At 43.5% G+C, this 278,626-nt stretch overlaps 9 protein-coding genes, 1 long non-coding RNA gene, 1 other non-coding gene and 1 pseudogene across 11 annotated transcripts; 6 read left to right on the top strand and 6 right to left on the bottom strand.

Moving 5' to 3' along the window:
- Nucleotides 1–1,732: 1,732 nt before the first annotated feature.
- Nucleotides 1,733–9,672, bottom strand: LOC120060074 (annotated as a pseudogene).
- A 1,147-nt stretch (nt 9,673–10,819) lies between these two features.
- Nucleotides 10,820–17,877, top strand: zbtb24 (zinc finger and BTB domain containing 24). Its single transcript, XM_039009857.1, has 9 exons — nt 10,820–11,246; nt 11,390–11,735; nt 13,460–14,159; nt 14,359–14,526; nt 14,718–14,885; nt 14,963–15,044; nt 15,325–15,589; nt 15,780–16,037; nt 16,383–17,877. Exons 2-9 carry the CDS (start codon nt 11,439–11,441, stop codon nt 16,866–16,868), a joined length of 2,424 nt encoding a protein of 807 aa, XP_038865785.1. The 5' UTR covers nt 10,820–11,246; nt 11,390–11,438; the 3' UTR covers nt 16,869–17,877.
- A 5,849-nt stretch (nt 17,878–23,726) lies between these two features.
- Nucleotides 23,727–23,809, bottom strand: trnal-uaa. Its single transcript has one exon. It is a non-coding gene; the product is annotated as a tRNA-Leu (tRNA).
- Nucleotides 23,810–24,387: 578 nt separating this feature from the next.
- LOC120060499 lies at nt 24,388–27,360 on the top strand. The gene is made up of 3 exons (XR_005478230.1): nt 24,388–24,880; nt 25,212–25,415; nt 26,193–27,360. It is a non-coding gene; the product is annotated as an uncharacterized LOC120060499 (long non-coding RNA).
- Nucleotides 27,361–28,138: 778 nt separating this feature from the next.
- On the bottom strand, nt 28,139–32,429 carry stx11a (syntaxin 11a). Its single transcript, XM_039009022.1, has 2 exons — nt 32,313–32,429; nt 28,139–29,152 (listed from the first exon to the last, which is right to left on the bottom strand). The coding sequence occupies exon 2, from the start codon at nt 29,145–29,147 to the stop codon at nt 28,272–28,274; it is 876 nt and encodes a 291-aa protein (XP_038864950.1). The 5' UTR covers nt 29,148–29,152; nt 32,313–32,429; the 3' UTR covers nt 28,139–28,271.
- Nucleotides 32,430–42,627: 10,198 nt separating this feature from the next.
- Nucleotides 42,628–43,533, bottom strand: LOC120060073 (syntaxin-11-like). The gene has a single exon (XM_039009137.1). It carries the CDS (start codon nt 43,531–43,533, stop codon nt 42,628–42,630), a length of 906 nt encoding a protein of 301 aa, XP_038865065.1.
- Nucleotides 43,534–68,688: 25,155 nt separating this feature from the next.
- ccdc170 (coiled-coil domain containing 170) lies at nt 68,689–78,446 on the top strand. Its single transcript, XM_039009136.1, has 10 exons — nt 68,689–68,745; nt 73,551–73,733; nt 73,991–74,176; nt 74,254–74,388; nt 74,639–74,827; nt 76,544–76,717; nt 77,025–77,174; nt 77,472–77,564; nt 77,822–78,025; nt 78,189–78,446. Exons 1-10 carry the CDS (start codon nt 68,689–68,691, stop codon nt 78,444–78,446), a joined length of 1,629 nt encoding a protein of 542 aa, XP_038865064.1.
- Nucleotides 78,447–78,571: 125 nt separating this feature from the next.
- On the bottom strand, nt 78,572–210,168 carry syne1b (spectrin repeat containing, nuclear envelope 1b). The gene is made up of 151 exons (XM_039009135.1): nt 210,090–210,168; nt 206,509–206,570; nt 203,032–203,127; nt 202,736–202,819; nt 202,356–202,376; nt 201,624–201,716; nt 201,182–201,366; nt 200,676–200,872; nt 199,827–199,936; nt 198,276–198,326; nt 197,718–197,825; nt 197,157–197,294; nt 196,218–196,382; nt 195,888–196,000; nt 195,472–195,640; nt 195,155–195,251; nt 194,419–194,621; nt 190,725–190,889; nt 190,304–190,456; nt 184,028–184,171; nt 183,610–183,777; nt 183,141–183,299; nt 182,685–182,849; nt 182,291–182,425; nt 181,905–182,063; nt 181,395–181,603; nt 180,429–180,537; nt 180,030–180,194; nt 178,797–178,964; nt 178,289–178,465; nt 177,788–177,928; nt 177,397–177,557; nt 176,556–176,706; nt 176,159–176,289; nt 174,971–175,067; nt 174,458–174,556; nt 173,893–174,080; nt 169,571–169,694; nt 169,188–169,354; nt 168,791–168,944; nt 168,450–168,653; nt 167,961–168,132; nt 167,567–167,825; nt 166,955–167,134; nt 166,582–166,732; nt 166,234–166,392; nt 165,604–165,786; nt 165,249–165,350; nt 164,775–164,978; nt 164,326–164,533; nt 164,075–164,187; nt 163,613–163,818; nt 162,926–163,367; nt 162,401–162,573; nt 162,118–162,205; nt 161,481–161,702; nt 161,038–161,202; nt 160,438–160,794; nt 160,073–160,209; nt 159,709–159,886; nt 158,868–159,050; nt 158,522–158,665; nt 157,831–157,986; nt 157,252–157,416; nt 156,837–157,009; nt 156,512–156,665; nt 155,914–156,057; nt 155,590–155,754; nt 151,122–151,371; nt 150,702–150,859; nt 150,311–150,481; nt 149,698–150,024; nt 146,158–146,310; nt 145,414–145,593; nt 145,097–145,243; nt 144,757–144,882; nt 144,231–144,407; nt 143,170–143,435; nt 142,353–142,602; nt 141,982–142,257; nt 140,217–141,851; nt 139,786–139,959; nt 139,329–139,492; nt 138,664–138,808; nt 138,207–138,425; nt 137,534–137,808; nt 137,077–137,242; nt 136,655–136,810; nt 136,263–136,415; nt 135,900–136,082; nt 135,496–135,633; nt 134,988–135,173; nt 134,594–134,716; nt 134,334–134,516; nt 133,978–134,121; nt 133,582–133,761; nt 133,156–133,281; nt 132,060–132,179; nt 131,769–131,930; nt 131,377–131,571; nt 130,954–131,133; nt 129,794–129,997; nt 128,824–128,955; nt 128,523–128,639; nt 128,191–128,334; nt 126,894–127,028; nt 126,463–126,618; nt 125,894–126,103; nt 125,638–125,739; nt 122,736–122,855; nt 122,394–122,594; nt 121,951–122,124; nt 121,555–121,686; nt 120,485–120,681; nt 120,060–120,192; nt 119,691–119,873; nt 118,999–119,148; nt 116,798–116,974; nt 116,443–116,598; nt 116,089–116,244; nt 115,427–115,597; nt 115,005–115,138; nt 114,636–114,840; nt 113,587–113,769; nt 113,202–113,348; nt 112,597–112,751; nt 112,162–112,309; nt 111,823–111,917; nt 109,789–110,023; nt 109,159–109,353; nt 108,810–108,935; nt 103,622–103,777; nt 102,722–102,880; nt 102,345–102,511; nt 100,367–100,529; nt 99,786–99,973; nt 98,549–98,699; nt 96,549–96,731; nt 96,206–96,343; nt 95,580–95,771; nt 94,996–95,347; nt 94,737–94,805; nt 93,685–93,827; nt 90,311–90,437; nt 87,233–87,444; nt 86,707–86,907; nt 83,729–83,857; nt 83,217–83,429; nt 82,824–82,919; nt 81,692–81,762; nt 78,572–79,982 (listed from the first exon to the last, which is right to left on the bottom strand). The coding sequence occupies exons 1-151, from the start codon at nt 210,166–210,168 to the stop codon at nt 79,742–79,744; spliced, it is 26,259 nt and encodes an 8,752-aa protein (XP_038865063.1). The 3' UTR covers nt 78,572–79,741.
- A 20,295-nt stretch (nt 210,169–230,463) lies between these two features.
- On the top strand, nt 230,464–232,275 carry myct1b (myc target 1b). Its single transcript, XM_039009021.1, has 2 exons — nt 230,464–230,656; nt 231,358–232,275. Exons 1-2 carry the CDS (start codon nt 230,602–230,604, stop codon nt 231,933–231,935), a joined length of 633 nt encoding a protein of 210 aa, XP_038864949.1. The 5' UTR covers nt 230,464–230,601; the 3' UTR covers nt 231,936–232,275.
- A 3,273-nt stretch (nt 232,276–235,548) lies between these two features.
- On the top strand, nt 235,549–244,509 carry tulp4b (TUB like protein 4b). Its single transcript, XM_039009134.1, has 14 exons — nt 235,549–235,800; nt 236,084–236,212; nt 236,340–236,501; nt 236,915–237,095; nt 237,331–237,438; nt 237,508–237,671; nt 238,000–238,224; nt 238,499–238,733; nt 238,963–239,107; nt 239,347–239,491; nt 239,708–239,801; nt 239,950–240,093; nt 240,257–243,873; nt 244,393–244,509. The coding sequence occupies exons 1-14, from the start codon at nt 235,549–235,551 to the stop codon at nt 244,507–244,509; spliced, it is 5,718 nt and encodes a 1,905-aa protein (XP_038865062.1).
- A 4,749-nt stretch (nt 244,510–249,258) lies between these two features.
- Nucleotides 249,259–254,926, top strand: slc18b1 (solute carrier family 18 member B1). Its single transcript, XM_039009133.1, has 12 exons — nt 249,259–249,357; nt 250,238–250,333; nt 250,531–250,604; nt 250,729–250,876; nt 251,191–251,347; nt 252,212–252,348; nt 253,776–253,877; nt 253,994–254,085; nt 254,184–254,279; nt 254,442–254,516; nt 254,620–254,713; nt 254,912–254,926. Exons 1-12 carry the CDS (start codon nt 249,259–249,261, stop codon nt 254,924–254,926), a joined length of 1,185 nt encoding a protein of 394 aa, XP_038865061.1.
- Nucleotides 254,927–257,999: 3,073 nt separating this feature from the next.
- ahi1 (Abelson helper integration site 1) lies at nt 258,000–278,214 on the bottom strand. Its single transcript, XM_039009856.1, has 27 exons — nt 278,127–278,214; nt 277,652–277,719; nt 277,383–277,519; nt 276,616–277,241; nt 276,220–276,374; nt 275,795–275,984; nt 275,311–275,503; nt 275,085–275,180; nt 274,810–274,995; nt 274,369–274,518; nt 273,984–274,116; nt 272,964–273,087; nt 269,161–269,390; nt 268,866–268,972; nt 268,621–268,739; nt 266,910–267,040; nt 266,499–266,639; nt 265,181–265,371; nt 265,008–265,053; nt 264,879–264,931; nt 264,613–264,712; nt 264,009–264,067; nt 263,751–263,819; nt 261,682–261,844; nt 261,302–261,426; nt 260,802–260,881; nt 258,000–258,311 (listed from the first exon to the last, which is right to left on the bottom strand). The coding sequence occupies exons 2-27, from the start codon at nt 277,659–277,661 to the stop codon at nt 258,119–258,121; spliced, it is 3,807 nt and encodes a 1,268-aa protein (XP_038865784.1). The 5' UTR covers nt 277,662–277,719; nt 278,127–278,214; the 3' UTR covers nt 258,000–258,118.
- Nucleotides 278,215–278,626: the final 412 nt, after the last annotated feature.

Here is a 278,626-nt window from a genome sequence, read left to right as displayed (position 1 = left end):
CCCACTTCTCCCAGACCTCTCTTATGGCCGCCAGTTTGTCTCTCACACGTCTTGCAGGTCTTGACTCACGGTTATCAAATCGTATCATTCTTGAGAAAGTGTGAAAGACTTTCAGTGGCATCGTGGCACGGAAAATCGCCCTTCCACTCTCTGCATCCCAGAGACTACATGTAGCCTCGCCTCAGGACCTATACACACCCGCTAAGATTAGCAGCCCTATGTAGGCACGCAGGTCAATCTTATCCATCCTTTTCCAGTTGTCTCCATATTTACCGAAACACTCCAAATTTGTCATCTCCAGGATGATTTATTCGATGGCTGATGTGATGAACATGTAGAATGTTGAGGCGATGTCCTGGGCATGGGCAACTGCATGTCTTGTGTCCTATGACATTTTGTGCTGCCATCCTGCTCTGGTTGTCATATTGTGACAAGGGCCATGTTATTTTACTGTTATTTGACAAAAATGTCTCTTTCAGTTTGGGTGATTTCTTTTTCACCTGAAGATGATGCCTCGTGCTCTGGGTTGTATTCTTCCCCATCTTCTTCTTCATATACCTCCTCCTCTTCTAAATCATTGTTCTCTTGTTCCTCCTGGACATCTGAAAAAATCTGATCTACGACCTGTTGGGCACTGAAACGTGCACTCATGGCTTCAGCAAGGAGAGAACTGGGGGGACTGTCATCTGCAGCACCTTTATAGTCTCTGACTGCATTCCCCATTAGTAGACAATGCCTTCAAAAAATGTTTATTTTGTCTGAAATAGTTTTTGTTTTGTCTGTGAACTTGTGTGGGGTCGTGGAGGGGAGATGCTGCACATGCACAAGAAAGTTTTAGTTTTGTCTGAGTTCAATCAGTAGCACACATCTCCATTTCCTTTTGTGTGTCTTTGTGTCTTTGTGTCTTTGTGTCTTTGTGTCTTTGTGGTTTTTGTGGTGTGTAAATTTATTTTAGAACTGCCAGGTCAAAAATGACCCTAGGACAATCTTGGTTCCCCTGGTGGTGTACAGCTTTCATGGAAATATGAACAAAGGTGATGTTTCACTTTTTCTAATGTTGGGGTCACTCTAGGAAAGGTCCTCAAATTTCAAGTTGAAAAAATGTCATTCAGGGAGTTTTCTTTGCTGTTAAACATAGTGGCGGGCCATTTTTGACCCTTAAGAAACACAAGGGTTAAAACAATACTAACTGAAATGTCAAGCCCCTGTGCCATACTATTCTACTACAGCGATTTATTGATTGCTTGTCTAAAATATCCTTCTCCCTGAGGGGTTTTGGCTATGTTTAAATGGCATAAGTACTGTTCAGTAGAATCCAGAAATGCACTTTAAACAATGCCACTTAATATAATGTTTACATACCCTACATTACTCATCTCATATGTATATACTGTACTCTATATCATCTACTGCATCTTGCCATCTTTATGTAATACATGTATCACTAGCCACTTTAAACAATGCCACTTAATATAATGTTTACATACCCTACATTACTCATCTCATATGTATATACTGTACTCTATACCATCTACTGCATCTTGCCTATGCCGTTCTGTACCATCACTCATTCATATATCTTTATGTACATATTCTTTATCCCTTTACACTTGTGTGTATAAGGTAGTAGTTGTGGAATTGTTAGGTTAGATTACTTGTTGGTTATTACTGCATTGTCGGAACTAGAAGCACAAGCATTTCGCTACACTCGCATTAACATCTGCTAACCATGTGTATGTGACAAATAACATTTGATTTGATTTGAATTCAATGTCATTAGTCTTGGTAGCTTCCAAAACATTCAAATGACTTCTAACACTATTTCACAGTAGAGATTAAATTCATAAAATCAATTGCATTTTATATCAAGCCGGCAAAATCTCAATTCTTGCATTCATTTAATTCATGTGCAATGGCAGGTTTCACTAACTGTGCCCAAAAAAAGGGGCATACCGAGTGAATAGATCATATTGTTTCATGATTTATCTCTAGCAGAGCATCTGTTTACATCCTGGTCCTGAAGGGCCTCTGTTCAGAAATCATTCGCATTTTATTTCAAGACCGCTAAATCTCTGCTTTCTATTCAGGAATTCATTGCTTTCTTTTCATTTATAGCAGCAAATATATCACTCATTGTTTTAATAGAAAATGGTGCAGAGTGAGTGATTTATTATTATATCCTGGTACCTGTGGTGCATAACTATGTCCCTGGGGGGCATCTCATGGAGACACTTCCCGACCAGCACCAGTGGCCATAGTTATGCACCACAGGTACCTGTCGGCTCCCTGGAGGACAAGCGCTCTCTCCACCTGGACATTCTTCCTACCCTGTCTCAACCCCACAGACACCCCCGGGACCCTGGCCCTGCTCAGGGACGGCTCTAGCCTGCTTACAGCACTCCAGGATGCCCTGGCTGTCCCCTGGATCCACCTTCAAGTGCCAGTCGTCCGCCTGCCTACGGTACCAATCAGCCAAACAGTCGCACAAAGACATCAACTGTCTTTCCTCCAAAGAGCATACAGATTTAACTTGTAGTGAACATGTGGAAAGTTGTTATAGTTCTTAGTGGTAGAACCTGGGCATCCCCCTTTCTATTTTATCATCATGTCATTTTGTTTATTTCAGAGTATTCCTCATCTTCATGTAAAGAGCATCTCATTTTATGATGCAATGATGTTTTCTAATAAAGTTGAACTGGACATGCCTGGTGTGCCGCCCATCGTCACGCTGTGCATCCTTGGGTAGATGTAGAACTGCCCTTAACCATTCCGGATGAAGTGTTGGAGCCAGGGGGCTTGTGCCTTTTAAATCAAAGTTTGTCATCTACAGCATAGTGTACACAGCACAATGAAATGCTTATTTACAAGCTCTCGTCTCAGGTATGTGTGTATAAACACCATCAGGACCTGTCCCCTAACAGGGTAGACCTGAGAGTCCCCTACTAAAGACTTGGCCCCCAGACTGGGGCAGTTGACAATGACATCATATCCCTGGCTGCTTAGTTCCTGGAGATTTTGTTTACTTTCTGCTTCACAACCAGGCCTCCTGCTTTTCTAAACCTAAAAGTCACAAAAGACAAAGATTTGTGATTTAAATTCAAAGTCAAAAAAGATTTGGAAACAAAAAAAAGCGTGTCATCCATATTCAACTTCCTGAAGTACGTACAGTGCCTTCAGAAAGTATTCACACACCTTTACTTTTGCCACAATTTTATCTTACAGCCTGAATTAAAATGTCATTCAATTGAGATGTCACTGATCTACACACAATAATGTTATTTTGTTGGTACAACATTTGAGAAATGTATAGAAAATGAAAAGCGCAAATGTCTTGAGTCAATAACTATTCAACCCCTTTGTTATGGCAAGCCAAAAGAAGTCCATGAGTGAAAATGTGCTTAACAAATTGCATAATAAGTTGCATGGACTCATTCCGTGTAAAATAATACCCCGTCTCTCTACCACACACACACAATTATCTCTAAGGTCCCGCAATCAGGTAGTGAATTTCAAGAACAGATTCCACTACAAAGACCAGGAAGGTTGTTCAATGCCTCAGGGGGGAAAAAAGGAAGCCTGTACAGAATTAAACTAAATCCAAAACACGCATCCTGTTTGCAACAAAGCACTTAAGTAATACTGCAAAAAACTTTTGTCCTGAATACAAAGTGTTATGTTTGAGGCAAATCCAACACAGCTCGTCATATTTTCAAGTATGGTGATGGCTGCATAATGTTATGGCTATGCTTGTCATCGGCAAGTACTAGGGATAAAAATAAACTAAATACAGGTATAATCCTGAAGGGAAAATGGCTGTCAAGCAATGATCAACAATTAACTTGACAGAGATGGAAGAATTTCTTTAAGAATGGGCAAATATTTTCAGATGTGCAAATCTCTTACAGATGTACCCAAAAAATACTCTTTAATTGTCGCCAAAGGTGCTTTTTACAAAGTATTGACTCAGGGGTGTGAATACTTATGTACATTTGATTTCTGTATTTGATTTTCAATACATTTACATTTCTAAAAACATGTTTTCACTTTGTCATTATGAGGTGTTGTGTGTAGATGGGTGAGAAAATAACGTTTTTATCAATTTTGAATTCTGACTAACATAGCAAAATGTGGAATGAGTAGAGTATGAATACTTTCTGAAGGCGCTGTACAGTAGCCTTTACAATGTTTATGATAGCTGTTAATCGAACACATGACGACAGTACAGCATAGAAGTAAAACTATATAACCAATCCACTTTAGGTTTGTTATCATTTTTAACCAGAAGGACTTCCAAATGAATGAATGAATACATGTCGAGAACTAATTGAACTGGGTTTAACACATTATGTGCTTCGAAATGGCACCTTATTCACTATATATAGTGTACTCTTCTGGCTCTGGTCAAAAGTAGTGCACTATATAAATAATAGGGTGTCATTTTGGACGCATCCATTCCCTCATGGTTGAGTATCATTACCCTGAGCTGAGCAAAGCCCAAGCCTCTGATGCTTCTTCTGATTGGGCGATCTATCGTCTTCTTGAATCGAATCAAATCAAAGATTATTGGTTGCATACACAGATTTGGAGATGTTATCGCAGGTGCAGCAAAATGCTTGTTTCTAACTCCAACAGTGCAGTAATACCTAGCAATAAAAATAAAATAAAAAATCCCCAAACATACAGTACCGTTAAAGTTTGGGGTCACTTAGAAATGTCCTTGTTTTTTAAAGAAAAGCACATTTTTGTCCATTAAAAGACCAAATTGATCAGAAATACAGTGTAGACATTGTTAATGTTGTAAATTAATATTGTAGCAGGAAACTGCTGATTTTTTTTATGGAATACTACAGAGGCCCATTCTCAGAAACCGTCACTCCTGTGTTCCAATGGCACGTTGTGTTAGCTAATCCAGGTATATAATTTTAAAAGGCTAATTGATCATTAGAAAACCCATTTGAAATTATGTTAGCACTGCTGAAAACGGTTCTGATTAAAGAAGCAATAAAACTGGCCTTCTTTAGACTAGTTGAGTATCTGGAACGTCAGCATTTGTGGGTTCGATTACAGGCTCAAAATGACCAGAAACAAATAATTTTCTTCTGAAACTCGTCAGTCTAGTCTTGTTCTGAGAACTGAAGGCTGTTCCATGTGAGAAATTGCCAAGAAACTGAAGATCTCATACAACGCCGTGTACTACTCCCTTCACAGAACGGTGCAAACTGGCTCTAACCAGAATAGAAAGAGGAGTGGTGCAGCGGGGCCTCCAACTGAGCAAGAGGACAACTACAGTAGAATGTCAGCTTCATTAAATAATACCTGCAAAACACCAGTCTCAATGTCAACAGTGAAGAGAAAATTTCTGGCATGGAATAGCCTTGATTTCTGGTGCCAGGTTTCCTCAAGACATGACACTTGGCATTCAGGACAAAGAATTCAAACTTGTTTTCATCAGAACAGAGAATCTAGTTTCTCATGGTCTGAGTGTCCTTTGGGTGCCTTTAGGCAAATTCCAAGCGGGCTGTCGTGCCTTTTTTACTGAGGAGTGGCTTCCGTCTGACCACTCTACCATACAAGCCTGATTTGGTGGAGTGCTGCAGAGATGGTTGTTCTTCTGGAAGGTTCTCCCATCTCCACAGAGGAACTCTAGAGCTCTGTCAGAGTGTCCATTGGGTTCTCGGTACCTTCCTGACCAAGGCCCTTCTCCCCTGATTGCTCCATTTGGCCGGGCGGCCAGCTCTAGGAAGAGTCTTGGTGGTTCCAAACTTCTTCCATTTAAGAATGATGGAGGCCACATTGTTCTCGGGGACCTTCAATGCCGCAGAAATGTTTTGGTACCCTTCCCCTTTTCTAGAGCCCTGCAAAATGACCTCCAGCAGGCCACAAATGTGCATGTGTCAGCATATGGTCTCACAAGGGGTCTGAGGATCTCATCTCGGTACCTAATGGCAGTCAGGCTACCTCTGGCGAGCATATGGAGGGCTGTGCGGCCCCACAAAGAAATGCCACCCCACACCATGACTGACCCACCGCCAAACCGGTCATGCTGGTGGATGTTGCAGGCAGCAGAACGTTCTCTACGGCGTCTCCAGACTCTGTCACGTCTGTCACATGTGCTCATGAAAGCAGGTTCACACTGAGCACATCTGTGAAGAGCACAGGGCGCCAGTGGCGAATTTGCCAATCTTGGTGTTCTCTGGTAAATGCCAAACGTCCTGCACGGTGTTGGGCTGTAAGCACAACCCCCACCTGTGGACGTCGGGCCCTCATACCACCATCATGGAGTCTGTTTCTGACCGTTTGAGCAGACACATGCACATTTGTGGCCTGCTGGAGGTCATTTTGCAGGGCTCTGGCAGTGCTCCTCCTTGCACAAAGGCGGAGGTAGCGGTCCTGCTGCTGGGTTGTTGCCCTCCTACGGCCTCCTCCACGTCTCCTGATGTACTGGCCTGTCTCCTGGTAGCGCCTCCATGCTCTGGACACTACGCTGACAGACACAGCAAACCTTCTTGCCACAGCTCGCATTGATGTGCCATCCTGGATGAACTGCACTACCTGAGCCACTTGTGTGGGTTGTAGACTCCGTCTCATGCTACCACTAATGTGAAAGCACCGCCAGCATTCAAAAGTGACCAAAACATCAGCCAGGAAGCATAGGAACTGAAAAGTGGTCTGTGGTCACCACCTGCAGAACCATTCCTTTATTGGGGGTGTCTTGCTAATTGCCTATAATTTCCACCTTTTGTCTATTCCATTTGCACAACAGCATGTGAAATTTATTGTCAATCAGTGTTGCTTCCTAAGTGGACAGTTTGATTTCACAGAAGTGTGATTGACTTGGAGTTACATTGTGTTGTTTAAGTGTTCCCTTTAAGCAGTATTTGAGCAGTATATATATATATAGCATTTTATTTTGCTCTTCTAGTTTCTGCATTTCTGACACTACATGGGGGATTGGAAATGATGCAAAAAATTACACTGATGGAAGCTAGACTCTATCTGCAATATTAAAGCTGATCTACCCCTAAATAAAACATTTTTTAAAGTACTGAGTAAAGGGTCTGAATACTTATGTAAATGTAGTATCATTTTTTGTTCATATAAATGTGCAAAGATTTCTAAAAAAACTTTTTTACTTTGTCAATATGGGGTATTGTGTGTAGATTGAGGGGAAAACGATTTAATCCATTTTAGAATAAGGCTGTAATGTAACAAAATGTGGAAAAAGGCAAGGGGCTCTGCATACTTTCCGAATGCACTGTAGCTGGTCTGTTTGTACACTTCCATGTTCCCAGTCACCTTGCCATGGTTTAATGCAGTGGTGCGTGAAAGCTGCCATCTATCCACATTTTTGGGTTTTGATAAATTCTAATCATCACAGTGGGAACAGCATCCTCTATGCAGTTCCTGATGAACCCAGTCACTGCGTCAGTATATAAGTCTGAGGCGACCCGGGAATATTTTCTAGTCCGCGTGATCAAAACAATCTTGAAGCATAGATTTCGATTGTTCAGACCACCGTTGAACAGTCCTTACCACGGGAGCTTCCTGCTTAAGTTTCTGCGTATAGGTGGAGAGGAGCTGAATGGAGGCGTGATCTGATTTGCAGAAGGGAGGGCGGGGGAGGCCCTTGAAGCCGTCCAGGAAGGGAGAGTAGCAATGATTCAGGACCATGTTACGCGTGTAGCACAGGAGATGTGTTGATAGAATTTCTATCAGGGAGGGATGAGTAATGGTCCCATCAACTGGAGATGATTTTTTGTGATTTCATTTACTTTACAATAATTAATTCACTATGAATTAATTTACTTTAATCAACCTAGAGCAGTGACACATACAGTTGAAGTAGGAAGTTTACATACACTTAGGTTGGAGTCATTAAAACTCCTTTTTCAACCACTCCACAAATTTCTTGTTAACAAACTATAGTTTTGGCAAGTCGGTTAGGACATCTACTTTGTGCATGACACAAGTCATTTTTCCAACAATTGTTTACAGACAGATTATTTCACTTATAATTCACTGTATCACAATTCCAGTGGGTCAGAAGTTTACATACACTAAGTTGACTGTGCCTTTAAACAGCTTGGAAAATTCCAAAAAATGTCATGGCTTTAGAAGCTCTGATAGGCTAACTGACATCATTTGAGTCAATTGGAGGTGTACCTGTGGATGTATTTCAAGGCCTACCTTCAAACTCAGTGCCTCAGTGCTTGACATCATGGGAAAATCAAAAGAAATCAGCCAAGACCTCAGAAAAAATGGTAGACCTCCACAAGTCTGGTTCATCCTTGGGAGCAATTTCCAAACACCTGAAGGTACCACGTTCATCTGTAAAAACAATAGTACGCAAGTATAAATACCATGGGACCACGCAGCCGTCATGCCACTCAGGAAGGAGACACGTTCTGTCTCCTAGAGATGAACGTACTTTAGTGTGAAAAGTGCAAATCAATCCCAGAAAAACAGCAAAGGACCTTGTGAAGATGCTGGAGGAAACGGGTACAAAAGTATCTAAATCCACAGTAAAATGAGTCCTATATCGACATAACCTGAAAGGCCGCTCAGCAAGGAAGAAGCCACTGCTCCAAAACCGACATAAAAAAGCCAGACTACGGTTTGCAACTGCACATGGGGACAACGATCGTACTTTTTAAAAAAAGACTGATGAAACAAAAATAGAACTGTTTGGCCATAATGACCATCGTTACGTTTGGAGGAAAAAGGGGGAGGCTTGTAAGCCGAAGAACACCATCCCAACCGTGAAGCACGAGGGTGGCAGCATAATGTTGTGGGGGTCCTTTGCTGCAGGAGGGACTGGCGCACTTCACAAAATAGATGGTATCATGAGGAAGGAATATTATGTTGATATATTGAAGCAACACCTCAAGACATCAGTCAGGAAGTTAAACCTTGGTCGCAAATGGGTCTTCCAAATGGACAATGACTCCAAGCATACTTCCAAAGTTGTGGCAAAATGGCTTAAGGACAACAAAGTCAAGGTATTGGAGTGGCCATCACAAAGCCCTGACCTTAATCCTATAGAACATTTGTGGGCAGAACTGAAAAAGCGTGTGCGAGCAGAGGCCTACAAACCTGACTCAGTTACACTAGCTCTGTCAGGAGGAATGGGCCAAAATTCACCCAACTTATTGTGGGAAGCTTGTGGAAGGCAACCCAAAACGTTTGACCCAAGTTAAACAATTTAAAGGCAATGCTACCAAATACTAATTGAGTGTATGTAAACGTCTGACCCACCGGGAATGTTATGAAAGAAATAAAAGCTGAAATAATTCTCTCTACTATTATTCTGACATTTCACATTCTTAAAATAAAGTGGTGATCATAACTGACCTAAGACATGGCATTTTTACTAGGATTAAATGTCAGGAATTGTGAAAAACTGAGTTTAAATGTATTTGGCTAAGGTGCATGTAAACTTTTGACTTCAACTGTAGTTAGCCTAGTACACCTCTTATAGCATAGCAAAGTTCTATATCTTATTGTCTACCCATTCACATTAAGTTAATAAACAATCAATAAATTGGATGAAAACAAGACTGTGCCTCACCTGGTGTCAGGAGTAAACCTGTCTGCTATGAGGGTCACAGAGCAGTAGGTGAGGGCCTCAGCGATGCACACAGCTATGGCGAAACCCACCCCACCCACCACCATACCTTCAGACACTCAGGATAATTCTGCTGGGAGAAAAACTACAAAATAAGTTAAACTTGTACTACCTAGGTATTTAAATTGTGTTATACTGTGTATACCTGATATGTGCAAACACCTTTAGGTTATACATTAATGCGAGTATGATCAACTGTAAATCCATATCAAAACAGCAGGACAGTGTTCCAGACATCACTATGTTGGCTAAAGGTTAAGGATAAGTGGGTTGGTTAAGGTTGATTACACAGCAATTACAATATGCTATTTGTAAAACCACAGCCCATCCACTTGACTCAATTAAGTGCACAACATTCAAGTATTAATTTTAAAAGATGTTAATGTACAGATAAAACACTTATTTGCCCATAGTCTTATGATCCATAAGATAGGTCAACAATTTGTTGAAGTTATCTTCAGGCTGTGCGAGGTTATCAACTCATTTATTACTCTGTATAATGAACACCCGAATCATTGCATAGAATTCCTGCTTTATACGCCTCTGGTGGAACGCTCTGACAGTGCAGGGGGAAAGTCCTGAAAAGAAACCAGGGATCCTATTTTTAAACGATTTTATTTTAATTTTTAAACGATTTTATTTTATTTTTTAAACATTTATTTTGTTGATCCAAAAAATCGGTTAAATAACCATATGTGCTCCAAAGCGCCCCGTAGAATAACTACCATAGTTATGACAGAAAAGGCTAGGATACTGACCAATGATTTATATGTATATCATTGATACTGGAAGAATGTCCCACAAATTGTTCCAGTTGACCTTTGTCAGACAACAGGCATGACTAGAGTTTGGAGATCGATAAAGATTCGCCTCAACAACATTTATAGTAATCATGTGAAAGATTCGACCACACCGAGGTATAATACTGTTTTTTTCTACTCCCTCCTTTCAACTATTTCACTCCCATAAACAAACATTTCCTTGCTCCTTGGCATAGATATAACAACCCAGTGGATAGATTAATGCAGTGAAAAATTATACCAACCAAAGTTTATAAAGATCGTGGATTCAAACTGCGAGAACATGAAACACCCGTGAACAACCTCCACATCTCGCGATAATCTGAACAACTGCGAAGAAGAGACGGTAAGGTCCTGAAAGCTTGATATCTTTTTTTTTTAGGCATTGCGGTGTTTGCAGCAATCATAGAAACGCGGAGAAAGTTTCTTAATCTCTTTATTGAACATTGTTGTTTTGTTTACATTTTGGGTTTCACTTGAAGTGCATTCATTGTGTATAATGTAAAAGGCTTACATGGCGCCCGCTCGTGTTGTGTCGCTGTTTGAAACGATGCAAAAATGTATGCGCACACTTCCCTGTGACTTTGTGACCAGTGATCGCTAAATGTATCTGTCCTATGGCTCTTCAACAGTTCTTACTAAGGTCACAAACAGCTGTTGATCGACAAATGTATATATATGTGAAATATCGCAAAAGAAAATCGAGAGAAATGTTTTCTATAGTGAGAGCCTGGAGCACTCATTGTTCTGTAAGCTGCAGTAGCAAATTCTGTGTGAAGTCAAGAGCCCTGAAAAGTTCAGATGAGATGGATGGGCTATAGGTACATTTCAAGCAGTTTCACGATTATGAACTGTGAATTATAATGATCACGCCACAGCTTTGCGCCAATCTCAACATATTCCATACAATTTATTGCACTTTATTTGGCCTATTTCTTTCCAATTATGTTTCACTTTGTTGCAGGTGGTGAGGTTCATAGTAGAATCATACTTCACAATCCATCCTCAAGAATATGTCTGAGAAGACCCTAATCACACCCACCTCCCTCACAGCCATTCATTCAACAACACACAAGGACACCATCCTCTGCAAATTTGACAAGCTGAGAAAACGAGAGCTTCTGTGTGACATCACCCTTATCGTAGAAGATGTGCACTTCAAAGCACATAAGGCCCTGTTGGCCGCCAGCAGTGACTACTTCTCCCTCATGTTCACTGCTGAGGAGCAGATCAGCCAGTCTACCTACAGGCTGGACGGCATGGCGGCGGAGACCTTTGGAGCTGTACTAGAGTTCATCTACAGTGCCCAGGTATCTAGGGGTGGAAATGGGGGTAATGGAAACTGGGTTCCGTGGAGTGAAAACCAAAATAATTTTGACATTTACATCCAGTGGGAAGAAAAGTATGTGAACCCTTTAGAATTACCTGGATTTCTGCATAAATTGGTCATACAATTTGATTTGATCTTCATCTAAGTCACGACAATAGACAAACAGTCTGCTTAAACTAATAACACACAAACAATTATAATTTTTCATGTCTTTATTGAACACACTGTGTAAACATTCATAGTGCAGGTTGGGAAAAGTATGTGAACCCTTGGATTTAATAACAGGTTGATCCTCCTTTGGCAATAACCTCAACCCAACGTTTTCTGTAGTTGCGGATCAGACCTGCACAACGGTCAGGAGGAATTTTGGACCATTCATCTTTACAAAACTGTTTCAGTTCCACAATATTCTTGTGATGTCTGGTGTGAACCGCTCTTTTGAGGTCATGCCACAGCATCTCAATCGGGTTGAGGTCAGGAGGTCAGGGCCACTCCAGAAGGCACATTTTCTTCTGTTCAAGCCATTCTGTTGATTTACTTCTGTCTTTTGGGTTGTTGTCCTGTTGCATCCCCTAACTTCTGTTGAACTTCAATTGGCGAACAGATAGCCTTACATTTTCCTGCAAAATGCCTTGATAATCTTGGGAATTCATTTTTCCGTCGATGATAGCATGCTGTCCAGGCACTGAGGCAGCAATGCAGCCCCAAACCATGATGCTCCCTCCACCATAGTTTACAGTTGGGATGAGGTTTTGATGTTGGTGTACTGTGCCTTTTTTCTCCACACGTAGAATATTTTGCCAGTAGCGCTGCGGAACATCCAGGTGCTCTTTTGCGAACTTCAGACATGCAGCAATGTTTGTTTTGGACAGCAGTGGCTTCTTCCATGGTGTCCTCCCATGAACACTATTCTTGCTTAGAGTTTTACGTATTGTAGACTCGTCAACAGAGATGTTAGCATCTTCCAGAGATTTCTGTAAGTATTTATCTGACACTCTAGAATTCTTCTTAACCTCATTGAGCATTCTGCACTGTGCTCTTGCAGTCATCTTTGCAGGACAGCCACTCCTAGGGAGAGTAGCAACAGCTGAAATTTCTCAATTTATAGGCAATTTGTCTTACCGTGGACTGACTTTTACAGCTAATTTTGTAACCCTTTCCAGCTTTATACAAGGCAACAAATCTTAATCTTAGGTCTTCTGAGATCTCTTTTGTTCGAGGCATGGTTCACATCAGGCAATGCTTCTTGTGAATAGCAAACTCACATTTTGTGAGTGTTTTTTTATGGGGCAGTGCAGCTCTAACCAAAATCTCCAATTTTGTCTCATTGATTCGACTCCAGGTTAGTTGACTCCTGACTCCAATTAACTTTTGGAGAAGTAATTAGCCCAGGGGTTCACATACTTTTTCCAACTTACTGTTTAAATTATGTATTCAATATAGACAAGAAAAATACAATAATCTGTGTGTTAGTTTAAGCACACTGAGTTTGTCTATTGTTGTGACTTAGATGAAGATCAGATCAAATTTGATGTAAAATTTATGCGGAATTCCAGGTAATTCCAAAGGGTTCACATACTTTTTCTTGCCACTGTAAATGTGCATTTTACATTGAAATCAAGAAGTGTGATCAATTTGACGTGCACTGAAAATTAAAGGATCTTGCATCCAAGGGTGATTTTTCTTCAATTTCTATCCCTGCAGGTATCTGTGGAGGAGAGTGTTACTGAGCAGCTACTAGACCTGGCCAGACTCCTAGAGGTTAGTGACCTTGTGAAAGCCCACGCGGACCATAACCTGAACATTACCTATCCAGGTGTAGAGGGGAGGGGCCTTAGTAACATCACCTGTCCTGGTTTCGAGGTGAGACCGGAAGTGAACACAGACAGCGGAGAAGGTAAAGGACTGGGAGAAGGGACATCGGCAGCGATGCAGCCGAAACGGAAAAGGGGTCGTCCCAGGAAGAATGAAGTGGACATGTCTGTGAAGACGTTGGAAGAGTCCAACAAACAGGAAGTAAGAAGTGATATCATCAATATCCAGGATGCAGCCAATGAAAAGCAGCAGGTTACAGTTGATGATGTCACAGTAGACTGTGTAGACCCTGAAGAATGTCTGGTTGAGTCACATGATAAACTGGATTCTCCAATAAGAGACTCTGATGATGCAGACTATGATCCTAGATCAGCCCGTACTAGGCGGCAGAGTAAGAGGAAGATCAGACCGCCGGTGAAATTTAAGGGCTACCGGGTGGGGGACCGGGACGACACTACGTCTGAATGCAGAGAACCAGGGAAGAGGGGCAGGAAGAGAAAATACCCCAACACAGAGGCACGGTGTGACGACTGTGGGAAAGTGTTCAAAAACCACCTGTTCTTAAAGATACACCAAAGGACTCATACAGGTGAGGCCTGGGACCTCTACTACTTCCAGGATTGTTTTTATTGGCTAATTTCATTTCATTATAGACAGAATTACTAGAACACATTTATTTCTGACAAGTTCCTCACGGGTGAGGCCTGTGACTATATCCCTCCAATTAGATTAAAGCATATTATTTCATAGGCCTGAGTGATAATAATGTTTTAAAATGTTCCCACCAGGTGAAAAGCCGTTCAAGTGTTTTGCGTGTGGGAAGAGTTTCACACAGAAGCACACCCTCCTGGTTCACCAGCGGATGCACACTGGAGAGAAACCCTTCGTCTGTACCGTCTGCTCTAAAGCCCTGTCCACCAAACACTCACTAGTGGATCACATGAACTTACACACAGGTTGCCTACTTGACTGACTTCTAGCGAGTGATAATGCTTTAGTGTGTTTCTTGGGGTATACAACTTCAATCAAAACGTATATAAAGTGTATCCCTTTTTCAATTCGGCTTTCATATTCGGAATAACTCGAGGTATAAGGTTTGCCTTTAATGAATTGTACTTGGACTCTTATTCTCTCTTTTAAATCCTAGAGGAGAAAACATTCAGCTGTGACAAATGTGAAAAGACGTTCAGCCAGAAGAGACAACTGAAGAGCCATCACAGGGTCCATACGGGTAAATCTTTACCAGAATGTGCACACTGTCAACGTAGGTTCATGGATACAGCGCAACTGAAGAAGCACATGAGAACTCACACAGGTAGAGTGAGACGAGGTTTAACTTCCACAAATTCTAGTGTGTTACTATGTAATAAGTTGTTGCTGATCTTGTGACAGGTGAGAAGCCTTTCACTTGTGAGATCTGTGGAAAGTGTTTTACAGCCAAGAGCACACTACAGACGCACATCAGGATTCACAGGTGAGATATGACTCAACAAGGTTGAGCTATTCTACCATGTCTTGTCATAGAAAGGATTTACGCCAATCCTGAGAGATGGTGGGGGAAAAACTCCCCTACCGTATGTTATTTATTTATTTATTTTTTACACCAAAAATATGATGTAATTTATGTGAGGATCACAAACTCAAAAGGGGCTTATAACGAATGTGTTCGACACACGAAGGCTCCACAACAAACATGAATGAAAATGTGATCCAGTCCGTATCCATTTACCAGTGTGAACATGTTTGTATTCCAGAGGGGAGAAGCCATATGTCTGTAACGTCTGCAACAAGTCATTCTCTGATGCCAGTGCCAGGCGACGTCACGTAGCCTCCCATACCGGAAAGAAGCCATTCACCTGCTCCTTTTGCAACCTGTCCTTCGCTCGCCTGGACAACTTGAAGACCCACACCAAAACGCACAACAAGGAGAGCGTAGTCACCATCACCACCGAGGAGACCCAGTACGGAGCTGGGGTGGTGGAAGAGGAGGCTGGGGTCACCACAGGGGCAACGGAGGAGGTAGAGTTAGGATATTTTGTTTTGTGCCACGCCACAATATTACAGTCTAATTGACAATACAAATTACAGATTTCAAAACCACACTATCGTCCACTCAGAGCTTTGTGACACTGTAGGCAGTCATAGTAGACAACCATCGTGAAGTATGTCATTGATATCAGCTATAATACATGACATCATCTATACACAGGTACGCAGCATCCTACAGCTCCAGCAGTACCAGCTACCTGGTCACCCAGAGCAGGAGATACAGCTGGTTGTGACTGGAGATGTGGATCATCTCAACAACCTCAACTTTGTGCCCAGTCACTGTGGGCATGATCAGGGCATCAGCATTATTACTACAACAGAGGGCGGTGTCTCTGAGGCGGCAGACCAGGCCCACTCCAGACTGACCCTCCTCACCCAGCCGTCAGGACACATGCAAAACGTGGCCTTGGTCACACAGGTAAAGTGAGCCAATAATGGTCTTGTCCCAAATGGCACCCTATTCCCTATACTGCACTACTATTGACTAGGGCCCATTGGGAATGGGGTGCCGTTTGGGACACAGACAATATATTGTACAGTCCCTTGCTTTTATGCAGTGTTTATTATTTTGTTTATATGTATTGTATTTGGACACACCAGCCATCAGTACTCAGGTCTATGTGTGCTGATGTACAGTATGTCTATGTATCTGTATTGTCCTATGCTGGGTTTCCCCTCTAGGGCTCAATAAAGGGCTAGGGCCTTGTCCTTTTGTTTTTTTGACATGTTAAATCCAATTTATTATTATTATTATTCAATTCAGGGCAGCGTGGACCATCACAACCAGCAGATCCAGACTATCAGCGTGCTGCAGGACGGACACATGACCAACGGGGTTGGGGTCGCAGGGCAGCCTGAACAGATGCATGTCATCACTCTATCCAAGGAGGACATGGAGCACCTTCAGGCCCACCACGGGCCGCCCCAGCCCCTGCACATAGCACCCAGGCCTGGCTCCCTCCCTGGCCCTGGCTCTGTACAGCAGCTCCACGTCATGCACCAGCAGCACCAGCACCAGACCCTCTCTCAGCTGGCTGTGACCCAGGACCAGAGCACCATCCTGGGGCAGATGAGCAGAGAGCAGCAGGGTGAGGCCCAGGCTATCCACATCAACAGCCAGAGCAGCCAGCCCATCTCAATCAGTCAGACCAGTGAACAGATCCCAAGCCACCATATCCAGGGCCAGACCTTCCAGATACAGGCTGGTACTGTCTCCTACCTCTACACCACCAGCCTAGCCCCGCCATAGACTGTATAGGCCCAGCACAACTGACTGAAGGACTGGAGAACCAATCTGCCCTAACAGAACTGACTGAATGGGCGGGAACTGTCTTCTAGCTCTATACCACCAGTCTAGCCCAGCCATAGCCCTGATACATGGCCGTAGACGCCGCAAACGAGTCAACAGCCATGTATCAGGACCAGCCCAGCCATAGACTGTATGTGCACAGCAGAACTGACTGAGGAACCAGTCTGGCCCAACACAATTGACTTTGCCTTAGTTCACACTCAGGTTGGACAATGGATGTAAAATGCATTTGTCACGATGGTTGTAAATTGAATTTAGTTATGCAGTAATGCCAGGATATTGAAATGACACGGAGGTAGAGAAAATGTGATTCCAACTAGGTTATTCTGTGTGGCACTGACATCTTCTGGCTGAAGTGATGTAAAAGCTCTGAGCCAATAGCTGTTATTTCAGGCTGCAACAAAAGGGCTATTTAGAAGCAGATAAAAGGTATTATTTGCATGTCAAGTCACAATGTAAAAATGTTTTTTTTTTTAAATGCGTATTTATATTGTGAGGTGGAACAAATGCATTGTTTATATTATGAAGGTAAAAGACTGGCATTTGTGGTGCTGCAATAGCAAGGCGAGAGTGGAAAGTATTGATGCCAGGGATGTTGTTGGTGTCTGCGTGCTACTGAAGTGCTGTGGCCCTGTGTGCTCTTTCATTCGTTTTGTTTTTATTCATTTATTTCTGGTACCCTCCTACCTGAGAGGAATGAGGCCTGTGTGATGTTGCACTGTTAAAACTGCAAACCCACATGCTGTAAGTCCTCTGCTCTACCTAGGGGTTTTAAATGGCTGATGTGGGTAATACTAACACAGAAATAACCATTGTACATGTATTCTCTCCTCTGTACTGCTTTTAAGCCTTTTTATGCCATTGTTTCCCACTTCGGTGTCCTTAAATCTGTAGTTTGAAGCATATAAAACATTTTGTTTCACTATATTAAATATCACTCAATACTTTACACGGGTGTCTGTGATGATTCTTCTGTTTGCTTGTCCACTATCTCCCCTGGTAAATTCAGTTTTATATGTATAATTTCACACAACTTTTTTTTAAAGGGTAGTTGACATATACAGGTAATAGTCTATCCCAAAACGAATGACTGTTTCACATGTACAAAATAACAATACATTATCTTAGCAAAGATTTAAAAAGACAACCTAAAATACTCAAAGTGACTGACTATATATTTTAAAACATTACATTATACTATAAACCTGCTAAATTAATCCCATCCACCATAAAGAAAGAGAATGAAAAAAGTGTTTATGTATTTATTTTAGATGCAGCAATTGTTCACGAAGCAATCATTGGGTGACTTGGTGAAGTAAAGCTGTTTCCCCTCCTTCATCCATGATGCTCGTTCAACGTTGCATTTGGAGAGTCCTGTGAACATCAACTGTCATGAACTTGTCATTCTGAACAGCACCATCTTCCTAATTGACAACCTTTGACATATTGGCATAAGTTGAAATTTGATGGAAAACAGCAGCACCCCCATAACCTCAATAAAGTCTAAAGATATGTTCAAAGATTTGTTTCAGTCAAGCATGTTGCTATGTGTACAATCTGTTATTGACAAAAGGGAATATTAATCAAATACACTGCTCAAAAAAATAAAGGGAACACTTAAACAACACAATGTAACTCCAAGTCAATCACACTTCTGTGAAATCAAACTGTCCACTTAGGAAGCAACACTGATTGACAATAAATTTCACATGCTGTTGTGCAAATGGAATAGACAAAAGGTGGAAATTATAGGCAATTAGTAAGACACCCCCAAAAAAGGAATGGTTCTGCAGGTGGTGACCACAGACCACTTCTCAGTTCCTATGCTTCCTGGCTGATGTTTTGGTCACTTTTGAATGCTGGCGGTGCTTTCACTCTAGTGGTAGCATGAGACGGAGTCTACAACCCACACAAGTGGCTCAGGTAGTGCAGTTCATCCAGGATGGCACATCAATGCGAGCTGTGGCAAAAAGGTTTGCTGTGTCTGTCAGCGTAGTGTCCAGAGCATGGAGGCCCTAGCAGGAGACAGGCCAGTACATCAGGAGACGTGGAGGAGGCCGTAGGAGGGCAACAACCCAGCAGCAGGACCGCTACCTCCGCCTTTGTGCAAGGAGGTGCACTGCCAGAGCCCTGCAAAATGACCTCCAGCAGGCCACAAATGTGCATGTGTCTGCTCAAACGGTCAGAAACAGACTCCATGAGGGTGGTATGAGGGCCCGACGTCCACAGGTGGGGGTTGTGCTTACAGCCCAACACCGTGCAGGACGTTTGGCATTTGCCAGAGAACACCAAGATTGGCAAATTCGCCACTGGCGCCCTGTGCTCTTCACAGATGAAAGCAGGTTCACACTGAGCACATGAGCACATGTGACAGACGTGACAGTCTGGAGACGCCGTGGAGAACGTTCTGCTGCCTGCAACATCCTCCAGCATGACCGGTTTGGCGATGGGTCAGTCATGGTGTGGGGTGGCATTTCTTTGTGGGGCCGCACAGCCCTCCATGTGCTCGCCAGAGGTAGCCTGACTGCCATTAGGTACCGAGATGAGATCCTCAGACCCCTTGTGAGACCATATGCTGACACATGCACATTTGTGGCCTGCTGGAGGTCATTTTGCAGGGCTCTGGCAGTGCACCTCCTTGCACAAAGGCGGAGGTAGCGGTCCTGCTGCTGGGTTGTTGCCCTCCTACGGCCTCCTCCACGTCTCCTGATGTACTGGCCTGTCTCCTGGTAGCGCCTCCATGCTCTGGACACTACGCTGACAGACACAGCAAACCTTTTTGCCACAGCTCGCATTGATGTGCCATCCTGGATGAACTGCACTACCTGAGCCACTTGTGTGGGTTGTAGACTCCGTCTCATGCTACCACTAGAGTGAGAGCACCGCCAGCATTCAAAAGTGACCAAAACATCAGCCAGGAAGCATAGGAACTGAGAAGTGGTCTGTGGTCACCACCTGCAGAATCACTCCTTTTTTGGGGGTGTCTTGCTAATTGCCTATAATTTCCACCTTTTGTCTATTCCATTTGCACAACAGCATGTGAAATTTATTGTCAATCAGTGTTGCTTCCTAAGTGGACAGTTTGATTTCACAGAAGTGTGATTGACTTGGAGTTACATTGTGTTGTTTAAGTGTTCCCTTTATTTTTTTGAGCAGTGTATATAGAAAACTTTATTGTTCCATGTACAATAGATTGAGGTGTGTTTATTAGAAAAGTGGTGGTGGATTGCATGTGAATGGTAGTCATGGATAATGATGGATGTTTGTCATCCTGCAGTCGGAACGGCAGCATGACCAGGGGCTCAGGTCCTCTGGGAGATGAGACAAAGAAAAGAGGGGGGCTGTTAGTGGGAGCATGCCTAAGATCACACATTTCACCAGGGCCCATATTCACAAAGTATCCAATGCTGCTTTTTTTTTTACTAACATCAGTGTTACACTAGTGTATACACCCTTTTGTTATACTAGTGAAATTGTTTCCATAGCTAGGGCTGTGAGGACTTGTGAAGAGCAGAATCAACAGCCTCTGCATAATCAAAACAGTTGCTTCGTGAGAAGATCATATTCACAGTTAGCCAATGTTATGTAAATGCCAGCTGAAAAGTACCAGTGGCCTGGCTTTGGCCCCAAGTGAGAGCAGGTCCGCCGGAGCCATGGCCCAGTGAGACACGGGTGACAGACCGAGTAGACGGAAACAGAAAAGTCTCAGCCTTTTGGGTAAAACACTGAGGTAAATCCTGCAATCAAACAGGCTAAACATCAGTACAGAGACAAAGTGGAGTCGCAATTCAACGGCTCAGACACAAGATAAATGTGGCAGGGTCTACAGACAATCACGGATTACAAAGGGAAAACCAGCCACGTCGTGGACACCGACGTCGTGCTTCTGGACAAGCTAAACACCTTTGCCCCCTTTGAGGATAACACAGTGCCACCGAAGCGGTCCGCTCCCAAGGACTGTGGGCTCTCGTTCTGTGGCCGACTTGAGTAAGACGTTTACGCGTGTTAACCCTTGCAGGGCTGCCGCTCCAGACGGTATCCCTAGCCGCGTCCTTAGAGCATACACAGACCAGCTGGCTGGAGTGTTTACAGACATATTCAATCTCTCCCTATCCTAGTCTGCTGTCCCCACTTGCTTCAAGATGTCCACCTTAGTTCCTGTACCCAAGAAAGCAAAGGTAACTGAACTGAATGACTATCGCCCCGTAGCACTCACTTCTGTCATCATGAAGTGATTTGAGAGGCTAGTTAAGGATTATATCACCTCTCCATCTTACCTCACACTCTAGACCCACTTCAGTTTGCATACCGCTCTAATAGATCCACAGATCTATCTGCCATTTCACTGCACACTGCCCTATCCCATCTGGACAAGAGGAATACCTATGTAAGAATGCTGTTCATTGACTATAGCTCAGCCTTCATCCCCATAGTACCATCCAAGCTCATCATTAAGCTCGAGGCCCTGGGTCTGAACCCAGCACTGTGCAACTGGGTCCTGGACTTCCTGAGGGGCTGCCCCCAGGTGGTGAAGGTAGGAAACAACACCTGCACTACACTGATCCTCAACACAGGGGCTCCTCATGGGTGTATGCTCAGCCCCCTCCTGTACTCCCTGTTCACCCATGACTGCGTGGCCACGCACGCCTCTAACTCAATCATCAAGTTTGCAGACGACACGACAGTAGTAGGCCTGATTACCGACAATGACGAGATGGCCTACAGAGTGGAGGTGAGGGCCCTGGAGTGGTGCCAGGAAAATAACCTCTCTCTCAACGTCAACAAAACAAAGGAGCTGATCGTGGACTTCAGGAGACGACAGAGCGAGCACGCCCCTATTCACATCGACGGGACCGCAGTGGAGAAGGTGAAAAGCTTCAAGCTTCTCAGCATACACATCACTGACAATCTGAAATGGTCCACCCACACAGACAGTGTGGTGAAGAAGGCACAACAGGAGGCTAAAGAACTTTGTCTTGGCCCCTAAGACCCTCACAAACTTTTACAGATATGAGAGCATCCTGGTACGGCAACTACACTGCCCGCAACCGTAGGGCTCTCCAGAGGGTGGTGCGGTCTGCACAACGCATCACCGGGGGCACACTGCCTGCCCTCCAGGACACCTACAGTCACTGATATCACAGGAAGGCCAAAAAGATCATCAAGGACATCAACCACCCGAGCCACCTGCTCAAATTTGCTTTGCTAAAATCACCAGCTACAATAAATGGGGCCTCAGGATATGTGGTTTCCAGTTTGCACAAAGTCCAGTGTAGTTCCTTGAGGGCTGTCCTGGTATCAGCTTGAGGGGGAATATACATGGCTGTGACTATAACCGGAGAGAATTCTCTTGGGAGGTAATAAGGTCGATTGTGAGGTATTCTAGATCGGGTGACCAAAATGACTTTAGTTTCTGTACGTTATCACAATCACACCATGAATAGTTAATCATAAAACATACACTAACGCCTTTATTCTTCCCAGAGAGTTCAATATTCCTGTCTGCGCAATGTACTGAGAACCCAGCTGGCTGTATGGACGGGGACAGTATATCCGGAGAGCGCTATCATTCCGTGAAACAGAGTATGTTACAGTCCCTGATGTCTCTCTGGAAGGAGATCCTCGCCCTGAGCTCGTCTACTTTATTGTCCAGAGACTGAACATTCGCGAGTGAAATATACTCGGAAGCGGTGGATGGAGTGCACACCTCCTGAATCGGACTAGAAGTCCACTCCGAATAACTCTTCTCAGCTGGCGGCGTCTTGGAGCAGCCTCTGGGATAAGTTCAATTGCCTTGGGGGGCACGAACAAAGGATCCAATTCAGGAAAGTCGTATTCCTGGTCGTAATGCTGGGGAGTTATTGCCTCTCAGATATCCAAAAGTTCTTTCCAGCTGTATGTAATAACACAAAAAAACGTTCTGGGCTAATAATGTAAGAAATAATACACAAAAAATATATACTGCAAAGTTACAAAGGAGCTAACAGCAGGACTGCCATGTCTGTCGGCGCCAGGCTCTTTCCATTGAATACAGGCGGTTGACTTCAACAACCTTCATTAAATATTTAAAAACGATTACAATAATGATTACAATACTAATTTATCTACAAATATAAAGAAAGGGTAGGCGGGAGCTAGACAACGACTCCCTTTGTTAGGGTCAGTGTATCTTTGGTTTTACTATGTTTTACTCAGACCAAAATCTGTATGGAGATTAGTGAGAGAGGCTCGAATTTGGTCAACAAAAAATGTAATTGGTAATTTGATCTAATAGCAGTTTCATAATGTTTAGGTTGTTCTGAAGTCACTGATGCAAGTTGACGCACGTGGCATTTCGGCAACTTTGAAAAAACAACTTTATATCTGAGTTGTGCCTGTTGTCATAGAGATAGATAGAGGACTCGATTGATATAACCTTTTTTAGGGACATTGCCATGGAGGGCTTTCACCATTTTTGTTTTGGGAGACTCATTCAGCCTCAATGGCGCTGCCCATGCTGTCACAGATACGACAATAGCACCGATACAAAGAGGAGTTCTCTATCTAATCTCTATGTCCTGTTGTTCGCGTATCTGCCCTCTCATTGGCTAGAATGGTCCCACCTGATCTCCGCCTGCCTTCCATCTTTGAGGACATGTATTTCAATTGTTATTGCGGTCACTTGATAATATAATAGACAGTGGTAGCGCTGTAACTCTTTCAGGTTGTGAATACATTTTCCGCATATCTTTAGTAGTAGTATTAACATTACCAATGACATCAGGAACTCGGAACTATTAACAAAAGATGTGCGCTGATTACCAGGAGTGGGGTTCGAACCCACGCGGACATATGTCCATTGGATCTTAAGTCCAACGCCTTAACCACTCGGCCATCCTGGTTGGCGTCAAAAACAGTTCCAATAACAGATCATGGATATCAATATATACTGAAAGGTTACTAATTTTCTTGCACGCTACTCGCAAAAATGTAACATTCCAATGTAAAAACAATCTTAATCAAACGGCATTATATGTCGTTGCAGCGGGTGTTACTGTAATTATCAAAGCAGATAGCTACTCTGACATTCATTCTATTGTAACGATTTTGCAAGACAACTGTCGATTGACCATAATGACTTCAGCCTGATCAACAAATACAAATCAAACGCTTGACAATGTGTTCTATGAAATGAACACAATCCCTTGATGACGATACGGCATAAATTGGGCAGTCAATTGTACAGTTATTTGAATGATGTGCTTTGTATTGTTTTCCCTTGATGTCTATAGGCAATCATTTCATTGGGGAGAACTTTGTGACCAGTGGTAGAAGACGTACCCAATTGTGATACTTGAGTAAAAGTATAGATACCTTAATTAACACAAAGTTACTCATGTAAAAGTTAGTCACCCAGTAAAATAATACTTGAGTAAAAGTCTAAAAGTATTTGGTTCTAAATGTATTTAAGTATCAAAAGTAAACGTAATTGCTAAAATATACTTAAGTATCAAAAGTATAAATAATTTGGTATAGGCAAAGCTTGATTGCCCAATGACCGACCGACCATATGCCGCAAACTTCCTGTAGCCTAAGTGATTGACTCACATTCTAAAACATCGGACACACAGTACCTTCTATACTATAGGTTGAGGCCCAATTATGTAATACCAACTGACTTGTGGAAGTATGACTATATAGTTTGCACATCCAATCCTTTCAGATCTACACAGCAGGATCATTAGATATCTTCCGGGAAGGGGCAGTGGTCGATTTAGGATTGGGCGATTGTCAAACAGAGATAGGTACCTCACTTTGCTGGTGGGGTTACTGACGTTGAAAGTTAGCCTACATGTCACAGCAATCTGATGAGGATTCTATGAGTCTGTTTTTGACTCATGCTGGACACTAAAAATAGCAATGGTCTCTTGGATATCTGCATGAGATGTGCACGAAATAATGGAAAGATCAAGGTACATTCTTGTTTTCTTAACAATGTAAAATCCTGCTGAGTCATTTTGAGGTTGCCTTCAGTTGCAATATCAGTCAGTGTAGCAATAACGGTTGTCTCCAAGAAAAGAACTCAAATGTATCACAATTATAAGTTTAGAATGATTCATCATGATCAAGTAATTGTGTACATCAAAAAGGGATGCTCAAATGAAACACAGAAACAACTGCAAATTGATTACTTCTACTTCTTTACATACATTGTCATGGCCATGAAAACACTTTTGAGAGGATCTTGACTTGAGATAAAACAATAACACTGATATTGGTCTCTGTCTGTCTCACTTGTTGCAGCATGGGAAACAGCAACAGAACAACTTCCTACAGGGGTTGTTCTTGTACTTCACCGCCAGCTTGATCTGAGCCTGGGCCTTTCCCACAAAGTCTGTTGTTGCGACTACGTTGGCCACCATGGCCCTCTGTTCCTCCACCAGCAGAGCCATCTGGAAGAACAGCTCATGGATGTCCATATAGTGGAAGTATTTGAACTGCACTCAAGTAAACATTCTTGATTGACTAATCAAGTATTCCTTTAACTGCCAGCCTGGAGCACCGAACAAATGTTTTCTTTTTACATTAAAGAAATGGAACACCCCATATCACACTATTGCATGTTAGCTTCTGCGGTTTGATATCAAGATGCTTGGTCTTCTCTCCTAACACCAGCTAGGCAAGGGTGTTAATATAAAATGTATCTTCTACGGTAAGAGGCAGAAATAGCTGCATGACATACAAAATGGCACATTCTCATTCAAACGGCATAAATCATTTTAAACAAACATACCACGGAGTGTACAAAACATTAGGAACACCTTCTCTTTCCATGATATAGACTGACCAGGTGAATCAGTTGAAAGCTATGATCCCTTATTGATGTCACCTGTTAAATCCACTTCAATCAGTGTAGATGAAGGAGAGGAGACAGGTTAAAGAAGGATGTTTAAACCTGGAAACATGGATTGTGTCTGTGTGCCAATCAGATGGTGAATGGGCAAGACAAAATATTGAAGTGCCTTTCAAAGGGGAATGGTAGCAGGTTCAACTCAATATTAAGGTGTTCTTAATGTTTTGTACACTCAGTGTACATTGGAACACCCATACTGTACATCTGAAAATATTCAGGATCAAGTGCATACTTGTGTAAACAACTGCAAATTGATTACTTCTACTTCTTTACATACATTGTCATGGCCATGAAAACACTTTTGAGAGGATCTTGACTTGAGATAAAACAATAACACTGATATTGGTCTCTGTCTGTCTCACTTGTTGCAGCATGGGAAACAGCAACAGAACAACTTCCTACAGGGGTTGTTCTTGTACTTCACCGCCAGCTTGATCTGAGCCTGGGCCTTGCCCACAAAGTCTGTTGTTGCGACTACGTTGGCCACCATGGCCCTCTGTTCCTCCACCAGCAGAGCCATCTGGAAGAACAGCTCATGGATGTCCATACAGTGGAAGTATTACTATATAGTTTACGCATCCAATCCTTTCAGATCTACACAGCGGGATCATTAGATATCTGTGGGGAAGGAGCAGTGAGTGGTTGATTTAGGATTGGGCGATTGTCGAACAGAGAGATAGGTACCTCACTTGCTGGTGGGGTTATGGAACACAGACGTTGAAAGTTAGCCTACACGTCACAGCAATCTGATGAGGATTCTCTGAGTCTGTTTTTGACTCATGATGGACACTAGAAATAGCAATGGTCTCTTGGATATCTGCATGTGATGTGTACTATACAATGGAAAAATTGAGGCACAGTCTTGTTTTCTTAACAATGTCAAATCCAGTTGAGTCATTTTGAGGTTGCCTTCAGTTGCAATATCAGTCAGTGTAGCAATAACGGTTGTGTCTCCAAGAAAGGAACTCAAATGTATCACAATGATAACAGCTGAGAATGATGCATCATGATCAAGTAATTGTGTACATCAAAAATGAATGCTCAAATGAAACACAAAGGGCCATTCTACAGCATTTGTATTCATAAAATTCCCAATATCCTGTTATGAAACATAAATAATATAAAATATAAAAAAATTGTAAAATAATCAAACATTCAATACAGCTGAAAGTTAAAGGAATAGTGGGAGAAGGAAACATTTGAACTGCACTCAAGTAAACATTCTTGATTGACTAATCAAGTACTCTTTTAACTGCCAGCCTGGAGCACCGAACAAATGTTTTCTTTTTACAACATTAAAGAAATGGAACACCCCATATCACACTATATTGCATGTTAGCTTCAGCGGTTTGACATCAAGATACTGGGTCTTCTCTCCTAACACCAGCTAGGCAAGGGTGTTAATGTACAATAAGAGATAGAAATAGCTGCATGACATACAAAATGGCACCCTCATTCAAACTGCATAAATCATTTTAAACATACACTGAGTGCGCAAAACATTAGGAACACCTTCTCTTTCCATGATATAGACTGACCAGGTGAATCAGTTGAAAGCTATGATCCCTTATTGATGTCACCTGTTAAATCCACTTCAATCAGTGTAGATGAAGGAGAGGAGACAGGTTAAAGAAGGATGTTTAAACCTGGAAACATGGATTGTGTCTGTGTGCCATTCAGATGGTGAATGGGCAAGACAAAATATTGAAGTGCCTTTCAAAGGGGAATGGTAGCAGGTTCAACTCAATATTAAGGTGTTCTTAATGTTTTGTACACTCAGTGTACATTGGAACACCCATACTGTACATCTTAAAATATTCAGGATCAAGTGCATACTTGTGTAAACAACTGCAAATTGATTACTTCTACTTCTTTTTTTTCTTTTTCTTTTTCTTTTTATAAATAAATTTTATCCCCTTTTCGTGGTATCCAATCGCTAGTAATTACTATCTTGTCTCATCGCTACAACTCCCGTACGGGCTCAGGAGAGACGAAGGTCGAAAACCATGCGTCCTCCGAAGCACAACCCAACCAAGCCGCACTGCTTCTTTAACACAGCGCGCCTCCAACCCGGAAGCCAGCCGCACCAATGTGTCGGAGGAAACACCGTGCACCTGGCCCCCTTGGTTAGCGCGCACTGCGCCCAGCCCGCCACAGGAGTCGCTGGAGCGCGATGAGACAAGGATATCCCTACCGGCCAAACCCTCCCTAACCCAGACGACGCTAGCCCAATTGTGCGTCGCCCCACGGACCTCCCGGTCGCGGCCGGCTGCGACAGAGCCTGGGCGCGAACCCAGAGACTCTGGTGGCGCAGTTAGCACTGCGATGCAGTGCCCTAGACCACTGCGCCACCCGGGAGGCTACTTCTACTTCTTTACATACATTGTCATGGCCATGAAAACACTTTTGAGAGGATCTTGACTTGAGATAAAACAAAAACACAATCGGTCTCACTTGTTGCAGCATGGGAAACAGCAACAGAACAACTTCCTACAGGGGTTGTTCTTCTTGTACTTCACCGCCAGCTTGATCTGAGCCTGGGCCTTGCCCACAAAGTCTGTTGTTGCGACTACGTTGGCCTCTATGTTGTCCACCATGGCCCCCTGTTCCTCCACTAGCAGAGCCATCTGGAAGAACAGCTCATGGATGTCCTTGATCCGACTCTCCAGCTCAACCAGCTCCTTGTGCCGGTTCTCGATCTCCGTAAGCGCTGATCGCGCCGTCCGCCCGTCCGCCAGGAGGTTGTCGGAGAACACGTTCCACTTACCCGTCTCAACCATCTCCTCAATCTGATCTCCGGTCACCTCCTTGCCCATTATCTTTGCCTGGCGCTGGATCCGGGTTTTGCAGTTCTCCCTCTGGCCCATCTCCGCTTGGTTGTACTCAGACATGGCCTCATGGAAGGCCCCGGTGAGAGAAACATACTGTGAGCGTACCATGCGGACCAGAGCAGAATGGGCACCATGCTCTTCTTCCAGCCGTTTGTGCTGCATGCCGATCTTCTCCAGCCGTGTGTAGATGCCCTCCCCCCGGGTCTTGATGCCCTTGGCCAGGGCATTGGAGTCTCGTTTGATGGAGCTGATCCGACGGACAGAGGTGAGGAATCGGGTGTTCTGCTTGCCCAGGCGCTTCACATCCATCCGGAGCAGAGCGATCTCCTTCCTCATTGACTGGACCTCTCTGAAGATGCTGTCCATCATGTCTTCGCCTTCGAACACCACTGACTGGTGCTCCAGCTGTTCCTCGTCATCAGTGCCCCGACCCTGACCTCCCTCGTCTGAAGAAGCGGGGGTCACCCCCTTCAGGTCAACCAGTCTGTCTTTCATCCTACCTGGAATGGGAGGAAAGTATTGAGGGTTACTGTATGATCTCCTTATCATCTCCTTTCTTTCATCCTACTTCCTGTATATTGTAGAGCAGAACCCTGCTAGAGCAGTGCAATTTTCATTCTTTATGGTCATGCAAGAAATTTCAGCAAATGTTGACTTTTTCATGCCTTAAAGAAGTTAGCGAGCTGCATAAACCGTATTAAGTGCAGCATATCTGATTTAAACAGATAACAGCCACAAGCCGGGGCTGTGCTTTGGCAAAGTGGGTGGGGTTATATCCTTCCTGTTTGGCCCTGTCCGGGGGTATCATCGGATGGGGCCACAGTGTCTCCTGACCCCTCCTGTCTCAGCCTCCAGTATTTATGCTGCAGTAGTTTATGTGTCGGGGGGCTAGGGTCAGTTGGTTATATCTGAAGTACTTCTCCTGTCTTATCCAGTGTCCTGTGTGAATTTAAGTATGCTCTCTCTAATTCTCTCCTTCTCTCTTTCTTTCTCTCTCTCGGAGGACCTGAGCCCTAGGACCATGCGTCAGGACTACCGGGCATGATGACTCCTTGCTGTCCCCAGTCCACCTGGCCTTGCTGCTGTTCCAGTTTCAATTGTTCTGCCTGCGGTTATGGAACCCTGACCTGTCCACCGGACGTGCTACCTGTCCCAGACCTGCTGTTTTCAACTATTAACTATTAATGATCGGCTATGAAAAGCCAACTGACATTTATTCCTGATTATTATTTGACCATGCTGGTCATTTATGAACATTTTGAACATCTTAGCCATGTTCTGTTATAATCTCCACCCGGCACAGCCAGAAGAGGACTGGCCACCCCTCATAGCCTGGTTCCTCTCTAGGTTTCTTCCTAGGTTTTGGCCTTTCTAGGGAGTTTTTCCTAGCCGCCGTGCTTCTACACCTGCATTGCTTGCTGTTTGGGGTTTTAGGCTGGGTTTCTGTACAGCACTTCGAGATATTAGCTGATGTACGAAGGGCTATATAAAATAAACTTGATTGATTGATTGAAGCCCTCTTTCTATTAAGGCAATTTAACGCCATTCTATAAGAGGAAATTAAATTACACCTATTAGCGCTACAGACGATACAGGACTATTAAAGGCCCAGTGCACTACTTTTGTGAAGATTTTCCCCCCCCAATGTTTTAATTAATATGTTGGGTTTTTTCAGCACCCCTACATGTTGCGGTGGTGACTTTATTTTTTTAGAGACATCAGTTATTAGATTCCCGGCCATTGACTCATAGGACATCTATAACAAAAGTTACGATTTTAACAACAATTTGATCACTGAAAGACATAGATGTTCAAATCTGTGGTGTGTTTCTTTACCACCCTTTAACACACCTCAAACCTTTTCCAAACATTTAATTATAGGCTTAGGTTATGACTTATCGTCTCTCTATAATCTCTTTCATGAGGCTACATGTATTTTACTGTTACAGTAGGCTACACAAGAGAATGCAATATGACAAGTTTCTTTCTGTGCACCAACTGAACACCATGACAAAAGTATCAGGCCAAAACACAAACACGTACACACCTACTGTACAGTACCAGTCAAAAGTTTGGACACACGTGCTCATTCAAGGGTTTTTCTTTATTTGTACTATTTTCTACATTGTAGAATAGTAGTGAAGACATCAAAACTACGAAATAACACATAAGGAATCATGTAGAAACCATAAAAGTGTTAAAGAAATCAAAATATATTTTATATTTGAGATTCTTCAAAGTAGCCACCCTTTGCCATGATGCCAGCTTTGCACACTTGGCATTCTCTCAACCAGCTTCATGAGGTAGTCACCTGGAATGCATTTCAATTAACAGGTGTGCCCTGTTAAAAGTTATTTTGTGGAATTTCTTTCCTTCTTAATGCGTTTGAGCCTATCAGTTGTGTTGTGACAAGGTAGGGGTGGTATACAGAAGATAGCCCTATTTGGTAAAAGACCAAGTCCATATTATGGCAATAACAGCTCAAATAAGCAAAGAGAAATAACAGTCCATCATTACTTTAAGGCATGAAGGTCAGTCAAAAACGGAAAATGACAAGAACTTTGAAGGTTTCTTCAAGTGCAGTCCAAAAACCATCAAGCGCTATGATGAAACTGGCTCTCATGAGGTCCGCCACAGGAATGGAAGACCCAGAGTTACCTCTGCTGCAGAGGATAAGTTTATTAGAGTTAACTGCACCTCAGATTGCAACCCAAATAAAATGCTTCACAGAGTTCAAGTGGTCTAATGAGTCCAACCGCCATGTCTTTGTGAGACGCAGAGTATGTGAACGGATGATCTCAGCATGTGTAATTCCCACCGTGAAGCATCGAGGAGGAGGTGTGATGGTGTGGGGGTGCTTTGCTGGTGACACTGTCTGTATTTTATTTAGAATTCAAGGCATACACAATATTCTGCAGCGATACGCCATCCCACCTGGTTTGCGCATAGTGGGACTATCATTTGCTTTTCAACAGGACAATGACCCAAAACACACCTCCAGACTGTGTAAGGGCTATTTGACCAAGGAGAGTGATTGAGTGCTGCATCAGATGATCTGGCCTCCACAATCACCCGACCCCAACCCAATTGAGATGGTTTTTTGATGAGATGGACCGCAGAGTGAAGGAAAAGCAGCCAACAAGTGCTCAGCATATGTGGGAATTCCTTCAAAACTGTTGGAAAAGCATTCCTCATGAAGGTGGTTGAGAGAACGCCAAGAGTGTGCAAAGCTGTCATCAAGGCAAAGGGTGGCTACTTTCAAGAATCTAAAATATATTTTGATTTGTTTAACACTTTTTTGATTACTACATGATTCCATATTTGTTATTTCAAAGTTTTGATGACTTCACTATTATTCTACAATGTAGAAAATAGTAAAAAAATAAATAAAGAAAAACCCTTGAATAAGTAGTTGTGCCCAAACTTTTGACTGGTACTGTATATTGGCGACATTATTTATTGTAACAGAAAACAGGCGCAACACATTACATTTAAGGAATAATTAACATTCAAATGAAATAAAGCAACTCAAAATTTCACTCGCCCAACAACCCAAACTCAACTTGATGAGCAACACGCATCTCATCACAACCTAGCGTACAGTAGGCTAAATTAAATAACAGGACTGAAACAACTCCAAACTTAATTAGAAACATTTACCTGATATCGTGCTCCGTAGACTATCCTAGAACACCAAAATCATTAAAACAGAACAGACAAATGCTCGAAGAATCATTTCCCCTTTCTGCTCCGTTTAGTCATCTAGCTGTGTCTGCCAGGAACCAGCCCACCACCTACTTTATTGCGTATATTCATTAGTGCAAACTGTAGCAAATCGTAAGCAAAACGTTTCGTATTGGGTAAATTCAGATTGAGCCCTCCCGTGTCTGCACGTTTGGTTCCGTTTGGTTCCTATTGAATACACCCCTGGCAGGGAGTTTCCCCATGGCTGCTCTGACTTTTCTCATCCACAGCAACAGTGAAGGTGAAAAAGCGGAAGCAAGGACAACAACCATGTTCCCGTTTTCATATTTTAAACTCATAAAACATTGTTGACAGTAATAATTTATATTGTGGTTGTTTTATGTTACTGGAAACAGAGATTTAATCAATGTTGTTGTACATTATACTTCTGGTATATTTGAATGAGCATGATGGAACATATTGTGCCTATGGGGCGGATTCCGACCTGAGTTAAGCGTGCGTAAATGGAACACAATTCCCGTTTTATGCACTTTTCTCTCTATGCATATTCTGAATTTGAACATAGGCATGAGAACAGCATGGTATTCTGACCTTGATTTAATTCCATGGTACGAATTAATAGGGAGTCGGCGGGGTTTAGCTCCCCTAAATGCAACAAAAGTCTAAATTTGCCGTGTCTCCACATAATGCTAATTTAGCCATTCTCATATTTCTTTAAAATGCAGTGGTAAATATATTTTACAGTGGTCAATATGAAAATAAAATATTCCAATGAAACGAACACCTCTCTGTCACCTCTCACCTCTCTGTCTATTTTTCTACTGTATTATTGACTGTATGTTTGTTTTACTCCATGTGTAACTCTGTGTTGTTGTATTGTGTTGAACTGCTTTGCTTTATCTTGGCCAGGTCTCAATTGTAAATGAGAACTTGTTCTCAACTTGCCTACCTGGTTAAATAAAGGTGAAATTAAAAAAAATATATAATAAACATTTTTTTTTCTATGTGGGAAAGCTGCCCAGCTGGTAGGCCAAGTGCTGAATTTCAGCCTCAGCTGAGCTCCTTTATGCATATTTGTTTGCCAGGCGACCGTGATAAAAAACTAGCCATTATTCCAATGAATTATATTTATCCGTTCATTTCTCATCGTTTGCTTTAGTCATTCAGCTGTTTAGAGCGCTCATTGCTTTGTTATTCAGGTGCGCGGGTACTGGTGTTATCCGTGCCATCTGTGGCCAGAAGGAGTAGACCATTTATTTATCTTCATTATTTTCTATCTGTTTTCTTTACTGGATCACCTTTGGTATTTGGTATTTATTAGGATCCACATTAGCCGCTGCAAAAGCATCAGCTACTCTTCCTGGGGTCCTTATGAAACATAACATAATACATTGTAAAGAACATTATTAGTCAAGGACTGAAATACATACTGTAACGACCCTGGGGTTATAAGCGCGGAAATCGACTGCCGCACGAGCATGCTTTTGCGGCACAGTCGATAGCGCGCCGGACCTCGGGCTAGAAGGTCGAGGGTTCGAGACCTGCTCCCTGCCTGTTTCATTACAATACATTTAAAACGTCACACATAGCCTATATATCAATACATACACACAATATCTAGGTCTAATACATAATACATGGCAAATTACAATAATATATATATGAAATGACTGTCTCTTCACAGTCCCCTTTGTGCAGTAAGGTGTTCTTTTAACTGTTTAAAAAAAAAAAACTATTTTTATTCCTACCTTGAGTTATCTGGGGTGGCAGAGCGTCCCATGTAGTCATAGCTCTATTTAATACTGTGCGTTTCCCAGCCTCTGTTCTGGACCTGGGTACTGTGAAGAGACCTCTAGTTGCATGTCTTGTGTTGTACCGATCGATGAGTGTCCAAACTGTTGGCCAACTGCTTGAACAGACACTTCGGTACCTTCAACAAGACCTCGCACAAAGACCAATAGTGAGGCAGTTAATCTTTTCACAACTTTGAGCCAGCAGAGACTGACATGTGTGTTACTGGAACTTTCCCTCCGTGTACATCTAAGTGCAATATGTGCTGCTTTGTTCTTGACCAACTGCAATTTACCTATGTCCCTCTTTGCCGCACATGACCACACAACTGGGCAGTAATCCAGGTGCGAAAAAACGAGGGCATGTAGTCTGGTCGACTGAGTCTGGTCGACTGAGATGTCAAGAAGGCAGAGCAACGCCCTATCATGGACAGACCTCTTCCCATCATGGACAGACCTCTTCCCATTTTAGCAATCATTGAGTCTATATGTTTTGACCATGTGATGATGGTCGATAATTTCACTAGACTAGCCTACAGCCTAGAGCTAGATAACAATGCGCATCGAATCCATCCAACAAGTATACGTTAATGACAATAAGCCTATGGTTGACTCTTTCGGTTAGAAGCATTCGATTTTGCAACGGCATAGGCCTAAATTATTTTGGATTTGTGTGCCCATGAGAACTGTTTCACGACAAAACATAATAAAATGAAACGTATGCATAGTTACACTTACAGTGCATTTTCCCGAGATCTCCAAGATCTATTATTCGTACAGGGTTTAAAAATGAAAAATAACACTGTCATACATGTCATTCATGTAAGGAAAGAAAGGTAGTGTTTTATGTCACACGATCTGTGAAGACTCCAAACATTAACTCATGAATTAGGGACAACTCATGAACTAGGGTGTAGAACATGTTTTGATTTAACTAATGTATTATATTGAATGTAGGCTAACTAGTCTGCGTGTGTTCATGTGTTTAAAATTGCCTTGGTTGAGAGGGTAGGCTTCCGCAGTGGTGTAGGCCTGGAGGAGGGTAAATGCAAGTAAACGCTGTTCACCCACCTTTAAAAAAATGCATTGAAAGCATAGGGATCGGTACTTTTTTCACCGCGACCGGCAATCAATGTTTACACACCTATTTTTTTTAAACACTATAACACTGGCTACCGGTAGGCCTATTTGAAGCTCATGGTAATACACATTGTATCCTAGTCTAGTAAATTGAGTATGTGTGTTAGGTTGACCATCCTGTTTTTCCCGAGACAGTTTCAGCCCCATTTCAGGTGTCCTGACGTTTCAGGCTACAAAAAAGGTACATTTGGCACCAAGACACATCAAGTAATGTAGGCCTAGTCAATGGGAATGGCGAACTGTCATTAGGCACACTTCTTGTTGTTTTGTAACAGATGTTTATTTCCATTAATCAAATGGTGCGAGTATACAGTCGTGGCCAAAAGTTTTGAGAATGACACAAATATTAATTTTCACAAAGTCTGCTGCTTCAGTGTCTTTAGATATTTTTGTCAGATGTTACTATGGAATACTGAAGTGTAATTACAAGCATTTCAAGTGTCAAATGCTTTTATTGACAATTACATGAAGTTGATGTAAAGAGTCAATATTTCCAGTGTTGACACTTCTTTTTCAAGACCTCTGCAATCCGTACTGGCATGCTGTCAATTAACTTCTGGGCCACATCCTGACTGATGGCAGCCCATTCTTGTATAATCAATGCTCGGAGTTTATCAGAATTTGTGGGTTTTTGTTTGTCCACCCGCCTCTTGAGGATTGACCACAAATTCTCAATGGGATTAAGGTCTGGGGAGTTTCCTGGCCATGGACCCAAAATATCGATGTTTTGTTCCCCGAGCCACTTAGTTATCACTTTTGCCTTATGGCAAGGTGCTCCATCATGCTGGAAAAGGCATTGTTCGTCACCAAACTGTTCCTGAATGGTTGGGAGAAGTTGCTCTCGGAGGATGTGTTGGTACCATTCTTTATTCATGGCTGTGTTCTTAGGCAAAATTGTGAGTGAGCCCACTCCCTTGGCTGAGAAGCAACCCCACACAAGAATGGTCTCAGGATGCTTTACTGTTGGCATGACACAGGATTGATGGTAGCGCTCACCTTGTCTTCTCCGGACAAGCTTTTTTCCGGATGCCCCAAACAATCGGTAAGAGGATTCATCAGAGAAAATGACTTTACCCCAGTCCTCAGCAGTCCAATCCCTGTACCTTTTGCAGAATATCAGTCTGTCCCTGATGTTTTTCCTGGAGAGAAGTGGCTTATTTGCTGCCCTTCTTGACACCAGGCCATCCTCCAAAAGTCTTCACCTCACTGTGCGTGCAGATGCACTCACACCTGCCTGCTGCCATTCCTGAGCAAGCTCTGTACTGGTGGTGCCCCGATCCCGCAGCTGAATCAACTTTAGGAGACGGTCCTGGCGCTTGCTGGACTTTCTTGGGCGCCCTGAAGCCTTCTTCACAACAATTGAACCGCTCTCCTTGAAGTTCTTGATGATCCGATAAATGGTTAATTTAGGTGCAATCTTACTGGCAGCAATATCCTTGCCTGTGAAGCCCTTTTTGTGCAAAGCAATGATGACGGCACGTGTTTCCTTGCAGGTAACCATGGTTGCCAGAGGAAGAACAATGATTCCAAGCACCACCCTCCTTTTGAAGCTTCCAGTCTGTTATTCAAACTCAATCAGCATGACAGAGTGATCTCTAGCCTTGTCCTCGTCAACACTCACACCTGTGTTAACGAGAGAATCACTGACATGATGACAGCTGGTCCTTTTGTGGTAGGGCTGAAATGCAGTGGAAATGTTTTTGTGGGATTCAGTTCATTTGCATGGCAAAGAGGGACTTTGCAATTAATTGCAATGTCACGTTCGTTGTAATGAGGAGACCAAGGCGCAGCGTGATATGCATACATTCTTCTTTTAATGAAGCAAGAACACTAAACAAACTAACAAAGTAACAAAACGAACGTGAAGCTATATAACACGAGTGCTGACAGGCAATTACACATAGACAAGAACCCACAAAACCAAAAGGGAAAATGGCAACCTAAATAGGATCCCCAATCAGAGACAACGATAAACAGCTGCCTCTGATTGGGAACCAATTCAGGTCACCATAGACCTACAATTACCTAGACTTACAAAACCCCTAGATCTACAATAACCCTAGACAAGACTAAAGCAAGCATACCCACCCTCGTCACACCCTGACCTGACCAAAATAATACAGAAAACATAGATAACTAAGGTCAGGGCGTGACATGCAATTCATCTGATCATTCTTCATAACATTCTGGAGTATATGCAAATTGCCATCATACAAACTGAGGCAGCAGACTTTGTGAAAATTAATATTTGTGTCATTCTCAAAAGTTTTGGCCACGACTGTACATACAGTTTGGATGTTGGAATAATGTTGTGGAAGAACATGCCTACTTTTTAAAGTGATTTGTTTGACAATCAGATGACAATATCATGACTGGTTGTGTTCATGCCACATTAAAAGGTCATATTTTTTTACTGTTTAAATGAATGTCATAGTGTAATTCACACTGCTTAATACCCTCATAATTACACCACCTTTACGTGCAAGGAAACCATGAATAAGGTTGAGCGAACCTGCCTGTTCCAAGTGGAAAAATCATCTACTTCCTTTTTTCCTGATAGAAATAACAGCATTCGCCATGATCTGTAATTTATAAATTGATCAGATCTATGGATAAGAGCTAGGTAAATAAGTAATACGTTTGGAGGAGGGGATTATAAAAAGACATAGCAATTGTTTTAGATGATTTTTCCTTATGATCCCTGGAGACGAATGTGAAACCAGTCATCGAAGCAAACTGAAAATCACATCATTATGACGTGTGCTCCTTTTCCACAGTGAAGTAGGCTATACATAGCAGTACCGTGATTCAGAATTATAGTTGTGTGCCCTTATAATTAGCGTTGATGAAATTTGGAGACCCAAGTTATAGGCTTCTATAGGGCTGAACCTGCCGAGTTGATGTGTGCACTATAGAATGTTTTAATTATATGCCTGGGCTTTTCTTTTTCATTTTATTTAATCATTTTTAGCATGTTAAATATTAGCCACTATCGGGATCCACCACCAGTAATACCCACATATATTTACAACTGTCACTTTAGTGTTAGTTTTCTTAAATCTCTAGTTTACGTTTTGCATCATTCCATTCCGTTTACCTTTCTTTCTTCAGTCACGTGCATGTAGTTGTTCCTGCGGGTCACTAGCATTAGTGGAACATATTAGGTTAATGTTGTGCAATCATTTGGGACATGCAGCCTATTTGAACCGTTATGGAACTCAGACCACACGCAGCAGATTAAACCTGGAGCCTGGCGCACGGTTCACCACGACTGGACCGTTGTCATACAGTTCCATGATTAGTGAGGGTAGATTAGGTAGATCATGGACTATTGTTCAACCCTTATTGTTCACTTTTTTTCCACCTTCCAATATTTAATGGATTGACCTTGAATATGACAACTTAGAGGATAAATCTAACCTGTTTTGATTCATGCATACTTTCCTAACCCTAAAATTAGCCTAAAATCAGAGTATTTTTTTATTTACCAGTTGGTGCTGAAACGGAGACGAATATGCATTAGATGGATTTCTTTCATTGATCCCTATATTCTGAACCCGTTCTTTCGATGTATTCTAGTGAGTCAGCCAACAAAAGTCTAATTAAAGGTACACCATATTTAAAGGGATGGCTTAAGATAAATGTACTGAAAAACCAATTGAATGAAAAGTAGAGGGGAAAATCTGTTGGCCAGCAAGTGGGAGGGTTTTCAGAGGTTGAATTAAATGTATTGAGCGCACACGAGGGAACCATGCCTCCAAAGCCCGTTATGCACCTGCATAAGGTAAATCTGACTACGAACTACTGAGAAGTGCGTAGGGACGCTCGTACATTTCATAAATCGGAAACGGACCCTATTATACTAGTGCATGGCAATTGCCCATTTTCAATGAAGGTAGGCCTACTTTTCATACAAATCAGTGTGATTTCCAGAGCCACTTCCAGTCTCTGAATAAGTGCTGTTTGTTTCCAATAAATGCTTCTGCTATGGGTGATAGTGTCTTCAGAAAGTATTCATACCCCCTGACTTATTTCCCGTTTTCTTGTGTTACAGCCTGAATATACAGTGGGGAGAACAAGTATTTGATACACTGCCGATTTTGCAGGTTTTCCTACTTACAAAACATGTAGAGGTCTGTAATTTTTATCATAGGTACACTTCAACTGTGAAAGACGGAATCTAAAACAAAAATCCAGAAAATCACATTGTATGATTTTTAAGTAATTCATTTGCATTTTATTGCATGACATAAGTATTTGATCACCTACCAACCAGTAAGAATTCCAGCTCTCACAGACCTGTTAGTTTTTCTTTAAGAAGCCCTCCTGTTCTCCACTCATTACCTGTATTAACTGCACCTGTTTGAACTCATTACCTGTATAAAAGACACCTGTCCACACACTCAATCAAACAGACTCCAACCTCTCCACAATGGCCAAGACCAGAGAGCTGTGTAAGGACATCAGGGATACAATTGTAGACCTGCACAAGGCTGGGATGGGCTACAGGACAATAGGCAAGCAGCTTGGTGAGAAGGCGACAACTGTTGGCGCAATTATTAGAAAATGGAAGAAGTTCAAGATGACGGTCAATCACCCTTGGTCTGGGGCTCCATGCAAGATCTCACCTTGTGGGGCATCAATGATCATGAGGAAGGTGAGGGATCAGCCCAGAACTACACGGCAGGACCTGGTCAATGACCTGAAGAGAGCTGGGACCACAGTCTCAAAGAAAACCATTAGTAACACACTACGCCGTCATGGATTAAAATCCTGCAGGAGGAATGGGAGAAGGTCATGTGGTCTGATGAGACAAAAATAGAGCTTTTTGGTCTAAACTCCACTCGCCGTGTTTGGAGGAAGAAGAAGGATGAGTACAACCCCAAGAACACCATCCCAACCGTGAAGCATGGAGGTGGAAACATCATTCTTTGCGGATGCTTTTCTGCAAAGGGGACAGGACGACTGCACCGTATTGAGGGGAGGATGGATGGGGCCATGTATTGCGAGATCTTGGCCAACAACCTCCTTCCCTCAGTAAGAGCATTGAAGATGGGTCGTGGCTGGGTCTTCCAGCATGACAACGACCCGAAACACACAGCCAGGGCAACTAAGGAGTGGCTCCGTAAGAAGTATCTCAAGGTCCTGGAGTGGCCTAACCAGTCTCCAGACCTAAACCCAATAGAAAATCTTTGGAGGGAGCTGAAAGTCCGTATTGCCCAGCGACAGCCCCGAAACCTGAAGGATCTGGAGAAGGTCTGTATGGAGGAGTGGGCCAAAATCCCTGCTGCAGTGTGTGCAAACCTGATCAAGAACTACAGGAAACGTATGATCTCTGTAATTGCAAACAAAGGTTTCTGTACCAAATATTAAGTTCTGCTTTTCTGACGTATCAAATACTTATGTCTTGCAATAAAATGCAAATTAATTACTTAAAAATCATACAATGTGATTTTCTGGATTTTTGATTCCGTTAGATTCCGTCTCTCACAGTTGAAGTGTACCTATGATAAAAATTACAGACCTCTACATGCTTTGTAAGTAGGAAAACCTGCAAAATCGGCAGTGTCTCAAATACTTGTTCTCCCCACTGTATATATATTTTTTAAATTGGGTGTTTTTCTCACCCATCTACACACAATACCCCATAATGACAATATGAAAACAGATTTTTTTAAACATTAGCAAATGTATTAAAAATTTAATAGACATATCTTATTTACATAAGTATTCACACATTTGACAGTGATTACAGCTTTGAGTCTTTCTGGGTAAGTCTCTAAGCTTTGCACACCTGGACTGTACAATATTTGCACAAATTATTCAAGCTCTGTCAAGTTGGTTGTTGATCATTGCTAAACAGCCATTTTCATGTCTCGTCATAGATTTTCAAGACGATTTATGTCAAAACTGTAACTAGGCTACTCAGGAACATTCAATGTCGTTTTGGTAAGCAACGCCAGTGTATATTTGGCCTTTTGTTTTAGGTTACTGTCCTGCTGAAAGGTAAATTGCCTGTTGGAAAGCAGGATGAACCAGGTTTTCCTCTAGGATTTTTCCTGTGCTTAGCTCTATTCCTTTTCTTTTTATAAAAAAATTAAACTGCCTAGTCCTTGCCAATGACAAACCTATCCATAACATGATGCAGCCACCATCATGCTTGAAAATATGAAGCTTTGTACTCAGTGATGTGTTGTGTTGGATTTGATCTAAACATAACACTTTGTATTCAGGACATGAAGTTAAAATCTTTGCCACATTTTTTGCAGTTTTACTTTAGTTTTGGGATATTTCATTCTGTACAAGCTTCCTTCTTTTCACTTTGTCAATTAGGTTAGTATTGTGGAGTAACTACAATGTTGTTGATCCATCCTCAGTTTTGTCTTTTTTTCACAGGCATTGAACTCTAACTTTTTTAAAGTCACCATTAGCCTCATGGTGAAATGCCTGAGAGCTTTCTTTCCTCTCCGGCAACTGAGTTAGGAATGACACCTGTATCTTTGTAGTGACTGGGTGTATTGTTGCACCATCCAAAGTGTAATTAATAACATCACCATGCTCAAAGGGATATTCAATGTCTGTTTTTTTACCCATCTAACAATAGGTGCCCTTCTTTGCGAGGCGTTTGAAAACCTCATTGGTCTTTGTGGTTGAATCTGTGATTGAAATTCACTGCTCAACTGAGGGACCTTACAGATACTGTAATTGTGTGTGTGGGGTAGAGATGAGGTAGTCATTCAAAAAGCATGTTAAACACTATTATTGCATAGAGAGTAAGTCCATGCAACTTATTATTTGACTTGATAAGCACATTCTTACTCCTGAACTTATTTAGGCTTGACATAACAAAAGGGTTGCAAACTTATTGACTCAAGACATTTCAGCTTTTCATTTTTGAAAAAGCTATTACTATTATTAGGTGACTGTTTACTGCTATTCATTTTAAACCCCTATCAACATCTGCTTCCTCTATTACCAAATCAGCTTCCCATTGTGCTAATGATAAGAGTTCACACATCAGCTCATCCTTCTCAGTACTAAAGTCCAGATTATCAAACCTAGAATAGAAAGAGTTCAGACTCTCTGCAAACTCAATGCAATGTTCTTTTGATTGAAAGTGTCGTTGGTTGGTAGTCCAGAGAGAGTTTTTAGGCCCTTCTATGCATCCCTCATACAGTATGTTTTTCCTGGAAATGGTTATCAATCGTTACCTGGCCTTATTGTATCAATCGTTACCTGGCCTCCCAGTCCCACTGCTTTCTTTAAAAAATCATATTATTTACATTAATATCAAGATAATGAATGTATCACATACACAAAGTATCAGATGAGATATACAATCATTTGCAACATGGGGAGCAGCAACAGAACAGTTTCTTGATGGGGTTGTTCTTGTCATATCTTTTGGCTTCGTTCAGTTGAACCCTGGCACACGCGATAGGTGCCTCCGTCTTTTGTACGTTGGTCTCGATGTTGTTAAGCACCGCTCCCTGTTCCTCTGTCAGCACAGCCACATCCAGAAACAGCTCTTGAACCCCCTGGAGCCTCTTCTCCAGGTCCAGCAGCTCTTTGTGTCTACTAGCGATCTGCGTCAGTGCCGACTGGGCCGTCCCATCGGCCAGGGCGTTGAAGATATTCAACTGCTGCCCGCTCTCCATCATCTCCTCAACCTCCTCAGACGTGACGTCTCTGCTCACAATCGCCATCTGTCTCTGGATCAGTTTCTTACAGTTCTCCCTGTGTCCCAGCTCTGTCTCGTTGTAGTTGAACATCACTTCCCTGAAGGTGGTGCTCAGGTTGGTGTACTGCGTCCGGGCGATGCGTACCACGTGGTCAGTGCTACCTCGCTGAACCTCCAGCTTCCTGGTCTCCCTGTTCATCCTGTGTAGCCTCTGCAACACAGCCCCTCCTCTGGCCTTGATGTCTGTTGCAATGTTGTTGGCATCCCTGATCACATCACTGGTGTCGTCCATAAATGTATTGTTCAAGGCGTGGTAGTTCTGGTCCCGGAGCTGTGCATGGTCTTCCTGGATCTGTTGGATCTCCTGCCGAACATTTTGGGCCTCCTGGAGGATGCTGTTCAGCTCAGGGTCGTTGTCAGACGCCACTGTTGCACGGTTCCTGCCTGAATGGGCAGACAGGTCATCTAGGTCCAGGTCCACATTGGTGAAGGCCTCATTGGTATAACCTCCGCCGCCTCCAGGCTCGTCCAACGCATCCTGAAGTTGGCCAAATCTGTCTTTCATCTGGAGAGAGAGAGAGAGTCAGTGCTAACCAGTGACCCAGCCACCATACCATACCACCAGGCTACCCATCTCCTACCTGTGTTGTCCCTCCTGAATCCTGCCTGGATTCCAATGGCCCATTCAGGCTTAGGAAATCTATTTATTTTTCACACATTTAGATTGAAGCACTTCTTCAGTAGTTGGTATTTTGACTTACTGTATGCAGGTGCATAAGGGGCTTTCAGGTGTGGCTCCATTGCGCACACCGAATACATTTAAAACTTCTTCGGGATCAGTGTCCCTTCCACGGTACGGTTGAGCTAACGTAGGCTAATGCGATTAGCATGAGGTTGTAATTTCACCTCCTGCATATGAGGACATATTTACGGAACTCAGTCAGGGTCTCAACTTACTTTTGAGAGTTAGAATAGTAGAATACACAAGGGGCAATTTCAAAACTTAGTTAGTTGTGCATCAGCATTCTTCCTATTGTTACATGTCACTCACTGACTGTCACTCAATTATCCCATGTGAGTTATAACATTTTAGATTGGTAAATTAGTCTAGTTAGTCTATCCAGTTTTTAAACTTGTAGTAATCTCGCAGTAAAAATGATTCTGAACCCCATGGTAAAATGTGTAGAATTGCAGGAAATTAGCTGTACAACAGCTGTAAAGCAAACTCATTTGTTTACTTTTTGTTAATAAAATATTTTTTCTGCTAACAGATCCCTCTGTACGTATTACAATCTAGTTTTTAATCCCAGCTATTTTAGTAAATGAAGGCACAGCAACCAATGTGATAATGGCTGGGGTCAATCGCCCCCAGTTTTTTAAACGTTACTGTGGAAATGAGGCCGAAATACCTGTCATGTTGACATGCTTTTCAGTTGCTGAAATACGACTGGTTTCACATTTGTCTCCAGCGATCATAAAGTCAAATAGATCTAAAACAATTGTCATTTATATTTACAATACCCTTAACTAAATGGATTGCTTATTTACCTAGGTCTTATCAATAGATCTTATCGATGTATAAATTCCAGTGCTTTGAGAGCGGTGTTATTTCGAAAGGAAAAAACCAAGTAAATGTTTTTCCACTTGGAACCGACAGGTTGCTCGAACATATTCATGGTTTCCTCGCATGTAAATGTGGTGGAATAATGAGGGAATTAAGTCAAAGCAGAGATGAATAGGCGAAGTGATAGGCGAAGTGATAGGCGAAGTGATAGGCGAAGTGATAGGCGAAGTGATAGGCGAAGAGCGAGGCGAAGAGCGAGGCGAAGCGCGAGCAGCGAGAGGCGACACTCCCGTGACAATATGTCAACGCGAGAATGTCGCGTCACATCTAATAGAAGTTTTGTGATATTTAGGTTGTTCCGAATGTACTTATATAAGTGTACACACGTGGCAACTTTAGGAAAAACGATTTTATATCTATCTATCTATATGGTCTATTGTTCAAACGTATATCTGCCCTCGCATTGGCTAGAATGTTCCCACCTGATCTCGCCTCCTGCCACCTGCCTTACCACCTTTGTGACAATGACTCCCGTTGTTAGGGCGGAGACAAGACCATCTCGTCCTTATATAGAGTATCTCTGGTCATGGAAAGAATATGGCGTATCTGTAGACAACCTCTGCCACACCTCCATCTCTATGATCTCCACCCCAAACGAATAGCTGGCTGTCACATGTGTTTTCTTATGCTTAAAGGTAGATGCACACAGTAAACAGCATAGTGGGTCAAATTCCGCAACAACGAAGAGCGTTGAAGCGTGAGGCTCAACTTCTCCGTCGTTTTAGTCCCATGGGTAGCATGCTGTAACAGCATGAAGCTAACCTGTAGCTAAGTTAATTGTCAGAATACCCAATACGTGCAGAGAGAAAAGTGGAAGAAAAAGTGAATAAAGTTCAATTTATGCGCGCATAACTCGGGTCTGAATTCCCCCCATACTGCCTATTTTCCTACATGCTCTGCCTGTTGTCATGAATCCCATGATTGGCTGGTGTTTTATCCTGTTTTGCCCTTTCCTGTCCTTTACCTGCTTATTTACACACTGATATCTGAGATCTTCAACCAGTTCATCCAATTCATGTTTTAGTTCTTAAAATCAACATGTCATGCAACTAAACTCACCAAACAAGTTTGTTCTTAAAATGCAAAGATCTGGTAATAAAGATCATTTTTAAAAGCATGCTTGAGCTTGTCTTTTTTTACATGGAAAACTGTGTTTGTTTTTGATTGAATGAGAGTGACTTGGCAAATTAACCCAATAATTTACCAAAATCTTTGACAACATTTTTTGCTCTTACCCAATATGAGCATGAAAAGTACCTTAAACAAGACACAAGATAAGCTATTTGTCAAAGATTATTATCACATGCCTTTTCACACAGTAGTCTAATATGTAGAGAGTGGAAGGAAAAGAGATCACATGTAATCATTGAATAAAAGCAATGATTGCGCTCATTTAACTCTGACACAATATTCAAAATCTACATATTTCAATCAGAATGAGATTGGTTTGGTTACCCTTCCAATGTGATGAATGTTGGTCGTCCAAATATGTTACATTTCTTCTTCTCTTTTACTCTAAAGTGACCTCAAGAACACAGAAAATGCAGGTAGTGACTAAATATGTCCAATGATGAAAGTGGATGGAACAGGTGAGTTATTCTGAACTGTAAGCCACTGTCGCTTATTGGCCAGGTTAAGTTCTTACAACATTCCAGTCACGTCACAGTCTCATGTCACATGGGCCTATGGAATGTCTGGAAGCTATTGTTTTAAAAAACCACATGTCTATTACAGGACGCGTAGTGCCTTTTTGAAACCAGTCTGCCCGTATCACCCTGATTTCAACTGGATCTCAATAAACATATGACTTGTGTCCAAAACAGTGCTTTATAGACCTATTCCAGTAGGCCTCAAGTCAATAGCACTTTAACTGACCTTGAAAACAAATACGTCTTCCTGTAATACCACGATTGTACATGGCGTTTTAAAAAAAATACTATTTTCATTAAAACACTAGGCATACAAATGCTTTGTTATGGGGTTGTGGCGGGTAGACTGCATAGGGATGATTACCCAAACAACTAAAGGCAAATCATGTAGCCTACACTAGGCCAAATATGCACAAGTTAACACCTACAAAGTTCACGTCATTGTACACTGACAATGCACACCAAAATAATGTGAGAAATAAGAAGGAAGTATTCTAGATATTTAATCTACCAAGTGGGTGTAGTCGTCAGAGGAAGTGAAACGTTAATGTGAGACAAGATCACCAAAGTGTTACTGTCAGGGCTCCATCCCATCCTCCGCTTTACTAAAACCACGGTCATACTGTATACATGCTGAACTGCTGGATTATTTCTCATACCTACAAATATGTTACTCAATATAATGAATCGTGTTGAGGTTCAACCAATGATATATATATATAGTGCCGTGAAAAAGTATTCGCCCCCTTTCAAATTTTCCATACTTTTGCATATTTTTAATGTTGAATGTTATCCGATCTTCAACCAAAACCTAATGTTAGATAAAGGGAACCCGAGTGAAGAAATAACACATACTTATTTCATTTATTTCATAAACAAAGTTATGCAACACCCAATGCCCCTGTGTGAAACAGTAATTGCCCCCTTACACTCAATAACTGGTTGTGCCACCTTTAGCTGCAATGACTCCAACCAAACGCTTCCTGTAGTTGTTGATCAGTCTCTCACGTTGCTGTGGAGGAATTTTGGCCCACTCGTCCATGCAGAACTGCTGTAACTCAGAAACATTTGAGGGTTTTCAAGCATGAACTGCTCGTTTCATGTCCTGCCACATCTCAATTGGGATTAGGTCTGGACTTTGAATAGGCCATTCCAAAACTTCAAAATTGTTGCTTTTTGGCCATTTTCATGTAGACTTGTGTGTTTTGGATAATTGTGTTGCTGTATGACCCAGCTGCGCTTCAGCTTAAGCTCACAGATGGATGGCCTGACATTCTCCTGTAGAATTATCTGATACAGAGCAGAATTCATGGTTCCTTCTATTAAGGCAAGTCGTCCGGGTCCTGAGGCAGCAAAGCATCCCCAAACCATCACACTACCACCACCATAGACACACATAGACAAATACGGTTGAGACGGTAATCTATCTATCCTCCCTAAACAAATACTGTAATTTCTTCACTGCAGATCAGGGTCATTAGTGTGTGCTTTCTATCCCAGTTCGCTCCTTTTCCTGTGGGTTTTACAGACACTCCCCACCTCTTGGCTGCAACCCTTCTAATTTAGTGTACCCTGCAAGCACAGCCCATGTCGTGCTTGCAGGAAACATCAGATGGTGCTTCAGGAAACAGCAGAGGGTGCACCCCCCTATCTACATCGACGGGACAGCAGTGGAGAAGGTGGAAGCTTCAAGTTCCTTGGTGTACACATCACTGACAAACTGAAATGGACAACCCACACAGACAGTATGGTGAAGAATGCGCAACAGAGCCTCTTCAACCTCAGGAGGCTAAAGAAATTTGGCTTGTCACCTAAAATCCTCACAAATTTTTACAGATGCACAGTTGAAAGCATCCTGTCGGGCTGTATTACCGCCTGGTACGGCAACTGCGCTGCTCGCAACCGCAAGGCTCTCCAGAGGGTGGTGCGGTCTGCCCAACGCATTACCGGGGGTAAACTACCCACCCTCCAGGACACCTACAGCACCCGATGTCACAGGAAGGCCAAAAAGATCAACTACCCGAGCCATTGCCTGTTCACCCCGCTATCATCCAGAAGGCGAGGTCAGTACAGGTGCATCAAAGCTGGGACTGAGAGACTGAAAAACAGCTTCTATCTCAAGGCCATCAGACTGTTAAACAGCAATCACTAGCACATTAGAGGCTGCTGCCTATAGGAATAGACTAGGAATCACTCACCATTTTAAGGAACGGAACACTAGTCACTTTAATAATGTTTACATATCTGGCATTACTCATCTCATATGTATATACTGTATTCTATACTATTCTACGGTATCTTAGTCACTTAATGTTTACATCTGGCATTACTCGTCTCATGTGTATATTCTGTTTTCTATACAATTATACGGTATCTCATTCACTTAATAATGCTTACATATCTTGCATTACTTATCTCATATGTATATACTGTTTTTCTATACTATTCTACTGTATCTTAGTCTGTTCCGCTCTGACATCGCTCGTCCATATGTATATAGTCTTAATCCATTCCTACTTAGATTAGTGTGTGTTGGTTATATGCTGTGTAATTTGCTAGATATTACTGCACTGTCGGAGATAGAAGCACAAGCATTTCACTACACCCGCAATAACATCTGCTAATCACGTGTGTGACCAATAACATTTTATTTGAACTTTATGTGCAATTCCTGGTCTACGGCAGCATTTGGAACTGTCGATCAATGTTAAGCTTGGAACTTAAGCTTAACATTGTTGTCATGTATCGCCCGCCTGGTGCCCTCAGAGAGTTACTCAATGAGATTGACACCTTGATACGCTCATTTCCTGACGATGGCTCACTGCTCTTCGTGTTGGGCGACTTCAACCTCCCGATGTCTGCCTTTGATTCATTTCTTTCCAACTCTTTCTTTCCCCTCCTTGCCTCTTTGGACCTCACCCTTTCCCAGTCCCCTCCCACTCACAAGGCATACACTTGACTTCATCTTTACTAGAGGCTGTTCGCCTACTAATCTGACAGCAACCCCCCTCCAGGTCTCTGATCACTACTTTGTTTCCTTTTCTGTCTCCCTTTTCTCCAACCCTAGCCACTCAGCCTCTACCCAGATGGTCATGCGCTGTCACAATCTTCACTCTCTCCTCTTCTATCCTATCCTCTCTCCATTCTGCTAAATCCTTCTCCCGCTTGTCTCCTGGTTCTGCCTCTTTGACCCTACTATCTTCCATTTCCCGCATCCTATGAGTCGCACTGTCCCCTTTCCTCCCGGCCAACTCGGCTCTCCCCTTCTGCTCCGTGGCTAAGGGACTCATTGCAAGCTTACAGAACAGGGCTGCGAAAATGGAGGAAAACTGAACTTCCGGAGGACCTATCATAATTTCACTCCCTACTCTCCACCTTCTCTTCCTTTTCATCCGCAGCTAAAGCCACATTCTATCACAATACATTTCAAGCTTTTTCCTCTGCCCCTAGGAAACTCTTTTCCACCTTCTCCGCCCTCCTTAATCTTCCACCCCCCCCCCCCCCCCCCCCACTTCATCCCCCCTCTCTGTGAACGACTTTGTCAACCACTTTGAAAAGAAAGTTGCCGACATTCGCTCCTCAATCACTCAGCCTATTTAGTCCACTGGTCCCACTCACACAGAACTACCCTACGCCTTAACCTCTTTCTCCCTTCTCTCTCCAGTTGAAATTCTGCAACTAGTGAGGTCCGGACGACTGACAACCTGCCTGCTCTACCCAATCCCCTCCTCCAGACCATCTTTGGAGACCTTCTCCAAATTCCTCAACTCATCCCTGACCACTGGCTATGTCCCCTCTGACTACAAAATGGACCAAGTTGCTCCCCTCCTCAAGAAACCAACACTCAACCCCTCTGACATCAAAAACTACAGACCATTATCCCTTCTTTATTTTCTTTCTAAAACACTTGAGGGTGCTGTCTCTGATCAGCTCTCTCACTATCTTTCTCAGAATTACCTTCTTGACCCTAACCAGTCAGGCTTCAATATGGGTCACTCAACCGAGAATGACTCTCCTCTGTTCTCATCCTCCTAGATCACAAAAACTGTTCTTGGCTGATTTCTTTAGATTTTCCCATGATGTCAAGCAAAGAGGCACTGAGTTTGAAGGTAGGCCTTGAAATACATCCACAGGTACACCTCCAATTGACACAAATGATGTCAATTAGCCTATCAGAAGCTTCTAAAGCCATGACATCATTTTCTGGAATTTTCCAAGCTGTTTAAAGGCACAGTCAACTTAGTGTATGTAAACTTCTGACCCACTGGAATTGTGATACAGTGAATTATACTGAAATAATCTGTCTGTAAACAATTGTTGCAAAAATTACTTGTGTCATGCACAAAGTAGATGTCCTAACCAACTTGCCAAAACTATAGTTTGTTAACAAGAAATTTGTGGAGTGGTTGAAAAACGAGTTTTAATGACTCCAACATAAGTGTATGTAAACTTCCGTCTTTATTTCATAGTTTTGATGTCTTCACTATTATTCTACAATATAGAAAATAGTAAAATACAGAAAAACCCTTGAATGAGAAGGTGTTCTAAAACTTTTAACTGGTAGTGTAGGTGTTCCTTTTGTCCACTTGGGAAAGGGCAGCCTGGAGTGCAATAGAGATTGCATCATCCGTGGATCTGTTGGGGCGGTATGCAAATTGGAGTGGGTCTAGGGTTCCTGGGATAATGGTGTTGATGTGAGCCATGACCTGCCTTTCAAAGCACTTCATGGCTACAGATGTTTGTGCTATGGGTCAGTAGACATTTAGGCAGGTTACCTTGGTGTTCTTGGACACAGGGACTATGGTGGTCTGCTTGAAACATGTTGGTATTACAGACTTGGTCAGGGACAGGTTGAAAATGTCAGTGAAGACACTTGCCAGTTGATCAGCGCATGCTCGAAGTACACGTCCTGGTAATCCGTCTGGCCCTGCGGCCTTATGAATGTTGACCTGTTTAAAGGTCTTACTCACATCGGCTACAGAGAGCGTGATCACACAGTCGTCCAGAACAGCTGATGCTCTCATGCATGCTTCAGTGTTGCTTGCCTCGAAGCGAGCATAGAAGTTATTTAGCTCGTCTGGTAGGCTCGTGTCACTGGGCAGCTCGCCGCTGTGTATCCCTTTGTAGTCCGTAATAGTTTGCAAGCCCTGCCACATCCGACGAGTGTTGGAGTCAGTGTAGTACAATTCAATCTTAGTCCTGTATTGACAGTTTGCCTGTTTGATGGTTCGTCGGAGGGCATATCGGGATTTCTTATAAGCGTTCGGGTTAGAGTCCCGCTCCTTGAATGCGGCAGCTCTACCCTTTAGCTCAGTGTGGATGTTGCCTGTAATCAATGGCTTCTGTTTGGGATATTTACGTACGGTTACTGTGGGGACGACGTCATCGATGCACTTATTGATGAAGCCAGTGACTGATGTGGTTTACTCCTCAATGCCATCGGAAGAATCCCGGAACATATTCCAGTCTGTGTTAGCAAAACAGTCCTGTAGCTTAGCATCTGCGTCATCTGACCACTTCCTTATTGAGCGAGTCACTGGTACTTCCTGCTTTAGTTTTTGCAGGAATCAGGAGGATAGAGATATGGTCAGATTTGCCAAATGGAGGGCGAGGGAGAGTATTGTACGCGTCTCTGTGTGTGGAGTAAAGGTGATCTAGAGTTGCACATTTAACATGCTGGTAGAAATTAGGTAAAACCGATTTAAGTTTGCCTGCATTAAAGAAGTCCCTGGCCACTAGGAGCGCCACCTCTGGATGAGCATTTTCTTGTTTTCTTATGGTCTTATACAGCTTGTTGAGTGCCGTCTTAGTGCCAGCATCGGTTTGTGGTGGTAAATAAATAATAAATAAATAAAACATCTTTGTCCGGTACGTGGTGAGTAATCGCTGTCCTGATATCCAGAAGCTCTTTTCGGTCATAAGAGACGGTGGCAGAAACATTGTGTACAAAACAAGTTACAAATAACGCAAAAAAACACACAATAGCACAATTGGTTAGGAGCCCGTAAAACGGCAGCCATCTCCACCGGCGCCATCTACAATATACATGTGTAGATTGAGGAGGAAAAAATACAATTTCATCCATTTTGAAATCAGGCTGTAATCTAAAACAATGTGTAAAAAGTCAAGGGGTCTGGATACTTTCTGAATACACTCTATGTAAACAGATAAATACAGTGCCTTCAGAGAGTATTCATACCACTTCACTTTTTCCACATTTTGTTGTGTTACAGCCTGATTTCAAAATGGATGAAAAAAATAATAATCTATCTCAGCCAGCTATACACAATACCCCACAATGACAAAGTGAAGAAAAAAACTCTAAATGTTTGCACATTTATTGAAAATGAAATAAAGAAATATCTAATTTACATAAGTATTCACACCCCTGAGTCAATACATGTTAGAAACACCTTTGGCAGTGATTACAGCTGAGACACTTTCTGGTTAAGTCTCTAAGAGCTTTGCACACCTGGATTGTACAATATTTGCACATTATTCTTTTTCAAATTCTTCAAGCTCTGTCAAGTTGGTTGTTGATCATTGCAAGACAGCCATTTTGAAGTCTTTCCATAGATTTTCAACCAGATTTAAGTCAAAACTGTAACTAAGCCTCTCAGGAACATTAAACATCGTCTTGGTAACCAACTCCAGTTTATATTTGGCCTTGTGTTTTAGGTTATTGCCCTGCTGAAAGGTGAATTTGTCTCAGTGTCTGTTGAAAAGAAGACTGAACCAGGTTTTACTATAGAATTTCACTTGTGCTTAGCTCTATTCCATTTCTTTTAATCCTAAAAAACTCCCTAGTCCTTGCCGATGACAATCATACCCATAACATGATGCAGCCACCACCATGCTTGAAAATATGAAGAGTGGTACTCAGTGATGTGTTGTGTTGAATTTGCCCCAAACAACACTTTGTATTCGGGACAAAAAGTTCATTGCTTTGCCACATTTTTTTGCAGACAAGATGCATATTTTGGAATGTTTATATTCAGTACAGCCTTCCTTCTATTCAGTCTGTCATTTAGGTTAGTATTGTGGAGTAACTACACAGTTTTTTTTACCCCCTTTTTCTCCCCAATTTCGTGATCTTGTTTCATCACTGTAACTCCCCATTGGGCTCTGGAGAGGCGAAGGTCAGGTCATGCGTCCTCCGAAACATGATCCACCAAGACGCGCTTCTTAACACCCGCTCGCTTATCCCGGAAGCCAGCTGCACCAATGTGTCGGAGGAAATACTGTTCAACTGACGACCGAAGTCAGCCTGCAGGTGCCCGGTCCGCCACAAGGAGTAGCTAGAGTGCGATGAGCCAAGTAAAGTTTGTTCTGGAGTGTCTGCCATACTGTATATCTGAGAGATAAAAGATCAGGTATTTATTGTGTATATTATGTATTTAACCCCTTATTTTTGGCACTGAACAGTCTCCATATATACTTCCATTAATTTTTTCAACTGGTACCAGGGGACCTTCAGACAAGTCTTGTGAGGCCTGTGTACGTGTTCATCACCTTTCCACAGAGTGTGTAGCTCAAACCGTTCGGACGCTACAGGCAGAAGTTGGCAGATCAGCTGCACCAACTCCAGACGAGTCACAAGACGCTTGCGGGGGGACCTTTAGACAAGTCTGGTGAGGCCTGTGTACGTGTTCGTGAGAGTTTCATCTTTCCATATGGGTCGTAATAGTTTGTAGGCCAAACATTTCGGACGCGACAGACAATTTTGTGAGAAGACCAATTTTCGGGATGTCTCATGGTCCGACAAATACCACTCTAGCTCTGTCACCTTTCACCGCATATGTGGAAGTGCGGCATCGTGGGATGTGGTGGATTGAGACGCATCCAATGCAAAAAAAACAGATATACTGACAGATTGTTATGGGGATTTTCTTTATTATGCTCATTTGATTTCTGCGGGGGCGCGGACATCGACTACAGGGGTTTTAACTTGTCGACAAGTTAACAAATGATATGTTGGATTCACGTCTACGAAAAGTTAAAGAATGAACGGGATTAAGCCAGTTGCTCAGATGGAAGCGGTAAATACATTTCCTTTTTAAAATGTTGATATTGGGTCGCGTTGTAAACCAAACACAATTCAATAATACTTTTGTAATGCAGTAAATAGCCTAAAGTTAAGGCTATCTTACAAACTATTGTAGCATTCAACATTAAAATGTGTGACACATCCATGGTCACATTTTGAGGTTACTGTAACTATACATGTCTTCTTATGTAATCATATAAAGCGTGCATGTTCAAGATAGTTGTTGCAGGTCTGTGGAGATCTTCACAATTGCTGAAATCATCTATGCAGAATCTCGAATGGTTTTGATCACTCGCACCATGTACTTTTAATGTAATCTCAACTGCAATCCAGGCCATTTCGAAGAAGCACAGTGATAACATATTAATCTGTTTTATCTATTAACAGAATATCTGACTTGTATTCCCATTTGAACTTTGCTGTGCTTTTAAATGGTTGAAAGCCCAGTGATAGACATTTGGATGACAAAAATCAGATATTGTTTTTCCATTGAAATTTGGTTGGGCTTTTAGATGGTTGAAAGCATAGTGATATTGGACATTCAACAAACTTTAGTTTTTTTGACTGGGTGAATATAGGTGGTAATCTCATTGATCAACGTCTCAACCAAATATGACCAAATAATCCACAGTGAAATGATGTGGTGTTCTCAATGAGCAATAGTTGGTTGCAGGCGATGACTTGTTCCTTTAGGACTCGGACATTCCACTGAAGTAGCCACTCAGACAAGACCACAACATAATAAGATTTGGTCAATCAAGTGTTGGGTCGGGAGTCAATTGCATAGCTTCCTCTGGATAAAGGTCATGGGGAGGTTATGTTCAATCTAGGATCACACATTCAAATGAATCAGGGGTTACTGAACCATATAGACTACCCCTGCACATACTGTGTGGCCTCACAATTTCTGTAAAACATTTTTACCCCCTTTTCTCCCCAATTTTCGTGGTATCCAATTGTTAGTAGTTACTATCATCGCTACAACTCCTGTACGGGCTCAGGAGAGACGAAGGTCGAAAGCCATGCGTCCTCCGAAAAACAACCCAACCAAGCTGCACTGCTTCTTAACACAGCGCGCATCCAACCCGGAAGCCAGCCGCACCAATGTGTCGGAGGAAACACCGTGCACCTGGCGACCTGGTTAGCGCGCACTGCGCCCGGCCCGCCACAGGAGTCGCTAGTGCGCGATGAGACAAGGATATCCCTACCGGCCAAACCCACCCTAACCCGGACGACGCTAGGCCAATTGTGCGTCGCCCCAGCGGCCGGCTGCGACAGAGCCTGGGCGCGAACCCAGAATCTCTGGTGGCACAGCTAGCACTGCGATGCAGTGCCCTAGACCACTGCGCCACCCGGGAGGCCCTACCTCACAATTTCTGGGTGATTAGTTTCATGGTATGTTAAAAATGGCTCTGTCAACATGTTTAATGAAATGTGGAAAATCAAATTGAGGCAGACTGCAAACTTAAGTTATGTCCTTCCTTTTAAAATATACTGTCTGTGGTCCATTCTGGCATCATTGGGATGGTTTTTAACACATTCATTCTATTCATTCAGGGTAGAATGTTAGAGGTTGACAGTAAAATTCCTGTGTATTAAAGTTATTAAATATAGAAAAGAATAATCAAGTAGACAAATGCTTCAAACAGTTCTTGAGCGCAAAAAGATGCATCACAAGTCACCATCAGGTCCAGCTCCATAGGTGAAAAGGTCAACTACTTCTTCTAATAATGTTGAACATTCCACCATAATAACTTCATAGAGATTTGGAAGTTAAGATCACATAGCTCACTTTCCAAACAGCAAATTAATACAATTATTTAAATAATATCTACATGACTACGACGGTCATTATCATGTCATTTACAAAAAGACTGCTTGCGACTGGCCACCTCTGCCATATGTGCCTGAGATAGTGAGATGCTTGTTGCAATAGTCATCCCAGGACAGGTTCTCAGTCTCCCTGCACTCAGAAGTCTTGATGCAGCAAGGCAAGGTGTGCCATAGGCAATACTGTAACGGGGAGGCGTTTTTCTAAAAGAGTTTGCAGGAGGACCATACTGCACCAATTTAAAGCCTTTCAGTTCCGGAGCTATCCTACCCATAGCCATGGAAAGTAGGGGTGCTTCTTTTTGTTAAAATTATATGAAGTAAAAATATATATCCCCAAAGTTATTTTTTTAAAATTATATGAAGAAAAAATAAATATCCCAAAAGTTGTGCACTGGGCCTTTACTAGCCCTGTATTAGCTGACCGATATAGCTGTCTAGCGCGGGCAAATTATTTACTTTTCTGCTCCCATACCCAATGGCTTTTGCTGCTGTTTTCATTTTGGGGGGAAATTCTGTGCCATTGAAGTCGGTATCTGTTCACACAGTACCGGACAGGACCGGCAGCCGCTACAGTTATGTTCACCGGGTCGACTGAATCTGCGCAGCAGCGGGAGGATAGCCGCAAGTGCGACGACGAGGAAGCAAAAGCAGATGAGGAGAGTGCGAACAACCTACAGGATGGCGGGACTCCTGATGTCAAGGTAAAACTAAATAGCAGATTGATGTATTGACAATTAACCCAACAGGAAACACATTTCTATATCTACAGCATCATCAAGGGGATGCTGTCTTTAAATCGCTGAAGTGAAATTTAGGGGACGTTTTAAATATGGACAGAGGAGTGCATAAACAATCACCACACTGTTACAGTAATTATACATGTATCCTATTATGTATTATTATCAAATGGTAGGTTTTTATTCGCCTGTGTTAATAAGAAAACCGATGTATGTCTCCTGACATTCAAGTGAAAGGCTTATATGGCCAATTAAAGCCCCACAATAAGAGACGATGCTTCTCAACTGTCTGTGAAGTGTTGTTTTTGTCGGGATGCAGAGATAAGGTTGGTCATTCAGTTGATTGACGTGAGCACCAGTGCCAGATACCGACCCCATTTAACAACAATACATTTGATACAGTATCTATTTTTCACTGCTTCACAAAGTATTCCACTTCATTCCAAAGTATTTAAATGAATTCAATGGCACTGGAAATAGGCTAGGTATAAAATCAAAGGGTTACATTTTCACTATTGGAAATTGTCCAACTATTATCTTTCCAGGATATATATTAGCCATATCTATGACTAAAATGAGAAGACGTTTTACAATCGGAAATGATACAATATCTCTGATGTAAAACATGGAATATTACATTGACCCCCCCCCCCCCCCCCCTCCATTTGTTTGTACACTGCTGCTACTCGCTGTTTATTGTCTATGCATAGTCACTTCATCCCTACCTACATGTACAAATTAATTAACTAACCTGTAACCCCGCACACTGACTCGGTACCGGTACCCCCTGTATATAGCCTCGTCATTGTTATGTTATTGTGTTACTTGTATTTTTTTAACTTTAGTTTATTTGGTAAATATTTTCTTAACTCTTCTTGAACTGCACTGTTGGTTAAGGGCTTGTAAGTAAGCATTTCCCGGAAAGGTCTACACTTCTAGTATTCGGCGCATGTGACAAATAAAGCATGATTTGATGTTCTCTTTTTAGTCATAGTTATGGCCTGATACATATAGGCTATTCTTCTGTTTATTCCTATTGACTTGCTTTACCAAGCATCACCTTCGGTGCTCGGTTGTCTCCACCAAGTCTGTCCCCAAATAATTTGATTTGCTGGTTTTAAGCATTAAACTTTCAAACAGATCTTTGTTGATTGTTGCTGGGTGCTATCGTCCTCCATCAGCACCGGCCTGTACCCTACCTGCCCTAAACGCTCTCCTGGCCCCTTACACTAAGTCTGAATTTGTCCTGCTAGGTGACCTAAACTGGGACATGTTTGAACCACCTGACCAAGTCCTAATTCTGTCTAGCCTTTTAATCATTATATGTGTTATTGTTTTTACCATCGAGGACCACTTTGGAAACAAGTGTTTTAATTAATACTTTCAAGTGATATCCTCTGGGTCCACATTGTACATTTTGTTGTATATGTCTGTTACCCAAAATAAATTCAATTCAAAGCAATGGGACTCCCTACATTTTTCTCAGAGTATTACCAATCCCACAAGGTATGACTCCAAACACCCAGAAAAGGCTACTCTCTTCGATGTTATCCTCACAAATAATCCTGATAGGTATCAGTCCGGTCTTTTCTGTATTGACCTTAGTGATCACTGTTTTACAGCCCGTGCTCATAATGGCTGCTCAGTGAAACGACCTGTCCTGATTTGTCATAGACGCTTGCTAAAAAAACTTTAATGAGCAAGCCTTCCTTCATGAACTGGCCTCTGCCAAATTGTATAGAATCAGCTTGATCCCCTCTGTCGAAGACGCTTGGACTTTATTTAAAAAAATATTTTCAGTGGTATTGTTAACAAACACATCCCCATAGGGAAAATAAGAAATTAAAACAGGTTCAGCCCCTGGTTCGACCGTGATCTTGCAGAGTTACTCCACCTCAAGAATCGCATTAGGCAAAATGCTCGGCACACGCATACTCAGGCTGGCTCTCGTTCAGGCAAATGAGAAATAAGTGCACTCAGGCTATCCAGAAGGCCAAAGTTAGTTACTTTAAGGAGCAGTTCTCTCTCTGTGGGTCTAACACCAAGAAGTTCTGGAAAATGGTTAAAGATCTGGAGAATAAACCCTCCTCCTCACAGCTGCTCATATCCCTTAATGTTGATGATGTGGTTGTTACTGACAAGAAGCACAAGGCTGAGCTCTTTAATCACCACTTCATTAAGTCAGGATTCCTATTTGACTCAGCCATGCCTCCTAGCCCGTCCAACATTTCCTCATGGGAAATAGCAATAAGGCACCTTGGGGGTTTGTGGTATATGGCCAATATACCACGGCTAAGGGCTGTATCCAGACACTCCGCTTTGAGTCGTGCAAAAGAACAGCCCTTAGCCGTGGTATATTGGCCATATATCACACCTTGTGCCTTATTGCTTAAGTATACTACAGTTTACTACACAATTCTATAGTAAGTACTGTAGTATTCTATAGTAAACTGTAATATTCTTTCATGTGAGATTAGGCTACATATTTTACAGGCATGGTCAAAGGGCAATAGATCTACAGCTCTGTAAGGGACCTGACTGTTCATATTCAATTACACATTGTGTCACTGTCCTTTTTGACACTTCTCTGCGAGTCAATGTTTGGCTTTTGATTGTGTGTTGCTATTATTATGCTGCCTCTTAGCCAGGTCTTCCCTGAGAATAATATGTAGTCCTCAATGGGACTAACCTTAAAGAGATACCATCTTCTTGTGTCCATTCATTATGTGCACTATCATGGTCCATGTTTGACTTTTCAGTTGTTGGAGACCGTAGAATACCAGTGGAAACTGGTACTAGTGGAATGGTGACCTTCCACTCTTAGATGTATCTAAGGGCTTGATTCAATCCGTATAGCCCAAGTTCAGCGCTATAGTGCGATTGAAGTTTAAAGACAATGTTGCCACGTTTGCGGAGACTGCATTCACGGTAAACGCTGACTGCATTCACGGTAAACGCTGCATAAGTCGGCCCAATTGGTAATTACCTTTACATTTTAACTGAGCTATAGTGCTAAACTTTGGCGATACGGATTGAATCTAGCCCTAAATTAAGTGTGTGGAGAGAGAGAGAGAGAGAGAGAGAGAGAGAGATGGAATTTCACCTTGTCTGCACTCTTTATAAAGCATTGATTATCTTTGCACTGTAAGACATCATGAGCTCAGCTGTGGGTGAGCAGGAAGTCTGTTAGCTGTGTCTGACTCAAATTCTTCATTAAATACTTAGGTTACACATTATAATAACTTTCCAGATTAAGCCATTATGCATGCTTTTAACATGTGTAGATGCTTACAAAGGCTTTACAAATGTTGACAAATAATACCATTTTTTGGCGTTGTTTATAAATAGATAATAGATAGAGAATTAAATGAAATAGATTAATTAAAAGCTTATTCATGATAATTTATTACCAAATGTTACCACTTGATTACCAATTTAGATATTCAAGGGATTAAAAGGAAACAACTACAATGGCTTTGTTGCTGAGGGTTTGTGTGTGTGCTCTGTTTTAGAGGACCACTCCACAGCAGGGATGGATAGAATCATGAGTCAGCAGCCGCTATGGTCCAGCCAACTGAGCCAAGTCTTTCTACATGGATGCTACCCAATTGGCACCCTATTTAGTTGTTGCCATTTAGGACAGACAGCAAAACAGGGAAAGTACATGTGGGTTGTTGAGTCCGTCACTAAAAGTCACGAGAATGTGTCACAACGTAAACGCGATGTAATGACATGAGGAACCATTGAGCAATGTTTATTTTGCACCTTGTCTCATGCATATTGGTCCAAAAACTGTGTAGAAAACATTATCACATTATAGAAATAAATGAAGACGTGTACTTTGCTGTGGGTTTTGGTCAGCATTTTTCTTGCAATGTTATTAGAGATGAACTATCTTCAGAGTAATGACTCGAGACGTCGGTTATAAGGCGAAAGCTTTTTTGTTGTTGTTGGATAAAACGTGTTCACGTTACATTTGACCACTTTAGATTCTACAAAACAATAAAAGCAAGTTGCTAGCGCAAGCCACGCTAATCCCTTGTTGGATTCTTAAGTGGACCACGAGTGAAACATTGACATGTTTAAGATGAGACAGAGGCCCATTTGCTATTGTTCTTTGTTGTCTAGTAGTCATAGAATGACGAGCATCATCTTTGTCTCCTTGTAATATATTTCAACACAGCACAAACACTACTGTTAATCATTTGTGCCTAAGATTCCTTTTAGTAACCCAAGTTCTACAAATCTTCCAAGCTTATTTGTCTGAGGTGGCAAATTCTCAGATTATTTTGCATGCAAAATGATCATAACTTCATAGAGGACATCCTGGTTCCTGATAAATTGAAAGCAATAAATAACATTACAGGATAACATGACTCATGCACTAGTACTACTATTGCAGTCTTAAAAGCTGTCCCCCCTTTTCTCCTAAAGGGAAAATATGATTCTGGGGGGAAAAAAGTGCATTTACATGTATTTAATCCTTAAAGAGTTTATTGGCACATCCATGGGTCAATCTAATTAACATAATACAAACATTCCCATAAAAAAATTAAGCTGGAGATATCATCTGCCTATGTTGGCCTTCCGCATCTGCAGTGGAAGGTGGCCGAGCTACAGCTGTGTTTGTCAGACCATGAGACCGAAAATTGGCCTACAAACTATTATGCTATTACTCTCACGAACTTGATGGTGTTCTCCATTTTGCTTTATGACCCCCACTAGTGTCATGTCTGAAGGTAACCCATACACACGAATGAAAGTAGGTAGTTTTGTGCCAACAAAAATAAGGGCTTAAATATATATACAAATATATATATATATATCTCCTAGATATAGGACAGACACTTCAAAACAGTTATTGCACATTTGTGGCCTGCTGGAGGTCATTTTGCAGTGCTCTGGCAGTGCACCTCCTTGCACAAAGGCGGAGGTAACGGTCCTGCTGCTGGGTTGTTGCCCTCCTACGGCCTCCTCCACGTCTCCTGATGTACTGGCCTGTCTCCTGGTAGCGCCTCCATGCTCTGGACACTACGCTGACAGACACAGCAAACCTTTTTGCCACAGCTCGCATTGATGTGCCATCCTGGATGAACTGCACTACCTGAGCCACTTGTGTGGGTTGTAGACTCCGTCTCATGCTACCACTAGAGTGAAAGCACTGCCAGCATTGAAAAGTGACCAAAACATCAGCCAGGAAGCATAGGAACTGAGAAGTGGTCTGTGGTCACCACCTGCTGCACCATTCCTTTATTGGGGGTGTCTTGCTAATTGCCTATAATTTCCACCTTTTGTCTATTCCATTTGCACAACAGCATGTGAAATTTATTGTCAATCAGTGTTGCTTCCTAAGTGGACAGTTTGATTTCACAGAAGTGTGATTGACTTGGAGTTACATTGTGTTGTTTAAGTGTTCCCTTTATTTTTTTGAGCAGTGTATATATATCTCAAAATGTTTCCTTCTCCGTTTTAGTTACTCCAAAAGAATGGACAGATCTCCGGGCTGAGTGAAAAAGCAGCGGGCAAGACTGAGGAGGTCAACGGACTGTGTGAAGACAGGGTCGTTGCAGACGGTGAGTCATCACAGTGTGGACGAGAGTTAATTTGTGTGTGTATGAGAAAGGATTTACTTTTGGTTTCTTTGAAAAAGAGTTCAGTTGTTTCCTCAAGTTCTTACAATGTTACGATCATGGTGAACACTTCACATTAAGCTACAGTATATATGTGGTTGTAAAGAGTTTATTTGTAATTTCTAATTATAGGTTATTTGTATGAATCAGGTAATTTAACAGTTTTGGGTAATACATATTTGTTTTTTCATTGCAGTTGGTGAGACAAATTCAGTTATCATTTCTCAGAATAAGGACATTCCGGAGACGATAGAGACTCTCACAGAGAAGATACCACCTCTGGAAAACGTGATGGGAAGGAATCACCAGATGCAGACGATGAGGCATCATCGAATGAGACTGAAACAGAAGTGAAATTAAATGAAGTCAATGAACGTTTAAAAAAAAATCTTCAGTTCAATTGGTTTAAAATTCACATTGAAAAAAGACTGACACAACACAAGAAGAAGTGAGCCCTAAGAAAGTAGAGGGCGAAGCAAGAACTCCCGAGGATATCAAGGACACAGAAGAGACCACTATAGATAATGCTGAGGAGAATACCGAGCAGAGCAGATCTGACTGATGATACAATTAAATAAATTGTTGGTGATACACCAAAAGAGTCTGTTGGCGATACACTAAAAGAGCTTGTAGATGATACACTAGAAAAACTGGTTGACGAAATACTAAAAGAGCCTGCTAATGATATACCAGATGAGCCTCCTGATGATACACAAAAAGAGCTTGTAGATGGTACACTAGAAGAAGGGCATATCGACGATGCACCGAATGAGGTTGTTGATGACACAACAGAGGAGCCTGCTGATGATTGTACCTCTTGCCATATGATGACAGACCTCACATTTGTGAAATTTTCTCAATAAAACTACCAAGGAACATACCACAGAAATGATAGAACCTAAGGAGGAAGTCACACCTGAAGAAGTGGCAAAAGTAGAGAGAGAGGCAGAGGCACCAGCCCCACTGGTTCCGGTAGTTGACGAAATGTCTCCATTGAAACGTTTTTTCCTGACAGGTAAAATACACAAGCAGGTCAAGCAAGAACCCACAAAAGAATACAAGGTGGAACCTAAGGATGAAGTCAAGGAAGAACCTACGGAAGAACCCAAGACAGAACCCAAGGATGAACCCAAAGAGGAACCAAAGGAAGAAGTCAATGAGAAACCTAAGGACAAAGTCAAGGAGAAAGTAGAGGAGGAAGTCTTCCCAACCGAAGAGACAGAGGCACCAGCACCAACCATTCTGGATGTTGAAGAAGAAATTATATCCCCGATTAAGAAGTTTTTCACTACTGGAATCTTTGCCGGTTTAAAGAAAAATAAAAAGCTTATAGAAGAGGAAACGCCCGAATATGAGACCGTTGAGAAGGAACAGGAACTGCAAAGCATTGAAAAACAGGAGGACGTAAACACACCAGAGGAAGCTGGACTTGAGCAAGAACAAACAAAAGAGGAGATCAGTCCAGGTGTTGAGGGGGAACAAAATGAGAAAGAACTTCAATTTGAAATTGCAGCCACAATGTTAGCGGGAGTAACAGATTCCCTAATGGCTGAGACATCCAATGTCCCTGAACTCACCGAACTCATTAAGAGTAATGTTCCTAAAACTAGTGGAAACAGAGAGGATGTTCTTGAAGAGCAGACAGCTACTAATATATTACAGACAATTATCTCAAATGAAGCTGAACTTCTTAGTTCAGGAAGTTCAGTCCAGGATATTCTTGAAGACCAGTGTCCTTCTTGGAGTTTCGTAACCGTTATAACAAATAAAGCTGAAACAAATGAAGCCAAACTTCTTAGCTCTCAAAACAAAGTTAAAACCCAGGAAAGTCTTGAAGAGCAGTCTCATTCTTGGGGATTTGTCACCGTCACAGAGGATGTTCCTGAAGAGGAGCCAGCTCCTGTGGTATTACTGACAGTTACCTCAAATGAGGCTAAACTTCTTAACTCTCAAGAGAAAGCTAAAAGCCAAGGAAGTCTAGTCCAGGATATTATTGACAAGCAGTCTTCTTCTTGGGGATTCCACACAGTTATCTCAAATGAAGCTGAACTTCTTATCTCACAAGAGAAAGCTAAAAATCAAGGAAGTCCACTCAGAAAGCTCTTGTCTGGGGCTGGTTTGAAGAAGCTTACTAGGAAGCGGAGAGGTAGTAAACCAGACAAGTTTACCGGATCTGGTGAGCATGTAGCTGAGGATCTACTGTCATCCACAGATTCAGTGGAGTACCAGAAAGGAGAAAGTACTGCCTCTCTTGCAGAAGAATTAGCAGCAGAGCAGGTAAACGTGTCTGCTCAGGCTGGGTTGAGCCACGAATCAGATGATGTAACCTCTGACAGTGAAAGGAAGAAGGATGGTACCTGGACTTCCTTCAAAAAACGAATGACGCCCAAAAGACATCCCAAAAGATCCTCTGAGAGTGAGGATGAGTCAGCATTTGTAGGCTTACATGAGGAGCCAAAGCAAAGTGAAGGGGAGCAGGTACTAGAACATATCACAGAAGAGTCCAAAAAGAAGGTTGATATATCTGTTTCTTGGGAGGCTCTCCTATGTGGATCTGCAAAGAGGAGGGGAAGAAAAACATCGGACTCAGAGGAGGAAGCACCCATGAATGAAGGTAAAATACTAAGTGAACCAGGAAACACTGCAGAGTCGCCATTGGACAGTTCTCAGGAGAGAGGTTATGAACATTTTACCTCTTCCCCTGAGCAAGTTGGAAGTCCCTCGGGGAGTGAAGGGGGGTCTACATGGAAATACCTTAAAAAGCTGATCACCTCAAAAACAAAGGCAAAAACCAAGGAGGCCGTCAAAGTTAGCTCACCAGAGCAGATGCAATCTGGCATCGAAATCACCAAAGAAAAGTCTTATTTTTCTCTAAAGAAACTCATCCCTGGACGCAAAAAGGGAAAGCATGGAGAAAAGCAGGAACCAATATCTTCTGACGAGGCAGATAAGGGTGTTGGATCGGATGATGAGGAGGACTCTGAAACGCCAGCAGTGGTCCCCATGTCAGAGTTTGATGCAGAAGAGCTAGGAGAGAAACACACCATATCAACTGAGGCTGTTATAGAAACTCTATTACACATAACAGAAGAAGAAACCCAGCCAGACGTCTCTAATACGTTCACCGAATCGACCATACCCAAAGACACCCTGCCCACTGAAGCAGAGAAGGCTCAAGCCAAATATACTGTGGAACAGTTGGACCCATCAACATCCCCCACTGCTATGGAAAACTTTGAGGACCTTACAGAATTCAGTAAACATCAGCAACTCAGTGATATACCTGAAGAAGGTTTAATAGAGGAGACCAATGCCACACAAGTGTCTACTCCTGAAGAAGCCACTCAAGACGACACCATAGCCGAGGACCTAATAGAGTTGACATCTGAAGCAGTCACTGCCCCAGAACCTCTAGATGAAGAAACAACAGAAATGGTTTCAGCAGTGTCACAGCTGACAGATGAGACCCCCAAAACATCAGGCAGCACAACACCTGTCCCACTAGAATACGAGTTAAAGGATACAGAGTTACTTCTGCATGAGACTGTTGATACCATTAGCAGAACCCAAACTCTCTCATTGGTAAATACAAAAGACCCACATCTGGAAGCCATTTCCGTTTCCCCACAAATATTACACACAGCAAAAGAGAAGGAAGCAACAGTTTTGATAGCTCATGAAAAATCAGATGCAGTTGAAATCCGCACAGGTGAAGAGTCTCAACAAATTGATCTTGTTGATAAAAGGCCAGTGACTCCTCTGGTAGAGTGTCCATCTGAGGTCACCGAGGTAGTACCCACAGAGTTGGCACCTGAGGACACTGAAGAGTCTGATGCTGCAAGAATCACTACAGATGATTTACACAAAGCTGAAGATGAATCAATTCCAATCATGCACATAGAAACTGAAAAGGACCCACAAACAGAATTGGTAAATGAGTTAGAAGAGGCAAGACCAGAACTTGTAGCCTACATTAATTCAGAAGAAGGTGTAGCTCAATTTGACGAAAAGGTGGTAGCAGAAGAAACCCCACAGCCTGATACAGAGAGTCTGGATGTGTCAGTCACAGACAAACTTATCTCCCTACAACCTCTCACGGAGTTCACTCTTGAAGAAGAGAAAGCGGAATTCCTGGATGTTGCGGAGGATGCTGCAGACAATGAGAATGCACCAGTTATAGAAACAATCACATGTGAGGTTCAAGATGTCACAGCTGCAATGCATGACGTTTCAATGTCGGAACCATCTGACGTTCTGGAATGTTTGAAGGATGTGCCTTCAGCACAGTTTGTTGATGGCCATGTGATCCAAGTACAAGTGACGGATGCAGAGCTAAAGTCAGCTGAAGAAATTGACGAGATAGTGCTTGAAGTGGGCTCATCTGATGCAAATGATCACAAGATTCTATTACCACAGGTGAACACTGAGATTGAATCAGATGAAGCAAATGTTAAGACAACCCTTGAGGTGGGCTCAACTGATGATCACGAGATTATAGTACAAGTGGCGGATGCAGCGTTAAAGTCTGCTCAAGTAATTATTGATAAAGTGCTTGAAATGGACTCAACCAATGTCACTGATCACGAGATCCAATTAAAAGGGTTGGATGTAGAGATTGAATCAGATGAAACAATTGTTGATACAGTTCTTGAGGTTGTCTTAACTGATGTCAAGGGTCATGAGATCCAAGTACAAGTAACAGAGGCAAATGCTGAGAAGGGTTCAGCTGAAGCTATTGTGGAGACAGCACTTGAGGTGGTTTCCTCAACCGATACTAAAGAGGTCATAGACGTTTGTGACAAAATGGAGGACGAAGGAGAGGGTGAGAATGCCACTGAGAAGATTGAGGACAACATGTTTGAAGAGGCCAGCAGTATTCTAACTCAGGGAGTTGTCCAACATGTACATCAGAACTCATCAGAAGACCCCAATGTTGTACCACAATCAAGTGAAAAGGCTGAAGTTGAATTATCGAGTGAAGCAGACGTTTCGAAATCACCAGATAGTACACCAGCGGTCGCAGTTATAGATAGTCAAGGACATCCACATGTAACTGCACAGGTGCAAAAGACAATTCATTTATTTGAAAACGACTTAGATCTTAATACTCAGGGAAATGCACAAGAACCTTCAGAAAAAGAAACTGAGCCCTCGATTGCTCTCGAAGTTGATACAGTATATGAGGATAAAAAAATTCCTGAGGCATTTGTAGAGCCCACTTTTGAATTCACCAGCATACCTGACGACACAGTTCGCACTACATTTGCAGAGTCTTGTTCACAGGCAGATGTGCAAGATGTTTTTGGAACCGAGGCTGAATTCATTATTGATGTTTCAGACTCTACTAGCGGGCATGAGAAGGAACTAGTGGGAATGGTAGTAGAATCAGCAAAGGAATCAGTGGAGTCGTTTGAAAAGAGACTATCTATTGAATCCCATGTCCATATCCATCTCCACATTAAACCCAGAGATGCTGGAGTTGTGTCCGCGGGATTAGAGTCACCACCACTTGCTATTTGGCCACCTCCAAGTACTACTGCAGAAGTTGCAGTGAATACTGACAGCCTTCTAACAGAATCAATAGAAAGTGCAAGTACTATTGCAAAAAGTTCCGTGAATACTGACTGCGTTCTAACAGAATCAATGGAAAGTGCTCAACTTTGTGAAGTCAGTCAAATTGAGCAAACCAGTGACACTACACCTCATGTGCCACTGCATACCCCACCTGCAACAGTGCTGTACACCCTAAACCCTGAAACAGAACAGGTAATGACCAATGCAGTAGGGTCTAACCCACACATAGAGGAAGAGAATGACCTAGAACTGTGGCTGGATGCTGAGGAAGATATTGGCACAGTAAAATCCCATATCTTGGAAGTTCTAAGCAAAAAAACAGATAGAGGAGTAGAGAAGACGCTGCAGGACAGTGAAGATATATTTGATATTGCACTTGAGCCTCAAAGCTTTCTGTCTAGAGGTGATACCTAATAAGACTGAAGCCATTCCACCAAACTGACGTATCATGAACTGGTAAGTCAGTCCTTTACATTTCTTGGTATTCTACTTTGTATTTAAGTAAGAAGAAGTACACAAATATAATGTCTCCTGAACTTGTCTCCTGGACTTTCTTCTCTTAGGTTTAACGAGCTAAAGGAGTGCTGGACTACCTGAAAGAGAAGATAGAAGTCCACACATGAAGGATGACCCACCACAACGGAGCTAATGGAGACATTCTTCAGATCGTTGAATACATTAATGTTAGTTTCAATGTTATTATATCAAAGTTTAACTGTATGTGTAATTACGTCTACTTATTTAAATACAATTCGTGTTCCTTTTCAAGGAACCATGTCATTTTATCAGAACTTGGAGGTACAATAATGTATATTATATAATATTTATGTTAACATTTTTGAAAATGTTTGTCCTGTTTGTCCTTCTATTACACAGAGTATATTTATCTGAGTTTAGTGTTCTTTAGCGTTAATGTAATTTGTGGATTGAACAGAAGCCTTCCATTTATCAACATATAATACACTTACATTCAACACAGGACATATGTACCCCACTGCTCACCAAAACAATGCAAAGACAAACTGTGATTAGATATACAGGTATGTAGATTTGTTCGCGATGTTACTGTGTTATCACTGTCTTCTGTCAGACACTAAATGTTTGCTCGACTCAGCACATACCGGTAATAGAACATTTGCTCTAGTCATGTGTAGTGACTGGAATTTGTATCATATTTATCATCATTCCTATGAATATTGCCATCCATCTTCATTATCTCACAATTATAGTTGAATTGCCAAGTTTTCAAACTATGCACTGCAATGGTTAGTTGACACAGACCAAAATACTACTACAAAATGTGTATTTTATCACGAGTTACGTGATGTATCGGTCACAGACAAACTTATCAACAGAACTATATTTGTGTATTCATTTTTTTGCCTGTGAATATACACGGAGTATACAAAACATTAAGAACATGACATAGACTGAGGTGAATCCAGGTGAAAGCTATGACCCCTTATTGATGTAATTTGTTAGATCCACTTCAAATTCAGTGTAGATGGGCAGGGCGGGGGGTGTGGGTAGGTTAAAGAAGGATTTTTAAGCCTTGAGAAAATTGAGACATGGACAAAATATTTAAAGATGCTATGCAGAAATCGCTCTGCCATTTCCTGGTTGCTAAATTTCTAATAGTTCGCTTAATTTAAGTTTATGTGACAAAACAAGCAAGTATAGTGTAGAGAAGCATTGTACCATCTAAAATATATTTTCCATAATCAAACATATTGTATTTTCAGCTGTTTGAAGCTGGTGTACAAAATTGAAAGTAAAAGACGCAAAAACGAAACTTAAGAATGGGAAGCAGAGAAATAGTGCACATGTAACAGATCTACCACTTCTTCAACTTTCTTTCAATGACAATGACAGATCTATAACACACATTTCTATATGAATTTGGTCAGGTAGTGAAAAAAGTGACATAATGCAGCTTTAAGTGCCTTTGAACGGGGTATAATAGTAGGTGCCAGGTGCACCAGTTTAAATGCGTGTCAAGAACTGCAACGCTGCTGGGTTTTTCACACTCAACAGTTTCCCATGTGTATCAAGAATGCTCCACCACCCAAAGGACATCTAGCCAACTTGAAACAACTGTGGGAAGCTTTGGAGTCAACATGGTCCAGCATCCCTGTGGGATGCCTTGCCTTGACACCTTGTAGAGTCCTTGCCCTGACGAATTGAGGCTGTTCTGAGGGCAAAAGGGGGTGCAACTCAATATTAAGGTGTTCCTAATGTTTTGTACACTCAGTATATATATATATATATATATATTCCTCTTTATCTTAAAATGTAATATTAACTAATAACTAAATGCAAAACATAAAAGAGTTGCATGAACATTTTCACATATTTCAAAGCTGTGAATGAAATAAATGAAAACTATTTACATCCGACTTGAAGGACCACTCTGAGCCTCTCGGGGTCTTTCTTACAGATGAGTTAAGGTTCTATCACTATGCTTCTACCTATACTAAATACAGCAAGACGTGATGACAATACGCAAGTTAGTTCAGTCTACTTTATTTTATCAAATCAAACACACAACAAACTTCATAAAAGGAGATGACAGCTGTCACCAAATGTATGTGCTGTAGATCTTCATGGCTCATATGAATGTGAATAACATTTGACATGGCAAGACCACAGACAATTGGCATCTTCTAAATGACCTGCGGCTCCAGGCAATAGGCTCAGCTTCTTCCAGACAAGTCACTGGGTTGAGATATCGGATTGGTTGTTTGAATTATTACAGTTTGCCAGAATGAAGAAATACACCGAAATGTATGTCTGCAAATATATAAATACGTACAGTGAATCAATACAGGCAATTTAAAGTTTAAACTCAAATATAAACACAAGCATATAAAGCCCCAAAAAACATGCATATATTAATGATGGGGATGTAATGACTCACCGATACGCATCAGTCCCTTATTCAAATGTTTAAAATAGGACTGCGTCGGTCCACGGACCCCAAACCCATCCAAATGTAGCATGCATCGGTTAGAAAATCGATTCAAACGTGACGAATCGCACATTCGAAATTCTTTCTACCTTCCCGAAAATGCCTCATATTTGTGACAACTGATGCGTCATCTCCTTCAGTGTCGAACCAAGCATGTAACTGTGTTGACAGTCATTGAGCTACAAATCATTTTGATTGTTGAATAACCCTAGGGAATATTATTATTATAATAATTTTGTTATTACAAAAAATACAAAAGGTTAAATAAATAAAATAGATACATCCATTAGGCATCTCCCAGTCCTCTAATCTGATTGGTGGACGGCATCACCTTGTCCTCCTTTGGGGTCGGCTGATTGGTTCTGGATGGTTGTTTGGTCCTAGGGCCTTTAGGAAGTTTCTTCCCACTTCCAGGCATGGTCACTGGTTTAATCACTGATTTAATAGGGGCCGTTGAATAGAGCCTCCTCTGTATACTGACACCCCACTGTCTGGTGGAGGTGGAATGACCAATGATAGCTGACAGCGATACAACACCGGCGCTGAAACATGGTGACACATTACGAAACATCTCGCTTCCTGTCTCCTCTGATAGTCCTCTGACGCTGTTGGGAGTGTGTGTTTGAATGACAGGTCCCACGATGAACATATAGACAGAATAGAGTTCTAGGTGGAGTCACATGCAGCTGGACAGGGTCCGACAGATTGACAGGGGTGAAGCCATAGGAACATGTTCTACTCCTCAAAAGGCTGCTGTATCCTCAGACGGCACAACAGAGTCCGGAGCATGTTATCTGCATGGATCGACTGTACACAGGAATGCAAAGAGAAGAGAAAACATAAGCATACTGACTAGCTAAATCAATACATGTGAAATATTGAATAATGATGGGAACAACATATCTATGGGTTTTATTATATTCAAAAGGACCCCATTATAAAACCTTCACATATAGAAATGCATTTTGGCAATGTACTGTACATGAATATGGCTAGCTATACTGCAGGGCAGGAAGATTGACCTTGGTTGAATGGCAATGCATGCAATAGCTAGCTAGGTAGATTACAATAAACGTTCTGGGCAACATTAGCTATGGTCATAGGTCACTATATTGTGGCTGTTTATGAACCTCACAATAAAGCACGAGAGTATCACTATCCCAAAATCAAACCTTCCATGACGTAGCTAAGGTTCGTGCACTAGCACTTGCAAGGTACTATAGCTAAATAGCGAGCTTCAAATGAATGAGGATGTAACCAGACAGAAGGGGTTAGTTATAAATATCTTTGATGTAACGTTAACGTTAGCTAACCCAAAGAAAATAACTCACCAAATCAGGCTTTGCAAACAAGAAGATGTTTCAATGGCTGTCATGTTAACATAACTACAGTATCTACGTTTAGTCACACTAGATCCGCTTGTTGTGCATAAAGTTTCATTTGAACAGCTATACTGTATTTTCTGGTTGTAGTGACGCGTCGTAGCGTCATCCTGAAACAAGGGATCCTGAACGACAGTACCCCCTGTGGTGAAACGAGAGACAATGTTTTCTGTTGCCTGGAGACTCCTGGAAACAGCACTGTATAGCACTTGGTTGAAATCCCAACCCAAAACTCTCACCTATATCTATTCTATTATATTTAAGGCGACCTACAGTAACACAGAGAAATAAAATGGAAAGTATTGATACAGCAACCGAAGGCAGACAACTGGATAAGGTAAAATAGAAATATCATGAATAGAGCTGACCTTATTCTACATGTCAGGGAAGCATGTTTGTTCTACACTTAAAGGACAATTTTCTTGCTCCCCACGTCACCGCAAATCGCATAGTGTTTGAAAATCACTGTTGTTAAACTGTTTTTGATGATGTCATCTGGTATAACTTTTTTACTTTATATTTTTTTCCATAAAAAACGTAATTTGTCGTTTACACAGGTAATGAAAATGAGGTTGAAAAGTGGTGGAGTTGTCCTTTAACATAACCTAACATATAGTTTTGTTTTTTTAATTTACCCCCTTTTCCTCCCTAATTTCGTGATATCCAATTGCGATCTTGTCTCATCGCTGCAACTCCCCAACAGGCTTTGGGAGAGGCGAAGGTCGAGTCATGCGTCCCCCGAAACACGACCTGCCAAACTGTGTCCCTTAACACCCACCCGCTTAACCCGGAAGCCAGCTGCACCAATATGTCGGCGGAAACCGAGTTTAACTGACAACCAAAGTCAGCCTGCAGGCGCCCGGCCCGCCACAAGGAGTCGCTAGAGCGCGCTGAGCCAAGTAAAGCCCCCCCCGGCCAAACCCTTCCCTAACCCGGACGAAGCTGGGCCAATTGTGCACCGCCCTATGGGTCTCACGGTCATGGCCAGTTGTGACACAGCCTGGGATCGAACCAGGGTCTGTAGTGATGCCTCAAGCACTGTGATGCAGTGCCTTAGACCGCTGCGCCACTTGGAGGCCACTAACATAACATATTTAACTTGTTCCACAACATTGTGCCCTGCTTAATGTGTCCCCAGGTGGAGCCCTGCCTTGAGAGGGACAGACTGAGGATGAGGGTCTCTGTGTTGGAGGAGAGTGTGAGGTCCTACGAGGTAGAGTGTAAAGCCAGCAGAGAGACGGTGATGAGACTGGTGGCAGAGGTGGCCCGGGAGAGGAGGAACACAGCAGGCAGTGCAGAGGCTCTCGATCTTCTAAGACTGGTATGTATCCATATGTGCATCCTTTTAAAACACATACACTTTTCACTTTGTGCTGATACGAGCTGTACTTTGCTGGCTCTGATATATATTTTTCTAGGGCAGTACAGCCTGGAATTGGCTCGTCTCAGTAGTGTACTACTGTCATCTTTGTTGTGTATAAGCATCAATTAATGTGTTAAATCTTTATACATGCATTATGTACAGTAAATGGTTATCTGTTGCAACTTTGCATTTCCTTGTCAAAATATGTCTTCCAGGATTTAGATAGTGCCTTGCTGACCAAGAGGAGCACAGATATGGAGAACCAGAGTCTAGCAGAGAGGCTGGAGGCCAGTCAGCGTGTGGTTGAGGCAGCCAAGCAGGAGGCAGGGTGCCTGGAGAGGCAGATCCAGGAGCTGGAAGGGAAACTCCAGACCAGCCAGGGGAAAAACCAGGCTACACAGGTAGGATTGCAATATTCCCAGGTTTTCCCAGAAATCCAGTTTGAAGGATTCAAAACCATTTGAGACCCCGTTCACAGGGGAGACTGCAGGCCCTCCTGGGGAAGGTAGGAGCTCTTCTGCAGCTGGGTCTCTCCATGCCAACTGAGGAGGAAATACTACAGAGACTCGGGGACCTCTGCACCAGGCAGGAACGTATGAAAGCGGTAAGTAGGGTTTTTTCTGTTCTTATACTACTACGTTGTTATTACATTGTGTGACAGTTTCAATAGGCAAGAACATAATATATTGATAGATAATGAATCAGGATTTTCAATCATTTTATAGCTGGAGATACAATGTTTGAACGATAGCCTAAAGTGGATGCGCATTGCAATAACCTTGAGTAGTTATTCTTTATCAGTAGTTATGTAGTTATGTTTTTAAGTTGTATCTGCCAATATTTCCTGTCAGATCATGGAGGAGATGGAGAGGAGGCTGTCCCAGGTCACTGAGGATGTGTCCAGGCAGACAGAGCTCCACCACAGTGCCCTGCAGAGAGCCCAGCTGGCTGAGCAACAGGTCACAGACCTCAGCGACAGGCTGCAGGGTTTGGAAGCTGAGCTGATGACTTCAGACGTGCACCGGGATGGGCTGAGTCATAACAGTCAGCTTGTGAGTGAGCACACTGGCAACCATGTAGAGTGTGCAGTAGGTGAACATCACACATTTCTCCACTGGTGCTGGGCCCCCCAAAAAATGATAATAACAGTCTTTATAACTAACGTTAGACACAGTATATAGAACATATAACTACAGTAGTATATAACACTGTTGATAACTCCATGCTATAGTACGCTATGGTAAATAATCCCACATTACCCAATCCCCTCCGAAAAAAATAATCTAAACAACTATAGCCTTGCCTTTCGTGAACCAACTCCCACTTGACTTTTTCCTACTAGCACTGGCTTTGCTACTTTATTGAGGAAAAATGTACTTACTATAACTGAGATGTGGTTGTCCCACCTAGCTATCTTAAGATGAATGCACTAACTGTAAGATGCTCTGGATAAAAGCGTCTGCTAAATGACGTAAATGTAAAACGTACACTGGGTGTACGAAACAATACGAACACCTGCTCTTACCATGACACAGACTGACCAGGTGAATCCAGGCGAAAGCTATGATCCCTTATTGATGTCATTAGTTAAATCCACTTCAAATCAGTCCTCAGGTCCAGAACAAATTCAAGGAAACACACAGTATTATACAGAGCCATGAGTGGATGGAACTCAGTAAGCCTGGTTTAAAAAAAAACGAATAAAATTACACTTCACAACGCCTCTCCCCCATGTGACCTACTTGTTGTGTGTATGTACTGACGGGTGTTAACTGATAGATGCACACACACACTACATGTTAATGTTTTTAAACGTATGTAAATTGTAAAGTCTTTTTTGTTGTTGTCTGTAATGTCTTTCTCGTTATGTGTCTGACCCCAGTAAGACTAGCTGGCGCTAATGGGGAGCCTAATAATTCAAAGCAAATCAGTGTAGATGAAGGGGAGGAGACAGGTTAAAGAAGGACTTTGAAGCCTTGAGACAACTGAGACATGGATTGTGTATGTGTGCCATTCAAAGGGTGAATGGGAAAGGCAAAAGATTTCAGTGCCTTTGAACGGGCTATGGTAGTAGGTACCAGGCACATCGGTTTGAGTGTGTCAAGAAATGCAACACTGCTATGTTTTTCACGCTCAGTTTCCTGTGTGTGTGTAAAGAATGGTCCACCACCCACAGGACATCCAGTCAACTTGACACAACTGTGGGAAGCATTGGAGTCAACATCGGCCAGCATCCCTGTGGAAGGTTTCAACACTTTGTAGAGTCCATTCCCCGCCAAATTGAGGCTGTTCTGAGGGCAAAAGGGGGTGCAACTCAATATTAGGAAGGTGTTCTTAATGTTTTGTACACTCAGTTTATAGGGTGCAGTAATGGAGCACGGGAGCAGTATACTATGTGTGGAAGCTTTTCTTTTTTTATGACCAAATCTGGAAAGGGACCTTAATAGGTCCAGGACTACTACGATCCTCATACTAAAATCATAATGGTACATTTACTGTAAATGGATTTGGATGTTTCTGGATTAGCAGAGATATTACTGCCCTGGCCTGTATTCACAAAGTGTCCCCAGAGTAGGAGTACTCATCTAAGAACAGGCTACCCTCCTCTTATTCGTTATGACCACCCGTACGTAAAATGTATGCATGTATGACTAAGTCTCTTTGGATAAAAGCGTCTACTAAATGGCATATATTATTTAAAAGGCTAAATTGCAGCACTCCAACTCCGAGACACTATGTAAATATGGGCCTTGTGTTTTCCCATGCAGTATGAGCAGTTCCTGGAACAGTTGTCAGAGAGGATGAAAGTAGACAGTATCGCCACTGACCTGGGCTACGACATGAGGCTACAGCTCATTCTGTCTCGGGCAGAGCAACTTGTCAAACTAGAAGGGACGGCTTTGGTGGAGAGCAAGACCCTGGCCCACAACCAACAGCGAAAGGTACACAACATGAAACTAGTAGCCACTGAACCTACAACTTAAGAGTGTACATATCATTTGTTTATAGTCAGAGGGTTGTTTGCACACCTTACATCGTTGTAGGTGCATATATAAAACAAAACTCAAGCACACTGGTATTTTTGTATGATCCACATTCCACATTCCACAATGTACAGTATTTAATGGATCGCACGCCAACATTTATGTCAATCTAGTTACTATCATTACTGTTCCATCTACTAGTATCATTGTATGTTGTGCTTAAACACCTGTTTACCATGTTTACCGTATACCATGTTACCTGCAGTTGAAGATCCAGAAGGAGCGGTTGGAGAGTAAGGAGCTCCACATGGAGCTGTTGAGGAGGAAGGTGTCTGAGCTAGAGGAGGAGAAGAAGAGTCGCTCAGCCCTGGCCATGCAGCGAGACGATGCCAATGTGACCGCCCGGAAGATGCAGGTAGCCTAGAGGTTAGAAGGGTGGGCTAGTAGCCAGAAGGTTGCTGGTTCAAGCCCCAGGGCGGGCGTAAAAAGTGGAAACTGAACCGGCAACTGAAGGGCTGCTGGTCTGTGATCCCAGGTACCATCTCCTGCCATTGTGCTCTTTAGCATGGCACTTACCCCCTAAAACTGAACCCCTAAAGCTCCACATCCAGGGGCGAGGTTAAGATAGGCAGAAGCCAAATTTCTGTTTATAACTAAACGGAAGATAAAGTATGTATTCTACTGTATCTAAAGTATCTATTCTATTCTAAAGAAGAAGGTGGAGCGACTACAGGAGGAACTGGGATCCAGTAAGGTCTCCATCACAGAGCTCAAGGCCCAGCTGTCACACACCAATGAGCTGAAGGTAGAGGGCAGGACAGCTCAGGCCCACACATCCTCTAGAGGCAGAGTCATATAACTTCATTTCCTGGCGACTTCCTGTAGCTACAAGATTACATATTGAGTTTGAATAAAAGTTGGTTATTAATACCCTAACCCTAAGCACTGTCTTATATGTAAATTAGGAATAATTGTTTAAAGACTATACTTTCTAATGTTATGTTGTTGTTAAGTAACATGATCAAAATACATTCATGTCCAATTTGGAATGATGTGTCTAAGCTCAAAGTCCTGGAGCAGAGTCAGACCAATGCTGAGCAGAGTAAGAGTCTGGTGGACCTGGAGAAGGGCAAGGCCAAGGTGGAGAAGAAGTTCAGCACAGCCAGGACAGACCTACAGAGCCAGGAGCATCTGGCCAGGGAGGCCCAGCAGCAGTTGACCAGCCTTAGACAGACCCTGGCTCAGCTCACGGACAGAGAGAGAGAGGTGGGGAGGATGGATGGATGGATACATAGTCGTATTAACATGCACATGTACGCACACACACACACACACACACACACACACACACACAATATAATTTGATTGAGGAGTACAGAAAAAGAACATCCGAAACCTGACTGGAAGTATGTTTACTCTGTTGTTTCAGTTGGTAGACTTCCGTATGGTGGTCTCTCAGATGTTAGGTCTGGATATCTCAGCCCTGGCCCTTCCAAACTATGAGATCATCAAATCTCTGGAGAGCCTGCTTCACCCCCACCATCACCCCCAGCATGACCTCCACCACCACTCCCTGGCCCTGTCCTGGCCCTGCCCTACCCACCACCAGAACCACCATCTCCTACAGCTCCAGGACCAAGATACCTCTGGGTCTGTCACATCCCTCTCAGAGGTCCACGGGCCCTGAGGCTCTCCTGTGAATGAAGCGTATATCTGCTCATCCCGAGGACTCTGCTCAGGACAGGCACCTGTATGATATGAATGATTTATTTAAATGATCAAAATCAAAATGTATTCATTTGAGATGCATCATATATCTTTTTGCCCATTGAAATTGGATTTGACATGAGTTTATGACGTATCCAAAGGTCAGATCCACATACTGTCAAGTCAATAGCACTGAATCAGCCATTTTGAATAAAAGACAGAATCAAAATGAGAATTTGGCATTCAATATTTGTGATTTAGGCTCAGATATACATTATATATATACATTTATATTATGTACAGAACATGTTAAGTAATCCTGGACTGGTATACATGTAATACTGAATGCACAGAGCCATAGAAAATACACAGTTGTTTTATAATTCGTTATAGTTTTGATTAATAGTATGTAGATAGTTTCCATATTTTCAATTAGAAAAATAACAACAAAGTATGTTCAGTACATTATTTCCATACGGTGAATGTTTTTAAAGGTTTCTTATACAGTCAAACAGTTTAGCGCAAACAACTCTCATTATTTCATTTGTTTTACATACACAATTCAGATTAAATAGATTCTTACACACAGTTACAGTATAGTTCATATTAAAAATTAAACTATTCAACACGTATCAAGTAAAAGCAAAGATTATAACTGCATGCCAAAATACACGTAAAAAATAAACGCAATTGTAAGTCATCTTAAAATGTTATTTTACAAATTTTCTATTGTTACAACAGGCAAATTCACAGGTTACATGTTCTGTATTGAACTAGGTGTCAAATGGCAGCTGTGTTTCAACTCAACAGTTCCAGCATCCAGTTGATATCCACTGACCGCAGTCAGAAACATTTTTTGGTTCTTACATGTGCTGCTCCAAAAATGCTTTCTCCGTCTATACATGACAGACAACTAAAAGATGACATGAGTGATTCTATCAGCCACAAAAGATAAGTTAAGACAGCTGCTGTACTCCGTCCACACAAAGAAGACACGTCCGAGATCAGCTTGAGATTTGGGTTCCTATGTTTCTTGCTCATGGCGGCACAAGGAGCCGAATGACGGCATTGCTTATCTCGCTATTCTTCATGGAAGCTGCAAAGTAGTGGAGCATTGAAACAGTTCCAATACAATTAAAAAACCCAGACTGTGATGATGTTCAAAAACCCCAACTGTCCTCCTCAGGTTCGTCTCCATGCCAGGGCCAGGCTGGAATATACCGGAAGTAATCTCGCTCGGCACCCAGAACCAAATGTTTGGTCTGTCATGATAGACTATACAGGAGGGGGCCCGTTGGTGTATTTGAGCATGGGGTAGAAGGAACGGGCAAAGTTATTGGACTGGCTGCAGCTGAAATCCCACTCATACATTGGCACCAGGCAGGTCATGCCCACCAGCAGCAGGAGGAGGAGCAACTGGAGGGGCACCGCCACCCACAGGACGCGGTACAAGAATGACGATGGTATCACCTCGGCCTCAGAAGGGGAGGAAGCGGACCCAGCGACGTTGGGAGACCTGATTAAACACGATACGGGGAGCACACAACAACACCAAGCCAAGTAGATTTAGGTTATGACACCTGTAAAGCTACAGATCTGCATCCAGACCACACATCCATCCATGTATACCTTATGTACTGTAATTAGATTCATTAGAATCAAAAAATAAAATAAACTATTTAGTTATAAGATATAAACTATCCCAAATGATCTTGAGGAACTACAGTATGGTAGTTCTTGAACTACAATTACGATGACAAACTGTGCATCTCCACAAACATGATCGAATAACCAAACGATATCTGTGATCAATACACTGACTGAGTCATTTGAATATCACTTGACACACATTTTCAAGAAACACAATCCTTTCAAACCCATAAAGTAAATATGTGGAGCTGACATTCCTTTCTCAAGGATGCGAGGTGTTAGGATGCGAGACAAAAAGTAGCAGTTGAACATTTAGATAGTCCTACAAGGTCTCTCTGATGAGTTCATATCCTGTTAAAAAGCATGCCAAGACAGGAGCATAGCAGCATAGAGCAGTCTGTTTTAAAGGGGGTAGCTGTAGCTCTGCTCTTCTTTTAGCATTAGTCAGCAGCAGAAGCATCGTAATACACCCTCATCTGACTGTGAAAAACATTGGCTGCTGTCAAACTGAGAGGACCCGAATCAGTCAATTCAGGAAGTAAACTCAAAACTGAAAAGCAATGAGGACTTCTTGAATTTGCTGAATTGATCCCAGCTCTGACAGTAACACTAAATTGCTACTAAATACGTTAAATTACCTGTTTGGACAACGCACAAGGGATGTCAAGTAACAAAACAACAGCTGAGAAGAGTTACAGTACAGTGACTTTGCGGCATGTAAATATGTGATACCTGATGTTGATCTGTTTTACGTAGCTCTGAGGTCTATTTTATAACTGTGAAATTAGCTTACTCTAAAATTATTAATAATAATATGTGTTTAGATAACAGTGATGTCTGTTTTACCCTCAGGTTTGACTGTCTAGACTGTGACCAAAATGCCCCCTAACACTTCACAAATGGAGACCTGAGAGGCGAGACCCACAGATGGCAGATTGAGGGGAGCGAGGGGGAGATGGTGGATTAGTTATGTGAAATAGAAGAAGAGATGTCACACACAAGAGAAAGAAAGAGAAAGGAAGAGAGAGATAGACTTGCTGCCATCATATTGTTCATTGCAGACACTTGCTGGCTTGGCAATTCAAAAGAAAAACTGTGTGTGCCCATCAGCAGTAGAAAAGGAGCGTTAAGGGCCCTGTATTAGAGAAACTGTTTACAGTATGTTAAGCACTCGCAGTGCATTCTGGGTAGCGTAGTTAATCAAGCAGCCGAGGACATTGGCGGCGAAGAGGCTTGCAAGTCTCATTATATTTTGCGGAACTGTAGTGTAAAGGATTTGTGGGTTATAACCACCACCTACTGTAAACCCCTAGCCTCTACATAGTATCTAGAATTGTAGAAGATGATGGAATTCATTTTTCATTAACCTTTTATGAACCTTTGGTAGTAAGTAAAAAACAGCACTCAGGGTTTTCTATCCCTGTATCGTACATTTTTTGTTGTTGTTGCACTGTAGCGTTGCCCTGTACTGTATGTGTGCAGTGCAGCACAACGGACTGCGGTTTCAGAACAGGTGTAACATGTTCCATGAGTTCCATTATCTTCTGGGTGTTCTAGAAACCAGGAGAAAGGTACCTGTGTGGTCTGTGTGGACTGCTCACAGAGGGTCCAGAGGTCTGCTGTGACAGACTACATTTGCCCCGTTGCTGTTTGCAATGAACAGGGGGGGGTAAAAGAAAGAAAGTATGTTTCAGTCCCAGGCAAATAAAGAACAAAGCTACCGATGAAAAGGAATTACCCAAAATGAAAGAATAGAAAGGCAGCAACAAAATCAGATGTGTGAAGGAAGGTGACAATAAGAGAGATAATTCAATGGAAAACAAGGAAACTGGCTTTTTTCAAAGTGTACAGCTACTTTGAACCGCTACAGCTGAATGGCCATGCTGTTATTTTGAACAGAGTGAATTCATACGCTGCTGAAGCACAACTTGTACTATGTCCTATATTATAGGATGAATGACTTGCTATGTGGGAGACAGACGTAAGACATTTAAGATATACATGTGCTGTATCTTAAAATCATTGAGATCAATCATCGGGATTGACTTAAAAAAACAAGTCATTACTTCAGAGAAAAACAAAAAGAAATTGGAGAATTGGATTGATAAAAACCAAGCAGGATTAAATGTTCTACTTTGTGTTTTCAGCAGTATCAAAGAGCCAGTATTCCTTGAGCACTACACTACAGGGACCTACAACTACAGAACACGAAAGAACGGAAGAACAAAACAAGAAAGAGTCGGTCAGGTAGAAGTAGAAGTTTAGGGGGCAGAATTTGGGATGTAAAGACATGTTGACTTCAAATGTTCAAATTTGGGTAGAAATTGAAGTCAAGTCAATCAAGAAGAGAAAGGGGGAAAGAAAAAAGGGGGAAAGAAAAAAGAATGAAAAAAGAGCGGGAATAACCATGTCTCCAAAACTCTGGTAGGTTTGGCTCGGGGAAAAGAAGACATGCAAGGTGTAAAGGTGTGGAAACAGGATCAGAGTGTGGCGGGAAAAGTATATCAGTCGGTGTACAGATCAGAGGTGAGAAGGAGAGGTCCTGGGATGGTGGGAGGGAGTGACTCTGCATGGGCTTAAACTGGAGAAAACTGGGCGTTGCATTCGGGGGCACAAGTGATGCACTGTCTGGGCCTTTCGGGGAGTACCAAAACACCTTCCTTCTGGTAGGGCACCATGTTACGCCAGGGGGACTACTATACGTTACCGATCGACGGCGACTTGGTGTGCTCCTGCCCGACACCGGGCTGATGGAACCAGAGGTGGTGTCCAGCTCATCAGCCGACGACCATGAAGACAGGTCCTGAGAGGAGAGAGAGAGAGAGACAGGACCGAAGGAAGAGAGCGAGAGTAGGGGGAGGGAGAGACAGAAAGGCAGAGACACACACACACAGAGGGAGGGAGGGAGGGAGGGAGGGAGGGAGGGAGGGAGGGAGAAAGGGAGGGAGGGAGGGAGGGACCGAGCATGAGAAATTGTGTTAGATACAGTAAAGGCTCCAAACTTTTCTCCTGTACTATTTATTATTGTGTAATTTGTACTGCATAGAGGTGCATTCAATTGCTCTATTTAATTGTACAGTACAAGCGCTGCTGTTCTGACCTGTTGGCTGCTGGTGATGTTCAGAATCTTCTCCAGCTCTCTGAGGTCTCTGGTCACCTCCTTGAAGAGGAGTTTGAGGCGGTTCCCGATGACGTGCACCTTCTCTTTGGCCTCCAGACAGTCGCTGCCATCGCTGTTGACCAGCAGCTGCAGGGACATGTCCTGCAGGGACGACACTTTCCTCTGGGAGTCCAGCAACTCACCACGGATTTGCTGTAGAAGGAGAGGAGTGGAGATAAAATGGTGGCTCAGGATCACTATCATAGTGCAAGGAGTCAGTGATTCCCAGAATATGGTTTTTGCATGTTTAAGATTGACTACATTGCAGTCAGATCTCTGATCTATAAATGACCTTGCATTCCAAACAACTAATCATAAAGGAATCAATATTAGAGATTCTGCGTCAAAAGGATCCCTAAAAAAAAAAAAACTGTTTAACTAGCCTCTCGTGACAAACAAGATTTGGTTCTGAGTTTCAGGATTACACATCAACATAATGCTTCTCTACCGACCATGAGTGTTTTGTGGTGATCGTGGAGGGTGTCGCTGTCCTGGATGGGGTCAATGGGAACAATCTCGTTCCTCCTGCGGTCAATGTTCTCCAGCCACAGTAGCAGCCCGTGACTCATCTCATGGAAGTCCTACAGGAGACGAGATGTGAATACAAATGCGAAGACGATGGAGTACTCAGCACTCTACGCCACCTTCTATCAAAAGTCATGGCTTCTACCAAAAGTAACATATTTAATATGTCTAACTATTGATAAACCTTGTTTTTGATGTCCAGGACATTGAGACTGTCTCAGTTGTCAAACATGCAAACAATATCTGTCCAGTTTTGGATCTTTGATTAAGTCAACAGTAGCCTGGTCTACTTCTTAATCTTCATCATGGAAATGCTATCAACAATAATTTACTGAAATTTGTTACAAATGACGTGAGTCACCCATGATTCACCAAACAACATTTTTAAAGAGGGAGCAAAGTACTTTGAGCATATGTTTTCATTTCAGTCTCCTCCATCTCCACTAACCAAAGTTAATTGCTAGGATTTTTTTATATTCATAATTTTAAATTAACAGCTGTACAGGTTGCCAAATTACAGAGGAGGAATTTCTTGATGCAGTTAAAGCCTTTAAAATCAGGGAAAACTCAAGCACTGGATGGCATACCAGTTGAGGTATATTATACTTGTTTTTATGTACTCAGAGGACTGCATTTAGCATGTTTTAACCACTCCAGATACTCAACAACAAGGTCTGATTTCACAATTACTGAAACAAAACCCAGGTGTTAAATATAAAGATCCAGTCCATAAAAAAGATTGGAGGCCCCTTAAACTTCAGTGTTGTGTCACGCCCTGACCTTAGAGAGCCTTTTTATTTCTCTATTTGGTTAGGTCAGGGTGTGATTTGGGTGGGCATTCTAGTTTTTCTATTTCTTTGTTGGCCGGGTATGGTTCCCAATCAGAGGCAGCTGTCTATCGTTGTCTCTGATTGGGGATCATACTTAGGCAGCCTTTTCCCACCTTTAGTTTGTGGGATCTTGTTTTTGTGTCGCTGCCTGTATGCAGCACAGAACGTCACGTTTGTGCTTGTTTGGTGAGTTTCGATTTATTAAAATATGTGGGACTCTACGCACGCTGCGCCTTGGTCCATTCATTTCGACAAGCGTGACATGTTGCGATGCAAAAATTCTATCAAAATGCATAGCACATAGAATTAAAGGTATTGTTGGATATTATTCATCCTAATCAGATATGTTTTTTTCATGATACATTGGAGATAATAACAAACACGATTTGAGAAAATTAACTGCAATTTTTAAAGGAGCAGTTGACTTTGTCTTTTCGATAACTAGGTATTTTTAATTTGTCTAAATTTGCACTAAGAATCAATGCCAGATTCAACAACAGAACACTATGAAAAATTTGGGAAACCAGGCCTAGTATTCATAGCTGATTTTAAAAAGGCTTTTGATAAAGTATGACTGGAATTTATATATAAATGCCAGGAATATTACAATTATGGAGAATCTCTTACGCAATGGGTTAAAGTTATATATAGTAACCCTAGGTGTAAAATAGTAAATAATGGCTACTTCTCAGAAAGTATTAAACTGTCAAGAGGAGTAAAACAATGTTGTCCACTATGGGCATATCTATTTACTATGGCCATCGAAATGTAAAAATCAGATCCAACAATAATATCAAGGGACTAGAAATCCAGGGCTTAAAAACAAAGGTGTCATTGTACGCTGATGATTCATGTTTACTTTTAAATCCACAATTTGGATAACATATAAAATAACATTTTATAAAACAGCATCATCTTTGTAAATTATATCATAAATAGGACTGGTGGAGTTGTCACACATGTAGCTTACAAAAATATATAGACATTTCTGCTCTGTTTCAAAATGATAACCAACTAATTGCAGCATTGCCACAAGTGGAAGGGGGAGAAGGTAAGGAACTTGTCTGTTGGCCCTGCATTTAAGACCAAAATTGGTTAAAGAAAATTGTGATTAATAAAAAGTATACCAGTTTAATTTAAGGACACCAAAATTGGCAGCTGTGCCATACAGGTTGCAAAATAGTTGAAGAGATTTTCGATGTACTGATTCCATGGCACATGGTTTATGAACTGACGAAAAAAACGACACCGGATTCAAAATGTAAGAGTTTTTAAATTTAAATTATTATATCAAATTCTTGCAACCAATAGAATGTTATATATATGGTGGAAACAACCATCCCAGCTCTGCAGATTTTGCTGCGAAGAGACAGAATCATTAGATCACTTGTTTTGGTACTGCCCATATGTAGTTTGTTTTTGGTTGCAGGTTCAGGGAAAGTCATAGTCAATCGATCAATAATATAATACTCTCAGCAAAACATTTTCTTTAATTTACAATCTGTAGAAACTATGAGAATAGAAAGGTTGGGGACTTTTGTGAAACATCCCAGCACAGTTGAAAAATATATGGCTAATAGAAATCAAAATGTATGGTATTCAGAGATAGATGGGAGGGGTTAAGGGGAGCTGTGAAGGGTGGGACATAAAAAAAACACAAATACATTTTAAAAAACGAACGTAAAATATACTGTGTCCGTAAAATGTATATAGTGTATATATAAGCTGGAAGTAGAAGCCTAAGTATTGTTGTCCATTAGTTTACTCCAAATAAGGGAGGGATGATAGAGTTAAGGGAAAATAATAAGGAAGGAAAATATATAGAAATTATATATTTCCCCATAAATACTGTATATGGGGGATAAAAAATTATGCAGACAATTACATTGATAGAAGCCACTATCTATATGCAATATTAAAGCTGATCTGCCCCCTAAAAGCAAAACAAACAAAAAAACTGTAGCCTGGTCCCAAATCTGTTTGTGCTATCTTGCCAACTCCACAACGGCCATTTGAGTTGGCAAGACAGCACAGATCTGGGACCAAGCTAGGTATATAGACAGCTGGACACCTACGTGACACTGCATGAGGGCATTCTGTAGTGCTGCCCTCCACTCCCCTAGAGAGGTGCCAAGTCTGTCCCAGCGGTTGTTCATCTCTTTCAGCCTGGCCTGCAGGTCCTGGCATTCCTCTGTGGCAGACTGGACAAACTCTGCACTGCACAGGTTAATGGATAGCACAATGGCCTTACGCTTGTCAACAGCCTTCTGCAGCTCCTGTAGAAAGACATTATGGAAAGAGATGATTGGAGATTGTGTATAATATCAGCAGAGTCTTTAAAAAAAAGTGACATGAGAATTAGGGTTGCAAAATTTCAGAAACTTTCCCTAAGATCCCAGGTTAAGAAATCCCAGTTAAAGGATTCCCGATAACTAAGAGGGAATAAGCAAGGAGGGAATCCTCCAACTAGGAACCATCCAACCAGGATTTCTGAAAAACCTGGGAACTTTGGGAAAACCTTGCAAGCTTTGTAATCTTAGTGAGGATGCTAAACACCCATTTCAGGACTCCGAGGGCAAAAAGCCAATAGTCAAAGATCACCTTGAATTTCTTGATGCGCATCTCGATGGTCTGGATGTCGGTGCTGAGGTCCAGGCTCCGCTGCTGCTCTAGCTCCGCCGCCGCCTGGTCCAGCCACAACCACACGGCATTGAGGTCAGAGTTGAACTGCTGCCACTGCTGAAGGTTCTGCTTCAGACGCATCTCTTTACTGAGGGCCTGGGCCTGCAGCAACTCCCAACGTTCTATCACACCTACACCCCAGGGGTGGAAGAAAGGGGTATTACAATGTATAAACGGCATTATATAATATAGCTATACTAGATTTATCCATCTCTTTACTGAGGGCCTGGGATGGGGCAGCAACTCCCAGTGTTCTATCACACCTACACCGCAGCGGGAATGAAGGAGTATTTTATTATTTATTTGGTAATGGGATATATACGTAGTTATTTATTATATCTATGTCTAACTATCTCTTTACTCAGGGCCTGAGACTGCAGTAACTATCCTACAGTATAGAAGGAAGGAAAGAAAGGGTATGAAATTATTAATTTGGTAACGGGATATGTGTAGTTTATCTATGTCTATGGCTAGTTATATATTTGATTATCGGCTTTGAGTAAAGCCAGTGTGTCTATGTATGCGTATGACTCAACAGTACACAACGTCAGCTACTACAGCAAGTGAAATCACTTCAACACTTAACAAAGAGATGCCGTTAGTTTCAGAATGGGTGGCAAGGAATAAGTTAGTCCTAAATATTTCAAAAACTTAAAAGCATTGTATTTGGGACAAATAATTCACTAAACCTCAACTAAATCTTGTCATAAATCATGTGGAAATTGAGCAAGTTGAGGTGACTAAACTACTTGGAGTAACCATGATTTGTAAACTGTGATGGTCAAAACATGTTGATACAACAGTAGCTAAGATGGGAAGAAGTCCGTCCATAATAAAGCACTGCTCAGCCTTCTTAAAAACACTATCAACAAGGCAGGTCCTACATGCCCTAGTTTTGTAGCACCTGGACTACTGTTCAGTCGTGTGGTCAGGTGCCACAAATAGGGACCTTGGAAAATTACAATTGCTCAGAACAGGGCAGCACGATTGGTGCTTAAAATGTGTACACGGAGAGCTAACATTAACAATATGCATGTAAATGGAGGAGAGATTGACTTCATCACTACTTGTTTTTATAAGAAGTGTTGACATGATGAATGCACCGAGGTGTCTGTCTGAACTACCAGCACACAGCTTGCATACCCCACAAGACTGGCAAAGCACAAACAATACAATTATAGAGACAAACATGTGAAAAATACTGTACTTTATTAATGTTTCAATGAAACCCACCAAAATCAAATGTCCTCCAAATCAAGGTTTCACAATTAATGGTACCCTTAAATATTATTGTAAATAACATCTACCAAAATTAAGCCAGGAATTATATTCCACTTATTTAAGTTTATCTAAGTGTTAAGGAACTATATTGAGCCATTACATCACTTCCTTTTTCACTAGGGTATAAAAATGAGGTAACACGCATGCATTATCCCTTTGTCATCCAACACCATGAAGAAAAGAAAAGAACTGGCAGTTCAAAAGGGACAGATGGTCGTAGACCTTCATTAATCTGGTAATGGCTACAAGAAGATCCACAAACGATTGAATATATGACTGAGCACTGTCAGGGAAATTATTAAAAAATTCTAAAGATATGGAACAGTTGAAAACCTCACGGGTAGAGGACGCAAATGCATTTTGCCCCCCAGGATAGGGAGGAGGATTGTGAGAGAAGCAACAAAATCCCCAAGAATCACTGTGCAAGAATTGCAGGCCTTGGTGGCGTCTTGGGGTCACCAGGTTAAAAAAAAGCACCATCAGAAGCCACCTCTACAACCACAGGCTCTTTGAAAGGGTTGCCAGAAGAAAGCCCTTAATGACCCCAAGACAGAGACGCAAGCGCGTGGAGTTTGCCAAACGTCATTTAAATTATGATTGGAAGAAGGTGCTCTGGTCAGGTGAGACCAAAATTGAACATTTTGGTCAGATACAGCATCGGCATGTTTGGCGACAAAACAGAGAAGCATACAAGGAGAGGCACCTCATACCCACGGTGAAATATGGTGGTCGGTCAGTGATGTTTTGGGGCTGTTTTAATTCCAGAGGTCCAGGGGCACTGGTTAAGATTGATGGCATAATAAATTCCACCAAGTATCAGGCAATTTTGACTGACAATCTGGTTGCCTCTGCCGGAAGGCTGGGACTTGGCCGTATGTGGACTTTCCAACAAGACAATGACCCAAAACAGACCTCAAGATCCACACAGAAATGGTTCTGTGACAACAAAATCAATGTTCTGCCATGGCCATCTCAGTCGCCGGACCTCAATCCAATCAAAAATCTGTCGGCTGAGTTGAGGGCAGTTGATAATCGCAAACCCAAGAATGTGAAGGATCTGGAAAGGATCTGCATAGAGAAATGGTCCAAAATCCCTCCAAATGTGTTCCTTAACCTTGCCAAACATTACAGGAAAAGACCATGCTGTTATCCTTGCCAGAGGTGGTGGCACTAAGTACTAAATGAGGAGTGCCAATAATGATGAAACCTTGATTTTGGTGAAATGTATTTTGTATTAAATAATTGTATGATTGTGGTGGGTTCCATTGAAGCATTAATAAAGTGCAGTATTTCTCACATGTTGGTATTTTGAGTTTATCTCTATAATTATATTGTTTATAATTTTTTTAAGTATTGTTTGTGCATTGCCAGTCAGGGGTGGCAGTAATTTTGGAGCCACTGTATGTGGTAGTAGAGTAGAGGCCTGAGGGAACACACTTAATGTGTTGTGAAAAGTGTTATGAAATGTAATGTCATGTAATATTTAACATTGTATATAACTGCCTTAATGTTGCTGGGATCCTTAATAAATACAAATACAAACATTTATTTGTAAAAATATTGAAAAACATAATTCCACGTCGACATTATAGGGTATATTTAATCAATTTTAAATGCAGGCTGTAACACAACAAAATTAGGAAAAAGTCAAGGGGTGTGAAAACTTTGAAGGCACCGTACACAGTACAGTATCAACATCTGAAAGCCAAACGTTACCTGTTGTTTGTGAATCACCACCAATGGGGTCAGCGAGTCCTGAGGCCTTGTCCTCCTCCCCCTTCAGCTCGTAGCCCACCCTCTTCACCGTGTCTATACTGCCACGACACTCGCCCAACAGACGCATCTACACAACACGACAGGACAGGCAGCGGATAGAAAGCATGTCACTGAGATGTTCACATCATGTAATCCCGCTGAGTAGATACTTATATTACAAACCACATGATTTATGTAGATAAAGACACAATGTTTCCTAAAGACCTTCCATTGAGACATACAGTACCAGTCAAAAGTTTGGACACACATACTCATTCAAGGGTTTTTCTGTATTTTTACTATGTTCTACATTGTAGAATAATAGTGAAGACTTCAAAACTATGAAATAACACATATGGAATCATGTAGTAACCAAACAAGTGTTAAACAAATAAAAATATAATTGATATTTTAGATTATTCAAAGTAGCCACCCTTTGCCTTGATGACAGCTTTGCACACTCTTGCCATTCTCTCAACCAGCTTCATCTGGAATGCTTTTCCAACAGTCTTGAAGGAGTTCCTACATATGATGAGCACTTGTTGGCTGCTTTTCCTTCACTCTGCGGTCCAACTCATCCCAAACCATCTCAATTGGGTTGGGGTCGGGTGATTGTGGAGGCCAGCTCATCTGATGCAGCACTCCATCACTCTCCATCTTGGTCAAATAGCCCTTACACAGCTTGGGTGTGTGTTGTGTCATTGTCCTGTTAAAAAAATGATAGTCTCACTAACCAGATGGGATGGCGTATCGTTGCAGAATGCTGTGGTAGCCATGCTGGTTAAGTGTGCCTTGAATTCTAAATAAATCACGACAGTGTCACCAGCAAAGCAACCCCCACACCATCACACCTCCTCCATTTTTCACGGTGGGAACCAAACATCTCACATTTGGACTCATCAGACCAAAGGACAGATTTCCACCGGTCTAATGTCCATTCCTCGTGTTTCTTGGCCCAAGCAAGTCTTTTCTTCTTATTAGTGTCCTTTAGTAAACTCATCAAAAAAAGAAATGTCCTCTCATTGTCAACTGCGTTTATTTTCAGCAAACTTAACATGTAAATATTTGTATAAACATAACAAGATTCAACAACTGAGACAAACTGAACAAGTTCCACAGACATGTGACTAACAGAAATGGAATAATGTGTCCCTGAACAAAGGGGGGTCAAAATCAAAAGTAACAATCAGTGCATTAAGTACTGCAGTGCATCTCCTCCTCATGGACTGCACCAGATTTGCCCGTTCTTGCTGTGGGATGTTACCCCACTCTTCCACCAAGGCACCTGCAAGTTCCTGGACATTTCTGGGGGGAATGACCCTAGCCCTCACCCTCCGATCCAACAGGTCCCAGATGTGCTCAATGGGATTGAGATCCGGGCTCTTCGCTGGCCAAGACATTCCTGTCTTGCAGGAAATCACGCACATTGGTGGCATTGTCATGTTGGAGGGTCATGTCAGGATGAGCCTGCAGGAAGGGTACCACGAGGGAGGAGGATGTTTTCCCTGTAACGCACAGCGTTGAGATTGCCTGCAATGACAACAAGCTCAGTCCGATGATGCTGTGACACACCGCCCCAGACCATGACGAACCCTCCACCTCCAAATCGATCCCGCTCCAGAGTACAGGCCTCGGTGAAACGCGAATCCGACCATCACCCCTGGTGAGACAAAACCGCGACTCGTCAGTGAAGAGCACTTTTTGCCAGTCCTGTCTGGTCCAGCGACGGTGGGTTTGTGCCCATAGGCGACGTTGTTGCCGGTGATGTCTGGTGAGGACCTGCCTTACAACAGGACTACAAGCCCTCAGTCCAGCCTCTCTCAGCCTATTGCAGACAGTCTGAGCACTGATGGAGGGATTGTGCATTCCTGGTGTAACTCGGGCAGTTGTTGTTGCCATCCTGTACATGTCCCGCAGGTGTGATGTTCGGATGTACCGATCCTGTGCAGGTGTTGTTACACGTGGTCTGCCACTGCGAGGACGATCAGCTGTCCGTCCTGTCTCCCTGTAGCTCTGTCTTAGGCGTCTCACTGAACGGACATTGCAATTTATTGCCCTTGCCACATCTGCAGTCCTTATGCCTCCTTGCAGCATGCCTAAGGCACATTCACGCAGATGAGCAGGGACCCTGGGCATCTTTCTTTTGGTGTTTTTCAGAATCAGTAGAAAGGCCTCTTTAGTGTCCTAAGTTTTCATAACTGTGACCTTAATTGACTACCATTTGTAAACTGTTAGTGTCTTAACGACCGTTCCACAGGTGCATGTTCATGAATTGTTTATGGTTCATTGAACATGCATGGGAAACAGTGTTTAAACCCTTCACAATGAAGATCTGTGAAGTTATTTGGATTTTTACGAATTATCTTTGAAAGACAGGGTCCTGAAAAAGAGACGTTTCTTTTTTTGCTGAGTGTAGTAGTTTCTTTGCGTGAATTTGACCATGACGGCCAAATTCACGCAATCTCCTCTGAATAGTTGATGTTGAGATGTGTCTGTTACTTGAACTCTGTGAAGCATTTATTTGGGCTGCAATTTCTGAGGATGGTAACTCTAATGAACGTATCCTCTGCTGCATTGGTAACTCTGTGTCTTCCTTCCTGTGGCGGTCCTCATCATAGCCAGTTTCATCATAGCACTTGATGGTTTTTGCGACTGCACTTGAAGAAACTTTCACAGTTCTTGACATTTTCCGGATTGACTGACCTTCATGTCTTAAAGTAATGATGGACTGTCGTTTCTCTTTGCTTATTTGAGCTGTTCTTGCCATAATATTGACTTGGTCTTTACCAAGTAGGGCCATCTTCTGTATATGCCCCCCCCCCCCCCCCCACCTTGTCACAACACAACTGACTGTCTCAAATGCAATAAGAAGGAAAGAAATTCCACAAACTTTTAACAATTAATTAAAATGCATTCCTGGTGACTACCCCATGAAGCTTGTTGAGAGAATGCCAAGAGTGTGCAAAGCTGTCATCAAGGCAATGGGTGGCTACTTTGAAGAATCTCAAAATATAAAATATATTTAGATTTGTTTAACACTTTTTTGGTTACTACATGATTCCATATGTGATATTTCATAGTTTTGATGTCTTCACCATTATTCTACAATTAAGAAAATAGTAAAAATAATGAAAAACCCTGGAATGAGTAGGTGTGTCCAAACTTTTGGCTGGTACTGTAACTCACAGAACGGTGATAAGGGGCTCTTATCAGACATACCAATAACATTCATGGAATAGTTTAAATCGTAACTTCATGTTTACAAACCATGAGAGCCAAATGGGCTGCAGAAGACTTGGGTGTCTAGTCTAGTGAATGAGACCAGCAGTACTCACATATCCCATGTATGAAGCGTCTAACTCGGGGCCAGTTGGGGTGCGGCTGCGGATTATGTTCTCTGTCTGTTGCAGGTGGAACCGGCTTGTGTCCAGAACCTTGTCCAACTGTAGGATGTGAGTCTCCAGGGTACCTCCCTCTCCTGAGGATGGGAAGATGAGATGGAATACAATTAGATAAAGGCTTTGATTTTATGTTCAAGGGCCGGTTTCTTAGACCTAGATTAAGCCTACTCCTGTTGGATTTAAAAGCACGTTCAATGTAGATTATTCAGGAGTTTTTTAATTGTTTAATTTTATTTAAGCTTTATTTAACTAGGCAGGTCAGTTAAGAACAAATTCTTATTTACAATGATGGCCTACCCCGGCCAAACCCGGACGACGCGGGGCCAATTGTGTGCCGACCTATGGGACTCCCAATCACGACCGGATGCGATACAGCCTGGATTCGCTTAAAGGAACATTCCACCCAAAAATCTAGTTATCAAGATATGTAACTTTCAAAATACATGAAAAGAATATGAAAGTTACATATCTTGAAAACTTGATTGCTGACAAGCAAAACATTTTGGGACTATGTCAACAATGGACTAATGAAACAAACACCAAAATGTCATTTTTGGGTGGAGTTTTCCTTTAACCTGTCTTAATCTGTGTCCGAAAAACCGTCCCTAAATGTTTTCTTCAAACAGACATAGAAATCCATCCACTGCAAAACATTGTAAGATATCATTAATAGTGAGTGTTATCCATTCAGTGGTAAATTAGAAGACAAGGGACAAAGGACATTTGTAACACAAAAAACAGACAACAACATCTCCCCAACAGTGCACAACAACATGCACCTTTTGAAACACACAGGATGCCAACCACAAATTAGCTTGAGGTTAGCTACAGTAGCCTATGTGCTGCAAAATGTAATATAAAAAAATACAAATCGTTAGGAAGTGGTGTTATGCTTCAGTGTGCGAGGAAGAAAACCAAACCAAACTCCTAGCAGGCAGTAAGTGGGCTGTTAGTGTTATTTTTCCACACTACGGCATCTTGCCTACCATCCAAGGACCTCAGGGTTTGTTCAGTTAGTTTAACAAAGGCCTCAGGGCTCTCTGGGATCACTACATCTGGAAGAAACATATACATACACACATTTCTTACAATTAACAAGGCTGAATATGAGCGTGCTTTAACAGCCACTGTGCAATACTGTATGTCTCCACACTCTCTCTGAGATCGAGGCGATCTTAAGTTGTGAGGGGTGTGTTATCCTTAGTATCTGACGGTACGGGTGTGAGGGGTATAGACTAGACTGACCTGACAGAGCAGAGGCAGAAGCTGATCCCTGGTAGTTCCCCTCATCTCCGTGCTCCACCTGCTCAGAGGCCAGGCCCAGGGCCCTGCTGGCGCTCTCCAGACCCCGGCTCAGGTCGTAATCGTGGTCCCACTCCAGGGGGATGGAGTCCACACTGGCTGGTGTGTCCCTGCCCGAGCGCTCAGCCCCAGTCCGCAGAGGGGCAGCCAGGGAAGCAGAGTGGCTTAGGGAGGGTAGAGGGGACATCAGGCAGTCTCCCAGACGCTCACTCCAGGGAATGCTGGACAGGTACCCAGGTTCGTCTAGTTCAAACTCCCGGTCCGAGAATGACACGTCGTACTCGTCACCTGTTAGCTGGAGGAAGAGGAGTGGGAGGTACACTTATGAGACAGTCAACAAAGACAACGGCAGCTTCCAGGAATCAAGACATGGCATTAGTTGGAAAAATGAGAGAAGGAGAGAATGTACAGGAGAGAATGTGCTCAACCCTCTTTTAAAAAAACAACAATGAAAGGGTGCTAGAAGCCAAGTCACCCAACATTAAAATCGAACCAAGGGGGCCAGTAGATGTCATCCCTAGGCTTACCGGTAGGCGTATGAGCTTCTTGTAGTAGCGCTCCACACGTCCGAACACCTCCTGGCAGTATCTCTGCAGCTCCTCCAGCTCCTCCTCTATAACAGCGGCATCCAGAGGCTCACTCTTCTCTAGCAGCACCTCACCCTGGTGGAAGATGTGCTCAATCTTCCCAGTGGTCAGAGAGATCTCCTGCTGGAACGCCTGGTAGACAATCAATCAATCAATCAGTCAAATGTACTTCATTTTACATCAGCGGTTGTCAAAAAGTGGAAGAGAAGCAGAGACCAACCAAGTAAGGTTGAGTTCACAACCACAAGGTGTGAAACTTATTAGCAAAAATGATGACTTAGTCTCCCGAGTGGCGCAGCGGTCTAAGGCACTGCATCTCAGTGCTAGAGGCATCACTACAGACCCTGATTTGATTCCAGTCTGTATCACAACCGGCCGTGATTGGAAGTCCCATAGGGAGGCGCACAATTGGCCCAGCGTCGTCCGGGTTTGGCCGGTGTAGGCCGTCATTGTAAATAAGAATTTGTTCTTAACAGACTTGCCTAGTTAAATAAAGTTGTATAAAAAATGACCAGTACCATGTACCTGGGCAGCACCAAGGGGTGAGGTATTGTGGGCATTCTTACCCTGAGCTGTTTGATCTTGGCCTGGATGTCACACTCTGAGAAGTGCTCTATGTTGGTGAGCTGCAGGTCCATCTCCGTGAGCCACACCAGGATACTGTCTCTGGCCGTCTCAAACTCCTCACGCTGACTGATAAAGTGCTGGAGAAATCATGAAGGGATGCTTTAGGATACACATTTCTCAGCAGCAAAAAATATATTTACCAATGAATTGCAATTTCAGGCAGACACTCCTCATGATTTCTTTCTGTGAGCACTACGGATGTTTAGGAGTGTAGAATTGGACTATATACAAGACTTCCTGTTGTGTTACAGTTGCTCAACAAGGATGGACGCGACTCTGTACCTTGAGCCTGCGGAGGATGGAGGCCACCCTCTTCTGCAGGTTGTCCCAGCGCTGGTTACCGTCGTGGGCCATCTCCCGGAGGCGACAGGAGGAGTCGGTGCGGCTCTCTCTGGCCAGACGGCGGTACTGCTTATTGATCAGCTCCAGCTGGGTCAGACTCTCATGGACCTGACGTTGGAATGCCTACAGGACAACATATAATTAAAATATATATATTTATCAACCCACACATTTAGTATTGATCGAGGAAATGTTGATTAATCATTCAGTTGATCAATTGATCATTTAGTATCAATCAGAGACAAGTTAGTGCATCCATGAGTTTTGTCTAGATATGTAAAGTCGTGGCCAAAAGTTTTGAGAATGACACAAATATTATTTTCCACAAAGTTTGCTGCTTCAGTGTCTTTAGATATTTTTGTCAGATGTTCCTATGGAATAGTGAAGTATAATTACAAGCATTTCATAAATGTCAAAGGCTTTTATTGGCAATTACATGAAGTTGATGCAAAGAGTCAATATTTGCAGTGTTGACCCTTCTTTTTCAAGACCTCTGCAATCCGCCCTGGCATGCTGTCAATTAACTTCTGGGTCACATCCTGACTGATGGCAGCCCATTCTTGCATAATCAATGCTTGGAGTTTGTCAGAATTTGTTGGTTTTTGTTTGTCCACCCGCCTCTTGAGGATTGACCACAAATTCTCAATGGGATTAAGGTCTGGGGAGTTTCCTGGCCATGGACCCAAAATATGATGTTTTGTTCCCCGAGCCACTTAGTTATCACTTTTGCCTTATGGCAAGGTGCTCCATCATGCTGGAAAAGGCATTGTTCGTCACCAAATTGGAGAAGTTGCTCTCGGAGGATGTGTTGGTACCATTCTTTATTCATGGCTGTGTTCTTAGGCAAAATTGTGAGTGAGCCCACTCCCTTGGCTGAGAAGCAACCCCACACATGAATGGTCTCTGGATGCTTTACTGTTGGCATGACACAGGACTGATGGTAGCGCTCACCTTGTCTTCTCCGGAGGAGCTTTTTTCCGGATGCCCCAAACAATTGGAAAGGGGATTCATCAGAGAAAATGACTTTAACCCAGTCCTTAGCAGTCCAATCCCTGTACCTTTTGCAGAATATCAGTCTGTCCCTGATGTTTGAAGTGGCTTCTTTGCTGAAGTGGCTTCTTTGCTGCCCTTCTTGACACCAGGCCATCCTCCAAAAGTCTTCACCTCACTGCATGCGTGCAGATGTACTCACACCTGCCTGCTGCCATTCCTGAGCAAGCTCTGTACTGGTGTTGCCCTGATCCCGCAGCTGAATCAACTTTAGGAGACGATCCTGGCGCTTGCTGGACTTTCTTGAGCACCCTGAAGCCTTCTTCACAACAATTGAACCGCTCTCCTTGAAGTTCCTTATGATCCGATAAATGGTTGAATTAGGTGCAATCATACTGGCAGCAATATCCTTGCCTGTGAAGCCCTTTTTGTGCAAAGCAATGATGACGGCACGTGTTTCCTTGCAGGTAACCACGGCTGACAGAGGAAGAACAATGACTCCAAGCACCACCCTCCTTTTGAAGCTTCCAGTCCGTTATTCGAACTCAATCAGCATGACAGAGTGATCTCCAGCCTTGTCCTCGTCAACACTCACACCTGTGTTAACGAGAGAATCACTGACATGATGTCAGCTGGTCCTTTTGTGGCAGGGCTGAAATGCAGTGGAAATGTTTTTGGGGGATTCAGTTAATTTGCATGGCAAAGAGGGACTTTGCAATTAATTGCAATTCATCTGATCACTCTTCATAACATTCTGGAGTATATGCAAATTGGCATCATACAAACTTAGGCAGCAGACTTTGTGAAAATTAATATTTGTGTCATTCTCAAAACTTTTCGCCACGACTGTACTGTCGAGGTACTGTCTTCTGAATGTGAGATACATGGGGGAGAGAATATAGTGGTTTACAGCATATCAAATAATGTGGTCTGTAATAGTTGTACTGTACCTCAAACTTCTTTAGTTCTTCCTTGGCCACAGTGTAGAGCACGCCTGAAGAGTTGGGCAGAGCAGCAGTCTTCTCTGAGGTCACTAGCCACTCCTCAAAATGTGCAAAGTCCTCTAAGAACTTCTGCCATAAACGCCATGTCTCTTCAATCCTTAGAAATGAAAACGATATGGACTATTTTAAGTTATGGTGACAGCCTACATCATAAGCTTTCAAATAGACTAACCGACCCTAGAGTTACATCACCGCACTTTGCTTGATGATACTCTTGAAAAAATAAGTCTTCTGTGATGTACAGTACCAGTCAAAAGTTTGAACACACCTACTCAATAAAGGATTTTTCTTTATTTGTACTATTTTCTACATTGTAGAATAATAGTGAAGACATCAGAACAATGAAATAACACATATGGAATCATGTAGTACCCAAAAAAGTATTAAACAAATCAAAATATATTTTAGAAATATATTTTATATCTTCAAAGTAGCCACCCTTCTAAAATATATTTTTATTTGTTTAACACTTTTTTGGTTACTACATGATTCCATATGTGTTATTTCATAGTTTTGAAGTCTTCACTATTATTCTACAATGTAGAACTTGGTTAAAATAAAGAAAAAACCTTGAATGAGTAGGTTTGACTGGTACTGTATATAAAGTGTAATATTGGGATGCAAACTCAAAACTCTATATCTGACATGATATATGTCTTTTTTGTGTGTGTGTGTTTTATTTTTTACTTTCACTTGTACCCCTTTTTCTGTTCAATTGGTAGTTACAGTCTTGTTCCATCACTGCAACTCCCCTACGGACTCGGGAGAGGCGAAGGTCGAGAGCCATGCATCTTCCGAAACACGACCCTGCCAAGCCGCACTGCTTCTTAACCTGGAAGCCAGCTGCACTAATGTGTCAGAGGAAACACTGTCCAACTTGCAACCGAAGTCAGCTTGCAGGCACCCGGCCGCCTCATGGGTCTCCCGGTCACGGCCGGCTGTGACAGAGCCTGGGATCGAACCTGGGCCTGTAGTGACGCCTCAAGCACTGCGATGCAGTGCCTTAGACCACTGTGCCACTTGGAAGGCCCTGTGTATTCTTTTTTTAAGCCCATAACCATGTGTGTGAGGTGTATACTTTTGTTTCAAAGTAGATTTGTTTAAGACTACCAAGAAAACACTCTGAGTGACCCTGATTTAGCCCACTGCAGCAAAAGGTTAAGTTAAACTGTGTAGGTCTTACTTGAGCCTTCTCTCCATGGACAAGGCACAGATGCTCCTCCATCGGCGGTCCAGGCTGCGAGTGGCCTGCTGGATAGATTCACACTCTGTGTCCGTGGCACAAGCGTCGCAGTCATGCAACAGCACCTCGCACAGGTTCAACACAGACGCCACACCTGTACTGTGCTTCTCTATGTCACGCTGAAGCTCCTGGATAGATGGAGAGAAAAATGGAAGTACGTTATGGTACGCTATGTTAGAGAAAGAGGGTGGGATCTTTTCAGAACCAAGAAACCTGCTAAGATTTTTCAATAAGCCCTTCTCTATTGTATTGTCTGTAAGCCTGTCTGCTAGGAACTAAAAAGGATCTATAAAATATCAACATAAGCATCCATCATTGATTATGTACAGTAGCTGTATTAATAGCTATGCCAAGGGGTGTAAACTACAGTGTGTTTTCAAAGTACTCACAGCCCACTGATGCGGTAGCCTGGTGGTGCCAGATCTGTTTGTGCCATCTTGCCAACCGCTATGACAACGACTACAGGAGTCTACAAGACAGCACAAACAGATCTGGGACCACCAAGCTGACGGGGTATTTACCTGCTGCAGGTCCAGCTTCCTCTGTATCTCCTGGGAATCACAGGTGTCATAGACGATGGGTCTGCATAGCTCAGTCTCTATGTGGGCCAGCCAGGACCGCAGACTACTCATGTTCTTATCCAGCTGCTGCACTGCCACCAGAGTCTCCCTCAGCTTCTTCACTCTATAGCAACCGAATACATGATGCTTGTTTTAGAAAAACATACATAACACAGCAGATTCCTAGTAAAGAAGCACCTAAAAACAATTAACAAAGTCATTAAACCACTTCTTTCCACTCATTGTTTTTATTTTATTGAAGCTATATTTTACCAGGAAGTCCCATTGTGGTCAAATTGTGCTAAGTACAGTACTGTACACTGGGCCAGCCAGGGAGTTTCTGAAAGTCAAGAAGGCTGCATCAAAGAAAATATTAACGCCAATGGCGTGTGTAAACAAACCCGGCCATAGTATATACAGTGCATTCGGAAAGTATTCAGACCACTTCCCTTTTCACACATTTTGTTACGTTACAGTCTTATTCTAAAATGGATTAAATAGAACATTTTCCTCATCAATCTACACACAATACCACATAACGACAAAGCGAAAACAGAAATACCTTATTTACATAAGTATTCAGACCCTTTGCTATGAGACTCGAAACTGAGCTCAGGTGCATCCTGTTTCCTTTGATCATCCTTGAGATGTTTCTACAACTTGATTGGAGTCCACCTGTGGTAAATTCAATTGATTAAACATGATTTGGAAAGACTGTCTATATAAGGTCCCACAGTTGACAGTGCATGTCAGAGCATAAACCAATCCATGAGGTCAAAGGAATTGTCCGTAGAGCTCAGGATTGTGTCGAGGCACAGATCTGGGGAAGAGTATCAAAAAATGTCTGCAGCATTGACGGTCCACAAGAACACAGTGGCCTCCATCATTCTTAAATGGAAGAAGTTTGGAACCACCAAGACTCTTTCTAGAGCTGGCCGCCTGGCAAAACTGAGCAATCAGGGGAGAAGGGCCTTGGTCAGGGAGGTGACCATGAACCCAATGGTCACTCTGACAGCGCTCCAGAGTTTCTCTGTGGAGATGGGAGAACCTTCCAGAAGGACAACCATCTCTGTAACACTCCACCAATCAGGCCTTTATGGTAGAGTGGCCAGACAGAAGCCACTCCTCAGTAAAAGGGACATGACAGCCCGCATGGAGTTTGCAAAAAGGCACCTAAATGACTCTTAGACCTTGAGAAACAAGATTCTCTGGCTTGATGAAACCAATATTGAACTCTTTGGCCTAAATGCCAAGCGTCACGTCTGGAGGAAACCTGGCACCATCCCTAGAGTGAAGCATAGTGGTGGCAGCATCATGCTGTGGGGATGTTTTTCAGCAGCAGGGCCTGGGAGACTAGTCAGGATCGAGGGAAAGATGAATGGAGAAAAGTACAGAGAGATCCTTGATGAAAACCTGCTCCAGAGCGCTCAGGACCTCAGACTGGGGCGAAGGTTCAACTTCCAACAGGACAACAACCCTAAGCACACAGCCAAGACAACACAGGAGTGGGTTTAGGACAAGTCCCTGAATGTCCTTGAGTGGCCCAGCCAGAGCCTGGACTTAAACCCGATCGAACATCTCTGGAGAGACTTGAAAATAGCTGTGCAGCGACGCTCCCCATCCAACCTGACAGAGCTTGAGGATCTGCAGAGAAGAATGGGAGAACCTACCCAAATACAGGTGCGCCAAGCTTATAGCGTCATACCCAAGAAGACTCGGGGCTGTAATCACTGCCAAAGGTGCTTCAACAATGTTCTGAGTAAAGGGTCTGAATACTTATGTAAATGTTATAGCAGTTTTTTTTTTTTTTTATACATTTGCTAACATTTGTAATAACCTGTTTTTGCTTTGTCATTAATCCATTTTAGAATAAGGCTGTAACGTAACAAAATGTGGAAAAATTCAAGTGGTCTGAATACTTTCCGAATGCACTCCTTACCTGGCTCCGATGAGGTCCAGCAGGTGTTGCCAGCGCTCGCCCACCTTGCTGAGTTTGTGTTCTATCTCAGAGGCCTTGGTCTCGTGGCTGGCCCTGGCCAGGCGCTCACCCATCTTGTGCAGCTGCAGCTTGTTCTCCTTAGCCACCTCTATCTCCTCCTGGTAGTCCTGGGAGAGGGAGTAAAAACTGTCATCAGATCATGTAAAAGGGAGAATAGTGTAACAGTTTGGACTGAAACACTATTCAAAGAGGAATCAACTTCTACAAGCATTTCTCATAGAAGCAATTCAGAGTAGAGAAGACCAATTCAATGGGACATTTGTCTAATTAATCAAACACAAACAAAAAGACAAGGTCTGGTATCGGTTGGTGTTTACCTTGCGTAGCTTCTCGATCATCTCCTCGATGCTGATGTCTCCATTCTGGGACACCTTGCTCTCCATGTTGGTAAGCCAGTCACACAGCTCCTTGTTCCTCTCGTTAAACACGGCCCACTCATTCAGCTTCTCACTCACCTGATTCTGTCGAAGGGATAGCTATGGAGAGAGAGAGAGAGAGAGAGACAGCAAGACACAGATACACAGGTGTTGTAAATACATATACTCATTTGAAATGAATTCCCCATGGTAAGGATAATAGTTGCACAGAGAAAGAAATGAACATTTTCATATAAAAAAAGAAACATACACAACTAGCAGTACTAGGCAACATGCATAGATTTAGCAGAACATGAACGAAGAGGTAGCAGTGATGTAGCGGTGTTACCTAATGTAATGCATCTAAAGCTAGCACTGTGTGACTTCCTGTCACTATCTGGTATGTGGCCTATATTCACATACACCACCGGATGTAGTTTGAAGGGGAAACATCCTGTACTGTTTTGCATGAAAGTTCTCTCTATCTCAAGTCTAGTTATACCAAACATTACGCTTCCAGCTTTATGAAATCACCAGAGATATGTTTCACAAAGGCGATAAAGAAGACTGCAGAACCACTATTCAATCATATTGACCATAGTCTGCTGCAGATCTTCCTGCACGAGTCAGCAATCAGTGCAAGCCTGCAACCCTGTTCCCATAACTATGCGTACATAGTGCAGCCATGGCCTATTGTGGAGCTTCAGCACCACCAGTTGGCACCACATGTCATTACAACTTAAAATGACAGCTCTAGTCTCTCTCGCTAGACTGATGACACACCCATTGCGTCAGAAACACAGAGGCCGTGGGAAGAGACTGCTTCTCCTCACAGCAGTATATTCAACAGCCATACAGTACCTGGTGACAGATCTCCTCCCACTGGCGGTGCAGCAGCTCTATACGTTCCTGTAGAACAGACAGGTCCTCAGCACTGATGTAGCTAGACAGGGACTCCCTCAGCACCGTCAGGTGGGCTAGGTCTTCTGTCCAGCCGTCAAACGTGTTCTCCAAGTCCTGGTCATAGGAGAGAGAACGTTATCATCTGCTTTAAGCAACCAAGGCTATGTTTAGCTGAATATTTTTAAAGACATCACGGGTCAATTTGAAATGGCACCGTATGCCATACATGGTGCACTCCATTTGTGTACCATTTAGGACACAGTTCATGATAGGCCTAAGCCCACCTACAGATAATTTCTCTGGACATTATGTGAGCCTGCCTGTATTCAGTATTAAACATAGTATAATAATTGTAAGTTCCATGCAATAAGGGCTCTTTATAATACTGTAAAGTGGCTTGTGAAAGTATTCACCCCCGTGGCATTTTTCCTATTTTGTTGCCTTACAACCTGGAATTAAAATAGATTTTGGGGGGGTTTGTATCACTTGATTTACACAACATGCCTACCACTTTGAAGATGCAAAATATTTTTTATTGTGAAACAAACAAGAAATAAGACATAAAAAACAGAAAACTTGAGCGTGCATAACTATTCACCCCCTCAAAGTCAATATTTTGTACATCCACCTTTCGCAGCAAATACAGCTGCAAGTCTCTTGGGGTATGTCTCTATAAGCTCGGCACATCTAGCCACTGGGATTTTTGCCCATTCTTCAAGGCAAAACAGCTCCAGCTCCTTCAAGTTGGATAGGTTCCGCTGGTGTACAGCAATCTTTAATTCATACCACAGATTCTCAATTGGATTGAGGTCTGGGCTTTGACTAAGCTATTCCAAGACATTTAAACGTTTCCCCTTAAACCACTAGAGTGTTGCATTAGCAGTATTAGGGTTATTGTTCTGCTGGAAGGTGAACCTCTGTCCCTGTCTCAAATTTCTGGAAGACTGAAACAGGTTTCCCTCAAGAATTTCCCTGTATTGAGCGCCATCCATCATTCCTTCAATTCTGACCAGTTTCCCAATCCCTGCCGATGAAAAACATCCCCACAGCATGATGCTGCTACCACCATGCTTCACTGTGGGGATGCTGTTCTCGGGGTGATGAGAGGTGTTGGGTTTGTGCTAGACATAGCGTTTTCCTTGATGGCCAAAAAGCAACATTTTAGTCTCATCTGACCAGAGAACCTTCTTCCATATGTTTAGGGAGTCTCCCACATGCCTTTTGGCGAACACCAAACGCGTTTGCTTATTTTTTCTTTAAGCAATGGCTTTTTTCTGGCCACTCTTCCGTAAAGCCCAGCTCTGTGGAGTGTATGGCTTAAAGTGGTGCTATGGACAGATACTCCAATCTCCGCTGTGGAGCTTTGCAACTCCTTCGGGGTTATCTTTGGTCTCTTTGTTGCCTCTCTGATTAATGCCCTCCTTGCCTGGTCCGTGAGTTTTGGTGAGCGGCCCTCTCTTGGCAGGTTTGTTATGATGCCATATTCTTTCAATTTTTTTAATAATGGATTTAATGGTGCTCCGTGGGATGTTCAAAGTTTCAGATATTTTTTTTAACCCAACCCTGATCTGTACTTCTCCACAACTTTGTCCCTGACATGTTTGGAGAGCTCCTTGGTCGTCATGGTGCCTCTTGCTTGGTGGTGCCCCTTGCTTAGTGGTGTTGCAGACTCTGGGGCCTTTCAGAACAGGTGTATATATACTGAGATCATGTGACACTTAGATTGCACACAGGTGGACTTAATTTAACTAATAATGTGACTTCTGAAGGTAATTGGTTGCACCAGATCTTATTTAGGGGCTTCATAGCAAAGGGTAGCAAAGGGAATACATAGGAATACATATGGGAATACATATGCACGCACCACTTTCCAGGTTTTTATTTTTTAAAACAAGTTATTTTTTTCATTTCACTTCACCAATTTGGACTATTTTGTGTATGTCCATTACATGAAATCGAAATGCAACAAAATAGGAAAAACAGCAAGGGGATGAATACTTTTGCAAGGCACTGTACGTTTTCTTGAATTTGTTCTGGATTTGGGGACTATGAAAAGACCCCTGGTGGCATGCCTGGTGGGATAAGTGTGTGTGTCAGAGCTGTGTGTAAGTTGACTATGCAAACAATTTGGGATTTTCAACACATTAATGTTTCTTATAAAAATAAGAAGTCAGTCTCTCCTCAACTCTTAGCCAAGAGAGACTGGCATGCATAGTATTTATATCTGCCCTCTGATTACAATTAAGAACAAACCGTGCCACTCTGTTCTGCGCCAGCTGCAGCTTAACATGTCCCTCCATGCACCCTCTGTGACATTTAGGAAGATTTTAACCCACTTAATCCCAAAATGTCTCCATCATTGTAAAGCCCTAGTTATTTTGTTGCTTTGACAAAGTCATTTATGAAGATTATTATTTCGTTTGTGTGATAAGTGATTCATTTACGTCAGTCCCTCATTTTAAGGTCAACCCTGTAACGTAAACTGAACTCTCATTTTAATATGGTGAAACTATTCCTTTATAAATATTTATCAAAAAGAAGCAATGAACATCTTATAGTCAAATCATAGTGTAAAAGCAGGTGAGCTGGTTCTACTCTTTTTGGCAATTTTGGGGTGTTTTGTGGTGGAAATCTGAGCCAGTTCGAGCATTACACGTCAACCCTGTTACCAGTGGCGACCCGTCATTCAGGGCATGAGCCCCACATTTTTTGTGGGTTACCTATTTTGCATATTATTTTGGCATTAATAAGTGTCACATATCAGTTTGCAAACAAAGTAAAAAAAAAAAAAAAAAAAGACAAAATCATTGAGTTAATAAAGCCTCCATACAAACATGGTCTCCTTTTACCTTTCTTGAACAAGGCAGCTCCAAATGCAGGTGTTTCAGCCTAGCTCAGTGCTTTCTGTGGTGGTGGGGCAGCCAGCGGAAAATACGGAGCGTAGGGGTTGGTAATGTTCTCTAGTTGCGCCGTGATTGTCTTCGTGTCCTGTCACTCATGGGGACACTACGTCACTGCCAAATCTAAAAGTAGAGCTCGAAAATTCAAGCACTTCCAAACCACTCATTGGTTGTCGACTTGATTCATGATGATGACTGCTAGCTAAGATTTTGAAAGTGTGATGTTGACATGATCAGTCCAATCAAAGCAACTGTAGATATAACGTGACTTGACGTAATTTTATCTGTGGCCAATGACCTTGAGCCTTTTTGGATGGGCACTTCTAATGTAACTATGCTGCCATCATCAAATATTGTAAGAGTTTTCATTGTCTGCTTATATGCCCCCTTTATTTATCCTACGGTTCTGACTTGGTGTACTGGGAGAACACTGTAAGAACGGCCCATGTTCTGAATTCTGTCTCTGTACACTTCAAAAGTGCTGAACAAATAGTTATATTGACTACGTCCATCCTAGCTTGCTCATTAATGTCTTGATCGAAATAACGGATTGCCTCTTATCTACTTGTTGTCCCCTTATGCCATAGTTTGTACATCTCAATTGTCAGTAGAAACCATATCAGCCATATCAGTTTTTTTAAAAGGCAGTAAATGAGGCTGAATGAACTGTTTCGCTGCCAGACAAGGCTCCGCTGATAGCCAGGTGTAGCAGTGGTAAGGTGTTGGGACTGCTGTTGGGACTCTGCTATTGGGACAGCTTCATGTAGGCCCTAACATTTTGTGGGCACCGTTTGACACCGTTATAATGCAATTAATATATTATATAGTGTTGTGGCTTTGCCGCCATGCATCCCCCCAATTTTGGGGGGTTTGCCCCATCAAGATTTACATGCTAAAATCGCCACTGCCTGTTACCCATAGATAGACAGGATAGAAATATTTTTAACAATAAAAATGTTTTTGTGAAGATTGCATTCCATTGCCATTTCCTGTTGCACAACAACAAGCTTCCATTCCTCCTGTCAAAAGGGGATTTTATGGTTGTCAATCGTCAACCCCGTTACTTTATTTGGCACTTACTAGAGTCATTTTTTTATGAAGTTGAACATATGCTCTTCATGACAGAATGTAAAAATATTTAAACAAATTAGGACGAAGTTATACTTCTCAAAAGACACCGAGTTGGTGGAACAACCCAGTAATACAATCCATTTCCTGATTACTTGGATCATGAACCGCAATGCCATGTAATGACCTGGCTATTATGTTCATCACATCCTTAGTGAGTCAGTACTGCAGACCAGCTCCTGGCATTGGTGTGGGGAATGTTGGAGAAATGTTGTAATTAGATCAGACCCATAAAGGTGCCAAGTAAGTTTGTCTATGTTCCTTCTGCTACCGCACGGCAAGCGGTACCGGAGCGCCAAGTCTAGGTCCAAGAGGCTTCTAAACTGCTTCTACCCCCTAGCCATAAGACCCCTGAACATCTAATCTAGTCTAGCTACCCAGACTATTTGCATTGCCCCCCCCCCCCCCCCCCCCCTCCACCTCTTTACACCACTGCTATTGTCTGTTGTCATCTATGCATAGTCACTTTAATAACTCTACCTACATGTACATACTACCTCAACTAACCGGTGCCCCCGCACATCGACTCTGTATCGGTACCCCCCTGTATATAGTCTCGCTATTGTTATTTTACTGCTGCTCTTTAATGACTTGTTACTTTTATCTCTTATTCTTTCCGTGTTTTTTTGAAACTGCATTGTTGGTTAGGGGCTCGTAAGTAAGCATTTCACTGTAAGGTCTACACCTGTTGTGTTTGGCGCATGTGACCAATAAAATGTTATTTGATTATAATTACATCAGTTAAATATACCTCCAAAACAAGGTGTTCTAAAGCCTCTAAAGTCATTATTGTCAAGAATAAAACCCACTGTTCAATGAGAGTTTATCTGAACATAACTGTCCAGAGAAATGTGAGGACCAGACATGGTCCAAAGGTCCAATACCCAAGATGAACATTCAAAATATGCGTGAAGGAAACATCTGTGAAATCATATCACCTACACGGGATTGAAAAAGTTGTCTGTTTATTGTACTGTGCTGGTTCACATACCCCTTACTTTTAAAGATACTGTACTTCTCTAACTATCACACAAGATTCTCAAACCTATAAAATCAAAAGCACACTGGTGATATGTGGTTTTAGTACACCTCTCCAAGAGCACCGGACTCAGGCTTACCTTGCAGCGCATCTGTTCAGCCTGCAGGTCCTCGTGGTGATCAAGGAGGGGCTGAGAGAGCTGCCGTTTAAACGCCCTCAGCTTCTCCAGAGAACCCTCTATGCCTCTCTCACATCTCTCCCAGTCCTGTGGACAACAAGCATATCCACACACAGTGTGTCAGTACTTAAACATCTTCTGTTAACATCGTAGTATTAAATATGTCCTCAATCAATTAATCATTCAGGACAATAAGAATGCCTATAATTGCAGTTGAAGTGAATAATCTACATGCAGTTAAAAGGTAAACCTCCAAAAAGGTCAAGTTAAAGTTACTGTGTGTTTAATGTTACAGTTTGGTGCAGTGTACCTTTATCAGGTTGGCCAGCTCTCTCCTCTGTTCCTCCAGGCAGATGTTGGCGTGTCTCCAGCGGCCCTGGATGCCTGTGAGCTCTCCCTGCAGAGACACCTCCACCCTGCTGTCTGCAGACAGGAGAAGCTGCTTCCCAGCCTCCACCGTCAGGATGTAGCTGCCCTGCTGCCGCTGTAGGACCTTCTCTTTCAGCTGGAGGAACACAGAGACACAGGACAGTTAGAACGTAACCCTGACCCTAACCCTCCACTTGTAGGATGTAGCCACCACAGAACCTTGATGCCACTACAGAACCTTGATGCCTGACCCTTACCTTAACTCTAACCCTTACCAATGGCTCTATGATGACAGCAAACAATAAAGGTGATAGATGTTAGCCCTGCCTTGTTCTTTGGCAAAGTTGAAAGGGTGAGGACAGGCTTTTGGGAATAAGTACAATACTGTTATCCATGAAATACGTCTCCATCTCCAGAGCCATATTTTTGCAGGGTGAAAAAAGCTAGTCCCATTCAGCACAGTCATATTGGTGAGAGTGAGTTGTGGTATGAATAGTCACACGTTTTAATATTACCAAGAAGTAGGTAGCTAGGGTCATGAGGTCATCAGAGTGAGTTGAACCTACAGTACCTGAACTGCGTCCAGCATGGATCTGGCCTGCTGCAGGGGTACGGGCATCCCAACCTGTAGGGCCTCGGCCGGGTGAGAAACCTCCACCAGCCATTTCCTCAGCTTCTCTGCCATCTCCCTGTAGCGCTGCCACTGGCGGACTAGGCTGTCGATGATACCCCGCCTCTGTTGGGTGCGACGCACCACACCCTGCCACTGGTTACTCAGCAGTGCCAACTTCAGGTTGAATTCATCTCTGCATGAGACAGGATATTTACAGTAAGGTAAGGAAAGATTATATGGATATACCGTAGAGAAGTCATACAAATCTGACAAAAATGACTATGTTTCTACCAAGGCACTCATCTATAGCTTTGTGAATGATAAGAGACAGGTGTACATCAAGATAAGTCAAGTTTATTTCAAGTGCATCTTATGGGTATCATGATACAGTTGAAGTCAGAAGTTTACATACACTTAGGTTGGAGTCATTGTTTTTCAACCACTCCACAAATTTCTTGTTAACAAACTATAGTTTTGGCAAGACGGTTAGGACATCTACTTTGTGCATGACACAAGTCATTTTTCCAACTATTTCACTTGAAATTCACTGTATCACAATTCCACTGGTTCAGAAGTTTACATACACTAAGTTGACTGTGCCTTTAAACAGCTTGGAAAATTCCAGAAAATTATGTCATGGCTTTAGAAGTTTCTGATAGGCTAATTTACATCATTTGGGTCAATTGGAGGTGTACCTGTGGATGTATTTCAAGGCCTACCTTCAAACTCAGTGCCTCTGCTTGACATCATGAAAAAATCAAAAGAAATCAGCCAAGACCTCAGAAAAAAATTGTAGACCTCCACAAGTCTGTTTCATCCTTGGGAGCAATTTCCAAATGCCTGAAGGTACCACGTTCATCTGTACAAACAATAGTACGCAAGTATAAACACCATGAGACCACGCAGCCGTCATACCGCTCAGGAAGGACAGGCGTTCTGTCTCCTAGAGATGAATGTACTTTGGTGTGAAAAGTTTAAATCAATCCCAGAACAACAGCAAAGGCCCTTGTGAAGATCTATATCCACAGTAAAACGAGTCCTATATTGACATAACCTGAAAGGCCGCTCAGCAAGGAAGAAGCCACTCCTCCAAAACCGCCATAAAAAAGCCAGACTACGGTTTGCAACTGCACATGGGGACAAAGATCATACTTTTTGGAGAAATGTCCTCTGGTCTGATGAAACAAAAATAGAACTGTTTGGCCATAATGACCATCCTTATATTTGGAGGAAAAAGGGGGAGGCTTGCAAGCCGAAGAACACCATCCCAACCGTGAAGCATGGGGGTCGCAGCATCATGTTGTAGGGGTGTCTTTTCTGCAGGAGGGACTGGTGCACTTCACAAAATAGATGGCATCATGAGGGTGGAAAATGATGTGGATATATTGAAGCAACATCAGTCAGGAAGTTAAAGCTTGGTCGCAAATGGGTCTTCCAAATGTACAATGACCCCAAGCATACTTCCAAAGTTGTGGCAAAATGGCTTAAGGACAACAAAGTCAAGGTATTGGAGTGGCCATCACAAAGCTCTGACCTCAATCCCATAAAAAATGTGTGGGCAGAACTGAAAAAGCGTGTGCGAGCAAGGAGGCCTACAAACCTGCCTCAGTTACACCAGCTCTGTCAGGAGGAATGGGCCAAAATTCACCCAACGCATTGTGGGAAGCTTGTGGAATGCTACCCCAAAAGTTTGACCCAAAATAAACCATTTAAAGGCAATGCTACCAAATAATAATTAAGTGTATGTAAACTTCTGACCCACTGGGAATGTGATGAAAGAAATAAAAGCTGGAATAAATCATTCTCTCTACTATTATTCTACTACTTAAAATAAAGTGGTGATCCTAACTGACCTAAGACAGGGAATTTTTACTAGGATTAAATGACAGGAATTCTGAATAAATAAATGTATTTGGCTAAGGTGTATGTAAACTTCCGACTTCAACTGTATGTGTATCAACACACTTTACATACTGAGGCAGTGTACTGTACCTTTCATCCACCTGTCCCTGCTCCAGCATCCTCTGGCCATCACTGATTATGGAGTGAAGGATCTGCTGACGACTGAACATCTCAGCTTGGAATAGCTGCAGAGAAAACACATTCAGATCTGGTTAACTGCATCTTAGATAGCGACATTGCAGTAATTATTGCACCATAGCAGTCCTGATGACTCTATGGAATCCAGACGTCCCAAATCCCAGCATACAAAGCTGGATGAAATTATGTCATCACAACCAGAACTGTTTCAGAACAAGTTGTAATCTGGATTGAAGTCACTATAACACGTTTTTCCGGCTGGGTTCTATTCCAGCAGGACTCCTCCAGTACCTCGTGTGCTCTCTGTTGCTCCATCAGACTCTGGTAGTTCCCAGAGATCCCCACGGCTAGCTTCTCCTCCGTCTGTACCAGGAACTCCATCCAAGTCTCACACTTTTCCAGGAACGTCTGGTGCTGCAACAGGAACGACTGCAGTTTACTGAGGAGAGACCAAGAACCAATAATATCAGACCCAAAAACCTTCAGTCAATTAAATAATTATGGGCACGATATAGAGTTAAGATAAGTGGCCCCAACTCAAGACTTTCTCTTAATTCATTTATTGACGTAGATGGGAGACTTGTGCGGAAATTCTAGTTAAGCACACAGATCTCAAGTCAGAATAAGTGCCCAATGTCATTTAATATTTCACGAATTGACCTTAAATCTCTTTGAAAAAACGTCAGTCTTTGAAGTTATTTCATGAACTTCAGTTTTCAACCTTACCTGAATCTCTCGGTGGTTTGGGCATTGGCTGAGGACCAGCTCCGGTTAAGGTTCTGCATGCGTTTGATCTCGGTGTCGTTAAGAGGAAGCCGATAGCCCAGCTCATTCAGACGTTCCAGGTCAGGGGCCATGCTACTGAATCTCAGAATCTTTCTCTGCAGGGAGAACAAGAGCATAACTAGTAGTGAGTCTCAGTGACATTAACTCACCCCAGGACAATGGCTTTTTCTAATTGTCTAATATACTGTTTGTAGTCTTCTGTAGCTCAGTTGGAGCATGGCGCGTGTAACGCCACAGTAGTGGGTTCGAATCCCGGGACCACCCATACCTAAAATGAATGCATGCATGACTAAGTCGCTTTCGATAGAAGTGTCTGCTAAAAGGCATATATTGTCTAAGAATTGTTTCATTTCCTTTATTGATATAATCTAAAATAATGGACCATGTAAAAGACTAGCCTAATGAGCTTCCACCATATTGTTTTCACCTGTCAAGTCTTCTCCAATGAGTGTACACGAGGAGAAGAAAGGAGCAAAGGATTGAGTTTTTGACCTTTTTTTATAGTTGAATCACAGTCATATAGCTAGATCACGGTGCTGACTTACCTTGAGTTCCTCCATGCGGTCCTGGATGATGGACAGGTCAGAAGAACCGTTGGGATCTTGGACCTTCAGAGCCTCCTCGGCCTCCACCATCCAGCGCCCCAACGAATCCAGCTGCTCACTGAAGGTCTCATAGTCCTGGACTCCCATCTGGAGGAGGGATTGGAGGACAAGATATGTATTTATTTATACATGCAAAATGTATCCAGGTGAGTCCCATTGAAATGTAAATACTTTTTTTCAAGGCCAAGAGGAATGAACCAATGGCTAATGAAGCAACTGAAAATGACATTCTTCGGAAGATCTCAGAAGCATGAGGTTGCACTAACTTCTCAACGTGGTAAAAGCTTGTCTTGTTGGGTAAATCTGGTCCCATATTCCCCTGTACCTGTAGTGTAATGAGCTGCCTGCTGAGGGCCTGCTCCACGGTGGCCAGGCGCTGGGTTAGAGAGAGGTGGTCTGACTGGACGGCGGACGCTGCAGAGGTGTCCACCTGTTGCTTCAGCTGATCTCCCAGCTCCTGGAGAACCTGTAGAGATGCCTGCACTGGAACCTGAGCCCGCAGCAACTCCTGGAGAGACACCACCATACACCAACACACATGAGTGTAACAGAACACAAATCATCTATTATCACAAAGCAATATGACCAAAGGATCAAGGATCATTGTTGACTGAAAGCTTAGGACATTAAACCGGGAAACTTGCATCTGATTAAAGTGTGCCACTTCTTTCCATAATAGACCATATAGGTGTTATGATTTTTATGAATAATGACTAAATGATGTATACATTTAACGTAGAACTATAACTAACAGAATTCTACCCTGTCACTGTATGACTGAATGAAATTTATTAGAATTCATACATCTAAATCTGATGTGTGTAGTTTTAGTCAGAATTAGAACAAGGACTTTTTGTTCCTTTTTAGTATGTAAGCAGGGTGCAAGTGTGAAACAAATGATAAGAGGAGCTATCGACAGACAAGATGTACTACTGTGTTCCTTTCAGGACATTCTGTTCCCACCCAGGGAGGGGAGAGACCTTGGGCTTGTAGTAGATTGTATAACAGGTGGCAGACAATGTATGAGAAGGAGAAGACTTGTGAACTATATTGTCATTGTCTTAGAGGAGGAGGGACAGTTATGACGAAATGAGAGGTATATAAACCAATGTACATGTAAGGATGGGCTGCGCTCTCGTAAATAAACCTGCTGACTATTGTAGACTGGCCTCTGTCTGTTTCATTTCAATAAGAACCTTACAAATTCTTAGTAACAGACAGAGTAGTTTAATTGAAGTTCAGTTTATGAACATTGAGAACCAAATTCTCTTGACAATAGGCAAAAAGGCCTTGATGGGAGATGACAGTTTATGAATACTGAGTCCTATGTGTATGTAAAAGGATCAATCCAACACTGTCCCTGTTCCAACTCACACTGCAGTCTTGAATCCAGGTGGACACCTCCTCGTCTGCGATGTCCTTGCTGCAGGCGGTCTCCAATAGCTGGCCAGCCTGCTCCTCTTGCAGCTGGACGCTGGAGCAGCTCTGTTCATACAGCTCTTTGTAGTGCTGCCACAGCTGTAACAGGGCTTTACTGCTCCTCAGACGCTCAGAGATCTCCTCCAGCAGACTGCTCCACCTGGACACAACATACATAGATGATGAACATCTTGGATCAATGGATCCTGGATCAATAACATAATATTGTTGTTGGATCAACTGATCAACACCCGTGGTTCTCACCCATTCATGGAAGATAAGCCCCCGTTGTGGTCTTAAAGTGATCCAAATAAACAAACAAACCTAGCGTTGACGTCCTTCAGGGTATTGTTGAGGCTGTCGGACACTGACGGGTGGCACTCCTTCAGCAGCTGGTGTGTCACAGAGCCAAACTTCCTCAGACTGCTCTCCTGCTTCTCCAGGTCCATCTGTAGGTTCTACACAAAACAAGTCACAAACACATTAGGCCAAATTCTTCCCGAAGTGTGCACTTCTCCACTACCCCTCAAATACGTAGAAGTATTGGATATCATGTCTACCATATTTCTTAAACCAATCCAATGTGTTTAAATCCTTGAGGGGGATGGAACTAGTGCACACTTTAGGAATAAGGGAGAGAATTGCAATTGGGCTACTGTGTAGGTTTAACCAGTCATTAAAGAAAACAGGTTGGGGGAAAAAACACATTTCTAAAAGCCTGAGATGCATGTTCGTCCTAGAATTACCTGTAGACTCTCCACCTGTAGCTGTACAGCCTCCAGGGAGCCGGTGAGGAGGCGGAAGCGAGACACAGAGTACCTCCCCTCCATCAGGTACCCGTTCATCTCCTCTGAAGACAGCTTGTACAGACTCCACTGGTCCAGCACTGACACAAGGCTGATCTTCAACTGCCCAATCTGGGGCGGAGCAGAGATGGAGAAGAACAATGAGGTCTGCACTTAAAAAGTAATTCAAGGAGCTTACTTGATTTTGCAGTTGTGTTTAGTACTTTTCTGCAACGGGGGATCGTCATAGTGGCTTAGCGAGTGTGAGGTAGTTAAAATGGGGCAGTTGTGTTTAGTACTTTTCTGCAACGGGGGATCGCCATAGTGGCTTAGTGAGTGTGAGGTAGTTAAAATGGGGCAGTTCTGTTTAGTACTTTTCTGCAACGGGGGATCGTCATAGTGGCTTAGTGAGTGTGAGGTAGTTAAAATGGGGCAGTTGCAGAGTATGCAGTAATAGGTGACTATGGGGTACTTATAGTGGGCTAGATCTATTATCACTCTCATATACTCTTATCTAACGCAGAGACAAAGCACACATTATTTACACTCTATAGAGAATTAATAGAGGATGAGGGAGAGATATATAGAGTGAAATTGACAGAAGATAAGATAGCTCTGCCTACAAGGTGATCTAGGTTAGCCCAGGTGTGATTGACAGCTTGGAGTGTCTCCATGACGACAGCACAGGCCTCGTCTGTTTTGTTCTGGATGAGGGCACAGGCCTGCTCCTCCACGCGCTCCACCTCACCCTCCTTCTCCTTCACCACCTCCTCCATCTCCTGCAGGAGCAGTGGAAAGCGAGAGCGGTCAGAGGTTTAAGATCAACATCAAGATCAATAACCTGATTAAGATTCTTCATTGAATAAAAACCAAACAATTGAAACCCAAAGGCCTACAGAGTATAATATACACAGTGTAAAAAAATATGTGATTTATATAATAAATCAATACAAAGTGTAGACAGCGAGTATTCCTACCTGGCAGTCTTTGAGGGCGTTCTGTATGGAGGTTAGGTCCTCTATCCTGTGTTTCCTCTTCAGCCTCTCCTCCTGAGCGAGCAGCCAGGTCTTCAGGCCCTGTATGTTGTTCTCATAGTCCAACCAGTCCTCCAGCAGAGTCTCCAGGAACTGGACCTAACCACACAACACAGCAGGGCACATACTGTTAGAATTCGTTGTACTGAGACAATGAAATAATCCCTCTGATCAAAACTAGTCTCTACACTCAGGGTTCCAAAAGGATTCTTCGGCTGTCCCCATAGGAGAACCCTTTTTGGTTCCAGGTAGAACCCTGAAAGTTGAGGTTGAAAGTGGTTTGTTTTCTCTCTTTCACCCTCTCCGTGATGAGTCCCTGTAGTAGCTGCCAGCGTCGGTTCATGACTCCAAGCCTCTCCGCAAAGTCTGTCTTGTCGCTGCGCTTGCTTTCCACATCCTGACCACTGATCTGGGGCACAGACTGGTTCACAAAGTCCACCGTCAGCTGCTTACAGATCACATCTATTCTGAAGCCCTGGGGAAGTAGAAAGAAGGAGAGAGAGAGAAAGAGAGAGATAAGGCAAAAAAGGACAAAAAGAAGATGACTTTATTGTCTAACAGACATTTGTATTCTGCGTTATCTTTTAGAGTGAGAGAGTCATTCGTTATTTACGATGGGTTGTGAGAATGTACAGAAGGTCCTCCATTAAGACAAAAAATACTTGAAATATATATGGAATATTTTAGTCTTAGTAACCAGGTTTCCATCCAACCTTTGTATGTGAGTAAAGTGCATGTCAGAAAAAAAATGTAATGATGGAAACAGAAAATGTTTCTGTAAACTTCCCAAATGTCGACAAAACACCCTAGACAAGGTGGGATCTTTTTGTGTCGGTAAAGTGAATTATGCGAGAAATGTCGGTGGAAACGCTTTTATGAGCAAATATTGATATAATAATCATATCGAAATAAACTTGGAGTCACGCGATGACGTGTGGTCCTCCCACTACGACTCGGGCAAGCGTGCCGTTTATTAGGCTACAGATTAAATAAGTTACGAAGAACTTCACAGGGTGGTGAAAGTGCAAGGTTGATGCTTGATGCTCCTTTCCAATACATATTGAGTGTCTTAATCTGGTGACATGATGATCGACGCTTGGCTGCCATTTGACAAATAAAAAATCTTTCTCTTTTGGCCATAATAATCTCCTCATGTTGGCCAATGGTTCCCAAACTGTGGATCGTTTCTTTTATTATTTTTTTTGGCTTTCAACTAACTTTTGAAAGTTGTAATAGTAGCACAAAGTGAAATTTCGAAAATTGGGTAGTGCATCATCAGTATTCCTCTTGTCATGTCTGTCATTGCATACCTTAGAACTTGTTAGAAATGTCCAGATCAACTAACCCACGTCAGCTAACCTTTGAAGCTACATGTAGGATTTTTAGCCCATAGATTTTGTAGTAATGTTCGAGTCACTCAAACGTCACATGACTAAGACATTAGACATGTCAAAATGTTGTGGCAGACGGCAGGGAGAGGTGAGGGGAGTGGTTATTGAGGGGAGATATCTGGCAGACCGCGGGCTCCACCCCCGAGCCTTATATGGACTTCCTGCCCCAACGAGGCAAGGCTGTCATTTGTTAAGCCAGGGAGTGCTTGGGGATAAAGGAGGAAGCAGCCTGCACAAAGGGGCAGAGTAGGAGAGAGCCAAGTGCGTTATGAAGAGTGGGAAAAGAGAGAGCAATATCAGTGAGATTACCCGTTGTGATCTGGACTGACAGACTACCTCCCTTGTGTACTGGACCGGATTGGCTAAGGACCCGAGTGTGAGGATTACCCCTGTAAAACGGAACGGACAACGAGAACGGCTTGTGGACTGTGAGGTGATTAGTGAATTCCCCCTTCTTCCCAAGTGTACCAAAATCCCGAATAAACTCCTCATTTGCATTTATTTGTGCTACTGGTGCATGTTTTGTTATTGAACTTGGTGACGTGGAAACCCCACATGCTTGAGCCTGCTACAATGTATAGAATTGCAAGAACATTTGCTTTAAAACTGCAAAATGTTCTATCCGCCAACAAGAGGGATGTGAACAATTTCTGTCATGAACAGTGATTGTGCCCATAGTACATAGACGTGGCACTCACGCAGTGGGGGCACGGGATGTTCCCCAATGCTGGGAGGGGGGCCTGAGTGAAAACGTTTGGGAACCCCTGATGTAGATTATACTGGCGATGTAGCCAACAATTGGCTACACTGTTGGCTAGAGCACACGTGCCAATACCAGAGCGGGCATACTCGCTATCTAAAACAGTTTTGTGAGAACCATCAGAGTTGAAAATGCAATGGAAACCCATTTAACTTGTATTGTTATTTTGGTACATGGGAATTTAACCGCAAAAGGTATTTTTGTGTGCACTGTCATCACGCACAGACTTATCTTCAAGTCAATTTGATGGAAACATCTCTGGTGGGAAAATTAGCATATTGTTTTTTTATATTCGCAGGAAAATCTCTCGCCAATTGGACGGAAACCTATTTAGTGTTTTTTCCCTACCTTATACTTCTGTAAATAGTCCTGGATGACAGTCGACCCCACTGCTCCCTTCAGGTTCTCCTCGTCCTCCTTGATCACAATCTCCATCAGAGACATCCAGTTGACCAGCTCAGAGATTGCGTGGCGAGAGGCCAGCTTCTCCATTTGAAGCTGAGGAAAAGAAACGGGCCAATATATGAAAGGTATGCAAAAGGGAGAAAAATAGCCTACTAGCCTGGATCCAAACTGAATTGCTCTGTTTTTACTTTTTGATTCCAGCCTGGCATTCCTAAATAAGGGAAAAGGAGAGCTTCTTTGCATACAAAAATAGTAAAAAATAGACATTCCTCTAATAGATAGAACTTCTATACACAACATGGTCGAGAAAGGAAGGTGTTGCTTGATCTAACTACTGTATGAGAGTGAAGCAGAAGAGTAGGAGTCAAACACTAATCCTATTTGCCCTGACCAGATAAGCCTGTTTCCGGCAGTACCTAAACTGCAGCCCAAATGGAAGCCTATTCCCTTCATAGGGTACAAAGTTTGACCAAGACCCATTGGGCTCTAGTCAAAAGTAGTGCACTATGTAGTGGAATAGGGTGCTGTGCCTTGTCTCTCGTGAGACACAGTTACTGTAAACCACTGTTACTAAATCGAGTAGCTGGACAGTGTTCACGCCAGATTTGGTTTTGGGTTCAGAGGTCAGACAGTACCTGGTGTAGCTTCTCTTGCACCATTGGGATGCGTGTGAGTAGTTGGGTCCACTGTGAGTCCACGCGGGCCAAGTCAGAACGCAGGGCTGCGGTGTCAACCCTCTTCAGCCTCATGAGCTGGTTGCCCTCTGTCATCACAGAGCACTTCAGAGACGAATGAGTCTCCACCTCCTTACAGAACTCCTGTGAACAGAGAACGGTATAACAGTCAGTTTCACATGGAATATAACTAGTATGTGTATACAGCTGGCAGATTTTAAGTTCCGGATAATGGTTCTCTAACCCCTTATGCCTAAACTTAACCCTTACCCCAACCCTAACCTTAACCCCCTATAAGGTATCACCCAGTCTTTTGACATGTTGACTCACCAGGAAGGCAGAGAGATGATTCCTGACGGTCTCCATCTCCTGTGGAACTAAGTCTGCCTGTGTGTTCCAGATTTCCAGACGTTCTAGAGCAGACTGCTGCCAGCCATTTAGCTCTGCATACTCCTTCTGGTACCTGGACATCAAATGGAGAGGAACCGGTTGAGTGGGTGCTATTCAAACTCTCCAAAATATCCACTTACATACAGTACAGACCTGGGTTCAAGTAGTGTTTATTTTTTTTTCAAATAATTTGAGTTCTTGTTTGAGACCTGCCTTAAGTGACAGAAGGATGGGGTTGCACTTTTTGGGACTATTTAATTGATCCCACTGCGTCAGGCAAGCTCAATGAAGCGCAGCTAAAGTATTCAAAAAAAAAATTGCATACAGTGCACTTTAAATAACATCCCTTGGGGTTCAGCCCTGACCTGGTCCAGTGTTTGAGAATGGCCTCTAGTCTCTGCAGCTCCTTGTTGACCTTGGTAGCGTTGCTTAGCCAGTGTTCCCCCAGCATTGTGAGCTGGTTCTCCAGGCCAGGAGAGCACACGGACAGCAGCAACCTCTTCCCCTCCTCCAGGACCTGGTACAGCTTGTGCTGGTGCTCCGTCAGTCTATCCATCAGACTCTATGGTGAGGAGATTAGGTAGACCAAGATGATGAGAGGGGGGTATACAGGTATGTACAGTGGTGTAGATACCTGTACTTAAATTACTTCAGTAAAATACTTTAAAGTACTACTTAAGTCGTTTTTTGGGGTATCTGTACTATACTTTACTGTTTATATTTTGACAACTTTTACTTTTACTTCACTACCTCCCTAAAGAAAATAATGTACTTTTTACTCCATACATTTCCCTGACACCCAAAAGTACTCGTTACATTTTGAATGCTTAGCAGGACAGGAAAATTGTCTAATTTACACACTTATCAAGAGAACATCCCTGGTCATCCCTACTGCCTCTGATCTGGCAGACTCACTAAACACAAATGTTTCATTTGTAAATGATGCCTGAGTATTGGAGTGTGCCCCTGGCTATCTGTCAATAAAAATAGAAAATTGTGCCGTCTGGTTTGCTTATTATAAGGAATTTGAAATGGTTTATACTTTTGATACTTAAGTACATTTAAAACCAAATACTTTTAGACAAGTTGTATTTTACTGGGTGACTTTTACTTGAGTCATTTTCTATCAAGGTATCTTTACCTTTACCTATTAAGGAATCTTCAAGTAGGACAATTAAGTACTTTTTCCACCGCTGCATAAATACATATCAAATGTATGCTTGGTAGCATTTTATTTTACTGTACTATTTACCAGGTAGTTACCTGGTATTCATTAGGAACATCATGATAAAGATTATGGCGGTGCTGTGTATGATGCTATTAGAAGGTAGTATAAGATATGGCAAAAGTAACACACAGTATACATGCGAGTGCCATTGGTTTTCTGTTATGATTGCATACCATTGTACAGAGGGATGATAGTGGCATACTGTACCTGACACAGTGAGCTCCTCTCAGTGAGCTTCTCCTCGGTCTCCTCCATTAGGCCCACTGTGAGGATGCTACCCTCCACTGCCTCCAGCTGTCTACACAGAGCCTGGTAGTCCTGCACCAGACGGCTCCAAGTCTAAAAACACACATAACTCGTGAAAAAATAACAATTCAGCTACACTCGGGTTACAGATATAACCTTTTCAGACTATCGTGCCGACCCCAACTGTACTGTGCTCGGACATTGCCTTTTTACATTGTCCTTTCCAGCATGGTTCCAGCAAGTCTGGTGGATACGTAACCAGGCCAGCCCAGTACAGTACAGCTTGGCGCTAGTGTGAAAAGGGTATTTGACTGATTTATAAGTATGATAGCAGTTTGTTTTGTGGTTGTCTCTGACCTCCAGTATGTACTCCAGTTCCACTCCTCTCCTGTGGGCCTGTTTGAGGACTCCCTGGGCCTGGGCCAGAGTCTCCTTCAGACTCTGGTTCTCCCTGGGAACCACCAGGCCACTGATCTTCCTGAAGAATGTCTCTGTCAGGATCATATGGGACTCCAGACCCTGGAAGAACTCCTTGAGAAAGAAACCAGAGATGGTATAATGTTGAGATATGCCACTTGAGTGAAACCTCCCCCCAGCTATGGTCTTCTGGAAAGCACCCTGTGGGAATATCCAATATGGTGAACCAGAGACATGTCTTCCCTTGTAACGGACTTTAAATCATCATCGAGCTATATACTCTTGAATTGCCTTTTGACAATATATTTACTATGCATAGAATTCTTTGTACTATCCAAAATTGCTGTAAATCTGTGAGACTTATATGTAAGGTTAAAGTCTACCTTGTGTTTGTCCAGGAGGATCTGTACTTCCTCCACAGAGCTGGCGATGATCCTCTGGTCGGCAGCCATCTTGTCTTGAGCGGTGTCCACCAGGTCAGCCAGATCCTGTAGCGCCCTCTCATACTGACCTTTCAGAGCCATGTTCTGGTTCAGACCGCTACGCCGTGACCCCACCGTCATCACCAGCTCCTCGTAGGTATCCTGGAGGAAGAGGAGAGAGGACAGAGAAGCAGAAGAAGAATACCTCCAGATATGATACGAGTCACCAATGTTTAAGCAGTGTTAAAACAGTGTCTGTGGGTGTCTGTGTGTAAGAACTGTCTGTAGGAAGAGGTCAGATACCTGTAGCGTTAGCAGTTCGTTGGTGGAGATCTGGTCTGCCTGTAGCTCTGTTCCTCTGGTTTTGAGCTGGGTAATCCTCCGCTCAAACTCTCTCAAACTCTCCTCAGCCTCAGCAATGACCTGCAGGAGAGAACCCAATGCCGGTTAGCTTCTTAGACATTCAAATCAAATCAATTTGTATTTGTCAAATGCGCCGAATACAACAGGTGTAGACCTTACCGTGAAATGTTTACTTACAAGCCCTTAACCAACACTGCAGTTCAAGAAATAGTTCTGAAAATATTTCCTAAAAAATCTAAAGTAATTTTTTAAATAAAAAGTAACACATTAAAATTACATAACAATAAAGATGTACTGGTACCGAGTCAATGTGTGGGGTACAAGTTAGTCGAGGTAATTTGTACATGTAGGTAGGGGTAAAGATAATAAACAGCGAGTAGCAGCAGTGTAAAAACAAAGGGGAGAGGGGGTCAATGTAAATAGTCCGGATGGCCATTTGATTAATTGTTCAGCAGTCTTAAGGAGCCTTTTGGACCTAGTACCGGTATTTGGGTGACTGAAGTCTTTAACTATTTTGGGGGCCTTCCTCTGACACCGCCTAGTATATAGGTCCTGGATGGCAGGAAGCTTGGCCCCAGTGATGAATTGGGCCATACGCACTACCCTCTGTAGCGCCTTACGGTCAGATGGCGAGCAGTTGCCATACCAGGCGGTGAAGCAACCGGTCAGAATGCTCTCGATGGTGCAGCTGTATAACCTTGAGGATCTGGGGACCCATGCCAAATCTTTTCAATCTCCTGAGGGGGAAAAGGTGTTGTTGTGCCCTCTTCACGACTGTCTTGGTGTGTTTGGACCATGATAGTTTGTTGGTGATGTGGACACCAAGGAACTAGAAACTCTTGACTCGCTCCACTACTGCCCCATCGATGTTAATGGAGGCCAGTTCGGCCCTCCTTTTCCTGTAGTCCACGATCATCTCCTTTGTCTTGCTCACATTGAGGGAGAGGTTGTTGTCCTGGCACCACACTGCCAGGTCTCTGACCTTCTCCCTATAGGCTGTCTCATCGTTGTAGGTGATCATGCCTACCACTGTGTCGTCAGCAAATGTAATGATGGTGTTGAAGTCGTGCTTGGCCACGCAATCCTGGGTGAACAGGGAGTAAAGGAGGGGATTAAGCACACACCCCTGAGGGGCCCCGGTGTTGAGGATCAGCGTGGCAGATGTGTTGTTGCCTACCCTTACCACCTGGGGGCGGCCCGTCAGGAAGTCCAAGATCCAGTTGCAGAGGGAGGTGTTAAATCCCAGGGTCCTTAGCTTAGTGATGAGCTTTGTGTTGAACAATAGTGTTGAATGCTGAGCTGGAGTCAATGAACAGCATTCTCACATATGTGTTCCTTTTGTCCAGGTGGGAATGGGCAGTGTGGAGTGCGATTGAGATTGCGTCATCTGTGGATCTGTTGGGGCGGTATGCGAATTGGAGTGGGTCTAGGGTATCCGGGATGATGGTGCTGATGTGAGCCATGACCAGCCCTTCAAAGCATTTCATGTCTACCGACGTGAATGCTACGGGGCGGTAGTCATTTAGGCAAGTTACGTTCGCATTCTTGGGCACAGGGCCTATGGTGGTCTGTTTGAAACATGTAGGTATTACAGACTCGGTCAGGGAGAGGTTGAAAATGTCAGTGAAGACACTTGTCAGTTGGTCCGCGCATGCTCTGAGTACACGCCCTAGTAATCCGTCTGGCCCCGCTGACTTGTGAATGCTGACCTGTTTAAAGGTCTTGCTCATATCGGCTACGGAGAGCGTGATCTCACAGTCGTCCGGAACAGCTGGTGCTCTCATGCATGCTTCAGTGTTGCTTGCCTTGAAGCGAGCATAAAAGGCATTTAGCTCGTCTGGTAGGCTTGCGTCACTGGGCAGCTCGAGGCTGGGTTTCCCTTTGTAGTCCGTAATAGTTTGCAAGCCCTGCCACATCCGACGAGTGTCAGAGCTGGTGTAGTAGGATTCAATCTTAGTCCTGTATTGACGCTTTGCCTGTTTGTTCGTCTGAGTGCATAGCAGGATTTCTTATAAGCGTCCGGATTAGTGTCCCGCTCCTTGAAAGCGGCAGCTCTTGCCTTTAGCTCAGTGCGGATGTTGCCTGTAATCCATGGCTTCTGGTTGGGATATGTACGTACGGTCACTGTGGGGACGCCGTCGTCGATGCACTTATTGATGAAGCCGATGACTGAGGTGGTATACTCCTCAATGCCATTGGATGAATCCCGGAACATATTCCAGTCTGTGCTAGCAAAACAGTCCTGTAGCGTAGCATCCGCGTCATCTGACCATTTCCGTATTGAGCGAGTCACTGGTACTTCCTGCTTTAGTTTTTCACTGGTACTTCCTGATTTTGAATCAGGAGGATAGAATTATGGTCAGATTTGCCAAATGGAGGGTGAGGGAGAGCTTTGTATGCGTCTCTGTGTGTGGAGTAAAGGTGGTCTGGAGTTTTTTTTCCTCTGGTTGCACATGTGACATGCTGGTAGAAATTAGGTAAAACAGATTTAAATTTGCCCGGATTAAAGTCCCCAGCCACTAGGAGCGCTGCTTCTGGATGAACATTTTCTTGTTTGCTTATGGCCTTATACATCTAGTTGAGTGCGGTCTTAGTGCCAGCATCGGTTTGTGGTGGTAAATAGATGGCTATGAATAATATAGATGAGAACTCTCTTTGTAGATAGTGTGGTCTACAGCTTATCATGAGGTACTCTACACCTCAGGAGAGCAATACCTTGAGATTTCTTTCATATTAGACATCGTTCACCAGAAATTATTGACAAATTCCTTTTGGTTATCTTTTATACGGTCGGTTAAGAAGGAAGTGTCATGTACTCGTGGACTGCCATTACAGATCTTACCTCAAGTTGTTTGGAGGCTGGTCTGTCCATGGCTCCCGCCAACGTCTGAAGAATCTGGCACTTGGTGTCGGTTAGATCAGTGAGTAGAAGCTGTGACTCCGTCTGCATAAACCAATACAAGATAAACTCAATGCATAACTGCAAGCTTTTTAGTCCAAGAATAGTGGATTCCGAAATGGCTCATGAGGGGACAAGTACACCACATGCTCAGTAGCCTAGACAACTAAAGCATAGAGATTACACCACATAGCCTGACCTGATAGGCAGTGAGTTCCTCCATCCTGGTCCTCATGTGTTCACAGCGTCGCCCCAGGACAGAGTCCATAGTCCCTAGCCTCTCTGTCAGACAGTCCAGTGTGTCCTCTAGCAGGGCCTGGTCCTCCCCACACAGCCCTGTAGGTTGGCCCAGGAGACCCCGACTGTGGCTCACCTCCCCATTCACCTCACTGACATCCTTCCCTAAGGCCTGGAGGAAACAGAGATGACAAAGTCACCAAACATGCATGGTACCAGATGATACACAGGAATGGAGGAAGGCTTGGAATGAGTCTTTTTTTGCTCCCTACCCCTTCCCCTTGGCCATAACTCTTCCATGTTTGCAGATCTCTAAGGTGGAAGCGATACGGTGGAAGCTCCACCACTGCAGTACTTATCTATACAGATCCTTCAGATCTGCAAACATCGAAGGGCAAAAGGAGTGATTGGGGACCAGATGACTGTTTCTAAATACCATGATCACATTTTGAGATTACATAATACTATGAGAGCAGACGTTGTGTGCTTTACAAAAATGGATGTTACTATTCAGGTGTTGCAGTGGCCTACCTCCTGGTTTTGTAGCTGTGTCTCAGCGTTCTCGGCCAGCAGCACAGCACCAGAGAAGAGGGTGTTCTCTACATCATCCAGCCAGGAGGAGGTAGCTGACACGGCTTGGTAGAGCTGCTGCTCCATTGGCATCACCTGGCCCTCAGAGGCCCCAGTCTGAACAGAGATACCAGGGTTGGGGTCAATTCCAATATAGTCAATCAAGGACGTAAACTCAAATTCCGTTTGGATTCCATCAATTTAAGAAGTAAACTGAAATTCCCATTACAAGTCAGTCAATTTAGTTGAAATGGAATTGGCCCCATCCCTGATCGATACAGTGCATAGTTGTCTTATATATTTCCATACATAAACATAATTTAACAACCGAAAACAAGGACAACCTACAGTACAATAACAGTGTGGGATGTTATAGTGTTGTTATAACCTACCTGAGAAGACATCTCCTCCATTGTCTGGCTGAAACCATCATATAACGTCTTCAGTGAAGACTTGTCCTCTGTTTTATCTGTCTCTCCTTTAAACAGGGTCCCAGCGGTGGTCACTCTGGCCGTTCTGGAGTAAACCTGGAACAGAGTATGACCACTGTCACTTTCAGACGACGTCACTATACTGTACCTCAGAGCAGGGCCGGCCCTAGCCTTTTGGGGCCCTAAGCGATTTGGTTTGGGAGCCCCCCACGTCGTAGAAAAACATTTCAGTGGCCTCCTCTTGACGGCGGAGAGAAAAATGTAAACGTTTAAGTTAATTTACTGCAATTCTACACATTTTGGCATGGGGCAGAGAGAACATTTTTGCAATTTTATAACAAATAAATTGCTCCCGAGTGGTGCAGCGGTCTAAGGCACTGTATCTCAGGGCAAGAGGCATCACTACAGTCCCAGGTTCGAATCCAGGCTGTATCACATCCGGCCGTGATTGGGAGTCCCATAGGGCGGTGCACAACTGGCCCATCGTCATCCGGGGTTGGCCCGGGTAGGCCATAATTGTAAATAAGAATTTGTTCTTAACTGACTTGCCTAGTTAAATAAAGGTTAAATAAACATGTTTAAATAAAAATGCCATGCAACTCTACTCATTCTACCATGGGACAGAGATTTTTTTTCTCAGTTTTTAAGCTAATTTCCTGCAATTCTACTTATTTTTCCATGACTTATGCCATGTTAATATGATATCTGAGTGAGTGACTAACAAAATCAATGTGGGCCCATCACGCCTAGTCCCGCTTCCCCTCCCCAGTGCTCGACGTCACCGGTCTACTAACCACCCATCCTGGCAACCATCGTTACGCACACCTGCTCCCCATCATTACGCACACCTGGACTTCATTATCACTTTGATTACCTTCCCTTTATTTAGCCCTCAGTAGCCTCAGTCATCAGGCAGTATTGGTTTGTTTTCATTCACGTTCTGCAGTCTTCTCATGTTTGGTTTATCTGCATTTATCATTATTAAACTCACCTTCTGCACCTGCTTCCTGACTCCCGACGTATACGTAACAGCCCCCTGGAGGTCAGGGCCCCTGAGCACGTGCTCTGCGTCAGTATTTGGCCATGATTACTACAAGTTTAGATAGCTGGCTAAACTAACTTGCTAACTCTCTGCCATGGCTAATTGAGTGACTATCAGTGACTGGCATAATAGAAAAACTGCTGATGCACAACCAAAAATAACTGGTTGTAATCTGGTTTTGGCCGCTGGGATAGGTGTTGACGGTGGGGTCAGTACCGGTTGCTTGTTGTATTGCTCCAGGGTTTTCTGTAGGAGCTGGAGTTTGGTACTGAGCTCTTTCCTCAGGCTCTCCCACCTCTGTCTCATCTGCTGCTGGGCAGCCCGGGTCTCTCTCTCCTGCAGGAGCTCCGGAGAGAAGGGCTCTGTCATACTGCAGACAAAAAGAAAAGACGGAATATGATATAACATAAAAACATTACACAGAGGATAAGGCCTATTGGCCTCTGGTAATTCAAAATAAACTGTCAGAACCCTGTGTTGTTGTGTTAAAGTGGATTCACGTTACTACTTTGTAGTAAAGCATCACAAAAGCAGAACCGTGGATTCACTGTTTCACGGCCATACCTGACACTGCTGGGTGAGGCCTGCTGGATCAGGATCTCCTCTCCTCTACTGGCTACTGACTGGAGCAGCTTCTTCTGCTCTGCTAGCTGCTCCTCCAGCTCCTAAACAACAACGCACAAACATGACCACTCTTAACAGAAATGACTTCTCTTTGAATTGAAAGAAGGAATGAAGGAAGGAAGAAACAAATGAGCGAACGAACACGCAAACAACCAAACAAAACAAAGATCCTACACTGGCATGGCAGCAGTAGTGCGATGGTGTGTTTGAGAGCGACTACCCTACCCTCTGTCTCTGGAGGCTGTCCTGGTGATGTTGTGAGCGTGTGGTACGTGCCTGGGCCAGCCAGTCCTGTACACTGGGCCCCGGAGACAGGCTAGAGTCAGACTGATTGTCCTCCTGATCCTGCAGGAAGCCCTGGAGAAGGACACAAGCAGAGAGAGGGTTATTTATGGAAACAGGAAGGAAGGAAGGAAGAAACAAATTAACGAACGAACATGCATTGTTACTTTTTTCTAAACTCCTCTAATTGTCAGAAAAGTGGTTTTATGTAACTTCAACAGATTTTCAAGAATTTTCCTGAAATGTCTACTAAAAATGACAAGAGAAATGGTTATTCATGTAAGGATTCGTTTGATTCACATGTTGACAACAAGACCGAACAACCATCAAGGCGGGTGAGGATTACAAGTCACTTGATTATAAGTCAACTCCTTATTTTGATTTTTTAAACCTCAAACAATAGAGCGGTTGAAATAATTCAAGCAAATTTGTATGCAATCCAGTTCACCCAATCATATCCCTGCACACATCAGCCACAATAAAGAATAGTAGGGGACGAACAGGCACCATGTCAAAGACAGAAGACATTACATTAAAGGCTCAGAACAGACATTACATGCTTCCTCAATGGGCCTTTCAGCTCCTGAAAAGCCTCCCATGCTAGAGTGGCCTGCAGGACAAACAAGGTGAAGGCATAGACTTTAGCGAAGTGGTCTAACATGATCCAGGAAACCTGGACTTGAACACAGTCGGTCACATAAGCAACCAGGCACCTCTGTAAACACTGTCTGCAGTCAAATTGAAATAATTATTCTAAAGAGGTTCCAGTTTCAGACGCGGAGATGACTGTAGCAGTAGCCAGGTCCCAGATCTACCAGGCTACTGGTACATTCCTCTCAGCAGATAAATCCAGCAGCACCTTTTACTGTAGTAGTAAGCTACAGGGCAGGTATCCAGAAGCAGCCGGACTCACCTGGATGTTGATGTGTTTGTCCTGCAGCATCTTCTGCAGCTCCAGCAGACTTCCCTTCAGCGTCCGCAGCTTCCTGGCCAGCTGCTCAGCGTCCTCCCTCATGTCCATCCGCGTCTCCTGCCTCCCCTCCAGCAACAGACTCTCGCTCCGCATGGTCAGCTCCGACAGGGCCACCACCTTCTGCTCAATCTCCTGCAGCATGTTCTGGAGCAGCAGGAGGAGAGAGGCCATCTCAAACATGGTGCTGGATACCAGGCAGACCCTGCCCCCAAGGCAGCTTCAGTCAACGGGGCCTCCAGTCCCAGGGTCAGTATAGACCCCTTCAGCAGACCCAGCAGCAGGTCTCTCTAGGTACTGTCCTGCTCTCATTGTTGGTCCACCTCCCTACCAACACCCTCGCCTCCAGCACAGCCCAACACACCAGCACTAATCCTTCACGTCGCATGCTCAAGATCAAAAATATATACATTCCCCAAGTGGCCTGGACTGTTGTAGACCCTTGTAAAGAATAGATCCAAAGCTACCACAGATGTCCCATCGTAAATGCTTCCTCAAAGATCCGTGCACAAAGGAGAATCCTCCATATATATAGACCCATATCCTGTGTGTGTGTATCGGTAAATTTAACAGGTTTCAACTCCCCGCCTCCCCCCCCCCCTCGTCAGTTGGTATTCCTACTTGGATATTCTAGCAGGCTGATCCAGCGCCACCACCAACACCAACACCAATCCCTGCAGTCGGAATCTATTAATCTAGCAAATAAGGCCTCCCACCTGAAGACACGGCCCCATGCAGTCACACAGAAGACATCTGCATAATCTGCTTAACTAGACTAGTGTTACAGACGCTTAGGAACCTAACCAAGCCTCTGAAGGCAGCCCTGCCCTCTAACACTGCTGCTAATACTCTTGTTTACTGCTGCCAGGTTCCTACCCCTCCCGGGTGGATCTATATGTGGCAGGCAGAATCAAAAAGGTAGTTATAGTGGGATTTAATAATTGGATGTTAAATGAGCAGTTGTGTAAAAGGGGAAAACGCACGTGACTCACGGAGGAGCTTTTAAATAAAGGGTCTCTGACTGCGTTCGTGCATATGGGCGTCTGTGCATATGTCTGTGCGTGGGCGTGAGTACCCACCAGTAGGGGGCGCTCTGTTCTAACCTGGCAGTCTATGAGCTGCTCCTCCATGTCCTCCTCATCCTCCTTAACGCTGGGATGGAGGAAGGTTGTGAGTGCAGAGCGGGTGCTGAGCAGCCATTGGTCCATCTGGTCAGCCTGGTCGAGGTAGTGTTGTAAGGCCTGCTCTTGACGCTGCTCCTCTAGATGGTCAGTTGCACGCTCCTGGACAGGGAATCACAAGACACCACATGAAGTAAGGCCAGACACAGCTTGTTGTCATGTTCGTGAACCTCTTGACCCCTCAACAAACATGCTTTTAATGGCCCTCTCATGTGATGAGCCTGACCAAAGACACTCAAATGGTTTCCTAATACAGCTAAATGAGCATCTGAAGAAGTGGAACTGCACCTATCTGAACAAAAATATAGAAGAGAGAGAGAAAAGGTATTGGGAGCATCACTGTACCTCCAGAAGCTGTCGTTTCCCTGTGGCCTTCATATGTATGGTGGCCATCCTCTCAGCCAGGACAGTGAGGGTGGACTGCATGGCTAGCTGGTCGGCCGTGTCCGAGTCCACAGCATCAGTACCCAGCTCCTCTGAGAAGCTGGTCTGCAGCTTGTCTATATCCTCCTGCAGACTCTGGATCTCCTCACCCATGGCCTGGTAGAGGGAATAACAGTATTTAGTTATGATGGGAAGACATTGAGTCATGAGTATACTGAGATGTTACACGGGATTTCTGCCTCAAGCAGGAATTTGTATTTTGAGCATTTCGAGATGTCACATAGGATTTCTGCCTTGTGGAAATTGGTATCTTGAGCATAGCGGAATGTTACATAATACTGATTCTCCCTTACCTTATGGGCTTCCATATGACTGTCTGTGCTCCTGTCAGCCTCCAGTGGCTCATTGAGTTTGGCCTCTAAGGACTCCATCTTAGAGGAGATAGACTGGAGAGAACCCTGGTAGCGCTGCTGCTTCTCCAGCGCTTCGTACAGAGTCCTCTGCTTCTCACTGATCTGTAATGGGAAGGATAGGAACTAGTAGTAGGCAGACCTCGGCCCACTTCGGCCAATAAACTTCAGTTTATTTGTAAATACACTTTTCTAAATAGCTGATGAAATGTTTAATCGATATGCATTGAGTACCACATTCTTCAAGGTCTCCCAGGAGCGTTGCAGGTCATCGAAGTTGGCCACAGATTCAAATGTCGGGTCATATAGCTCCTGTATGGGGGCTCTGGTGAGGGTGGCTCGTCCCAGTCCCATCTGAAAGAAAACACGAGCAACAAATACAGAGAAGCATCACAATGTTACTTGGTGTATAGGTAGGTACACAATAAGGTAAGTGGGCAGGACCTGGTTGCATAAAACACCTTAAGTTTAGCTAGCTAAAGTAAGTAGCTAGCTGGTTGATGTTTTTCTTTTGTAACCAGAGCAGATGAAAGCAACATTCAACTCCACCAATGCTGTTTACATTGATATCACACTGAATGAAGCAGTTAAGGGACCTCATGGGCACCCTTACATTTTTCACTTAATTTAAGGGGGAAATTCTCCTTACAATATTTTGTGCAACTGACTTAAAGTTACGGAAACTCTAAGGGAAAAGATAAGGCGGGAAATTAACAATGGAAGGTGCACAATCCATGGCTACTGAGCTAGCTGGCTAGTTAGCTACGTACTCCGTAAACTAGCTTGACGTACTAGTAAGTAATATAAAGTTCAGGAAAAAAATGTGCTGTCAGAAACGTGATTTTATTATCTTCTGGAGCAATTTGGTTATCCTGTCTTGGTTGTAGAATTTCTATTTTGCAATCTCAAATAAATGCGATCTCTTTGGGGAGAAGTTGTCAGTGAATCAGGCCGTCTCCATGGTAACCATATACTCTTTCAGCCATACCGGCCTTCAAACTACTGTAAAACCCCTTAACATATGCCCTTACCTAAGGAAATATTTGAGGGGCTCTATGCAACGCCCTTAAGCAAACCCTTAAGGGAAACACCTACGATGTTTTATGCAACTGGGCCCAGGCCCTGAATGGAGAAGTACAGTAGCCTTGCTATGCGTTAATCTGTGCTAATGCAATGTATTTAATTTGAGGCATACACGATGACAGGATATGGAGATGTATTTTCATATCTCATGGTCTGTAGCTAGAGTAGAGAGAGAGCGAGAGAGAGAGAGAAAGAGCTCAGTAGGTGATGCCCGAGTGTGAGTGATGGGAGAGGGAGTGCAACAGACCTGGGAGTGAGTGATGGGAGAGGGGGAGCGACAGACAGGAGGAGAGGAGATCTCACTGTTGGTGCCCTCCTCCCCAGACTCCTCCGTGACAGGGGACAGGAGGGTGTGACAGCGGCCAGCTGTCATCTGATCACACCGTAGGACAGAGTTAGACAGAACAGACAGACATGGCATCCAGGTTTTAATCAGAAAACACATGCAGAGAAGATTGTGTGAATTTATTAAAAGTCCACCACAGAGAGTGGAGTCTTTCAGACAGACATCATGCGAGCTCGAGATTTGATAAAGGGTCACAGGATTAACAGCGGAGTGAACACACAAAGTTAAAAAAACATAGTTTTTTAGTAAACTCATATCGTTAATTAGTAAACTCATATCGTTTACCACATCAATAAGCTCGATTGAGGAGGGGAGTTGGCCTCTCACCATGACTACAGAGGGTTTGTGTGTGTCTCCATCCAGGTCCTCCTCAGTAAGCCCCGTCGCCTCAGTGTCACTCACAGTGAGCAGCATGGTGGCGTGCTTGGCCTTCACAGCAAGCATCTTACACTTAGAGTTCAGACTGGCTATCTGCTCCTGGTAACCCTTGATCTTCTGGGCCAGGTCCTGTTAGAAACATCCCGATCACGGTCAGTGGTTATGGTGACAACAGGGGAACAAAGCATCCATATAGTCATAACATTTTACAGCTTAACTAGTGTCCTTTTTGTTGTTGTTGATTTTTTGCTTTGGGTACCTAGTTGTTCCTACCAGCACCTGGATCTAGATGTTTTCACAATGCTGCATTCCTTTCCATTGGTAATGCTACAGTATGTAGAGTACCTCATGGTGTAGAATCTGAGCCTGCAGCTCCTGGATGTTGCTGGTGGGAATGGGTCGGTCCTGGATGACTCTGTGGGCGTCCTCTATCAGCCCCTGGAGGTGCCTCACCTCCTGCTCATACTGCTCATACTGCACAACAGCCTCCTACAGAAGGGAAACAGGAAATCAAGGAATGTTGATACTGGTGCACAATGTAGGAGGTCAACTGTTCTTGGCTTGCAGGTGTGGCCAACCGGATTCAAACCGTGACTTTCTGTGTCCCTCAAAACCTAGCCATTAGCTCGGGGGAACTAACTCAAGTCTTCAGTTACAGGCAATCGAATGAATTATTCATGCTTGTGCTGTGGCCTCCCTACCTGTAGAATGTTGCACTGCTGTATTGCGACATGCTGCAGCTGGCTGGCCTCCTGCTGTAGGCCCAGTGCCGTGCGACAGATAGCCAGGCCAGGCATCACCTCCTCTGGGACGCGCAGGGCGCTCTGACACAGCTGCACCGCCTGCACCTGCTGCTTGAAGCCCTCCATCTCCGACAGAAGACGCTAGGAAAACAGACAGGAGGGAACGTCACAATCTCCGCAGCAGCAGCGGCAGCGGCAGCAGAGGAAGAGGTAGTTACCTGTCTCTGGGCCAGTTGTTCCTTGAGACTCTGTCGGGCCAGCTCAGGAGAGGTCAGTGTAGCTTGGACCTGTTCCAGAGCAACATGTAGGGTCTTCACCTCGTACTCCAGACGCTCCATACTCTGAGAGGACGACACAGGACACACACACAGGTTCATCTCAGAACCAAATATTCTGAGGGCTAGCTGGCTAGCTAATCAAGTCATGTTAACCGTCTGTCACTACACACAGGTCAATCAATCAAATATATTTGTATGTACAGGTGAGAATAACACGGAGATGCTAAAAGCTATTCGACCGTCTCTGAGACAAAGACGAACAACAATGCTGGAGTAAAAGCAGATGCTAGGCTAAAATGCAAGGTCAGCGCATACAGTATGTCTGAGTCAGTACCTTGGCTGCGTCCTGTAGGCTCTGCAGGCGTGTCCTGACGGTCTGCTGGAGCTCCTCGGTGTGGCGGCTGAGCTCACACACCTGCTGGGACATGTTCTCCGTCTGCAGCACCTCAGACAGCAGATCCACCTTCTCTCCCATGGCCTGCAGGTCCCCATGGAGCTCCCGGGACTCGCGCAGCACAGACTGATGGGACGGGGAGGGGAGGGGGAAAACACAACACAGGAAATTAATGGAATAAGAGGACACTGTTTATGAAAAAAAAAAGGGGCCAACCAGTGATGGATGGACCCTAAGAGGTGCCGGTTAATAAGAAAATAAGTAATATCCTGGAGAGATAATGATAGGAGACAGGGGAACAGAACACATGTTTATTTCCTTACACACACAAACACCACCAGTATTGTTGAAGATGGTACAGTGGAAGTGAACAGGGAGAGTTTCATACAGTCTGTATCAGCATTTCAATCCGGTAACTCCACATGTGTTTATTCATATCTCCACCCACCTGGTACATCCTTATTTGTTCCTGCAGATGAGGGGAGGAGTTCCAGATGATGTTGGCCCTCACCAGGCCCTTGGCTTTCTCCGACCACCTCACTATGAAGTCCAGCATCTCACTGTACTCCTCTAGGTGGGCATCGGCCTGGACAGGTGAGATAACAGAGAGGAATTGAGGAACCAGGGAACAACAGCAGGGAAATGCATATCTTAATGACACTGACAATGTATGGGTAATGTACGTTATGGTATAAATAGCACCTTTTACAATTAAAAGTAAATGGCCCCATATAAACATTTTGGGCTGGGCAACACAGTACGTTAATGCCACCTTTTCAGTGTAACAACAACATTGTTACAACAACAAGACTTCTCATGTATATTGTGTTTTTTCCCCAATTGGTTCCTAACCTTTTTGAGCCAGATGGTTCTACACTCGGCCAGTCGGGCAGTGTGGTGGTGGATGTCTCCTAACTTGACTATGGCATCGCTCAGCTGTTTGGCCAAGATGGGGTTCCGTCTGCTGAACTCCTGGACTGCAGCATCCAGCTCTGAGAGAGTCCGACGACAGCTCTCCAGGTCATCACAAAGGCACTGAGGAGAGGAGAGAAACTCTGGGTTAAACGGACTGACCGAGATAGCAGCTCTGGGTGCTCATTCACGTTTGTGAATGTATTTCAGTTTACTTCCTGAATTGATTGAATTGACAATAAATTGACCCCCCAAAACCCTTATTCAGAGTCATATGCATGAGCATCTTCAGCTCCCGCTCACCTTGGTCTCGTCTTTAGTGTGTTCGACATCGCTGGCTTTGTCTTTGAGTCTGGCGGAGATGGCTTTCATCTTCTCCGACACGTCATGGATCCTGGAGCTGAAGTCCTCCTTGATGTCTCTCGTCTTCTGAATCTCTCTCTCTTTGGATAGAACCTTAGGAAATTCAGAAGGGAAACGTACAAACTTAACCCTGTAATAACTTCTCTAATCATTTACATTTACAATAGTAAAAGATACAGTTAGTTGACGCAGTGGACTGGTTTCCTGGACACAGATTAAGCCTAATCTATTTGAATCGAGATTGAACCTGCTTTTTAGTTCATGGCTAGGCTTAATCTGTGTCCAGGAACCTGGCCCAGTGAGAGATAGCAAGCGCTAGATAGTCCGGGTACCTGGTCCTCGATGGCCCCCAGTGCGAGGGACACCTCAGCCAGCTGCATGGAGATCTCCGAGGGCAGGATGGTGTACAGGTCCAGATACTTGCTCTGCTGCTGCTCTGCTATCTTATCCAAATGCTGACGGTACCCGATCACATCACTGTGCACCACCTGTACAATACATAAGAGAAACATGGTCATGCACATGTACCAAGACTCAAAAACAAGCCACTCACATAACAATTCTTGAATTTTTGCCATAGCTAGCCTTGATCCCAGCCTGAGACTACGCCTTAGCATACAGTAGTACTTGATACAACAGTTGAGTAAATGCATAATGGAATTTTGTATTTGCAAAAATTGAAAAAAATGACGTGATCATGTGTTAGATTGTGTTTACTCAATCTCTAGTTCCATAGGGTTAGTCTGCGGCTTACCTCCAGCTCCTGCAGCAGAGCATCTATATCTGGGGTAGGGTTGAGAAGCAGCTCCCTGGTCTCCTGGATCCAGGCTTTGACCACACTCAGGTTCTTCTCCACCTCCTCTCTATCCCTCAGCTCCATCCCAGCCTGGCTACGCTTGGTACGCGCCTGCTGCAGCAGACTGGTGGAGAGACATAAAACCACTCAGCTCCATTATTCTGTTCCTCCTAAGATATTTGAACTGTTTTTGAACTGGAGGGTTGGGAAATACAGAAGACAAAATTTCCACTTGTAACTAAATGGACAATTATCTCTCTTATTCTGTTCAATGCAAACAACAACAGATCTAATTCCTGAGTTGCCAATCCATCTGTTATGCAAATGCAAAACATAGGCTCGATTGCCAGACTCATGGAGCTCCACAGCGGCTGTGGGACGAGACTGCGCAAAACCTAACAATCTTGATCTGCACCTTTCCATGCGGTCTTGTACAGCTCTGATCTCCTTGAGACTGGGCAGTTCGTCCTGTTCGGAGGTGGGGGAAGGTGAGGGGACCTCCACGTCATGGAGCAGGCTGAGGGCGTACTGACGCAGCAGGGTGAGGGAGGACAGCTCCCTCTCCATGTCCTGGATCAGCAGCTCATGCTGGTCCAACACAGACTGTAAGGAAGCCTTGGAGGCCTTCTCCACAGCACAGTCTATCACACGGCTCTGGAGCTCGTCCACCATGTTCCTCAGCTTCACCATCTGAAAGGAACACAGGTGGGGGAAAATCTAGAAAGTGTGCTGAACCTGTAATGACTTGTTTACAAAGCATCATTGTTAGCTTCTACTATGGAGTAGTGTACACTCTTTAGAGAACCTTTACGGCAGACAGCAACAAAGGGCATAAGGGGAACAAATAAATAATCCAGCAAGTGCTGATAGTATACTGTTTAGTTCCCTTTCAGTCAGTATACTGTACAATGGAGAGCTATGAGGATTGCACTCTTGTCCCCCTAACTGTGTTGTACCTCGTTGCCCTCCTTAGGGAACAGTAGTTATATTCATGGACTTAGGTTGATATTATGGCCTTCTCCACTGTTTATTCATGAACACACTGTACTCACACTCATAGTCACATGTTTCTGTGTAGCCTACCATACCTTCTCTCTGAAGGTCCTCCACTCCTGGGCGGTGTCCTCTAGGACCCTCTCCTGCCCTCGTGCTACGCTGCGTAACCGGGTCCAGCGCTGCCACACCGTGGTCATGGAGCGGCTGATGGTGGCCTTGCTGGCGTCACTACCCACCAGCTCCAGCTGGGATGCCTGCTCCTCCAGCCCGGTCAGCTTCTCCTGGAACCCATTCACCATCGACACCAGGGACTGGCAGGGAGGGAGGAGAGGAGGAAATATACACACAAGAGAAGAGTCGTGGTCAGTTCGCATATTATGAGTGTTCATAAATAAAGTCTCATCTTTACTTCTTTGTGCTTTGATTACTAAAGATGAATGTACAATGACGCCATCATTTGGCTAATTATGCCGCCATTAGCAAAATGTATCAAGCAATGTAAAAGTCAAAACAGAAGAAAGTCTTTATTTTCCCATGGTCCTCTTTTACCCTATGACTCCTGAGCTTCTCCTCTGCCTCCAGAAAGGTGGCAGCCTTGGCGGTGGAGAACTCAGTCAGCTTCTTCTCTGCCTCGTTCATCAGTTCAATCACTGTCTGCCTCGTCTCCTGGTAGGACTTCCACTGGGCAACACAGCTAGGGACAATACAGGACAGTCAATTTAATTCAATTCCATTCCAACTTTATTGTACCAGTAAGGAAATGCATGGTGCAGCCAAGTAATTACAGAAGATATTTAAGCAATAAGGCTGAGGAGGTGTGGTATATGGCCAATATACCACGGCTAGGGGCTATTCTTATGCATGACGCAATAACGCCATTGGCTGTGGTATATTGTCCATATACCACAAACCCCTGAGGTACCTTATTGCTATTATAAACTGGTTATAATATAATAGCAATAACGGTAAAAAGTAACTTTTTGTCATACCCGTAATACATGGTCTGATATACCACGGCTTTCAGCCAATAAGCAATAACACTAAATTGCCCATCTCTGCACCAAGGTCGCTCTCTCTGTATTCAACACTTTTAAAACCATATTGTCCATGCACAAATGATTTTAAGTCGCTTTGCATGAAAGCGTCCACTAAATGGCATATATTATATGTCCATATTTTGGTTACAATTGAACCGTTTCCTTTACTTCCTGTACCTGATCAGGACGTCCTGATGACACTGCAGCTGATCTCGGACCTCCACTCCTCTCTGCTGAGCAGACTCCACACTCAGCCTAAGCTGCTCCTTGGCTGTAGGGTTCACCAGGTTCTCCAGCTGGTGGGGCAGAGCCTCCAACTCCTGCAGGTGGCACAAGAACTCCTGGCACGAGGCACAGGAAGAGAACGTGGTTAAGGGAGAGGTAAAGGGAGAGACAATCAATCACATCAAAAAAAAATCACTCTTGAATATAAGTTGCAATTGAAGCTTCGCTTCAGTTTGCTTGACCTTGTAGCAACATATCCTAATAGACCACACTTTATTTAGTCCTGACAAAGGCCCAGTTCGTCGAAAACGTCCTATTAAACTAAACACTTTGGGAGCGTTATACATTTTTGCGCGGATTCATTTTTTGCTCTACATTATTCACCCAGACAAGTTATTGGAGCACCTACCTGCTCCGAGGCCATGATGTCCTCCTGCTGGCGTAGACATTCTTCATAGTTCTCTACGTCCACCCCCAGGCTGGCTAGCTGTAGGAAGGCCACTGCGTCCTCCAGCCACTCACACGCTGACTGCATCCGGAAGTGGTACTTCTGACACAACGCTAAGGCCTGCTCCAGGGTGATCTGGAGAACAGACAGGGAAGGGAAATGGTGAGTATGTGAAGCTAACAATACTAATAGATGTCAACAAACAGGCTATGTTATTGTCACTATTACTCCCTCATAGCGTACAAAAATTCCAGAAACGTTCGCAAAGTTCCCAGATGAAATCTTTCAACTGAGATTTTATAAACACCTAGGAGATTTGGGATATTTTCCAGACGTTTGCAACCCCACTCCCTTATATTATAATACATTGAGACAATATGATATCACTTCACCTGTTTGGAGCTCAGAGCCTGTTGGACATCAGCCTGTAGTTTGGCCATCTCCTCCAAGCTCAAGTCAACGTGGGCTGGGACCAGCTCATTGGCGCTGGTGTACTTCTGTTTCTCCCTGCTGCTCAGGGCAGCCACAATCCTCAGCCTGGACTGGACCTCTTCCTGCATAATCTGCTGCTTCCTGATCTCCTCCTGGACCTTCTCTACCCTCACGTCCACCACCACAGCACAGTCCAGCTCATCCCTGATTTGCTGCAGCCAGTCCAGGGTCCGCTTCACCTCCGTCTCAAAGTCTTTACTCTGGACAAACCTATTCTCACACTCCACTATCAGCTCCCCTACGGCAGACTGCAGGGACTGCAGCTCCTCCTGCCACAAGACCACCTGTTCTCTGGAGGCCTCGTGGGCAGCCTGGTCCAGCTGAGGAGCCAGGTTGTCCATCTGCTCCATGAGTCTGGAAAGATGAGAGCTGGCGCTCTGGAGACTCCCGGCCAGGGAATGGTAGTTCTTCAGCCTCTCCTCCGCCGACTGAGTCTCTGCGTTGACCTTGACCAGCTGTTCTTTGGTAGCCTTCAGCTCTGAGTCTACCTGCATGGCCATGGCATTGTGGTCCTCGAAGGACTCCAGCGTGTCGTCGAGGTGCTCCACCCGCTGTTCGATGAGCCTCTTGAGCCCATTGTAGAGGCTCACCAGCTGGGTCATCTCTTCAGGCCGCCAGGGTTGACCGGTGCTTCGGAATCCTTCTTTCTTCTGGTTTAGTTCACTGACAGCCAGACCAAGGTTGCTCAGATCTACCTGAAGAGCTTTGTAATTGTTCTGTAAACTGACAACCTCCTCTGTCTGTAGACCGACAGGCTGAGTCCCCAAGTTATGGAACTGCTCCTCAAGCTCCTTCAATGCATGATGTGTTACATCTATGAAGGAGGCATACTCCTTTCTGGATAGAATGGCCTGTTCAATCTTCTCCTGTTTCTCTTTGGCCAGAGCTAGTATGCTATTGTATTGCTGTGGGAGAGCATTGAGTTTCTCGTCCAAGTAACAGTGGTCCACTTCATTCAGAGTGGGCAGGATCTCCTGACCAGCTCTCTGGACGATCAGTAGGAGGTTTTCATATTCCATCGCCTGCTCTACTATCTGCTGGTACTTCAACAGCTGCACGTTCAGCTCCAAGTCACCATTCATGAGGTTAATCTCAGGGAAGGTCACTATGTCTGCCTGTTTCAACCACTGACATGTCTTCTCCAGGTCTGCCTTGAAGTACTTTCTGGAGACAAGCACCTTTTCCAGCTCCTGGAGCCTCTGGCCACACTTCTGCAGGGCCTTCTCAAAGATGTTCTGCAGCTCCTGCAGCTTGGTGAGCATCTCAGCCTTCTCGTCCTCGGTGGCGTCCCTCATCAGGTCTCTGCCTTGGGACCACAGGGAGGTCAGCTCGCTCTGGTAGGCCTTTAGGCTGCTCTGGATGTTCCTGCAGGTTCGCACCTGCTTGGCCAGGTCGTCAGGTAGCAGGGCGATGTACTCCTCTGCCTGGGCCTTCTTCTCATTCTGCTGGACCCAGGTGATGGACTGGTTGACAGCCTGCAGGAACTGTGTTCTCTCTGTGAAGGCCTTGCTGAGGTGCTTCCTCCTCTGGGCCACCTTTATTTTATTTACACAATAAAGACATGTAAAAAAGATAATAGCATGAATACAGTATAAGCATAAGTCAAACAGGCATGTGCAAGTGTCAGAAACCCAAATAGTCTTATATATTTTTTTAAACACCCACCTTCACACTGAGTGACTCCACCTCAGCCTGGGTGTCTGAGATGAGCTGCTGCAGGCGCTGGCGCTCGTTGAGCCCCAGGTGAGCCAGGACGCGGTCAGCGTCGGTCATGGCCTGAGCCAGAAGCAGCTGCTTAGCCTCCAGTTCACTGCAGATGCTGAGGTGGTCAAACAGGAAGCTTTGGGACAACTCTGGAGGAGGACTCATCTTCATGGCTTCAGACAGGGCAGGCTGCTGCTCCTCGGCCCACTCCCTGGCCTCCCTCAGACGGGCCTCCACCTGAATAGAATAGAATAGATACTTAATTGCCCATAGGTTAGACCAGAAATGTGTCTTCTACCTTTCCCAACACTCCCCTCCCGCCACACACACACCTGGGCCATGTCCTCCAGGGTCAGCACCGAGTCCTGGATCTTCCTGTCGATGAGGCTCTGTAGCTGAGCCCAGCGCTGCTCGAAGTGGCCGATTTGCTCTTTGACCAGCTCTTTATCGTCAAGATTCAGATGGTAGATGACTTTCTGCCTCTGGTCCTTCAGGTCCTCCAGAGTTCCCTTCTGGTCTCTGAGAGCCACGGAAAGTTTTTTCAACGCCTCCAAGTGCTCAGATGAACTTTCAGCATCAGTCCTTGGAGAGAAAAGGAAGATATTCAATGACTGGATTCCACAATAACAATTTTTCAAAGCTAACACACATTCTAGTGATGATGGTGACAGAAGAAGTTCAGTTATACTGTTCAAGAAGAATGTTTGAGACCCATTGTCATGGTTTTTAGAATGTTGGTACAGCTCCCGAACTCTTAAGTCATGTTGCCACTGTCATGGCAACTATGATTATTCAGCTATTCCACATAGAGTCAGTCTTCTATGTGCTCTGGAGACTGATCCCACATCAATATACTTTTGCTATGAAAGGGACTGCTCATTCACTAGCAACCCACATAGCAACAAGACTGGCTGGGATTTGGCCATACAGAATATATATTATTTTATATTAAATATATTAAATATATTTTAAGTTGTTGCTTTTTTGTGATGTTATCAATACATAAAGTAATCACTTTAATAGTGTATTGTAATACTATTACGGGTGGAATCAGAGCAAAGTTATTGCAATACACCTATATTGCATACACTTCTAGTTCCCATCCTGTAGTAACTCAGTTGTGTGTTTCAAATAGATAGATGACCCCACCTGGCCAGGTTGTCCCACTCCTTGGACACCTGCTCAAACAGTGCCTCCATGGCTGTGATGCAGTCGTGGTACTCCTGGGTCCTCTGCAGGTCCTCCTGCCTCTGATCCTGCAGCCTGTTAGCCTGGTGACACAGCTCCAGCCAGGAGTGGCTCAGACGCCCTACTTCCCCATGCTCCGGGCTGGCCTGGCCCTCAGTCAGACGATTCACACTCTCTGTCATCCTGGTTAGGGTGGCTTGTTTACTCTGCAGCTGATTGCTGAACTCCTGTTGAAGAGAGTAGAGAAACATTACTTGGATTTGATCAATGTGCATGTTTTGTCTCATGCTGTGTTAGTTGTATGTGAGCAATTTCCTAAATCTGTGAAACTGATATTGACAACTACACATTTTTCATCTAATTTAAGATTTTTAAAGAAGGTAGGGAAGATGGGAGTGCAACCTGGACTCGGGGTAGACGTAACATAGTAAACAAAAATCCGGGACACTCAAATTAGAATGATATGTTACGTTTGGTATGTAAGTATTAATTTGTGGATGTCCATCATCCATTTTGTATGAAATGTTACGAATTGCAATTCGAATGATATGTTACGAATTACAATTTGTTGAGGCTAACATTAACTAGGTGGCTAACGTTATCTAGGCTAGGGGTTAGGGTTAGGAGTTAGGTTAAAAGGTTAGGGTTAGGGGAAAGGTTAACTAACATGCTAAGCAGTTGCAAAGTATCTCAAAAGTAGTAAGTAGTTGCAAAGTTACTAATTAGTTCAACTGCTAAAGTTTTCCGTGATGAGATTCGAACACGCAACCTTTGTGTTGCTAGACGTTTGCGTTATACGCCGACCAACCACCCTCCTTTTGTTTTTGCCTTAAGTAACCTTCTGTCTTATGTAAACATACCAAATGTAACATATCATACTAATTTGAGTGTCCTGGATTTTCGTTTACTATGTTACGTCTAGTCTATGAGACCAAGCTGGGGAGTGGGACTGCAGTCTATGCTCCTATGTGGTTTATTGGTGACAACGTTTTGACCACCTTGGTCTGTCATCAGATCTCTACCTTGGCCTGGGTGAGCATGTTGTGGGCGATCTTGGTCTCGAGCTCGGCTGGTCTTCTGGAGAGACTGAGGAGCTGCTGCTCCATGTCCTGGAACAGACCAGACAGCTCCTGCTTCTGCTCCTTTATCTCCTTCCAGCCCTCCGACAGCTCCTGGGAGCTAGACATCCTCTCCTCGATCTGTACAGTAAACAGTACAGTGTACAACAACATGAAGCATACAGCAGAGCGCACAACAACATGAAGTCAACGTATGAATATGGGAATGTTTTATTGTGATACTTTATGTACTTCAGCTTTATGATATCTTTACTGGTTGTTGTATGCCTATTTTACAGGGCTACATATTTTCCCTGAACTCTCATGCCCTGAACTAATGTTGTTTTTATTATGAGAGATAGTGAGAGTAAGATGTATGCATTACATATGGCAAATGCCTGAAACTCATGGTGAAAACCCTGTTGTCAATATGGTAAGGATGATGTGATGATGACCAGAAGTGAATGTACGGTAAGACCAGCCTACACACCGTGTGTTTGACCCGCTGGACCTCAGCAACAGTGACTCTCACAGCATCATCAGATAGGTCACACACAGAACACACCAGGTCCAGGTATGTACTGGCTTGCTCCTGTAGAGCCCTGTAGTGCTTCACCTGTACAGGTAATATACAAACAAATGTAATCAGCTTGATAAAACATTTTAATTTGTTCATTTCCCTTATTTACCCAGGTTTTCCCATTCTATTTTCACCTGACCACGAACATTCCAGAATTCTAAGGCATTACATTGCCATGAAAACACCATTATTGTGTCATTTGATTCTCATTCTCTGCCTATAAAAGAGCAGGGAGCAGTCAGTCAGTAACCTGTTTGAGGGCCTCCTGCAGGCCAGAGGGAGGTTGACAACGCAGCCGGAGCTCCTCATGGACAGTGGAGAGCCAGGTCTGGCACTGCTGCAGAGTGTCCTGGTGACTGACATGTTTCTGCAGCTCCCTGTCAAGACTTTGGTACACCTGATGAAGCAGACACAGACACACAAGTGAAGAGATGTAGCCGGTAAGTGAGTAGAGTAGTGTAGCGGAGAGCAGATCAGAGTAGAGTATAGTAGATTAGAGTAGAGCAGAACAGAGCAGACCAGCGTAGCGTAGCTTAGCTTAGAGTAGAGTGTTACTATAGTACTCACACGCTGTGCGGTGCTGCAGATGGCTGAGTAACTGTCTCTGGTGCCCTGCTGGTGAGCCTGGACCTGCTGGCTGATCTTAGCCTGCACCTGGTCTGTAGTACAGTTGGACATCAGGTCATCTCCCTTCTCCTTCAGACTGGTCAGGCGCTCCTCGAAGCTAGCTATCTCCTCCATGATTGCCTGAGAAGAAATGTGACAGACAAGGGTTATGATTATAAACCCCAAAACTTCTAAATTGCCATTTTAGAATGCTGGTTTAGAACTTCAGAAGCATAATTCCATTGTCACGCTAACAGGTGTTATTGCGTCATTTCATTCTCATGGATTGTCATACGGTTCCAATCCACAACTTAATGAATCTACTCACCTTGTGCCGAGCCAGTTGCTGTGTGGCCGTCTCCATGCTGCAGGTCTGCATGGAGTCTGAGGTGACCAGCCTACTGGACATCTGAAGGAGCCACTTCTCCACCTCCTGGAGCTCACTGCTGTAGCCTTCATGCTCCTTCACCCACTCCATCAGACTCTGGACCTGGCCCTGTAAATAGTACAGGATGACTATTTTTACCTTATAGACAAAGCTACAGTAGTCTCAGCCACCACATCAATCAGGTAGGACAATGACACATTTTGGTTGCATGCTCTAGGTAGCTAGCTAGTCTGTCACAAAAGACTAAACAACTATAAACCAAGGAATCTTTCTAATAATTTAAAAGGTAATCATGTGTACTGTAGTAGAACACCTACCCTGGCTGCAGTGCAGAGGTCCTGGTAGTCTGTCTGTAGTCTGCTCATGTTGTCCCTGATGGTAGGGTCGCGGACCGAATCCAGCAGAGCCTCTCCTTTCTCAACCACAGACCTCACCGCTGACTCGTGAGACTGCACTGTCTGCTGGATCGTCTATGTAAGAGGAAAAACATCCTTTGAATGTCAATAATGAATCAGTTGTTGATGATATGTCTATTTTTACAAGGCACACATAGATACAGTTGAAGTCGGAAGTTTACATACACCTTAGACAAATACATTTAAACTCAGTTTTTCACAATTCCAGACGTTTAATCCTGATACAAATTCCCTGTTTTAGGTCAGTTAGGATCACCACTTTATTTTAAGAATGTGAAATGTGAGAATAATAGTAGAGAGAATTATTTATTTGTCACGCCCTGACCTTAGAGATCCTTTTTATTCTCTATTTTGGTTAGGTCAGGGTGTGACTAGGGTGGGTAATCCAGTTTTTGTATTTCTATGTTGGCCTGATATGGTTCCCAATCAGAGGAAGCTGTCAATCGTTGTCTCTGATTGGGGATCATATTTAGGCAGCCTTTTCCCCACTGTGGTTGTGGGATCTTGTTTTTGTATTGTTGCTTTTTAGCCCTACAAAGCGGTACGTTTCGTTTGTTACTCTTTCTTGTTTTGTGCCGGTTATCATAAATAAAAATTATTAACTTACCCCACGCTGCATCTTGGTCCTTCCAACAAAGATCGTTACAGAAGATCCCACCACCCCAGGACAAAGCAGCGTGCCCAGGAGGAGCAGGGATCCTGGGCCTGGGAGGAAAGCCAAGAGTGGAGGACATCCTGAACGTGGGACAAAATCATGGCAGGAGACAGAAGCCTGCCATGGAAGCAGGCGGAGGCAGCGAGGGAGCAACAACGACAACACCGTCGACACACGTCTCCCCAGCCCGGTACGTCCTGTGCCAGCTCCACGCACCAGGTCTTCTGTGAGTCTCCCCAGCCCGGTACGTCCTGTGCCGGCTCCATGCTCCAGGCCTCCTGTGCGTCTCCCCAGCCCGGTACGTCCTGTGCCAGCTCCACGCACCAGGCCTCCAGCGACCAGCGACGGTCGGCAGTCCAGAGCCTGCTGCGACGGTCTGCAGTCCAGAGCCTCCAGGGACGGTCGGCAGTCCGGAGCCTCCAGCAACGGTCAGCAGTCCGGAGCCTCCAGCGACGGTCTGCCGTCCTGAACCTCCAGCGACGGTCGGCAGTCCTGAACCTCCAGCGACGGTCGGCAGTCCGGAGCCTCCAGCGACGGTCGGAAGTCCAGAGCCTCCAGTGACTGTCGGCAGTCCAGAGCCTCCAGCGACGGTCTGCAGTCCAGAGCCTCCAGCCACAGTCTGCAGTCCAGAGCCTCCAGCGACAGTCAGCAGTCCAGAGCCTCCAGCGACAGTCAGCAGTCCAGAGCCTCCAGCGACAGTCGGCAGTCCAGAGCCTCCAGCCACAGTCTGCAGTCCAGAGCCTCCAGCGACGGTCTGCAGTCCAGAGCCTCCAGCGACGATCTGCAGTCCAGAGCCTCCAGCGATGGTCTGCAGTCAGGAGCCTCCAGCGACGGTTCCCAGTCCGGAGCCTCCAGCAACGGTTCCCAGTCCGGAGCCTCCAGCGATGATCCATTGCCCAGAGCCTCCAGTGATGATCGATGGCCCGGAGCCTCCAGTGATGATCCATGGCCCGGAGCCTCCAGTGATGATCCATGGCCCGGAGCCTCCAGTGAGGATCCATGGTCCAGAGCCTCCTGCGAGGGTTCCCGGTCCTGAGCCTCCTGCGAGGGTTCCAAGTCCGGAGCCTCCAGCGAGGGTTCCTAGTCCAGAGCCTCCAGCGACAGTCGGCAGTCCAGAGCCGCCCAGTGATGGTTGGCAGTCCATAGCCTCCAGCGACGGTCGGCAGTCCAGAACCTCCAGCGACGGTCGGCAGTCCAGAACCTCCAGCGACGGTCTGCAGTCCAGAGCCTCTAGTGACGGTCCGCAGTCCAGAGCCTCTAGTGACGGTCGGCAGTCCGGAGCCTCCAGCGACGGTCTGCAGTCCAGAGCCTCCAGCCTCCAGCCACAGTCTGTAGTCCAGAGCCTCCGGCGACGGTCGGGAGTCCAGAGCCTCCGGCGACAGTCGGCAGTCAAGAGCCGCCCAGCGACGGTCTGCAGTCCAGAGCCTCCAGCGACGGTCTGCAGTCCAGAGCCTCCAGCGACGGTCTGCAGTCCAGAGCCTCCAGCGATGGTCTGCAGTCCAGAGCCTCCAGCGACGGTCTGCAGTCCAGAGCCTCCAGCGACGGTTCCCAGTCCGGTGCCTCCAGCGACGGTTCCCAGTCCGGAGCCTCCAGCGACGGTTCCCAGTCCGGAGCCTCCAGCGATGATCCATTGCCTCCAGTGATGATCGATGGCCCGGAGCCTCCAGTGATGATCCATGGCCCGGAGCCTCCAGTGATGATCCATGGCCCGGAGCGTCCAGTGATGATCCATGGCCCCGGAGCCTCCAGTGAGGATCCATGGTCCAGAGCCTCCTGCCAGGGTTCCCAGTCCAGAGCCTCCTGCGAGGGTTCCCAGTCCGGAGCCTCCAGCGAGGGTTCCTAGTCCAGAGCCTCCTGCGAGGGTTCCCAGTCCAGAGCCTCCTGCGGGGGTTCCTAGTCCAGAGCCTCCTGCGAGGGTTCCCAGTCCGGAGCCTCCAGCGAGGGTTCCTAGTCCAGAGCCTTCTGTGAGGTTTCCCAGTCCAGAGCCTCCTGCGAGGGTTCCCAGTCCAGAGCCTTCAGCGAGGGTTCCCGGTCCGGTTCCTCCGGCGATGGTCCACGGCCCGGTTCCTCCGGCGACGATCCATGGTCCGGAACTTCAGGCGACGGTCCCCGCACCAGTCGCCACCGAAGCGGGGCCGATCCGCGAGCGGAGCGGGGTCTACGTCCCGCACCGGAGCCGCCACCGAGGCTAGATGCCCGACTCTATAGGGGAGGGTCCGACCGGAGTCCGCACCTTTGGGGGGGGGGGGGGGGGTACTGTCACGCCCTGACCTTAGAGATCCTTTGTTCTCTAAATTGGGTTAGGTCGGGGTGTGACTACGGTGGGTACTCTAGTTTTGTTATTTCTATGTTGGCCTGGTATGGTTCCCAATCAGAGGCAGCTGTCTATCGTTGTCTCTGATTGGGGATCATATTTAGGCAGCCTTTTCCCACCTGTTTGTTGTGGGATCTTGTTTGTGTATAGTTGCCTTGAGCACTGCATAGCTTCACGTTCGTTTCTTTCTTCTTTCTTGTTTTTTGCCGGTTCACATTAAATAAAGATGATGAACCCAAACCACGCTGCATTTTGGTCCCTTACCACAACGTTCGTGACAGAAATAATCTGTCTGTGAACAATTGTTGGAAAAATTACTTGTGTCATGCACAAAGTAGATGTCCTAACCGGCTTGCCAAAACTATAGTTTGTTAACAATAGATTTGTGAGGTGGTTGAAAAACTAGTTTTAATGACTCTAACCTAAGTGTATGTAAACTTCCGACTTCAACTGTAGATAGATCTGTTCATACCTTGTATTTGGCTAACTGGGCCTTCTTCTGATAGAGCTCAGCTTTGGGTTCAACAGGCATCCCTAGCAGAGCCTTGGTCTCTGTGAGCCACTGAGCCTGGGCCTTGTACTTGTCCAGGAAGTCTTTGGAAAGGGAGATGCATTTCTCCAGGGAGCTGTGTTCAGTGCGTAGCCCAACCATCAGGCCCTCTAGTTGGGAGAGATGGGCGTCCACCTCCTCCCTCAGCTGGTCTGCCTCTGGTTCCTCCAGGAAGGCCATGGCTCGCTCCGTCTTCTCACGCATCGTCCTCAGGAAGCTGTGGCCTTGCTCCATGTCACCCTGCAGAGCCTAGAGGACAGACATACATATACATAGAAAGAAAGCAGAAACCATTATGCCTGGGACCATAATGTTCTCAGAGGATGAAGCAAAGCAAAGGGAGTGTCACTGCAATGCTAAAACACACTAGGCCCGCACTCACAAGTGGTTCAAAAGAGCTTACTTTTGCTACGCTAACAGTTGTTGTCTACCAACTAAGTCACTTGAGGCATGGCTTCCATTTAGCTGAAGCTCAGACTGTAGTCTCTCTTATGCCAGACAAGGGAGCAGCTGTAAGAAGAGACTATAACTGTACCTCCAGTTTCTTCTTCTTCCTCTCCATGGCAACACGGTCCACTACGTCGATGCTGATGGCCACGGTGCTGAAGTTGTTCTTGGCAGAGCTCAGCCAATCAGAGAAGGTACTGAACACACTCTGGGCCTCCTCTATGCAATACACCTCCTCCTGCAGCTGCTTGATGCTCTCCTACGTCATAAACACAGACAGTTTAGGAAAAAGCGAGAGACAAAATTGTCAGATCTTGCACTGTGGTTTCAGAGCTTTGTGAGTGCAAAGTGTTGTTGAGCAGAAGGTCCCTGGTCCGTGCCCAGGTCAGGACAGGACAGGGATGAAATCTACTGTGTTACATGTGGTTGTATGCGTCAGTGTGTGTGTGTGTGTGTGTGCGTCTTTAAGTGTTCCATACCAGTAGGTGCAGTAGCATGGCGTGGTAGCGGGCGGTGAGCTGGGTAGCTCTGGTGCTGACCCGGCTGCTGATGTGGGTCTCGTCCAACACTTGCTGGGCTAGAACACTCAGACCCTCCACCTCCTCCTGGTACACCAGCACCTCCTCCTGCCAACCCTGTATACAGAGAGACACATATAAATAGGGCATATCATTTATTAAAACACAAGAGCACTGAAGGAGGAAGGCTACATGCTACCCCTTACTGCATAACGCACACAAACAAGACTGTAACTACTAATATAACAATAAACAACATCATCATTGACGTCACTTAGTGTTTCACAGCAATCTACTCTGAACCACTGCTGACCTTAATTAGTTGCAGCTGAGCGTCCTTGGTGGCGCGGTCTGACCTCCGATGGCTTCGTAGTTGACCTTTGCTCTCCATGCTCTTCAGCCAGCTGTCCAGACGCTGAAACTTCTGCTCCATCTGGCGGAGCTTGGCCAGGGCACTGTTGAGCTGGCCCCTGGTGTCTCCCAGCCTCCCCTGGTACAACCGCCAGTCTTGCTGCACAGTCTCCAGGACCCGGTCCTCGATCTGAGGGACCCCCCATGGCACAACCTGGTCTCTACTGTCTAGCAGGGTGTTGAGCAGGGCCTGGCCCTCCGTGCACTGGAGTTGCAGCTCCTGGGAATGAACGCAGAGAGACAGCTCTCATTATTTACACTGGCCATTACGAAATATTACTGGACATTCCAACGCCATTATACTGTACATCTCGCGCCAACAGGCAAAGATAGGCATTTTTCCCAATGCTGAACAACATCTATTTAGAAAACTATTTTGAATATGATCCATTATATTCAATACATCAGGGGCCTGTTGGACCAGTTGGGCATAAAAAACAGTTGGTCTTGAATGCTATGTTGGTCGTAGCTACGTCTGACTTTGTGATCAGAGTTTACACCTTTTGCACCAACCAAAAATAAGACTAGTTGCAGCTAAGTCCGGCGTAAGATTTGATGATTTATAATGATAGTTGCTAGGCAGCGCCAGTTACTAAGCTGTTACCATCCCCGTGGCAGTTCTAAACTTTGCAAGGCATGTCATTTCGCCCATCACTTCGCATTGCCCACCAAAACATGCACATTTCCTAAACCACAACTGGATGGATGCATAATGAATTACTGCGGGAATAAATATCACTGAACGACGAAAATATAATATTGCAATAAAAGGCTAACGCAATTGAAGGCATGTATCAAATTGTTGCTCACTGAAACGTCCAACGTCCTCCAACTGTTATAATAAATGTACAGCAACAACAGCCGTGTGCGGTCTAGATGATCATTTCCACGCCGTTTTGATTGGGACAATGCCATCGCGCTGGTTTGAGAAAAGCATGGGGACTCATCTTGATAAATCAATCAGTGTCAGATTTTTGTTTTCACTGAATCTGTTTTGGATATTTGGTTACAATAAGGCTGGGGAAATGTTAGCTAAGTTGAGGTGAGTGTTCATCATCATTAGTCTAGTTTGCTCATCCATTAGCTGGTCTGATACCATTTTGCTAGCATGTAAGGCTACAGTGGCTTGCGAAAGTATTCACCCCCTTGGCATTTTTCCCATTTTGTTGCCTTACAACCTGGAATTAAAATGGATTTTGGGGGGATTTGTATAATTTCATTTACACAACATGCCTACCACTTTGAAGATGCAAAATATGTTTCATTGTGAAACAAACAAGAAATAAGACAAAAAAACAGAACTTGAGTGTGCATAACTTTGTAGAGCCAACTTTCGCAGCATTTACAGCTGCAAGTCTCTTGGGGTATGTCTCTATAAGCTTGGCACATCTAGCCATCTAGATTTTTTCCCAGTGGGAACCCATCCTTCAAGTTGGATGGGTTCTGCTGGTGTACAGCAATCTTTAAGTCATACCACATATTCTCAATTGGAATGAGGTCTGGGCTTTGACTAGGCCATTTTGACTAGGCCATTTTGACTAGGCCAGTGTTAAAGCTTATTCAAGCTAAAATATACTGTAGGTGTGTTGACTGTGATAAAGGTATTGGATTATGAGGTGTCTTTTTTGCTAAATGAACAAATTAAATAAGCAGTGGTATGGTGCATATAGCCTTAGAAGAACAATGACATATACCTCAATGCAGTCATATTCATGGCTTATTGGGAGTGTGGCATTCAGTTAGTTCTTTTTGGCAACCGATCCCGTGAGAGTGAATGTCATTCCAGTTCATCTGTTTTGTGTTATTTAATCAAATCTGACTAACCCAGTGAACTGCTTGCTATCAATACTATATGATGGTGTTTGCATGTTTAGGTAAAAAGACAAATAATGTCCCGTTTGGAACACTGACAAGTAAAGAGCATAATATTTAAGTTTGGACACACCTACTCAAGGGTTTTTCTTTATTTTTACTATTTTCTACATTGTAGAACAATAGTGAAGACATCAAAACTATGAAATAACACATACAGAATCATGTAGTAACCAAAAAAAGTTAATCAAATAAAAGTATATTTTATATTTGAGATTCTTCAAAGTAACCACCCTTTGCCTTGATGACAGCTTTGCACACTCTTGGCATTCTCTCAACCAGCTTCATGAGATAGTCACCTGGAATGCATTTCATTATATCTACAGCCTTACTTCACTCATGACACGGTCTCGGCATACAACATAGCTGATTACACGCATGCACCATTCAATCTGATCACACGCACAAACTACCTCACTTTGTTGCTTACATGATCTTGTCCACCACCCTGTTCTCATTGTCCTCCGCCACGACCAGGCTAAAACCTAGCCAAGCCATAATACTCACCGCATTTGTTGAGAAATCTTCCTTGCTTGGTTACAAGGCAGGCATCTGTAGGCTACATGTCCAGTGGTGATAAATTAAATAAAAACATTTAAATGAAGAAAAAGGATGTCAGCCTTTCCCGGCCTTAGTCATGGTCGGCATATCCAATATATGTTCATACCCCACTCTCACTTTTTGTATGCCACTATTGTATCAAATACACCGGATTTAGCGCCTCAGGTTTCCCGCCCTATCTCACACGCGCAGGCCCTCAGACAGGCTAATACCAAAGCCTCTTTCAGATAATAATACGTGTAATATAGATGATAATAATAATTATAAAATGATCAGTAATACTATACAAACTCACTGCTACTACTATAGGAAGAAAGTTTTATAAAGCCTCAAATGAAGCAGACATTGCGGTATTGATACAATGAGGGGTGTAGAGAATAGCGGCAAAATGCAACAATCAAATTCTAGAACAGCAGCATAGAATTCTGGCAGAGTGTGCAAAAGTACTCACACTATAAGGGCTGTTATTAATATTTAGAATTTACGCGTCAAAAGGTTAATGCGTTTGAGCCAATCAGTTGTGTCGTGACAAGGTAGGGGTGGTATACAGAAGTTAGCCCTATTTGGTAATAGACCAAGCCCATTATCAAGCCCTGACCTTAGAGATAATTTTTATGTCTCTATTTTGGTTTGGTCAGGGCACGAGTTGGGGTAGGCATTCTATGTTTTGTGTTCTATGTTTTCTATTTCTGTGTGTTTGGCCGGGTGTGGTTCTCAATCAGAGGCAGCTGTCCTTCGTTGTCTCTGATTGAGAACCATACTTAGGTAGCCTTTTCCCACCTGTGTTTTGTGGGTAGCTGTTTTCTGTTTTGTGTCTGCACCAGACAGAACTGTTTCGGTTTTGTTCGTTCTCTTTGTTGTTTTTGTTATTCAGTGTTCAGTTTGATTAATAAATCATGAACACTTACCACGCTGCGCTTTGGTCCACTTCTTCATGCAACGATGACCGTTACAGAACTACCCACCACCAAAGGACCAAGCAGCGTGGTGAAAGGGACTCCTGGACAGGTGAGCAGTGCTATCTGGAGTATGAGACAACCTGGGAGGAGGTAGAGAGGTGGTCGGTCGACCCAGGGAGAGTGCCGGAGCCCGTCTGGGATTCTCTAGAACAGTGCGAGGAGGGATACCGGAGAATGAAGTTGGCGACACGAAAACGGCTGGCAAGGAAGCCCGAGAGGCATCCCCAAAAAACATTTTGGGCTATTTGACCAAGAAGGAGAGTGATGGAGTGCTGCATCAGATGACCTGGCCTCCACAATCACCCGACCTCAACCCAATTGAGATGGTTTGAGATGAGTTGGACCGCAGAGTGAAGGAAAAGCAACCAACAAGTGCTCAGCATATGTGGAAACTCCTTCAAGACTGTTGGAAAAGCCTTCCTCATTAATCTGGTTGAGAGAATCCCAAAAGTGTGCAAAGCTGTTATCAAGGCAAAGGGTGGAAACTTTGAAGAATCTAAAATAAATGTTGATTTGTTTAACACTTTCTTGGTTACTACATGATACGTGTAATATAGATGATAATAATAATTATACAACTATCAATAATCCGTGCACATGACATGTCTTTTATCACCATTATTATTTGCACTGGCACCGGACATGATTCCCTATTTTCCTTCATAATGTTCTTAAATAAATCTTCAAAAAGTTCTTAAATGTGATGTTTTGGTGCCTTTAGGGCAATTCAGAAAGCTGATTGATGACCTTATTTCTTATGAATGTATTTTGTATTTATATTGATGTGTGTATTTTCTGTAATTCATGTCATTCAGGTCTCAGTATGACTCGCTGATAAAATATAGGTTAAATAAAAAAAACGGTTATTATTTGAAATCCCATTTCCCATCAACTGTCAATAATAATGAGTAGTATAGCTGAACGTGGGTCACTTGGCTTTACCCAGGTTGGCAGTTTTGTCTCTCATCTCGGAGAATGAGAGAAATGGGAAAAGCCACTTTTCTTTGGCTCCGTTTCTGGAGGTAGCAGTATGTTCTTGTTCTGACCTGTAGTTTCTGAAGCGTCTCCTCCAGGGTTTCCACATCTCCCTCTAGCTGTGTGTAGCAGCCCAGCTTCTCCTGCTCCTGCTCCAGCCACGCCTCAAACACATGCAGGCCTCTCTGGTACTCCTGGTGGGCCTGCACAAGCTCCTCTGCTTTCCCCATCGTACTCTGACAACACAATAACAATGACGTGCATTACAGACATGCAACTACTACTATTTTTGTTGATGCTAATGCATAGGAGGAACAACATAAGTCTGGCAAGTAATACTAACACAAGAGTAGGAGATGGAGCATGCTTCAATGCTTCACTGCTACTCTATATACCTTGGCGTTGTCCTTGACGGTGTTGTATCGTTCCTGCAGGTCCTGGAGCTCTAGCTGTGTGACGTAATGTTCGGCCATGTTGGCTCCCTTCATAGTGATGGTGTCCAGCAGACTGCTGTGGCTCAGCACCTCCTCATAGAGAAGCTATAACAAACACAACATAGCTCAGGGTTAATGTGTATGTTTCTACTGTACTTAAACCACAGCATGATACAGGGTTAGGTTACTTCTTGATAAAACCAAACATATAGGAGACTGGCATTTGGAGACTTTTTAAGGAAGAGGCACCCGACAAGGATGTCTTCTTTCACCGTTATAATTTGCACTGTCTGAAGCTGAAACAAACCATGGCATTTCACCGGGTTAAGATAATACGTCTTGATAAAACTAAAGATGTTTGAGAAGCACTTTGTGACCAATCATTACCAAGGTCACTTTATCCAAATGTTTTTATAAGACAGAGGCACATGACATGTCTTTTTCACCATTATTATTTGCACTGGCACCGGACATGAGTCCCTCTTTTACTGTTATTATTTGCAATCACATTTCCCATCAACTGTCAATAATAATGAGTAGTATAGACGACGGTGGGTACCTTGGCTTTACCCAGGTTGGCAGTTTTGTCTCTCATCTCGGAGAACTGTTTGTCTGTTGGGTCCAGGCTCTCCTCAACATGCTCCACCCAGCCCACAAACTGAAGCACGTCCTCCTGGTAGCTGGTCCACTGGGAAAGGGCTCCCTCCAACTGACTGTGAGGGGAATACAGTGTAGTAAACATAAATATATCAGCTAATCGTCACTAAAGTTACTTGTACACTACCCAAATGTTAAAAATAAAACAAAACATACAATTTGATCAGACGTTATCATAACCCAGTAAGTATTCTACTGAGGCAGTACACAAGAAAGAAAAGCTATACCTTTTGCAATGGATGGAGGCGGAAAGCAGGGCATCCCAGGAGTCTTTGAGGTCCTGGATGTGCTTGCGGACTACTGGTACTCCCTCTACTGAGGTGTTCCTCTGGACAGACTCTCCCCTGGTGACCAGCATCTTCAGCTGGATCTCCTTCTCCTGACGTGCTGTCAGCAAAGCCTGGGAGAATGACATTAAGGGTCATTGCATGGATAACATAGTGAGGTCTCACGAAGGCAGTAGCAATGCTAACTTAGATACCTGTTACATACTGGAGATTTAAAACAGCTTCTACTCTGTAATCCATGTCTGAGTTTAGTTTGTTTCGTTTAGGTTACTTAGTTTAGCTAGTTTAGTTTACTTAGTTTAGCTTAGTTTATCTTAGTGTAGCTTGGTGTAGGTCAGAGGTGGTCGTACTGTACCTCCAGCTTGATCACCCTGCTGTCCAGGACGTTCTTGTCTGCTGTGGGGGTGCAGTAGGTCTGCAGCATGTGGCTGGTGTCGGCCACCCAGTTCTGCAGCTCCTTCAGCCCCTGGGAGAACACCTGGTGCTCGGTGACAATCCGGTCGATACGAGAAGCCTTCTCCTGTGGGATCACACAGCACAGCACACAGGTCAGCCTCTGTGTGTTCATTCATGTGCACACTCATGACAAATTCAACTTAAAGCGAACCTGGGGTTTGTGGATGCAAATGACAACGGGCCACAATCCAGTATGGAAGAAAAGAACAGCGGTAGTAATTTTGCCAGCAAAAATTGAAATTCAGTATTAGCAGTATTAAAGTGTTAGCAATTCAGCATTACCTCAAAACGAAATACCATCAAACATAATTACGTTTACAATGATACAATATTTCATTCTACAGCTATAAGATTGTAAATTCATTGATTATCTACGCAAATTTAACCGGAGTGGTAAGCTCCAGACAAACACAGTCTAGAGCCTCCTCCCTGCCCTCTTGCAGGTGGACAGGCTGGCAGGCAGGCAGACATTAGTTACCTTGGTCATGTTGGTTAGAGCTAGGTACTGTGCAGAGAGTTGTGAGACACGGTGGACAAAGCCCTTTCCGGCCGCGTGTCCGTCCCACAGTAGCTGGGCCTTCTCTTTGAGCCTGATCAGCTGAACCTCTTGAGAGGCTAACTCCTCGAGCACAGACTGCAAGGGCACAAGCAGGTTATCACCGAGACAGAGGCATGCAAGCCAACACACAAGACAGTTAGCTAAGTTAACAGAGACACTTAGAAACCAGACATGGAAGAAGGAGATTTGGTCAATGTTATGACCATGAAATACTGTCATGAAATGGAATTCCAAAGAAGGTTAGAAAACACAGCAAAGATGTTTGATGCAAGCATTTGAGCAGGGTTGTCAAGTGTCAACTCTGTAAACAGTTATTCTTTACTCTGCAGCAGAAGCATTTGCAGCAGAAGCATTTGAAAATAGATAGAATAGATGGCAGGGCAGAGATGAGCAGTTAGCAGTTGTGATAAGCTTTAACAATGCAATGCGGAACTCCATCAGTGACTATGATTGACTGTGACAGAGCTGAAATGGTGAGCTTCTGTAATAGCCTGGTGCCTGGCAAGGCTGGTGCCTGGCAGGGCTGGGTGGAGGGTGGGATGATGGGAACAGTTATGGTGATAGCGGCTTACGAAGTGACATAATGACACAGGCTGAGAGCCACGTATACCTGCAGCTTGTGCAACTCCTGCTTTTTAGCTGTGAGGTCGTGGAGTCGTGTGCTGCTCTCCTGTACAGCAACCTCTGTCCCGTGCAGCCACTCCTGAAGGGGCTCCGCACTCGCCTCAAAGTCCTTCATCTGAGACTGGAGGTTCTGAAACATAGAAGTGAAACAAACACACCTTCTGACACACAATTCCAAACCAGAGGTCTCAGCACCACACAAATTGATAAAATGCTTCCTCTCAAGATAGAGTAAAGTACACTGAGTGAGATAATGTTTTTAAACAAAGTGAATAGATGACACATTATCATCAGAAAGGATTCACACGCTGTACTGTACATAGATTGAGTACCTGTAATGCAGTCTCCCTCTGGTGCAGGTTGGACATCAGAGTCTTCCAGTCCTCTCTGGCACTGCTAATCTTGGCCCGGACAGCGTCCACTCGGTCTTTGGCAGCAATACTGACCACCAGCTCACCACTTAGCACCACAGCATTCAGCTTGGAGTGGCCCTGTTCCCTGTCACTCAGGAACTCCTTTGGGGTGGAGACAGAAGTCAAGAGATGAGACGCATACTTCAAAACAGAATGTCCACCGAAATCAAATGTGCTTACACGGAAAAATATGTTCAAGGACAAAAGGTTTCCTGAACAAAGATAAGAAGTGCTTTTACTGGAGAATATTCATTGAAGAACACATCAATCAAATGTAAAATGTATTTATAAAGCCCTTTATACATCAGCAGAAGTCACAAAGTGCTTATACAGAAACCCACCCTAAAACCCCAAAGAGTAAGCAATGCAGATGTAGAAGCACAGTGGCTAGAAAAAACACCCCAGAAAGGCAGGAACCTAGGAAGAAACCTAGAGAGGAACCAGGCCCTGAAGGGTGGCCAGTCCTCTTTCTGGCTGTGCCCGGTGGAGATTATAAGAGTTCATGGCAAATAAGGCCAGATCGTTCTTCAAGATGTTCAAACGTTCATAGATGACCAGCAGGTTCAAATAATAATCATAGTGGTTGTAGAGGGTGCAACAGGTCAGCACATTTAGGAGTAAATGTCAGTTCGCTTTCATAGCTGAGCATTCAGAGGTCGAGACAGCAGGTGTGGTAGAGAGAGAGAGAAAGAGAGAGGGAGAGGGAGAACTGATGGACTAGGCTTGATTTTGAGTCCAGGGAAACTGGCCCTTAATGTACCTGTATCTTCTGCAGGCTGGAGGAGGCCTCGCTGAGGTTCTGAGGCATGTCAAAGCACTTGGCTGTGATGATCTTGGCGTTAACCAGCCACTGCTGGAACTCTCGGAAAGTGGCACGGAACCTCTGCTCCAGAAGCTTCTCTTTGCTCTGGCATTCTCTGGAGGCCTGCAGGCTCAGACTAGGAGGGAGAAGAGAGAACCAGATACAATTACTTTTACACAGCACCTACAGGGCGGTATTCAGACTTGAGATCTGATTCTGCACACGTAACTTTCTGTGCAAGTCTCCCATTGACATCAGTGAACGCTTTGCATGAAAGTTTGAGTATAGTAAGAATCCTCCATCCTGCTGCTGACTGACTCACCTGTTGTACTCCTTGATGAGGCAGGACACTCTCTCTGACTGAGTGCCCAGGTCCCTGGAGAACCGCCATAGGTCGTTGAGCTGGGACTTCAGACTGTCTGACATGGGCTCCACTTTAACCAGGCCATCCAGAGTGTCCTGGGTGGCACACACACACGCAATGAGAAGATGCTTTAGAGGAGAGGGAATGGAGGATTGTGGATGCCTGAGTATATGGCGATTTTGGGCATTTCGCTTTCACTTTGAAAAGTCAACACTCATCATAACTATTACGGATCCTTCCTTTATTGTTGCATTCCGCTTTGGCAGTGCATCAATACTTGAACAGTATATATATATATAAGAATACCTGCAAAGGAGTCTTACTTTTGCAATCTGCCAGCCCTGCACAGCCTCCTCCCCACTGTTTTTCCCCTCGGTCTGAGAGAGTCTGTCTCTCCACTCCTGCAGCTGACTGCTAAACTCCTGCAGGTCCTGCTCCAGCTGAGCAGCCAAGCAGTTAAACTCCTGTTCTGAGCTGGCGATCTGAGAGAGCGCAGTCTCCAGGCCTGCCCTGGTCTGCAGTGCCCCACGCTCCCAGTGCTCCCAGGCAGACAGCAGGGCTGCCTCCTCCCTCTCCACTGCCTCGAAGCCCCCGGAGCCCGTGTGGTCCCTCGCTGCAGCCCCACAACGCTGCACCCGGCTGAGACGCTCTCGGCCACACTGCCTGGAGTCTATCAGCTCCTGGATTGGAACATGGAACATTTGAACAGGACACATTCAACTGTTACTGTTCCTGCCAACTACTCTCCATCCGTCACTATGATGTCCTATAGCGGCTTAGCGCAGACAGAGAGACATTTCCTTACGGGAGGGTAACATTTATTGAATTTTTTTGCATGTGCCTAATCTCTAATGATTACTTTGATGTGTCAATGATGTGTCAACAAGGTGTTTATATCGTATGTGATGATTGAACATCCTCACCCGAACTTTGGCGAGCTTCCTCTTTACAGAGGTGGAGTCTCCTGACAGATCCGACCAGCGCTGGAGCTCCTCCCTGGCAGAGGTCAGCCAATCATTGAAGTCCCTCACAGCTTCCAGGTAGTGCTCATGCTCTGTCACTATGTTCTCCATGGCGTGAACCTTACCCTGAGGGGTGGACGGAGAGACCGAGTTAGGCTGTGTCAGATTTACACATCGAGTGTAAAGACTGGATATAAGACTGAACAAAGACTGGATATTGTCTTGATGCATTAACATCAATGCAAGTCGATAACAACAACCAAACTAGATGAATTGAGGCTAATAACACGAACAGATCGTCAGACTTGAACTGAAGGTACTTATGTAGTTATTAGATGTAGTTATTATACAAAGGAGGAAAGCATGTATCTAACTGCCATCCTTTAGGAGCAAGGCCTGATTACCTTGACGACAGCGGTGATATCAGCAAAGTGCGCATTGAGCTCCATTCTCTGCTCTGGTCCGAAGGCCTGGTCGCCTGTCTTCTCATGCAGCTCTGCAGCCTTCTCTGTCAGCCTGCCCAGTGGTGCTGTATGAGCCTCCACGTCAGCCTGCAGGGCTCTGAGACGCTCCAGGAGAGAAGCCTTTTCCTTCAGGCCTGGCTGCTGGGCCAGCGCCAGACCCACCTACATTTACATTGACATTTGAGTCACCTAATAGACGCTCTTATCTTGAGAAACGTACATGCAGCACATTCAAGTAAGGAAGGTAAAACAATCACATCTCAATCAATAAAGTATTTAAAATAGCTGATATATGCTAAATCAGTGGTAGTAAGAAAAGATAAGTCGAGAGGTTCTAGCTGCTAAAAGAGGATTCTGAGATAATTGGCTTTAATGTTCCGAACCCTCATTGGTTTGAATGGTGTCAGCAATTTTTATATTGTATTCTTTTGAACTTAACATGAATTGGGGTATTTTTAGTATTATATGGTATACAACATTGAAGAGAACAAGGCAATGTCAAGAACTCAATTTTGACAAAAATGCTGATAAAACCTTATAGTCCCAATCTCTAAAAGTGTGCAGAGCTAAATCTCACCTCCTGCTCTACAGACTCCATCCACTGCTGCAGCTGACCCTTACTCTCCTGGTAGCTACTCCACAGGGCCACCGTCCACTCCAGACGACTGGGTTGGTCAACACAAGAAAACAAACACAAGCACACACGCACAGATTAACACACACAGAGACGTGGAAGATTGGAGCATACTTACGGGTAGTGAGAAGCTTGCTATACACATAACATCATGTATTGTGCTACTCCAAACTGCAGCAAGAGATTCACTGTAGTTTTATCGGGGTAAACGGACAGCGTACTGTACCTGTGACAACTCATGGAGGTCATGAGCATGTTGGCCCAGGCGTCCTTCAGGTTCTGTAACTGGGAGCGGATGGCCTCCTGTCCCTCCACACTGTTGTGCTTCAGGACCTGCTCGCCCTTCCCTACCGCCATGTTCAGCTTCACCTCGCCCTCGCCCTTCATCAGCAGAATGTCCTGGAACACACATGGAGGAAGAGCAAAGCAAACTTTATTTAGACTGGTTGAAGACTTGTTCAACATCCATGTAGACCATTTCCTCATTGAAACATTGACCTTCCATGGCTCGTGTTATCCCAAAGTAGTGGTTCTCAACCTGGGGTACTAGCACCCCTGGCGGTACCTGGCCTGTCCACAAGGGGGTACTTGGGAGGACTCATAAGAACATAGGCTAATGATTAGTTGCACATGAGGTACTTGAGGTAAATGTAATAGGGGGTAAAGTAAACAACAAATATTAAGAATGATAACTCCTGAATTAAGGTCTCTATCATGGATACATCAGCTTCAGTTTGTCATGTTGTCTGACCTGTACAAGTCCCAGCCTCTTCTCCAGCTTCTCCTTGTTCCCCAGTGTACTGTTGAGGCTCCCCAGTCGTTCCTGTACACCGTTCAGCCAGGACCAGGTGCTCTGCAGGGTCTCCTCAAATGCCTGCTGTTCCTGTAGGGTCATCTGGCAGCTCCGCAGCCTCTCCTTCACCCTCCGCAGCAGACCTTGGTGCTGAGACTGCAGCCCCGCAGCCGCCCGCGTCTCGCCACCGTCGCCCCGTCCACCTTCGTTCAGGGCCTGCGACTCCTGACACAGTCGCTCGAACGAGTCCCTTTCTTTGAGCACGTCCTGGTGGTATCCCTCCACCCTCTCCAGTGTTGCCTTCTCAGGGTCCCTGTGTTTCTCCTCAGGCAGTTCTGTGTTCAGCCTCTGCTCCATGTGCTCCAGCCAACGCTTCAGCCTCTTCAGACGGCTCTCAAACCTGACAGACAGAGATGTAATCACCATGTAACAGTCACAGACTCATAGACATCTATGACTGTATCCCTGAGGCCTACTCCTGGGCTCCAAGGCAGCATCTCAATATTCTATAGTTCTACCTCTAGAAGTTGATTTTTCCCTATCTGTACTGAACGGATAGGCCTGGATAGGCCTGGATAAGTGAAGATGAGGGAAAGGAGAGGAAGTCTCTTTATATTATTGAGATCCATCCCAAGTATCTCTTACCCATTTAGTTGTGCAGTGCTGTCCTCCAGGGCCTGTTGGTTGAGTCTACACTGCTCTACGAAGCGGTCCCAGTCCTGCTGGATGGAGGAGAGGTGATGCTGCACCTGGCCAGCGCTGGCCTTAGGGAGATGGAGAAGGAGCTTCTCCCCTTCCTCACACACCTGAGTCAGACGCACCTCCCCTTCCTCCACACGCTCCAGAGCCCCCTAAACGATAGGAGGACACATCTTTAAACTGTACGTGACAGGGCAACACTTGCACAAGTAATTACCTGTTTAACTGCTAGTTTCCAGGGCACAGATTTAGTCTAGTCCTGGAATAAAAAAAGCAGACTCAATGGAAAATGTTCATTTTACTCCAGGACTAGTCTTAATCTGCGTCCGGGGAAACCTACTTTAAGAGATTGAGGATTAATGGTATAGTTAAGGGTTGTATGGGTTATATGTTGTGTTCGGACTGTACCTTTAGCTTCTGGAGTTTGCGCTCCACGATGCTAGTGTCTCCTGATCGGTCAGAGCACTCCTTCACTACCTCCCTCTGCCCAGACAGCCAGCTGTGGAACTCCCGAACCAGGTCTACAGAACAAGAGAGACAGAGATTATCATCATCCTCGTCATGGTTGTAGAATATTGCAGAATAGAATACAGTAGTGTAGTGCAGAATAGATATATCGATAGATCAATCAATCGATCCATGAATTCAGTCCTTCTCACCATTGAAGTGTTTTTGCAGGCCGTGCTGCAGGGAGGCCAGGGTCCTGGAGGACAGCTGGTTGACAAACTCGTAGCTCTTGATGAGGTCAGTGAGGGCACTGCCCAGCCCAGCCAGCTCCTCAGAAGGGTACTTCCGACACAGAGTGTTCAGGCTCTCCCTGGTGGAATCTATGCTGCCTTGCTGGTTCTGGAGGTCCTTCTGGAGGTCCTGTCATGCAATTCACACACATATGAGTTCTACACCTACAGCAATAATAATATACAGAATAACACGTGTGATCGCTCAGAAAAATTACTTAGTCAGGATCTCCTGGAAAGAGGTAAAGGCCTTGCACAGAAAATAGTGAAGTGGAGAGCCATGGTGGATTCCCTATGCTCACAAGAGGGCCAAGTGGACTGAGTCAAGTAAGTTCTCAGGTAAAAGCTGTTTCAATTCAACATCTACCTACCTTGACTCTGCAGATGTCCTCTGGGTCAGAGCCAATCGGTGAGCTCGTCAGGGATTGCTCCATGCTCTTAAGCCAATCAGACATCTGAGTAATGTAGTCCTCTAGCTGCTTCCTCTGGGAGCTGAAGTCCCGGAGGTTTCCCCTGGCCTGCTCACACAGCTTCTGCACCTGGCTCATCTTCTTCCTCAAGTCGGCTTCCAGCACCTGATAGAAACATACAGAAGATCTTTAGCTCCCTTCTGAAGTTGTATGGGACAAACCGACTGAGCATGACTTTCCCAAAATGTTTGGAGCACTATTGTTCATTCATTGCCTACCAATGGACTTCAAATAATCTTTTTAGGATTAGGTTTTAGGAAACTCACAATGTGTCAGTTAGTTCAAAAGTTTGCTTCAACATACATAACTTCAAACAAGATCTTCAAAAGCTATAGATGTCTGAAGTCTGGGCTTCAAAATAATAATGTGCAACACCTGTAGTTTGGATGGCGTTTCCTGGCTCCGGCTGAGATGCTTCAGTTCTGACACTTTCCCTTGCAGGTTTACAAGCTTGTGCTCGTTTTTCCCCATCTCCACCTATACATAGGGAAAAAAATTGGAAAATGTGATTTCATTTATATGTTTGAGCATTTGGGATTTGCAGGAATTAAAGGATCGGATGATTAGTGGATTTGGGATGCAGTATCTGAAAAATGTATTGAGTCAAACTGATTGGACAGAATCATTTAACAGACAACTTTAGCTCCATCATTCTCCCGTTTTACTTAAAGGGTAGTAGAAGGAACATCTTACTGTATATCTGTGTCTGGTGTGTCTCAATGCATCATACCTGTAATGCAGAGAGTTTGGTCTCCATCCTCTGGCTGTCGTTGAGGTTGTTCAGGCTCTCACTGAGTTCCATCACAGAGTTGGTTGTCCATCCCTCGATCTCCTCGCTGATTTGGCGTACATCTTCCCATAACGCCAAGCTCTGGATCAGATGTTCAATGTTGTCTTCAACCCTCTCCAACACCTGTAATGTAAAGGGACAAAATCAACCTCTGTAAATTCACAAAATTGTGGAGGCAAAATAAATCACGGAAGACCAAGGAACACCTGAAGAGGACCTGTACAAGCAGAGATGGACAAACTGAACTACTCATGGAAGGAACTTGAAGGAACTTGAGAAACTGTCCCAAAACAGAGTGCTGTGGAGAACATTTGGGGATCACCTATGCTCCTCACGGTCAGATTAAAAAGGTCAAATCAAGACTCCAACAGAGCTACTGTATCACTATTGTACCTCTTGTTTTTTATTCAATTCAATTCAAAATACTGAATATCCCACAAGGGGCAATGATGTAGGCTGGCATGCAGGTACATAAATACAACATATAACAATCAACACACAGCACAGCAACAACACACCAATAGTGGATGACCTAAACTCCTCATGGCAAGACTGGAAATGTAGACTTACATCGAGCCACTGGTCCACCAGTGTCTCCATGTCCTTCCTCATTAGCTGGGTCTCACAGTCTGAGATCTTCTTCAGCTCACTCAACAGCTGCTTCCCTTTACTGGAAAATTGGTCGAGCTCACTCTGCCTGGCTGATGTCTCCGCCTTCGCTGCTTCATGCTGCACAGATGAAGAATGGGAAAACAGTGAGAACGTAGAGCAACAAAAACTTTTATTTTGAAGTGATTACTTTTATTTTGAAGTTCACTGTAGCAAGATAGTAGCAATAACAAGATACTAGCTGGTAACAGTGTACTAATGTTTTACACAAGTTTATATGAGAACTGAGATGAATGTCATTATCCTAACCTTAGACAGCGCTCTCTTGGTCTCCTCATGGTCCTCAAGAGCAGAACCAATGTCAGCCACAGCCTCAGTGTTCTCTGTGATGGTTGTTATGGACGTCTTCAAGCTCTGATACTCTCTCATCAGCTCCACCAGAACACTGCACTGCTCCTGTCTGCCAACAAACGTACAACTCTTACTATAGGATTCATTTGTGGGGGGGGGGGGAGGGGTTAGTGGTCTTAGATTTGAGTAAGTGTTCATATGGTCTCTTGGATGAGCTACAGTTGCCATTCTTAAAGAGTATGCTAATTATTACCCTGATTAATTTAGAGACTTTGTGATAGTTTGGTCTTTATTCTGTGTTATGTTATGCAGATGACAGAGACTTACGCACCTGTCAGTGATGAGTCTCTTGGTGTCCTCCCAGGTGGTTTCCAGGAGGCTGATTTCTCGGAGAACCTCCCCAGCCAGCTCTGCATCTCTCTGGGCTAGCTGCTGGCCCTTGTCCCTAAGCCACTGCTCCTCGTGTTGGTGAGACTGGAGCTCATCCTCCAGCTGGTTGAAGAACCGCAGCCTGGATACCACAGAAAACGAGAGAAGAGGGAGGGACTCATTTACAGTCAGCTATTCACAACTCACACATTAGAGCAGGGTTCCCCAACTGGGTTCCTGAATTTGGCCCGTGGGTGATTTGATTTGGCCCCCCAAGTTTCCTGAGCAATGAAAAAATAAGCAAATCAGCTCCAAGTGATTTTAATTTGGGGAATCTGTTCCAAAGTATTCCCACTCATAATAGAGGGGATATACTACTGTATGTGATCTTATACAATGTAAGCAAGGTTTGAAAAGATTATGGTTTAGTCAACTAATATGTCTGTTTGGGATTCTTGTCCAGTTGCATAACCATTGACATCAATGCATGATTTACACAGTCTTCCAAGTTAAATGTGTTCAATTTCATGTTTGAATTCTGCTCTTTGTGACACTAGCATTAAACTGTAGCTACCTCTGCTGCAGGGCAAGTGGGCTGGGTTCTCTGAGGCTCTGGTGGTCCGCCTTCTCCTCGATGTCCTCCACACTCTTCAGCAGCTGCTCCTTCCTCTGCCTGAAGGAGCTCCACAGCGCTCCCAGAGCCTCTGCCTCGCTTTGCTTGGTTCCCACCAGGTTCCTCACCATGTCTAGCTCTCCGCTGAGACCATCAGCCAGCGCCCGGCACGACGTCCGGGTACCTCCCTCTGCAGTGCTGCTCACCACGTGTAGGTGGCCTTCAAATCAAATCAAAACTTTATTTGTATAACACGGCATACAATGTAGCGATACAAAGTGCAGGGCAGCAATACAATTCAGAGGAACAAATACATCAAATAAATAGTAAGAAATGAAATCAATCATAAAAATACCTTTACAGAGGCTGCTGTCCAAGCTGGCTGCCAGGTTCTCCAGTCTGCTGATGTCTGGAACGATGGCCTCCAGTTCTCGCTGCAGCTCTTCCACCCGACCCCGGTCCCAGCTCCCTGCGCTCTCCACTGTTTGCCTCAGACCTTGTAGTAGCCCTGCAGCTGCACCGTGGGTCTGTAGGAAGGGAGGCATAAGACAGGCTGTGTTTTTTAACTCCAACATGTTAACCCCTTACAATCTATTTAACAACTTTTGAATGACCTTAACTCTTACCTTAACCCTGACCCTAACCTTACCCCTAAACCTAACCCTAACCATATTCCTACTTATTGAATGTTTACTCAAACAGGTTTCAGCAACATCTGGGTACTCGGAAATGATGACCAAGAAAGGACGCAGGACTAAGGCAAGCTAGCCAGCCAAAGCTTACCTTAACATGCTGTCTGGTCATGTTGTCGGACCTATGCCCCCCTATTCAGCCTATATCTTACCTCCAGCAAGGCCTCTAGATTCTCCAAGCAGTCCAGCCGGACTTCAGCCAGCTGCTGGGCCTCCAGGTAGGGCTGTAGGCAGCTCCCCTGTCTCCCCTGGAGGAACTGAGCATCTTGGGGATCACACGAGGCACACAGACCCTCTGTCTGAAGCTCCAGGCTCTCCCTCACACCGCTCTGCTTCTGAAGTGCAGCCAGAGTCTCCTACAGAAGACCATATAGGATGCAGAGGAGTAGGAAGAGGAGATATATGTCATATATAACACTGTTATTACAGATATCTTACAGTAGAACAGACAAACAAAAAAAAACATTATTGACCAGTTGACCGTAGTTCGTACCTTGACTTGGGCCACAGCAGGCTGCAGGTCAGTGATGTTGACCTGGGAAGCTGAGTGTAGGTTGGAGAGGAGCGTCTCACTCCACTGAGAAAACGTATGTAGGGCCTGGTCAAACTGCTCCACCTGGGACAGGTGGCTCTGGAGCTCCTGGATTCTGTACAGTATGCAAATAACAGAAAAATCTATCAACTGTGTGCTGTGCAGTACTAGTAAGACCTAATTGTGTTGGAAATGTGATGTGACAAAACAGACTTGATTTGGAAGACGTACAGGATCCATCTGCCAACAATGACAGTCTGTAGTAGTATAGTGAATAGGGTGCCATTTTGGAGGCAGCCTGATTGAATCAATGTGTTACTGCTGAACCGAGCGACAAACACACCATGTTCTGACTGACCTGTGAGGGATGAGTTCATTCTGGGAGCTCCATCTCTTCTTCAGCTGCTCCAGGTCCTCTCTAAGCTCCCTTGCCCGCTCCACTGGAGCAGTGGGGTACAGAGATGTTCCTAAGGTCACCAGGCCAGTATGGAGGGGCTCCAGCGACACCACCTCATACTGCAAATCCTACAGAAGACAAGCTTTTGTTGAGCATCTACTCCAGCAAGCCTTTCAACAAAATGATTTCCCAGACAGAGATGAAATCTAGTTCTGGACCAATAAAAACCTTTAATGGAGAATCTTCAGGCTTAATCTGTCTCGGAAACGGGCCCTAATTACATATGGAAGCGTGTGCAGGATCAGTCCAGGAACATAAATTCAAAATGGATGAATTTACAGTACCTGCAAGTCTCGCAGCTCACTCTGTAGCTTTGTTTTATCTGCAGGCAGGCAATGGCTCTCAGGTTTGGATGTAGACTCACATCTCTCCAAGCAGGATACGAAGCTAGAACGATCCTTCTCATACCTGAAACAAAGTATCCAAGTTTAAAGATCCAATGCAGACATTTTTATCTCAATATCAAATCATTTCTGGGTAACAATTAAGCACCCTGCCGTGATTGTTTTCAATTAAAATGGTAAAAAAGAAACAAAAATAGCTTCTTAGCAAAGATCAATTTCTCAAGCAAGATTTTGCTAGGGCTGTCTGGGAGTGGTCTGAGGTGGGAGGGGAAAACTGAAAACTAGCTGTTATTGGCAGAGAGGTTTGGAACTCTCGTTCTTATTGGTCTAACAAATGTACCAAAATTCAATCCCACCAAAACAGGATGACATTTCAGGCAGTCTTTTCAAACAGCGCTTACACTAAAAGTGCATTATCATAATTTTCACAATTTCCTAGTATTATTCCAACCTAGGGCTGTGGCGGTCATGAAGTTTTGTCAGCCGGTGATTGTCACGCAAATAACTGTCGGTCTCACGGTAATGGACCATTAATTAACACATTTAGCGTCTCCTGGCTTCCACAAGCCACTGATGCAGACCTTTGGAACATCTACATTTTAAAAGTCTAATAAATCCATGTAATATAGCCTACACCTTCAGAATAAATCCAGTATTTATTTTAGACAGGTCTAAAGAAGCATGATATGAAGAAAATGTACTCTATTTCAGAAGAACAGAATAGCATACTCTGATACTCTGAGTTGTCCTTATGTTAGGTCCTGATCTGGCTATGCCAAATGGCTGAGGGCTACACTAGTTCATTTAACAGACAAGATTTGCTTAGAATTCATTATTTTATAGTATGAAGAATACAACTGAACAAAGCTGAATAAAATATAAATATTTTCTCCAAACGATTTGAGGGAGTGCGCACATACGGCTATTCTGTGTTGAGCGGTTAACCAAGAAATATCTATTCCTATATGCTTAATTTAGAGTTTTTATTGTAACATTAGTTGTTCTACAAACATTGGGCTATATGTTTTGATTTTTAATACATTATAAGGCTGCATGATGCGACTCTAACGATGATTTGAAAAAAGTTGCTTGAAAGGCATGAGCTCTGCTTTGTTTTTTGCGCAGGCTGTACACACTACATCAGTCACTCATTCACAATTTGACAAGCACTTGATAATGCCTAGAATTTCACGGCGGCATCCCCTTTGTGTGGCCATAATGCACCCTAAAAAAATGCATTATTTTTGCGGCCGGTGGCCGCTGTGCACTTCTCCCTGAGTGCTGCATGCTCCATCATGTGATTGGGTCTTTCTCACAGGCTACAAGTGAAGACAGACACATTGGGGATGCAACTGCGCAAGCCCTTATCCAATTCCGAGGTGCATATTGAATATATTGGAAGAACTGTCCACATTTACTTTTCTTCAGCCAACAATATGAGTAGGCCTAACGAACAGCAAAAACTCTAGCCTATGTCAATCTACTATCCCCCACAGAACAAAAGTCAACCTATTCTATTCTGTCCAATAAATAAATATTCCAAACATAGTCTGGGACAGTTGTGGGATGCGATAGATCCCAAATTAATACCAGCACTAGCATCAAAAAACCTTTTTTACGCAATGAGCCTGACACAACAGATCAAATGTTGATCAACTATTAGGCTATTTCTTCACATTATAAGCACAGCAATGCGCACATGGTATTCGGCTATAAGCGCAAATGTTCCATTTGTGGAAAACACCATTATCAAAAGTGACAGCAAATGCAATTATGCATGTAATGCTTTTATTAAAAAGGTGCATTTTTATGGTGAAAATTATCCTCCCCAAACTTGAAACTCACGCGCTGCTTTTGTATGCCACCCCTTGTAAAGCGGATTAATGTGCTTCATTTTAAGAAGTTTTAAGAACCTTATTAAAACATATAGGCCTATGGGCTAGGCTACATGACTATGATTAGAAAAAGATGGGAAAAAACTTATTGTTTCTTATGCTGGGCATCATTCACAAGTGATAATATATAAGTGATAGGCTAATATTGTCACCCATCAGACTATTCTTAATTATTGTCTTTACGTATACTAAATAATATATGTGTGAAATTTGTTTTGATTTAGAATGGACCATTATCATGCACCTGTATCAAAACAGGCTCAGCGGGGGAAAAAAACATGTCATCTATGTAATTAAATAGCGAATGGCGGACGCTTTTCCCCGTGTGTCACGCCCTGACCGTAGAGAGCCCTTGGTTTTCTATGGTGTAGTAGGTCAGGGCGTGACTAGGGGGCGATCTAGTATATCTGTTTCTATGTTGGTGCTAATGTGGTTCCCAATTAGAGGCAGCTGTTTATCGTTGCCTCTGATTGGGGATCATATTAGGGTAGCTATTTCCCCACCTGTGTTTTGTGGGATATTGTTTGTGTTTTGTGTTTGTGTACCACGTAGTCACGTTTAGTTGCTCGTTTATTTGATGTATTGTATTTTCTTTAAGTTTCACTTTGCAATAAATATGTGGAACTCAACATCCGCTGCGCCTTGGTCCCGTTCTTACGACAACCGTGACACCGTGGTTTATTTTCATGCTAGCCAGGTAGGCTATACTCCTGTTGTAAATATAAGCAATGTGCTTAATATCAGGAAAGTTGAGAAATAAATACAGTAGGCCTAGTCTATAGAAAGCTGATCCTCCTATTTTTAGTAGAGGCCATCACTCTTGTTTTCTCACGCAATTGCATAGCCTATATATTGCGCAATATGAGATCATGGGCTCTCATGAAGTGTTTGATTAGATTTTCGAATACATTTGCATCGATGTCAGAGTGATTAGAGGGACAATAGAGTGCTGAGTACCAGGCAGTTAGCAAGTTTGGTAGGCTACTAATAACCACCAGCAGCATCCGAGCTTGGAGAAGCCTAATTACCGTGAATAAATGGTCACGTGGAATTTTACCTCCTTCATGACTCGTGACTGCCGGTGTTGCGGTAATACGGTCACTGCAACAGCCCTATTCCAACCTCAGGGTGGAAATATATACAGTTGAAGTCAGAAGTTTACATACACTTAGGTTGGAGTCATTAAAACTCGTTATTCAACCACTCCACAAATTTCTTGTTAACAAACTATAGTTTTGACAAGTCGGTTAGGACAGCTACTTTGTGCAAGATACAAGTAATTTTTCAAACAATTGTTTACACACAGATTATTTCACAATTCCAGTGGGTCAGAAGTGTACATACACTAAGTTGACTGTGCCTTTAAACACCTTAATAAATGCCATGGTTTTAGAAGCTTCTGATATGCTAATTGACATCATTTCAAATCAAATCAAATCAAATTTCTTATTTGAGTCAATTGGAGGTGTATCTGTGGATGTATTTCAACCCCTTCCTTCAAACGCAGTGCCATGATGTCAACGCATGGTTGACATCATGGAAAAATCTAAAGAAATCAGCCAAGACCTCAGAAAAAAAATTGTAGACCTCCACAAGTCTGCTTCATCTTTGGGAGCAATTTCCAAACGTCTGAAGGTACCACGTTCATCTGTACAAACAATAGTACGCAAGTATAAACACCATGGAACCACGCAGCCATCATACCGCTCAGAAAGGAGACGTGTTCTGTCTCCTAGAGATGAAAATACTTTGGTGCGAAAAGTGCAAATCAATCCCAGAACAACAGCAAAGGACTTTGTGAAGATGCTGAAGGAAACGGGTACAAAAGTATCTATATCCAGAGTAAACAAGTCCTATATCGACATAACCTGAAAGGCCGCTCAGCAAGGAAGAAGTCACTGCTCTAAAACCGCCATAAAAAAGCCAGACTATGGTTTGCAACTGCACATGGGGACAAAGATCGTCCTTTTCTCTCTACTATTATTCTGACATTTCACATTCTTAAAATAAAGTGGTGATCCTATCTGACCTAAAACAGGGAATTTTTACTGGGATTAAATGTCAGGAATTGTGAAAAACTGAGTTTAAATGTATCTGTCTAAGGTGTATGTAAACTTCCGACTTCAACTGTATAAAACATGTGTTTGACTGCACTGGGCCTTTAAGAACAAGAGGGATACTTAAAAAATGTACAAAAACTAGCGTTTCAGAGCTAAAAGCCCAGTTTCCCGGATTCATACTAAGCCTAGTTTTAGACTAAAAAGCACTTTCAATGGAGGTTCTTTAGATGCTTTTAATCGAGGACTATGCATCATCTGTGTCCGGAAAACCTGCCCAAAATGTCTCCCTCCAGCCCAGCCTTCCTACTTTTGCCATAGAGACAGCAGTTTCTCCAGTGTGTTCTGTTTGTCCTTGGCCTGCCGTAGACTCTGGTCGTAGCTGGTCTGTAGAGCAGCCACGGCCCTCTCAGCCTGCTCCCTGTCACTGAGTCTACGTGCCCCAGCAGACAGGGACAAGAAGGCTGCCTTCAGCCTCTCCAAGCTCTGGCACACATCCTGGGGGATAGAAAGCAAGAACCACATAATGAAATGGAACATTTTACTAATACAACACCATATATTATATATAGCGCTGCAAATACAACACTAGGGAAAAGACAGCGAGACAATATTGCCAGTCAAATGGCAGAACCTCATAGGTGGCAGTGTGCCAGGGAGATGATCTGAATGTACAACCTTAAAGCTAAAAATGTGTATCTCCGAGGAGAAGAAACAGTAGAGGGAGTCAATTGTGGTCTTATGTCTGAAATGAAATTAAGATAATGAACTAGCCTAAGTAAGTAATTAAATAAGTAGTTAGTAAGATACTAACTACTTAATAAGTAGTTAGTAAGATATCGTAATGATGAAACCAGTGTGAATGAAAGACATACCATGTGGTTCTGGAGTCCTTTGTAGGTCTCTGACGAGGAGGTACAGGAAGTGACAGGATGGTCCAGTTTCTCGTGGAGATCACCAAGAGTTGTTTGGGCCTTTAATTAAAATAATTCAGAAAATCATTGACTTTGACATTCATCATCTGCTCCAACACCTTTAAAGGGATACTTCGGGATTTTGGCAATGAGGCCCTTTATCTACTTCCCCAGAATCAGCAGATACTCATAAACGTCTAGTCATTGCGCTAACGCTAGTTAGCATTGGCTCACGAAACTACCTCTAACGTCCTTCATGCTGGACACAGAGACATAAAAATGGTATCCACGAGTTCATCTGACTCTGTGGAAGCAGATTAAAGGCCTCCATGGCAAAATCCCGAAGTATCCTTATAAGGGATATTTTAATTGATTCTAGAGGTGACATATAGGTAGCTAGTGGTAATTCCAGCAGTGGTGTCTCGTTCTCCCGAGGTGACTCGAAGTAACCAAGACTCTTTCTGTCAGTCGTACCTCTTCAAGGCTGGTGTGGAAGCGGTGCTGTGTGGAGGAGCTCTCCTGTAGCTGTCCATTTAACTGGTCTACACTCTCTCTCAGCTCCTCCCAGTACCTGAAGATGAAAAGATAATACTCAGCAACTTTTTGTAGCACAACGTAAAAGGTAAACACATAGGTTCAAATCAAATCAAATCACATTTTATTGGTCACATACACGTGTTTAGCAGATGTTATCGCGGGTGTAGCGAAATGCTTGTAAAAGGTTCCAGAACAAGATGGCAATATATACTCAGTGGCCAGTATATTAGGTATACCCATCTACACTGAGTGTATAAAACATTAGGAACATCTGCTCTTTCCATGACATAGACTGACCAGGTGAATCCAGGTGAAAGCTATGATCCCTTATTGATGTCACTTGTTAAATCCACTTTAATCAGTGTAGATGAAGGGGAGGAGACAGGTTAGAGAAGGATTTTGAAGCCTTGAGACAATTGAGACATGGATTGTGTCTGTGTGCCATTCAGAGGGTGAATGGGCAAGACAAAAGATGTAAGTGCCTTTGAACGGGGTATGGTAGTAGGTGTCAGGCTCACTGGTATGAGTGTGCCAAGAACTGCAACGCTGCTGGGTTTCTTCATGCTCACAGTTTCCAGTGTGTATCAAGAATAGTCCACCACCCAAAGGGTATCCAACTTGACACAACTGTGGGAAGCATTGGAGTCAACATGGGCCAGCATCCCTGTGGAACGCTTTCGACACCTTGTAGAGTCCATGCCCCAACGAATTGACGATGTTCTGAGAGCAAAACGGGTGCAACTCAATTTTATGAATGTACTAATGTTTTGTACACTCAGTGTAGTACCAGGTCGGACCACCTTTTGCGTCCAGAACCGCCCTACTGTATATTCTTTGGGGAATGGATTGTACAAGGTGTGGCGTTCAAACGTTGCTCAATTGGTATCAAGGGACCTAACGTGTGCCAGGAAGACATTCCCCACACCATTACACCACCGCCACCAGCCTGTACCGCCATCGACTCATGCTGCTTACAAAACAATTATTTTTGTTAAAAACATTACATTAACATTTCTGTAACTTAGCAGATGCTCTTATCCAGATAAATGCACATTTACATCGCATTTAGATTTTTACAGTCAGTGCATTCAACCAAGGTAGGTAAAAACATCCACAAATCAGTACCTGCCAATCTGGGTGAGCCGGGCCTTGATGCGGGCTGCCTCCCCAGAGGAGATAAACTGGGCCAGAGCCTGGGAGTCTGCCTCTAGCTGGGAGAACACCTCCGCCCTGTCCCCCAGCTCCACACCCACCGCCTGGGAGGAGAGGGTAGGATAGAGATTGTTAGGCGACTAAATGCTAACGTTGATTCATTATCACTTTTCTCAAATGTCAGATCAATAACAAAGGTTTTACTGTTGGAATGGGGTCATTCAAGTTAAGTTATGAGTGCTCTGTTGAAATGATCTGTCCCGGATTTGGATCAAAGATGGAAAATCTTCTAAGCAATCAACATGTTGTGCATACCGTCTCGGGAAAACGGGCTGAAACATACATGAAATGCAGAGGTTGCTGACAGTACCTTGACTGTGTTGATCTGTTGTCCAAGTGGAGCAGCAGAACTCTTTAGAGCATCCAGCTCTTTCTCCTTCTCAGAGATCCACGAGGAGAAGGCCTCAAACTCTGTCCCGAACCGGTCCCACTGAGTCTTCATCCCATCAAGAGCCTTGACACTTGAAAAGGAGAACGATTAATTTAGCTCAGTGATTCTCAGCTGGTAGACCGGGAGGTTTTGAATAGGTCGCAGGTGTCAGACTTTTTATTTATGTATTTTTTTGCTGGGATGAAAAAATACTCGGTCTGAACTTTCATGACTAATAACACGTATAATGTGTGTAGGAATTATAATGAAACTACATTTTATCATTTAATCTCTGAAAACTATTTTTCTTCAATCACCGTATTTTCAATATAAGCATATTTTGTTGATTTTGTGGTCTCAAACCAGTGAGTTTACCAATGTTCTTCATTAAGAATATGATTACTATGGAATTATTTACATTTACTGTCAAAATAGTACACTATCTTTCCCAGTGCATAAAAATTGAATGAAAATGTGATGCGAATATTGGGTCGCGACTGAGACAACCCGGTTCAATTTGGGTCTTGAGGGAAAACCAGTTGTGAACCACTAATATAATAAAACTGTGTAGGTAGACAACACAACAAATAGAACTCAGGGCCCGTATTCATAAAGTCTCTCAGAGTAGAAGTGCTGATCTAGGGTCATGTTCTCCTTGTCCATGTAATGCTAATCATTATTATCTAAAAGACAAAACTGATTCTAGATTAGCACTCCTACTATGAGAGCGTTTATGAATACAGGCCCAGATCAGAACCTCGACTAGGAGGTGTTGTATTACTCTTTCTTGAGGCCAGCCTCCACTTTGTCCAGTTGTTCACTGAGGGAGCGGGCTTGCTTCTGTAGCAGGGTGCTGTTCTTTGGGCCGAGCTGGATCTCTGCTGCCTTCCTTAACAAGGTGTTCACCGTGGAGGCTTCTGCGTCACTCTGCTTTAAAAGGACCTGTTATGACAATGGAGAATGTGAGAGTCGTAATGTGACTGACCCGTTGTGATATGACTAAGTTGAATTATTCTTGAAAGGTTTTAAAATCTTAATTTCACATCTCAACATGTAGCCCGAATAGCAAACCTTTGATGTAAAGACATGATACAGCCCTGACAACTGTCAACTATCCTTCAAAAGTGTCAAATGCCACACTAAAATGTTCACAAAATGTACTTCTCACTCACCCTGGCCTGGTCCAGATCAGTAGCCAGGCTCTCTGGGCTGCTGTAGTTGAGGTCTCTGTCCACGACAGAGCGGGCCCTTGTAACAAACTCCTGCACTGCCCTCTGCTGGCTGTCAAACTCCTGCCACGAAGACAGGGTCACCTGGGGGACAAACAGAGACATTCAATACACAGACACCCTGACACCTGGGGACAAACAGGGACACACAGGTAATAGACAGATGAACAAATGGGGACGGTCAGTACACTTATTAACACCCTGATATGGCCTGCATTGTTACATCTTGAGTAGACAGGTTGTTTCTAATCCACAGCAAAAATACCACAGGTAAAGATAGTCCTGGACTAAGAAGCACTTTTAATGGACAATCTCAATTAAATACACTTTTAAGTCCAGAACTAAGGTTAATCTGTGTCTAGGAAACTGACCCTAAGGCTCTGGAACACTGTGCAAGAGGATTTCCAATAACCCCAGACAGTACATTCTGGTGAGAGAGGTCACCTCTAACTCCTGCTCCTGTGAGTCCATGGTGTGGTCCATCTTGCTGAGTGTTGTCTCCAGACTCTGTAGGTCCTGCTGTAAGGTCTCCCCCAGCCCCTCCTCAGCCTGTAGCTGATGGCCCCTGGTGATCTGCTGCTGCACATCCTTTCTCTTCATCCGCAGACGCTTCAGCTGTTGCTGCACACAGACAAGAGACAATCAAGGTGTAAGTGTTGGAATGTCATGCAGATGCTTTACATGTCACATACTGTATTACTGTTTGAAAAAAGAATGCATCGACTGTTCAGTATGACAAGAAAAATGACATTTCCAACAACCACAAAAAAACAATTTTCTTTAACGAATACAATGTAAAGTTCCAACAGCCAGGGCAACGTTTGTTGCTCCAACTCAATCTTTTTACATCGCATAAACCTTTGAGAGTAGCTCAATCTAATCAGAAGCAATGTGCGGCCAGTTATCCATCTAACATAGACAGCCAGTGGTGCTCCACTCCAGTCCGACTTACCTGGTGAACCTGGAGCAGTTGCTGGGCCTCCCTGACAGTCTCAGAGTCCAGTATCCTGGTCACTTCCTGGTGTACCTCCTGCTGACCCTGCACCAGCTCATCCAGCGTACCACGCACCTCCTCCCTGAACTGCACACAGTCCCCCACCGCCAGCACCAACTTCTCAGACTGGGAGACAAAAACACAAGAGAATATATATATTTTTTTTTATTGAATTCCCATTTCCAAACAAAACAAATGCAGGACTTTAACATGGACAAACATGACTTAGACACCAAAAAATACTGAGATACCTCACATTCAAACCAAGGTGCAAGAACAGTGGAGCAAACTAAAGAAGAAAATATATTCAACAACTCTTGGTATAAGGACAATGTAAGTTGGTAAAACAGACTTGGAGACAACACAGAGGAAAGCGAAACAGCCTCACTCAGTGATAAGGAACCCTAGCCGACCCAAACAATCGATAACATATCACCTTAAGGTAGTGATAGTAGTGGATCGATGATGAAACCACAGAGAGAGAGTATCAGGAATGTGGGTGCAATATAATGCTGTGGTTCTGACTGTGTGGCCCGGACAAGGGTTATGCTACAGCGCTGGCTACCTGGCTTACAGCATGTTGATTTATATTAGACTATTCTTCAATAAGACAGACTATATTTAATACAATAATTAAGCTCCAGGATTGATCCAGATAGACACTGCTAGGACCTGTAATAAGGACCACTAATGTCAATCTGGAGGAGATAGGCTTCTCATGGGACAAACTGTTGCAAAAGACAGACTTCAGCGACAGAAGAGTGTTGCAGCCATAAAGTTCTACATGCAATTCTGACTATGGTTGCAGCCCTCATGCCAATCCCACCATAAAAGCCAGTATACAGTATCAGTTATCTATGTCTGACAAGTAGTATGGAGCTGCGGCTTGGAGTATTGCTTCTTCAACCTATGTAATCTATTCTCAGTGAATTTGGTGATGTTTTTTCCCATCTTCAGAGAAATTCATCATTGAAGTTGTTAGGTTTATGTCCCATCCTAAATCCTGATTTCACCAGGTTCTGACCACTAGATGGTGCTGTTCCTGCTATTAGCTTTAAAAAAAAATCTGTTTCTAACTACATACTACAAACAATCTGAGATACTGGGTGTCAAAACTCCTATTCTTTGTGCTTTTCGAGGTGGAACAAACCTTATGTAATGTAATGCCCTTCCCAAGCTTAATTTCCTTACCTCAGTTAGATAGAAGAGGAGGCCCTTGAAGTTGGTGGAAAGTTTATTCAGGGCCCCAGCCTGCCTCTGTGCATCTGTCTCAGAGGAGATCTCTATCAGCACAGCCAGACGGGATTTTAGCCAGCCCAGGTTCCCCTCCTGCAGCTCTGCATCGTTCCTCAGCTCCTGGAGAAGGGAGAGTAAGGTGTCAATGGTTACTGTTCTGTACAGTGTATTTAGCTCAACAGGGTCATAATGAGTAGGGTGCACCATTGAAAAACATTTTGAAAAGGAAAGTCCAGGTATTCCCTCCCTGTTTTAGTCCATTTATGTTAGTTTGGTTCCTAATGAACACGACCCTGATGTCTTTAAAACATAAAGTATATGCATTGTCGTACACACAGGGGGACTCCAACTTACTGTAATGGTGGACTTGACCTGTCCGTACTTGCTGGGGTCATTGGCTCGCTTCCTCAGCAGTCTGAGTTGGCTCTCTTTAGACGACAGCCAGGCTGACAGCTCAGAGAACCTGGGATGAAGATGTGCAAAGTATGATCATACTGTATATCTACCCAATATTTCAGTTTTCATTAGGTTTAAATAGTAAATAGATTAGTGGTTTGTTACAGTGGCGTCATTTCAGCTAAACCTAGGGTATGGCAAAGTGACAGGGTGGGGGTGGTTGAGGAAGGGGGGATCCCCCCACCCAATACATTTTTTAAGCTCATTTAATGTATTTCTACACAATTTAAACATTCTAAAACAGCGAAAACAAGCAACATTTACTACAGCCACTATCACCTAGCCTCATTCCCTTCAGTCGATATTAGGGGATTTATCATTCTACAAACATACAGCAATTAGCTGCTGCTGCTCACTAGTTTAGTGCCGGGATTAAAAACTCTAGTTTAGTTTCATGTGAAGTCAAACAGCAGTTACCTAGCCATCTACAGCCATCTTCCACCTCTGCACTGTTTTAAGAGAAAAGTTGCGCTGTTCACAGCAGATGCCTCGACTCAATGCGCTCTAAAGACTTCCCACCGCTCAGCCAGCCAGAAAAAAGCCTGCCCTTCTATCCGCTAAACTGCATTTCCCTTTTTAATCAGGATTGGAATGATTTCAGTAGCCTATTTTAAATTGTTGTTGTTGAGCTACGCTACGGTATGGCAACTGCCATACTCTGCCAAACCCAATTGACGCCCCTGGTTTGTTATTAGTCAGTGCATAAATATGGATAGTGAGTAATGAGTGACTACGAAAAGGCAGAAAAGGTCCTTGGACTTGAAACAAAAACAAAACAAAATGATACGTTATGATGATTAATAAGATCATACAAATCATCATCATGACAGTCTTGGATCAGCATCATTTGTGAGGCCTTATTACCTAGTGTTAAAGTCCTTCCACTTGTCAGGGTGATGCATCAGTTTGTGATGGGTGCTGTCTATCTCCTCCCGGAGTTCAGAGTAGGCCTTCTTAGAGCTGTCCAGAGTCTGGTGGGCTGGGTCTCTGTCCGGGAGCTTCTGACACAGTTCCTCCATCAGCTGTAGTCTCTTCTCACACAGAGACTGAGGACCCTTCTCTCTGAAGAAGCCCTGCAGAAAGGTACATTGTTAACGTGACAAACTCTATCATAGGGAGACATCAAGTGCCAAATACATTGACAATCATCAAACAATAACTTATGTCATGAAATGCAATTTCTGAAATATGCACTGTGGACCAGCACTGTGATTGTGATAGGTTTTATTCTACAGGGTAGAGTGACAGTCCCCACACATTCACTGCCTGATATGGGCCAGATCATGTGATCTCGGCAAAGCAAACTGAGTTGCACCATGCAATAGAGATCACTATTAGATCAGGATGGAGACCACAGCCATCAACCCGTCTCACCCTGTGTTCCTTGACCAGCCTCTCGCTCCCCATGCCAGCCAGGTGTCTGTTCTCCCTGGTCAGCTCTGACTGACACTCCTGAAGGGAGACCATCAGCTTGCTTCCCTCCACCTCTACCTTCAGTTGCAGCAGATGGTAGGGCGCCTCTGTCTGGACATCCTGAGAGAGGGAGGGAAGGAAAGAGGGAGGGAGTGAGGGAGGGAGGGAGGGAAAGAAGGAAAGAGTGAGGGACTCTTTCAGTCTCACTGTTAACCTGAACATACTATACAATGCAATGAAGGTCTATCCAGGACTGACGAAGTGCACAAGACATTGAAGAGGAATTTGATAGGCTTTGAATGATTATGATAGCTAGTACGTGTCCTTTTTGTCAACATGGCACCAACCTTCCAGTGTTTGTGCAGTTTCCTGACTGTCTCTTGCAGAGTCTGCTGCTCCTGTTCTGGCAGGATGTCTGTCAACTCATCACACGCTTTCAGGAACGCATTGAGGACCCGCTGGTCCAACTGCCCAAAGAACTCCTGCAAATATTGACAAATATTTGTCACTGAGATTTTCCTTATGATCCTACCCCTCCTCCCCTTATCTACTGATTCCCTAGACAAGATTAGCCTGGTCCAGGTCTGTTTGTGCTGTGCAGCCAAGTGTGCAGCCATTGTCATGCCAAACATTAAACATAAGAGTTGGCAAGGTCGCACAAACAGATCTGGGACCAGGCTAAGTCCAGATCAAACAACATCTAAAACCCTGGTCCTATCCATGAGCAAGCTCTTGTCTTACTGTGTGTTTTCTGAGCAGGTCTTCTGGGTGGCCTCTCTCCATCAGAGAGGCCTGAGCCACCTTGAGCACCTTCTCCAGCTCGACACGGGACTCATCAAACCTCTTCATTAAGCTGCTGTTGGCCTCCATGTGTTTCCTCCAGTCAGTGGACTCCTTGATCATGGCCTGTGACACACAAATACAGACATACTCACAAGCAGTCTCATCATCACCATCATGTCCTTCAGGGACAGTAAAGTTATTTTGAATTGATTTGAACATGCTGTATAGCGCGGCTACATCATTCAGGCGCTCTCTCCCTCACATTATACAGTGCGCTACATACGTTTCCTCTGTCAAAACCCCCATGATTTGATTGATCAAGATCGATTATGTTTATTCAGTCATTTCCAAAATTACACACAGCCCTAACCTAACCGTGAAGCCTGCAGTGCCATGTATAGTCATGTCTAGTACCCGTGAGGACGCCTGCAGGTCAACAACTCTCTTCTGCAGCAGGGCCATGTCCATGTGCTGTAGGGTCTTACTGCTGTCCAGGGTTCTCTGGATGCCCTGATGGTTCTTCTCAATCACTGTCAGACACTTCTTACAGCTCTGGGTGAAGGTCACCAGCTCCTGGAAAGGCAGAACCAGGGTAGTAGAGTTTAGAGACTTTGGGTTACTAGTAATAACATAAATGGGTAAATTAAGCAATTTGTTCATGTTAACTAATTAGGCAATTAAGTAGTGTTAACTAACGGGTAAAATAATGTTTTAATAAAACGTAACAGCACAGTGTCTTAGGTTCTTCATATATGAGACTTATGTAGAATTATGTTTTGCTTATGTAGAAGTCGGTCTAACACTTTGAACGGCAACCAAAACCTAATCCCTCAAGCACGTTTCATCACTCATTCTATTCAACCCCTGACCCTCCTGATCTCACTTGGCATTTCTGTTTGAAGTCCCCGGGGGCCTCTGAGTCCCTGGAGCAGGTGATGTGGCTAGCCTTCTCCAGAGCCTGGTAGAACCCTGTGATGTTCTTCTCCATCTCCTCCAGAGGGGGAAGCAGTGACTGGGCCTCCCGCAGCAGCGGCAGACACCTCTCCCTTATCTGGTGGAAGGAGGGCACAGGGAGAGAGGGAGTGTTAAGGTCATCTGGAGAGGCATGGCTGATCGGAAAGACTAGGCGATAGACAGAGGTAATCACTGATCTAACAAAGTTGGCTAGGTGAAAGCAGGGCTTCCAGTAAATAACTTTCAGCAATCTAGTAATATCTGATCAATGATTATTCCAAGGAAAGGAGGAGGGAAAGATGCAATTTTGAACAATTCGAACAGGAACAGGTGAGATGGATGGTCACCTTGCTCATCTCCTCCTTGATAGAAGCCATGACAGCCAGCATCGTTGAGACCTCATCCGGGGGTGTGTCCTTGGTCAGCAGTTGGGCGGTGCGGGTGGCTGTCTTACAGGCTGCCTCCATGGCAGGCACTTTGTGCTTGATGTCCTGGAAAGGGATGCGGAAGGACAGAGATCAAACATCGGTCCATTTCTTCTTACTTTTATTATTTATGTATTCATTAATTGATTTAACATTTACGTAACCAGGAATGTCTATAACGGAAACATTTTTTGATTTACAATAACAGCCTGATGACATTGCAACAAAGTGAGCCAAGCTGAAAACTTTATAGATAGTTCAATCAATTTTGAAAGAAAAGCAAATGTGCATGTTCTGTATATTCTGTGTGCCTTCAGAAAGTATTCATACCGATTAACTTATTCCACATTTTGTTATGTTAACAGCCTGAATTCAAAATGGGTTATAATGAGTTTTATCTCAACCATCTACACACAATACCCCATAATGACAAAGTGAAAACATGATTTTAGAATTTATGCACATTTATTGAAAATAAAATACAGAAATATCTAATTTACATAAGTATTCATACCCCTGAGTCAATACTTTGCAGAAGCACCTTTGGCTGCGATTACAGCTTTGAGTCGTCTTGGGTATGTCTGTATCAACTTTGCACATCTGGACTTGGGGATTTTATCTCATTCTTCCTTGAAGATTTTCTCAAGTTTTGTTTAATTACACTGAACAAAAATATAAACGCAAAAGTGTTTTAAAGTGTTGGGCTCATGTTTCATGAGCTGAAATAAAAGATCCCAGCAATGTTTCATACACACAAAAAGCTTATTTCTCTAAAATGTTTGTTTACATACCTGTTACTGAGCAATTCTTCTTTGCCAACATAATCCATCCACCTGATTAAACAGCATGATCATTACACAGGTGCACCTTGTGGCCACTCTAAAATGTGCAGTTTTGTCACACAACACAATGCCACAGTTGTCTCAAGTTGAGGGAGCGTGCAAATGGCACTAATGTTTAATTGTGACCCGTTTCAGGAAGCTAGGCGTATGTTGCATGTCACTACTTCACAGGAGAGGCATGTGAACCTTAATAACAAACTTGTATTCCATATGTAAATATGAATCAATTTGTTAAATTACGAGCCTAGTTGGTTTTAGCGACGGAAAAAGCCAGGAACCTTCCCGCTAGCCATGATTGGCTGAGATAATGGATGGGCTGGACATCCCGGGAGATGAGTTTGGAATGGTCCGCCATGTAGCATGCTTCTGTCTATAACATGAGCTGCTAAGTATGTGTCGGCGTTACTCTGGACCCTGATCTCTCATTTGACGAACATATCAAGAATAGTTCAAGGACAGCTTTTTCCATCTTTGTGACATTGCAAAAATTCATTTTCTGTCCAAAATTGATGCAGAAAATGTATCCATGCTTTTGTCACTTCTAGATTAGACTACTGCAATGCTCTACTTTTCTGGCTACCCAGATAAAGCACTAAATAAACTTCAGTTAGTGCTAAACACGGCTGCTAGAATCTTGACTAGAACCAACAAATTTGATCATATTACTCCAGTGATAGCCTCTCTACACTGGCTTCCTGTTAAGGCAAGGGCTGATTTCAAGGTTTTACTGCTAACCTACTAAGTATTACATGGGCTTGCTCCTGAACCTATCTTTACGATTTGGTCCTGCCGTACATACCTACACATACGCTACAGTCACAAGACGCAGGGCTCCTTACTGTCCCTAGAGTTTCTAACCAAACAGCTGGAGGCAGGGCTTTCTCCTATAGAGCTTAATTTTTATGGAATGGTCTGCCTATCCATGTGAGAGATGCAGACTCAACCTTTATTGAAGACTCATCTCTTCAGTAGGTCCTATGATTGAGTGTAGTCTGAGCCAGGGGTGTGAAGGTGAACGGAAAGGCACTTGAGCAATGAACCGCCCTTGCTATCTCTGCCTGGCCGGTTCCCCTCTCTCCACTGGGATTCTCAGTGGAGAGGTAAGGTCAGTCTGTTATATCTGAAGTATTTGTCCTTTCTTATCCGGTGTCCTCTGTGAATTTAAGAATGCTCCCTCTAAATCTCTCTTTTTCTCTCCTTCTCTCTCTCTTTCTCTCGGAGGACCTAAGCCCAAGGACCATGCCTCAGGACTAGCTGGCCTGATGACTCCTTGCTGTCCCCAGTCCACCTGGTCGTGCTGCTTCTCCATTTTTAACTGTTCTGCCTGCGGTTATGGAACCCTGACCTGTTCACCGGACGTGCTACCTTGTCCCGGACCTGCTGTTTTGGACTCTCTCTCTACCGCACCTGCTGTCTCTAACTCTGAATGATCGGCTATGAAAAGCCAACTGACATTTACTCCTGAGGTGCTGACCTGTTGCACCCTCTACAACCACTGTGATTATTATTATCTGACCCTGCTGGTCATCTATGAACGTTTGAACATCCTGGCCATGCACTGTTAAAATCTCCACCCGGCACAGCCAGAAGAGGACTAGCCACCCCTCAGAGCCTGCTTCCTAGATTCTGGCCTTTCTAGGGAGTTTTTCCTAGCCACCGTACTTCTACATCTGCATTGCTTGCTGTTTGGGGTTTTAGGCTAGGTTTCTGTACAACACTTCGTGACATTGGGTGATATAAAAATAACTTTATAAATACATTTGATTGATTGATTGATAATCCTTTCTTTCGCTGCTTTTTTTAAAGATATAACGTTAGCCATCAGGAACTACAAAAGTTTTGCTACTTTACTCAACAACATCGATGCCCTGAATTTAGCAGGCGCCATCGACAGATCAGTTGGAAAAAGTTGTGATGGGCTACTTTCTGCACACGCCACGGTCAGTGTGAACCGAAATGACTTGACACAACGCTGGCCAAACAAGATGTAGCTACCATCATAACGGAGTTAAATGGTTCCAGTCTGCCGTAAAGCATTCATTCATGTATATGGGTAAGAGTCTAGCTACATTTTCAGATATTATACATTCCTAATTTTGTCAGAAAGTAATTTTCATTGCAAGTTAAAGCATACTGTTAGCTAGCTAGCGAACGTTAGCTTCCTGGCTCGCTAGCTAACATTACGTGTATAGTGTAGTAATATTATTCTAATCAGAAATACATTTGCATTGCTAGTTATAGCCTAATGTTAGCTAGCTAGCTAACACTGAACCTAGTTGGTTAGCTTTAGCTACCTGCAGATTCATACTACAGCTATGACAATCAGTTTGTATTGGTGGTAGTAGTATGAGTTGGGATTATGCCGGTTCATTGTTTATCTAGCTAGCTACATGTCTACATAAAAGACTTCACTTCTCCAGACGATTACATGACAAATCATGTTAGCCAGGTGTGTCTGGGGGGTTATTATGGCCATCTATTGTATTTCATGAACATGTGTATATGTCTAGACAATAGTGACTGGAGGTTGGTTACAGCATTTCTTTCACATGACCCATCAATTTAGACAAGTGTGTCTGGGTAAGCATCATCTAATCATTTAAAAATATTTGTATCTGGACACTTACTATTTTTGATATTGCTACTATGCAAATTTGTAAGTAACCATTTCACTGTACCGTTTACACCTTCTGTATCCTGTGCATGTGACAAATAAACATAGATTTTATTTGATATAGTGTGTGTTTACCAGAGACGGTAATGTGAAGAACATGGCCTGCACCAAAGTCAGATTAGGATATAGGCCAAGATAAAGTGTATTTCTACCTAGAGTTTTTTCCTTATTGTAGGCTACTACTTTTACCACTTGAAGTCTTGAAATCTTTGGTTATTTACTACACTACTCACTCTGTTTAGCACATGACCTCAAATGTGAATCCTTAAAGAGATGGGTGGACATGGGGCTAATGCTTATGAGGATGTGAACAATGCTGAATGGGTGTAGACAAAGAAAGACTCTTCAGTAGGTGTATCAAAACATTCAAGGGCCATTTTTTCAAAAGTGTATCAACTTTCAAAGCAGAATTACTTTCCCATTGTTCCTCAACTGCAGTGTATGATATAGCATTTCCTAACTCTGAGTTTCTACTTTTATCCAATGTAATTTCAAATTTTGCTACATAGGACCGAATCCAGGTGGTGAGTCACATTTCTCTACCATAAGCCGCCTCCAACATTGTTTAGATAATTTGGCACTACGTCCTACCGGCCTCACAACCTAAGACCACGTGTAACAACGCCAGCCCAGCACCTCCACATCCGGCTTCTTCACCTGCGGGATCGTCTGAGACCATCCACCCGGACAGCTGATGAAACTGGGTTTGCACAACCAAAGAATTTCTGCACAAACTGTCAGAAACCGTCTCAGGGAAGCTCGTCTGGATACTCGTCATCCTCACTAGGGTCTTGAACTGACTGCAGTTTGGCGTCGTAACCAACTTCAGTGGGTAATTGCTCACCTTCGATGGCCACTGGTGCATGTTGGAGAAGTGTGCTCTTCACGGATGAATCCCAGTTTCAACTGTACCGGGCAGATGGCAGACAGCGTGTATGGCGTTGTGTGGGCGAGCGGTTTGCTAATGTCAACTTTGTGAACATAGTGTCCCATGATGCCGGTAGGGTTATGGTATGGGCAGGCATTAGTTACGGACAACGAACACAATTGCATTTTATCAATGGCAATTTGAACGCAAAGCGATACCGTGACGAGATCCTGAGGCCCATTGTCGTGCCATTAATCCGCCGCTATCACCTCATGTTTCAGCATGATAATGCACGGCCCCATATCACAAGGATCTGTACACAATTTTTTTTTTATCCCTGTTTTCCCATGGCCTGCATTCCCACCAGACAATTACCAATTAAACATGTTTGGGATGCTCTAGAGGGACGTGTACGCCAGCGTGTTCCAGTTCCCACCAATATCCAGAAACTTTGCACAGCCATTGAAGAGCAGGACAACATTCCACCGGCCACTCTTTGTCACAATCTGGTCAGACCAGATACTGACTGGTTTTCGGATCCATGCCCGTAACTTTTTTTTAAGGTATCAGTGACCAACATATGCATATCTGTGTTCCCAGTCATATAAAATCCATAGTTTATGAATTTCTTTTATATTTTTGTTCAGCATAGATGTAGAGCGGCGGTGAACAACAATTTTTAAGTCTTTTCACAGATTTTCAATGGGATTCAAGTCTGGGCTTTGGATGGACCACTCAAGGACTTTCACATTCTTGTTCTGAAGCCATTCCAGCATTGCTTTGGCTGTATGCTTGTGGTCATTGTCCTGTTAGAACATAATTCTTCGCCCCAGTTTAAGGTCGTTTGCACTCTGAAGCAAGTTCTCATCAAGGATTTGCTTGTATTTGACTCCATTCTTTTCCCCCCTCTATCCTTACCAGTCTTCCAGTCCCTGCCACTGAAAAGTGTCCCCATAGCATGATACTGCCACCACCATGCTTCATGGTAGGGATGGTGTTAGACGGGTAATGAGCTGTTACATTTTGTGTCTCATCAGACCACATAATCTTTTCCCTTATGCTCTCAGTATTTCACATGCCTTTTTGCAAACTCCAGGCATGCCTTTTTATCAGGAGTGGCTTCCATTTTACCACTCTCCCATAAAGCCCAGATTGGTGAAGTGCTATAGAGACTGTTGTCCTTCTGGCAGGTTCTCCCATATCCGCCAAGCAACTCTGTAGTTCTGTCAGAGTGGTCTTCGGGTTCTTGGTCACCTCCCTGACCAAAGTCCTTCTTGCCCAGTTGCTCAGTTTGATTGGACGACCAGCTCTAGGCAGTCTGGGTAGTTCCATATTTTTTCAATTTCCCAATGATGGAAACCACTGTGCCCTTGGAAACTTTCAACACTCTAGAAATTGTTTAATAACCTTCCCCAGATATATACCTAATCATCTCAGAGATCTACGGACAGTTCTTTGGACATGGTATAGTTTCTGCTCTGACATGCACTGTCAACTGTGGGACCTTGTATAGACAGGTGTGTTTCTTTTCTAAATCATGTCCAAACAATTGAATTGGCCACAGGTGCTCCAATCAACTTGAAGTGACATCTCAAGGATGATCAAATTAAATTGGATGCGCCTGAGCTCAATTTGGAGTTTACATAGCAAAGGGATGTGAATTCTTATGTAAATTACATATTTCTGTATTCTGTATTTGATTTTCAATACATTTGCCAAAATGTCTAAAAACATCTATTCACTTTGTCATTATTTTGAATAAGTCAAGGGGTTATAAATATTTTCTTAAGGCACTGTATGTGCGTGATGGGTACCTCAACATCTTGAACGAATGTCCTGACATTCAGGAAGGACACTTGGACAGGGGCAGTCATCTTGTCATTGGTTGCATTCATGAAAGTTTTGAGAGTAGCGATAGAGTCCTGATAGTCCTGTTTCAACTTGTCCACCTCATCCGCTCTAGCATACTGCCATGGAAACAGTGAATACAATGAATGTCTTTATAATTTGAGCATTCAATGTGAACTTTTCTTATAAAAGCAATGCCAAGATATTTCATGACACCTGAGTCTCACAGCCTAAATAATTGTGGTTAGCCCTGACACATGGCTGTGGACTAATATGGTGTCTATGAGTCTACAGCCATGTTTCAGGGCCTATCCAGAAGTATGCTTCTTAATAATCATAATCTACTGTAGGTGCAGGAAAAATAGGAGATTTTTTAAAATAATTTACATGTTTGACTTTAACGAACAGCTCTCTCCACCTCCCATTGAGAAGAAGCAGCTGCTGCTTAAGGTCTCTGGAGACGGTCTCGTCGCATGTCTCGATCAGGAAGTTCCCTGCATCATTCATGTCCATGTGCTGCTGGATCCAGTGAGGAAGGTTCCGGAAGAAGTCCTAGGGGTGAAGAAGAAAGACAGAAACTCTACACAATTGATAGCAATAGCTGTGAGCATAGAATATACTACATTGAATATTCTTTAAAGAGGCCAACAGACATAGTGGGTGTCTACACAGCCAGAAAGAGTATTTTGGCACAGCGCTTCAAATGTAATGTTGACCCAAAAAGCATATACAATACATTCGGAAAGTATTCAGACTGCTTGACCTTTTCCACATTTTCTTACGTTACAGCCTTATTCTAAAATGGATTAAATAAATAAATACATTTTAAAAATCTACACACAATACCCCATAATGAGAAAGTGAAAACAGGTTTTTAGAAATGTTTGCTAATTTATCAAATATAAAAAACAGAAATACTGTATTTACATAAGTATTCAGACCCTTTGCTATGAGACTCTAAATTGAGCTCAGGTGCATCCTGTTTCCATTGATCATCCTTGAGATGTTTCTACAATTTGATTGGAGTCCACCCGTGGTAAATTAAATTGATAGGACATGATTTGGAAAGGCACACACCTGTTTATATAAGGTCCTACAGTTCATGTCAGAGCAAAAACCAAGTCATGAGGTCAAAGGAGATAGGATTGTGTCGAGGCACAGATCTGGGGAAGGGTACCTGAAGCATTGAAGGTCCGCAAAAACACAGTGTCCTCCATCATTCTTAAATGGAAGAAGTTTGGATCCACCAAGACTCTTCCTAGAGCTGGCCGCCCGGCCAAACTGAGCAATCGGGGGAGAAGAGCCTTGGTCAGGGAGGTGACCAAGAACCCGATGGTCACTCTGACTGAGCGACAGAGTTCCTCTGTGGAGACGGGAGAACCTTCCATAAAGGCAACCATCTCTGCAGCACTCCACCAATAAGGCCTTTATGGTAGCCAGACGGAAGCCTCTCCTCAGTAAAAGGCACATGACAGCCCACTTGGAGTTTGCCAAAGGACACCTAAAGGACTCAGACCATGAAAAACAAGATTCTCTGGTCTGATGAAACCAAGATTGAACTCTTTGGCCTGAATGCCAAGCGTCACATCTGGAAGAAACCTAGCACCATCCCTACGGTGAAGCATGGTGGTGGTAGCGTCATGCTGTGGGGGATGTTTTTCAGCAGAAGGGAGACTAGTCAGGATTGAAGGAAAGATGAACGAAATAAAGTACAGAGAGATCCTTGATGAAAACCTGCTCCAGAGCGCTCAGCAAATGTTCACCTTCCAACAGAACAACGACCCTAAGCACACAGCCAAGACAACGCAGGATTGGCTTCGGGACAAGTCTCTGAATATCCTTGAGTGGGCCAGCCAGAGCTCGAACTTGAACCCGATCAAACAGCTCTGGAGAGACCTGAAAATAGTTGTGCATCGAAGCCCCCCATCCAACCTGACAGAGCTTGAGGATGTGCAGAGAAGAATGGGAGAAATTCCCCAAATACAGGTGTGCCAAACTTGTAGCATCATACACAAGAAGACTCGAGGCTGTAACCGCTGCGAAAGGTGCTTCAACAAAATACTGAGTAAAGGGTCTGAATACTTATGTAAATGTGACCCATTTCAGGGAACTAGGCGTATGTATCGGGTCACTACTTCACAGGGGAGCCATTTGAACGTAAACCTTTTGTTAATCAAAATGTGTTTTTTTGGGGCAGAAATGCCTTCTCGAACATGTGTACTTTCATGTGCCTTAATAACAAACTTGTATGACATCTGTAAATACAAATAAAATTGTTAAATTACGAACCTAGTTGGTTTAGCCACAGAAAAAGAGGGCAACCTTCCCGCTAAGATATTGAGTGGGCTGGACATGCCGAGAGATTAATTTGGATTGGTCTGCCATATAGCAGTAATCCTGTCTAACACCGACTTTTATAAATTTTTATCTGTAGTAAATCTGCATAAACCTAATGTCAAGTTAAAGTGTACTGTTAGCTAGCTAACGTTAGCTGGCTGGCTTGCTGGCTAACGTTACGTGTATGCTCTCCACTTTCTGGAGGACTGAGTTTTGAAATCAGTGGAATTCGAGTATGATAGCTAAGGAGATGGAGAAAACACCTGCCTCTGGATAACATCTTCAAACTAAGGGCAACCATGGCATCCGACAGAAGACGCGTCCAACCATGATGTATACGGGTAAGATAGTCTAGCTAGCTACATTTTCAGATATTACACGTTTCTAATTTTAACATAAAGTATTTTCATTTCAAGTGTACTGTTAGCTAACTAGCAAACGTTAGCTGGCTCGCTAACTAATGTTACGTGTATGATCTTATAATTCGTATCTCAAAGCCACTAGTTATAGCCTAATGTTAGCTAGCTAACATTGAATCTGGTTGGTTAGCTACCTGCAGATTCATGCAGGGTAGTAACGTCATGAGTTGGGATTATGGTTCATTGTTTACCTAGCTAGCTAGCAACATGTCTTAACAAAAGGCTCTCGTTTTAGTGTGGCAGAGCGCAGAATAACTGATGAATTTATGAACACTCAACACCCATTGAATATGGCCGTGTCAGTAAACGTAGGCAAAAAAGCGTAATTAAATTGTTGCCAACTGCACAGTTAAAGTCAGCAACGCTCTGGATAACATGAAAACAGCCTAACCAGCTCTGCTAGGGCGAGAAAAATGGTCAGAGTTGGGTTTTCTCTCATTATGTGTCTGGAAGTAGCTAGCAAGCTAGCCAATGTTAGCCAGTTAGCTTGGGTGCTTGACTGCTGTTGTGAGGTCAGAATGTTCGGATCAACCCTACTCCTCGGCCAGAGTGTCCAGTGTGCGCTCTGAACGTGAAACGCTCTGATTTTACGTACGGAGCTGTTCTCTCTCACTTTGATGTCTGGAAGTAGCTAGCAAGTTAGCTTGCATGCTTGACTGCTGTTGTTAGTATATTCGGATCAACCCTTAAAGAGATGGGTGAGGCTAAAGCTTAAGAGAGTGTGAACGATGCTGAATGGGTGTAGACAAAGAAGGGCTCTCCAATAGCACTACCAAAACATTCAAAGGGCATTTTCTCAAATGTAAGTTTACAAGTTCATCAACTTTCAAAGCAAAATTACTTTCACATTGTTCCTCAACTGTAGTGTTTGATATTCCATTGTGTAGCTCTGAGACTCTACTTTTATACAATGTACAAAACACAATTTCAAATTTTGCTACATAAGACCGATTTGAGCCCGACGTCACAAATGTGATATTTCATTTTATTTTTTTTGTTATGCATTTGCAAAAAATAATTAAAACCTGTTTTCGCTTTGTCATTATGGGGTATTGTGTGTAGATTGATGAGGGAAAAAAACGATTTAATACATTTTAGATTAAGGCTGTTACGTAACAAAATGTTGAAAAAGTCAAGGGGTCTGAATACTTTCCAAATGCACTGTAAATCCAATAAGAAGAAGGGAATGGGAGGTAAAAATGTAAGCTGAGAGTATCTTTATTCCATTCCAAAATGGCCAAAACATCAATTGTTGTCATGGAATAAAGATACCCTTAGCTTAAATGTTTACCTTTTTACTGCCACCCACCCAGCCTCATGCTCACCCGTTTTTCATTCTCTGACTGGTGGAACATCTGCTCTGCGTCCTCCAGCCAGGCCTGCAGTCCAGCCACCGTGCTGCTGTACTTCTCCCAGTTAGAGATGACCTCCTCCAGCATGCTCCTCACGCTACGCACCTCCACCGACAGGTTCCTCCACTGGGCCGACGCGTCCGACAGGAACTTACCCACCCCCTCCGCTTCCTCAACTGAAAGAAAACATCATGGAGTCAGTTCTCTCTTCATCATGACATACGATATTTCAGTGGTTAATTGGGTCACATCCTAACCAATTAGTCAAGATCTTATTAATAGAGCCCAGTAATAAGCCAAGCAAGACAAGACAGTAAGGAATTTGCATTTGCAGTGTTTCACATTCCAAGACCTACTGTGACTATTGTTACTGTATCATGCAAAGAGTAATTGTGTTACAGGAAATTATCTTTGTGGAAGAATATAGAGTAGTCAGTTAGTAAACAGCCAGGCACAGTGAGATTCTGTCAGATTTCTTGGATTTTTTGTTAGACCAGTGAACCACTAGTGCACAGCAAATCAAAGGCTAGTGTGGTCACCACGTTACCTATTGTATATCAATACCAAATGAATCTAGACGTACCTTTCTTACCGATCTTAATGCCTAGAATATGAAATCAACAGTTAGCCCGTTTAGCCCTCTCTGACAGACAACATTCAATCAAAGCACATCTGAGGTAAAACACACGCAAAAGAAAAAACACCCTACCTGAACCATCAGACTTGATGTAGACATCTGCAGCTTGCCTGAGTGCCTTAAACGTTGTCTCATACTGTTCAAAGAACTTGTGTCCCTCAATGAAGGACTGTTGGGAATGATGGTGAGATAAGCATGGAATTATCATGAGGATAGAATTGGAACAATATCCATTGAAAATTAGCTTGGTGGTTCCGGATCTGTTTGTGCTGTCTTACCAACGCCTATAGTCATTTTCATGGCAAACATGAGGTTGGCTAAACAACACAAATAGATCTAGACCCCCAGGCTACCACAAACCAGTAACAACTAATGAAAGGCCAACTCACAATGTAGCTCTGCAGCAGTAGTTCCACGGAGTCACGGCGGCCATATTTGATGATCCAGGACTTGAGCTTGGACTCAGCCAGGATGAGAAACGCCATCAGACGGTACTTCATCTCCCAGAATTCCAGTTTGATCAGGTGGGCATGAGACGATGTGGACACATAGTTGAACCTGTTTGACAAAATACAAAATCAATATTAACATTCTTATCAAACTGATCAATATCAGTCTTATTTAAGTAATGTCATATTGTCCCTGATCTGTTTGTGTTTTCTTGTCAACTCATGGGTTGACAACGACCGTAGCAGTTGGCAAGACAGCACAAACAGATCAGGGATCAGGCTAATATTGTCCAGAGACATCCATAGATGTGTTACAGTATTAACACGGATGTAGAGATGACCGAAGGATGACTAACCGCTCGGCCATGTCTTGGAGCTGTTCAGAGGGGACAGGGACCCCGTTCACAGATCTGTCTCTGTGGATCTGCTGGAAAGTCTGCTGGTGGGATTCCAAGTTCTTCAGTACCTCCTAAAACACATATCCACATACATGCACGCTGAAATAAAACAACTTGTTGAATCATTTAGACTAGACACTGGTGCAACATCAGGACTTTGTCATCTTTTCTTATATGACCAACAAAACCAAGAATTTTGAGACTTGCTGTACCTTCTAACAACGCCTATCCAATGATTGTTTTGCAACAGTACCTGTATATATTATGAGATTTTCTCTTGCTGAATACCTTGTGCTGTTCCAGCTTCCTGTGGATCACATTGGCTGTCTCTTCATGGGCTTGTTGGATAGGAATCTCCTCTCTCAGGGCGATCTCAGCTCGATGCAGCCAGGCTCCGATCACCCCCAGTGGGCCAGGCAACGACTTATCCAGATGGATGTGCCAGTCCAGGAGCTAGCATAGGCAAATAGTACATGTCCAAAGACTTTGAGCAGGTGCTGGATTTAAAAAAAAAAAGCAAAGTCTGCAAAATGTGCTATGCTCCCATGTGGTTTGTTAGTGATGCTGCTTCGACCACTCGGGTCTTCATCACGTTTCAGTCCAGGAGCTGCAACAGCCACCCATTACAGCCAGAACAATCAGTACAATCAAGGCATTAGCATTAACCACGCTGTTTAAAAAGCAGGTGGTGATTAAAAAGGTTTCCACATGTTCTCAAGCATCTACTCCAGTGGATGACCACAGTGCTGTGCTACTCCAGTCCACAGTCCATATAGGCTGGGGACACTCTATCAAGTGAACAAAACCCTTTCTGTTCCCCTCTCTCCAAAACTCTCATGCCCTCTTAATGAGCGCTCCTTCAAAAGCTTGCGCCTCACTGAACACTCATTCAGTTTATTACGATAGCTATCTGGGCTCACATTCTGCAATGCAAGTCTCAGTCTAACTACTAAACAGAAAGCAAATGAAAATGAGTTGGCAGACAAAAATAACAATCTCTCAATGACAAAGGTTACAGTCTATTTATAATGGTCTCTGTGGGCCGGTACGCTCTCTGATCTGTGTCCGTGAAATCGGCCCTTTTGAGTCTGGCCCATAGATTGTGTGTACTCTTGGGCTGGTTGTGCAGTAGCCTGGTGGACAATCTTTGTAAATAAGAGTTGACTGAAGCAGTATGGGATCAGGCTAGTTGTCCAGGGGTCCATAGACAGCAATACACTGACTCACCCTGATAGAGACACGTTCCCACGCTTGTTTGACCAGGGCCTGGTCTACAGACAGCTTCCCATCCCTGTGCACCGGCTGCAGCAGAGGCTCTGTCTGTTTCTTCTTTATTTCATACTGCACACGGAAACTCTTGAAGCCCTGGAGCAAAGTAGAAATATGAGTATTAGAGGTGTGACATTCACATTGAGTATATGACACATAGGAATGTAGAGCTCAGTCAAATATGGGCCTGTTCTTAATAATCTTTCCTTGATTTTTAGTGCCCTCTACCCACATCCTTTTTAAAACGTCAGCGAGGACATGAAGATACAAGAAATTGATGAAGGATTATTGAGAAAGAGTCATGGTGTTTACGAAGCTCTGTCTCTTCTCTCTACACGTAGTATGATGTATGTTACCTCGTGACCTGGAACTTAATATACCGTAACATTAGCCAGCTACATGTAGCATGAGATTTGGTTCCAATCACCTGGTACTTGTTGGTCAGGTTGCTCTCTGCCCCCTGGTCACCAGGTATTGTCTGTCAGATTGCCGTCTGCCCCCTGGTCACCTGGTACTAACCTGGTACTTGTCGGTCAGGTTGCCCTCTGACCCCTGGACTCGCAGCACGTCCCTCTCCAGTTGATCCAGCCACACCTTCAGCTCTCTCAGAACCTTACGCTCTTCTCTCTGGGAGTCAGTTAACACACAGCATTCAGATGACACATAATATTCAGGTAATGCAATGCACCATTATTCATCCTCTCTCAACCCCAACAGAATTCTCAACAAACTACATAGAGTGAAACCACTCCTACCAAAACCTTCCAAATAGATTTCCAGATTTCCACAGCAAGCACAATACGATTCAAAGCAAAATAAGAATCCCTGATGAATCTATGTATTCAGTGACAACATACCTCAAGCATTTGCTCTATATCTTGAGGACCATACTATCCAGGGAAGAAAGCCACACAAAGAGATGCAACCAAACAAACAGACAGCACAGAAAGGCATTAGTGGCAGTGAGAGAGAGAGAGAGAGAGAGCAAAATCAAAGCAAAGCCATGACAAACATAAAGAAGAGGAAATATAGTACACTGCAGGCAGACACTACACTACATGGCATGGATGGACTTACCCGTAGGTTTGGGATAGAGAGTGCAAAACTTGGAAAGTAGCGAAGAAGCAGCTTCAAATGCAACAGGAAAGATAACATAAGATGGAGTGAGAGCGTGACGGGGAGATGGAGTGAGTGAATGACGTAATGCGCAACGTGGAAAGTAAGATGATTGTCGAGTTCATGCAATGACAAATTGTTTTTATGTGTCTTTTTTCATGAAAGTTGTCGTTGGTGTAATGGGAAATATGGTTAGCAACAAGCATTAGCATACTGAAAACACAAATACAGTAGCAGATACAAGAATACAATAACAGAGTACATAAAGCATTACAACACTGAGGGTGGCCGTATTAGTTAGCCACTTGATATTAAATATACTGTAGCTAGGTAAACTAGAACAACCATACTGAAAACACAAATACAATAGAAGACAAAAGAAAACAAAAGCAGAGAAAGTCCTTATGGAACAGGTGGGTCTAATCCTGGATGCTGATTGGTTCAAACGGAATTCCAACCGGTGTCTATTCCTCAAGTTAGCACCGGCTAAATCTATGATGCTAAAATGCCTATTTACTCTGTTCCATCTGACTGCGCAATCCACTGTCTCGTCAGCTCAGTCAGGCAATTTATATACTAGATCTACCCTGTAAAAAGCATCTGGACTTAATCTCCCATTTCTTTTAGACTAGCATTTGGTTTTGAACAGCGGAGATTTGTAATAACCTTGCTGTCTGTCTCTCTGACATTTGAAACATTGTTTCAATATTGAAATTCGATCTCCAGCTGTCCTATGCTAATGAACATGTCGGCAGTCAGGACGAGACAGACAGGCTGGCATCTTTTTTGAGCCAGTCGAAATCATGAATCACCATAATTTTTATAGATATATACAAAGAAATGTCAATAGAAAAACAAGAAATGCAGCTAGTTTTCTGTCATTCCAGCTTCAGTTTGAAGTGATTGTGTTAGCTGTGTAGTTGGCTATCGCTTCTGAACAATGGTCTGGCGAGAGAGACAATGTTCTATGGCTGGCGAAATCGCACATCATTAGCTCATTGTTATGGATGTATCCAAAGAAAAATCCAAAGTTGGCTAGCTAGCAAGCAAGGGATAAGGATGTTGCCAGTCATCATGGCAACGAAACATGTAGAACGAACAACTGGGTCGTGTCCATAGATTTAGAACAAAAAGACTTAACGACTGGGTCTCGTCTCTGGCAACCAAACCTTGGGTAGCAACCCTAGATTTGTGTTGGGACTATATCTTATGGAAGGATTAAATATTATTAATAAATTCATCCAAATAACAATTTTAATGAAAATATGTCAATCATTATTTGAATATGTTGGTAACCCGTTGTATAAAAGTGATAATGCCCTCGAAGCCGGTGTTTGGAGGATGTATTTGCACAGTTTGCCGGGCCGAGACGAACAAAACCCGCGCCAATATATCCTCCAAACACCGGCTTCTCAGGCATTATCACTTAAATAAAGCATTACAACACAACACTGAGTTTGCCAATGCCAATACAGTACTTGACTCAGGACTACAGTGAATATAGCTTGGTACCTCATCTTCCTGTCCATCTGTCTCAGAGTGGTGGGGGTTGGGGTAGTGCTTGAGGAACTGAGCAACATATGTCATGATGGACTTCTCATCCGGTTTATCTACATCCACATCTGCAGAAGAAGAAACAGAGAGAGAGAGTCTGGCGTGAAAGTAGTAAATAAGAAAACAGTGACATTAGTGGTATCCATCAAGAAAACTACAGTATGTCAATTAAGTATGATGTGTGTATAGGTCTATATGCCCCTTTCGATTAGCAGTATGTAAACTGTTGTCATTTAAAATGGATATATAGAGTAAAATAGAGACATGGCAGGGCAGGAACATAATTTCTGACATATAACAAATATGACACAGTAAAAACAGGGAACACATTTGTGCCCTGAAGGAGACTACATTCTGTGTTTCCTCTGACACGCTGACATCTAATTATAAATGTCTTCTGTCATCTCTATCGCTGACCTGATCGCTGAGAAAACGAGGGCCATGATGAAAACAGACGTTTATTGAGGTTCGTAATGGAGCCTCAGGACTCAGGAGTCTGATCTCTCCTGAAGTGACTGCTGCTGAGCTGCTGTCTGCATTATTATCTCCAGACAAGCGTATCAACAACACTTTGATGGAACGAAATACCCATAAATAAACCTTGCACAATCTTCAATGAAAACTTTAAAAGAGTATTCCATAAAGTTCTGTTGGAACTGCATAATTCTTGCATCATGGAAGAAAGAGGTGGAGATTCTTTGTTGCTGCCCTATGTACCAGCCGGAGCTGGGGATGAGTGAGGGAGTGTGTGCTTATTTTGACAAAGCAATCTTTTTTCCCATTAAATAGAAGAGGAGAGGTAGTAACCTTCTGGATCCAGCAGGCGTGGGATGCCCAGCTCGTTCTCGGCCAATGAGAAGGCTTCCTCCAGATTCTCTTTGTTGCTCCTCCTCCTCACCATCTCCATGTCCACCAGGTCTGGGCGGATGGCATGGACCACAGAGTGGAATGCCACCCCGCTCCGCCAACTAGTACCGAAGTCCTTCACTTCCATGCCCTGACGCCTTGGGACAAACAGAAGTATATGTTTACAGCGGGCCGGTGGCAGAGCACTCTTGAAATTATAATTCAAATTAAGATACAGACAGTTCGGGTGATACAGACGTGGTCAGTCAAGAGTATGCATACACACACATGCACACACACATACACAGGCAAATAAATCCACCACCCCAGCAGGCAAAGCTGGTAGAGAAAATGTTGTGATGATGTTGAACTGGTCTGAATGTAGTTGTAATGACATCATTTCAACCAGTTTTGCCCGCTGGAGCACTGGTTAGAAAAGCTGCCCAAATATATAATGGTATATGTACTTGGCGGCGGTGCACTGCACCCATCTGAGCAGGGCCCTCTTGGCGTTGCCCTGGAACTTCTTGGGTACTACCTTCCTCTTCATAGGGGGACTGCCTGTCTCTGAGTTACTGGCCATGCTGTCCATTGAGGAGGTACTGCTGGACAGGGCTGCCAGGGCTGGCAGGTTACTGGTCAACTCCTCGATCTGACAGAGAGTCAGCAATTTGAGCAAACATGCTGTGAGTAACCATAGCAACATCAAATAGCTGTATGTAGATCCAATTAGATTAAAAAAGTGTTTTAAAGTGTCACTCCTCGATATAACAACATTTGACAAACAGAATACAAGGTAAAACAACACTGAAAACCACTCACTGAGAGTTGTGAGGCACTGTTAACAATCACAGACAGTCATATTACAATATGTAAGTGTGAAACTGACCAGATACAACAACACATTACCTGGAAGTAGAGAATGACGGTCCATATCAACCCCAGGACAATGGATGGTCGACCGTCTGCGATGTCAGTGGCGTGAATGTTGACTAGCTTGATCTGTTGGGAAAGAAAACCCCAATTTAACTGCAATTCAAATACATGTACTCATACATAGGTACATTCTGAATTAATGTTTAACAAATAAAGACATTGTTGAGTGAGTGGGCCATTGGCATAATAATGACGATTTGATGTTTTTCTTTCACAGCCATCAAAATCAGCTCTCTGATGCGACAAAGTGATATTTGGAAGAGCGGAAGCAGGTGAGGCAGAAACAGCCAAGCTCAACAGAGGAAAGACATAGAAGCTGTAGAGTACTCAATTTGGCAGGACAGTAACAATAAAGCCAACGTAGTGAAGATCACTGTAACAAACTTTGGATGAGCAAACTAGTTTACATTAAGGTTGCTGCATATTTACATTCGTCTTTTTGTAGGATTTTCTTTTGATTATGTGACTATTTCACAAAGGTTGGAAAAAGGAGAGGGCAGGAAAGATTTGGCTCCAAAGTTTCAAAGTGCATATAAAACGCATGACAACCAGAAAGCACCTGGTTGATGGCACTACAATAGTCAAGATGCACAAAGAGGAAAAGAATGGCTCAACCAAAGAATAGCTAGGAATACACACCGTGAATTAAACAAAAGGAATGCATACAGTATATGAACACAGTGTGTTTTACAGGCAGCCACTGACCGGGGATCCTCGGTACACAGACTGAGGTCAGAGGTCAGGCATGGTGAGAGAAGGTCACAGTAAGATACAGGCCTCAAAGCAATACTGACTGAGACAGGATGTACCATCCATATGGCCTTGCATAGATACATATTTTCATGCAGAGCCTTCATTTATCTATCTTTGTTCATAAACACTATGATACAATGTCGTATTTTCAAACCGCTAGCATTAAACAGAGATTAATATTCTTTTCACAAGCCTTGGCCAAATGTTTTGAATAAAACCCTTAGAAGATATAAGTGACATTGCGAATGGGCCCTTAGGTTTACATGTTAAACTCGAGCTATGACAAAATACTCAGGGAAAATACTGTGTAGTTACTCTGAGGGCGTGCTTACCTTCCTGCCTTCGAGGAACCTGAGGGCGGTGCCGATGTTGGACACCCAGTGGATCCTCTTCAGCTGGCGGCCCTGCTCACACGGCTGGGGAGAGAGGAGGGAGGGTTCAAGTAAAGTGTAAGTGTATTTTCCATATGGAGTACTGTAAATACACAAAATCTTACCAGAGCGCGCACATTAAATACAGCAAGAAAGTTCAATACAATATTATGGTAATTAAATGCGACTGAACTCTGTAGCATGAATAGGATAATACAGCATTACCAATGACTGTATATATTAAGAGCAGTGCTTACTAGTCTCTGTCCAGACAGCACTTCCAACAGAGCCAGAAGTTTCACCCCATCTTTGATGTCCTCGAAGAGGTCGGTGACCTCTAGAGGTGGTTTACGCTAGGAAAGAGAAGAGACAACAGTGAAACTAATACATTAATAATTGGTCATTGGTAGGCTATACTGTTACAAATTATAGACCTACTGTTGTTTAATAAAGACGTATTATCTTATTACAATCCACTATAATCTTTCAATAAGTAAATCCTAGAAACACAACACATTCATTCTCGCTCAGCCCTTGTGTTGAGGAGAAAATGGAGCAGAGCTAGCTAGCTACGGGCTGGAGTACAAGCAGAGCTAGCTAGCTACAGGCTGGTGTACAAGCAGAGCTAGCTAACTACAGGCTGGTGTACAAGCAGAGCTAGCTAGCTACAGGCTGGTGTACAAGCAGAGCTAGCTAGCTCCTATACAGGTTGAAGTAAAAGCAGAGCTAGCAGGCTGGAGTCCAGACTGAACAGCCCTCTCCCCATCCCTTGTGTTGAGGAGAAAAGAAAGCAGAGCCAGCTACAGACTGGAGTCCAGACTGAAAAGAGCTTGTTGGCTAGCTAAAGACTGGACTATAGAGAGAACAGAAAGAGCTCCCCTGCAGCTGAAAAGATGGTGCCTGTGCCTCTGAGATGGCTAGGTGCCCGTGCCTGAGGCAGTGTGATTCAGAGCAAAATCAGAGCATGGGTCCATTTAACCCTAGCTGGGCATAGTTGTTTCATGTAACATACTGGATCCAACTATCCATGTATTATCAGAGCTGAGGGAATTCTGACAGAGTTAGGTGACAGAGCAAACTACTTCATGAAACACACAGAACATTCTCAGAAATCATACACGAAAACAATGCATTAATTAATGAAACGCTGGTCTTTGTGGGAATTGTCTTGGCAGGCTGAGCTGTTCGTTTCACAACTCGTCACATTTCATGACAGGACCCATAGGATGCAGTTGGCTGGGACTGTGGGGCACAACAGTGTGAAAAGTATACACTGTTTTTTGTGCTATTTTTCTTTGCTTCAAAGACAGAATCCAATGGAAGTCTTTTAGATAATATTATTCCTCCTTTATGACCACCAGTATCCTAACAACAAGATCAATTTAAATATAGAAATTACATTAAACTATTTGACCGGTAACATGAACCATACATCTCCAGAATGTCATTATACTTAAATGAGTCACAAGGTAAAAAAAAACATCAACCCCATCCTGGGTTTAGTGACAAACAAAATAGGAGTCACATGACAAGCCCCCTTCTCACTGTCATGACACACACACATGCACACGCACTCACGCACACACACATACACACACACACGCACATGCATGTTTACACACACACACTGTCATAACACACACATGCACACACTGTCACAAGACATTCAATCAATGCAAAAGTGCTTGGTAACGTGAGAGGAAATGGACACAATGGGAAAAACGGGACTGCCCAGTGAAAGTTCAAAGTAAAAGGGCCGGCACTTTCCATCATAAAACCAACATATTACATTTTGTTCCATTCAGAATTTGATTTAAAAATCTATTTTAAAATGGGAACTTTAAGGCACCCGTCATGGGATCTATCGTAATCCATTCAGAATGGCTTTGCTTACCTGACGGAAAAGGTTTAGATGAGATTAGATAAACTTATTGAGAGATGAACTGATAAGAATTGAGATTTGAATCCCTCCTACAGTAGCAGTAGCCTAGTGAACTGGAGCGAGAGGCTCATGACTAGGCTTATTCTACAGGTTCATTGGTATGCACAGAGAGAGAGAGAGAGAGAGAGAGAGAGAGAGAGAGAGAGAGAGAGAGAGAGAGAGAGAGAGAGAGAGAGAGAGAGAGAGAGAGAGAGAGAGAGAGAGAGAGAGAGAGAGAGAGAGAGAGAGAGAGAGAGAGAGAGAGAGAGAGAGAGAGAGAGAGAGAGAGAGAGAGAGAGAGGGGGATATAAGTGTACAGCATGAATAATGAGGAATAGACCTCCGTGGTGACTTATTGGCCAATCATGTTACTCAGATTCCCATGCTTTGAACTGCCGCCCCGTGGGCCAAATCTGACAGAACAAAAGACAGATCTCTCCGCTGGGTTCAAAACTTAAACCCTGTACTAGTGATTAGTCACCCTGTCTGACCAAGCAGCAGCACAATGTGCTGTGTCACCGAAAACCTTTGAGCCAGCAAAACCTGGCTGTCTAAAATACAGCAAGAAAACATGGTTGGCCCTAACAGTATCTATGAAGCCCGTATCTGTAATGGGTTATGCACACACTCACGATGATGATGATGATGACATTATGAGCTATTCTATGTGTTTATATATAGTTACAACTCATGATGAGTATGTTTATAGTGTTAAAGAGCTGAACTGTCATATGGCCTTTTGGAGCAGACTGACTGCTTCCTGCAGAGAAATGTTCCTCCCACATCACACTCTCCATCTGCACCGTGCTGCTAAACTCTCCCTGCCTGCCAAACCTAGCCATGGACAAATATATACACACACGCACTCCCCCCCACACACACAAACACACGCACACAAGTGTGCAGGCATACTTATAGGCACAAACGCAGCACACACACACACATGCGCGCGCACGCGCGCACACACACCCAGCTTTACTCAACAGGTATTATCTTCTCTAAAATGCTGCCCTGGTGATCTCCTGTATACAACACAGTGACACGGATAGTTCTATCTTCCTAGACAACTTTACTCTATCCATCACGTTGGCTCGGCAAGGCATACTGCAGGCATTTTGTAAGCCTACTCAGGAACTGAGAAACACAGGGATCTCTGCCCTGAGTCATCTTTACTAGTGTCTCTCTCTGCCTCACTCTCCCCTGGTCTCGTTTAAAAATACATTTACAGGACTGATTCTACAAACAACTCAGTAGCTACACTGTAACACAATCCAAACATCCGGATGATGCAAAGCATATCTTGAAATGTTAACTGTCTATTATGGCCGCAATCAAACTGTAGTTTTCCACGTGTACAAAACTGACATAAAAACCTCTGACACTTTGTTTGCATAATGTGGTTCCATTACACTATGAGGTGCCTCGCAGAATCATTATGATTGGATGACAACCCTCCTCTCACGGTCCAATCTCTGTTCACACACGAAGGGTCACGAGGGCTACTGAAATGCCACTGTCCAGAGAGCAGCTATAAAACTGGGCGGTCAAAGACAGCAGTACAATACTTCTACAGCCATCTGATAACAAAGGTCAGGATAATATTCAGGAAAGCAATAATATCATAGTGATACAATTGCTGTATATCGGTGATTATACCATTGTAATAATGTTATTTCATCCTCTCCGCTCCTATACGGAAATGGAAGCTGCGGGTGGCATGGTAGTTATCTCATCATGATGTGTTAACACACAACACATATCTTATCAAGTGTTGTGTTGAAGCACAAAGACATAGTAAAGGATATCTTCTTACCTTTGCCAAGTGGGAGTTGATCCATTTTGTAAAGGTCCTCTTCTGTACGGCCTCTTGTTCATCTGGAATTGAAGTGGTACAGAACACGGTCAATACATGATGTCGCACAAGATAACTGCCTACCCTGCTTACAACTGCTGCCTCCCCTGTTTCATGGGTAGTTTGAGCCCTAAATGCTTACCGTATACCACGGGTATGATGAAACATTTATTTTTACTGCTCTAATTACGCTGGTAACCAGTTATAATAGCAATAAGGCACCTCTGGGGTATGTGGTATATGGCAAATATACCACGGCTAATGGCTGTATCCAGGCACTCCGCAACTAAGAACAGCCCTCAGCCATGGTTTATTGGCCATATACCACACCCCCACGTGCCTTATTGCTTAAGTATATTCTCTATTCTCAACGCTTCTTGCAGCCTGTTCAAGTGTGAATATTTAATTGAGTAGTGAGTAGTATTCATCCTGTTTACGAGTGTAGACCTCTGATCTGCACAGCCCCTGACCACACAGTAATCTAAGCAGGGATATGGCACAGAGCAGTGTTTCCCAAACTCGGTCATGGGGACCCCAAATTTTGTTTTTTACTCTGACACTCCACAGCTGATTCAACTGATCAAAGCTTGATGATTAGTTGATTATTGCAATCAGCTGTGTAGTTCTAGGGCAAAAACCAACCCTTGGGGTCCCGAGGACCGAGTTTAGGGAAAACCTGGCATAGAGGAAGTGAAAGAGGAAGGAAGTTATGCAGTGGTGTGGAAGATCAGAGGAAGAGATGAAGAGAGGAGAGATACATTGGTGCATCCTGCAACACAATTACAGCTCCTAGAACGCACACATGAAAACATGTAGGTGTACAACAACGGGACATGTGGACATACAGTCGAAGTCAAGACCTCAGAAGAAAAATTGTAGACCTCCACAAGTCTGGTTCATCCTTGGGAGCAATTTCCAAATGGTACGCAAGTATAAACACCATGGGACCACGCAGCCGTCATACCGCTCAGGAGGGCTCGCGTTCTGTCTCCTAGAGATGAAAGTACTTTGGTGCGGAAAGTGCAAATCAATCCCGGAACAACAGCAAAGGACCTTGTGAAGAAGCTGGAGGAAACAGATGCAAAAGTATCTGCGCCTCCAACCCGGAAGCCAGCCGCACCAATGTGTCGGAGGAAACACCGTGCACCTGGCCCCCTTGGTTAGCGCGCACTGCGCCCGGCCCGCCACAGGAGTCGGTGGAGCGCGATGAGACAAGGATATCCCTACCGGCCAAACCCTCCCTAACCCGGACGACGCTAGCCCAATTGGTCTGATGAAACAAAAATACAACTGTTTGGCCATAATGACCATCGTTATGTTTGGAGGAAAAAGGGTGATGCTTGCAAGCCGAAGAACACCATCCCAACTGTGAAGCACGGGGGTGGCAGCATCAAGTTGTGGGGGTGCTTTGCTGCAGTAGGGACTGGTGCACTTCACAAAATAGATGGCATCATGAGGATGGAAAAGTATGTGGATATATTAAAGCAACCTCTCAAGACATCAGTCAGGAAGTTAAAGCTTATAGCTTGGTCGCAAATGTGTTTTCCAAATGGACAATGACCCCAAGCATACTTCCAAAGTTGTGGAAAAAATGGCTTAAGTCAAGGTATTGGAGTGGCCATCACAAAGACCTGATGTCAATACTATATAAAATTTGTGGGCAGAACTGAAAAAGCGTGTGCGACCAAGGATGCCTACAAACCTGACACAGTTACACCAGCTCTGTCATGAGGAATGGGCCAAAATTCACCCCTTATTGTGGGAAGCTTGTGGAAGGCTACCTGAAACGTTTTAAAGGCAAAGCTACCAAATACTAATGTCAGGTATGCGTAAATTGCTGCAAGGGAGTCAGGCGCAGGAGAGCAGATAGTGGGTAGCAAATGGAGCCTTTTATTTAGGCGATCCAAAAGCACACGGCACAACGAACACAAAATACAATACGGGTTGACATAACCCAGCGCAACCAGAAATACGTGCGCATACATGAAACAGACAAACAATACCACACAAAGACATGGGGAAAACAGAGGGTTAAATACACAACACATAATGAGGAAAATGAGAACCAGGTGTGTGGGAAAACGAGACAAAACAAATGGAAAATGAAAAATGGATCGGCGATGGCTAGAAGGCCGGCGACGTCGACAAGGAGAGGCATCGACTTCGGCAGAAGTCGTGACAACTAATTGAGTGTATGTAAACTTCTGACCCACTGGGAATGTGATGAAAGAAATAAAAGCTGAAATAAATATTTCTCTCTACTATTATTCTGACATTTCACATTCTTAAAATAAAGTGGTGATCCTAACTGACCTAAGACAGGGAATTTTTACTAGGATTAAATGTCATGAATTGTGAAAAACTGAGTTTCAATGTATTTGCCTAAGGTGTATGTAAACTTCCGACTAAACATCAGAGCCAGGACAATACCAGTATCACGATACTCGTTAGTATCGTGGCAAGGAAACAAAACACGAAGCAGATTTAAACTCTTTAGGAAAACAGCCCTAATTATGGAAACAAACATCATCAAACTCACATTTATTTATTTTTCCAAGCTTTAGCTCGCAAGTTTTCATTTTTGCCATGTAAAAAATATTATGATACTGGTATCCTCCCGGCCATACTAAAGATGCACCCAAACCACCTTGAAAAAAACATATATTTATAATACAATCACATATAATGATTAGATATTGACAGGTGTTTGCTCAAATAAAAGTCCCATCAAAGTAAGAGTCCTAAGTAGATCAAAGCATAAGCAGAGGAGATTTCTGTTCATAGCTTCACACATCTTGCAGACTCACTGCTCAGTGTCCAACCCACCAATAGCGGCATGCGTACTCTTTCAGGTCACCCCCAGCCTGCACTTTTGTAGAGAGGGGGATAATATATGCAGACAGACTCTGTGCCTCATGCATAATACATTTCTGATTTCACACTACACAAAACATCTGTCGCTTCATAGAAGAAAAGGGTGACTTGCATTGCGTAGCGTTTTGTAGTGCACTGAACACACAGTGACATGTGCATATGTGTGAGTAGGTTGAGCAATACTGCACATACACAGTGGCCATTTTTAAACATCCGCACTTAAAGTATACTCTCTGGTCACGTGATGCTGGAGAACAGGGCCATGCTAACACTAGATAGCCTCCACAGAGAGAAAAGAACCCATATTACCTCAAAGGCATATCGTGTTATCTAAAGGAGCATCAGAGATGCACATACAGGGATGCCCAGTGAAGCATACAACATACATAGTGCTCTATCTGGTTTACCTAGCTACACCAAAGCCTCAGTAAACTCCTTGTTCTTTTCTGCACTAACTATATCCTCCACCATATGCCTTACATACATAGTGCTGCTGTGTCAGTATATATCTGGTTCATGCATCTGGTTCACCTCCATGTAAACCACAATCCAAGCTTGGTTCCTTGTTATTTTCCATATGCAGGAACTCAATCATCCACTAAGGATGAGAGGATGGGATGCAGTGAGAGATGACAATCTATAGAAATCACTGCTGCTGGCCTACTTACCGCGGAGATACTGAAAGAATCCCGTCACCAGGTTGAGAGAAGAGGTCTTTTTGACGGCTACATCCTTATAGTGAGCCATTATCCACACCTTGCCTCCCTCCCTGTGCCCTTCACATTGCAAGCTTGTTGTGAGCCTCTGTATGTCTGTCTGTCTGTGGGAGTTGATGGTGAAAGGCTATCCACAGTGGAAAAATAAACAGAAGAAAGAGGGGAAAAACAGAGCTGTTCCTTTCCCTTTTATTCCAGGCGGCAGGAAGCAAAACAGGTCTGGGCTGCCTCAGCCTGGTTGGTCGCTTGTTTCCCCGGTGACAACACAGAGCTGAGCTGCTGGGGGCTGACTGCCTGCTGCAGCCTCAATCCCCTCCTACACCGACACACACCCCTCACACACACACACACACACAGTGGAAAGCTCTCTAATAGAGACAGATACATACAATCTTTCCCATCCCATCCTTCCCTCCTCTTCCTGTTATTCTCCCAATATCCAGAAGAGCTATGCTTGTGGTGTGTGGATGTGATGTGTGGTGCGTGTGATGTGTGCACTGCCCAGCCCCCGCTGCATTGTCTGCCTCTCTCCCTGCCTCCCAGTAGCCCTGCCTCCCTCCCGCAGCAGCATCCATCTGAGACAGAAGCAGGGGGGATCAGCTTGGAGCACTGCTCAACCAATCAGCACAAGGGACGGCAATGATGTCACAGGCTGCCCTGGTTGCATTATCTCAAGCAGGGTGTGTGTGTGTGTGTGTGTGTGTGTGCGTGCGTGCGTGCGTGCGTGCGTGCGTGCGTGTGTGTTTGTGCGCGCGTGTGTGCGTTTATGTGTGGATACAAGGTTTAGATGTAATCTGCTGTAACTGAAACTATAATTCTGTGGGACACTCAAACAAAGGAGTGCTGTGTTTTATGCACTATTAATAATGTAATACAAGACATAACAATAAATGTATGCCCAGCACAATGCTAGCAGTTCCGTCTTATTAAATGATATACACTATTACACTAAAGTCTTCTAAGATTGAATTACATTACTTTTCCTCCCACAAAGACCAGAATAGTATCAAGAATATGCTACAATAGCCCAGCATGGGACAACAGTTCTAAATAATTTATTTCATAGCTTGTAGATGGCATCAGCCACCTGCTCTCTGATTGTCAGGGCTATTGTTGTGAGTCCAAACTAGATACAGTACCATAGGATTCCCCTAGGGGTTCCCCCACAGGCAATCAAGTAAATGAATGCTCTCTGTTGAATAACAGTACCTCAAAACGAGCCTACAATAGTCATTCTACAATGTGAAGGCCACAGTTATTCATCTTTTTGATGTGTAACTTGTTTTATTAGAGTTCAAACTATTATTTCTTATGTTAGGTTCAAATGTTCTCTTGAACGCTTCAATTCTCGTGTACCCTCCTTACATTGTGCAGTACTCATGGCTGCACAATGAATTTCCGTGTGGGGACAATAAAGTTGTAAGGGTATTTGATAGCTCCTGACCGAACGTATGTGACAATAATACAGTTATTGTCTCCCTCTCTCCCAGACGCCCACTTTATGACATAGTTGGAGAAGTCTCAATCAGCCTATTGTCTGACTGACTGTGGAGAGAGTGAAACATTGGACAAGAAACCAGTTGCAGGACAACACACATCTGAGGCCAGTTAATACTCACTACCTTGTCTGTATACAGAAGCTTCACAATACTAATGACCGTGGTGTTAAAAAGCTTAAAGGGGAATGGAAACACTTTAGATTGACAGTTACAGTTAGCTGGCATTCTAGTGTTTCCCTTCCCCTTTAAAGGCTATAGATTCAATGGAACATGGAAGTGTTAGTGTTAAAATGATAAAGGGATACTTCGGGATTTTATCTACTTCCCCAGAGTCAGAGGAACATGTGGATACCATTTTTATGCCTCTGTGTCCAGTACGAAGGAAGTAAGAGGTCGTTTCGCGAGCTAGTAGATACCCATAGACTTCCAGTTGTTGCCCTAGCGCTAGTTAGCATTGGCTCGCGAAACTACCTTCAACTTACTTCATACTGAAAACAGAGACGCTCATTGCCAAAATCCCTTTAAAAAACCCTCAACCCTGTTAAAAATACTTAATCTATCCTAAAGAGTTAGCAACAATTCACTTTTGTTTGGGGGAAAAAGTCTAAATCGACTACCATAACTTGCTCATCCTCTGAGTTATCACTAATGTCGGGCAAAGATGTTGGGCGAATAGGCCTGGCTCGCAGTCGCATTCCAATTCATCCCAAAGGTGTTCGATGGGGTTGAGGTCAGGGCTCTGTGCAGGCCAGTCAAGTTCTTCCACACTGATCTCGACAAACCATTTCTGTATGGTCCTCGCTTTGTGCACGGGGGCATTGTCATGCTGAAACAGGAAAGGGCCTTCTCCAAACTGTTGCCACAAAGTTGGAAGCACAGAATCTTCTAGAATGTCATTGTATGCTGTAGCGTTAAGATATCCTTTCACTGGAACTAAGGGGCCTAGCATGAACCATGAAGAACAGCCACAGACCATTATTCCTCAGCCACCAAACTTTACAGTTGGCACTATGCATTGGGGCAGGTAGCATTCTCCTGGCATCCGCCAAACCCAGATTCGTACATCAGACTGCCAGATAGTGAAGCGTGATTCATCACTCCAAAGAACGCGTTTCCTCTGCTCCAGAGTGCAATGGCGGCAAGCTTTACACCACTCCAGCTGACGCTTGGCATTTCGCATGGTGATCTTAGGCTTGTGTGCCCAATGAACAGTTCTGGTGCTGACGTTGCTTCCAGAGGCAGTTTGGAACTCGGTAGTGAGTGTTGCAACCGAGGACAGTACATTTTTAAGCGCTTCAGAACTGTGAGCTTATGTGGCCTACCACTTCGCAGCTGAGCCGTTGTGGCTCCTAGATGTTCCCACTTCACAATAACATCACTTACAGTTGACCGGGGCAGGTCTAGCAGGTCCGAAATTTGATGAACTGACTTGTTGGAAAGGTGGCATCCTATGACGTGCCACGTTGAAAGTCACTGAACTCTTTAGTCAGGCCATTCCACTGCCAGTGTTGGTCTATGGGGATTGCATGGCTGTGTGCTCGATTTTACACACATGTAAGCAACAGTTGTGGCTGAAATAGCGGAATCTACTCATTTGAAGGGGTGTCCATATACTTTTGTATATAAAGTGTATCTGGGACCAGGCTATTACAGCACCACCTTCCTGTATAAAACACACAATAGAATGATTATCATTTAGTACTTGGTAGCTTGTCATATGCAGCACAGAAAGCCTTTTATTCTTTCATGACCATAGCAGCTACTCTTCTAAAAGCTTTTTTCTGACAGACTATATATACACTAGACTAGTGCTCGTCACACCATTTCAGTACTAAAGTACAGGACCCTGTTAGTCAGGCAGTTCTGACTGAAAAAGCTTTTAAAGTAAAAATAGGGAAAAAAGTACATGCATTGCATGTTGCTGGTATTGAGGGCGGAAAACTCATAAAGTTTCTCTGAATAAACTGTACATTCATCTAGTGTGTGAAGGAGCTGTCCAGTCCTGAACTCAGAGGGAGTTATTGTGCTATTTTAGGGGAATCAGTAGGCTTATCAGGGCGGCAGGTAGCCTAGTGGTTAGAGCATTGGACTAGTAACCGAAAGGTTGCAAGATCGGATCCCTGAGCTGACAAGGCAAAAATCTGTCATTCTGCTCCTGAACAAGGCAGTTAACCTGCTGTTCCTAGGCCATCATTGAAACTAATAATTTGTTCTTAACTGACTTGCCTAGTTAAATAAAATTATACTGTACAGGACTATTCTAAACCATTGCAATATCTACTGGGCATCTGATATCAGGTCACTTGCAGCTGGTCTCGTTTTCTCCAGTATTATATATTAGACGATTAATTCAATTTAGTCTGCCGTACGGTAGGTAAGCACTACAATATGGATGTAGCCTAAGTGGCATTGAAGGGGGGAGCAAACACAAACCCCATCAACCCCAGAGTAGAAGTCATTTCCATGAGTGATGTAGTACTTTAAGCCATGATACTTTAGGACATGATGATACCTTTGGCAAGAAGCACGCTGTAGTGTAGTTCAGCTCCAAAGGATTCTGCAGGTCACCAGGGACCCCTGTAAAAGCCCACTCACTCTGTTGCTCCATTTACCTGACAGCAACAGTACTTTGTAGTCCTGACAAGCATAGAATAATGATATGGGGCTATAGGGATTGGACTGATTCTGCACTTGGACTTCAACCAGTCAAGTTTGATAAGGCAACATCTGAACTTGCACAGGAAACAGTGACATCTGGTGCTTGTCGTTACAATGACAGAAAATAAGTAAATATATTCAATGATTTATGTGTGTGTGGGGGTGAGAGGGAGAGAGAGAGAGGAGGGGGGGTGTCAGCTGTAAGAGCTTCCGCTAATCTATCTCCCAGACAGTGTCAGCAGCAGCTGCCAGGTCCTCTCAGGGTAGAGCTCACAGACTCAATGATCTACAGTTTACAGCTTAAAGCATACAGATTGATATGATCTCATGTATGGAGACTGACAGAATAATCACCACTCTCTCACATCTTACAGAAGAGGTTGGTAGGAGGAGCTATAGGAGGACGGGTTCATTGTAATGGCTTGGGTTCATTGTAATGGCTGGAATGTAATAATGGAGTAGAGTCAAACGCGGTTTCCATGTGTGTGATACCGCTCCATTTATTACATTCCAGTCAGTACAATGAGCCTGTCCTACTACAGTTCCTCCCACCAGCCTCCTCTGTAGCCTAAATATCCTGCAAATGTATGAATTAATGAAAATGAATGCAACACAAGACATGACTGGTCAGAAAGGGCAACTGGGCTCTATATAGAGCCATATGACATAGAAATGTCAGTGCCACTTCACAAATCCTCAGAGGAAACTGCATACAACCTGTTTGTGCTAAGCTGATTGTGAGGGACCAGAATGAACTCTGGTGGGTGGGTTCTCTCCCTATGCTTATCACTGTGGTTCCCGTAAGGGAGGGTAGTGATCCCACACGGAAGGGGATGGCTGCCGTTTTACGGGCCCCTAACCAACTGCGCAATTTTGTGTGTTTTTTCGCATTGTTTGTAACATATTTTGTACATAATGTTGCTGTTACTGTCTCTTATGACCGAAAAGAGCTTCTGGATATCAGAGTCCGACGCGAAGGATATACCGCTTCTCCGAGACCAGGCCCAAATTCCTGTCATTCGCATGAAGAAAAGACGGAAATACAGGGGGCGGAGATCGGGGTGCCTTGTGAGAATTCGTCAGCGTGTGGGTAACCCGCCTCTACCATCCGTTCTATTGGCCAATGTGCAATCACAGGAGAATAAACTGGATGATCTCCGTTCGAGACGAACCTACCAACGGGACATTAAAAACTGTAATATCTTATGTTTCACCAAGTCGTGGCTGAACGACAACAAGGATAATAGACAGTTGGCTGGGTTTTCCATCAGGAGGACAGAACAGCTACATCTGGTAAGAAGAGGGGCAGGGGTGTGTGTCTATTTGTCAATAACAACTGGTGTGTGATGTCTAATGTTAAGGAAGTCTCAATACCTCAGGCGAGCAAGGTATCATGAGTACCTCATGATAAGCTGTAGACCACACTATCTACCACAAACGGATGCTCACACTAAGAGCGCACTCAACAAGCTGTATAAGGCCATAAGCAAACAAGAAAATGCTCATCCAGAAGCGCCACTCCTAGTGGCCGGGGACTTTAATGCAGGCAAACATAAATCCGATTGACACAATTTCTACCATGTCACATGTGCAACCCGAGGAAGAAAAGAACAACCCCGAGACCATCTTTACTCCACATTCAGAGACGCATACAAAGCTCTCCCTCGCCCTCCATTTGGCAAAGCTGACCATAATTCTATCCTCCTGATTCCTGCTTACAAGCAAAAACTAAAGCAGCAACTACCAGTGCCTCGCTCAATACGGAAGGAAGTGGTCAGATGACGCCGATGCTACGCTACAGGACTGTTTTGCTAGCACAGACTGGAATATGTTCTAGGGTACATCCAATGGCATTGAGGAGTATACCACCTCAGTCACCGGCACCATCATTAAGTGCATTGACGACGTCGTCCCCACAGTGACCGTACGTGCATATCCCAACCAGAAGCCATGGATTACAGGCAACATCCATACTGAGCTAAAGGCTAGAGCTGCCGCTTTCAAGGAGCGGGACACTAAATCCCACTATACCCTCAGACGAACCATCAAATAGGCAAAGCGTCAATACAGGACTAAGATTGAATCTTGCTACACCAGCTCTGATGCTCTTCGGATGTGGCAGGGCTTGCCAACTATTACGGACTACAAAGGGAAACCCAGCCGTGCGCTGCCCAGTGACGCGAGCCTACCAGACGAACTAAATGCCTTTTATGCTCGCTTCGAGGCAAGCAACACTGAAGCATGCATGAGAGCATCAGCTGTTCCGGATGACTGTGTGATCACGCTCTCCATAGCCGATGTGAGCAAGACCTTTAAACAGGTCAATATTCACAAGGCCGTGGGGCCAGACGAATTACCAGGACGTGTACTCAGAGCATGCGTGGACCAACTGGCAAGTGTCTTCACTGACATTTTCAACCTCTCCCTGACCAAGTTAGTAATACCTACATGTTTCAAGCAGACCACCATAGTTCCTGTACCCAAGAAAGCAAAGGTAACCTGCCTAAATGACTATCGCCCCGTAGCACTCACGTTGGTAGCCATGAAGTGCTTTGAAAGGCTGGTCATGGCTCACATCAGCACCATCATCCCGGAAACGCTAGACCCATTCCATTCGCATACTGCCCCAACAGATCCACAGATGATGTAATGTCAATTATACTCCACACCGCCCTTTCCCACCTGGACAAAAGGAACACCTATGTGAGAATGCTGTTCATTGACTACAGCTCAGCGTTCAACACCATAGTGCCCAAAATGCTCATCACTAAGCTAAGGACCCTGGGACTAAGCCCCTCCCTCTGTAACTGGAACCTGGACTTCCTGATGGGCTTCCCCCAGGTGGTAAGGGTAGACAACAACACATCTGCCACATCTAATCCTCAACATGGGGGCCCCTCGGGGGTCCGTGCTTAGTCCCCTCCTGTACTCCCTGTTCACCCACGCATGCTTGGCCAAGCACGACTCAAACACCATCATTAAGTTTGCAGACGAACACAACACTGGTCACCGGCAATGATGAAACAGCCTTTAGGGAGAAGGTCAGAGGCCTGGCAGTGTGGTGCCAGGACAACAACCTCGCCCTCAACGTGAGCAAGACAAAGGAGCTGATCGTGTACTACAGGAAAAGGAGGGCCGAACACGCCCCCATTCACATCAACAGGGCTGAAGTGGAGCGGGTTGAGAGTTTCAAGTTCCTTGGTGACCACATCACCAACAAACTATCATGGTCCAAACATACAAAGACAGTCGTGAAGAGGGCACGACAACACCTTTTCACCCTCAGGAGACTGAAAAGATTTGGCATGAGTCCTGCCATCCAGGACCTATATAATAGGCGGTGTCAGAGGAAGGCCCAAAAAATTGTCAAAGACTCCAGTCACCCAAGTCATAGACTGTTCTCTCTCCTACCGCACAGCAAGCGGTAACGGAGCACCAAGTCTAGGTCCAAAAGCCTCCTTAACAGCTTCTACCCCCAAGCTATAAGACTGCTGAACAATTAACCAAATGGCCACCCTGACTATTTACATTGACCTCCCCCCTCCCCTTTGTTTTTACTCGCCGTTTATTATCTATGCATAGTCACTTTACTCCTACCTACATGTACAAATTACCTCAACTAACCTGTACCGCCGCACATTGACTTGGTACCGGTACCCCCGTAATATAGCCTCTTTATTGTTATTTTACTGTGTTACTTTTGTTTATTTATTCAATATTTTCTGAACTCTATTTCTTGAACTGCATTGTTGGTTAAGGGCTTGTAAGTAAGCATTTCACGGTAAGGTCAACACCTGTTGTATTCGGCACGTGACGAATATAATTTGATTTGATTTGAAACCCTTCACTGGCAGTGTTTCTTTACATCCTACATCCTACCACCATCACCAGCCATAAAAGGGGAAACCACAAGGGCTCAGTCAGTCATGTCATTCTGAAAGCAAGAGGGTCTGGGGTGGGCTGGGCTAGTCATACACACCACTCTACTCTCCGGTCTCTCCTGGCAGTAAAAGACATGTCAGTGGTAACCTGAGAGTCCCCATCCATCCGTATGAGGAGGATCTGTCAGACTGGATGGATTCCATGGTGCTCTAGTCCAATGTTATGCAATGGTTCTGCTAAATGTTCAGATTAAATGACATGGACAGCACTATCTATGAATGTTCCATTTCAATACTTAGTCATTAACCATGAGCAAACATGTTTCGGCCAAAAGCAGTGTGTAAATGGTATGCAGATGCCAAATGTTTCCCAAGGGCAAGTGACAGAGAATTTATGTTGACTCTCAGGAAGCACAAATTAATTGGGCAGACTACAGAATAAATCCTGTTATAATTTCACATGGTTCTGTAGCATAGCGTACTAGACTTGCTTCCAATCGAAGAGCCCAACCAAAAAACCTCTGTCAGGAAGAGATTTACGTAAATCATCATCAAGGTGAGACCATTCAATCCGTCAGTTCCCCAACAGCCTGACAGAAGGTGGTAACTTTCTCCACAGGATATCTCCTTTTTGTGACAAGACGTTGTGTTCCCTGTAAGTTCTGGGTTGTGTTCATAAGGCACCAGATGAAAGAAAACAGACAAACAGAGCGGGAGTACCTGGACGTTTTCTGTTGCATTCCCTAATGAACTAGCTACGTCAACGTTGGTCTCCACAATGCACGACACTACCCTGGCCTGAAGTCTACCATTATGTTGATCTGTTCCAGATGTGACCTACCTACAGAATACCTCTTTCTTTCAGCCACAAGCTATGGAAACTCAGTAACTTCCGCTACTGGTCGAGCTGGGTACCTTCTGTACATTCATAGAATGGGGGCCCTTTCCAGCTTTAGGATGGGGCCCTTTCCAGCTTTAGTATGGGGCCCTTTCCAGCTTTAGGATGCGTCCCAAATTGCACCCTATTACCTACGTATGTAGTGCACTACATTTGACCAAGGCCCATGGGGCTTTGGCCAAAAGTAGTGCACTATATAGGAAAAAGGGTGCCATTTGGGACACAGCCTTGGTTGTGATTGAGGGAAGAAGAATGTCAGCAATGCAGTAGCTTATTAAGAAGTAGCCAATTAGGTGTTAAAAAATATATATTAGGGGGTAAAATATTATGAATGGACATTTCAGGGAAAGAGGAAGGATAGAGAACTGCATCTTGTGTAACTTCTGTAAATGTAGCCTACATGAATAGGCTTTTGATCACTGTTGAGTTTACCTGTTAAGCACTCAAACATGCAGGTGGATGTCAAACATATAGGCCAACCCCCTGTTTGGTAAGATGTACACACAATAGATTGTCATTGACTAAGCAAAGGAAACTTTACCTTACACTGACATTGAGCCAGGTTAGCACATGCCCACTTCAAGCCTGGGCATGCCTAACAGGCTGACCACACAGCTCTCGTTGCAAAATAAATGTACACATACATGTTATTCAATCATTGCACCCACACTGCTCGCGCACGCCAACGAGTGTCTGTGTTGCCAAGCGCTAAAAAAGAAGAGGTGTAAGTCCTGCCTCTCCCATCTCCTCGTTGGTTTGTAGAAGCAGATACCCATCTCCTCATTGGTTATACCCACGTGGGTGATTGAAAGATGAACTGAGTTCGGTCAGTTGTGGTAATACAAGTTAGATGCCAATCGCCATATAAAGTCCAAAGAAGAAAAAGCCTGGAAGGAGGAGAGATGACTAGAAACGATTCGGTTGACCGTTTTATGTGTGGATTAATTGTCCGAGTAGAGGACCTTGTGCATTTCAGGTAAAATAACAACTCAACGTTTATATCCCAGGACAAATTAGCTAGCAACAGCAAGCTTGCTAAATATGACAAATTAGCTAGCAACTGCAAGCTAGCTAGCTAAATTGCCATAAATGTTTAATGATTTTCGACGTGTTCCCAAATTAATATAATTGGTTCAGAGTTTGTTTTGATATTTCAACCTGCGTGACGTGATCGCGTTTGGTGTGGGGGGACAAAATCTATTTGCGCATGATGGCGCACGCGGACGGACGCGCGCATCCGGTTTGGGCATGGTGTAAGCAAAAGGTTTGAGACTAAGGTTTCAAACAAAAACACACACACAAACACACAAATACACTGGCACTCAAACATGCACGCACACACACACACACACACACATACACACACACACACACACACACACACACACACACACACACACACACACACACACACACACACACACACACACAGAGGAAAGTTTTAAAACTATAGATAGCCTTTATCGTTCCTATGTTCAGTCACCATCACATCTTTCTCAAAGACTATGATTTATTCACAAAAATGAATTAATAAAAATACCAAGCTTTGCACTTTACATCTCACAACCTATACAATTCAGACACTGTTCTGCTATGTGTAGTTTAAGAGAGCATCTCCACATCAAAAACCAAATGATGATTAACTCTTGAACGTTATGGCAAAATGTAGATTTCCTCTTAAATAGACATGCCCAAAAGTAATTATTTTCCACGAGATGGCAATAAACAATAACTAGTAATGCTGCATAGTTCTAGAAAGGTCTGGAACTCACCTTTCTGGTAAAACAAAAGTGGGGGAATGATGACTGAAATGCTTTCAAAATATAGTAACAATCAAATTATAAATGACTTACTGTAAGAGTTCACCTTTCTTATAACTGTAAAATAAATCGGATCATATTTAGTGACTACAAATTTGGCCCCATTTCGCTGACTTGAGTGTTAGCGGAAATCAGACAGATGGGGCTTTCTGGCACTATAAGGCACTGGACCCGAAGAAATGCACAGAGTGCCTGGTACACCAAAATGTCCAGAACCGCTCAGAGTCCCCTAAAATAGGGCACCTAACGTCTAAGAGAAGATACAGTCCACTCAAATGGCAGGTGTTCTGGACTATTGGCACTTATTGTTTCTCACAATTAAAGTGATACTTCCAGATTTTGGCAATGAGCATGCTAGCTTAATATACCCATAGACTTCCAGTTAACGCTAATTAGCATTGGCTTGCGAAACTACCTCTAACTTCTTTCATACTGGACACAGAGACATAAAAATGGTATCCACGAGTTCATCTGACTCTGGGGAAGTAAATCCCGAAGTATCCCTTTATGTCCACACTTACTGTTCAAATTTGACAAAGATTAGAAAAAGCTCAAGATAAACGAACAGGAAAACATCCTCCCAAAGAGCAGGAAGTTAGTTATCGGGTAGCAGTGGTACAACCACACACAGATGTTTTATAACACAGTACCAATGGTAATGAGCGACACACACACACACACACACACACACACACACACACACACACACACACACACACACACACACACACACACACACACACACACACACACACACACACACACACACACACACACACACACACACACACACACACACACAATCTGCCTGCGAATTTATCAGTAACAAAACATCCACACGTGAAGGTGGAGGTAACAAGCTCAAATTCGGTCCCAATTTGCCACCTACCCCTTTCCCTTGACCCTAACCCCTTTGATGTTTGCAGACCTGTGAGTTCCAACAATACACTGCTTTTGACCCTTTGGATCTGCAAACATGGACAGGTTGGGGCCAAGAGGAAGGGGTATGAAGATAATTGGGACTACAGACACTAGACTCTCAATTCAGGGGTGGATTTAGAATTTCTATGGGCAAAAGTCCCATAGGTGAAGGTTCAAGTTACAAGCTAAAAACCTAGACTCTCAATTCAGGGATGGGTCCTATCAGGGGATGGTGGTGATGACCTGATGCCCTTGTAACAGGAGGGTAACACCAACAGAGAGACTCCCTGTATTGATCTGACGCCTTTCCAAGGACAGACAGGAATGGTATCAGGTTTTACCCATGCCCAGCACACTGACCGTGGATTTGTTACAGACTTTGGGTTGGGCCACTGACTTCCATTTCATGGAACAGATAAATTAATAATTTTAGGACTGGCTATAATACAGGGAGTACACCAATGGTATCGTATGCACCATCCGACACAGCAGGGATGAGTCGAGAGAGTGAAACCAATGCCTTTGTTTCCAAGCCTATTCTTAGACTAAATTAGACTTTTAAGCAAGATTGCCTGTGCCTATTTGTAAATCTTCATTTATACTTTTTCCAGTACTAGACTCTGCGGTACAGAAATAGGTCATCCCATGTCTGTGTTTGTGGAATCACACTTTCAGTCCTTTTATAAAACTGAATTGGGTCGTTCCACCAAATGAGTACCTTTTGCGGGCCTTTGATATTTTAAGTAGAAATTGTGCAGCAATATTACATTTTAAAAGCTTGTTATGTTGAATGAAGTGCCCTTTAACATAGACCACTTGGGAAATTCAATGACTCTTTTTAATATGAATAAATACTTCATATAAAGACATGTCCGTTTGTCCCTAGGAAGATTTTAACCGACTTAACCCCAACCTTTCTCCAAGTTTTCACCATCATGTTTTCTCCATGTTCTAACAATGAAAATGTTAAAAATTATAATAATAATAATTTGACCTCTTGAGATGGGAAAACATGCTTTTTATTAAGTTGAACAGGTGCTATTTATGTCGTAATTATTTTTAAAAATATATGAAGTTACAATACCCAAAAGGTACTAATTTGGTGGACCCAATTAGGCCTACTCTTTAGTCGTGTCATACCTGACCTAAAAGCACTAGCACCTAAGCATATGCCAACCACAAAGTAAAAACAAAGCAAACTCCTACAAACTGTGTTTAATGCTGATCATTAAGTTCTGATAGCAAAGACAAACAGATAGCTATGAAGCTTCATTGTAGCAAGCATTGGGCTCCATGACAACCAACGTGTGAGATGCCTGACAACCGTATCTCTGACACCTCACCAAATAGCATTGCTCTACTTCTAGAAAACAAGACCGTGACTAAGAAAACACATTTTAATAGATAGTGAGGAAGTGTCATGAACATCTTGTGTGGTTTACAGCAAACAGGAAATTGTGTTTTATATCAATGGCACCAACCAGAGCTGTGTAGTATATGGCTCAGGCAGCAACAGACACATTTACTGTATGAGAATCCATTCTGATTACGCTATTTTAAAATCAATACGTTTCCCCTTGATACGGTGACTACTCCTTTTGCAGGAATTCTCTAAATTCATCTCATCAGTCACCTTAATTCAATTATCAATTACTTTAGTTAAAGAAAGACTTCCACAACAAGATAACAAAAGAGGTGCCTTATTACCTGTTATAGGATGAATGGGTAGGCAATCCTAAGAAGAGGGAGTAATTCTCTCCATAGCCTATCCCTCAGGCAGCACTGCAGTGGCAGTACACACAAGGCTACTACAAACAAAACCTTGTTTTCAGAATCATGCATATCTTCTCTCTGAAAGTACTTCACTTAAATGTAATATCTCAACATGCACCTGGCAAACTCCAGACATGCAGGCACATGGCCAAGGTATTGGAATCAGCATAATAGCACAGCAGCAGCGAATGGATATTAACAGAAAGGTTTGTCTAAAATGGCATCCTTTATCCTATATAGTAGGCTATATAGGCCAGGGAAATGGGTGCCATTTTGTACGCATCCAAAGTACCAGTACCCCCATAGCACCCAAATGAATGAGACCTACTTTGCAGTTTTTGCATCAGGTTGGCAATGTTCTTGGAGGTTCTTCCGGACTGCAATGGTGAGGCCATGTCGTTTTTCTGCTACTGTCTGGACCACAGCAGGTGATACACTGATGCAGACGAGACAACAGGAGATCATCCCACGTTACTTTTCTGAGGAGGGCATCCCCTCACGCCCCTCCTCTCCCCTCCTTTCTCTGACTCTGTCTCTCTCTCCCTCTCGGTGTGTTTCTCTCGCTGTCTCCGTCTCTCTCTCTGTCTCAAGCCGAATTTAGAGGCTTGATTTGGGCTACTGCAGCAAAGGGTCCAATCGAATCTCAGGTTTCAGATAGGGGAACAGCAGTTTTGCTACCCAATGGCAGCCGTCCTTCCATTCATTGTCTAGAGAGGAGAGAGATGATACATGTGCCAGTCAGTGTGTTTCCTTGAAAGTGACAGCTATCACTGTCAAATATGTATTTACATATGAATATTAACTAAATAAAAGCATTATTCATAGCTCATAAGTCATTATAAATGTGCTTATAATGCATTATATTGAGGCTAGGTACGCTATAGGAAGTGTTACCAAAACCCCTAGTATCTATGAATGAAATAGCATTGTGAAATCATGAGTCAACAGAAAATGCTCTATGAAAGTGACATGAAGTTTACAGTACGCCTACAGTGCATGCATCATCTGGATAAACCAAAAATGAATGAGCTGTCAAAAAAAATAGACTGTCACACTGCAAACAACAAGTCATTGCATATTAATTCGCTATAATTTTGGTTCCATTAGGAGTTCTTGTCTTGAGCTATTGCGTCAATTGTCTCGTCTCGAGCTATTGCATCTATTGGCTAGGCAGGAAATGTTCCTTCCCATATGAAATAACTAGAAAAAAACGGAACATACTCAGTAGTAGTATTAGTAACACATTAGTAAAACAAATGGATTAATCTAGGAAAAGAAATGCAACTAAGAAAAGTTGCACTAAATAGAGCATTCAAACGTTTCTTACCCCTACTGTCAATCCTGCAGCAAGCGCATGAAGCATAAACTTCAGGGGGGAAGTGTATGTGCGTGTGTTACTATGTTGCCAATGGTAACAATCAAACTCTGTAGCAGTCGCCGTATTTTTAACTATAATTTTTTTATGTGAAACATTGTAGCAATATTAAATACTATTTCAGTTCCTTCTAGTTTCTTGCTATTAAAACCGAAGAAAATGGTCCTCGCGCTAAAGTTATCGCGTAGTTATTCGCGCCATGTCAAATTGGAACGTTCCTTTCCTTACACTTTAGTTTTTTATGTGCATCTGTCTATCATTTGACTTCACTGCCATCTTCTGATTTCTTCAAGTAATGTAGGTTGTCTAGTTTGTCTGCCCTACTGTATGGACCTACAGTACGCTTATCAGTACACACTACACAGTGCTGCTTAGTAAATCTAGTAATTAGCTACTACAATAGACTTTTATTCAAGAAAGCGTGGGAAACTGTCTATTTATCTAGGCAACCACTTCATACCAGCAATTCAGTGACAGCGTCAATAGATTATTGTACTCGACATGGGAACCGCAGGGTTGGGTAGGTTACTTTCTAAATGTAATCAGTTACGGTTACTAGTTACCTGTCCAAAATTGTACTCAGTAACGTAACTGTTGGATAACCCCAAACTCAGTAATGTAATCTGATTACATTCAGATACTTTTAGATTACTTTCCCCTTAAGAGGCATTAGAAGAAAACAAAAATGTTTTGGTAAAAAACTGAGGGATGGGTCTGGAGAAATGTAACAACACTCGGATTAATAGACAGATGCAAACACTGACCCATGATAATTATTGTTTTAACCATGTTATGAGGCTATACAGTGTATGTTTACATTTACAATGTTTACAAAACATTGGAAAAAGACAAGCTTATATTGTGGGTTTTCATGGAGTGTGACAGTTGAAATAAGCTCATGAGGCATTTATACGTTATATTCTTCAAGAATCATTGGATATATATATATACACACACTACCGGTCAAAATTTTTTGAACACCTACTCATTCAAAGGTTTTCTTTATTTTTACTATTTTATACATTGTAGAATAATAGTGAAGACATCAAAATAACACATATGAAATACACTATGAAAAACACTATGAAATAACACATATGGAATCATGTAGTAATATATTTTTGATTTTTCAAAAAGCCACCCTTTGCCTTGATGACAGCTTTGCACACTCTTGGCATTCTCTCAACAAGCTTCACCTGGAATGCTTTTCCAACAGACTTGAAGGAGTTCCCACATATGCTGAGCTCTTGTTTTTCCTTCACTCTGCGGCCCGACTCATTCCAAACCATCTCAGTTTGGTTGAGGTCGGGGGATTGTGGAGGCCAGATCATCGGTTGCAGCACTCCATCACTCTCCTTCTTGGTAAAATAACCCTTACACAGCCTGGAGGTGTGTTGGGTCATTGTCCTGTTGAAAAACAAATTATAGTCCCACTATGCGCAACCCAGATGGGATGGCGTATCGCTGCAGAATGCTGTGGTAGCCATGCTGGTTAAGTGTGCCTTGAATTCTAAATAAATCACTGACAGTGTCACCAGCAAAGCACCCCCACACCATAACACCTCCTCCTCCATGCTTTATGGTGGGAAATACACATGTGGAGATCATCTGTTCACCTACTCCATCTCACAAAGACACGGCGGTTGAACCAAAAATCTCCAATTTGGACTCAAGACCAAAGGACAGATTTCCACTGGTCTAATGTCAATTACTCATGTTTCTTGGCACAAGCAAGTCTCTTCTTATTATTGGTGTCCTTTAGTAGTTGTTTCTTTGCAGCAATTCAACCATGAAGGCCTGATTCACACAGTCTCCTCTGAACAGTTGATGTTGAGATGTGTCTGTTACTTGAACTGTGTGGAGCATTTATTTGGGCTGCAATTTATGAGGCTGGTATCTCTAATGAATGTATCCTCTGCAGCAGAGATAACTCTGCGTCTTCCATTCCTGTGGCGGTCCTCATGAGAGCCAGTTTCATCATAGTGCTTGATTGTTTTTGCAATTGCACTTGAAGAAACTTTCAAAGTTCTTGACATTTTCCGGATTGACTGACCTTCATGTCTTAAAGTAATGATGGACTGTCGTTTCTCTTTGCTTATTTGAGCTGTTCTTGCCATAATATGGACTTGGTCTTTTACCAAATAGGGCTAACTTCTGTATACCACCCCTACCTTGTCACAACACAACTGATTGGCTCAAACGCATTAAGAAGGAAAGAAATTCCACAAATTAACTTTTAAGAAGGCACACCTGTTGATTGAAATGTATTCAAGGTGACTACCTCATGAAGCTGGTTGACAGAATTCCAAGAGTGTGCAAAGCTGTCATCAAGGCAAAGGGTGGCTATTTGAAGAATCTCAAATATAAAATATATTTTGATTTGTTTAACACTTTTTTAACACTTTTTTGTTATTTCATAGTTTTGATGTCTCCACTATTATTCTACATTGAAGAAAATAGTAAAAATAAAGAATAGCCCTTGAATGAGTACGTGAGTCCAAACTTTTGACTGGTACTGCATATATATACACTGCAGTTCAACAGTTTGGTGTCACTTAGAAATGTCCTTGTTTTTGAAAGAAAAGCACATTTTTTGTCCATTAAAATAACATCAAATTGATCAGAAATACAGTGTAGACATTGTTAATGTTGTATATGACTATTGTAGCTGGAAACGGCAGATTCTTTATGGAATATCTACATAGGCGTACAGAGGCCCATTATCAGCAACCATCACTCCTGTGTTCCAATGGCACGTTAGCTAATCCAAGTTTATAATTTTAAAAGGCTAATTGATCATTAGAAAACCCTTTTGAAATTATGTTAGCACAGCTGAAAATTTTTGTTCTGATTAAAGAAGCAATAAAACTGACCTTCTTCAGACTAGTTGAGTATCTAGAGCATCAGCATTTGTGGATTCGATTACAGGCTCAAAATGGCCAGAAACAAATAACTTTCTTTTGAAACTCGTCAGTCTATTGTTGTTCTGAGAAATGAAGGCTATTCCATGTGAGAAATTGCCAAGAAACTGAAGATCTCGTACAACGCTGTGTACTGCTCCCTTCACAGAACAGCGCAAACTGGCTCTAACCAGAATAGAAAGAGGAGTGGGAAGCCCAGCTGCACAACTGAGCAAGAGGACAAGTACATTAGAGTGTCTAGTTTGAGAAACAGACGCCTCACAAGTCCTCAACTGGCAGCTTCAATAAATAGTACCTGCAAAACACCAGTCTCAAAGTCAACAGTGAAGAGGTGACTCCAGGATGATGGCCTTCTAGGCAGAGTTGCAAAGAAAAAGCCATATCTCAGACTGGCCAATAAAAATAAAAGATTAAGATGGGCAAAATAACACAGACACTGGACAGAGGAAGATTGGAAAAAAGTGTTATGGACAGACAAATCTAAGTTTGAGGTGTTCGGATCACAAAGAAAAACATTTGTGAGATGCAGAAAAAATTAAAATATGCAGGAGGAGTGCTTGACGCCATCTGTCAAGCATGGTGGAGGCAATGTGATGGTCTGGTGGTGCTTTGGTGCTGGTAAAGTGGGAGATTTGTACAGGGTAAAAGGGATCTAGAAGAAGGAAGGCTATCACTCCATTTTGCAACGCCATGCCATACCCTGTGGACGGCGCTTAAATGGAGCCAATTTCCTCCTACAACAGGACAATGACCCAAAGCACAGCTCCAAACTATGCAAGAACTATTTAGGGAAGAAGCAGTCAGCTGGTGGCCAGCACAGTCACCGGATCTCAACCCTATTGAGCTGTTGTGGGAGCAGCTTGACCGTATGGTACGTAAGAAGTGCCCATCAAGCCAATCCAACTTGTGGGAGGGGCTTCAGGAAGCATGGGGTGAAATCTCTTCAGATTACCTCAACAAATTGACAACTAGAATGCCAGTTGTCTGTAAGGCTGTAATTGCTGCAAATTGAGGATTCTTTGACGAAAGCAAAGTTTGAAGGACAATTATTATTTTAATAAAAAATCATTTATAACCTTGTCAATGTCTTGACTATATTTACTATTCATTTTGCAACTAATTTCATGTATGTTTTCATGGAAAACAAGGATATTTCTAAGTGACCCAAAACTTTTGAACGGTAGTGTGGATGTAGCAGCTACAGGTTGCCCCTTTAAGTCTATCAAAAGTGTGTGGGTTCGAGCATGTGTCCATTAGGCCTACGGATAAAAAGAATTATCAGCATGAATTAGATTGAGCAATTAATTTTTATTCCATAGGCTGAGTCAGAACAAGCAAGGGTCAAAACCAGGAGGACGAGAAAAAGAGAGACTGGGGAAACCCAGGAGCTGAGAAACCGCTGGTTGACTTGAACAACAAGATCAACTAGCACAAACAGACAGAAAACACAGGTATAAATACCCAGGGGATAAGTGGGGAAGATGGGCGACACCTGGAGGGGGTGGAGACAAGCACAACGACAGGTGAAACGGATCAGGGCGTGACATTAAACTTATTGAATTCAACCATTATTGGGTTCAAATACACGTTTAGATTTGTGAACAGCCATCCACAATCCGTAATGCGCAAATAGCTAAATGAGAGAGCAGCAGTGTGATTCACATCAATGCGCTATGTTGATATCAATAATAAGTGATATCAGTATCGCTGTAGCCTACACCACTGCTGTCATCCTTAACTTCAAGTGTTTATTCAAGTCGGGTAATCTTTGGATGCTGAAGACATAGCTTGGACTGTAACCTGCTCTTTTACCGCGATTCATCAAACACGTTTGGTGTGTCATCATAGTGTCTCTGACTTGTGGTCAGACTCGCTCAAGTGGAATACATTTAAAAGTGCACACTTTTCTATGCTGATTTGAATGTCATTAAGAAAACAGAGAAGTGTCAATGATATTTTTTTGCAAACAGCCTTTCTGAATGTAAAAGTAATCCTCTAAGTAATCAAGTTTTTCAAAAGTATCTGTAATCCGATTACAATATTTTTGCTGGTAATGTAACGTATTACAGTTACCGTTTTTGTAATCCCTTACATGTAATCCGTTACTCCCCAACCCTGCCACTGCAGTTAACGAAGGTTTAGAGTTTAGGGAGCACAACAATTGAAGGAAATCCCATCAGAAGCTGTATACTTGATAGTGTTCACTGCAGACGTTCTATTGGACAGTGACGTTTTGTTAGGTTTGCTTATCATACATATCCCTAGTGAAACACTTGCAAGACACTTGGAAACAATGAGATTATTGTGGGCCACAGAGGGTTGTGATTATATGTATGTACACTATATCCTCACTGCCCCTTTCACTATACCTTACACAATATACCCTTAAAACACTGTATAACATGAAAACGGCTCCTGATCTAAAACTCACAACAAGAGGCCATTGTTCAAGAGGAACATTGATTGTTCATTAATCAAGAGGAAATGATGTCAGAGGAAGCAGCCTTGTTTCCCAAAGTTCTGCCCCACGCAGATAAGAAAAGCACAAGCTAATTTTAAAAAGTAGAGAGAGAGGCAGGAAGCATGACAGCAACGTTTCCACTATTGCAAACAAAACAGACAGGAAGAAATGGACCAAGCAGTCTTGAAAAGAGTCCAGTTCAATGTGCTGCAGTGTTCTCAGTTTGGATGTGAACTACTTTTCTTTTCGTTATTATAATGGCGTTCAATGAGACAAATCCATTTCTGGATATACTAAAATCATTTAACATTGGTAAGAATTTTAAGCCTGCCTTTTTAATGTGTTTAATTTTCATTAAGGGATATGAGTATTCTACCTTAAAATGACTGGATTAGTCTTATATAAAACTACTACTACTAATATATGCCACTAAGCAGATGCTTTTATTGCTTTTATCCATACATTTTGCATATGGGTGGTCGCGGTAAGCAAACCAACTACCCTGGCGTTACAAGTTCCATGCTCTACCAAAGGACCACTCAACTTCTGTGTAGTTCTGTGTTTACAGTATATGTGTTATTAAAGTTATTGTTTAAATTTGACCTACAGCCCGTCCATTAAGTGATATGAGACCATCTCTGAGTAGTCGATTTACTACTGTCATTTTCTCATTTGTGAAAATGTAAATTGCGGACCATGGAAGCAATCATTGCAATTTGTAATTTGTCAAGAAATGTTTACTGGCATTTTGAATCTGAAAACTCATTTATCCAACAAGTGAGTTCCTTGCCACTCCATTTTGATCAACCCCAACAGGCAAAACTTGTTGCAATGATGTCATTACAATCAAATATCAACTTGATTGCGCCCTGCTTGTAATGATCTATTTTTTCCCCCAGCTTTCCCCACTACGACAGCATTCAACATTCAGTATCAGTTCACCTCAAATACGGTGACATTAAATTAGGGAAAATCTAAAAAAGTTGTCTAATATCTTCCTCCTTTTCCTCCAGGGAACCTAGTCCTAGCCTTCTGTCTGTCCATGCTGTTGGGCCTCCTGATTGGAGCGCTGATCTACATCCTCCTAACATGGCTGTCGAGACGCAGAGCCTCCACCCGGATTACCAGGCGTCCCAAACAGCAGCACCGCTCAGCCACCTCCCAGCCCTCACACAACCCCATGGCCAACTGCCAAGGCCTCTACCGGAGCACAGTGTTCGACCGGCACAGCGACAACAGCCTCAGAGGAGGTATTCTGAGCCTATATAGACAACCATCGGTGGAGCCGGTTGGTCCACTGGGGAAGAAGACCAGCTCAGGATCATCCACCTTCCGACCAGTGCCCAAGGGCAGCAGGATGGGTCAAGGTGACGGGTCTGAGGGTGACACTAACAACCAGGATACCTTGCCTCTTCATGACACTACTGCCACCAATTCATCAGCAGAAGATACTGCCTCCCTCATGCCAACTCAACCCCAACGGAACTCTTTTTGGTTGGGAAACAGCAGTCTTAAAGGGTTCCTGCCCACACAGACTCCTCCTCCCACATATGACAGTGTCATCAATGCCTTTCAAGAGACATGCACCTGATGATGTCACCATATGCTGCCTGGGATACATAGGTTGACTGGTTATTACAGTATAGGCTTCCTGTCTTATGGAGAACTGTTCAGTTTTGAGTAAGGTGACCTTTGGTCCTTCTTTGGGCCATCGTCCACCCTGCCTTCTATTCAGTCTACTATCTAAGAAAACTAAATAAATAGATTGTGCTCTGACTGACCATAGGTTATGTTTATGTTGAAAAACTGTGTGTATCCCAATGGAATCTATGTACAGGAAGATGAAGGGTCGAGAGGATTGTCTATTATGGCCCACGTTTCTGTGATATGTTGATAAAGTTGTTAATAAAGTTGTAGTTATTATCCAGTCTTATGTGCTCTATCTACATTTTATACATCTGGAAGTTTCTGTGATATGTCTGTAGAGAAGAGGGATGATTTTCCATAAAAGCAACATTACTTAAAAAATAAACTAAGCAAAAAAAGACACATCCCTTTTTCAGGACCCTGTCTTTCAAAGATAATTCGTAAAAATCCAAATAACTTCACAGATCTTCATAGTAAAGGGTTTAAACACTGTTTCCCATGCTTGTTCAATGAACCATAAACAATTAATGAACATGCACCTGTGGAACGGTCGTTAAGACACTAACAGCTTACAGAGGGTAGGAAATTAAGGTCACAGTTATGACAACTTAGGACAATAAAGAGGCCTCCTACGGACTCTGAAAAATACCAAAAGATAGATGCCCAGGGTCGCTGCTCATCTGCGTGAACGAGCCTTAGGCATGCTGCAAGGAGGCATGAGGACTGCAGATGTGGCCAGGGAAATAAATTGCAATGTACGTACTGTGAGACGCCTAAGACAACTCTACAGGGAGACAGGACGGACAGCTGATCGTCCTCGCAGTGGCAGACCACGTGTAACAACACCTGCACAGGATCGGTACATCCGAACATCACACCTGCGGGACATGTACAGGATGGCAACAACAACTGCCCGAGTTACACCAGGAATGCACAATCCCTCCATCAGTGCTCAGACTGTCTGCAATAGGCTGAGAGAGGCTGGACTGAGGGCTTGTAGGCCTGTTGTAAGGCAGGTCCTCACCCCACATCACCGGCAACAACGTTGCCTATGGGCACAAACCCACCGTCGCTGGACCAGACAGGACTGGCAAAAAGTGCTCTTCACTGACGAGTCGCGGTTTTGTCTAACCAGGGGTGATGGTCGGATTCGCATTTATCGTTAAAGGAATGAGCATTACACCGAGGCCTGTACTCTGGAGCGGGATCGATTTGGAGGTGGAGGGTCTGTCATGGTCTTGGGCGGTGTGTCACTGCATTATCGGACTGAGCTTGTTGTTATTCCAGGCAGTGTCAACGCTGTGCGTTACAGGGAAGACATCCTCCTCGATCATGTGGTACCCTTCCTGCAGGCTCATCCTGACATGACCCTCCAGCATGACAATGCCACCAGCTATACTGCTCGTTCTGTGTGTGATTTCCTGCAAGACAGGAATGTCAGTGTTCTGCCATGGCCAGCGAAGAGCCCAGATCTCAATCCCATTGAGCATGTCTGGGACCTGTTGGATCGGAGGGTGAGGGCTAGGTCAGTAACATCTTGCAGCAAGAACTGGCAAATCTGGTGCAGTCCATGAGGAGGAGATGCACTGCAGTACTTAATGCAGCTGGTGGCCACACCAGATACTGAATGTTACTTTTGATTTTGACCCCCCCTTTGCTCAGGTACACATTATTCCACTTCTGTTAGTCACATGTCTGTGGAACTTGTTCAGTTTATGTTTCAGTTGTTGAATCGTGTTATGTCCATACAAATATTTACACATGTTAAGTTTGCAGAAAATAAATGCAGTTGACAGTGAGAGGACGTTTCTTTTTTTGCTGAGTTTATATATTTCTGTTTTTGTTGCAAAATTATTTCAGATTATTGCTGGAGAAATATCTTCATCTGTTAATCTGTTGACCCACTGAGATCACCATTGATATTTTATTTTCTAATCAACTGATTTTTCTCTGCAAGTAGCATGTCTTTGGATATTGGTATTGGTATTCACGCTGCGGGTCTCAGAAGATTGCTATATCACACTGACATGTTTTCTGAGATATTGAACACTTCTCCAGGATTTGTGAGATCTGATGATCGGCGCAGCGTGACTACAATAAAGTCAACCTGGAACGCACCCAATGACGCCTACATGACAATGAAAACTACATGGCAACCGGCATTAAAGGGGCACCGAGCGTCAGCAGAAAGCAGCCTGGCAACGCGACTGCACTTTCACATAAATCTATGGTGGACTGCGCAGATGAAGGATATGGCAGCGACCTTATATTTGATCAAGTGAGTTCTGCATCTTGTTCGTGTAGGTGTCCTGCATATTTTGTCAGAATTGGAATTGGTCAGATAAAAGCAAACGAACGAGGGACATCATCCTTTTTATACAGGTTCCTCTCCACTGATTCAATCTCAACGAATAGCGGTGGATGAGTTCGATCGATTACGTTCAGTCTAAATGTATTTTCATTCACTATGACATGGCGATTTGATTGATTCATTGATTATCCATCTTATTGTAAATATGGAAAATATAGCCGGTGGATACTGGACATATTGTGGGGTGGTGGGTTATTTCTTTCGCGTCCTGCCATTTAAGGGATGATTCTTATTCTGTCTATTCATTGAAATCTACAAGTTTTATTGAATTAGTATCGTGTTAATGACGTAACAGACTGACGTTCTCCGTATCTATGGAGACACGAAGGCAAGAGTGTTCGGTTCAGAATGTTCAATGCAGTGTTGCATAGAGACCAGGATTCTAGACATTCCCATGTCATAGCTGAGAGTAAGATATGTTTCAAGGTTGATGCACTGAATGGACAAGGCAGTGCTTTTCCTGTTTAAAGGCTGCACCCTTTCGATGGAATCTATATAGGCTATGGATAACTTGGAATAAAAAAGCCACATTTATTCTTTAGCTTTTTATTTTTTATTTGACACAGAATAGTCATCAAACTGCATATTTCCATACTGTAGCTACAGACACTTGATTGGAATCACTTCATGAAGACACAGGCCTATTGAATAGACCTGCTATAGGCCACCATGTAATGAGGATGGACATTTCAAGACATGAGGACCAGGTTGTCTCCATGTAGTAACCTGAATGCTGTGTGATGCTCTCAATCTTTTCAGTGATAGATTTGCTCTGTCTGGGAATTAGGAAATTTCTCACTCTTTAGTGCACCCACCATCTGAATGGAAACATGGACACCACCTACAAAGGAGGAATTGTAGTCGACAATGTCCAGGAACTATGAGGTGAGTAACGTGTAGGCTATTATAATTCTATTCTATTCTATGTTACATTACCTGGTCATAAGTTGCCTAGTAATGTTGAGTTATGACTTGACTGTATTGTATGGTTTGCTAGGCCTACCTCTTGGAGAAACAACCAAAGCACATTAGCCTACCTAATAATCCAGAACAAAGAGTGATATAAAAACACAAACGGAAAAACAAACAAAAAATCAAGTCAGTCAATGATACCCTTGAAGAAAGACACCAACCTCCACTATATTCTCCTCCTCTGCTTACCTCCAAGCCTGGTCACTCAGTAGGGATGTTGGCTACTGTGGAACATGGTCCCATACTCTGCAGCGACTCCAACATCCTCTGCCTCTCCTGGAAGGGCCGGGTCCCCAAGAGCGAGAAGGACAAGCCTGTGTGCCAGCGGCGCTACCATGAGGAGGGCTGGTTGGCCACTGGGAACAGTAGAGGGGTGGTGGGCGTGACGTTCACATCCAGCCACTGCAGGAGAGACAGGAACACTCCTCAGAGAATCAACTTCAACCTGCGAGGACACAACAGCGAGGTGGGTCTTGTTATTTTCCGAAACTGCGTTTATCTGCAGAATTATTTAAAAAAACACCCTCATATAAACACCCATATTTAATCTGACAATCATCACAAAAGAGCATTTTGTGTTAGTGTAAAATAGGCTAGGTAGAGTAGGTGGAGGAAGTGGACTGTTTTGTACTTTCTCTCATTCAGCATGTGCATCTCATGTTGAATATGAATTGTATTCCACTTTCACATTCCTAGAGAGCCCCCTGTGTTCGTGGAGTATAATAGCAGTTGCATACTTCCCTTTGCAGGTTGTGTTGGTTCGTTGGAACGAGCCCTTTCAGAAGTTGGCCACGTGTGACATGGAGGGAGGCATCTTCGTCTGGATTCAGTATGAGGGACGGTGGTCTGTAGAGTTAGTGAATGACCGTGGTGCCCAGGTAGGTATAAGATGCCCGGGTAGGATATTTTTACTATATTTCTATTGGGAAAGATAATGTATTGGTGAAAACATTATGTAATGCTGGAAAGATAATATAATGGATGCATGTCTAATCTCTCCATCAGGTGAGTGATTTCACGTGGTCCCATGATGGTACTCAGGCCTTGATCGCCTACAGGGATGGGTTTGTCCTGGTGGGGTCAGTCAGCGGACAGAGACACTGGTCTTCAGAGATCAACCTGGAGAGCCAGATCACCTGTGGCATCTGGACACCTGACGACCAACAGGTAGGCACACCTGAACTAAGCTGGTTTCTGGCTGAACCCAAACAAAACCATTTAGCATTTATTGCCCTTTTACAAACAAATAAGATACATATTATAGTATTGACCTTTTTGTTGATATATGAAATAATCTGTTGGTTTCGGGGACACAGATTTAGCCTTGACTAAAAAGCATGTTCATTTGAGATTCTTGCATACTTGTTTGTCTATTGCCTGTCCAGGAGATGTACTTGTACATCAAGCTGCCTTGTGCTGCAGAAAAGTTTGATAGGTTCCTGCCCCTATGGGCTGTTCTGGCTCGGACACGGCTTACTTACTCTTTGTCTAGGACTAGGTTTAATCTTTGTCCAGGAAACCACACCCATTGATGTTTTCTCTCAGAAAATAATGATTCCTGCCAACTGCCTTTACTTCAGGTGTTGTTTGGTACAGCCGACGGTCAGGTGATAGTGATGGACTGTCATGGTCGCATGCTGGCCCATGTCCTGCTCCACGAGTCAGATGGCATCGTCGGCATGTCATGGAACTGCCCCTGCTTCCTAGTGGAGGACAGCACAGAAAGCGACACCGACTCTGATGACAATAACCCACCTCAGGGTAAGATACTGTACTAATGATAATGCAAGATAGTGTGACGCTGAGTCTTATGACAATAACCTACCTCAAGGTAAGACATTGTAAAAGATCAAGCGAGAGAGAGAACATCCCTGTCTTGTACCTCTCTCGAACATAAAAAAGAAAAGAGATATGATAACATTTTTTACCTCTACTGTGAACACTATGATCGTGCACATTGGCCAGAATGCTAATGTGTTTATTTCTCTCTCCCAAGTGCGTATCCTGAAGCCCCTTCTGACAGTTAGCTTCATATCAGGAGACATCAGTTTGATGAACAACTACGATGACCTCGCTCCTTCCGTCATCCGCTCAGGACTCAAAGGTAATGACTTTTTCAATCTTCTATGTGTGGGCGGACCGAATGTGTTGTGACTGAGCTCCTCCTGTCCAGATGTGGAGGTCCAGTGGTGTTCTCAGGGGGACCTCCTGGCGGTAGCTGGGATGGAGAGACATGGGCTCCCTGGAGTCCCCTCTGACTCTATCGTGAGGAACGCCCTGGTCAAATTTTACAACGTCCAAGGAGAACATATCTACACGTTAGAAACACCTGCCCAGGTGAGCTCCCCTCTTTGATTCACTTTTCTGAAATGTTATAGTATGATATTTACAAACTGGTTGTAATCTGTTTGTGATGGCATAATTTCAACCAGTTTTGCTTTCTCGGGAGGTTACGTATAAGTCAAATTCTATAAGTCATCTGAAATCTTCAATGAATAACTACAATATTAACAGAAAGTATACTTGGCAGGAAATGTACTGTCGCCACACTTCCAAGTCTAGTTCAGTGGGCTATGGAGAAAGCCAGAAATCAAGGTTCCATAGAATGTGAATACAACAGAACAGGGCTGACTGGGAACCTGCCTTGTCAACATTTGCCTTGCAGCGCCCCATCACCACTATCTGCTGGGGCCACAGAGACTCTCGTCTGTTCCTGGCGTGTGGCACGGCGCTGTACGTGGTGCGGGTGGAGCACCGGGTGGCCAGCCTGCAGCTGCTGTGCCAACAGGGCATCGCCAGTGCCCTGCGGGAGGAGAGGGACGTGGGCAAACTAAACATGCCCTCCTTACTCTGTTCCTACGTCACAACCGCCTTCATACCCACCATCAAGGTAAAATAAGCTTTATTCAGTTGGCTACTGTAGGTTATTATCTGAGCTCAAAGCCATCTGGACTTGTTCATTTCAAAATGACAGGACCCCTTGGTCGTAATCCTTCAATGTTTGTAGATCGGTAAGGTGCAGGGGATATGCTGGAAGCTCCATCACTACCCTGAGTGTACCTATCCAGATCCTAACGATCTAAAGGGGTAAGGGCCAAGGGGAAGGGGTAGGGGTAGGGAGCGGATTGGAACCAACTGTTAATGCTTTTCTCTTGTTTCTCTAGCCTCCTATTCCTGATCCCAACAACATCCGGGACTTCGTCAGCTACCCCACTGCTGGTAACGAGAGGCTGCACTGCACCATGAAGCGAGCGGAAGACAACCCAGAGGCAGGGGGACCCTGTTACACCCTCTACCTGGAACACCTAGGTGGTCTGGTGCCCATCCTCAAAGGCAGACGCATCAGCAAGCTACGGCCAGAGTTCATCATCATAGACCCTAAAACAGACAGCAAAGCAGGTGGGATTGGCACAGAAAAATGTATTATAATGCGCTTTCAAAAATAGTTAGTATGTTACACACAAACAGCTAATTTTAGACCGGTATATCATGATGAGTTGGGCAACACTACCATTGTGTGTTCACATGTATATTGTATTTTTTTTCCTAAAGTTCTACTGTTCTGACCTGTTTATAGAGGTCGAGTCAAATATTCTTTTTTTATTTGTTTGTTTGTTTTTTTCTCCAGATGAGGTGTGTGTGAATGCTATGATCTCCTACATGACTGACAGCTGTAACTGTTCGGACTCCAGCGACATTGAGTTGAGTGATGAGTGGGTCGGGAAGAAGTCGCCTAAACTATCCAGAGGAAACAGGTCACCCAAGCTTTCCAGGTATCTTTCATTACAATGGTCTGGACTCTGGAAGAATGAGGTTATAAGACTAATGTTTACCATATTCAACCCTAATCCTAACCATTACCTTTAGTAGCTGATCCATGTTATACAAAAGTTCAAGATCTTCAATTTGTCATACTGATCATTTTATTTGTTTTAAATGTTATTTGTTAATCATTTTAAATTGGTCTATTTTGCCTTGATTTGCCGTTTGTTTTGGTTGTTATCTGGCGTAGAAGGAACATGGAATCTAGAAAATCTCCCAAAATGTCCCGGGCTAGTCAAGAAGGCCCACGATCACCCCGGTTACCAACAAAGAAACCTCCAATTCGATCTCCCAGTTTGACGCGTCGAGAGATGTCCATGGATGGAATCTCTGAGGTATTGTCTGAATATGTGTCGTGTGGAACGTTGGTATAGTGGTTCTTTAGTGGTTAGGGGCTGAAACTGTGGTTTCTGCATGTTTAGATTTAGCCACTTCTGTGCCCAGACGTAAACCGGGTATAGTTAGCTGGCTAGCGCATGCAATATTTGGTTCTGGGTTCTGGATAATTTTTTACATAATAAAAAAATGAATCTATTTGCTTGATTTCACAGCATAATTATCTTGCTCAAGTCACGTCCAATATTTGGGGGACAAAGTTCAAAATCGTTGGACTTGCTTCTTTCCTACCTGCTAATCTTGGTGCAGGTAAGATCACAAACATTTGGAGACACATTTCTTTACTGAAATCAAACACGGCCATATTTTCAGTATTTACCTTTTTTTTTTAATTATTCCTTTATATTGACTCAATTTCATTCCAATTCGATTGTAGAAATGTTTTCCTCTGTTTTAGTTATCTATAAGACCAGTTTGCTCCATCTACAACCAAGGCAGATGACAATCTACCTTCCGGAGGTGCGGAAAATATCACTTGACTTCATGAGCCTGCCTGTCTTTAACCCAAACGTCTTCAGTGAGGATGAGGATGACTTGCCAGGTAAAGTCATGAATGAATGAACTAACAATTCATTGATACTGGAATTAAGTATAAAGTGCAAGTTAACATGAATTTTGGGTTGGATGTTGACTTCTGTTTAGTAATGAATGTAGCACATAACAATACCTAAAGTTATTGGAATATTCTTTGACTTGTCTTTCAGTGATGGGACCATCTGGAGTGACAAGTGACAACCCTCCCTGTACGGTCAACATCCCCATCGCACCCATCCACAGCCCTGCCCAAGCCATGTCCCCCACTCAGAGCATTGGACTGGTCCAGTCCCTGCTGGCCAATCAGAACATCCAGCTGGATGTCTTGACCAATCCCACGGCTACGGCTTCAGCAGCAGCGGCGGCGGCCGCTGCAGCAGCCTCAGCCTCTATTGCAGGGCCTGATCACAGTCAGAATGCAGTAGCAGCACAGTACAGTGGGACTCTAGGAAGGTACTCCAACCCAGGACAGGTGATCTTTAACGGGCTAGAGATGGGTCCCCTCCTAGCTGGAACACTACCTCCACCTCCTCCTCCACATCACCTCCCTCAACAACCTCAACAACAACGTCCTCAATCTCAACAGACACACCAACAACAGTCCAAACAACCACAGCAGATACTAACCCAACAGCAGCAGCAGCAACAACAACAGAGAATGCAACAGCATCAACAACTACAGCACCAGCAACAGCAGATTCAACAACAACATCAACAACTACAACAGCATCATATACAGCAGATCCAACAGCAGCAGCAGCAACAGACTCAGCAGCACCAGGCACTGCAACAACAGCACCAACAACAACAGGCGGCACTGCAACAGCAACAACAGCAGATCCAACAGCAGCACCAACACTTGCAACAACAGCAAATCGCTCAGCAGCACCAACAGATGCAGCTGCAGCATGAGCAAATGCATCAGCAGCAGCAGCAAATGCAGCAGCAACAACAGCAGATCCGACAGCAGATTATAGAGATGAGGCAGCAACAACAGCAGCTGCAGCAGCAACATCAGCAGATACAACAGCAACACCAACAGATGCAGAGGCAGCACCAACAAATGCAGCAGCAACTGAAGCTGCAGATCACCTTGCCCCCTCCGCCTACTGGCTATCCCACCATCTCTCTGCAGCAGTTCCAGGTACTGCAACAGATACCCCACCCCAGTGCAGAGTTGGGACCAGAAAGAGGAGAGCAGGGGCATACTCAGAGCCATACTCTGGGCAGGCCAAGTCTACCGCGATCCAGGCCTCCATCATTCATTGATGTAGACAGCTTACGGTCTAGACCTCCTTCCTTCATCGAAGCAGACACATCAAGATCTAGACCACCGTCATTCATCGACATAGACACAATACGGACTAGACCTCCTTCTTTCATTGATGCAGATACAGGTACATTGCGGTCTAGACCCCCGTCGTTCCTCGATGCAGACTCCTCCCGATCCAGACCTCCTTCATTCATAGACACAGACACACTACGGTCTAGACCTCCTTCCTTCCTCGATGCAGAGACTTCCCTTGAGATCCAGATGAGGAAGGTGAACCCTCCACCACCCTACCCAGGCACCGTAGTTTCTGCAGCCACCGCCACAACCTCCAGCGCTCCTCAGACCCTCATCACCAACTGTGACAACCCCAACATACTGGTCACAGCAGACCTGTGTCTAAAGAAAGACGAGTTCTCACTCCACCCAGTTGGTCTCCAGTACCAGATGGGATACGAGAGGATCACGACCTTTGACAGCAGTGGGAATGTAGAGGAGGTGTGTCGCCCTCGCAGAAGACTCATACGCAACCAGAACGCCTACGATGTTCAAGGTATGGGAGGTTCTGCCACACTTAAAGTCACCTCATCGTCTGACAGTAAGAAAGTCCAGCTTCCTTACAGCTCAGCGACTCTAAGCCGCCTCTCTGTGCCACGATACTCCATACCCAGCAGAGACCCGCCCCCCTACCCAGATCCAGCCAATCAGGTTAACATTAACACGACGACACTTCCTCCTCCCCAGCGCATGGACAGTAGTCACATGATTCACGCCACCTTGCGACCTGACGTGGAATCTCGCCTGAAGGTGTCCCAGATGGTTGACGCTTCAAGGACTCTACCAACCAAGTCTAAGGTCAACAGTGCTGCCCTAGCGCTCTCTTACCAGCAGAGGGTGCCCACGGCTCTGTATACCTGCACTCAGTGCAGCAGCAACAGCAGCAGCAGCAGCAGCACCAGTGTCAGTGTTAGTGGTGGTGCTAGTAGCAGCAGTGGCATCGCAGGAGGCACTGTAGTGCGACAGGATTTCCCACCAGGAAAAGGTGCTCATCACAGCACCATCATTGTTCACTCCAAAAGCACTTCGCCTCAAGCTTCTCAGTCATCTTACAATCTGCTGAGTCCTGTTGATAACAGCAGGGATAGGACTGTGTATGTGAACTCTGCCTTTACCGAAGACGAGACATTAAGTCAGCAGTGTCGTCACTTGACTCTTGGGGAAGTTAGTTTGACTCTGAAACGTCCTCCACCATACCAGTGGGACCCAAACACTGCAGAGGAGTTCTGGATACCCCCAGAACAGACTATCTTAGCTCCTCCTCCACCACCAACGCACAAACCACCACCCCCGATCATCTTCAGCAATGCTCAGCATCTGGACATGACACGGCTGCCTTTTGTACTCTCAACAAAACCTCCCAGCAGCCCAAGTACTGTTACTTTCCCATCAGGTTACCAGATCTCCATGTCACCTTTCCCTCCAGGGGTAGGTCAGGATGGATCCCCACTCCAGTCCATGCAGAGCATTCCACCACCCTGCCCTCCCAATGAAGTAGTTGCTCCAGTCCCCCAGTTTTCCCAGCAGGACCCCAACCTGGTCTTGCCACCTGGATACCCTCCCAATCATGCCAACCTAGCTTGCTGCCCTCTGCCCCCGATGTACCCAGGGGCCACCTCCTGTGCTGGGCTTCAGCTGCACCCTGTTAGCCTGCACCCCTGGAACCCATATAGCCTACCCATGCAGGACCTGTCAGGCTCTGCCACCCTCCCCAGCAAGTCTCATCAGGTGTTAGAGAAGCCAGTCCTCTCCCCACCTCCTTCTATTGTTCCCCCCCCACCACCTCTTACACTTCCTCCTCCTCCACCAACCGAACTGCCGAAATCCAAAAGCCCTACAAAGGAGCTGGCGGAATCTGCCAGTAGCTTCCAGGAGCCGTCTTCTCTAAACGAAAGCCCCGTTCCAGACCGACAGGGGTCCGACATGTTCAGCAAGAAAAGTCGTAAACGTCTCGACAGCCGAGCCGAGGCTGCAAACATGACCACCGTCTCAGAGGGCAAATCCAAAAAGGAAGGGCGCGCACTCTCCGACTTCAACTCCCTCATCTCCAGCCCCAGGCTTGGCGGCAGGGAGAAGAAGAAACTCAAAGGCCAGAGGGAACAACTGAACAAAACCAAGAAGCTCAACAGGACCAGTACCACCAGCGAGTTCCAGGACAGTTCGGAGAGCGAGCCCGAGCTCTTCATCAGCGGAGACGAACTGATGAACCAGAGCCAGAGCTCCAAGAAGGGTTGGAAGAGTAAGAGGAGCCTGAGGATGGCCAGTGAACTGGAGGAGATTAAGTGCAGGAAGGCCAATGAGAGAGAGGACCGCGGGCTGGGCAGCCAGGGATTCATCTATGTCATGGCCAATAAGCAGCCACTCTGGAATGAGGCCACACAGGTCTACCAGTTGGACTTCGGAGGACGGGTCACTCAGGAGTCTGCTAAGAACTTTCAGATCGAGCTGGACGGGAGACAGGTAAAATTTGGCTTCCATTATTTACAGAAACCTAGATACATTGTAAAAAAGAACCACCAATATATAATTTAGAATGTGAAATCTGTTTGCGGTTGCTTTAAATATAAGTTTAGCCTCCAGTCTCTCTGGAGGCCTGGGTTCAGATCCCACCACTGCCACCAACTGTCACATTGCCCTGTTTATGGCTGAGATGAGTCAGCACTCAAATTGAACTCCAGGCAGCAGTGGCGCAGCCAGAAGTTCGTTGGTGGGTGGGCCTGCAGAAATTTGGGTGGGCCAATTATATATATATTTTTGTATTTTTGAGGGGGTTGGGGAAAGCAGCTAACTTCCTGCAATTTTACACATTTTGTCATGGGGCAAAGAGAAAACTTTACATTTTCACAGCTAATCTCATGCTATTCTACACATTTTGCCAACAGGCCCACCTGTACCTATGCCCCACAGATGTGATCCAAACAGGCCTTCCTTACAGCTTTATTTCTGCTTTCCTGTCTCTTTTCCCCTGTTTTTCTATAGGTGATGCAGTTTGGCAGAATCGATGGGAACGCATATATCCTGGATTTCCAGTATCCTTTCTCAGCAGTGCAGGCCTTTGCTGTTGCCTTAGCCAATGTTACTCAAAGGCTGAAGTAAGAGACTGCTCTAACCAGTGGTGTAGTGGAGAATATTTTGTGCAAGCGTTTACCTACCTTTTGCAGACAAATGCATTGAAAGTATAGGGAGCGCTACATTACTCACCGCAAATGGCGATCAGTGTTTACCCACCTATGTTTTTTACCACTACATCACTGGCTCTAACCCAACGTCACATATGTGTTCGAAAAAAAGGAGGAAGGGAAGCGCTGCGAAGGTACACAATAGTAGATTGTGGGGTAAATGAATATAATTAATTAAAATGCCTTTATATGTAATGGCATGTTCAATGGAAACAAAGTTGAAAAACTCTGACATATGTGTCATATACAGTATATGGCTCTGTTACAACGTACTCTGATGCAAAGTGACAGAATAATCAGAGATGATTATCCTGGGTCCTGTAACATGGGACTGTCAATATAGTTCTGTGCTGGACAAGACGGTTAATAGGGCTATGAAATACACTTTAGTAAGCCTCACAACAAAGCTTTTTAGTAGGTAAGTTTCTCTTACTTACCATATATATGCATTGGATTTAAAAACTGCCCTGTGGAGATGTGCAATTTTAAAAGACTAAAATTGCAGGTTATAAGGGTCATAAGAAAAGTCAGTGCAATGTTGAAATAAGGTATTGTGAGAGAGGAGACCAGGTTGATTGTGGAAAGACAACAAGATGAGTTTGAAAGTAATAGAGTTTATTTAGATCTTATTTCGAAGATCACTTCTATGAAGTGATCCTAGGAATATCCACATTTTCCGTAAATGTTTTTGTAGGACCTAGGAATATCCACATATCCATTATGTAAATGTTATTGTAGGACTACATACCCTCATATGACATAAATTGTAACACATTCATAACTAAATTGTAACATGTATGTTATCAAACCTTTCTGCCCATCATTTCATTTGGTTGAACCTATGAAAAAATGTCATGCATGTGTAAATTATTCACCAAAATCATCAAATGCATGGTTCATGTATCTGGGGAAAAATGCATACAGTGGAAATCCCACCTGCTGCCAGATCCGTCAACGTATGTTAAATCCTGCAAGAAAATGAAAAGCTATCCTTAATTTAATGTTATGGTGTATAAGCTTGGTTGGCTCTGTGTTTTAGTCACTGGGTGTGGTTATGATGCTACTTGAACATTGCATTTGAATGTGAAGTGCTTTGCCTCCTTGGAGTTTCTGCTGCTGCTTTTGATAGATATTGTCTGCATTATTGCTAATAGTGTGTCACTTGGTACTGAAGACATTGAAGTTTTTCATTTTTTACATTTTCAGATTTTAATTGGATTTGATTGACTAATTGATTTGTGAATATGTTATTCAGTAATTAACATTTGTCTTATGCTGCTTTATCTGAAAGTACTGTAACTTCCAAAATAATGGAAACACTTGAGTAAATGAGGGATACGAAGTATATTGAAAGCAGGTGCTTCCACATAGGTGCGGTTCCTGAGTTAATTAAGTAATTAACACCCCATCATGCTTAGGGTCATGCATACAAATGTTGGGCAGGCCATTATTTTGGCTACCATGGCTGTGTTATGACAATGCCCCCATCCACAGGGCACGAGTGGTCACTGACTGGTTTGATAAGCATGAAAACCATGTAAACCATATGCCATGGCTGTGTCAGTTACCAGATCTCAACCCAATTGAACACTTAGGGGAGATTCTGAAGCGGCGCCTCCCTCCAGCATTTGTCGTGTTTCGCCCACCAAGCAATGAGTTTTTGTATGGAGGCCAGTGAGAGTGTCGAATTTGTTCAACAAAAAATGTATGGCTTATTTGCTACTTGAGGTTTATAGAAGTTTCGTAATGGTTGAGTTGTTACGAGTGTACTGATATAAGTAGGACACGTGACATCTCGCCAACATTGAGAAAAAACACTTTATATCTGAGTTGTCTCAAGTTGGCTATGGATATTCATGGCATGAGGCTAATAGCATAGCATCTCTTGCCATTGAATACAGGAGGTTAAAAACGATTACAATAGTGAGATGTATCCATCAATCCAAAGAAAGGATAGGCGGGAGCTAGACAGCCCGCCATGCCGCTTTATGGACAACGACTCCCATTGTTATGGCGGGGATACATGTATATTGTTAGTATATACATAATTTTTGGCTGCGCTTGAGACAGTGTTTTCCACCACAATCAACCAAATGATGGAATTTCTCACAGAAGAATGGTGTCGCATCCCTCCAATAGAGTTCCAGACACTTGTAGAATCTATGCCAAGGTGCATTGAAGCTGTTCTGGCTCGTAGTGACCCAACGCCCTATTAAAACACTTTATGTTGGTGTTTCCCTTCTTTTGGCAGTTAACTGTATATCTGCAGGATTATTTGAAAAAGTATTGTAGATAAGTTATGTGACGATTCAACTATTCAAATCAAATCAAATGTATTTCTAAAGCCCTTCTTACATCAGCTGATATCTCAAAGTGCTGTACAGAAACCCAGCCTAAAACCCCAAACAGCAAGCAATGCAGGTGTAGAAGCACGGTGGCTAGGAAAAACTCCCTAGAAAGACCAGAACCTAGGAAGAAACCTAGAGAGGAACCAGGCTATGAGGGGTGGCCAGTCCACTTCTGGCTGTGCCGGGTGGAGATTATAACAGAACATGGCCAAGATGTTCAAATGTTCATAGATGACCAGCAGGGTCAAATAATAATAATCACAGTGGTTGTCGAGGGTGCAACAGGTCAGCACCTCAGGAGTAAATGTCAGTTGGCTTTTCATAGCCGATCATTCAGAGTATCTCTACCGCTCCTGCTGTCTCTAGAGAGTTGAAAACAGCAGGTCTGGGACAGGTAGCATGTCCGGTGAACAGGTCAGGGTTCCATAGCCGCAGGCAGAACAGTTGAAACTGGAGCAGCAGCACGGCCAGGTGGACTGGGGACAGCAAGGAGTCATCAGGCCAGGTAGTCCTGAGGCATGATCCTAGGGCTCAGGTCCTCCAAGAGAGAGAAAGAAAGAAAGAATTAGAGAGAGCATACTTAAATTCACACAGGACACAGGAGAAATACTCCAGATATAACAGACTGACCCTAGCCCCCCGACACATAAACTACTGCAGCATAAATACTGGAGGCTGAGACAGGAGGGGTCGGGAGACACTGTGGCCCCGTCCGACTATTCAACTATTCAATGCTTAGCATTGTTACTCTACTGTGTAATACAGCAATACTTCAATGCTTATTATTATCAATACAGACAGTGTGTGTGGTCATTATGAATCAGCATCACCACCTAAAATAATATTATTTTGTTGCCTAGATGGATTTTTATTTTATTTTAAATCTTATACAATTATTTTGTCCAGTTTATATATCAGAAGATATATCATACATTAAAAGATAGGCCTACCACCCGATGTCCAAAAACGTAATAAAATGTAGAACACTTATGTCTATGTCTATTCATTGTGTGTGTGTGTGTGTGTGTGTGTGTGTGTGTGTGTGTGTGTGTGTGTGTGTGTGTGTGTGTGTGTGTGTGTGTGTGTGTGTGTGTGTGTGTGTGTGTTCGTGTGAGTAGCCAGGTCACCCGTGATACAAGTCAGTATTCAACATCCAGCCATATCTGAGGACGTCGGGGAGGTGACGTGAAAACTGGCCACTAGGGGCAACAGTGATAGAAATTTGTTTTTGAAATTTCAAAAAATATGTATATATTTAACTAGGCAAGTCAGTTAAGAACAAATTCTTATTTACAATGGCAGCCTAGGAACAGTGGGTTAACTGCCTTGTTCAAGCGCAGAACTACAAATGTTTACCTTGACAGCTCAGGGATTCAATCTAGCAATCTTTCGGTTACTGACCCAACGCTCAATCGTTCGGTTACTGACCCATACCTGCCGCCACAGGTAGCCTATCCCAAACCTTAACCGTTACTTTAACCATTCGGAGTTAATACCTAACCTTAAAGTGTGGTAGTTAATGCCTAAACTTAAACATTCTGAGTTAATGCCTAAACTGTGAGACGTGAGACTGTGAGAGCTTCAGCCACTCCATTGTGTGTGTGCACTCCCTTAAGGACCGGACTTATCGAACATCAGGAAGACATCCTACTCACTCATCGAGTCAATTCACAGTCACAACTCTAGATTTAACAGTGCAGCTCTCTAAACACACGCGTTTGGGTTCAGTGCTTTTTCTCCAGACAACAGCCACGCTGTTTTTGACGAGCGCTAGCGCCGAACTTTAATTTATGGATTTAACCAGCCAAGTTGTGACGCATTTGGTTTCCCTGTGTTGTTAACACGTTATGAAGCCACATCTAGTCGTCTATTTGTGTAACAGAAATTTTAGTCTAGGCATTTGTGACTTGAATAACAATCCGGATCGAGAGTATAATTTAATATGAATGACAACAATATGGATTCTGATCAAGTTCAACAAACAGGTTGGTGACATTATATAGAATAAATTATATAAAGTGCAGTTTTTCTAATAATAAAACATTGTTTCTGAGAGTTCATCTCTTTAAATGTCTAGTTTCAAATATCATTAAAACGTTTCAGCGAATCTAATTCCTACCACTACATATATTGGAAATGAGCTGCATTTTTCATTGAACAGTTCTTACATTGTTAATATGTTTTGTTTTCAGTCGGAACATAACAGTTTACTGCGTGGTCGACTGATTGATTCATTTATTTATTCATTATTTGATCAATTCATTCTTTCTATAGATGGCAGCACATCACAAGAAGCAATAAGTAGTCCTAATCAAAGGATGACACGATATCAGATCCTCACATTGATATCAATGGCATCTGTCAACTTCAGCTCAATGATCTGCTACTCTATACTGGGGCCATTCTTCCCCAACGAGGTAATAATGTTCAATACCAACCATTTTATTTCTTCATTGCTTGTGAAATAGGCTATGCTGTCTGAGCAGTAATGCAGAATTATTATGCATAATCGTGATTTCTTTATTCAGATTATAGAATAAGTTGGCACGTTGCCAATGGGGAAAATAGCCTACAAAACCGAAATGACAAATGTAAAAGTTCACTCATAATTTTCTTGGTTGGATGGAAGATATCACTATATTATTGTTTAAATGATTGTATGTGTATCATGTGTTGGACTTGAGAAAAGCCCCAGAGGGCAATGATGTGCCATACAATGGACACTCACACATCAACACAGGTCAGATGATAGGCTGTCCAGTGGACATATGCATTTCAGTGACCAGTGATCAGTCTCTTGTGACTGACTGAAATCTCTGTTATAAGGCCTAGGCTATATAATGGTCTCAAAATAATGACATAACCAATGTAATAAAGTCATGACGACTGAAATGATAGCCTATGGTAGGTATAGTAAAAACTCAAGTAATGGCACAAACTTTCATGGGTGAGTTTTCCAACAACATCAGATCATCTTTGGCATGAATATCATTGTTTGTCTATTGCCTACCAATTGACCGATGGTGATCAAATTGCTAGAGCTGATCTTTATGCTTTTGGGAAACTCACCCCAGATGATTAAACTGTGGCTAGTGATAAACTGACCTAAACAACACTTTGAGTCACGACTGTTTCATAAAGTCAGCTGTTATGACTGTTGCCCAATTTTGTTAAGCACATGCCCGCGTCTTCCAAAAGGAAAACCACTTCTTTTTTGCTTTTTGCAGTATTTGTATGTTTGATTATTATAATGTATTGATAGTACAGGACCATTATGTATGAATTGTTTCTACTCAGGCCATGAAAAAAGGGGCCAGTCAGACTGTCATCGGACTTATATTTGGCTGCTATGCTCTGTGCAATCTGATGGGCTCGTTAGTACTGGGTAAATATGTAAGTATTTGGAATTACTAGGCTATGTACCAAATGACACCCTATTCACCCTATGTCGTGCACTACTTTTGACCAGACTCATGGGGAATATGGTGCCATTTGGGAGGCACACATCCTACGTCTAGTCATCAGACTACTCTGCTTGCAACATGACTTGTCACACACACACAACACATGCCTCCTCTCTGTCCTTTCAGATTGTCCAGATCGGGGCAAAGGTCATGCTAGTTTCAGGCTTATTCGTATCATCGGGGTGCACCGTTCTCTTTGGGTGAGTGAGTTATCCATCAACAGACACTAGCCAAAGCACATTTCTAAGTGCCCTCCTCAACATTTTACTGAACTTGGACAAATACATATTTTCGTCTAAAACTTTTCCTCTCCTTGTTTTGCAGCTTACTCGACCGAGTTCCTGAGGGAGCTACTTTTATTACTTTGTGCTTTATCATAAGGTCTGTTGATGCTCTGGGCTTCAGTGCTGCAATGACTTCTTCTTTTGCAATTTCAGCAAAAGTTTTCCCCAACAACATAGCAACTGTTCTGGTGAGTTTAGTCAACCAACCCTTGTGTAAGGGTCTTTGCCTGGTATGTTATGTGTAGGCAATAGACACCATGCTCAAACAAAAAAGCATTATGGTTTAGGTTGTTAAAATGTTTTGTATCCCAAAAGTTTTCTCCCTATTCGTGTTGTGGCTGTCTGAAAGCCTCCTTAGCAACAGGCACCGTGACTAGTTCCTCTATTTGGTCGTAATGATATGATGATACAATTGGATTCTGTTTGGAATTGTAAACAAAAGCCTGTGGGTACGAGGTAAAACTGCATGTGGACGTTTACTATGTTGAATTTGTCTTCTCAGGGTAGTTTGGAGATCTTTACAGGGCTGGGTCTGATACTGGGACCACCAATAGGTGGATGGCTGTATCAGTCATTTGGATACGAAGTCCCTTTCATGGCTCTGGGATGCTTTCTATTTCTTATGGTCCCCTTCAACATCTACATCTTACCAAGCTTTGGTAACTGTTTATTCATGAACTTTTAACTAATAGTCATCTGTCTATAAACTCATTTTTTTATTTAACTAGGCAAGTTAGTTAAGAACAAATGTTTATTTACAATGACGGTGTCACGTTCCTGACCTGTTTTCTCTTGTTTTGTATGTGTTTATTGGTCAGGGCGTGAGTTTTGGGTGGGCAGTCTATGTTTTCTATTTCTATGTTGGGTTTTTGTGTTCGGCCTGGTATGATTCTCAATCAGAGACAGGTGTGTATCGTTTGTCTCTGATTGAGAGTCATACTAAGGCAGCCAGGGTTTCACTGGTGTTTTGTGGGTGTTTGTTCCTGTGTCAGCGTTTGGGCCACACAGGACTGTTGCAGGTTAGTCACGTTTGTTGTTTTGTTAATTTGTAGTGTTTGTTGGTTTGCCATTAAAACATGAATACCTACTACTCCGCATCTTGGTCCGATCCATGCTCCTCCTCGTCCGAGGAGGAGAACGACATTGACAGCCGTTACAGACGGCCTACCTCAGCCAAACCCAGACAGCGCTGGGCCAATTGTGCGCCACACTATGGGACTCCCAATCGCGGCCAGATGTGAGGCAGCCTGGATTCGAACCACTGAGATGCAGTGCCTTAGACCACTGCGCCACACGGGAGCCCTAGTTACATCCTTTACGTTCCCCCATTGAAGAAAAAAGTGTGTCAATTGTTAACTGAATGTTTACGTTTTCTGATTCGAAAAGAGACCTCATTTTGAGACCACGTTCTGTTTCTATTTGTCGTTATGACACAATTTAGTTTTTTGGGGGGGGGGGGTTAAATGATTAATGTGACGATATTTCGTGTCAAATTATATTAATCTGTTTGTTCCACTGTTCAGCTGCTGATCCTACCAAGGACTCCTTCTTCAGGCTGTTCACACGTCTGAAGATAGTCCTCATTTGCTTTGCCATATTCACCCTGAGCTCTGGACTTGGCTTTCTGGATGCAACCTTGTCCATATATGCCATTGATAAGGTAAAGCCAGGCATATACAGTGGGGCAGAAAAGTATTTAGTCAACCACCAATTGTGCAAGTTCTCCCACTTAAAAAGATGAGAGAGGGCTGTAATTTTCATCATAGGTACACTTCAACTATGACAGACAAAATGAGAAGAAAAAAAATCCAGAAAATCACATCGTAGGATTTTTAATTAATTTATTTGCAAATTATGGTGGAAAATAAGTATTTGGTCACCTACAAACAAGCAAGATTTCTGGCTCTCACAGACCTGTAACTTCTTTAAGAGGCTCCTCTGTCCTCCACTCGTTACCTGTATTAATGGCACCTGTTTGAACTTGTTATCAGTATAAAAGACACCTGTCCACAACCTCAAACAGTCACACTCCGAACTCCACTATGGCCAAGACCAAAGAGCTGTCAAAGGACACCAGAAACAAAATTGTAGACCTGCACCAGGCTGGGAAGACTGAATCTGCAATAGGTAAGCAGCTTGGTTTGAAGAAATCAACTGTGGGAGCAATTATTAGGAAATGGAAGACATACAAGACCACTGATAATCTCCCTCGATCTGGGGCTCCACGCAAGATCTCACCCCGTGGGGTCAAAATGATCACAAGAACGGTGAGCAAAAATCCCAGAACCACACGGGGGGACCTAGTGAATGACCTGCAGAGAGCTGGGACCAAAGTAACAAAGCCTACCATCAGCAAGGGCATTGAAGATGAAACGTGGCTGGGTCTTTCAGCATGACAATGATCCCAAACACACCGCCCGGGCAACGGAGTGGCTTCGTAAGAAGCATTTCAAGGTCCTGGAGTGGCCTAGCCAGTCTCCAGATCTCAACCCCATAGAAAATCTTTGGAGGGAGTTGAAAGTCCGTGTTGCCCAGCAACAGCCCCAAAACATCACTGCTCTAGAGGAGATCTGCATGGAGGAATGGGCCAAAATACCAGCAAAAGTGTGTGAAAACCTTGTGAAGACTTACAGAAAACGTTTGACCTCTGTCATTGCCAACAAAGGGTATATAACAAAGTATTGAGATAAACTTTTGTTATTGACCAAATACTTATTTTCCACCATAATTTGCTAATAAATTCATTAAAAATCCTACAATGTGATTTTCTGGATTTTTTTTTTCTCATTTTGTCTGTCATAGTTGAAGTGTACCTATGATGAAAATTACAGGCTTCTCTCATCTTCTTAAGTGGGAGAACTTGCACAATTGATGGCTGACTAAATACTTTTTTGCCCCACTGTACCATGGTTGGGGTGAATTCCATTTCAATTCAGTTTACTTAATGAATTGACTGAACTGGCATTTTCCAAACCCTGGTATAATTGAAAGCCTGATATTTGAAAATGCATTTCCAAATATGATTGTTATGTCTAGTAGGATGGACCTCGATACCTTAATATGTTTCTCATTTGTTTCTACATGTAGTTTGACCTCTCTCCAGGTTATGTGGGTCTTCTCTTGCTTGGCCTGTCGTTGCCTTACTGTCTGGCCTCACCTCTGCTTGGTATCGTCAGTGACAGGTTTCCTGTGAGTACAGTTAACCCAACACTATGCCAACCAATGCCAGTGGTGTATCGAAGTCACAACTTCTCTTTTACACACATAGACAATGAAGTGATTTTACCTTCTGGTTGTGTTTCCAGTCCACGAGGCCATGGTTGATGGTGCTAGGAGGCTTGTCTACAGCAACTGGTTTCTGGTTCTTAGGTCCTGTCCCCATTCTGCAGATACAGAGGTGCGAATCTGTTATTATCAGTGTGAAATGCACTATTATTACTATAATTGTACTACTGTTATACTAAATAAGAATTATACTTTTTTTTGTCTCTGTAGTCAGCTGTGGCTGTTGGTCTTCATGCTGGGTGTCATAGGATTCTCTCTAAGCATGATTGCCATCCCCACCTTCCCTGAAATACTCAACTGTGCATAGTGAGATTACCATTTACATACACACCAGGGCACGTACACACACACACACACACATACAAATATACTATATTTACAATGTCCACTTTCACTTAGAAAAACAGATGTCATCATAGTGCATAAGGTGCAGAACACGGAATAATATTGATAATTTTCCAATGGCAGTGAAAATGGATTTGAGGAGGGGCTGAGCACTCTTGGACTGGTGTCGGGATTGTTTGGAGCAGTGTGGTCCATTGGGTATGTGCTTAAAGTATTTGTCATATTAACTCTCTGAGGCATTATTTGAAGGTTCGAGTTTGGAGTTATGAATCCTAAACAAAGGTGTGTTTTATTTGTTCAGAATGTTTTGTGGTCCAACGCTTGGTGGCTTCACCACACAGCAGCTGAGCTTTGAGTGGGCTGCTTCTGTTCAAGGAGGCCTGGCCTTTTTAGCCGTAAGTATGGCTATTTACCTATCCTATTATACACACTTCAATACTGTCAGTCCTGCCTCGACACTAATGGCGCTACGGATGGGTAACTCAAATTTCTGTGCTAAATTGCTTGCTTTGACATCAACACATTATTTATGCTAGTTAGTGAGAGTAATTGAGGTCACATGGATTTTTAAAATTTTTCCACATGTGTCTTAGCCCTGGGCCAAGTAAAAAACTGGGATGTCTGAATACAACTAATGTGTCCTCCTCTCCTCAGGCTTTCTTTCTTGGTATATATTTTCTCTGTCAAGGAACACGAAAAAGAAGGTAATGATTCCATCATATATTTGGTTTATTAACATAAAAAAAAATAGAAAATAAATTGTTGAGAAAGTCATTCGAAAAGAGTAACCGGTTCGGAGAAATGTTCCCCAATTTGCTTTTATTTGTTTGGCTCTAAAGGGCTCCTCAGATCAAGAGGAAAATACCTTCAGATGAATGTACCCGTCTCCTGTCCTGAACAACGATCATCTGCCAGGAACACGTACAGTGAGAGATGGGTACCAAACAATAAACACCACTTCTTATTATATTATGTGTATGTATTGCTAGAGATTGAGGTGGGTGATTATTGTATTGCTAGAGATTGTGATAACACAGAACAATGAGAAAGATATTTCACCAGATATATGTGAAGCAATCGGTTGGCGTTTCCACTCATTACCAAACATGGTGGTGAGAGGAAGCCCAGTGGCCGGCAGCAGGAGAAGATGGAGCGAGATGGATTTTGGCTGACATTCTGCAAATTTTCTCTTTGATGAAACATTTGTTCTCAATACAGTTTTCCAAAACTGTTACGAACAGAGTGAACTAAGTTTTGTAGACTTTACACTTTGCCAAAGTTAAAAAAAAAATGCATTATTTAGGAGTGCAAGGGCGAATTTCACAGAGTAGACGTTCCCTAACAGAAATATGCAAATACATACTAGAACGCACCAATAGGCTCTCGCTAGCTTTTGCTTGGCTATGCCCACCTTGTTTGTTCTGCCCACTATGATTAATTTGCTTACGGTACATTGGAAAGGACAGGCTGTGGTCTATCTTGGGTTAGTTATAAAACATCTTTGGTGATAATGTACAGTGCATTCGGAAAGTATTCAGACCCCTTTACTTTTTCCACATTTTTGTTACTTTATAGGCTTACTGTAAAATGTATTAAATAAAAACATTTCCTCATCAATCTACACACAATACCCCATAATGACAAAGCAAAAACAGGGTTTTAGCCATTTTTTGCAACAACAAAAAACAACAGATATCACATTCACATAAGTATTGAGTAAGTACTGACCCTTTACTCAGTACTTTGTAGAAGCACCTTTGGCAGCAATTACAGCCTTGAGTCTTCTTGTGTATGACGCTACAAGCTTGGCACACCTGTATTTGGGGAGTTTCTCCCATTCCTCTTAAGCTTTGTCAGGTTGAATGGGGAGCGTTGCTTCACAGCTATTTTCAGGTTTCTCCAGAGATGCTCTGACTGGGCCACTCAAGGACATTCAGAGACTTGTCCCGAAGCCACTCCTGCGTTGTCTTGACTGTGTGCTTAGGGTCGTTGTCCTGTTGGAAAGTGAACCTTTGCCCAAGTCTGAGGTCCTGAGCACTCTGGAGCAGGTTTTCATCAAGGATCTCTCTGTACTTTGCTCCGTTCATCTTTCCCTTGATCCTGACTAGTCTCCCAGTCCCTGCTGTTGAAAAACATCCCCACGGCATGATGCCGCCACCACCTTGCTTCACCGTAGGGATGGTGCCAGATTTAGCAAAAATCTCTAAAAATCTGTTTTCGCTTTGTCATTATAGGGTATTGTTATTTAATCAATTTTAGCATAAGGCTGTGACGTAACGAAATGTGGAAAGATTCAAGCGTCTGAACACTTTCTGAAGGCACTGTATATAAGCAGCCATACAGTGAACAATATATATCTATATACACTACAGAGGTGCTAAACGTGGACTGTAACTTGTATTAAAATGTAAAACTAAGAGGATGATGCTACACAGTTAGACTTCTCATTTGTTGTCATAGAGTAGCACTAGCAATCAAAAGCAGTTTGCAGTATGCCAATATCTAAATAAGACCTGTGTATACATACTTGAACTGTCAAGAACCTCTACAAGCTGTGGTAAAGCTTTGGAACTTTTTGAATGAGCTTTTAGCAAGTTATTTCAAAACACCATTTACTTAGGAATAAGTGAATGTTTCATAAAATAATGTTTACTTAATGACAATCAATGGGCATTTATCAGTTGGCAATGTAAATATGTACCCATTGAAATGCAGTACTATGTAAATGCCTCTCATTTCCAACACCACATGACTTGAATTATGTCTGAACAGTGGGGTCAGAACACAATGTGCCTAGCAATTGACCTCCTTCATGGTTATGTAGATTGCCCATTGACCAAAATGACTGTATCCACTTGTCAAGTGATCATAACTGTGGTTCATTCAAGTACACCAAACTATTTGAAAATATGTAACTAATGTAATCTTAGACCTTTGTTACAGTATTGTAGTTACATGCCTTTGGTGTTATTCCAATGTGTGCTTCTGCTCTCTTAAACTCCTATTTACAATAATGGCATTAGGCGAAATCTAGGAACCTTTTTCCTCACTGACTGCAGAGTTCCAAATTACATTTGTCTGGTCAAATAAAATAGGCAATTCATAATAAAAGAGAACAGATTTTGTCTACTATCTGTGTTTGAGATTGAATGTAATACAAAACAGAGACATTATTTTTTATATGTATTTAACTATATGTACCATACTTTTCTAACAAAACAGATATTTACATTTTCCTCACTCATAACACATTTCAAAGTTGTTATATTTAACATAATCACTGCGGACATATTTAAAGATATGACTAAGAACTGTAATTACAAAAATAAATATACAAACAATTCACTTGGCAACTATTTTGAAACGTATTGGTGACACTTTGGTGATCACGACTTTCCTCATCCCTTTAAGCTATAAAAATAAAACTGTAGTATTAATAAGTATATGTCTTTCTTATAGCTCATAACAAATAGGTTACAGAAGTCAATGAATGCATTACTCCAATAAATAGGATAAAAACAGCCAAACATACAAAATCTCTCCAGGACTGATACATTATAGGACATAATAGTAAACTTTTTAAAATACAGATGTTCTAAAATATTTTTTTTTAAACAATTGTTATTCAGACATCATTTAAAAAAGATTTGAACCCCCCCCCCCCCCCCCCCCACAAAAAACAATGTGTGTATGCTTCACAGGATGGTTTCATTATAAACATATTTGTTATCTTCTGTTCAAAGGGGAATTTAGTGTTAAAAAGCAGCTCTTAGTGTACTCTTAACCATAGGTCCATGGGTCTAGGCATCAGGCTCCAAGGCTCTGTTAGACTGTCCTCTCCTGGGGCTGGGGGGCAGTGGTCTGCTGCCTGCAGCATTGGCCCTCCTCTTGGTAGATGACGTTCCTGGGGCATCGGGGTCGGAGGATGTGGCCGGTGGTGGTGATGACGGAGCTTCTAACTTCTTCACTAACTTCTTTTTCTTCTTCTTCACTCTTGAGAAACATGGGGAAAAAACACATTGGCCTGACATTAACTTATATACAGTGGGGAGAACAAATATTTGATACACTGCTGATTTTGCAGGTTTTCCTACTTACAAAGCATGTAGAGGTCTGTAATTTTTATCATAGGTACACTTCAACTGTGAGAGACGAAATCTAAAACAAAAATCCAGAAAATCACATTGTATGATTTTTAAGTAATTAATTTGCATTTTATTGCATGACATAAGTATTTGATCACCTACCAACCAGTAAGAATTCCGGCTCTCACAGACCTGTTAGTTTTTCTTTAAGAAGCCCTCCTGTTCTCCACTCATTACCTGTATTAACTGCACCTGTTTGAACTCGTTACCTGTATAAAAGACACCTGTCCACACACCCAATCAAACAGACTCCAACCTCTCCACAATGGCCAAGACCAGAGAGCTGTGTAAGGACATCAGGGATACAATTGTAGACCTGCACAGGGCTGTGATGGGCTACAGGACAATAGGCAAGCAGCTTGGTGAGAAGGCAACAACTGTTGGCGCAATTATTAGAAAATGGAAGAAGTTCAAGATGACGGTCAATCACCCTCGGTCTGGGGCTCCATGCAAGATCTCACCTCGTGAGGCATCAATGATCATGAGGAAGGTGAGGGATCAGCCCAGAACTACACGGCAGGACCTGGTCAATGACCTGAAGAGAGCTGGGACCACAGTCTCAAAGAAAAGCATTAGTAACACACTACGCCGTCATGGATTAAAATCATGCAGCGCACGCAAGGTCCCCCTGCTCAAGCCAGCGCATGTCCAGGCCCGTCTGAAGTTTGCCAATGACCATCTGGATGATCCAGAGGAGGAATGGGAGAAGGTCATGTGGTCTGATGAGACAAAAATAGAGCTTTTTGGTCTAAACTCCACTCGCCGTCTTTGGAGGAAGAAGAAGGATGAGTACAACCCCAAGAACACCATCCCAACCGTGAAGCATGGAGGTGGAAACATCATTCTTTGGGGATGCTTTTCTGCAAAGGGGACAGGACGACTGCACCGTATTGAGGGGAGGATGGATGGGGCCATGTATCGCGAGATCTTGGCCAACAACCTCCTTCCCTCAGTAAGAGCATTGAAGATGGGTCCGTGGCTGGGTCTTCCAGCATGACAACGACCTGAAACACACAGCCAGGGCAACTAAGGAGTGGCTCCGTAAGAACCATCTCAAGGTCCTGGAGTGGCCTAGCCAGTCTCCAGACCTGAACCCAATAGAAAATCTTTGGAGGGAGCTGAAAGTCCGTATTGCCCAGCGACAGCCCCGAAACCTGAAGGATCTGGAGAAGGTCTGTATGGAGCAGTGGGCCAAAATCCCTGCTGCAGTGTGTGCAAACCTGGTCAAGAACTACAGGAGACGTATGATCTCTGTAATTTCAAACAAAGGTTTCTGTACCAAATATTAAGTTATGTTTTTCTGATGTATCAAATATTTATGTCATGCAATAAAATGCAAATTAATTACTTAAAAATCATACAATGTGATTTTCTGGATTTTTGTTTTAGATTCCGTCTCTCACAGTTGAAGTGTACCTATGATAAAAATTACAGACCTCTACATGCTTTGTAAGTAGGAAAACCTGCAAAATCGGCAGTGTATCAAATACTTATTCTCCCCACTATATATATATAAAAATACAAAAAAACTTTCGGAAGGGGACCTGGCAAGAGGTCAGCAGAAAGTAGTCAGCATGACCATAAAATACAAGAGCACATACAAGGACAATACACTCAAAACAATTACAGCGGTCAACAACATTTCAGTCAATCAGAGTTTTAAACTTAGTCAGATACCCTCTTGCCCAGTTCAAAGTATTTCATAGCTCACTACAAGACCAAAGAGCCTTATGGGAAAAGGATTGTTTCAGCTTTTTGGTTTCAATATGCTGTCTAAAACTTAGTTCAAATGCCTAGATACTATTTCAAATCAGTCAATCATCATCATTCAATCACAATTGACAGTTAAAATCTGCAAGTGGCTCCATTTGTTGAGAAAGTTGTTTGTGAATGTCATCAAATGCTAGTTGTAAATCCAGAAAAGCTTTCTCAATTTTAGAGGCACAAGAGTAAACGATTGTGTCGTCAGCATATTGTTGGAGTTCTGCAGATTTTCCATTTCTTCCTATATCAGACAGTGTAATAAGTCAAGGCCCTAAAATGGAACCTTAAAAGACCCCTTTTCTAAGCTGTCAAAAGTCTGATTTCATGCCCTCCAGTGCCACACACTGTGTTCCGCCAGAGAGTTCGTTTTGGAACCAATCTAACACGTCAGCACTTGTATGTCATCTAATAATGTATCTAGTATAATGTATAAGCTATAATGTATCTAGTAAGTTCATTTTCTTCCCATTTTCTCGCCATGTGGTTAGAACACGAGTGTACAAAATAAACTATCGCGATGATATCAGAGCCACTGCTGTGACTTACGACTGTTGCTGTGAGGAAGAGGACTTACTTGGTGGCAGCAGGCTGCTCAGGGTCTGTGTCCAGCTCAGAGATGAACTTGAGTTCCCCAGAGACAACGGCAGCTGACACCTGTGACCCGAGGGAGAGTAATCAAAGAAGAGAAGGTACAAGGAAATGAACAGTAATATAACCTTGGTTCCCTGAAGAAGGGGAACGAGATGATCTCTAGGTTGAAGATGACAAAGGTTAAGACAACAGGATTCTAATATCCCATAACGCTTTGCAACAATGGGACTAGCTATGCTAGTTAGCAACGGCGCTAGTAGTTAGCAACATCGCAGGTCCCAGATTTGTGACGACGTTGTCTTAACCTGTCGATTTTCGACCTAGGATGAGCTAAGGACTGTATTGGTGGAGGGGATGTGTGGGTACATTCTAAAATAAATCATCAATAAATGATTTTATTTGAAGTATCCTTCTCCATCAGAACCAAGAGACACTTTAGCTACATCACACAACGATCGCTGTAACAGAACCCAGTCTCCTTACCTTGGTAGGTGTCAACCTCTCATCTGATTGGTCAGTCCGCTCAAAAGGGGGGACTGATAGGTCGGTCTGTTCAGACAGGGCAGACTGTGCCTTTAGGGCCTGAGACAGCTCCTCGTTGTAATCCCCTGGGGCAGACGAGAGAAATAGCTCAGCAACAAACAACACATCCATACAGACTTGACTTTATAAGCTACATATCCACATGGGTTCTTTATCATGTAGAAAAGTTGTCCTGTGTGGCTTAGTTGGTAAGAGTATGTTAGCAACACCAAGGTGCTCCCAATAAAATGTATGCAATCACTATACTTTAAGTTGCTTTGGAGAATTGATGTCTGCTAAGTGCATATATTATATTAATGTGGAAAATATATAAAGCTTACGCTCTTCCGCAACATAGGTAGCTGGGAAGTATCCCTGCTGTCCGTTAGCCAGACGTCCAAACCACCAGTTGTCGTTGTCTTTGTAGAGCACATGGATGACATCACCACGCTGTACCGTTAACTCATCTGACCGGGTAGCACTGTAGTCATACAAAGAGACAACCTGACAGAGAGAAAGAGAAATTAAAAGGATTTAAGAATGGTTGACCATGGTGTTAAAAAAAACAGATTATTTTAAATTGTCATATTTATTTGTATGTTCCAGAGGTGTGGACTCCAGTCACATGACTTGGACTCCAGTCACATGACTTGGACTCGAGTCAGACTCGAGTCACAAATATGATGACTTGCAACTCGACTTTGACTTTAACACCAATGACTCGTGACTTAACTTGGACTTGAGCCTTTTGACTCAACCTGACTTGACACCCTCCCCAAGCCCCAATATAAAAAATGATGCTATTAAAAAAAGTGTGCAGTGCATCAACTCTTCATTTAACGGATTACAGTTTGAATTAGACAGCAGCCGGCGGGTGAATTCAGATGGAGCCCTTGGAAAGATGATACCCCAAATTATTATTTTCAGATATAAAGACTACGCTGTATCAACAAACAAAAAAACGGATTGCAACTTGCAAAACATGCGGGAAGAAAATGACAGACGGAGGCGCAACAACTTCCAACTTTGTTCGACGTTTTAAGCTGTACAAAGAACGGTAAGTCGTGGCTAATATAGCCGACAGCTATATCATTTATAACTTTACTAGTGTAGCATGTAGGCTAACGTAATGTTAAATCAATGAGCCTCCACACAGTCAGTCAGTGCGGGAACGTGATCATTGCACCCAAGATTGAGCTACAACTGGCTAGGCAGTTGGTAGCCTAAATCCTGACTGATGTTACTGCTGTTCCTAAAACCATTGACATACGTTAGCCTACTGTAACCACACACAGAGAGGGTGTGGGGGTGAGTGTGTGTGTGTGTGCTAAAGTTGGGCGATTGTGTACAAGGGGGGGGGGGGTCTTTCTCATGGCTACTGATGGGGTCAAATTGGGGTCATGATAAGGGCTGCACCAAATGTATTATAATAATTAATTATGCTTATGTTGTATTAATAGAAGGGGAAGGGTTATAAGACCCCTCCCCCACTACATTTATAGGGTCCTAGACTACAGACAAACCTTATAATGTATATATTGTTAAAAATTGTTTCACAGTTCTTTTCTAGTCTCTGCCTCTTATAAAGAAAAGGTCAGAGATATGTGAGTTATTGCATGGGGTCTGTGAGAAAGCACTTCAAAGATAAACACAGAACCCTGCAGGGGAGTAAAAGAGTTAAGAGACTAGTCAGACATACCACTATAAATCAACTTGGGGAGTGGACATTTACTGCTGAGCCCTTAGAAAACACTGGAACTATTGTATCTCTCTTGCAAGTTTGTATAGCTGTGTATGCATGGGCTTGGTCTGGTGAGCAGAAGGTAATGACGTATGCAGTGACATCACTATAGGTCTGGACTTCGGGCTTAATAAAATAACTTGGGACTTTTCCTATTTTGCAGAACTCAGGAGAGACATCAGTTGTATGTGTGATGTTTGATCTTTGACTTCTGTCTACAGCTGTATTTTGATTAAAATTGTTATGATTTATAAGTGCACATTTTGAGTGTTCCTTATTTGTTAAGTAAATAAAACGGAGCACAGAAAAATGGAACCAACACTACCCATCCATGGAAATATAGAGTTTATTTGGAAAGTAATAAATATTTATAAAAGCATTCAAGATTTGTGTAAATGTAATATACTAACTATTACTCTTGTTAAAAATATGAAATGGTATTACATTTTGTGAAGAGCACATTATGACTTGTTTAGGACTCGAAACTCAAAGTTTAGGACTTCAGACTTGACTTGAGACTTGCTGGACTTGACTTGAGACTTGACTTGGGACTTGAGTGCTAAGACTTGAGACTTACTTGTGACTTGTAAAACAATGACTTGGTCCCACCTCTGGTATGTTCTTATAATGCATACAGTTGTCAATGTTGGAATAAAAACAGGAACTTACCGTTTGCTGAACTGGTACCAAGGTATCTGCGTCCACTCTAATGGCTGTAGACAGATGATCAGGGAAGCTCTGAGGGAAGAAAGGGAACGTTCCTAAACTTCCATTCCATATTCAACTTCATTGGTTACGTCGGTTTCTTTCAAATAGATAAAGAAAATATTCAGTCCACAAGACTAAAATAAAGTTACTGTTAAAACTCAATAAAATACACATAAAAGGAAGCAACGAGAAAAGCATAACATTATAACGGTGCCTTACTGTCTGTAGCCTGAGAGATGGAGCTCTTCCTAGATGCTGGCCCACTGGGCTGAAACCACCTGCAAACAGAAGAGAAAGAAGAGAAAGTAAATACCAGATGAATATATTAAAATCTAAGATAGACCTCAAAGCATACATTATCGTAGAGGTGTGAACACCTACGGACAGCGTTGAAGACAAGAGGAGGCCCGTCTTGGTCTTTATGTACAGTGAACATGCTGCTCTGTAAGATCCTTAACAGCTCTAGTGAGTCTGGGAATGTTGCGTTTTGGTAAATCCTTCCTTTGCTTTGTTGTTGAAATGTCTGGCCAAAGCTCTCATTCTGCATGAATGGGTCCTTAAGCTCATTTGGGTAAACGGACCTCAATTCTTACAAATTATTGACAACTCAGTGGTTCACAGAGCTGCTTAGATTCATAGGCCTGTAGCAGTAAAATCTGTCTCCTTCCCTTCATCTGAACTGATAGGGAAAAACTTGACAGTTGGAAGCTCATCTTTAGGCAGGCTTTCACCTGGTCAGTTCTTTTAGAATAAGGATCAGGGTAATGAAGGCCAGGAGGGGACGGATTTTTTTCAGAGAAAGGGCATGTCTAGAGCCACTCACGGTTCTGGGGGATGAACTGAGCTCCGAGGGAACTAGACAGCTGCAGTTTGGAGTGTGGTGACAGGAGGGACGGAGGAGGCTGGGACGAGTTCAAGCTCATCTGAAAAAACAGTAGAAGAATAATTCATTTTCCATTATTACAGGGAAACTGAAATGTGTTCTGCTATATCCCAACCCCTCCAGACTACACACATACACACAGAGGTTGGTGGACAATAAAACGGTTAATTTGAAGGGCTTACAGAGTTAATGAGAGTACTACTTACTGGGCCAGCTTCCTGAGATAGGCTCCTCCCCATCTGATATATGCCCGCTTTATCTACAAACCACAAAAACCACAAACTAATTTCAACATGTTGTCGCATAAACATACCAATTTCATTGTTAAAGCATACCTTGCTCATACAGGTGTTCCACAGCAGAGGAGCTCCGAGATGGTTCCTACAAAAAAATTGTTTGAGAAAGTCATTGGTAAATTCTAGTTAGTTTGCATAATGATTTACCATCAGTTTGAGGTAAAAATATCATTCACGTTTTAAAACTAAATCAAAACAAGATTTGTACTCACTAGAACAGAGTCCAGTTTATCTTTGACACTCTGCATCTTCATAGACAGTCTGGCTGCTCTGGCGAAGCAGTCCATGGCTGCTCCGGAGGTGTCCTGGAATGTTACTGGGTCGGATGTGTTCCTGAACATCTTAGTGTCGGCTGATCCAGACCTGCTGTGGCCCTTCAGACTCTCCACCTCCAGCTGGGCCGCTGAGAAGAAACAGAGAGAAAATTAGTTTTTGTTTTGTCTTTATTGTGTGTATTCCATCAGGGACCACGTTGGAAACAAGTATAATTGTCTTAACGTGTTAAATCAAATCAGATTTTCCTCTCAGTCCACAAAACAGAAAGAAATACTCATCCAGTCTACCCAATCTCAAGGCCTACCATTTTCGAACATCCCAAAACAGACAAATTTTACACAAAATATTCATAAGCCTATAAACCAGGGGTGTCAAACTCATGCGGCCCCGGGGCCGCATTCGGTCTTCAACGAGGTCCGGAGGGCACCACAAAAAACGTGTTATTTTTCCTCACTGTCAAAATTACCAAAACATTGTCCTCTATCCATTATTTTGGGAATTTTCAATGCTCCCTGACTGTCTAGTGTTAATTTCTGTGATTAATAGCGAGCTGGAAAGTGTAAGAATATAGGTCCATTATAATTTCTGCACAGTTTCGATTTGGTTTTAGTCATTTGAAAGTATATTGAGCTCAACCCCCCCACCCAATTTAAAAATATATATTTATATACTTTTTTTATTTTACTCAAACCACCCACGAGCCAGACACCCCTGCTATAAACAGTCAAATGGCTCCTACACTAATGACTCAAGTTGTGTGGAACCAAGACTTAGTAACGCCAGAGACATCCCACTCCCTAATTTATTCTGATCGAGGCGGTGCCACTCCGGTCTACTTATTGCCCCCCGTCCCGCAGAGGGGATGCTCCAGACCAAGACATCTCACTGGAAAATGTTTTCTGGGTGGGATGAGAAGGGAGGGGACAATAAGTAGACCAGAGCCAGTTGTTACCTCACTCACGTTGGAAAGCATGCTCACCTACACAGAGAGAGAATGCCCACCTACACAGAGAGGGAATGCCCACCTACACAGAGAGAGAATGCCCACCTACACAGACAGGAACATTTAAACAATTTTACAATGGTAAATGGCTTGAGTGAACCATCTTTATTTAACCACCATCTTTGGTAACGCCACTGTCCTTTTACAATACAATTATTTGAATGCTCTGAGCAAGGTACTCAGGCACAGCTGAGTGTTCCTAAGATCTTCTCATTGCGTGATCGATCTCAGAACAATAATGAGCTGCTCACCTCTGCGGTCGTACAAGTAGACGTGCACAGGCTGGCTCTGACCGAAGGCACAGAAGGCCACCATGTTCTCATGAGGGTGGAAGGCCACACCACGGAGGGCTGTGGGGTAACACAGCTCCGAGTACACCGCCACCTGGTCACCTGGTAGATGCAGGCACAAAACCAGCAGGTATTATTGATCATAACAAAAACTAACAACGCATGCACTTAGCTAGGGACAGTTTCCCCAGATACAGATTTAAATTAGTCCTGGAACAAAAAACTATTTCAATGGAGATTATCCATTGAGCAGGTTTTTTAGTCCAAGACAATGCTTAATCTGGATATCGGGAAACTGTCCCTAAATACCTGGATTATTAGTTTGTGTCTAAATTCATACTGCAGGATCAGATGTGGCTGTCTTGTCCTAACCTGTTTCTGCGTTCCACACGTAGGCCATTCCATCCTCGCTGCCTGAGAAGATGAAGCTCCCACAGGGTGTGAACGTGCTGTGGATCCTCTCCCTGTAGTTAGTGGCACCTGTGTATTTCTTCACAGCCAATCTGCAACAACACACACACACAAACACATTTTAGAAGTCTGTACATTAGTACAATAAAAAGGACATGGAAACTTACTTGAGTTATGGCAATACAGAACTACACTCACCGGATAGTTTATTAGATACACCCCGTTCACAAAAATGGATCGCTCCTACAGACAGTGAGTCACGTGGCCGTTGCTTGCTATATAAAGCAGGTAGACAGGCATTCAGTTACTGTTCGATTGAATGTTAGAATGGGAACAATGAGTGACATAAGCGACTTTGAGCGTGGTATGATCGTCAGTGTCAGGCACGCCGGATCCAGTATATCAGAAACAGCCGCCCTCCTGGGATTTTCATGCATGGCAGTATAGGAACATTTTGAAGATAAATACACAACGCAGAGGATGAGAGGACGAGAGTACTAGAGTACTAATGGTCAATAGCGATTTGTAAATAGGAGTTGGGTTTCAGTTCAACATCTGTTAAGGATCTGTGGAATGTCACTCCTGAACTCAGAGCGACGTGTGCTACGTTGTCATTGGTCTGTACATTGAGTCAGGGGCAGGATACTTGTTATTTGGCCATTGGCCAAGTTGTCCTGCAAGGACTTCTGATTGGTCAACCCCAGGCTAGGGTGGGGGGTTATAAATGGCCTCCTGTTCCTTTGTTCAGTGGAGAAAAGCTGAGGAGGGGAGACTGAACATCTGAACATCTATCTCTCAGCATAACATCTTGATGTGTCCTTCTCAAATAAACCTACTTTTCTCCCCCTGATTTGCTTTGGAGTTCGTGTTATTGAAGAATAACATCAATTGCCAACAGCAGTGTCTAGGGTTCACCGAGAATGGTGCGACAAACAAAAAACATCCAGTCAGTGGCAGTACTGTGGGCGAAAACAGCTCGTTGATGAGAGAGGTCGAAGGAGAATGGAAAGAATCGTTGTGCAAGCTAACAGGAGGGCCACAAACTGACAAATAACGGTGCAGTACAACAGTGGTGTGCAGAACGGCATCTCTGAACACACAACTCATTGATCCTTGTCACGGATGGGCTATTGTAGCAGACGACCACACCGGGTTTCATTCCTATCAGCTAAAAACAAGAAGAAGCGTCTCCAGTGGGCACGCGATCACCAACACTGGACAATTGAGGAGTGGAAAAACATTGCCTGGTACGACGAATCCCAGTTCCTGTTGTGTCATGCTGTTGGCAGAGTCAGGATTTGGCCTAAGCAGCATGAGTCCATGGACCCCATCCTGCCTGGTACAGGCTGGTGGTGGGAGTTTAGTGGTGTGGGGAATGTTTTCCTGGCACATGTTAGGTCCCTTGAGCAACGAATGTTTTTCTGACACCTTGTAGAATCCATTCCCTGGAGAATTCAGGCTGTTCTGGAGGCAAAGGGGGGTCCGACCCGATAATAAATGGGTGTACCTAATAAATTGGTACACCCATTTAGTACCGGGTCGGACCCCCCTTTGTGTATATCGATCATAATAACATGTTGGGAACAAGTACAAAGATGACATTTTTGTACTCAGGGCACCATTGCGAATGAGGCTATGGTCTCAATTAGGCTTTTAAAAAATATATATTTACACTCTGAGATCCATCACCCTGACAACGCTGTCTTTGGCGTGGATCAGTAGACGGCGACCATTAGGATGGACCTCTAACGTGTTGATGGGAAGCCCACTCAGGTCACTCTCTCCTATCTCCTGCAGGACAAAATAAAATATTAATCCAGCTCTCCAATGTGAATGATAGAATAGACTTCATTGATCCCCAGAGGGGACATTGTCACCAGCATAAGACACATTTTGGGTGAAACATTGTTCTCAAACCTTCTCAATCTTCCAGTGACGACACGGTCTCTGATGCAGACTGTCATCAACCGACGTCCTCCACACAATGATGAACCCAACGTTGTCCGCAGAGAACATTCGGTTTCCTGAATAAATATACAATAAACACATTACGTTCACATTTCAATTCTCATGCGAAAATCCATCCAGCAAATGCCATGAATAGATACTCTAGCCAGGAACCAAAAAACTGTTATTCTCTAACAGAAAGAGACTGCTGGAGTAAAAAGTGCTTCATAAAAAAATGAGATTGATTGATTTACTGATTCCGTACCTTCGGAGTCGAAACACAGAGCGTTGATGAAGCTCTTGTGACCCTCGAACTCCTGGAGCAGCAGTCCGTTGACATCTTTGACGTTCACCCTCCAGACCCTCACCAGACAGTCGTAACCAGCAGTCACCACCATGCCCTGGGCCGTAGGGTGGTACTGAGCACAGTAGACAAACGACGGGTGGGGGAGCACCTTCTGGGCGATGGCCTGGAGCCTCTGCACGTTCCACACTCTGCAAGAGAGGGTTGAGAGGGATCATAGTGTTGAACAATTAGATTACGATATCAGACATGTCGAAATAAGAGACATGTGCTGATGATGTACCGAGTGCTAAGCTTGCTGAGTAAACTTACCCTTACTTATACCCAACCGTGTTCTCATGTTACTGAGCATACTACACCACACATTATTGATACTGAACAAAAATCTAAACTCAACATGCAACAATTTCAACAATTTTACTGAGTTACAGTTCATATACATAACAGTAGTAGGGCTGATTACCAACAAAGACGAGACAGCCTACAGGGAGGAGGTGAGGGCCCTGGGAGTGTGGTGCCAGGAAAATAACCTCTCACACAACGTCAACAAAACAAAGGAGCTGATCGTGGACTTCAGGAAACAGCAGAGGGAGCACCCCCTATCCACATCAACGGGACCGCAGTGGAGAAGGTGGAAAGCTTCAAGTTCCTCGGCGTACACATCACTGACAAACTGAACTGCTCCACCCACACAGACAGTGTGGTGAAGAAGGCGCAATAGCGCCTCTTCAACCTCAGAAGGCTGAAGAAATTTGGCTTGGCACCTAAAACCCTCGCAAACTTTTACAGATTCACAATTGAGAGCATCCTGTCGGGCTTTATCACCGCCTGGTATGGCAACTGCACTGCCCGCAACCGCAAGGCTCTCCAGAGGGTGGTGTCAAAGCTGGGACCGAGAGACTGAAAAACAGCTTCTATCTCAAGGCCATCAGACTGTTAAATAGCCACCACTAGCACATTAGAGGCTGCTTCCCTATATAGATAGACTTGGAATCACTGGCCACTTTAATAATGGAACACTAGTCACTTTAATATTGTTTACATATTTTGCATTACTCATCTAATATGAATATACTGTATTCTATCCTACTGTATCTTAGCCTATGCCGCTCTAACATTGCTCGCCCAAATATTTATATATTCTTAATTCCATTCCTTTAGATTTGTGTGTATTGTTGTGAAATTGTTAGATATTACTGTTAGATATTACTGCACTGTTAGAGCTAGAAACACAAGCATTTCGCTACACCCGCAATAACATCTGCTAAACACGTGTATGTGACAAATAAATTTGATTTGATTTTTATAAGTAAAATCAGTCAGTTGAAATAAATTCATTAGGCCCTAATCTATGGATTTCACATGACTCGTCAGTGGCGCAGCCATGGGTGGGGAGCCAGGCTGAGCCAATCAGTTTTTTCTCACAAAAGGGCTTTATTACAGACAGAAATACTCCTCATTTTCATCAGCTGTCCGTGTGGCTGGTCTCAGATGATCCCGCAGGTGAAGAAGCCGGAAGTGGAGGTCCTGGGCTAGCGTGGTTACACATGATCTTCGGTTATGAGGCCGGTTGGAAGTACTGCCAAATTCTCTAAAATGACGTTGAGGGTGGCTTATGATAGAGAAATGAACGTTAAATTCTTTGGCAACAGCTCTGGTGGACATTCCTGTAGTCAGCATGCAAATTGCATGCTCCCTCAAAACCTGTGGCATTGTGTTGTGTAACAAAACTGCACATTTCAGAGTGGCCTTTTATTGCCCCCAGCACAAGGTACACCTGCGTAGCGATAATGCTGTTTAATCAGCTTCTTGATATGCCACACCTGTCAGGTGGATGGATTATCTTGGCAAAGGATTTTGTGCATTTGGAACATTTCTGGGATATTTTATTTCAGCTCATGAAACATGGCCCAACCCTTTACATGTTGAGTTTATATTTTTGTTCAGTATATTAGACAGTATAGTGTGCATGCGCCATTAGAGGCATTGTGCCTAGTGCACACATGCCCACTAGAGGAGATATGTGGGTATGACTTCAATACATTATATTAGTGACAACACATACACAAATACAGTGGGGCAAAAAAGTATTTAGTCAGCCATCAATTGTGCAAGTTCTCCCACTTAAAAAGATGAGAGAGGCCTGTAATTTTCACCATAGGTACACTTCAACTATGACAGACAAAATGAGAAAAAAAAAATCCAGAAAATCACATTGTAGGATTTTTAATGAATTTATTTGCAAATTATGGTGGAAAATAAGTATTTGGTCAATAACAAGTTTCTCAATACTTTGTTATATACCCTTTGTTGGCAATGACAGAGGTCAAACGTTTTCTGTAAGTCTTCACAAGGTTTTCACACACTGTTGCTGGTATTTTGGCCCATTCCTCCATGCAGATCTCCTCTAGAGCAGTGATGTTTTGGGGCTGTTGCTGGGCAACACGGACTTTCAACTCCCGCCAAAGATTTTCTATAGGGTTGAGATCTGGAGACTGGCTAGGCCACTCCAGGACCTTGAAATGCTTCTTACGAAGCCACTCCTTCGTTGCCCGGGCGGTGTGTTTGGGATCATTGTCATGCTGAAAGACCCAGCCACGTTTCATCTTCAATGCCCTTGCTGATGGAAGGAGGTTTTCACTCAAAATCTCACGATACATGGCCCCATTCATTCTGTCCTTTACACGGATCAGTCGTCCTGGTCCATTTGCAGAAAAACAGCCCCCAAAGCATGATGTTTCCACCCCCATGCTTCACAGTAGGTATGGTGTTCTTTGGATGCAACTCAGCATTCTTTGTCCTCCAAACACGACGAGTTGAGTTTTTACCAAAAAGTTCTATTTTGGTTTCATCTGACCATATGACATTCTCCCAATCTTCTTCTGGATCATCCAAATGCTCTCTAGCAAACTTCAGACGGGCCTGGACATGTACTGGCTTAAGCAGGGGGACACGTCTGGCACTGCAGGATTTGAGTCCCTGGCGGCGTAGTGTGTTACTGATGGTAGGCTTTGTTACTTTGGTCCCAGCTCTCTGCAGGTCATTCACTAGGTCCTCCCATGTGGTTCTGGGATTTTTGCTCACCGTTCTTGTGATCATTTTGACCCCACGGGGTGAGATCTTGCGTGGAGCCCCAGATCGAGGGAGATTATCAGTGGTCTTGTATGTCTTCCATTTCCTAATAATTGCTCCCACAGTTGATTTCTTCAAACCAAGCTGCTTACCTATTGCAGATTCAGTCTTCCCAGCCTGGTGCAGGTCTACAATTTTGTTTCTGGTGTCCTTTGACAGCTCTTTGGTCTTGGCCATAGTGGAGTTTGGAGTGTGACTGTTTAAGGTTGTGGACAGGTGTCTTTTATACTGATAACAAGTTCAAACAGGTGCCATTAATACAGGTAACGAGTGGAGGACAGAGGAGCCTCTTAAAGAAGAAGTTACAGGTCTGTGAGAGCCAGAAATCTTGCTTGTTTGTAGGTGACCAAATACTTATTTTCCACCATAATTTGCAAATAAATTCATTAAAAATCCTACAATGTGATTTTCTGGATTTTCTTTTCTCATTTTGTCTGTCATAGTTGAAGTGTACCTATGATGAAAATTACAGGCCTCTCTCATCTTTTTAAGTGGGAGAACTTGCACAATTGGTGGCTGACTAAATACTTTTTTGCCCCACTGTATATCCTAAGCATCAGCGTAATCTAATCGAGGCCCCATGTTTATCCTTCCCAGGCAGGGTATATTTGAGGTACAGGTAGACCATTTACCTGACGGTGCCATCAGAGGAAGAAGACAGGAGGCTCCGGTCGTCTCTGGACCAGCAGAGATCATACACGATACTGAGGTGGCCGTTGAAGGCAGCCAACACCTTGCCTGAAGGAATCTCATACACTGAGAAAAAAAAAAACGATGAGATAACTTCAATAATAAATAAAAAATTCACACCTGTTTGGGAGTAGCACACAGAATTCATTCCTCAAGTGAATCAATCTCCTTAGCTCAGTGTAAGTGACGTTTTAGGGTGTTTTCACACTTGCAACAAGGCACTAAAGTAATACTGCAAAAAAATTGTCAAAGCAATTCAACTTTTTGTCCTGAATACAAAGTGTTATGTTTGGGCCAAATCCACTCTCCATATTTTCAAGCATATGTTATAGATATGCTTGTACTCATTAAGTACTGTGGAGTTTTTCAGGATAAAAAATAAACAGAATGGAGCTAGGTACAGGCAAAGTCCTAGAGGAAAACCTGGTTCAGTCTGCTTTCCACCAGACACTGGGAGATTAATTCACCTTCCAGCAGGACAATAACCTAAAACACAAGGCCACATCTACACTGGAGTTGCTTACCAAGACGACATTGACTGTTCCTGAGTGGCCGAGTTACAGTTTGACTTTAATCTATGGCAAGACTTAAATTGTTGTCTAGCAATGATCAACAACCAATTTGACAGAGCTTGATGAATTTTAAAAATAATAAATGGGAAAATGTTGCACTACCAGGGTGTGGAAAGCTCTTAGAGACTTACCCAGAAAGACTACAAAGTATTGACTCAGGGGTGCGAATACTTAAGTAAATGAGACATTTCTGTATTGCATTTCTAAAAACATGTTTTCCCTTCATCATTATGGGGTATTACGTGTAGATGGGTGAGAAAAATTATCTATATAATCCATTTTTAATTCCGGCTGTAACACAACAAAATGTGGAATAAGTCAAGGAGTATGAATACTTTCTGAAGGCACTGAGCACTAAGGTAGCTCTGAGTAGGGGTTTACATTTCTTACCTATGATGGGGAAGGCATCTCTGTCAGCACACGCAGCAGCCAGCTTCCTCCCGTCGTGGGAGAATCGTATCGTGAAACAGCCCATCTGACCACCGCGGAACGACAGCATGGGCTTATTAGGGATCCGGCACACCTGCAACACAAATACAACTTCATCAAATAACACATCTGGGGACAACTGGTGACATTTCTGGATTTCCCAGCAAAACGCACAACCACCACAGAACATTGTGTAAATGTTGTCTCAAAGTTGTGTTTCTCAACATGCCATCGTGACTTTATAACAACAATTGGACAGCCCTTGAATTGGGTAGCAGTTAGATACTGTTAGACAATAGAACAGAGAGTCAAGATTCTTAGAATAGAAGTTCTTTAGTAAACAGACCTGGCCAGGCATTCTGCTCCAATGGAGCTCAGGTTTGTTGCCTAGAGGTTGTGTTATGGTTCTCCTGGTGATCTCACTCTGCAGCTCGCTAAAGGAAGTGGAGCCTCTCTCCTGCTGCAAGGCCATCATGGAGCGGATACTAGGGTCCACCTACACAACAGACCAGCACATGGTCAAACTTCAACAGCCTAAAACAGCAGTGGACCAAACCACAACTCACCCTTTGGGAAATAAAACAGCCCAAAACAGCAACTCCTTATGGATGAAGATTTGATTTCTACAACTAAACTGCTACTACTACTAATGTACTAATACATTACTATTATACTATTGCTATTAGTATTATTAGCATTATCAGCATAGTGGTGGTAGTGGTAGTTTTGCTAAAGCAGACATATCAGTAACATGTTTTTGTAGTATGATTTCTAAGTATCGACTTACATGATCAGGTAGTTTGAGGCCTTTCACAGTGATGTAGAGGGTGGATGTGTATCTGCTACGGGGATATCTCCTCCACCAGTCCACTACCTCAATGGTATTTTCTTGTCTCTTGCCCCGGGGAGGGGGACAGAAGAGCTGCAAACGCAGTTTACTGTCGATGTTCAGCACTCCGTTAGTGCCAACAAGCTGCAGGGAGAAATAAATTGTTACAAATCTTTTTTTCTCTCTCTTCAATAATGGATATTCATAACTGAAAACATTTCTAAATGCATTACCTTTAGAAATGCCCAGGCGATTTTTCGAAACCCTCGTTCATGTCTGTCGACGTCAACGTTGGCTCTGGCTTCCTCCATGGTCATAAAATCCAGGACCTGAAATATATTTAAAAGACAATCTTTTCAAAATGGCCTTTAGGAAAAAGTTTGACTTTACATCTGGTTAATGCTTGACGTGGGTCAAGATATTGGTGTCACAAACCCATCCTCTTTTCATTATTTTTACCTCAAAAAAGAGCATAACTCTAGGGCCTTCATGGTTATCCTGGAGGAAATATCCAAAGCGCTCGTTGAAGATGATCTGCTCATCCCACTCTGGAACTGTTGACTTGTTCTTCTTGAAGTCAAAAGGCTGGGTGATGATGGGAAGGATATGCTCCACACTCTCCTGCTCGTAGAAGGACGAGACCGGGCGGTGACTGCAAAATATGGAGAAGGACACAAAAACGATTTGATCACAATTCTCGTCACCACCAGTTTTTACATTTGTTGTGACGGTAACATTTAACAATTAGCCTGGTTCCAGGTTGGTTTGTGCTGCCAACTACTATGGTCATAGTCAGATCGATTTAAGCTGCAAACTGCTATGTTTATTGCCAAACAACAACCATAGGAGTTGAATAACAGCACAAACAGATCTGGACCATCAAGCTAGTAACATCAAAAACCCACAATTAACAAAATCACAAACTAACAAAACCATTTCTCACCTGTCCTCTTTTTTCACGTATTGCCCAGTCATCTCGTCAATAACGTGGATCTTGACCATGGGGTGTGAGACCAGCAGGTCAGTCTTCAGGCGGTCTGTTCTGTGGATGTAGACTCCCAGGACCAGGTTGTCATCAAAGACTGGTCTCCGAGGAGTTTCAACAATCTCTGTATCACTCTCCTCCTTCACCACTACCATCAAGGAAAGAAGTGTTACTCAATGTTATTATCATGTTATTCACTTTTCAAGTAGAGTATTTTGTGCTTCCATATCTTCGTACAATAGTATCACACTAACTAATGTTACTGAAGATAGCAAAAAAACATCACACCAACTTTTCAAGAACAGCTTAGCCACATAATTCCTAACTGTTCATAATGCATGTTGTATGACCAGCTGAGTTTTTTCTTAGCTTTTTATACCCACATTGTTTTATTTTTTTCTTCTTTTTGCCTTTTGATTTGAAAGATTCTAGTCTGTCCTCCTCGTCCTCCTCTTGGTGGCTTTCTTGACTCTTCTCTTTGGACCTCTTCCTTTCAGTGACGTCGTCAGACTGGCTGTACTGCAGATCTTCTATCATACTGTAAAACGAAATGGAAAATAAATATGATAATCTATTCTATGGTATTAATGGGTAATTTACGTTTATAGCCTGGTCCCAGATCTGTTTTTGCTTTATAGCCAACTTCTATGAACATTGTTATGCCAAGAATATAAAATAAAGGTTGCCAAGATAGAACAAACAGATCTGGCTAGGTCATTTACAGCTTTCTTCCAGGTTCATGCAAACCTCACTAGTTATCCAGTAAGACTTCTACACACCTCGTCTCCCTCTCTGGATCCAATGACGACCTCAGCTTCTTCTTCTTCTTCTTTGCACCTTCATTGTTTAATGCTACTACTTCCTGAGCGGCAGCGTTGGTCTTGTCTGTTGTTGACTTCTTGTGTACAGTCTTCTTCACAGTAGCCATCTCCTCTTCCTGTGCCATCTGCTTCTGGTACTCATGAAGTAACTCATCCTCAGCTTCCACCGCAACCTCACTCTGGACCCCGGACACCTCCTCTCCTCCTTTGCTGTTCCCTTTCTTACTCTTTCTCCTCTGTATATTCGCAGGGCCTTCCGACTCTAAGGAGGCCTTGGATTTGGGTGTTTTGGCATTTTCAGCAGTACTATCAGTCTGGTCGATTTGAATGATATAACTGTCCTCCTGCTGCACTGGGGCTGGAGGCAGCTCCCTTTTACTTTTCCTCTTCCCTTTGGTTGGTTGCTCCTCCTCATCCTGGTTCCCATTGTTGTTGTTGTTGACCTTCTCTGTTACCTCCCTCTCCCTACGCTTGTTCTTGGTGAAACGAGGACTGCCCTGGTCAGCGTGGTAGGTGTTCTGATGAACAGTCTCATCGTCCTCTGTGTCTTTCACAATGTTAGGGTTTTGTTTCAAAGTTTGGAGCTGAACGAGAAGAGTGGGGGCCCAAAGGTAAGAATAGACATTTATGTGCATGGAAGTTAATTTTACAGAGACCATGCACAACAAATATTGTTAAAGTGATTTCAGCGCCAAACCTTCTTGATCTGACCTATTCCAACGTACCACAATACTCTCCTGCTCTGGCTGATCTGGGCTCTTCTTCTTCTTCACTTTTTTCTTCTCCGATGTAGCCGGGTCAGTGTATCTCTTGAAGACCTCGTCAAATCTGGCCCTGGTCTTAGCTCGGGCTTCACTCTCACCTAGATAAGAAATATAGTCTGTTACTCTATTTACTTTATTTATAAGGCCAGGTATTAATTTATTAACCATGTTATGGTATGTAGCCCCAATACAGTCAATGTTTGGAAAATACTGCAATTGTGTGTACTCACCTGCTGGCATTCTCGAATGCTGAAGTGACACTCATTCTGCATGCAAAGGGCCAAGGGAGATTTTCCTCCTAAAAAATGCAAGGCAGCAGACTAATCAGATAGCTATCTAGCTATCTAATTTAGCTATCTAGTTAGCTAACGTTAGGTCCCAATACAATGGTATGGGTCTGACTGCAAACAATGGAAGTTTTCTAACTTTTATTTGAACAATATGCAAGCCTGCCTAGTTAGTCCATTTTGACCAGATGGGTTAGGCCTACTCAACTGATAACAACAAACATAGCTAGCTATATAGAGCTATTGCTAGCTAGCTTGCCGTTATAGCTAAGTTGCTAACGTTACTGACATTAGCTAACGCTAGCTAATCTGGCTAGCTAGGGTGACCACAATGCTGCCAAACTTAGCGGTGTTTTGCAATATTGTTTATTTAAGTGAATGTACATGCAGACTAACATCGACAACCGGAAAAACATACAATTTACCACAATATTTGAGTAAACGATTGGGACCACGACACTGGCTCCGTTGCGATGGTTTCCATAACAACAACAGCAGTGATGGGGTAAAAATATTGTGGATGACGTTTCAGCCATGGTCTTTGATTTCACCAATGAACATCGCGGAGCGAAGTATCCTCCGCCCATCTAACGTCCAGATGAATTCAATAGATTTTTTAGCAATATGTGTGCAATGTAACTTTTATCAATCAGTAATATTTCCTTGGAGAATATATAGATGAAAATGTATCCAAGACATTGCACATCAGCCATTTTTTCACCATATCTAAATCTACTCTGCAGAACTCTACTTTTGGATAGCAATTAATTCATAGCCAAACGTATATGCATTTATCTTTGACGTATTTAGCATTTTAATGAATGTTAAGTCATTTCGTTGTATGTAATGAACATGCTCAGAATCTGTGGAATGGCAAAGAAACATGCAGTCCCCACATGCTTACAGTTGCGAGTTCAG

This window comes from Salvelinus namaycush, chromosome 15 (genome assembly GCF_016432855.1).
Source record: "Salvelinus namaycush isolate Seneca chromosome 15, SaNama_1.0, whole genome shotgun sequence".
Classification (NCBI taxonomy): Eukaryota; Metazoa; Chordata; class Actinopteri; order Salmoniformes; family Salmonidae; genus Salvelinus; species Salvelinus namaycush.
This window is presented reverse-complemented; position numbering and strand designations above follow the sequence as displayed.

What these genes read in the sequence shown, in the direction of transcription:
- stx11a (XM_039009022.1), bottom strand. Translation starts at nt 29,147, where the DNA reads ATGAAAGACAGACTGGTTGACCTGAAGGGGGTGACCCCCGCTTCTTCA.
- slc18b1 (XM_039009133.1), top strand. Translation starts at nt 249,259, where the DNA reads ATGACACGATATCAGATCCTCACATTGATATCAATGGCATCTGTCAAC. An exon ending in GGCCATTCTTCCCCAACGAG is followed by an intron (nt 249,358 to 250,237) that starts GTAATAATGTTC and finishes GTTTCTACTCAG; the next exon opens with GCCATGAAAAAAGGGGCCAG. An exon ending in CCATATATGCCATTGATAAG is followed by an intron (nt 252,349 to 253,775) that starts GTAAAGCCAGGC and finishes TTCTACATGTAG; the next exon opens with TTTGACCTCTCTCCAGGTTA.
- tulp4b (XM_039009134.1), top strand. Translation starts at nt 235,549, where the DNA reads ATGTTGGCTACTGTGGAACATGGTCCCATACTCTGCAGCGACTCCAAC. An exon ending in GGACACCTGACGACCAACAG is followed by an intron (nt 236,502 to 236,914) that starts GTAGGCACACCT and finishes CCTTTACTTCAG; the next exon opens with GTGTTGTTTGGTACAGCCGA. An exon ending in TGACAATAACCCACCTCAGG is followed by an intron (nt 237,096 to 237,330) that starts GTAAGATACTGT and finishes CTCTCTCCCAAG; the next exon opens with TGCGTATCCTGAAGCCCCTT.
- ccdc170 (XM_039009136.1), top strand. Translation starts at nt 68,689, where the DNA reads ATGACCCACCACAACGGAGCTAATGGAGACATTCTTCAGATCGTTGAA. An exon ending in AGATCGTTGAATACATTAAT is followed by an intron (nt 68,746 to 73,550) that starts GTTAGTTTCAAT and finishes ATGTGTCCCCAG; the next exon opens with GTGGAGCCCTGCCTTGAGAG. An exon ending in TGAGTCATAACAGTCAGCTT is followed by an intron (nt 74,828 to 76,543) that starts GTGAGTGAGCAC and finishes TTTCCCATGCAG; the next exon opens with TATGAGCAGTTCCTGGAACA.
- myct1b (XM_039009021.1), top strand. Translation starts at nt 230,602, where the DNA reads ATGGCGTTCAATGAGACAAATCCATTTCTGGATATACTAAAATCATTT. An exon ending in ACTAAAATCATTTAACATTG is followed by an intron (nt 230,657 to 231,357) that starts GTAAGAATTTTA and finishes CTTTTCCTCCAG; the next exon opens with GGAACCTAGTCCTAGCCTTC.
- syne1b (XM_039009135.1), bottom strand. Translation starts at nt 210,168, where the DNA reads ATGGCTCACTATAAGGATGTAGCCGTCAAAAAGACCTCTTCTCTCAAC. An exon ending in ACAAACCCTCTGTAGTCATG is followed by an intron (nt 133,282 to 133,581) that starts GTGAGAGGCCAA and finishes CGGTGTGATCAG; the next exon opens with ATGACAGCTGGCCGCTGTCA. An exon ending in ACAAACACATCAACATCCAG is followed by an intron (nt 128,956 to 129,793) that starts GTGAGTCCGGCT and finishes GTCCTTCTCCAG; the next exon opens with GGCTTCCTGCAGGATCAGGA.
- ahi1 (XM_039009856.1), bottom strand. An exon ending in CTACTTGTACGACCGCAGAG is followed by an intron (nt 265,372 to 266,498) that starts GTGAGCAGCTCA and finishes GTTTCTTCTCAG; the next exon opens with CGGCCCAGCTGGAGGTGGAG. An exon ending in TATCTCAGGAAGCTGGCCCA is followed by an intron (nt 264,713 to 264,878) that starts GTAAGTAGTACT and finishes CTGTTTTTTCAG; the next exon opens with ATGAGCTTGAACTCGTCCCA.
- zbtb24 (XM_039009857.1), top strand. Translation starts at nt 11,439, where the DNA reads ATGTCTGAGAAGACCCTAATCACACCCACCTCCCTCACAGCCATTCAT. An exon ending in ACACCAAAGGACTCATACAG is followed by an intron (nt 14,160 to 14,358) that starts GTGAGGCCTGGG and finishes TGTTCCCACCAG; the next exon opens with GTGAAAAGCCGTTCAAGTGT. An exon ending in ACGTGGCCTTGGTCACACAG is followed by an intron (nt 16,038 to 16,382) that starts GTAAAGTGAGCC and finishes TATTCAATTCAG; the next exon opens with GGCAGCGTGGACCATCACAA.
- LOC120060073 (XM_039009137.1), bottom strand. Translation starts at nt 43,533, where the DNA reads ATGAAAGACAGATTTGGCCAACTTCAGGATGCGTTGGACGAGCCTGGA.